At 42.4% G+C, this 254,754-nt stretch overlaps 1 protein-coding gene across 1 annotated transcript; it reads left to right on the top strand.

Annotated features, from left to right (window-relative positions):
* The first annotated feature begins 18,923 nt into the window (after nucleotides 1–18,923).
* On the top strand, nucleotides 18,924–217,210 carry DOCK8 (dedicator of cytokinesis 8). Its single transcript, XM_081102903.1, has 48 exons — nucleotides 18,924–19,186; nucleotides 62,808–62,913; nucleotides 76,832–77,007; nucleotides 79,792–79,863; nucleotides 93,817–93,940; nucleotides 98,017–98,229; nucleotides 103,367–103,452; nucleotides 105,312–105,378; nucleotides 107,386–107,535; nucleotides 110,989–111,069; nucleotides 112,316–112,475; nucleotides 114,589–114,725; nucleotides 116,250–116,343; nucleotides 117,430–117,592; nucleotides 136,942–137,059; nucleotides 138,457–138,527; nucleotides 139,775–139,913; nucleotides 143,591–143,692; nucleotides 148,064–148,159; nucleotides 148,839–149,073; nucleotides 151,419–151,583; nucleotides 152,999–153,168; nucleotides 156,429–156,524; nucleotides 159,936–160,031; nucleotides 164,697–164,846; nucleotides 168,002–168,115; nucleotides 169,432–169,587; nucleotides 171,892–172,031; nucleotides 172,962–173,131; nucleotides 176,886–177,031; nucleotides 178,858–179,040; nucleotides 179,416–179,545; nucleotides 180,528–180,615; nucleotides 184,819–184,915; nucleotides 186,176–186,310; nucleotides 187,259–187,411; nucleotides 188,458–188,616; nucleotides 190,454–190,554; nucleotides 191,869–192,061; nucleotides 196,420–196,563; nucleotides 198,573–198,704; nucleotides 199,165–199,299; nucleotides 200,715–200,804; nucleotides 204,205–204,441; nucleotides 206,799–206,942; nucleotides 208,422–208,528; nucleotides 214,665–214,835; nucleotides 215,259–217,210. Exons 1-48 carry the CDS (start codon nucleotides 19,134–19,136, stop codon nucleotides 215,317–215,319), a joined length of 6,306 nt encoding a protein of 2,101 aa, XP_080959029.1. The 5' UTR covers nucleotides 18,924–19,133; the 3' UTR covers nucleotides 215,320–217,210.
* Nucleotides 217,211–254,754: the final 37,544 nt, after the last annotated feature.

Genomic DNA, 254,754 nt, shown 5'->3' with positions numbered 1-254,754 from the left:
CTATGTATATATGTATATGTGTATAATGGTAGTATATGTATGTGGGAGCAATATGTTTGGAAGGACACACCTCATTGTAATAGCATGGGCTACAGCAGGGAGGTAGGATAGATGAGAAGGACAATGGGGGAAGAGGAGAAATAGTTGTCTTTTTTTTTTTTTTAAATCTTTGTATTGCCTGGCCAGTGTGGCTCAATGATTGAGCATCGACCCATGAACCAGGAGGCCACAGTTCCTAGTCAGAGCACAGACCTGGGTTTCAGTCTTGATCCCCAGTAGGAGGCGTGCAGGAGGCAGCCAATGAATGATTCTCTTTCAACAATGATATTTCTATTTCTCTCTCTCCCTCTCCTTTCCTCTCTGAAATCAATACATATTGATTTCAAAAATCTTCATATATTATTGGTTACAAAAGCATCAAAATTTTTTAAACATGAGAAATAAACACTTTTGAGTGAATAAGATTGATACATATCAGCAACCTTTTATGGGAGGCAAATTTTAAAATATCTATCAAAATAATAATTGCATATGTGTTTTAACCTAGAAATTCTACTGATAGAAATATATCCTATATACAGGGTGTCCCAAAAAATATATACACACTTCAACAGCTGATAGCTCAATTTTGAAAATGAGATGTATTTTAATAAACATTGCCTTTGTAATTATTCAAAGTGTGCATATACATTTAAGCTTATGTTTATAAGCTTTCTGATCATTGCTATAAGTTAAAGGTTACATTCCAGGAGATTGGGTAACTTCAAAGCTAACAATTGATCCCCCTCAATGGCTACTTGCTCTTTTCAGTAAACATTGAAGAGAAAATTTAATATATTATACAAAGACAGAGCATACATAGACTTTTGCCCTACCTGGATTGCCATCTGGGTTAATATTCTGTAGTACCAGAATATAAACATTCACTTTATTATCTTTACTGAGCAGAAAAATAACAAGAACAGTACTTTGAATTCTGAAAGCTCTTGGGTCAATGAGATTATCTTTATAAGGTTTGCATCAAATGTTGTGACCCATAAGTCTCTTTTAATATTAAGCAAAGCAGAATCAAACATTTTAGGTTTTATTTCACTAAAGCAAGAGTCACTAAAAAGACAATGTTAGACAGAAAAAGAAAAGTGCAGAATGGTATATGTAGTGTGATTCCATTTGGGAGGGGAAAAAAGGAAAAGAGAATGGTTAATATAATAATATTTATTGTTAGTTCTTCATTTAAAATGTTTATCAACTTTCTTACCTATTGCTTTCTGAACAATGGATAGAATTTTGGTCCTCACTTCACCATTAATTTCTTATCAATCCATTGCCATTTTCCCAGCTGAAAGATAAAACTTCCTTTTAGCTTTTCATTTTGAAACTATTTCAAAATAACTTACAAAAGTTACAAAAATAGTACAGAAATTCCCACATACCCTTCATCCTGTTTCCCCTAATTTTAATATCTCACACAATCACAGCACAATTATCAAAAGCAGGAAATTAACATGGATACAATACTATTAACTAATGTATAGTTAATAGACCTTATTCAAATTTTGCTACTTGCCCCATTAATGTCGTTTTCTGGACCAGGACCCAGTATAGGGCCTCTCACTGAACTTAGTTGTCACATCTCTTTAATCTACTTTAATCAGGGCCATTGCTCCATCTGTCCGTCATGGCTTGGACACTTTTGAAGGGTACTACTGGTCAATTACTTTGTAGAATGTCCCTCAACTTGGGTTTGTCTTATGCTTCCTCAGGATTATTTTCAGATTATACATTTTAGGCAGGAATACCACAAATTGATGTTATTACCCTTCTCTCTGCATCATTTCAGAGAGTACATGATATCCACAAGTCCCTTTACTGGTAATGTTAATTTTGATCCCTTGGTTAAAGTGGTGTCTGCCAGTTTTCTCCACCATAATGTTACTATTTTCCCATTGTAGTTAACAAGTAGCTAGAGGGGAGATACTTTGAGACTGCGTAAATATTTTGTTCCTCATCATACTTAGCCCACTAAAATGATCCTCTGTTATTCTTTTTAAAAATCTGGCTTTATTAAGGTATTATTTACCTAGCATAAAGTTCACCAATGCTAAGTGAACAATTCAAGAGTTGTAATATATTTGTACGGTCATGAAACAGTCACCACAATCTAGTTTTGGAGCACTGCCATCATCCCAAAAGGTCCTTTGTGTCTGTTTACAGTCAATTTCCTCTCTACCTCCAGCCCAGGCAATCACTGAACTAGTCTGTGTCTTTGTTTATACAATACACTGATTTTTTTTCTCTCATTACGTATTTGATTGACTTTTTACCCTTGCTCATCTGTACATGAGCAGACATAGATAGTTTAGTAATGAGAAGACTTAAATATAGAACATTGCTTGGTATTTGACACAGGACACTGACCATCCTGGAACTCAGCAGAAATGATAAGTAATTCATAGATATCAATTAAAAATAAACTTTCGATATTCTAAATATTAGCAGGGCCTGCACAATGCATGTGCTTTAGATCTTCAATCAATTTGTAACAGTCATCCCTATTAAATTCTCTCTCTGGATATGTAAAGTCAAAGGCATAATCTTTGATGTCTTTTATGCACCAAGTAATTCTGATTTGTCATGTCAACCTGCCTTGGAAAAGTGTTAAGGTCCAGAGGTTTTGTTTCTTTGTCTTGCATTGCTTTGGCATGTTAGTTTTATAGATCTGCACTCCTAGATTTGCTGTTTAAAGTTATTTTCATTCAGAGCCAATTTTACTCACCCAAGGCAATATAATTTTGAGTATATTATGTCTATCTTCTATCCTTCAAGTGAGCATGAAAAAGCGTCATCATTTTAGAGCTGCAACTGGCAGCATATAGGTCAAAGGCAGCCCACAGGTATAGTTTTGTCACTATCTTAAAAATCAAGACATTTTAATCTGTAAAAATGTATATATCTGGCTTTTCTTAAAAACCTTAAATCTAGTGATACAGGGCCCATGTTTCCATAGTTGGAGCTAAGTCGTGGCAGCCCACTTGAAGAACAGAGTATATGTTGTTCAGTTTGCCACTCACTCATTTAAGCTCCTTGCCTGGCTCCCTAGGCATTTGAGTTTGCTTATTTAAGTTGAAACTTGATCAACAACTGTTGGCTTGTGTGTTTTTTTAATTGAGCCATAGCAAACAGAAACAAGCTCACTAATCTTACGTGTACAGGTTGATTTTTTTTTTTTTTACATAACCATAGATTTGAACATAGGAAAACTTAACAGTTTGTCACCTCTCACCCAACACACACCACTATTTCTATCTCTGCACACTTCCGATGAGCTTCCTGTTGGTGGCATGCAGCTGGGGGGTCAGGTAGGCGATGGTGCCAGGGTGCTGCTCAAGCTCACTGGACAGAATGCTCAGCTCACTGCTCTTCACCTCCAGGTACTTCTCTCACTCTTGCTGGTGTTCTCCAGCACCACAACCAACGTGTTCTTCTGCTCCAGCTCTTTCAACAGATCATTGTTTTCCTTCTCCTGGACTTTCCATTGAGCTTCCAGTTCTTTACAACTTTTTAGTTTGCTGCTTCGGGAGAGGGGGGGTTGGCGGGGGGGGGGGGGGTGCGTATAAGTTGGTCTGGCTCATTTGTTTGACCAAATACAGCTTGCTAATTTTTAAGTTGATAATTTTGCATGGCCCGAGAATGATGTTATAAATACCCAAATGGCCCTTAGCAGTAAAAAGGTTCTCCTGCCTGTAGAAGATCCGTCTCCTGTCTGTTCCGAGCTGTTGAATGTCAGCTTATATCTGTCCAGTATTGCTGCAGTCACCTGAGCACAGGGGTAGGCCTTTGAGCGTGCTGGCGGCTCTTGCTGCAGGAACAACTGGTTCTTCGGTGCATTGTGCAACTGGCTCTCCAGGCCTGGGGCTGCCATGCTAACATTCAGATGACATCAGGGTTATCAGGACAGGAGACAATGCACCTTATCAGGGAAGATATCTAAAATCCACAGGGTGCATGGAGGGACCTGGAGAGCATTATGCTAAGTGGAATAAGCCATTTAGAGAAAGACAAGTATCATATGACCTCACTCATATGTGGAACCAAATTAACAAAATAAACTGATGAACAAAATAGATCCAGAGACATAGCAGCATGTAACAGATTGTCGAATCAGAGAGAAGGCAGGGGTGGGTGGGTGGGAAGAGATCAGCCAAAGAACTTGTATGCATATACGCATAACTCATGGACACAGACAATGGGGTGGTGAAGGCCTGGGACAGTGGACAGGGGGAGGCTGGAGGGAGTCAATGGGGGGGGAAAAGGGGACATATGTAATACTTTCAACAATAAAGATACAGTTTTTTTTTAAAAAAAATGAAGTCCATAGGGTGGTAAAACACATTTTAAAAGGCGATGTGGCTTCAGATGACCTACCGCAGCATTCCAGACAAAGCAGGGTCAGGCCCTCGGGCGCTCCTGGTGTGCCTGCAATGGAGATCTCTCACCCTACAATCCCACCACTGGCAGGAGCAGCCCCTGGACTGGCCTCTCCTGCCCCATCGGATTGGCCTGGGTGCGCAGCCTGGAACAGAGCCTGGCAAGGGCATTCTTCTCTGCATAACGTGACGGAAGACCCTGCAGGCAGCCAGCGCTAAGGTGGCTGTGTCTCACTTTTACCCTCCTGTCCAGCGCTTGGTTTCCCTCCCCCACTCTAGTTTCATGGGTGAAACATCATTTCTTATCCCTCTGTGGATATCAACCGTCTTCTGATTCTACCGTAGGCTTGGTTTCTTCCAAATTGCTTTGTTGGTTTGTTTTGGTCTCTTCCTTTCATATTGGTGGTTTTCCATGGACGTCTGTTCATCTTTGGTCATCTACTCACATTTAGGAGTGAGGTACAGAAAAAGCCTATTGGAAGCTCTGATCCCACGGTGAGCCTTGTTGACTGCTGGCTGTGGTCTTGGGTCAGTCACCTAGCTGGGTAATTTAGCTGGGACACTCTTGATGTCAGTATCTTTTATGTCTTTCCTCCCCAGGAGGTCAGAACATTCCAATCTCCAGTGCAATGGAATTATAATGGAGGTAAAAGACTTGGGATTTTATTGGGGTATAAATGGTTCCATAAATGTTTACTGAAACCACCCCTTTCTGTTACTGAATCCCATCCCCAAATGTGTCAATCCCATCCCCCAAAAGTGATTTCTCTATATTTTTCCTAATCCACCCTCTGCCAAGCTGGGAGAGGGACAGCTATCTGGCTCTACAGGGTTGGATAGGGAGCTAAGATCCTAACCACTCCTTAAACAGACTTACAAATCAGTCCTCCAGTTTTTAATCTAAGCTTTTTGGGAGGCCTGTGATCCAATCAGGGATCACCTTTCTCAGGTTTGCTAAGATACCTCTTGTCTATATGGCTTCTAAATACCAACATGTTCTTGCCTTTCCTCCTAATCTCATTTTTATTGTGTACTTCTACCTTAAAGAACAATTCATTTACTGTCATTTTATTAGGTTTCAGGAGAAAGCCAAAGTAAATGCATACAGAGTAGGGCAAAGGTATATTTACAGTTGTGTGTATGGAAAGTAATACAATGAGTAATAATTAATAATACAAGAATAAACTGTTTCGAGTACTCATGACTATAGATCTGCTTTTGCCCTACCCTGTATATTCAGTTGATTACCCCTCCTCAGAAGTCAATTTTGCATTTTTACAAGGGAAATAAAAGCTGGTTCAGGAGTGTTTGAAGACAAACAGGCCTGCTTTACAATTTTGCTACTGGCCATTCCCCCACTCAGTGTATCTGCTCAACAGTTGTATCCATGGAACAGAAATTACAACTCTGACTCTTCTTTTATCTGAACAACTACAAGTTCATTCACTTTTATGGTTCACTTGTCAATTGAAAAGGAAACTCTATTTATTGCTAATAGCTTTAACTACAGCCATAGGGATGTTGTAACTGGCTTTCGTCTTTGAACACTAATCCTCCCCCATCTTTTATTTCCTTCTGAAATAACAAAGTCCCTATTTTTGAGTGCTCAGTATGTGCTAGGCATTGGACTAGGCACCATTACATGCATTATCCCATTTAGCCCTCCTACACCCTATAATGTCCATGTTATTATCCTTATTTTGTAAAATGGGAAACTGAGGCTCTGAAAAGTTAAAGAATTTGTTCAACTTTGCATATCGATTAAATGGTGAAGCTAGGGTTTGCATTCAAGTAGACCTGACTCTCAAGCCCTTTCCACTCCACTATGCTGCCTTAATGACGATTTCTCTCTGGGCTTCTTGAGTGTTCATTTTCATGTGTCCAGCTCAGGTACTAGAACTAGTTCCCTTCCAATCCAATTCCAGTACTATATGCCCTATGTCAGTGTATGGCATCCAGTTGCTTCAGCCTTTGCAAATATCTAAACCACCCTCCCTTCTGCCCTCTACCTGGCTACCTTCTCATCCACCTTAGGCATAACTTCCTTGGGGAAAGGATTTCACAACCTTCCAAAAGTTGATTTGGTGCCTTTTATGTGCTCTTAGAGCACACAGAGAATTCTATAGCAGATACAGAATCCTATAGCACATGCAGAAGCAGGGATTAGCCTTCTAGAAATTATATTTTTATTCATCCATCTCTTAACTACAGTAAACTGTAAGCTCCTAAGGCAGCAGCAATGTTCACCTTATTCATGTGACATATCTATAGCCTGGTACATAGCAGGGGCTCAATAAATATTTTTTGAATGAATGAATAAATGAATAAAGTTATATATATATCTCTATCTGAATGAAAAGATTTTATCATTTAAAATAATGTTCTATTGATATTTTAATGTTTTTTCAAGCAGGATTTCATAAAAGACAAGACTTTGGTGCTTTTCATTTATTATTAGGAACATAGATAATATTTTAACTCCAACACTTTAAGCTGTAGTGTGGATTTCAATCTATGAAGTAAACTCTGACAAGTTTTCAAAATACTTATTAATTTCACTGTGGAATTTTAAAATGCGAATTTTTATGTAAATATAAGTTAAAAGGTCATCTAAAGCCTCAGATAAAAATCTTTCATGCTTAGAAGTCTTTCATTTTAATTATATAATTATAAACTACAATGCAAGATGTATTCTGAAAAGTATTTTTGATCTTCAGTTGTTACTGTAAATGGGTCTGTTGCAATTTTTCTTGCGGCTTATGTGATAAAACTTATTATAATTTCTGAGGAGATAGAAAATCGTACAACTGTTACCAGAATTTTTTACTTGTGGACATTTTAATAAACTTCCCTCCATGTAGATTCAAGCTACTAGGATACAGGTCCCTACAACACCCTTAATCTTCTCCTCAGCTCTTCTGCTGAAGAACTTGGCTTTCACAATGGCAGGCTGCTTTCCCTTCCCCAGAACTTTGTAGTAGTTCGATTACATCACATCAATGGAAGGAGCAGCTCCAGTCTTGTTTTTGGGAGCATTTACGTCTGCTCACTGACCAAGGTACATACACTGTTTATCAAGGTTGACAGTTGGGCAGAAGCTCTGGTTTCTCTTTAAGAGGTGATGCCTCACACCAACTTTCCCAAAATAACCTGGGTGATGTTTGTCAAAGTTGATCCTGTGATGATGCAGGCCGCCAGCATTACCTCAGCCCCAGGTGCTTCAGGTGCTTACTGACGCAGCCATGGCCATGGCTCACGTGGTTCCGAAGTTTTCAGATCTTTTTCAGTCTGGATGGCATGTTGATGGCCGAGATGCAATCTGTTGCCAGAATTTATGCAAAATGTTTCTCAGAAGATGCATGTGTGTGTGGTGTGTGTTTGCATTTTATGACTGTAAGTCAGCCAAATTAAAAGAGCAAATTGATGGGATAAAATGTAAAGAATGGGGAGGTATAACAAACTTTCCCTGAAAGAGCCTAACTTTCTACATAGGTGTGGGTTCTTTAATCACAAATAATTCAACTGCTTTGTCCTGATACCCAATGCAGGTCATCAGAGGGACTTAAGAGTCCTCCTCTTGGAATTCAAGTTGGAATCAAACAAGGTCTGGGGAAGCCACAGTCAAACTTTGAACTACCTTTGAGGAAAGAGATTCATTGGTCAAACATTAACTGTCCAGATATGTTGACACCATGGCCACACTGTAGTGAGAATGAATGGTCTCCAATTTAAGGCAACGATATAGATGAATTTCACAAACATCATGTTGGCCAGACAGAAATGATTCTACTTATATAGACTTTAAAAGCAGATAAAACTGACCTATGGTGTTAATAGTCAGGATATCAGTTGCCCTGGAAAGAACTCAACTGGGAAAGAATGTGATGGGGGCTTCTGGAAGCTGGTAATGTTCTCTTTCTTCATCTGGGCATTTGTATTTTAGTGTATTTACTTTGGTAAGTTCATCAAGCTACATATACCATTGTGTACTTATCTCTATGTATGTTATACATTGAAAAAATTACTAATAAAATAAGCATCCAGTAATTTACTCCTGTCTCCAGAGCTTCTAATCTAGGGAAACGAATGCCCTGAACTATGGCCTCCCAAAATGTGGCTAAAATAGCAGGTATGAAAACTAGGGAAACAGTATATTGAAATATAAGTTTCACTGGGATCACCAAATGCAACAAATATATTCTAAAACCAGATCACCATATGCAAAATTTACCAAGGAAACACGGAGAACCACTTCCATAATTCTTGGATCCCACAGAATTTTTTAAGAGATGTTGTTGGAAAGGATTTTGCCAAAGAGAGTTCCCATTTCTGCCTGTGGTTGTGGCGGCGGTGGGAGTAAATGAGGGAGGGCTGCCACTTCCTTCCAAGGCTCCTAAGACACCTTCACAGACAATTTTCCTGCAGCTGGAAAACACAAGGATGACTCTTGACCAAGGATGTTAAAGCAGCCTAGGGCACCAAGGTAGAGGTTGAGTTGGGATCAGCCAGGGTTGTCAGGCCACGGCATTTCTGGATATTTTTTAATGGATCATATGTGCACCACATGGGAGAAATCCTGTCCAGTAGGGTCCCTTAGAGGGCGGAGAACCCTCACAGCGGGACACTGGAGAGGGGCTGCAAACGAACACAAGTGAACAATCGGAATAGAGATGTATGAACCAGGTGAAATGACCGATAGGAAGTCTCCAGGAAACAACCTTCCAAAGGACCCAGAAAGTGCAAAGCCAGCTTACAGCAGTGCCAGTTCTGTGAGAGCTTCCTCATATCTTACCATTCCTCCAACCCAAGAGGCAGAAACTGGCTAACCAGCTGGGCGGGAAAAGAAAAGAGAAGTGGCACACAGTGGAGAGGGGAAAACAACCATGCCTCCTTTCCTTTCTTGGCCGTTGCAGGCTACCAGTCTGAAGCACACCCCAGCTAAGGGAAGATCTGCTATTCAAGATAAGGAAGGTGGTCAGAAAAAGCTAAGAACAAATGATTTCACTCATATGTGGGATATAAAACTGAAACTTGTGAACACAAGTAGCAATGTGGTGACTGCCAGACGGAAGGGGATAGGGGAGAAGGGGGTCCTAATATATGGTGACAGGAGAAGATTTGACTTTGGGTGGTGGGCACACGTTGCAATATGCAGATCTGGTGACATAGAAACCCACATCTGAAACCTATATGTTCAGGTTGACAAATGTCACCCCAATAAATTTAATAAATAAAACAATAAAGATAAGGTAATTAATATTTTTGGGTTAGACATTCTGGTCACAGACTTAAAACTATGTTTGCAACTAAGGGCTGTTATCGAAGACTAAGAGAAAAGCAGTGGCACCTGGGCATGGTTCCATACAGGACTGGCAAGAATTATCCCCATGAATTGTGCACAAAATTTCTAAAGACTCTACAAACCTGTCTAGCTTCTATCCTTCTCCAAGTGGCTCAAGGTATTTAGGTAGATTCCTTGTTTTAAGATACCCCACACTGGCAACAAATTACTTGAAGGGTGAATACAAATCAATAAGAAAAACTCCAAGACTTTAACAGACAGTAGCATGAGATATAAATAGACACAAAAGAAAAATGCAACTATATAGTGAGTTGTCATGGGAAAATATTCAACTCATCTAACGAATAAACTTAAAAATTTTAATTTTAGCCTAGTAAACTTGCAGAAATGAAAAAAAATGCTCATTTTTTTAAAATATATTTTATTGATTTTTTACAGAGAGGAAGGGAGAGAGATAGAGAGTCAGAAACATCGATGAGAGAGAAACATCGATCAGCTGCCTCCCGCACATCTCCCACTGGTGATGTGCCCACAACCCAGGTACATGCCCTTGACCGGAATCGAACCTGGGACCCTTCAGTCCGCAGGCCGACGCTCTATCCACTGAGCCAAACCGGTTTCAGCATAAAAATGCTCATTTTTAACAAGGGATGCAATAAAAAGTGTCTTCTACCTGGTTTATAAATTTGCATGAACTAACAAAAGCCACAGTTATGTGTGTAATTTTAATTTTTTATCTTTAACCTTTAAATTTTTTTAGTTAATGAGCAGGAATTTCTGCAACTGCTCATCTAGACTTACCAATTATTTTATTAATGTATTATTATTTACAATTTTATTTTGATGTTATTAATGTTATCATTATCAGCACCATTGATGATTCTCTGAGAGTAAGTTGCAGACATTATATCATTCTGTTCCTTTGCCTAAATACTTCAGTGTGTGTTTCCTAAGAATAAGGATATTCTCTTATGTAACCATGATGTAAATATTAAAATTGGGAAGTGTAACTTTGATGTAATACTGTTATTAAATACACAATCAAGATGCAGATTTTTGCCAGTTGTCTCCATAATATTCTTTGAAATATATTTTTTTTCCTGATCAAAATCCACTCCAGCATCCTTCATTGCTTTTACTTGCCCTGTATCTTTTACTCTCTTTTAATCTGTACCAGTTCTTCAGCCTTTTTTTTTTCTTTTTGGGTAATGACAGTTTTTAAAGATTAACAGTTGTTAAGTAGAATGTTCCTCAATTTAAATTAGTCTGCTATTTCCTCATGATTAGAATCAGGCTTATTTTTCTTGGCAGGAGTTTATAACTTTTGACCTAATAAATTCCACTTTGGGGAATCCATTATAAGGCAATAATAGTAAACATGTAAAAAAAACAACACACAGCAATTTATACGGCTTTAAAGCAACACAGTGTCGAGTAATAATATAATCGCAGCCTACATGTTCTAAGATCATACTTGATATCCAACAGTGTGCTCTGTCCTTTATGTGCACCATCTTACTGAATCTTCTCAATGAAAGTGGTATGGCAACCTCTGTTCACTGCTCACCCAACAGCTATTCTCCCCTTTCTCCCTCTTGTGTTTTGGCAGCTCCAGAGAATGAATCAGTAGTTCTAAGCCAAACATGATTACCCACTCCTGTCTCCAGATGCTCTTTCCCAGCCTCCCTTGCAGCTGAGGGGAGGTATGGCACTCTTTCTGGCCAGTGAGTTCTAAAGGCATGTTTTCCTGGAAGACTGCTGGGCAAGGCAGTCCTCACCTGGAGAGGACTTCTTTTTTCCTACTTGGGGTATTGGTGTGTGCCGTGCCTGCTTGGGATCATGGGGACCATCTTATAGCCATGAAGTTATAAGAGTGAAAACCAAAGGCCTACGTGCTAAGGAGGGCAGAGTGGAGAGATGGAAAGAACCGGGATGCTTGATAGCATTGCTGAGTTGCTGGCCTAGTCCTGGACTGCCTTCCTCTGGTTTTCTTGGCTAATAAACTAATAGATAAAGCCATTTTTATTTGGAGTTTTAGAAATGCGCTGCAATAGATATCGCAGATAATGATAACAACAGGAATAAATTACACGTCACTATAAGAGTGTTACATTACTTAATCTTTACAACAATCCTGGAAAGAGGTACCACTATTAACCACACTTTCTATATGATGAATGTCAACTGTAGCCCGGAATAGAAGCCCACCACCAAATCCCAGCAAGCATGGATCAGAGCCCAACTTTTCCCTCTGCAGGGACAGCAGAAGCTGGGGAGAGGAGAAAGTACAACATTTAGCAGATGCCTGGAAAATTGCCCAGACATAAGAACAAACCGAGGCATGGGGAACTGATTCTTTATGAAGAGGGAAGTAGACTGATGGGGAAGTGGGCAAATAGACAGGCCTGAGGTAAGTTAGGAAGGGAGTTGGGAGGCAGGAATGAGGCAATGACCATGTCCATGTGGGGCATCTCAGCCAGGGCAGAGGGAACCAGACTAGACGGCCAGCACCTGACTGTCTCCTTCATAAACCTCCCCTCTCTCCATGAGATATGACCTTGGGGAAATTGCCTAAATCCTCCTGTAAAGAACTTTTTATTTCTTCATTTGTATCCAGTGTGTTGGCTGAGGAAGAGAAGGATGGTAGTGCCAGATTTGGGAGGCATAACTCTTTCCACCCTGTGCCCGTACCCTACTGGAAAGTCCTTATTGTGGACTGCCCGGTGGCGAGAAGTAGATTTCAAGAGACAATGACCAAGATACAGAATCAGCTATCACTGTTCGGTCGTTTTCATAGCCTGTGGGATAAAGTCCAAATTCTTTGATAGGACCCTTACACTCAGGCCTGCCCACTTTCAAAGCTTCATTTCTTGCCACTTCACTCTGTGCCCCTGAGCTCCCATCTCCCTTTTAATTCCTGCGATAGGCAGTGGTGTCTCCAGGCTCTCTGCCTTTGCGTATAGTGTTCCTTCTGCCTGAAACATCTTGAACACACTCCAATGCCTACTTAAGGCCCAGTTCCCATGTCACTTCGTTGGCAAGCCATTCTTTCCTCAGCGTCAGTCTTTCTGCCAACACCCTCTCCACAAGAATAAATCATTTCCTCTCTGTGCTTCCTCACACTCACAGAATTTGTGTGGCAATGACCTCCTGCCTGGGCACACGGAACTCAAGCCTCTTTCATCCTTCATACTGTGTGGCTCATTCCTAAACCATGAGCTCTAGGAAGCCGGAGGAAATATTGTTAATTGTTTACCACTAGTGTCATTTAGTACAGAAGCTTGACATAAGGTAAACCCCTAGTAAATGTTTGGGGAATAAATAAAAGGCACAAACATGATGAGAGAATTAATTTATTTGTGACTTACTTTAAGGTCTTTCTAGTTATAAAATTCTATGGTATAAATATTCCTATTGAATATGAAATAATGTTGTACATTAGAATACAATCTAAATTCTAAATTTAAAATACTAATATATATAGTAAAGTGTACATATAAAACCATATAATATGTGCATGTATATGTATATATCACCGTGATAATTTTAAGGGAAAGTTTCTTTTTTTTTTTTCTTTCATAAAAATGTAGAAGTTTATTGGCAGCAGATACAAACTCCATCTGGGCAGAGGTGTCCCCAAAGGGGACCCCCTGGGGAGGGGCCCCCAAATGGGAAAAGTTTGCTCTCTCTCTCACTAATGGGAAAAATAAAACAAAAAAGTCCTGCCTGTGTCCCTTTGTCTCCGGTTTATATATGCTGCAGTTCCTTGTTTGAACCTGATAAGGGAAAGTTTCTTAATCTTTATTCTTTTCATATTTACAGACTTCTTCTGATAATACAAAAAAATGAAGTGGAGAAAATGAAGAACTCCAAATTCTAATGTCTGAGCTATGACTGGCTTTAAATACCAGCACACGGAACTTTCTGTATCTTTCCTCAGTTATAAGACAACAATAAAGATATCTGTTTGCTAGAGCTGGTTTCATTTCTCAATGCAAGAGATAAATACAAACAAAAAGCTGGAAGGCATTCATAGAAAAGCACAATTGAAATACTCGAGAAGATAAAACAGATTCTTACTTCCTCCTGAAAGACCCATGAAACTTGGCCACTCATTCAAGTTCACTTTAATAAGAATTTATTGAGTTTCTGTTGTGTCCAATACTGGGGCAGTTAGTTATTCATTTACTCAACCTACTATGGGATGGGTATTTTTTTGAGGCAACAGAGATAGAGCAATGAATAAGTAACACAAAATAAATCCCTGCACCCATGGAACTTTTATTCTAGAAACATGAAAGACACCAAACACACAAACAAATAAAACATACAGCCCTAACCGGTTGGCTCAGTGGATAGACCATAGGCCTGCGGACTGAAAGGTCCCAGGTTCGATACCGGTGAAGGCATGTACCTTGGTTGCGGGCACATTCCCAATAGGAGGTGTGCAGGACGCAGCTGATCGATGTTTCTCTCTCATCAATGTTTCTAACTCTCTATCCCTCTTCCTTCCTCTCTGTAAAAAATCAATAAAATATATTAAAAACAACAACAACATACAGTATGTCAGAGAGTGATATTTGCTTAAAAAAACAAAGTTGAAAAGGGAGTTGGGAAGTGTCTGGACTTGGGAAGGGGGCATTGCAATATTAATTGATGGTCACAGAAGGTGAAATTTAAATAAAATCTGATGGAGGTCTTGAATGGTTTGGGGAATAAACAAGATGTACACATGGACATAGTTTTCTCTATAGTCCCATAGACCTTGCATTCCATTAGGTTGTGTTTATTGGTGACCACCTACACTTTTTCATAATTAAAGAGTGCTGTCAGGCTGAAAGAGATACCCTTTTAGGTAGAGGTGGAATTTACCAACTTGAGTCAAACTCTGAAGGATGGGGACAGATATTCCTTGAAGGATGTCGGGTAAAGATGACAGAAAGAATGACATAAGCAGAGGAGGCCCCAAGTAAAGAAAAACACTCCTTCTCTAGGGACAAGTGGGAGATCTTCCCTCTGGGAGGTACAGGATAGAGCTAGTTCCGTGAAGTGGAGAAGCCGCTATAAGCCGGTGGGAGAAGGTCACACTTGGTCGTAGAGACTATGGAAAGCCACTAAAGTTAGCTGAGTAGAGAAGAAACATGATAAAACAAATATTTTAGTAAAATTAATACAGTGGTAGAGTCAGGTTCAATTGAAATAAGGAGAAAGTACAGGCGAGGAGGCCATTTTCAATCTTATTTCTGTTATTCAGATATTAATTTACAAGGGCCTGACTAGAATGGAAGGGGTAAGAACAGTGATATTTATAAAGGAGTGATGTTTGTAAAAATAAAGAATACATGACTGGCCTTGGTAGGTGATTAGATTTGAAGGGTAAAGAAGAGGAAGAAGCTAGAGCTGACACAATCATAAAGTTCAGAGAGGTGAACGGATGGTGTCATTTTAAGACCAAGCACTCTGTGATCCAAGCAGGGTGTGACTCGCTCAGGATCACCCAGTAGTGAAAAGCTGAAGCCAGAACCAGATTTCCTGCTTTCCCCCCACTAGATGACTCCAAAGTTTTAAACCTGGCAAACAGGGAAATAGTCCTGCCAACAGAAATGGGTGAGTATGAAGGGATAGCAAGCTTACAATTGGGTAGAGGAGGTGGAGAGTTTTAGTTTTGTATATGTGGAATTGAAATATATTCAAGTGGAAATACCTGGGAGACAGGCAAAACTTCAGGATTGGAAATGAATCTGTCTCTTACCAGGTTGTGACCTTGGGCAAGCCAACCTCTCTGAGCCGCAGTTTTCCCAGTTGCAAAGTAGGGATAATGTTCGTTACTTAATGGCTGTAATTAATTAATTAATTAATTAATGCTGGTAAAGAGCTTGGAACAGGCTCTGGTTCAAGGTGTTTGTATTTGTTTGTTTGTTTGTTTTTGCTAATCCTCACTCAAGGATATTCTTCTTTCCATTGATTTTTAGAGAGAGTGGAAGGGAGGGGGAAGAGGAGAGAGGGAGAGAGAGAGAAAGAAAGAGAGAGAGAGAGAGAGAGAGAGAGAGAGAGAGAGAGAGAAGAGAGAGAAACATCCATGGTGAGAGAGACACCAGGAATGGAACCTGCAACCCAGATACGTGCCCTTGACCAGAATCAAACCCTTGACCATTGGGCAATGCCATCCAGGGGAAGGTAAGTGCTATTTAATTAAACAAAATAGGTAAGATACACTGTAAAGAAGGTTGGCTTTCCAGAGAGGTAAGAAAAAGAAGATGCGGGGGAAACTAGAGGAAAATTTGAGATGATTGATAGAATGTCTGTCACAGACATCAAGGGAGGAATCTTGTGAAGGTGAAGACAAAATCAAATGACACAAAGATACACAGAAAGAGGAGGCCAAGAGAGGTCACAAGTGGAAAGAAGGAGGCCTTTGAAATATGCTTTGGACAGAGGGGCAATGAGGAGAGGGTGGAGTCATTTTTAACCACCAGAGAAATGATGGCATGGAGGATAGTAATCCTGGCCTAAACTTCATAGTTGAATACCAAATACTAAGTAGAATAAAGCATGAACTGATATAAAATGGGAGATTTTATGATTCCTCCCTTCTCTCCTCTCTCTCTCTCTTTCCCCCTCTCTCTCTCATTTTCTTGATTGAAAATTCTCAGAATTTGTGGTACTCTCATTATATTTTTGTGTGTTTGTATGGAAATCTGTATATTTTCACTGTGTATGGAAGTGTATATCGCAAACACTCAGAAACTCAGAGAAGCCCATCTAAACGGCTGACTTACTATACAGTGAACTAAAAACTCTGGTTTAAATTTTTTTCTCTGAATCATCTATTTGTTCCCAGTTTGAAGAAGTACTCATAGAATTGTTGTATTAGAGTTTTTCTACCTAAATGTTTGCTTATGGGGAAGGGGGCAGAATTTGCCACCCCAAAATATGCCTTTTGGGGATATTGATTATTTTAAGCTGGTTATTTTTTTTTTTGGAAAGAAAAGACTCAGGAAAAACCTTTGACCTTCCCCCAACTGCTTAAAAGAATTTAGATGGAGAACTGGCCCCCAAAGGGAGATATCATCATAGGTAACTACAGCTTGATATGAACTCATGTGACAGATAGGGAGGAACCTAGCAAGTCCTTGACCAAAGTCCTCTCTGGGTCCCATTGTTAAAGATGGCCCAGCAAACATTTATTTACCAAACATTTGCTTTTCCAGCTCCATATAAATTGCGTTTCTGACCTTTGAAATTCCAAACCACAACCCCCTTCTCCTTAGCTCAAGATGGAATATGTCATATGAGCCTCAACTGCCCCATCTCTCCTCCAGCCCCATATTCTTGTGGAAACCCCATATGTGCATATATAATGAATTTTTTTTCCTCCTATTAATCTGTCTCACATTGATTTGATTATTGGTCCAGCCAGAAGAACTTAAAAGGGGAGAAGGAAAATTATTTTTCCTCCCCTACACCTATAAATCTCAGTGCACTAAAAAATACTTAGGGGAATTTAGAAAGTTCTAAATCTCTGTGTGTTTGTATGGAAATCTGTATATTTTCACTGTGTATCGAAGCGCGTATCACAAACACTCAGAAATTCAAAGAAGCCCATCTGAAAGGCTGACTTACTGCACAGTGAACTGAAAGAAAAAAGGCTTTCTTTTCTTTGGACCTCTTTTCATGTCCATGTAATGTTAGACTAAACTTTGTCTTATATTCTTAAAGGCATTGATATTCGGGAGCAAAAGTTACCTAACCAGCTCTGTAGTGTGGCTAAACTACCTGAGGCAGCCAAAACTAGAGACAGGAATGGGGGGAGGAGGGGTGATGACAGAGGGAATTCAGTGCTCAGGCATTTTAGCATTAGGTTGTAAACTGCAAACCAGCACTGTCCAATAGGAATATAATGTGACCCCATATGTGAGCTACAGATGTAATTTTAAATTTTCTTTAATGCAAGCCACATTTTAAAGAGGGGAAAACAAACAGGTGAAATTAATTTTAGTAATATATTTTATTTACCTAACATATGAAAAGTGCCATTTTAACATGTGACCAACATGAAAATCATTAACAAGGATATTTTGCATTAATTTTTCAATACTGTCTTCAAAACTCGGTGTATATTTTCACATTCAACACATCTCAATTCAGACTAACCACCACTTCGGTCAATAACCACATGTGCCTAGTAGCTCCCACTGAACAGTAGTGCAGCTTCGAACTCAAAATATCTTGCTCTAGTGCAGCGGTTCTCAACCTGTGGGTCGCAACTCCTTTGGGGGTCGAACGACCCTTTCACAGGGGTCGCCTAAGACCATCGGAAAACACATATATAATTACATATTGTTTTTGTGATTAATCACTATGCTTTAATTATGTTCAATTTGTAACAATGAAATTGGGGGTCACCACAACATGAGGAACTGTATTAAAGGGTCGCGGCATTAGGAAGGTTGAGAACCACTGCCTGGAGTGTTTTATTTAAGGGCAAGTTGACAAGAGGCGTTACTTAGAGAGAGCTCTAGTCCAGCAAACCTTACACCAACCAGCAACTTGAAATAAACACGGACTTTCCTCTCCACTGAGCATTGGGACTTTCTGACTTTGCTTGAGTTTGGGGCTGGGCTTCCTCCTAGACTTCTCAGTCGGAAACTAAAATAAACTGGGCTGCAGCATCTTCTTGAATCACAGGAAAACTGCGTGCAGTGTTTCCCCGAGAAAAGCATGGAAACCCACTCACGGTGTGTGTAATCTATAATGTATATTCCTTGGATGGGTTATTCATATTTATTTAAGGAGCCCCAGGAAGCATGATGGGCATATCATTACAAAAGCTGTTTTGTGTTCGGAAGTGTCCACTGACTCATTGTGTTGTTGTTTTTTGTTTATTTATAATCTGCCTTCTCCCGGGCACAGGGTGCCCCTTAATAAAGCCTCGCTTACAGAATTCCCGAATTCGCCAACTCCGGGGGGCGGGCGGAAGGTGCGGGTTCCCGCTCTTGCCCACGCGCCCCGGCAGCTTCGCAGCTTCGGGCGCATGGAGTTTCCGGCCTCGCTCCGTGGTCGCCGGGTCATCCGCCCGCGCTCCCTCCGGCCTGAGGTCAGGGCTCGGGAAGAGCGCGCCGTCGGTCGCCGCATCCGGAGGGCCGTCCGCGGCGTGTCCACACCCTCCGCGCCCGCCGCCCGCCTGGCTGCGCACCGGTGGCTGGGCTCGCCGCCGCCGCCGCTCGGAGGTTGGGCCCTCCCCCGGGTTATTTCAGCGCCGAAGGTGGAAATGCGGAAGTTTCCAGCCTCCACTGACAGATGAGGCTGGCGACTCGCTCGGCATGCGCGGCGAGGGCTGTGCGGCGCCCCGCGTCCCCGCCGTCTGCACCCCTCGACTCTAGAGGCCGACCCGCGGGCGCGCCATGGCCACGCTGCCGAGCGCAGAGCGCCGCGCCTTCGTGCTCAAGATCAACAGGTAAGATGCGCCCTGTGACTCGCGGCCGCACCCGCCCCGCCGGCGGAGCGCGGTGACGCCGGGGCCGCAGCCCCTGAGTCCCTGGGCGTCCGCGGCGGGGCGCGCCGGAGACGGCGGAGTGCCGGTCCCCCTGGCCGCTGTGGTGGGCACCTGAGCGCGCACTGGCCCGCGCGGCGGGCTCAGCCAGCTCCTCTCCGAGAATCCCACCCCTCGCGCTGGTCCTCGGCCACCTGTGTCCCTGCTCAGAGCAGCCCAGGGCCACCTCCCACCCCGCCCGTCTGCGCCGCCCTCACAGGGTTCTGACAGGTGGCGGGCCTGGGAGTGTGAAGGGCGCAGGGGTAGCAGGTCCCGGCTTTTCTCACCAAATGCGCCTTACATAGGCGCTGCTCTGCGAAGGGGCGAGTGAAAAAGTAGCTGAAATGAGAGGTTTGCTCTGAGGCAGTGGTTTCAAGACTTCACTTGTCCTGAGTAGGACTCTTGCCCCTCTCGTTTTATATTTCCAGAAAAAGTTTGGCTCCTGCTGACATGGCTATTTTTATTCCCTGGCCCAAAGGAGCTATGAAGTGGAAAAAGTAATTTTTAAAATTCTCCATTTAAATAAACAAAAGGAATGGCCTGTGGTTGGCATTTTTACATTTATAGCGCTCCAGCAAAGCACATGGATCCAATATTCGCCATCCCATTCATAGTCACTGTTGTACCAACTAAATTCGAGCACATTTGCGGCTCCAAGTTCTCACCAGAGGTGCTTTAACTGCAGTTTTTCCACCACTGAAAACTGCTGACAAGTGTTTGGAGACATTTTTGTTTTGTCTTGAGAAATCTAGACTGTCTGGTTAAAAGATAATATGAAACTCGCCCTGAAGGATCAACTTATTCTACTGCCCTCACTGCGCTAGGATTTGTTAGTCTTTTAGCTGAGCCTTTGAAAGGCTGGTTTCATAGGAAATTTATGGGCTGCTAGTGTGTGAAGAGGTTTGAAAGAAGGAACTAGAAGTCCAGAATAAAAGAGGCAGTAAGGACTTCCAGAGGGCATATTGAGCTTTATAGGCAATTTTATTTCTACCTGCAGTGTAGCTGTGAGCAAACCATTTCTTTTACCTATTTCTTCATCTTTAAAATGATTTTAATTATTAATGCGTACTGTATATTGATGTTGGAGGTCAAAAGGTATAAGGTACATCAGCGATCTCCCTATGGGGATTTTTTTTCTGCATTATGTTTCACAGGAGGGGCGATTCATTTGGCGATTATGGGGGTCAAATGAAGTTACTGATGTATGTACCACTTGTCATAGCTGCTGTTCCTCCATCCTTGTGAATTTGAGGTCAGGAAGTGTGACTCAGGCAGAAAAAGACTGTGGGTTGGATGAAGTTAATCTAGAGAGAGCAGCAGGACCTGAACTAATCCTGTAGGCATTCTTGAAAATAGCAGTGAGATTGGTGTGGCCTGGCTGGAATCAAACCTGCTTGCAGATGAGCTCTCTCTTACAAGCTAACTATGTGACAATGGATATGTTATTTAACCTCTCTGAATTTGGGTTTCTTTATATTTCAAATGATCATAGTACCTATCTTTTATTACTGTCAGGAAGATTAAGTGAAATAGTATGTGCTTGTAGTACCTGGTTCAGAATAAATGTTAGCCTCATCAGCATTACATCAACTTCATCATTGTCACCATCATCTCTATTATCACTTCTTTGAGATCCTAAGAAAGAAAGAAAGGTAGGAAGAAAAGCTGACGTTGGAGAACTTTCCATACAGAGACCAGTTTGGGTTGGGTATGGTGATGCCACTGTCTGGTTGGATCTGCCGTGGGGTGGATGTTCTCCCTCATATACTGTCTATCTCTGTGCTGAGAATATCGAACACACCCAGTGGCACAGAATGAGTGATGCCATCTGACCAAGAAGAGCCCCGCTCAAGTTAAATAAAATATAAAACTTTCCCTAATTCTCAGGCAACAATAAAGACTGAGTGATCCTATTTTGGGGGTTCTTTTTCCCTTTTGAAACATTTTGTGTATGGGGTCGAAGAGCTGTGCTAAGGAGGTTGGCATAACTTATTGTTTAAAGGAGTGGATTAATAAGGATATACCTAGTATTTAAATAATATTAAAATTCACCATTTATTGATCACTTACCATGCCCCAGACACTGCATTACATTTTTAATGGGTTATATCACTAAATCCTTACAAAAATCTTATAAGATTCACATGAAGCCTCAGGTAGAATAGGAAAATGAACCTTGGAGATGTAGTTGCATAAGGCCTTGCAGTTTTTGCAAGGCCACACAAGCAGAAGTGGTAGAGCTAGGATTACAGACTGCCCCAAAACTGTGCTCTTAATTGGCCATTAGCTACTTTGATCCATGTATCTTAAGAATTTCCTTTAAAAGCAAGAGGGAGTTAATTTAAAAAAAAAATCATTTCAGTAGCAGCATTGGCAAATTGTTCTGTATTCTGGTCAGTGTTTAATTTCTAAACAAACTAACTGATATTTTGCAATTTTACAGCTGAAAAAGAAAATGTTTTCCTTTGCATGCCTACATATTATTTTTTAAACAGATCAACTTACAAAAGTACGACAGTGTTGAAATATGGCCATCAGTACACTCAACATGGGTTCATGTTTTCTCACCTTTCTACTCAGAATAATACAAACTATCCCCTAAAAATGTTTATGGAGTAAAACTAATATGCTTCCTATTGAGGAAATGTTGAAATCTCATGTATTAAAATTTTTATTTGTAAAGAACCTCAAGAAAGAGTGAGCAGACTTACCTCACAGTAGGAAAAGAATGTCCCCACAGTTCTCAAATTTTGTGGCTCCTTGCAAGCAGCATTGCCCAGTATAAGGGCAGGGCCAAAGTGAAGGAGGAACCTGGGAATGCCCATCAATGCCCATTCCCCCACGATTGCCCTGTCTCTCTCATGAAGCCTAAATTTTCATGTGTTGAAAATCATCATATAAGACTTTTGTTTTAAGCACGAAGTAATTGTATGACTTGTTACATTTAACCATTTCTCTAGAACCCACAGCTTAGGGAGATATAAGAGAAAAAAAAATCCACCATTGACTTTTTTCTGAGCTGGAAGAACAAGATTTAATTTCTTATAAATGGTATATACTTGTCCTTATTTCAGTTTAATTGTTACTGACTTCCTGTGCCCAAAGACTAGATCTGAATTAGGCCATTCATAATAATGTTTGCATTTGGGATTTCAGGCACTGCTGCATTAGATGTCATAATACAGTTTTTGTGTGAGCACCAAGACTTATCAATACCTTTATTTATTACTGGCATTTAGGACTTTCATAGATTATAAAAAATATTACTAATATTCTGAAAATTCATTAAACAAAGTCTTTTGTTTCTTTCAAGCACAGAATAGATGTACAACTTGATCAAATATTAAAAATAAAATAAGGAACTTGGATAAAGAGGACAAAAGTGCAAAATGCAGAAAAAACATTAATGACCCTTTGGACAGTCAGGATTGAAAGAATAAATGATAATGGCTTATGCTTATATAATGGTTACTTTATGGCAGGCACTGGTCTAAGTCGTAACATATTATAACTCATTTGCCCCTTATAAAGTAGGAACAGTACTATTTCCACCTTACAGGTGAAGAAACTGAGCACAGAGAAGTTAGGAAAGTTTTCCAAAAGTCACAAATAGCTAATTACAAGCAGAGCTGCGATTCAACTGCAGGCAGCCTTGCTCCAGAATCCTCCCCCTTAACCACTATACCATGCTGCCATCTCATTTCATCTAAAAAAATTAAAAAAATTGACACTTATTGAGTATTTACTGTGTGCCAAGAACTTTATATATCTTTATTTCATCAGTGTAAAAAAGGAACAACATATTAAGCATAATATTAGTGAGTGATTTATGGAAGATCAATACAAGGAGCTAAGAAGACAGATTGCATTAAAAAACAGCCTCAGTAATTTTGAACATAAGAACCAGAACAAGGTGAAGGTCTAGAGATCTTCCCGAGAAGTATTTGCTACTTTTGCCTGCAAAGATGATGCAAGCATAGCAATACATATGTACTTATATGTATAAATGTATGTCTGCAGTGTAACAGTGCTATTCTTTTTAAAAAAAAATATTTTATTGATTTCAGAGAGAAAAGAAAAGGGAGAGAGAGAGATAGAAGCATCAATGATGTGAGAGAATTATTGATTAGCTGCCTCCTGCATTCCCCACACTGGGGATCGAGCCCACAACTTGGGCATGTGCCCTGACTGACCAGGAATTGAACCGTGACCTCCTGGTTCATAGGCCGGTGCTCAACCACTGAGCCACGCTGGCTGGCACAGTGCTCTTCTTTAGTAGTGATGGCAGAGGAGGGTGTTGGTGCTTTCAGGAATTACCTCATTTGTCCGATCTATTCTAGACCAAAGACCAATAGTAGAGGCTTCAGGCAACTGAACTCAGAATTTGGCCTTACACATTCAGAATCATTTTCTCTCAGATTCTTGGGAAAGCCACTCGAACTCTAGGCATCTTGTGCAATTGAAAAAAGAAACAGAACTTCCCAGGGTGAAATTTTGAGCTCTGACAGTTCACATGTATGTGTGAAGCTAATGTTTACTTCTACATGGAAAAGAAGATAAAATTACATAATGTGATAGTGCTCAGGGGATAGGTCTCCTGTGTCAGTCCCCACACAGAGCTAGTGATGGAATGGGGTGATGTTTCCATCGTTTTTATTAGGGACCTTGAGAAGGCAGGCATGTGACAATACTCAGACTTCTTGCTGGAGAAGGCTAAGAAACAGGAGCTCTTAGTTCATTGTGGTGGCGAACAACTGGGGGCTTCTTCACATCTTGGTCAATAATAAAGGGCTAAAGCAAGAGGAATGTGCTATCTCGATCCCAAAAATGTTCCATCTAATTTATTACCAGTCAGCAGCCATTAAGGTTCTCTAGGCCCTAGGAAAACACAACAGAGTTTTTATAGTGTGGGTAAGTGTGGTCCCTGTGCTTCTGGAGTTTGCACAGTAGTGGTACAGTTTTGTGTATTGACAGTTTGGGGGCACACAGAATAAAAACAGGTTGAAATCTCTCTAAGTATATATGAAGGCATCTGTATGCAGGGGGTTGGTGAAATCAAACAAATGGTAAAGTTAGCATATGGTATAAGACCGTTACATTGTGTCCCATTGCGTTCAGCCCAAATGCAGGATCAGAAAAACAGAAATGGTTGTGGCAGAACCAGAGCTTCTCCTGTCCTTTATTCTTTTCATTCATGTTCATCATTAGAAATAGAAGAGTACAGTAAGCAAACATTTCCACCATAGCTGTTGACATTTGGATGTGTATCCTTCCATTTTTACAAGATTGTATTGTTTATGTTGCCCTAGGATTTGTTTTTTATTTTAAAATATGAATAACTCTCCATGCCAATCCATGTAGATCTACATTATAATTTACCGAGGTTGTATAAAATTGCCTTTATTGGATATGCAATGACTTATTGAATTAACTCTCTATTATTGGGCCTTAAGATAGTTTCCAATTTTTCATAATAATGTATGGCGCTTAATGGAACAGTCTTATGCATACATCTTTATGTGTTAGTGAAAATACTTCCTTAAAAAGTCTAGGAGTGGAATTGCTTGATCAAAAGAGAGAAACATTTTTTAAGCTTTTGCTACACATGGCCAAAGTGTCTCCCAGAAATTATCTCTATTTACATGCCCATCAGTAGCCTTCAGTGTGATAATTTCCTTACATTCACACCCTGCTGGGTTTTATCATTCTTTTAAATCTTTATTCTGATGTTTTGACCCCCTCTCTTAAATGTGTCTGACCTCTTCCTGTTGAACTTCTCTTCTAGGTCCCTGTATGACTTCTGAAGTCATTCTTTGGGGATTAAAATAGTCATGTATTTCTCCCTTTTCCTTTGCCTTATATACAGCTAAAGATGGTGGTAACCCCTGCCTCTCACTTTCTGTCTCTGTTCATTGAATAGGTGGGTTAATGATAATGGTAGATTGTTCTAGCAACTTAGTTCTTTTTAAATTCTGTCTTAGACTCTAGTTGTCACACTTTCTCTTGCTTTTTATTTTACAGTATAGTCCAGTCTACCCTTCTTTGCATAAACTTTAGCTCTTTTAAATGAAATGGCAAATAGAAAATCAGAATACCTATCTATTACAAAATAAGGTTCCAGATGGCATACTCACTGTTGTGTTTTCCCTTGAATCAGAGTATAGAGAGATGGACTTTTTTCACTTTTCTTTGGGTTCCTCTTCCTCTGGGATTGGCTTTGGGGTTAACACAACATATTAGTATCACTCTGCCCAGAAATCTCAAAGACTTCATGAAGTTTTCCTATCATTTCCATCATACAATGGATAAAATTCATTGTTCTTCCCTTTGAAAGTCCAACATGAAAATAGCAGACAGATTACCTAATGATATTCAGGCTAAACTGAAATAGATTAAGAAATGCAGAACTGTAAAATAACTGACCCTTCTACTTTCTCCCATCTCTTGACTTTCTGGCACATGGATGAGTTAGTAGGCTTGTAAATCCTAGGCTGGTTAGTTTGATAGTTCGTTCGTTCATTCATTAATTCATTCATTCACTCCAGCTAGTCAGGGTTACTATGTTCTAAGTACTGTGGTAGGCCCAGGAAATAAATTTTAAAAAGTCATAGCCCTGTCTGCAAACCCAACTGAATAAGGAGGGAGCCTTCTCTTGCCTCCTAGCCCTCCATACTGGATGTTGTACCTTCAAAATGCTCATCTTGAGGGGTCCTACCACTTATTCTAAGGCATTATCCAAAAAAAACTACATTTTTGGAAACCTATTTAGAATTGCTCTCAGAGACTGGAGTATAATTATTTTATGTTACTCCTTTTTACTGAGTTTATTCAGGTGACATTGGTTAATAAAATTATATAGGTTTCAGGTGTACAGTTCTATAATGCATCGTCTGTATATTGTATTGTGTATTCACCACCTCAGGTCAAGTCTCCTTCCACTAGAGTACAGTTACTTTAAAAATAAATTTTATGGTATAAAATTCCTTTGGGGGAGAATGTTTTTGTCTTGAAAAGTGTAAAAAATATAGAGAATGATGTGGCAAGTAGCTGATGGCCCAGTGACCAGAGTTAACAAATGTTAACATTTGGTCACTTTTGATTTAGATATTCTTATTTACAAAGAGAACACTACGGATGTTCAAAACCAAAATTCAAGCGAGTGAATTTGAAGACATAATTGGCTTTCTTATGCCCTTTATGAGTCAGGCAGCATTCCATCTAGCAACAGAAGGGCACTCTGAGGGGCTGTACAAAATGGAAGGTTTGTCCTGGCTGGTTTGGTTCAGTGGATAGAACGTCAGCCTGTGGACTGTAGGGTCCCAGTTCGATTCTGGTCAAGGGCACATGCCTGGGTTGCAGGCTGGGTCCCTAGGCGTGCAGGAGGCAGCTGATTGATGATTCTGTCTCATCATTGATGTTTCTATCTCTTTCTCCCTCTCCCTTCCTCTCTGAAATCAATAAATATATATTTTAAAAAATAAACAAAATGGAAGGTTTTTATAGGCAGAAAAAGGGTGGGACTAAGATGTTAAAAGAGTGTATTATTTCAGGCAAGGACATTTTTTCTTAGGGGAAGGCACAGAGTCTTATCAGCGAAATACCTCACTATTATTGCTCAGCAGATTTCAGGCTGATTGGTTTAAAATTCCAGTCCTGGAAGAGGCTAAAACTGCAGTTAGTTTAGTCATTAACTTTTGTTTTGGTGATGTGGCTTAGCAAAAGTGACTCCATTTTGGCTGTTTTTGTTTGTTTGTTTTTGTTTGTTTGTTTTAACACAGATAAATTTGAATTCACCCTTTGTTCTTCCCACTACTCCTATTCTCTCTTCTCATCTTCAGAGGCCAGCGCTATCTCCAAGTTGCACCTTTAGTGTGTGTGTGTGTACCTATCTATAAATGATATTGTATGATTTCTGGAATAAGCCATAGTGACTAGTATTCAAGCAAGCCAGTTAAATTAGGTAATATCAGTTTGAGTTAAAGATAAGATGGGATTATAAAATAATGAAGCTGTATTTTACATGTCTCTTTAAGTAGCTCTGAAATCAATTGGAAAGAAGAGTTCCAAAAGTGACTTCAGGAAGGCAGCTCTTTCAGAATAAACTGGCACTTCTTGTGTGGAATTCTAGAGAACAACAGTTATTTAGATGTGTACATTCTGGGAATGTTTTTCAATCACTCTTTGCATTATAGTCACATTACTCACTTCCTGGAATGGCCAGGAAATTCTTAAAAAACATTATTTTCTCCATCAGATAAATGTGTCCATGATTTTCACTTGGCCTGAGATAAGCTTTTGAGTTGATAACATGTTTATTTTTAGGTAATATGGTTTTAAGTTTATTTAAAATAAATAAAAGGATAAAGATTTTGTTGTATTGCCAGAACATTTGAGTGAGGAAAAATGTGATTAGCAAAAGGGAGTGTGGTATTTGCTCAAAAGTCTTTATGTTGTTATTTTGGCTTAGCATGACTGAATGGGCAGGCTTGATCTTCCTCTGTTCAGGGAGATATGGTGCCTCTGCTGCGCCATACCTCAAATTAGGCAAACTGGGGAGAATGCCCATAGGGAGAAATGCTTTCCCCCAGTGTCTGCTTCCCCTGGCTGCCACACAGGGCAGTGCCCAGCACACAGCCAACTTGTTCTCTGGTGGAACTACTAGGTTCTCTGTACTCAGCTTTCTGCTGTGGACTGAGAACACTCAGGAGAAATTGTGTTCTCATCAAAGTTACCTACCTGGGGCTCAGAGTTCGTTAGGGAGGCAAACTAGAGTTGCTTAAGGGGTGCTGGTCCTCATGCAGTAATTTACACTACAATGACAGTCCACTCTACTTTATGTTAGTAGAAAAAGTCAGGTTCAAAGTCCACTAAAATGCACTTTATTCTACTATTTAAACTAAATGTTGTTTCAAGGCAATAGTGAACACCTTTTCTCTATGGGAACAAGATTGTCACCTCCCATCCTGGACGGCATGTAGCGGGTTCCATTCCCGTAAAGGGCATATACCTGGGTTGCATGTTCCCCACGCCAGTTGGGGCACGTGGGGGAATCAACCAGTTGAGGTGGTTTTCTCACATTGATGCTTCTCTTCCTGTCTCCTCTCTCCTCTTCCCTCCTCCCCTCCACTAAAATCAGTGGAAAAAAATATCCTCTAGGGAGGATTAACTCCACCCGCCCCCCCCCCCCCAAAAAAAAAAAGATTGTCACCTCCCTGAGGACAGTCTGGCTGGTTTGCTTCACCTCCCTAGTATTTTACTCTTTCATTCCAACTCACCATCTATTTTGATGGTGTCCCTTTAGAAGGAGTAGCCAGTTTACCTATTGTATTTTGTTGCCTATCCAATAATTTCATTCAACTCAGCAGTAGCTTTTTTGATTGCCAATGGCTTCCTCTAGGCATTATGAGAGGCAAACAAAACCATAAACAAACCAGTATATGCCCTGGAGTAAGCAAGTTAACATAAATGCAAAAGATGTAGAACACAGGAGATGGTGTTTTCTGGCTGGGTAAGGGTTAATAACAGGAATGTTGACAGAACTCAGAGGGGAAGACATTGCAGCAGCCCTGGAGGGTGAGGAGGTGAGACTTCAACCAGGTCCCGAAGGGCAAGGAGGTGAGTGACAGAAACTGAACTAATGGGGAGAACAACTATTAGTATGCAGATGGATTGGAGGGGGTTGAATAAGAAGGATAAGGAGGGACCTTCAGCCATTCCACTATGAGATGATGAGGTCTGGGATTAGGCTGGGGTAAGGAGAATGGAAAGAAAGGAGACTGCGTATACAAGTGCTTCCAAGGGAATCTACTGGACCGGAAAAGCAACTAAATATTTATTCATGTGCTCATTTCGTGAATATTGAGGGCACTGTTCTAAGTGCAGAGGATAGAGCTGTAAGACAGACAAGGTTATTTTTCTAAAGGAAGTAATTTTCCAGTGGGAACACAATAAAGAAATAAACAAGGAAATATCAGATACAATAAGTGCTATGCAGAGAATGTAAAAGGGCCTCAAGGGGCTGTGTGGATACCTTAGAGAGAATGGTCAAGGAACGCATTCCTGAGGAGAGAACTCTGGCCAAGACAGGCAGGGGAATTAGTAAGTGCTGGGGCTGCTGGGAAAAGTCTGGTGTGTTGGGAGAAAAGAAAGAGCCAATGAGTATGTCTGAAGTAGAGTGAATGAGGGAGAGAGCGGTAGAGATGAAGAGAAAAATAGGCAGAAACCAAACCATGAAAAGGCTGTGTAAATCATGGGGAAAGTTGAAATGTTCATCTAAGTGCCCTGGGAAGGTTTTGGAGCAGAGGCATGGTGTAATTGACTTTTGTGCTTAAAAGATCTCTCTGGTTACTATGTAGAGAAATAAAGAGTAGAAGTAAAGAGAGCAGTTGGGAAGTGGTGCAGTGTCCTGGGGAAAGGTTATGGTGGCAGGACACCAGCTGAGAACAGAGAAGCAGTCAACTCTAAGTGTATTTTAGAGATTGGACTGATGGATTGGGTATGGGGTAAGGGACAGTGAGAGAAAAAGAGAAATCAAGATGTCTTCAATGATCGAGTGATGGGTGGATCTGATGCTTTTAACAGAGATGGAAAAGACTGGAGGATGAGCAGGCTTTTTGGGTGAACCAAGAATATAATTGGGGGCATATTAACCCTTTGAGTGCCAACCAATATTCTAGGAACTATGCTAAAATTGCCAAGGCATTTTTTGCTGATTTTACAGCAGTTTAGGAAAAAAATTATGAATCGCAAGTAAATGAAGTTACATATTCAAAAACTTAAGGAAACCTTTACTACATTGACATATTTAGCAATATCATCATCACTAATAAAAGCAGACTTAGAACTGGACGCCATTTCAAAGCGTTGATAGTGCTCCCGGCACTTTTGGCGAAAGACAGGAGGAGCGTGATCGCGCTCCCCAGCACTCTAGGGGTTAAGTCTAAGATGCATGTTAGGAATTCAAATGGGATTATCTACTATGTAGTTTTGTTTAGGAATTTGAGACTCAGGGGAGAGGTCATAGCTGACTGTTTAAATTTGCAAGTCATTATCATCTGATGCTTTTAAATAAGGAAGGTAAAGAAAATATTGAAAAACTTATCTTGATTTTTTTAAACAGCCACAGCTATATGTGTAGTATGATATTTTAATTAAAAAATGAATATGCGCACATCTCACTATCTATAGTATATATATAATACATATAATAGGGAGGGAACCATAAGAACATATGCCCACATGTTTATAAGCGTTATACCTGGATAATAGTATTGATTTAGATTTCTGTTTCTAAGTATATGTGAAGTATGTGTACTAGTATGTGTGTAGTCTTCCAAATTTTCTTCAAAGACTGTTTTTGTAACAAGCTAATATTTATAAAACAGGTAACACCAAAATTGCCATTGTGAGGAAATTGGATAAAGATGGTGCCAATGAGAAATTGTGAAAAATTAGGAATTAGAATTAGTTTTGGGAGGATAATTTTGTATTTCTCTTATAGAGTTTTTATTTTAAGAGAATATAGTAGACTGCACATTTACATATATTTGTCGTCCCTCTTTGAGAGTGGATATTTCTTTCACCTTGTTGAAAGTGATGTGGTCACTTCAAGGTGAAGATTTAAGACAGTGATGGCGAACCTTTTGAGCTCGGCGTGTCAGCATTTTGAAAAACCCTAACTTAACTCTGGTGCCGTGTCACATATAGAATTTTTTTGATATTTGCAACCATAGTAAAACAAAGACTTGATATTTATTTTATATATTTAAATGCCATTTAACAAAGAAAAATCAACCAAAAAAATGAGTTCGCGTGTCACCTCTGACACGCGTGTCATAGGTTCACCATCACTGTTTTAAGATCTAGCCTGACCTTTGTCATGTCACCTTTTCCCTATTCTACACAACCAGCAGTACTCCAGACAGAGGCTAATCTGTCAGCCTGCCTTCCGGAGCGGCTCTTTTTCACAAGCCACTAAGACTTTGGGACTATTTGTTAACACAGCGTCACTGAGTCTAGTCTACCCTAACTAATATAGATGAGCATAAAATATGCAACATTTTCATTGGGCAGCTTGAGCTATAGGCTTAGGGGTTGAATGATAAATCAAAATGGAAAAATATATATTAATTAGGGAGGCATCAGGGAGTTGGGAGTGGGAATGAAGAATGGACACATTTCCTAAGAGGGAAAGTATAGTGGAAGAAAAAAGGAATGGGCGTAGGTGAAGAGTCATCGCCAGTGGGTACAAGAAGAAAGAGCTACAAAAACAAGAATTTGGCCAAGAGATGGCTGACTGAGGTAGTATTAGAAAAGGAAGCTAACAAGGCAGTTAAAAAGGTCAGATGCCAGATTATGAGGACAAATAAAGAGCCATTGGATTTGCCTTGACGGTGGTCAGTGTGAACCTCTGAAACAGCAGTTTTGTGAAGTTGTGGGGAAGGAAGTCAGATTTCACAGGGTTACCGAGGGAGTCAATTTGGAGGAAATGGAGGAAGTTGGTAGAGGCCACTCCTTTGAAAAGTTTGGATGAGGCAGAAAAGAAGTGGGACAGCGGTAACCAGGAGGTTCTGCCAGACTTTGACTTTTTACACAGATAGAATATGTGATGCTGGACACAGTATGCTCTGATCTTAGAGAAAAAACTGTTTATTATTCTCATAAAATGTCTTACATGTGGATAAAGATCATCAGAATGACTGATACTGTTTAATGTATAACACCTTTTGCTTTGCATTAGCATTAAGACTCCTAACAATAAGTAAAATATCCTATTTAGATCTTTTCTTCCTAGGATATTTGGACTCTCTCTTGCATTATCTTTAAGAACATGATAACCCTTTCTATTTAAGTATCTGTACATCTATCGCCTTAAGTTTGAAGTACAAAAAATTATAGGAAAGAGTACCAACATTTTGCTCTTAAACTACCTATTGTGGGTTGATTTGTGTCCCTCCAAAAGGTTCCTAAGCCCTGGTACCTGTGAATGTCATCTTATCTTGGAGATAGGGCTTTGCTGATGTAATTACAGTAAAATGCGATCATACTGGATGAGGGTGGGCCCTTAAGGCAATCTCTGATATCCATATAAGAAGAGGCACAGGGACACTCAGAGAAGAGGCCAGTGAAGACGGAGACCATGGTTGATGTTGTACCACCACAAGCCAGGGAGTACCACAGCCTACCAAGAACCACCAGAAGGTGGAAGAGGCAAGGAAAGATTCTTTGATGGGGCCTTCAGAGGAAGCAAGGCCCTGCTGCCACAGTTTAGTGACTTAAAACAACAGTAACTTCTTATTCCTCCTGATTCTGTGGCAATTAGGGTTGGGCTCACTGAGGTAGGTCTGCTGGCCTTGCTGTGTGTGGTCATTCATGTAGCTGCAATTACCTGGTGGCTCGACTAAAGCTGGAGAGGCTCAGATGGCCTCACTCACGTGTCCCAGCCTTGGTGTTGGCTGTCCCTCTTCACGTGGTCTCTTGTCCCTCAGTAGTGTAGCTTGGTATTCCTTACATGGTGGAGGCAACATTCTAAGAGAATGAAGGTGGACGCTGCAAGGTTGCATGAGGCCTAGTCTAGAACTCATACAACATAACTGCTGCCACATTCATTAGTCAAAGCAAGTCACAAGGCAGCCTGTCTTCACAGGGTAGGGAGATAGTCTCAGATTGTTAATGGGAGGAGCTGCAAAATATTGGGCCATTTGAATCGGTTACAACACCCAACAGAGAAAGTAATCATATCCCATTTCAAACTTCACATATTTAAGCAAAAGGTCTTGTCATTCCTAGCTAAAGTCAAAATACCCATTTTACTGGCAGAGAAACTGAGAACAGATTCATTTGACATCTTCAAAGTTACCTGTGAGTCATACTCTGTGAGAGACTCTTTTTTTGGCCCATGGAAGACAGCTATCTGTCTGGAAGAGCTAAACACAGTCCTGCCTGGAGGCAGGAATGATCTTAATAACTCCTTGGGTTTCTCTTAAATCCCATAATTACATTGATGGAGCCCAGATTGCAGAGCCATCTAGTCCAGAGGCAAAGCAGCAGTTTGAGAAGATCAAGGAGAGAAAGTGCTTGAAAATTGCTGTGTCTGTCACTCACAGGAGCAGGATTTGAGGCTAAATTCAATTGACTAGGAAAAAAGCCAGTGAGCTTTTTATCCTCAAGAGTTACCAAACAGGCTTAGAAATTCAGTGACTGCTGTGGTCCAGTGTAAGTTTGGGCTGGGAAGAATTAGAGTGAGTAGAAGAGAGAGGAGGCGAGAGGCAGAAACACCAACCCATCAGGAAGATATGCACTCTGGGCTGTCTTAGAAGGACCACCTTTGGATCTGTCAGGATGGCTTTTAGCTGCTGCGAGGAACAGACCACTTTGTAAACAGTGGCATAAACAAAGTAGGGGCTTATTTATTTTCTTAGATAACAAGAATTCTAGTGGTTGGCCATCCAGGCTTGGTATGATAGCCCAAGATACCACTGGAGACCCAGATACCTTGTGTCTTTGTATTCTGCTATCCTTAGCATGTGGCTCTCATCCTCATGGTCACAAGAGGGCTACTGAAACTCTATACATTGCAAGAACATTGAAGACAGGAGGAAGAGGGAAGGCAAAAGAGGTATGGCAGCCAACTTGGCTCCCCTTTAGGAAATTTTCTAGAAACTCACACATGGCATTTGATGGAGAGATCTCATTGGTCATATCTGTGTTAATGCTACTTACAAGGGAGGTTGGCAAGTGCAGTTTTATTAGACCAGCACATTGCCATCCCCAACAAAACAAGGGTTAAGTTAGAAGGAAGGAGATAATGGTTATTGATAGGCAACTAATTATAACTGCTGTGATTCCAAATAATTACTGTGGATGTGAATTAGTGACAGAACTTCCATTGTGGCATCATGGTACCTCCACCCCATTAATAATTATAGCAGATTCAAGCTCATCTAATTCCAGGACCCTGGCCTAATGAGGATGGATATCTGGGCTTATAGGTCCAATATTCATCAAGTAAACTATCTACTGTAACAAGCAATACTCAAATCTCAGTGGATTAACAACCCCCCCACCCCCAATAAAACTTATTTCATAGTCATGTTACAGTCTGATGCATGTCAGGTAGCTCTCCCTCAAGCAGTGACTAAGAGACCCAGATTGCTTCCACCTTATGGCTGTGCCATCTTGTGGGTTTCAGGTTATTCTGGCATCATTTAGCTAGTGACCACGAAGAAAGGAGAGTTAAAGATTGTGCATCCAGTTTTTAAACACTTCAACTCAAAATTGGTACACATCACTTCCAGTCACATTCCATCGACGAGGATCACTTACAAGGTCTAACACACAAGGAGGGCTGGGGAATATAGTTCTAGTCTGGCAGTCACTTTACATTGACAACTCCTCACTGTGAAAGGGGAGCATGAACCTTTGGGAGTCAGCTAGCCATCAGTGCCACAGGATCCCAGTCCCAAAGGAAGAGCCAGTAAACATATGTGTCGGCCTGGTCTGCTGTGCTGTTGGCAGACAGATAACAACCATGTGGTCTCAGTCACAGGGAGATGGGTGTGGAGGCTACAAAGGAAGCAAAACCCAAATCATATGGCTGAAGCACCTGAGATTTGAGGAGACAGTGAGAATAATATAGTAGAAAAACAATTTAAAATCACAGTCAAGGACACCAGAAGTGTCGTGTGCAACTGAACACTTTCTAGAAATCCCACAGATGGATACGGAGCCAGAGTGCTCAGCTATTTATTTATTTATTTATTTTTTTAGATCAATCAGCTTTAAAATATTTCAGGAAAAGCCACAAGATTAAGATATTTTAAACTGAGTTTGAATGATTAACTTAGAATTAATATTTTATTTGGCAGGAAACAAGGTATTTCTGGTGTAAGAGAAAGAAGCGTTCTAAAACTCCCACTTGCGGAGTCATGGGGTACAGCCCTCCTCTCCATGACAGGACAGTTTTGATGAGCAGTTGAGTCACTTTCCTTTTGTGACTGCTTCACTTTGGGTCTGTTGAATCCTCCTGTTTAATTTCCTTTTAATCATTTTAATAATCTGTGAAATCAGTCAGCCTTATTCATGTTAACAGTTGTGATAATAACAACTCACAAAGCCCTCACTGCAGAGAGAAAACCGTGTAGACATTCAAATTGGAGTTTGAGGAGGCAAACAAGTCGGACTCCTGTCCCAACTCCGCTCACTGATTCTCAATGGGAACATCTTATGCAAATTATTTAATTTCCTTTCTCATCTGTAAACCAGAAATAATAACAATACCAACATCACAGGGTCAAATGAAATATTATCTCTGAAAATGCCACATAAACCAAAGAGCATCACACACATATTAAGGAAACGACTATAAAATGGAAATAAGTGCCATATTTAATGTGCGATTAGTCAATGAGGTGACATGTCATACACCTGGCACAGGGTCTCACTCGTGGTAGATGCTCAGAAAAGTCAAACTAAAAAAGGGCAAGATGAATCCACCTGAAATTAGAGATGAAGAAATGTTAAAACAATAACAACAAACAGCCCTAGCCGGTTTGGCTCAGTGGACAGAGCATCTGCCTACAGACTGAAGGGTCCTGGGTTTGGTTCTGGTCAAGGGCACATGAACAGGTTGCAGACTCGATCCAGTAAGGGTTGTGCAGGGGGCAGCCAATCAATAATATTCTCTCATCATTGACGTTTCAGTGTCTCTCTCTCCCTCTCCCTTCCTCTCTGAAATCAATAAAAGTATTTTAACAATTAAAAAAAGAACAGCCACCACAACAACATAAAATAAGGTTGTAACTCATTTGCAAAGCCAGTCTCCATACAGCACACACATACATGCACCCACACACACATGCACACTGCACACACTTAATGGTAAACTTGTAAGGAAGGAGATGTAAAGGCAAAAGGGATATTTGGACTTTAAATTTCCCCATGACCTCACATTTTCTGTTACTGAAAGAGATGACAGACACACCATTACCTTTTCCAAAAAATAACTTTTATGGAGACTTCTGGCAGTTCTGGAAGACTACAGAGGAAGTTTGGTAAAGCCACTTAGGTAATGCATGCCAGGTGATCTCAGGAATGTTTATATGAGAGATGGGAAAGAAATGAAATGTTGAAGAAGTGGAACCATTGAGGAAAATAAGTATTTCATCCTGAAGAACAGCAACTAGAGTTATAGATTGAAGACCTACAGGCGTGTTTCCTATCTTTTCCTAAAATGAAAAATGACTTCTTATTACAAAAGCTATATAGGTAATTACAGAAAGTCAGAAGTGCACATAGCAAAAAATTTTTAAATAAAAATTATTTTTGGTTCTTTGACCTAAAGTTAATCAGGATGTTCCCCCCAAAAGTACACACACTTTAACAGCTGGTAACTCACTTAATTTTCTTTTTCTTTTTTAAAAAAAATATATTTTATTGATTTTTTACAGAGAGGAAGGGAGAGAGATAGAGAGTTAGAAACATCGATGAGAGAGAAACATTCATCAGCTGCCTCCTGCACACTCCCTACTGGAGATGTGCCCGCAACCAAGGTACATGCCCTTGACCGGAATCAATCGAACCCGGGACCTTTCAGTCCTCAGGCCAACGCTCTATCCACTGAGCCAAACCAGTTATGGCAACTCACTTAATTTTCGTTTGAGATTAAGAAATTAGTAAGTTTTTATTCTGCAGTAAGGGAAGGTGTAGGTAAATTTTTTAAAAAAGTGTTTTATTTTGTTGAATAGCAGCTGCTGCTCTCAGAGAAGCACAGCTTGAGCCTTCCCATCAAGTAGTTGTGATGATTCAGGTTTTCCTTAACCTCTTCTCAAACACAGCTATCTTGGGTTGCCACATACAACCTGAAGAACCTTAGAAGAATCATACATTTCGTCTCTCTGGGTCTCAGTTTCTTTGAGACAGGCTTATTTGCTAACATCGCTTGGTCTGTCCTTTTCTAAACCCTTCGCCTACTAGAGCCACTCAAAGGGATGACTGCCAGGCGCCAGACTATCCTTGACAAGCAATTTGGGACCTCAGCCTATCAAAACGACAGCAAGTTGACTGTGACCTTTTTCAAAATTCTGTTTTATTGAGAAGAAGTGCAAAGATCAACTGTATAATTTGTCTTCATTGACAGGGGAAGACTAATACAAATAAGGAGAAACTGAAAAACCAGTGGTATATTTCTTGTCATGTCAGGAGAAAAGTGACCACAATGTGATCACTAATAATTATTTTTAAAAATTAATTCCTTTTATTGAGAGCAATAAACTTATTGCTCCCAATAAGCCTAGCACTTCTTTAAATCGATCTGATTAACCTTTGAATGAATGAAAGACCTTCTGATTCACATGATTTGTCGACCTCCTATTTGTGTGCTTGTTTTTAATCCATGTAGCTCAGTAAAACTTTTTAACATAAAAATGCTGGGTCAACAAAAAAAAAAAAATTAATTCTTGCATTTATTGAGCACTTACTATGCCCTTCAGATGCATTATTTTGTATAAGTCTCATAACAGCCTAAAAGATTGAGGGTGGTCTTATTATCCCAAGGGTGTGGATTTGGAAACCGACACTGACCAAGGCTTTGCAGTTTACCCAAAGATGTGTGAATGGCAGAGCTGTGGTGGAAACCAGGTCTAGCTGAGACCAACTCAAGCTCTTAACCACCTGTTATTGCCAACTATAGCTGCCTGTATGCCAACTCTCTTGCTGAAATAAGTTTTTATCATGGCCTTGCCATGGAATTTGTTGAGCTTGTTTTTTCCATGTGCCGTAATATGTTTAGTTTTGCCTCAGACAAGTCAGAGGATTCATTTTCAAGAGAGATGGCCCGTGTCCATTTTAAACACAACCAGAGGTAGCCTTACAGCATCTAAAAATCCTATGGTAGTATCTCTTCACAGCTCAAATATGATTTTATGGGTGTGTTTTTTTCTATCTTTTCATGGGAGTGGGCCAAAACGGACTTAATTTTTCTCTGAAATTAGCTAGGAACAAAGATGCATTTTCAAACTAACAATTGTAACTTTTATTCCCCCACCACACTGTCAAAACTAGAAACAATCCACTAAAAACACTGCCCAGCTTTCAGGGGCTTAAGTAACTCAATGGTATAATGCATGAAACTTGATTTTCCGATGGAGGAGAGAATGTTTGGGATGTTGAGAGGTGATCTCTCTATGCTTCAGTGTAACATACATTTCCATTCACATCTGGCCCCTTCAAACCACTGTACCTTTCCACCCCTAAGTGCTACTGATGTTATGAACCACACTGCAAACCCACGATGGAAAGTCACTGAGGGAAGACATCACAGTGTAAAGAAAGAGGCTCCTCCTGGTGATTAGACTTGGGTTCTAGTCTCTACTACCAATGAAATTAGAGTTTCAGAAACAAACAAGAAAGATCTGATTGGCCCTCTGACAGTTTAATATTTATTGGTTGGCACTTTTTTTAATATTAAGATTCCCAGGGTTCCCCAATTTGGACAAGCGCTGTGTCCTTCTTCCCTACACTTTCCCCTGAGGCCTCAGGTGGCTCCAGATGAATGGAGTGGGTGGGGGTGGGGTGGGGTTGGTCTGTATATCTCATTGCCCAAATCCTGATGACTCTGACATCAAATGTGTTTCCCACCCCACCCTCTAGAAGAATATGTCAATGAAAGGGACCCTTGGGCCCACAATCGCCCTTTCTCTCCGCAGCTCTGTCATCCATCCTTAAAGACAGTCTGTGGTACCTGCTACTCACAATCTTAACTGGGTCTTCAATATTAGCTTTCAGAGTTTCTTTGCCAGAATCTACGAAGGCAATACACTTTATGTTGTAATTTAGTTCTCCCTCTCTCTCCCTCTCTCTCTCTTTCTAGTGCATATGGGCGCGCACACACAGAAATGAAAATTTCAAGAAACGATATTCCACTTGTACTGTTTCCAATGCACATTGTATTTTTTTAAATGCTGGTCACAACCCACTAAATTGGTCTTAGATCAAACTTTAATGAGTTACGCTCCCCTTTTATACACACAGAGCACTCTCTATTCCTCCTTATTTGCACTTATCACATTTTGAAAAACTAAATTTATGTGATTGTTTATTTAATGTCTCCCCACCTACCCCTCGTAGACTGGAAGCGTCAAATCTTTAGAGCCTAGCATACACCTCGCATATAGTAGATGTTTAATAAATATTTATTAGATAATTTATTAATTAATTAATATGGACAGACTTCCCCAGGTCTGCATGGCCCTTCCCTGGAATTCCACCACACTTCTTAAGTCTAATGTGTGCTCCGCAGCTGTGGAGATTTGAAGCTCAAAATTACTGGAGGTGCTCCCCCATCATAGCCCCTGAAGTTTAGCCCCACTGATGTTTTCTTCCTCATCCACCTGTTGGTCGATCATGACAGGTGGGCCAGTGCATTTTGAAGAAGGCTGGTTGCTGTTGACCAAGTTCTTGGGGACAGGTGCCTCCCTCCAAGGGAGATGATGGAAGGGCTAGTTTTATGGCAAAGAAATCTTTGTTTCAAAAGCTTGACAGCCTCTGGAAAAATGAATATTTCCAGTTTAAGTTCTATTGATAATATTATCATTTATAAATAAGCTAAAATATTTCAAATTCCATTGTCTCCATGTAAGTTGTGTTTAAAAGTTCTTTTATGATCCTCTGGAAATTAAAGGAAAAGAAGAAGAAAAAGAAGACTAAACAAGCTATGCAAACTTTGTGAAAAGAAAAAGAATCTTGTATTTTGTACACTACAGATCCCAGTAAGCTGGTGGGGTGGAGGGCCTCATTTGAGGTGGCTTTTCTGTGGAGCAGCAACACGGAGGTATTACATACTGCCTCGCTCACTCTTCTCCCTGGGTGTGTCCCTCAAACCCCAGAAGGCCCCCTAAGTTCTCTTGCTTTGGCTATTTTCTACTATACTCTTCTTGGCCTGTGCCTTTTTGATAAAACAGATGAACACTGGCCTGTTCTTAGCCTCCAGCTCTGAATTATCTATCATCATATGGCCTGATTCATGACTAGATTTATTTGGTCAATTTTATGTTTATTTTTCTTTTCAAAGAAAACACCATTTATCTATGTCAAGTGCTCTTTTCTTCCCCCCTCCCCAATTCCACTATCAGAGCCTGATTAAAATGGGGACATAAGTGATGTTACCTGTAGACTCTCCACCTTCCTAGTCCCTTCCCTGCATAGCTCCACCCACTTCAGCATGTCCCAAGGTTCTCATCCACACATGGTCTCCAAGGGCTCTACCTGTACCTGTCTGTCTTCTTTTTCCCCAAGCCACCTTCAAACCCAGCCTTCAGCTGATCCACCTTTCGGCATGAATTGGTTTGTGGCTGTTAAGCATTTAGTGGATTATTGCTCACACAGTTACTTGCATTTGTACTGAGACAATGCTGTTACCAAATGTAGGATTGCTGCGTAAGGAAACAAACCTGACTCTGGAAAAGGGGGACTTCCCAGAACCATAATAATCTCATGGATGGCACTTGTGGCCTGCTATTGTTACTTCATTCTAGGAGACTGAGTGAGGTGAGTGCAAAATTGAATGGAAGGATTGTACTAGAGCAGGGAGAACACACTCTCCCAAGTTGAACCCAATGCACCTTCTCATTTCTCTCCTTGACCCCACTTGTCTTTGTAACCATCATCGTTGCTGTAAATCCTTCCCTTACTTGGCACTTCACAGGATGGGGTGAAGATGGAGGCAAAGGACTGATGGGAAGTTGTTCCGGATCTTGGGCCAATGGCAAGCTTTCAAGACCAGAGATGGTCCTATGGCATGACTTCTGGGGAGAGAACTGCCTTCACCCTAGTATTCGCATCGCCCCAGAGTCATCTCTGAGAGCAGACTCTGTAAACAGTGAAAGACAAGTCACCATCCAAGGCTCAGTCAGCTCAGACTGCAACCTGTTCCTCCACGAAGGTAAATGAAGAAGGGCAGTGACATTCCATTTACTCCCAGTACCAACCTGACAGCCTCAATAAATTTGCCTTTGAAATTGAATATATCAAACCTTTTTTTTCTATTCTTGGTTGGTTAGAGTGTATCTCATCTGCCATGCCACTTTTGGCCTTTCAAAGATTATCCTATTACTTTTAATAATAGCATCAAGAAAATTCATAACATCCAGAAAACTCTATAAAGTTGCTATTGGCCCAAAGGCCCTCTCTCTTATTTTAGAAGACAGACTTTGTAAGGAGGAGACATGTCTTGTGACCCTCTGAACTTGTTGACTGTATTCCCCCAACTAAGGATCCTTTAGGTTGTCATTAGGTCCTGGCACAAGCATTTACCAGACCTCTCAGAGCACGTAGGGTTCAAGATGTGAGGGCAAGAAGGGTTGGGTTGTTTGTTATTAAACTGACAGGAAACAGCCAAGGCTCAGGCACTACTGCTTTCAGTTGGGCAAAAGAGGATAAATTAATTGCTTTGTAGAAATTCCTTTCTGCATTCTTGAGGGAGAATTTTTCCATATGAGCTAAATGATCAAAATGGGCAGTTTGGGGCTCAATAGCTTTGACATTGTCCCCTGAAGGAAGGAAACCATTAAAGCAACTGATTTCCTGTGAGAAAAGGCTATTTATAATAACCTATCTACTCTACAGAAAATACTCACAGTAGACTCCTAAAAACACTGATGTGCTATACTGGGTTTTTCATTGCTGAGAGTCCCCCATTTTTTTCTTCAATGCTTCCCATGTTTTAGGAACAAGATTTACTTATCTGGTGCAGCTGCTGGTGCAATCCCAGATGCATCCAAGTGCTGTCATTTAGCAATGAACAACATCTAAGGGGCATAAAGGGGAGGCAGAACAATTCAAGAAACTGAGGACAGTTGACTAGTAGAGTTAATAGTATGTGTATAATCCCAGAGTGGGGTTGTATGAAGGATGGAGTTGTATCAGTGTCTGATGCAACAGAAAGGTCAATTTAAAACAGGACTGGGCAGAGGTCATCCTTGGCTGTGTCAAGGACAGTTTTTGTGGAGGATGGAAGCTGAAAACACTGGATTAGGGAGTGCGAAGGAGTGGAGGAAGTGGAGGCCGGCTGGCAGGGAAAGGGGAGAGATAGGAAGCTGGAGGATGAAGGTTTTCTTTGCTGATGAAACTGAGTTGACCCAGTTTCTAGGAAGAAGCGAGGAGACTGGGGATGGAGAGAGCTATTCAAGATAGTATATGATTTTACTGCTTATGTTTTATTTTAATGCTTCTGTTTTTAATATATTTTTATTATTGATAGTATTACAGATATTTCCTATTTTCCCTCCTTTTACCCCTTTTATTCTAGGATTTTTATGGAAAACATGGGCAGTAAAATCTCAGTCATCTCTCAAAGCAATATTCTTGTCCATATGTCTCGTAGGGTGAGGGAAGCAAATGATAAAAAAAACAAAAACAAATGGAACTACGTCACACTAAACAGCTTCTGCACAGCAGAGGAAACCATCAACAAAATGAAAAGGGAACTCACTGTATGGGAGAATATATTAGCCAATGATACATCTGCTAAGGGGTCAATTTTCAAAATGTATAAAGAACTTATACAATTCAACACCAGGAAGACAAACAATCTAATTTAAAAATGGGCAAAGGAATACACACTTCTCCAAAGAGGACATACAGATAGATGGCCAATAGCTACATGAAAATATGTTCAATGTCACTAATCATCAGAGAGAGGCAAATTAAAATGAGATATCACCTCACATCTGTCAGAAATGGCTATCATCAGTAAATCAAACAATAAGTGTTGGTGAGGATGTGGAGAAAAGGGAAACGTCATGCACTGTTCCAGGTATTTCCTCTGCCTTCTCCATCCCATATCCCGGAAAAATACTTGGGGCATTAACAGATTTGGGACTTCAAAGGACTTCGCTTTTATTGAGCTTGAGATTTGTTTTTTGGTGATACATACAAAGAGAGTTGTGGTTGATGAAAAAGCACCCTTCAATAATTGCTCTTAAATCTTTTTCCCACTGCTAATGTGGGTATTTGAATTTCACTTGGAACATATTCTAAGACTACTCACCCATGGAAGGATTAATGATATTGGAGCTGGGTTCAGAGTCTCAGCGACAAGCCAAAACCTGTTCTCAGTAGTCAGGGTAAAGTTTATAATGCCTTCTTGGGAAAGCTTTTACACAGTAAGCTTTCCGTTGCTAAGCTGCTGGAAAAGGAACATGTCAAAAGTTTAACTCCTACTGGAACATTTTTTTGCAAGTTACTTGGCCTTTCCTGGCCTACGTTTCCTAATTTGTAAAGTGGAGATAATAATGCCTACCTCAAAGGATTGTTGCGAGGATTAAATTGGATAATTAAGACAGTTCCTGTCAGAGAGGAAGCATTCATTGTGTGACCTAGCATTGTTAATTGTAGTAACAGTAGCTATACATGGTAGTAAGCTTTTCTAGGCTATAATGATTATAGATACTCTTAGGTTAACTCAATTAATGGTTAATTATTTTAAGGAGACACCACAAAGTAAGGAGAACAAGAAGCTACTTAGCCAGAATTGGGTCTGCAGATCCAAGAGTCATTCTTTCTTCCTTTTTTTCTTTCTCCCCTGCCAACATTTGCAAACTGCTGATTTCACATGCAAATCCAGATTTCCAGTAACATGAGGCGTGTGCTTCTACATGGCAGTGATGGTCTGGAGTTGAGTAGTCCCTTACATTGCCAAATGGGTCTGTGATCTTAGCTTTGCCTATGTTAGTGCCAATCTCTGCTGCTAGGCATGCGCCCAGGCCTTCCATGTAAGGCTGTGTAGGTTGCTCACTGCATAAGACACCTAGCTATGAGGTCAAATGGGGGCTGAATTCGTACAGTCTGGCAAAGGCAACTCTTACATAGCCTGACAGGCCTGAGACTCCAGGTCTCCCTTTTCCCCTCTTTTCTCTACCTGCTCCTCTGCCTCCTCTGCTAGTCCTGTTGACATCTTCCCCTTATGGCTCCTGCTCACTCATGACTTCTATTGCTTTACAACATCTGCTTATAGCCTCCTCTCTGTGTGTCTCAATGCTTGGGTCCACCCCATCATGTTTAACAGGGTCAACTAATTTGCCTAAGATCAGACAGTTAGTATGGGATGAAGCAGGATTTGAACTAAGGTTATCATTCTTGGAAAATGATTATATAAGTTAGCAGGAGGATATTAAAGATAATTTCTTGTTAGATTTGCTTATTTTAAAAAAATTTTACTTTTAATTACAGTTGATATACAATATTATATTAGCATAGTGGTTAGACATTTATATAACTTATAAAGTGATCACCCAGATAAATCTAGTACCCATTTGACATCATGCATAATTATTGCAATACTAGAGGCCTAGTGCATGAAATTTGTTCGGGGGGGGGGTCCCCTCAGCCCAGCCTGCACCCTCTCCAATCCGGGACCCTCGGGATCGGGCCTAAACCGGCAGTCAGACTTCCCTCTCACAATCCGGGACCACTGGCTCATAACTACTCACCTGCCTGCCTGCCTGATTGCCCCAAACTGCCCCCACCCTGCCAGCCTGATCACCCTTAACCACCTCTGCCTGCCATCCTGGTAGCCCCTAACTACCCCCCCCCCCTTGCTGGCCTGGTTGCCCCCAACTGCCCCCTCCCCGCTGGCCTGGTCACCCCTCACAAGCCCCCGCCGCCCCCCCCCCCCGCTGGCCTGGTCTCCCCCAACTGCCCCCCCTGCTGGTCTGGTCACCCCTCACTGCCCCCCTCTGTCAGCCTGATCACCCCTCACTAACCCCCTGCTGGCCTGGTTGCCCCACACAGCCTGCTGTTTAGTCATTTGGTCATCCCTCACTAACCCCCCTGCTGGCCTGGTCACCCCATGCAGCCTGCTGTTCAGTCGTTACTGTGAGGGTATCCTGACCAATTTGCATATTACCCTTTTATTAGTATAGATTACTGACTATATTCCTTATGCTGTACTTTATATCCCTATGACTGTTTTATAACTGGAATTTGTATATCTTAATAGATTTGCTTATTGTAAAAAATTTCCTGTGCAGACTTCGTTGCATCTGTTAGGGCAGGCTTTTATTGTTAACTTTTATTTATAGCCAACATGCATTTAAACTAATTTTCTAATCTAAGGAAAACTGGGAAATGAGCAAAGTTGGCCCTAGGATGTCCTAAGGCACAGAGTGCATTGTTCTTTCCTTGGAACAAGGGTTTGATTCAAAATGCATTTGTCAGAGATTAGCCTTGAAAGCCTGATTTTACCTTCTTTACTCTCCATTCCTCCTGAAAAAAGACTGGATCCCCATTCCCACAATTGCTTTGGGGACTCATTATCTTCTTCAGCCCCCTATACCACCATTTGATGGTCTGGACTTCATTTCCTTAATGTTCCTGCATAAGATTAGTGGAAATAATAGTAGATTAAGCTGATATAATGGTCTGACACCATAGTAGGTTTAGTTTATATATTATTAGAGGGCCGGTGCATGAATTTGTGCAGCAGTGGGGTCCCTTGGCCTGGCCTGTGGGATTGGGCCGAAACCACCTCTCTGACATCCCTCAAGGGGTCCTGGATTGTGAGAGGGTGCAAGCCAGGCCAAGAGACCCCACCGTTGCACAAGCGGGGCTGGGGAGGGACGCGAGAGGTTGGCCAGCCGGAGAGGAACCACAGGAGGGCTCCAGGGTGTGTCTGGCTTTTCTTGCTCAGTCCCGATCTTGGCTGGACCCCAGCAGCAAGCTAACCTACCAGTCAGAGCATCTGTCCCTTGTGGTCAGTGAATATCACAGTGATTGGTTGAGCAGCGTTAGCATATCAGTAGCATATTACGCTTTGGTTGGTTGAACTGATGAACAGACAACTGGACACTTAGCATATTAGGCTTTTATTACGTAGGATTCTCTAAAGTCACTAGACATTCAACCCAATGAAACACTTCCTATAAGCTTTAGAGTGGTGGGAATTACAAGCATGGCAAGTAATAGTTGACTTGCCTACTTCATAGCAGTGAGGCTCTGGGTGGGGGAGGGGAGCCTTTGTAAGGCTCTGGAAGTTATGCTAAAATAAGAGACTAGCAAAGCTGGAGTTATGTTCAGCTGCTTTCTTGTGGGGCACACCTTGTTCTTGACCAAAAGGGATGCCACAGGAAGAGCTGTGTGGATGTTGGCATTGTGCCCACCACATAACCTCTCCACCATTTTATTTCAGAAACCAGTTTTAGGCCTTTCATTTCTACAATCTCATTCATGTTGATTCTCATGTATTAACTTCACCTTAGAGCAGTGGTCCTCAACCTTCCTAATGCTGCGACCCTTTAATACAGTTCCTCATGTTGTGGTGACCCCCAATTTCATTGTTACAAATTGAACATAATTAAAGCATAGTGACTAATTACAAAAACAATATGTAATTATACATGTGTTTTCCGATGGTCTTAGTCGACCCCTGTGAAAGGGTTGTTCAAGGTCGCGTCCCACAGGTTGAGAACCGCTGCCTTAGAGTGTTTAGCGCAATCATTTGATGCATAGGCACTTGATCACCCTCAGGATTATAACTGTACATTCATGTATTGAGGGAAGAAGGTGAGGCCAAGATTTTGAATTGTGTTCAAATGCAAGAGGCTTTTAAAGCACAAAGTATTCTAGAACTATAGGAAGTTAAAGTTGTTATTCTCCTGTTGAAGGTCAAAGGAAAGCTATATTTTAGGAAAGTGTTTTTCCTTTTGAGTTTAATACTGGAAACTGCATAGGAGAGCATTTCAATAGGAACCATGATATCAACAGTCAGACACATTCTTAATGTAATAGCCAGACTTATGGCAGAATTTGCATATCCTCTGTGGTGTGTGGGTGGCTACTAAAGAAGAATTTGGTCGGCAAGATCTCACTGAGGGTTGCCATTCCATTCCACAGTTTGTTACAGATTAAGGTTTGTGAATGAGACCATCCTACTAAACCTTCATGGACTCTGCAGAAAATATGAGGCCAGAAAAGGAATAATTCCCAACTCTTACTGTTTGGTTACTGGCCAGTTTGCTGGCTTAGCTGAGGACATGGCTTCTGAAGCAGACTCGGTAGTTATTCCAAATTTACTGTGCAGTTTACCCTACTTACGTGAGCAAATACTACCTTTCTTTTATTTTTTCCCTGAAAAAATTCCTTCTCTTCCTTCTTTCCTACTTTCTCTTTCTTCTTTCTTAACTTTTGTAATCTAAAGTGCCTTTCTCTTGTTTACATAGTGGTGAGGAGGAAAATGTTCACTGAGGTTATCCTGGGAACCTTGACCATACTGCCTTATGAATAAGTCATCCCTCCGCTGAGGAAGGGGGAAATCACAGACAGAGCCACACAGACACAGTTTTTCCAGGTTCCACCTGAGTGAGCCCCAAGTATGTATTATTACCTGAGGTTTCCAGGTTGGTTTAGCAGTGACGTAGGTTTCTTAGTCAGATTTTTCAATGACTTTGAGTTCATGAGGCAGTTGTTGCCTATTCTCAAGATGTGCTTAGGTGGGCTACACCTGAACCCCCTGGGGTTGTTAAAAATACAGATGCTGACTGTGCTTTATGAATTTAAAGTCTCATGAATCAGAATTTCTGGAGATGGGGCCCAGAATCTGCATCACTGACCAGTTCCCTAGCTAATCATATGGATGCTAAAGTCTGAGGCTCACGGCCAGAAGGAAAAGGATTCCAGGACAAGGATGGCAAAGATGGTGTCAAAGTTTGGCTGAGTTAGCTAGCCTTGTTATTATGTATGTATTAACTTGAAAATCTAGACGTTTCATATTAAAGTTTTCTTTAAAAGAAAGATTTTTAAAAAGAAACAGCCTCAGTACATAAAAGGAAAGATTGTCATATATGTTCCCAATTACAAGTATTTTGCATGATTTTCTAGGAGGCTAAAGACAATGTCTTTAGGTCATCCTTATAATTATTTTGAGGCTCTTGACAGTTTTGATTTTAAGATGAATAATAAGGGAGAAATCATCAATTAATAGAGAAAAATTAATTTCTTTATATACAATCTTCACACTTGCCATATATCTTTCAAAAAGTTCCTATAACTTTACCATTCATGCCCTCTAGTCTCTTATAATTTCTCAGCATTAAGAATAATTTATACCACCCAGCCATCATGGCTCAGTGGTTGAGCATCGACCTATGAACAAGGAGGTCATGGTTTGATTCCTGGTCAGGGCACATGCCCAAGTTGTGGCCTGATCTCTAGTGGGGGGTGTGCAGGAGGCAGCTGCTCAATGATTCTCTTTCATCATTGATGTTTCTAGCTTTCTCTCCCTCCCTCTACCTTCCTCTCTGAAGTCAATAAAATTATTTTTTAAAAAAGAATAATTTATACCCACTAGTATATATTTTGCAATAAGTATAGTGTTATAATATTTTTATACAATAAATGTAGTGTTATCTAATACTCTGTCATTGTAATGTTATGAAAAAAGTACTGCATAAAAAAATCTCTTTCCCTCCAATTAGATGAGCTGATGTTTTTAGCCAGTATTCTTGACTTAAAATACCTCCTTGGTTCATAACTCAGGCCTCACAATTTCACCAAAGCAAATACTAAGCTAAAAACTGTCAACTTGAATAACTGTTTAGTAACTGGAGTGTACTCCCATTTATATTAGGAAGTGATTTAAGATTTTTTTTTTTTACTTCTGCGTATATCATACTAATATGACCAACAGTACATGATGAGTAAAGGATCTTATTATTGTAACTAGATAGAAATTTTATTAAGGACGCAGCATTAGAATTTTTATGGCAAGTGGTAGGTAGAACACAAAATAAGCCTCTTTCTATCTGATGTCAGCAGGAAAAGTTATTTGCAGAAATGATCAAAGATATGGTGGCTTCCCAGAAAATGTTGTCAGAAGGCTGGGCCTTACTTCCGGAAAAGGTTGAGTGTTAAAGTTAAATGAGTGTAAATATGCCTGTCCGGGCAAGGGGGGCAGGGGACAGGGACACTTCGGAGAGGAAGACTTGGCTCCTTAGGTCAGAACACACAGGCTCTGCCTCAGAGCCCGACTCGGTCACCCAGCTCTTCCCAGCTTCAGTTTCCTTTTCTGTAAAATGGAGATATGACATATCATGGAAGAGCTGTTATGAAAGTGTTTTGGCTCTATAGAATGTGCATAACACTTGGAACCTATAAAGATATAAACTTTAGAAGCTTCAGGGAGATTTCCTTTGCTCTGTGAGTGGCTAACTTTGGTTTGTTGACATAGGATCTGGTTACTTTTCCTTTTTGAATAATTTTCCCTCATTTCAATCATCTCCATCCCTCCCATAAATGCACCAAAAGATTCTCTTGCCTCAGCTAACCACTGTCATGAAACACAGAAGTGCCGTGAACTGGAAGATCAGTGGACAGGGCAATGCTTGATACAAAATAATGATGGCAGAAGCTCAGGCATCAAAGCATGCCCTATATAATAAAGAGCTAATATGCTGATTAGACTGAACAGCAGAACGACCATCTGGACGACTGTCTGGATGACCTTCTGGATGAAGCCAGGGCTGTGAAGGCCAAGCCCCTTGCATGAATTTTGTGCATCGGGCCTCTAGTTCAACTATAAGCTTCTTAAGGGCAGGACTTTGTTTGCTTTCCTCACTGTAAATCGAATGGGTGATGCTCAATACATATTTGTTGAAAGAATAAATCAATGTCAGACTTCTAGGTTTATGTCTCATCTTTCCTTCCTATTCTTCTTAACTAAGAGATTCTCTTCATTCTCCAGCATTCCTAACCTTGCTCTTTTTCCCAAAACATTCCCCCTTCTAGTCTCTACTCCCCCTCACTTTAGAGCTTTTTTAAAAGGAAATAATAGTTAACCATTTATCGCTTAATAATGTAGGAACAGTGCCGTTTCTTGCCGGGAGCCGGTCCATCCTTGCTGTTTCAAGGGACCTGGCATATATGGCATACTGTTCTTAATATGTTTGCTCACCTTCTTGGCACTATGTGTTTTAACCAAGGTCACCTCTCTGAGAAAGGTTGTTTCCCCAGGTAGGGATTTTCCCCTGAAGTTAGGGAGGGAATAAAACCTCTTAACTAAGTGCCAGGCGGGTAATTAATCACTTTAACTATGAACAATCATGCTTAAGCTACATAATCTTTACTCCCTGGAATGGAGATAAGAAACGCCCTAACCTTTGGAATAGAGATTGATAGGATTGGAATCAACTGGTATAAATACAGATGTAACAAGACAACAGGAGACAGAACTTAGAAGACAGAACCAAGAGAACAGAACCTAGACACAGAACCTACACAGAACCTAGAGACAGAAGAACTTCGCTGGAGAGAACATGGCAAAAGATCCTGGACAGAAACTGGCCACAGAACCTAGAGACAGAACCTAGTGAGAGAACCTGAAGAACCTGGACTGAACCAGACTACAGAAATTGGCAAGAGAACCTGACTAGAACCTGGCAACAGAACCTGGCTGAAGAACCTGGCTACAGAACCTGGTGACTGAACCTGGCTGGAGAACCTGGAGAACCTGGCTGGAGAACCTAGCAAGAGAACATGGACAAAGAACCTGGCTGGAGATCCTAACCAGAACTTCGCTGGAGATCCTGACCAGAACTTGGCTAGAGATCCTGGCTAGGCTGCTGATCAACTGAATGCTGTTTCCGTGTCATTCCTTCTTCGCCGACTCCGTCCACACCTTTGGGGACCCCTGGACCTGCTGGGGTTGGACCCCAGCAGTTTCTCTGGTTTAAGAAGCATTGTTTTCACTCTTCAATCTAAAATAAATGTTAAAAGATGGAAATGGTTTGGGACTGGGGAAGAAGGGAATGGGGGAAGTGGTTACTTCTAGGTGAAATAACTATTTGTATAAAGTGGCATACTAAGTAGTAAATGTAAGCGTCATTGAAAGAATGTCTGTTAGAATCTTAATTTTTCAAATTAACTAGCTGGGCAGTGTTAGCTAGGCTGAGGAAGGGTCCGAAGTCTCTGAGCAAGGATGAGAAAAAGGGAAGGCTGGCCAGTAGAGCTGGAATATGTTTGGTCAAAATAGAGCAGTAGCTCTCAGACGAGAATGTATCAGAATTCCCTGAAGGGCTTGTTAAAACACAAATTGCTGGGCCCCACCCCCAAAGTGTAAGATTCAATAGGTCTGGGGTGAGGCCCAAGAAATTGCATTACTAACAGGAACGTTGATGTTGGTCTGGGGACCACACTTTGAGGACTATGGCTGTAAAGGGCGCTCACAAAGATACAGCCAACCTTACAGTCCTCAACATAGTTTCAGTTGTCCGACACAGGTTGATGCTATGTTCAAGGGCAAAAAACCTTTCTCAGTCGCCTCAGTAAGTTCCACAATTTGACAGAGGACACTCACAAAAAGGGAGGGAGTTATATTCTCCCCATTTTACCTAAGAGTAAAAGGCATTTTTAATCCAGAGCTGTAGTCACCTTGGGTAGCAGAAGGCTGTCGGAGTCTTACTGAAGCCACCTCACCAAGACACGTAAATGCTGCTAACTCGCTGCTATGGTCAGCGCATCTGAAAACAAATAACCCCATTGTATGGCCCTCGATGAAAATACAGCTTGTGGCCTCTAAGTGGCCAAGGAGCTGGCCAGCCCAGGGCACATAACTTAGATAAATCACAAACCAGAGTAGAGAAACAAGGTGCTCTTCATCAGTAGCACCCAGCAAAGTTTGTTGAGTTTAATTGAGCCCAGGTAGATCAGGAAGTGGGTACAAGAGCTCAAAGTATGCTGAGAACACAGTTTTATTTAGAAATCCCAGGAAGAGACTTGGAAACAAAATAGTAGTGTTGAAAGGAGCCCTCAAGTGACTCTTAGGATGTTCAAGCTCATTCCTGTGTCTCAACAGAAGAATTTACGTTACTCAGAAAGCGGACAGCATTGTAGGTTAAAATATGTGTGTGTGTGTGTGTGTGTGTGTGCACATGATTTCTGTCATAAAATTATGGCAACCACAGCACCATTTGGAGAAAGAAAAGAGAATAGGAAACACACACACACACACACACACACACACACACACACACACACTTACCCTGCCTCTCTAACATAACTGTGAATAGTATTCTTCTAGTGCAGTGGTTCTCAACTTGGGGGTCGAACGACCCTTTCACAGGGGTCGCCTAAGACCATCCGAAGACACATATATAATTACATATTGTTTTTGTGATTAATCACTATGCTTTAATTACGTTCAATTTGTAACAATGAAATTGGGGGTCACCACAGCATGAGGAACTGTATTAAAGGGTCGCGGCATTAGGAAGGTTGAGAACCACTGTTCTAGTGGTTTCCCTTCTATAGATTTTTAATAGTGTGCTTAGATTTAAATACAATTTTTTAAGTTTATATAATCATAGTGACTAAGAACATGGTCTTTGAAGTCAGATAGCTTGGGTTCAAATCCTGGCTCCAGACACTTCCAGCCCTGAGTTTTGCCTTTGTCAAATGGGGAAGATAAACTTGGTCCATAGTGTTGCTGTGAGGATTCAGTGAAATGGTGCACATCAGATGCTCAGCACGGGCCGGAGCAGTGTAAGCACTCAGTGAATACTAGCATGGTTTCCTGTTCCCACTGAAACGCTATTCGAATCTTCCGCAATCCTAATCATTGGGAAGGTTTTCCTCGACATCCAGAGGCACACCTATTTTCATTTCATGAGATTGGTAAATTTCATTCCACAAATTCTTCTGTGGTTCAAGATGCTGCTTTCAAGATCTTGGTCAGCTTGTTGAGAGCTCTTATGACCTGCGTTTTCCTCAGAGATTGAACTCGTCAAAGAGGAGTCAAAGCCAAAACATGCGGATGATCGTTTGTTTTGAGAGGTTGGTTTATTTGCTCTTTAGCTAGGTTGTGTGGTTTTGCTCCAAGACCACAGGTTCTAACCACACCATTGTGCAGCCATCTACATGGTGGGTTGCTAGGGAGATGGGTGAGAAACCACAGCTGGAGAGCTAGAGATCTCTCACAAAGTCCTTTTTGCCTGGTGTTACTAGAGCTCACCATCTTTCTTTTGGTCGTTTTTGCATAACTTTTTTCACCACTTTGTAAACAGTTTATCTAGGCATTTACCCAAGAGAAATGAGAGAATATGTCCATATAAAGACTTGCACAGGACTGTTTTATAGCAGCTTTATTTGTAACTAGAGGCCCAATGCAGGAAGATTCCTGCAAGAATAGGCCTTCCTTCCCCTGGCTGCTGGCACCAGCTTCCCGGCTCTGGCCGCTGCCTCCCACCTCATCTTTGCCACATCAATTTGCATATTCCCTCCTTATTGGCTGTGGGTGCCTCCATTTTGTTGTGAGGTCACAGTCAATTTGCATATTCCATCTTTATTAGATAGGATAGCCAAAAACATGGGCAATCTGTTATTAAGTAAAGTATGTCTCCAGTAAATAGCAAAGTTTTTTAATGTAATTTGGTGATTTTTCCCTTATTGGAGAATTTATGTGTTTATATTTAATACTAGGGGCCTAGTGCACTTTAATATGATCACTGCTAAATTTCAATTTAAACATATAATCTTACCATGTTTTTTTTTCAATCTGTCTATTGTTTCTATAGAGATTACAACAATACATAATCAACTTACTAGAGTTGTAATATTAATTGGTACTTTTACCATTTCTGAAACAGTGTAAGAACTTTAGAACATCTGAACTCCGTTTACCCCTCTCAGCTTTTGTGTTGTTGATGTATATTTTAAACTCTGCATTATTATTATTACTTTGTATAGTCACTGTCACTGAGATTTACTTATGTACTTACCCTGTTGGCATATTTCATTGTTTTCAGCACTCTGTGCTTCCTTCTGGGATCATTGTCTTCTGCCTGAAAAAATCTCTTTACTATTCTTTTAGTATGGCTCTGCTTGTAATAAATTCTCTCCCCTTTGTTTATCTGATGAAGCGTTTATCCTTTACTAATGAAGGGTATTTGCACTGGGTGGAAAAGTCTAGATTGGTAGTTTTCTTTCAGCAGTTTAAAGATGTCATTGTATTGGTTTTTGGATTTCACCTTTTTAAATGTGAAATCACTTATTAGTCTTATTATTACACTTTGAAGTAATATGTCTCTAATGTGTCTTTGAAGGTAATGTGTCTTTCCCACAGATTTTTTAAAGAACATTTAAATTTTCTCTTTCTGTTTTACTGTGATGTGTCTAGGTTGATTTTCTATATAGATTCTGAAGGGCATTTGTAGAGCTTTATGAATCTGCATCTTTGGTATTTTTTTGTCAACAATATTTCTTTAAGTATTCCTTCTGTTCCTGTTTTGTCTCTCCTCATTTGGGACTTCAGTTTACATATGTTAGTGCCGTTTCTTTATTCTCAACACATTTTTCTGAAGAAACCCTTTTTTCTTTAAACAGTTAAAACAAAAAGCACTTGACATTTACAGGTGTTCTTTTAGGTCAGTGGTTCTCAACCTTGGCTGCACATTAGAATCACCTGGGAATCTTTTTTAAATCCTGATTTCTGGGCCTCATCCTCCGGAAATTCTGTTTCTTCGTTATGGGTTGGGGCCACAACATTAGTAACAAAGAAACAGAATTTCCAGAGGATGAGACCCAGAAATCAGGACTTTAAAAAGATTCCCAGGTGATTCTAATGTGCAGCCAAGGTTGAGAACCACTGTTTTAGGTGATTATGCTGCCACATCAGTGGATGGTGATGATGTCAGGAGAGAAACTAACTTACATCATGATAAGTAAGGACCGGGAAGAGTGGGTGCCTTACAGAGGCATGAAGACATTGAGTAATCCTCCTCTAGGCTTGCTGTGGGACCCTGCCAACACTTAAGTCATCTAATAAAAACGCTTCTGTGTTCAGAGGAATTTTCCAAGTGAAAGAGATTTGGGATTCCTCCCACGTGAGGAAGAAACGTAAATTCTCCAGCTTGTTTATCAGGAGCACATGTCTCTTTGTAATCATGTTTCCACCTGTCAAATCATCTTTATAGAAGTTGTACATGTATGGCGTGTCTCTTTACGAGAAGGGATGGAAAATATAAGACAATCTCAAGCTGAAATATCTATTACGAAGCCTCAGGCTGGCAAACTTCTGAGGAATTCATTCAAAACTTCTTTGCTCCCCTTGTTGGAGTGGCTCAGTTGGTTGGAGTGTCTTCCCGTGCACGGAAAGGCTGCAGGTTGGATTCCCGATCAGGGCATGTACCTGGATTTCAGGTTCAGTGCCTGGTTAGGGCATTGAAGGCAATTGATTGATGTTTCTCTCACATCAATGTTTCTCTCTCTCTCTCTCTCTCTCTCTCTCTCTCTCTCTCTCTCTCTCTCTGAGCATGTCTTCAGGTGAGGATTTAAAAGAGACTTCATTGCTCAAAACATGTATGCATGTATTTATATGCAAGGATAGAGATATATATATGTGAATAGATATAATATGCATCATATAATATTATATACTAGGGGCCCGGTGCACGAAATTCGTGCACAGATAGGGTCCCTAGGCCTGGCCGGCGATCAGGGCTGATCTGTAGGGCTACCAGCGGGGTGATCGGGGCCCCCACTCACACCTGCCTTGGCTGGCCTGGTGCCACCTGCTTGCCAGCCCCCCACCCCCACCACCGCTGGTCGGGGCCTGTGGGCTGGGGGCAGCTCCTGCGTTGAGCGTCTGCCCCCTGGTGGTCAGTGCGCATCATGGCGACCGGTCATTCCGCCGGTTGGTCCACTGTTCAGTCGATTTGCATATTAGAGTTTTATATAGATACATAATACATATTTAAAATTTGCTTTGGAAATTCATTTCATAGCCTTTTAAATGTACAGGTGTACTTTACTACAAGTATCTGAGGATACACCTCAAACAAAGCCTTAGATCATTTCTATGTGGTCAACTCCAGGAACTACTCGCCTGTGTTTCTGGACCTTATACATGACATACACTGTGACCCAACCCAGTGCTATTGACATCATTCAGAGCTACATACAACAAATTTTAAAATCATTATTATTTTTTTAAATACTACACTGCCCTAACTATAATTCAGGAAGTTTGGGGGTAATATTCTTTCACGGCTTACTTGATCTGAATCATTTCTAGTCTTGAACAATGGCTATTTTGAAGGTTCAATTATACCATGTGTTTGTGGCTACATATGCCACCCACAAATGTCCATAATTATTATTTATTACTAGCTATGTACTTTATACTTTGTATTTGTTGAGTGTTTTATAGTCAGGTATTAGTTACTAAGAGTAAATTATATGTTTGCTTTTCTTTATTCTACCCCTTTCACTGTTATTTAATACATGTCAGATTCAGGAAAACCCTAAACTTCTTTAAATACTTAAAGACAAAGGTTTTTCTCTTCAATCAGCTTTATAATCCTTCCAGCCACATTGGCTGCTGACCATACCAGCATAGCGAGAGAATTTTCTCTCAGAGATGAAAGCCAGAGCGAAGCCTTCCGGTGCTTGGTTTCCTAGCACAGCTGCTGGTGTAGATCATGCTGCTGATTGTTCCGCCTGGAGATTCTTGAGCATCTTTGCCAGTTAGAGCTGGAAGGCTGCCCATCCAGGAGGTCATGTAGCCCAGTTACATGTAATGAAACTAAGATGCAGCCTGGTTAACGAATGTACTGAATTCAAATAGCTGGCAACTGTCAGAGCTCAGGACTAATTCTCCTTCTTTTTCTTTGCTCTTTTCCCTATCTCTGTTGTAAAGACTTGGGGCAGCCAGGTGGTTAAAATACTTAAAGAAGGAGTATGGAAACCTAATGTCTAGATGTTAAGAAATGTTTTTTGTTTTTTTTTAATGCTTGAAATGCATTGTCTGCTTTTCCATCAGGTTGGCTCCTTCTCATTTTTTTTTCCTTCAAAATATGGTTCAAAAGTCTTCTTATCCCAGAAGCCTCCTAAGCATTCCTGGCCTGAATTAGTAACTTCCTCCTCATAACTTAAAAGGCACTGCACATTCCTACATTATAATACTTAGTATATTGTGTTATAACTGTGTTCAATTCACCATCTGTCTTCCTCCTTCCCACCCACTGGACTGAGCTTCCAGGAGCAGCAATAGTATCTTCTTGAACTTCAATCCTAGCACTTGGCAAAGAGCTGGGCGTTTTGTGTGCCCTCCATGTTTTACGAATGAATGAATGAACCAACTATACTCTCATAGTCTTGCACTATCAGTGAATGTTATACTTTATTGGACGTATAAGTCACCCGGAGTTTCCAGACCACACCACAGAGATGCTGGTTCAGGATTGGGGTAATGTTGAGGAATCTGCATTTTTATTAAGAAGCTGATGACTTTGATGCAAATGGTCCGTAGGCCACACTTGACAAGCTCTGCCCTCTCATTAGTTCCGCTGGTACTTATATATCCCGATTATCTGTCATCTAAATAAACCCATAGAGCTTCACTATCCACCCCCTTCCACCATTTTGACTACTGAATAGAGGTACAGTAAACCCTCAATTTTGCGGACGTCGACTGAACGAACTTCAGATTTAGCAGACAAAATTTCCAGTCCATGTTTCATATGTGAACAATAACACCCTGTTAATTTTAAAATGCTTTTAACCAAGATTTGCTTATAATTAAATTAACAGAGTTTTTTTGTTTTGCACTCACTGTTATTTTTAATAAATTTTAGCGAATGGGCCATATGTTGGGGGAAAAACACTGTAGTAATTTCACTGACATAAATAAATATCACATATCTACAAGTATAGTCTACACATTTAAATCCAAGAGTCACTGTTCATAAACAGTGTTCGGGGAATGCTGATCACACCGCATTGTGTGGTAATTGGTTTCTGCAGCCATTGTCATACCTGCCTGGGATGTTCCCAGGTGACCTAAGCCACGCCCAGCCATGTGTATTTGTTTACTCTAAGTGACTGGTGAATGCACGCATTTACCAGTCCTATTCAGTATAAATTTCAAGTCACAGTAATACATATAGAAGACTTTTCTGTGAAATTAAACTTTTCATACATACTCAATTTTAATCACACAAATGTGTCTACATAAGTAAAAACAGGTAAACTAATTTGTCAATTTTTTAACAAATGCATTTGGAAAACCTACTTTATTATATAATGGGTTTTCGGCTTTAACAGACACCCCCTCTCCTGACTTAGTCCATTATATCGAGGTTTTACTGTGTCAACATTTTAAACAAACTCCAAGGCATCTTCCCAATTAAATTAGTAAAAATAAAGATAATATGTGTACAGCATTCTGAGTAATTAGAAGAAGAGTATCTTAGTTCATCAGGGAAATATTATCATAATATAATCTAGCATCATGAAAATTACATTAGATATGTTGGATTTGGTTTGAGACTTAAATGCAAAGGAAATAAAACGCCCACGCAATGCCTGCGTGGACAGCCTGCATGAGCTCTTGCCCTGGCTGGGTTCTCTTGCTTGTGTAGGCAGGCTTTCCCTCTCACTGGGGCTGGCCTAGAGAAGAGAGTTGCTTTAGACACTGAGGTGCTAGGTGCTCTTTTGAGAATGAAGCTCCATATTAGTAAACCTAATGGCTGATGTTTACATGTTTTAAAAAGTCTCAACTGGTACATGTGTGCCTGCACCTAACTATATGTATGCATTTTTTAAAATTATGAACTTAAGCAACTTTGCAGGAAAAAGAACTGAATGGGTAGTTATTAAACTGCCTTTATATAACTATCCAAAAGCATTTCTCATCCTTGAAAAAAGTATATCTATTCAGTTCCACCTACTACTTTTTACTTGTAGTTTATTTTGTATGCACATGTCCACGGGTCCACCTAATTCGTATTTTTTGGTTATTTTAAAAGGTGAAATCCTATTTCATCTATTTTATTCTATTATTTACTTAGTGTTCTGCCAGCGTTGGCTGTTTTAGTCATTTTCAAAGATTTGCTACCATATGCAGAGTTCTTATGCTCATTTCTGCTCAAATTATGTTTTTGTTTGTATGAATTCCATTGTGCATATTCTCCAAAGTGAAAGACTTAGAAGGAAGAGTAATGACAGTTTTATAGCTCTTATTGCATATTATAGTATTGCTTTCTGGAGACACGGAACCCGTATACAACCCACAGGGTGTGGGCCATGCTGCTTTTCCCACAGCCTGACCAGTATGTAATTTCATCATTCCAGCCTATTTTTGCTCGTTTAATGTGAGCATAGGGCCTCTCCAGAAATATTTTATTTTGAAGTTCTTTAAGTGATGCGAGGCAATTCTTTTCCATGTGGGATAATTAACTGTTTTCATTTTAAGGACAAACAATTCACCTCCTATTGACAGTTTTGGAGGGACCGGCATAACAACCTTTTGTAGAATTGATTCTGTAGAAATAGGACCCTTAGGTACTGGCCAGGCTCCACCTGTTAGGGAGGAGCAGTTGTATAGATCTGAATTAGAAAACGCAGGTGAAGGGCTGCCGCAGAAGTGCCAGCTCACTCTGTTTCAGGAAGATTGGAGAGCAGGAACATTATAATTTCACGATGACAAAAAGCCCTGGGGCTTTGGCTTAGGATAACAGATTTCACCTCAAAATGAATGCAAAAACCTATCCCCCCTGCTGTTCCATGATATCCTCACACATTGCCACTTCCTTTCCTGAGCATTTCCAGATATCCCCATTTCAAGGAGACCCCCTGGTCTACGACAGGAAGGACTTTAGAATGGCCAGGACACTCACCTGGGCTATTTGAGAGGTCCTGCGGGGAGGACCTGGAGACAAGTCGCAGGAGCAGTCAGTCCCGTCTGTGGAAAGTCGACTCGGATATAAAATAGTGCCTTTGCTCGTTGTCTCAGCATTCTGTGACTGTGGTCATCTTCTGTGTAAGCAAATAAATGCTTGCCATGCTGGTGTGGGTTTCTGTGGTGCCAAACACAAGATAGAATGTTATTTATGTAAGACGGGCCTTTTGTTTTGGACAGTGGTCTAATCTGTTGATCTTTTTAGAAATTGGTGACTGTCCAACTTGTAATGAAAATCAACCTCTTGAGCACTTGGGACCAAAATCTGTACTTTTCCTTTATTCCCGGCTGTCATGCTAAATTGGACATTTCTTGCTTTCACTCTTGTTTCCATAGAATGCTTACACACACAGACACATTTATGTCTCTATCTTTATCAATCTGTGCCTACCTATCTATCTGCTTTATTTGGAAATAATTCACACACCACACAATTCACCCATTTAGCATGTATAATTCAGTGGATTTTATTATATTCACAGAGTTGGCATCCATAACCACAGTCAATTTTAGAACATTCTATATCCCCCCCCCCCCACAAAGAAACCTCAGTTCCATTAGAAGTCACTCTCTATTTGCCTCCAACCCTCCCAGCCCTAGGCAACTAGGGCTTATTCTGGACATTTCATATAAAGAATCATATAATATGTGATCTTTTGGTTTAGCTTCTTTCACTTTGCATAATTTTTTCAGGGTTCATCCGTGTTGTCGTATATATCAGGTTCTCCCCCTTTTTTATTGCTGAATAATACTTCATTGTCTGATAGACCACATTTTGTTTGTCCATTCATAAGATGATGGGTTGTTTCCACTTTGGGCTACTATGAATGACTAATAAAACATGTATATGTTTCCGTGTGGAAGAATGTTTTCAGGTTTCTTGGATATATGCCTAGGAGTGCTGAGATGTAGGAGAACTGTTTAACTTTTTGAGCAACTGCCCAACTGGTTTCCAAAGCAGCTTCCCCATTTTACATCCTCACCCACAATGTACGAGGGCGTCAGTTTCTCCATATCCTCACCAACATTTGTTCTTGCCCATCCCTTTTGTCATAGCCATCATAGTGGTTGTGAAGTGGCATCTCCTGTGGTTTTGACTTGCACGTCCCTGATAGCTAATAGAATACTTACTCCTTATCTTAGTATTCTTCTTATACTTTTATAAAAATAAATATGTTTCAAGAAATTAAAAAGGGCAAGGAATATGAGCGGCTGTAACTTCCTCTTGGGTTTCACACATCATCCCATCAGAATGGAAGGGACCTCCACTGCCATGAGTGTGCCCCAGCCATTTTCTTCCTTCTTGTATCCGTTCATCATTCAGAGCATGGGGAAGCAGAGACCATTGTCCTATGTTGGGTAATGTCCCGTGTTGGGTAATGTGCCCACCCCTTGGGTTTGTAGTTATGACTAGGACTAGACAATGTACACCAGGAGTGTGCAAATCCTGAAAGGAAATTGAAGTACTTTTGAGGTGGGAGACTGGGTGCCACGGGTGGGACCAGAACACGTTTCCTGCTTCTCTGGGTGAACTGCATTGCCAAGGTTGGGAGCCACAGAGACCTTGTCAGAAACCTCACTAATGATGTCAGAAACCTGTGCTATGCCCTACCACATATCATAGTGAAGAACACATATTAAGCTTTATTCATAATATTTCAAAATGATACAATTTTAAATGTACATATTCCTATTTGAAACACAGCATTTTCAAATACATGATCTCATCGATCCTCAATAGTCTGTTAGTTTCTAGTTATAGTCTGTGGTGGCCTCGTGGTTTAAGTACATGCCTGTGAGCGAGCCCCAGAATCCAACCACCACCAACTGATTTCCTGAGAACATGTGTTCTGAGCTCCAAACAAATGACGAACAAATGCCCAAATGTCAACCTGCCCCTAAGCCAGCATCTCACTGCTCGGCAGGCTCATGCCAGCAGGTTGTGTGGACAATAGAGAACAACTCTCATGTGCTCCATCCGGCCACCAGGGATGCTGACTGAGTGCTCGGCAATGTCAGGATGGGTGACTGGAAGGATCTTGCACTAGGAGCAGTGTGGAAAATAGGCAGTCCTCGGGATTTCAGACACCACCTCAGGTGCCTCGGGAGGTAGAAATGTTCATATCACAGTTCTCTAGCGTTTTCTGTTACAGCAGAAGGCGACCAGAAGGGTTTCACTGCTATAAAGGAGAATGACCGGATCAAAACAACAGCTGGGGGTTTAAAGGACTCTGGTCAGAGACAGATGTCCTCACAGGGAGCCGACGCCTCTGAATGGCCTGGGAAGGAGCCGCGTGCCCTGCACCCTTTCCTCGGGCTTCAAGCTCATCTTCCTCCTACTGCTGTCATCCTTCCAGTCCTGGGCAGAAGCCACGATGGTGGGCGTCCTGGCCTCTGTGAACTCAAGGGTATATATCAGTGATGGCGAACCTTTTGAGCTCGGCGTGTCAGCATTTTGAAAAACCCTAACTTAACTCTGGTGCCGTGTCACATATAGAATTTTTTTGATATTTGCAACCATAGTAAAACAAAGACTTATATTTTTGATGTTTATTTTATATATTTAAATGCCATTTAACAAAGAAAAATCAACCAAAAAAAATGAGTTCGCGTGCCACCTCTGACACGCGTGTCATAGGTTCGCCATCATTGGTATATATTGTCACACAGAAGTCCACCCACGGGCCGCTGTGGACATTGTAGTCAGTTCTGCCGGTTGCCCAGCCAACGCAGAAATTTTATAGCATGCCATCAAAGATTGTATCTATAACTGTGATGATTTAAAAAAATAATCACTTCATTTAGATTTTTCTATTTTAACCCAAGGTATTCTTCAGCGGAAATAAGGAAACAGTTTACTCTCCCACCAAACCTTGGCCAGTACCATCGACAAAGCATAAGCACCTCTGCTGGCTTCCCCTCTCTTCAACTAGTAAGTATGAGCTACAGCTTTGCTTAGAGGATGGTCACGCGCAGAAGCGCCCAGCGAAGGCTTTCTGCCTCGCCTCTCCTTAGGTCTCCCCACTGCTACCTTCTACTTCCAACCACCAGTGCCTAATTTTTAACATCTGACTATTTCCCTCTCTTCCTCCCTCAAGTAGGGCTTACGGTGCAAAATGGGTTGTGGTTCTGACGTCCCTGGACTTAGTGGACTTCCAGGCTATGTGATTTCACCCACATTATAATTCATATTGTAGGGAGGCAGAGGATTAGCCTTGGAAGCTTGCTACTGTTCATAACATGCTTTTATTGGGGGGAAATGTATTCCAAAACCTGAAAAGCCAAGTTACAAACCTTAGTTTTTTAAAATCGTTTTCTTGGAAGTGTAATTTACATACAATAGAATTCACTCATTTTTAATGTACAGTTTGATGAATTTGGCCAGTTTATTGTTATTTAACCTCTACTCAATCAAGAGTCCCCATCATGGCCCCTTTTCCGTCTGTCTCCTCTCCCAGACCTCAGTTCCAGCCCTAGGCCATCACTGATCCACTTCCGTCTTCATAATGTTGCCTTATCTGGAACTTCATATAATTGGAATCAATTCAAACCCCCATTTTAAACACACACACTCTCCCTACATATGGTGCCTGGTTGGTACTGGAAATCTCAGGGGTGGGGCACTTTGAAAAAGTATATGATTGTCTAACCACTCTGCTATACACCTGAAACCAATGCAACATCATATTGAAAGTTAACTGTAATTGGAAAACAAAACAAAAACACCTAAAAAATATATTTTTTAAAAAACCAAACACTCCCCCTTCTAAGTTGAAGGTTGCCTGCATGTTTCACACCAATGGTTGAGCGTGCCTAAGTGTGTTCTATTATTTGAGGACTAAATGCCAGACGTGTGCTAAGTCGGATGCATCTGACTTAAGTGAGATGGTTTGTCAAACCCGAAGGAGCCTCACTTCCTCTGTGAGAGCTGCAGCCTCCCCTGGCCTCACTTCCTCAGGCGCGGGCAGCGCAGTGCACTTTTTTGCTTGTTCTGGCGGTTAGCCTGCGGAGGTTAGGTTTATTTTTTGTTGCTCACTTATTACTTCAAAACCACTTCTGCTCTTAGAAATTTTGTAACCTTCCACTCAGTTTCCTGTGGCTGCCATCTTGTCTCCTGTAACAATTTACACGCGACTCACTGTGTGTCCTTAAAGGTATGTTTACTGGAGTGATTGGTGGTTATTTCAGAGGGGTAACTTGTGTGTTGTGTCACTGATGAAATAGTCCTACTGAAAAATAGACTGCAAAAGGTCATTTGTGAGGACATGTCTTCCAAAAAACTACTTAGGACTTGGGTGGCTTGCTAGACTGCTGTTTTTATTTGTACTTTTCCTATCTGTTTCAAAATCGCGGATTATAATAAAAGCACATCAGGTGCATAATGTTCATGCTTTCAGATATATCAGGTGAACTGTGAACCAAGACAAATTAATTTGGTGCTAATATATATTTTATTGAAAACCCCTGAAAATTATTATGCAATTTCTGATTAAAATCTTACTCCAAAGTATTAAACATTTGGTTAAAAAGTGACAGGATACACTTTTCTATCTTAAACTAGGTGGGGAGGTGGGGTTGGGTGCTTTGCTTCTTTGTAAATTAAGACCTCAGCGCTCTGCAGTGGCTGTCTTGAGAAAGCGTGGACATCACTGCGAAGAGGCTTTGAGGAAGTTCAGCCAGCAGGCTTTAACCCCTTCTCTGCAGGCCAGCTTTGACTCTAATGCTGCAGCCTCACATTTCTTCAGGAGAAGTCGTTTATAAATATAAAGTCTCAAAGGAAACAATTGCTTCATGACTGCAGGTGCTTTTTGGTTTTATGGAAGTAAATGTTGATGAATTAACTTCATTAGCTGGGCAGCCGAGTTAACACGTGGCTTAACGATCCGTTTTCTAAGAGAAGATACCGAAGAAGTAGCACACATCTTTAACTATACAAGAATCATGTGTGCCTCAATTTATTCCTTTTTCCGTTTGCAAATGAATAGCCTTTAAAATACACTACTCCGGGTAACTCCAGTTTAGTTTTCTGATGATCTTTTCCCAGATCTCTGCTTCTGCTTCTGCACAGTCTGTTACCCCTGTGCCTCCTATTAACTGACAGCAAAGCAGGAGGTATGAGGGAAGCACCAGCCCCAATTTGATATCCACTAAAAAAAAAAAAAAAAAAAAAAGCACGGCCTGCTTAGGAAATCACCCTGATGTTTACCTGCTTGTCCCGTTGTAATGTCAGAATGAGTGACCGTTCTTCCCCTTGAGTCATCTTCCCAAATGAAGGTTCCTCCAACAGAAGTCAGCATACATGGTGATTTCCCTTTCCCTTCAAGAATGATTTCATTTCATGGGAAGACACTGGGACATTTCAGCAAGATTCATTTCTGGGGAGGCAGAGAAGTAGTTCGTCATCTAAAGACTCTCAACCGGAAGTAGCTTTAAGAAGCTGCTCCTAAGCGAGAAGCCATAGACTGTCCATTGTATAATTTTAGACAATTGAAAAGTAAGAATGAGTGCATTTTGACCTTTGTTTCTCTTACATTTGTTTATATAAACCAACATTTCAACAACTCCACGTGCCAAAACAAATGGTTGTTTAATTTTTTAAAGTATTTTACTGGTCAAGGTTATTTAAAACTCAATCAATTATAAGTTTGTTGTTTTGCAAGAGGAAATAACTTGGAGTCGCATGGATCTGGGGTGACGTATAACTGTCATGTAATTGGTGTATAATTTGGGGTAAGTTAACCTCTGTGAAGGCTTCAGTTTCCTCATTTGCAATATTGGCATAATAATGCTGCCCATTAGGGTTAACATAAATGACATAATAGATGCTGTGTAAATAGTGACTATTACTGTCAATGTGTTTGGCACTGTGGAGACACTAGGAGATTAAAAGAAGAAGATCAATAGGAGATTGTTTTGCCTCTAAACTGGGCTTTATGATCTATTTGAGATAATATAGGAAATCCCTACTGGCTTTGAGTGTGGTAGGTGCTCAGAAGAGAGAAAAATCCATGACATAATAGGAGGTAAAGGCTTGATGGGAAGGTGAGGAGACTTAGAGGAAGGTTCTCAGCCCTGGCTGCCCATCAGAATCCCAGGGACCTTTAGAAACACCTGTGGCCAGGCCCACCATGGAATGAGTAAATAAAAATCCCAAGGGATGGTTCTAGGTCAGTGGTCAGCAAACTCATTAGTCAACAGACCCAAATATCAACAGTACAATGATTGAAATTTCTTTGGAGAGCCAAATTTTTTAAACTTAAACTATATAGGTAGGTACATTGTTATTAACTTAATTAGGGTACTCCTAAGGCTTAGGAAGAGCCACACTCAAGGGGCCAAAGAGCCGCATGTGGCTCGTGAGCCGCAGTTTGCCGACCACTGGCCTAGGTATTTTAAAGTTGCCTGGGACTTTAACATGTGGTCTCGTTTAAAAAATTACATAGTAGGAGTATTCCAAACAGGAGGAAGAACATAAAGTGAAGTTTCTTTTGTTGTCCTACTTGTTCTGAGTTTTAGAGAGTATGGTCAGCAAGAACCACATACTATCCGTATGGATATATCCTTATATAAAGATAGTCGGTTGAGTGTTGTCCCTTGCAACGAGGGTTGCTGTTCAATTCTCTGTCAGAGCACATGCCTGGCTTTATCCCAGGTGGGAGTTGGGAGGCAGGAGTCAGCTGATCGATGTTTTGCTCCAGCATCAAAGTTTCTCTCTCTCCCTCTCGCTTGCTCTCTCTCTCTGAGGATCAATGAAAAAAAAATCTAAAAAGAAAAAAAGGATAGTGGCTTCTGTCATAAATCTGATAAGTCAAGTGAGAGGAAGGGTGTGTTTGATTTCTTTTTTTGTTTAGTCAGGTTTGTGTTTTTAAACTCTAATTGTCGATGTTAGCTGTGATAATTTTGAATACAAGAATTTCAAAGTCAATAAAATATTTTTTAAAATTTTATATTTGAATATGAAGAGGAACCACCATTTGGAGTTGGTTGCTTAGACATGATGATAGAGTTGTTCTGGGCCTATCTGACACTCCTGTCAGAGTCCTTTGTGCCCAGGGCCAGAGGGAGTGGCCTTAGTGTAGCATCGCTCATTGGCCGTGGCATTCTGCATTGCCACAGCCATGTGAACAGGTTGGCCAGACACTCTCTGATGTCAACAACTCTATATTTGATGTATTTATTAAAATGAAACTGTAAAATACTAAAATTATTTTTTAGTTATTCAAAGTAGAAAGGGGAGTAAAATATGCAAGAGAGGAAAGGGTTGGATCTATGCCCTAAGGTATAAAGAAAGATCAGAGACACTATCATGGTGTTAATGATCTTCACCTACATTTTTATAGAGAGAAAATCCTATTTTTAAAAAATGAGAATAGAAAATTTTGAAGTGAAATGGAATGAACCAGCTGAACCATAATGTCCTTGGGTGAAGAAAAGTATGTAAAAAGCCACATCCTGGATATGTACCAAACACCATGGTTACATGACATGTTTGTACACAGGGGTGGGCAAAAGTTGGCTTAAAGTTGTTCGTATAAAAAAAGACATGCAGGTTATCATTGCAGTAGCTTTATTAACTCTGTTTCTAATACAACTATACATCTACTTTTGCCAACACCTGTATAACACTTATATAGGAAAAAAAAGTCTCATACCTGAAAAAGCATTCATTTTTATTATGTGTTTAAACTTCTGAACAATAAAGCAACCTTTTTCTTTTACTACTAAGGCTGAACGCTTGATAAATATGGCCTTTTATTATTTTTCTTGTGCCATTGCTCATGTGTGCTTCATTTTTCAAGCGGTTGGGCTGTTCTTAGGTTTCATTGATTTCATGGAGGGGACATGATAGAAAATGAAGATCTCAGTATGGTATATAGTGTTCATGCAAATTCACATGGAAGATAGAATGAAAGAGTGGGGCCCTGCATGCAGAGCAAGAGTTTCATTACTGTCACTGTTTAAAGCAGTGGAATCAAATCCGCCTTGGTAAAATAGATGGTTGCCTACGATGGCATGTCAGCATCTTCCACTTGGTGGCATCAGGGGAAGATTGTCATTGGTGGAAGCAGGGAAGTAGTTAGTCTAAGATGTTGTACTTTGAAATTACTGAAGCCAGAAGAACATGTCTTCAGATCTTTTTACTTAAATATGGTATAGAGTTGAAAGGATTGTCTTAAGCATTCACTCACTCATTCATTCATTCAGCTCATGGCAGGAGCTGGTCTAGGAGCTGGGGATACAGTGGTGAATATAGCAAAAGGTCTAGCCTCTTGGAACTTACATTCTAGAATGGGAGACATAGACAAAAAAAGTGAATGTAGACCAAATCAAGGGGGTTTTAATGATTTGAAGAATGAAACACGAAAAGGGAGAGAGAGTGACACAGAAGAGAGCCTATTTGGTGGTCTGTGAAGGCCTCTGTCTAGAAAGGAGACACTTGGGAAGGATTCTGAATGAACTTGACAGATATCTGAAGGAAAAGTCTTTTAGTCAGAAGGAGCAAAGTCCCCAAGGCAAGAGTATGTGGCCTACTCCAGAAACAGAAAGGAAGCAGAGAGCGAGATAAACAGAGTAGGCAGTAGGAGATGAGATCATAAAGAAAGCAGGGCTGGGTCATAGGCCTCAGAGACCATGGAAGAACTTGGGTTCTTCCCTTGGTTAAGATGAAGTCACTGTTTGAGACAGCGTGGAGGGACCTGGAGAGTATTAAGCTAAGCAAAATAAGACAATCAAAGAAAGACAAGTATCACATGATCTTACTTATATATGAAATCTAATGAACAAAGTAAACTGATGAACAAATTAGATCCAGAGACAATGAAGCATGCGACAGACTGATGTATTTCAGAGGGAAGGGGCAAGTGGGAAGAGATTAACCAATGAACTTATATGCATATATCATAGCCCATGGACAGATAACAGTGAAGGGAAAGCTTGGGGAGGGGGTGGAGGGAGTCAATGGGGGGGAAAAGAGGACATCTGTAATACTGTCAACAGTAAAGATAAATTTTTAAAAAATGAAGTCGCTGAAAGCATTGAGCATCAGCCAGGCACAATCATAATTTTTATAAAGATTGCTTATAGGGTTTTTTATATAAGGATTATTCTGGCTGTCACAGGGAGAATAGACTGGGCTGGGTGAAGTTGTTACAATAACTCAGGAAAGTAATGGTGGTGCTTTGGAATAGGGTGGTGGGAGTAGAGAAGGTGAGAAGTGGTTGGATCCTAGATATATATATATATATATCAGAAGTAAAGTGGACAGGATTTTCTGATGGATAATACATAAGGTGTAAGATAAAGAGAAAAATCAACATTGACTCCAAAGCTTTTGCCCTCAACAGCCTGTGGAATGGAATTGCCACTTGCTGAGATGAGAAGACTTGGAAGATATAGGAAAGCAGATTGGCAGGGAAATTAAAAGTTTGTTTTAAATTTGTTATGTTTGATAGGCCTATTAGATCACCAAGTGGTGATGTTGAGATATAATCAGAAAAGTTAACCTGGATTTCAAGCCAAAGGTTGAAGCTGCAGATATAAATTTGTAATATAAAAACCAAAAAAGGTATTTAGAGCCATGGGAGTAGATGAGATCATCTGGGCATGAATACAGATTGAGAAGAGAAGATGTTTTTAGAACTGAACCTTAAGGCACTGTGTATGGGGAGGAGAACCTAGAAAAAGTGTCTCAAAGGGAGAGTGACTAATCGTCTCAATTTGCTTGGGACTGAGTGGTTTCCTGGTACATGGACTTTTAGAAGCTGAGACACACTAGGACAAGTATTACAAGAAAGAGGGACTGATTAACTGTGTCCAGTAGTGTAGAGAAACCAGGACCTTTAAATTTGGCAATATCGAGGTCTCTGGTGACTTTTTGTTGTTGTTAATCCTCACCCGAAGATATTTTTCCATTGATTTTTTAGAGAGAGTGGAAGGGATGGGGAGAGACAGAAAGAGAGAAGGTTGGGGATCAAGCCTGCAACCAAGATACATGCCCTTGACCGGAATCAAACCTGTGACCCTTCAGCACATGAGCCAACACTTTATCCACTTAGTCAAACCGGCTAGGGCTCAGGTAACTGACACAACTTGCCTGATTTGAGAACACCCTCCATGAAGATAAACCTTCATGAGGGTATAAATAGCCAGTGTACCTGAAGACATCATTTCTCCTCCAGCCCACACAGAGCACCAGAGGCCTCCCCAGTGCTAAAGCAAGGGACCCGGGTCCTCTGTGATTACTCCTGTGATTTGAGTCAAGACATTTAGCCTCTGTTTTTCTTTTTTTTTTGTTTCTCTCTTTATTGATTAAGATATTACATATGTGTCTTTATCCCCCCAGTGCCCCCCACCCTCCAACTCATGCCCTCACCCCCCCCGCCCCGGTGTCTGTGTCCATTGGTTAGGTTTATATACATGCATGCAAATCCTTTGGTTCATCTCTCCCTCTAACCCCCACCCTCCCCTACCTTCCCTCTGAGGTTTGAGGGTCTGATTGATGCTTCTCTGTCTCTGGATTTGTTTTTGTTCATCAGTTTATGTTGTTCATTATATTCCACAAATGAGTGAGATCGTGTGATATTTATCTTTCTCTGCCTGGCTTATTTCGCTTAGCATGATGCTCTCCAGTTCCATCCATGCTGTTGCAAATGATAAGAATTCCATCTTGTTTACCGAAGTGTAGTATTCCATTGTGTAGATGTACCACTGTTTTTTAATCCACTCATCTGCTGATGGGCACTTAGGCTGTTTCCAGATCTTAGCTATGGTAAATTGTGCTGCTGTGAACACAGGGGTGCATATATCCTTTCTGATTGATGTTTCTGGTTTCTTGGGATATATTCCTAGAAGTGGGATCACTGGGTCAAGGGGGATTTCCGTTTTTAGTTTTTTGAGGAAACTCCATACTGTTCTCCATAGTGGCTGCACCAGTCTGCATTCCCACCAGCAGTGCACGACGAGGGTTCCTTTTTCTCCACATCCTCGCCAGCACTTGTCATTTGTTGATTTGTTGATGATAGCCATTCTGATAGGTGTGAGATGGTACCGTATTGTCGTTTTGATAAAATAAAAATAAAAAGACCCCGAATAGCTGCAGCAATCCTGAGAAAGAAGAACAAAGTAAGAGGGATCTCAATACCAGATATCAATCTGTATTACAAAGCCACTGTTCTCAAAACTGCCTGGTACTGGTACAAGAACAGACATATAGACCAATGGAATAAAATAGAGAACCCAGAAATCGACCCAAACCACTGTGCTCAAATAATATTTGACAAAGGAGGCAAGAACATACAATGGAGTCAAGACAGTCTCTTCAATAAATGGTGTTGGGAAAATTGGACAGATACATGCAAAACAATGAAACTAGACCACCAACTTACACCATACACAAAAATAAACTCAAAATGGATAAAGGACTTAAACATAAGATGGGAAACCATAAAAATATTAGAGGAATCCACAGGCAGCAAAATCTCAGACATATGCCAAAGCAATATCTTCACTGATATAGCTCCTAGGGCAGTGGTCGGCAAACTCATCAGTCAACAGAGCCAAATATCAACAGTACAACGATTGAAATTTCTTTCGAGAGCCAATTTTTTTAAACTTAAACTATATAGGTAGGTACATTGTTATTAACTTAATTAGGGTACTCCTAAGGCTTAGGAAGAGCCACACTCAAGGGGCCAAAAAGCTGCATGTGGCTTGCGAGCCGCAGTTTGCCAATGGAAATTAAAGAGAAAATAAATAAATGGGACTACAGCAAAATAAAAAGCTTCTGCACAGCAAAAGAAACCATCAACAAAACAACAAGAAAGCCCACTGCATGGGAGAACATATTTGCCAATGTTATCACCGATAAGGGTTTAATCTCCAACATTTACAGGGAACTCATACAACTTAACAAAAGGAAGGTAAACAACCCAATCAAAAAATGGGCAATGGATCTAAATAGATACTTTTCAAAAGAGGACATAAAGAAGGCCAGCTAGCCTTTGCTGTGCATTAGAGGGCAAGGAAAAGCTCAAACTTCCTTAAATAGCTGTGAATTTAAACTTGTAAGGTATTTAACATTTTTTGTGTGTATATCTTGTATTCTGATGACCAGGCCTCTGAAAAAAGTAGCTGGAAAGAAACTTGGCACAAGAGAAGTATTGAAAATTGCTTCAGGGCAGTGACTTTGTCCTCTCAGGCTAGTGTAGGACTGCTGTAGGATCCCAGTGAGTATTTGTTGAAGGAATGGAAGTAGGTGTATTAATCCAGGTTCGGCCAGAGCAGTGGACCCAGTAGGAGCTGCATATGTATGTATATTAAAGAATTGATTACGGGGAATTGGTTACACTGGTGGCTAATTTCCCAGGATTGTCAGGAAGGCAAGATCACCAGAAAGCTGAAGCTGCAGGGCGTGAGCTGAACTTTGAGAGGGCCACCACCCACTTTGAAAAAGTATCCAATGCATTTAGACCACCCAGGAAAATCTCCATTTTTATTAACTTAGGGTCAACTGATTAGGGACTGTAATTACTTTGGTAATATTCTTTCACGGCAGCACAGGTCGATTGTATCAGTAGAAGGTGTGTGTATGCTACAAATAGCTGCAGCCTCCCTTCCGTCCTCCATCCCTGGCAAGAGGAAACTCTTGTAGCTCACCCTGTCTGGCAGCATACTAGGAAGGGAATTCGGGGAATGTAATTCAGCCTAGCCAAGTTGACACAGCAGAAAGCCATTGCTATAGATAAAGCCTGATTTAGGATCATTTGTATTCTTAATTATTTTCATTTTTAGAGGGTGTTTTGTTTTTATTATGATTATTTGGGGTTTTTTCTTATATCATTTTAACAAATGATAGACACAATATGATCATGCATGGTATAAGATGACTTTGAAATTACTTTGGATTCTAACATTTAAACTAGTCTTGGGTGTCCACTGACTTAGGAGGCCATACATAGCTCAATAAGCAGAAGAAACAAAATACTTATCACATTTTTCCGTGTATAAGATGCTATTTTTTTCTAACATCATTAGACTGGAAATCGAGGGGCATCTTATACACAGAAATCAGCCAAGGAGGGAGCTGCATGGGTGCGTAGCTGCCCATACCTTGTCAATCAGGCTTCCTCTAATCATGAGCCTTGTTGTTACTGATGTCAGCTGAAGCCACAATTGGAGGTAGAAGTGGAGAGGGACCAGAGCATTTTGAGCCCATAAAGATGTCAAAAACTAAAAATGTAAATACTGGTAAGTGATTGTCTTACTCTGCAAAGTTCAAATTGAATGTAATCAGTTATGAAAAAAAGCATGGAAATAGAGCTGCAGAGAGACAGTTTGGACCTCCTCCCACTGAGTGTATGATCGGATGGTTGAGAAAACAGGAAGAACAACTCCTTAAGATGCCAAAAAAAGAAGAAGGCCTTAAGAGGGAAACCAGCAAAATGTTTAGAATATTGATTTCTTAATTTTGGGTTGGAAAAGTGAGGGGTGGGGGGAGTGCATCATGTACATTTAGAATGAACAGCTTCCTCCCTTGTTAGTTTCAGTATGGAAAGGGTAGAGGAGACTTAAATACCAGCTTGTGTGCAGTACTGGAACCATACTCAATAGTACTATCATTATGGTTTGTGTTTACAGTCTATTTAGTCGTGAAACCTATTCAGACCTCAGGAGGTTATGACTTTATGATCAGTTGTGCATATAGCACTGGGCATATTTCCACACAAGTAGTGCTCAATGGTGATACTTTTATTTTTTATATTAGCTTTTCCCTTCAAATATAGTGATTTATACGTGCAAATGTGACAAATGGTACCACCTTATGGTTGTTGACTAAAGAGCGACGGAAACATGCATGAGAGGATCTCCCTGTACTCTTCTTCTGTGTCCCTGATGCCTAACCCAGTGGCTTGTGTTCAGTAGATGCTCAGCAGATAATTCCAGAATAAGGGACTCAGCCACCCTTTCTCCTTGGTTCTTAGAGATAATAGGAGCTGCTCTCAGCCAGGTTTTCATCAGATGTGGCTTTGAATTTCAGGGATATGACACTGAATTTTTTTCTCTTTGATGATTGCACACAAATGCCATTCTCTATGGAAGCTTCTGCTTACTAGGTATTAGTGCTAGAATCACATGGCTTCAAATTGTGCTTCACTATAATTCTAAGTATATATTTACAGTGCCTCTGCTTGAGTAATTGATATTCTTTGTATTAAATTTACATTTATTACTTCTTTAATTAATTAACTTACTCTTGTTTATTTTAAGCAGCCATTCTCATGAGAAACTCCGAATGGGCTTGTGGGTAGTAGTAAATGTATATTTTTTACTCCCAAACACACTATTGCCTTGTGTTTTAATTATTTCTGGAAATACACATTTCCTGAGAAGCCCGCAAGAGAAAATAAAATTATAGTGGTTAAGAACATGAACCTGCCTAGGTTTGAATTGCAGATGGGCTACTTCCATGTGTAACCATGTGCAAATTATTACATCTCTAGCCTTTACTGTCCTCATCTGTAAAATGGGAATAATAAAAGTGTGTACCTTATAGAGTTCTAGTGAGAATTAAATGGGATAATGTAAATAATGACCTAGCCCTATTTTTTGACACATAGTTAGCGCTCAATAATTGTTAGTTGAATAGGTATAAACTTTACACTAATAAGGTTGGCTGTGCAATAAATGCAGTTTTCTTCACTTCAAATATAAGTCTAATTTCTTCACTTCAAATATAAGTCTGCTGGTTGTGGTGAGGAGTGGGAAAGTTCACTTTCCCTATTGAGGTTGGTCTTACGTAGGTTTGCAGTAGGCTTTTTTGTTGCGTGCATAGATGATGCCTGTGGTTCCCTCTGGCTGAGGTCAACAATGTTTTTCTGCAAACTCTGTCCCCACCTGGCTCCTGCATAGGCTGCTGATTGGCTCCCTGCGCCCTGCTGGTCCCTGTTGCTTCATTTTGAGAGGCAGCCTATAAGGACTATGGTTGTCTCCTTCGCTGACCTCCAAAGTCCCTTCCAGATAGAAGCAAGACAAACTTCCTTTATGCTAAGTGAAATAAGCCAGTCAATGATGGAAAAATACCACATGATATCACTCATTCATGGATAATAGAGACCATTATAAACTTTTGAACAAGAATAGATACAGAGGCAGAGCTGCCTCAAACAGATTGTCAAACTGCAGCGGGAAGGCCGGGGAGGGTTGGGGGGCAGGAGGTAGGGGGGTAAGAGATCAACCAAAGGACTTGTATGCATGCATATGAGCATAACCAATGGACATAAGACACTGGGAGATAGGGGAGGCTAGGGGACTGTCTAGGGCGGGGGGGGGGGGAAATGGACACATATGTAATACCCTTTGTAATACTTTAAGCAATAAAATAAAATAAAAAAATAAAAAAGAACCTAAAAAAAAAAAAAGAAACTTCCTTGTCCTCTCTCACACCACATGAGAGCCAGGGGGAGCTAGGGAGAGAGTCTTCGCTCTGTTGTCCTATTGAAGGATGTCTGTCGCCTTCTCTGCTGCCCCTTCTGCCCCTTCTGGCATTGTGAAGTCCTCCACCTTGAAGCATCTCAGACAAAAAGGAGGGCAAAAAGCTGCTCAATTCTCAGCTTTGTCCTCACTCCCCAACATGTTATTCATGTCTCCCCCACCAACAGGGACAACAGGGGTGGGGAGGGACAGGGCAAGACCCATTTACATTCTCTTACCTTGTTTCTTTTTGCCTCTTCAATAACACTCTGTTCCTCCTCTCCAGCTTGGAACCCATACATCTAGTCTGATGGACAGTTTCAGGGCGATGAAAAACCGGTTTTATTAGCACTTCCTTTGGATCTGTCCCTGTTTCATATCGAGGCAGTACAAGTCAAGAATCTGGGGTGTTTGTTTTGTTCGTCTACAGAGAGGGGGTCAGAGGTAGAGAACAGTACTTCCCTGGGCAGATGACTCCAAATAGTCTGCCATAAATGAACACCATAGAGCTGCTATTGTATTATTATTATTATTATTACACAAATCTACTGATCTAAGTGATTCTTTTACTCCCTTAAGGCAGTGGTTCCTAAGTCTTTGGACTTCACAGACAAGAATATATATTTGTTGAATTGCCAACTTTTTATTTTATCAACTAAAGAAAATTATTTTTTTATTACCACCACTTCTATCACTTCTTTTATCCTCTCCCCTGTGGAAAGACATGAGTGAAGAGCAAAAACGCCATCATTTTAAAGCAAGTACAGTAGATATATGAAACCTCAGCCCATTGCCCGTAGTTTTGCTCATTCAACAGCAGGCAAACCAGCACAGTCAGCCCAGCAGCGTCTGGAAGTCACTGCCTTGGGAATGTTTCAGCCTCCAGTCTGGTTCGCTGTGGGCCGTGATTGCGAGTGCAGGGTTTCAAGAACCCATGTCGTGGATAACCCAGGCCAAAGGAAAACACCATGCTGAAATAGTCAAAGGAATGTTGTTGAGTTTGCCTGCATTTCTGGAAAATTGCCTCTTTTCTACTTCACTGTATGGCCTCAGAGAGTGTTTGCAGGAGAAATTGTAAAAATGCAGCAAAGCCTTATGATCTCATTTTGGATCTCCTCAGGATTTCTCATCAAGGTGCAATTAAGCAGAGAAAAATTCTGCCTTGGGGTATGATTTTAATTACTCACCGTGTTCTGACTCGACTTTCCGAGCTGCGTTTCTTTTCCATATCGCTGCCTCTGTGTGTGACAGCTCCTCTGAGCTAAGAGTAGAGCACTTGTACTGAGTAGAAAGGGGTAGGGGGACCAACACCTACTGTCGCCTTAGTGCTTCTATCTGAAAACCGAGAGGGAACCACCTTTTCTTTTTCCCTGCCCCTGCAGCCTCAGTTTTATGACCCAGTGGAGCCGGTGGACTTCGAAGGACTTCTGATGACACACCTTAACAACCTGGATGTGGAGCTGGCCCAGGAGTTGGGAGACTTCACGGAAGACAACTTGGACGTGGTGTTCACGCCGAAGGAATGTCGGACTTTGCAGCCCTCTTTGCCGGAGGAAGGGTAAATCGTTTTCTTAAACTGTGCATGGGATTGTGACTGTCTGGCCTGTTCTTGGTAAGGGGAAAGGTGCTCTAATTTTGGACTTCTTTTAAAAATAAACTAAATTACTCAGCTCTGTTGAGATGTGCAGGATGACTACGATAACCCAAAGACCTGCATGTAGACAGGTTTTGAGTTGGTTTGACCAGAGGCTTTGAAAAGTCAGTGGGAGCTAAGCCAGTGGAAGGGGTGCAGTGGGACAAAACAGAATGCTCCATCAGAGGTGAGGAGTGCAGGATCTGGAGTCAGACTGCCTGGGTGTCAGCTCAGTGACCTTGGGCGGGTCATGTGACCTCAGGAAGCCTCAGTTTCTCCATTTGTAAATATGTCAAGATTTTTCATAAATTTTTTTAAACCTCCATTCAGAAGCATTTTAATTGGTTAATGACTGGATCAAGTTATAAACATAAGTTGGACCCACATTTGTTGAGCATCTATGTGTTGGGCAGTGGGATAAAAAGATGAATAAGGCAAATTTCCCTTCCCTTGAAGAAACTTTTGTCAAGTGGAAAAGCAATGGAGAAAGCTCTGTTGAGTGAATATGTGAATAGCTGTTTAGTGCTTGAGTTTCCACAGTGGGTTAGTCTATGTGTTTATAGGTATGGGCGTTAGATCTTGTTATCAAACAATGGAATTATATCTAAATGAAACTCGTTACTTCTGTAGTGTCAAAAGCAATGTCTCTTTGGAGATTTTGGATGAACTTTGATTTGCATTCATTTTCAAAACAAAGTTAACATTCATATCCTCCTGGACATTTTCAGCCTCCTCCTCTTCCCCAAAAAGTCCCAGAAAGAAGATCATGAAACATGGCCCCTGCCCTCATTACTCTGGGCTATTCTGATTCTAGTTTGGATTTCATTTTATTACAGTTTAAGGAAGTTGGATGACAGTGAACAGTGGCATGGTATTTTTTACCCTTTGCTCTGTTGTTTAGCTAGTTCTCATTCGCACAGAGCTGACCACATGCTCAGTTCTTAATGTTTTGAAAATACTCACTTCCCACAAAATAAAAACTCCGTGATCCTTTGGAAACATTTTCCCCTAAGGATCAGTCCATCTATTCAGGTTTGTCTTTAACGTAGGTAGTGTCTATTATTTTTACTCTTAGGAGAATCATTTAATTTGATTTCTTTGTGTAAAATTTATGGTTAATTATCTTCAAGTGAGTTAGGATCTTGGAAGAGCCTGTTTATAATACTTTAGAGGTAGGCGGATTTTTATTTCTTGAGATTTGATAGAGGAGGTAATATTTTTCTTAGCCTTATTTTTTAGTGTAATACTACCTTGTTACTGAAATTTATAGCTAACACTGTCTGATGACTTGAATACAACCGGTACCATTTAAATCCTTGCCCCGGAGTATTCTGTGTCATTAAAGCCCAACAAGGTACCATGGTCATCACCAGAGTCAACAGCGGATCCTGTTGAGCCCCCTGTGCCTAGCCCAGAAACTTTGTGTTGAACAGTGATCGGTGGTCATTATAAGCCTGCACTCCAAAGGTGAGCTGCCTGGGTTCTGGCCCCTGCTCTACCACCTCCTGGGCGACTTTAAGCCAGATCCTTCTCACCTCATTTTTCTGCAAAATGAGAATAATGATAGCACCTGTCCTGTGGGGGCTGATAGAAAATTAACTGAATTACTACCTTTAAGGTGATTACATCAGTGCCTAATGCATAGTAAATGGTACTTAAGTATGAACTATCATCTGTAGGTCTTATGTGCTAGACACTCTTCTAAGCACTTCACATGCTAACTTATTTAAACTTCATCACAGCTCTCTAAAGGACACGCTCCACTATTAATATCACCAATTTAAGGCGAAGAAACTGAGGCACAGAAGGGTTGAGTGACTGGCCCAAGGTCACATAGCTGATAAGGGGTAGGGCTTAGATATAGACACACAGAGCCCAGGGACCACGTGGCTAATGTTTAGAATACTTCATCTGATACTAACAGCAAGCCTACACAGTAAGTACTGTTCCTATCTCCTTTTTACAAACAAGAAAATTAAAACTTGCAGTACTTGGACTTACTTATCTCTAATACCAAAACATTGGGGGAAATAGCAAAACAACTTTGTTGCTGTGGGAAATTAATTATTTCTGATTTCAAGACTCTGGAGCATTTGAAGAGTGTCTCTCATGACGTGCAAGACCCACCCCAATCAATGATCACCAACCAAAGCCAGTGTCTGTCAACTTCTTTTTTTACTTTTTATTTTTTAAATTTTATTTTATTGTTTAAAGTATTACAGATAGTACGTAGTACATATGTCTCCTTTTTCCTGTCAGCTTCTCAAAGTATAAGAACGCTGTTCTCCATGGCTTTCAAAAAGAAAGACATGCATGTTCTAACAAGGTTACACGTGAACAAAAAACTATGGCCAAGTTACCCCTCTGAAAAAATGGTACTTATACTTATTTTTCCTTGTTTTGTATGTGATTACAGCTAGTTCTACCTGTCTTGTGTCAGAATGCCTTTAGGGATAAGTACGGTTGAACATACAATTCTCTGTAACAAAGAAAACCCACAAAGTATAAAATGCCAACATATCTTTCATCAAAGTAAAAATGTTATTGCTTGAGGAATTCACTTGGAATGACTGGGTAAGGACTGCCCCAAGCATTCTCATTTGACATGGATTTGAAACCGTGCTGCTCTCTCCTTAGTTATGATAAGGCCTTGCTTTGTTGTTTTTGCACAGTAACAACATGTTTTTATTTCATTACCCATCTCATTAGGGTTGAACTGGACCCTCATGTCAAGGACTGTGTTCAGACCTATATTCGGGAGTGGCTAATTTTAAACCAGAAGTAAGTTCTTTTTTTTCTCTCTCTCTTTACATATTTATTTGTTTTCTATTTTTAGCTTTTTAATTGTTTTTTTTTATTCAGATTTCTTTCAAGAGCACTTTTAGGTTTACAGAAAAATTGGGTAGAAAGTACTGACAGTTCTCATGTATCCCCTAGCTCCGATCTCCCAATAGTTTCTCCTATTATTAGCATCTTTGGTTTAAATTTTATTTTATTTTTTAAAATTTTTTGCACATGTCCCAAAATGATCATGAATATTGATTTGGGGGTTTCAATAAATTTTAATGACTATGCAGCTTTGCAAATACAAAATTCATGAGTAATGAGGATTGACTGTATCTTGTATTACTCCCCTGCTCAAACACCTGCTAAGGCTCCCTACTGCCTACTAAGTCAGATATAAACTTCATCTGCTTGCCTTTCAGGGGCTTTAATAACCTAGTCCTATTCTGTCCATTAAAACTCACTTTCCTTCAATCCTGGAGTCATTTCCTTTCTCTGGGCCTGCCTCTCTTCCCCACTAGTCCACCTCTACCCCCTGGCTCTTGTTTCCCCTCTGGGCATGCCCTCCCTTCCCTCACCTGCCTACTAGGTCCTCCCTAAGCATTACAGGTCAGATAAAATCTCTTTTACTTTTTGTAGCTATCTCTGACTGATTTATCCTTTCTTGGATGGATCTTAAGTGTGTACATTTCATGCAATTGATGAGCCAATATTGACACATGAATAATAACTAAAGTCCATAGTCTACATAAGGGCTCATTTTTGTGTGTGTGTTGTATATTCTATGGTGTTGACAAGTGAATAATGACATGTATCTGCCATTATAGAGTCATACAGAATAGTCTAAAAATCCCCTGTGCTCCACTTAGTCAGCTCTCCCTAGCAACTACTTATCTTTTTATTGTCTCCATAGTCTGGCCTTGTTTCTCTATCTTTTTTTGTGGCTTGATAGCCAGTTTCTTTTTTTGCTGACTAATATTGCACTACATGGATTTACAACAGCTTTTCTATTTACCTACTGAAGGAGAAAGCTACATTTCAAACACAAGGAATAGAGTCTCTCTGTTTTGTTTCCATTCTGATGAATTCCTGGGGCGGGGAGGGTGGTGAATAAATGAACTGAAACTTGGGCCTGAGATTCAAAGATAACATTTAAATTTGTGACCAAGAAATAAACTGTTGCTAGCCTTTTAGTCAAAAGCCGCTCTCTCCTGGGTTAAACAAGTATTTTGTGACATTGTCCTGAGCTTTATGTCTCCATGCCACCGACCTGGACAGCATTCTGCAGATTGGGCGGCATGCCCTACTCGAGAAATATCAGAGAACCTGTGGCAACAGTCCTTTTTCACCTGCAGTTTTGCCTTCTGCACTTGTGTTTTCTGCAGTTTCAGTCACCAGCAGTGAACCATTTGTCCACAAATATTAAGTGGCAAATTGCAGAAATAATTCATAAGTTTTAAATTGCTCACCACTTTGCACAGCATGATGAAATCTCGCAATGCCCTGCTCCAGGCCTGGATGTGAACCATCCTTTGTCCAGCGTCTCCACGCTGTATACGCTCCCCATACGTTAGTCAGTTAGTAGCCACCATCTTGGTTATCAGATCAGCTCATGGAAATGCTTGTGATACCCTCAGAGTAGCCTAATGCTCCGTCACAATGCCTACGTCATTCACCCCCTTTCATCTCATCACGCAGGCATTATGTCATCTCACATCATCACAAGAAGGGTGAGAATAGTACAATATTAGGAGAGAGAGGGAGCACATTCACAGAACTTTTACTGTAGTATATTGTTATAATTGTTCTATTTTATTATTCGTTATTGTTAATTTCTTAATTTATAAATTAAACTGTATCATAAGTATGTATATATAGGAAAGAACATACATAGTATATATAGGGTTTGGTACTATCTGTGGTTTCAGGCATCCACTGGGGTTCTTAGAAAGTATGCCCCTCGGATAAGGGGGGATGACTAACTTCAAGTTCTGATACCCTCCATTGCCTATACTTCAGTAAGAATTACTGCTCTATGGGATAAATGATGAAAGACTTTGGGGATTGGGTTTTATCTAGTTCCTGGAAGTGTGCCATTGAATTTGTGCTGGTGTTTTTTGAAGTCATGTCAGTATGGATAGTATTTTTAATAGCTTAAAAAGAGAAAGCTTCACTTCTATAAAGTAATTAAGAGAAAGTTAGATGTTAATCCATCATCTCTTCTAATGGGAATTGAAAACCAAGTTTGCCAGGCAATAAAATAAGATTATGCTTTGCTGGTAATAAATAAAAGATTTCAGGACAAGTTGTTCTCAAGTTTTTATCCTATCTAATAAAAGAGAAACTTGGTAATTAGCTGTACCTCCACTACCCTTCCCATTGGCTAATCAGGGCGATATGCAAATTAACTGCCAGCCAAGATGGCGGCCAGCAGCCAGGCAGCTTGAAGCGAACACGAGGCTTGCTTGCTTCAGTGACGGAGGACTCCAGTGTTCCCCACCTGCCGCTGCCGGCCTCTGAGTTTGCAGTTTGAAACGTTGTTACAAATATAGAAGCTAAACAAAACCCCCGAAACCTGCTTTCAGCCAGCCGGGATCTCAGAGCTGGAGTTGAAACAGTGTTTCGATTATAGAACCCAAAAAAACCAGATACCTGCTTTCAGCAGCGGAGGCCTAAGAGCTGGAGCCAAGCCTCAGAGCTAAACCTGGCCTAGAATAAAAAAAAGAAAAGAAAAAAAGGAGCAGTTGGGAGCTTCAGTCACCCGCCAGCCTGAAAACAGCCCTCAGCCCCTCACCCAGACTGGCCAGGCACCCCAGTGGGGACCCCCACCCTGATCCAGGACACCCTTCAGGGAAAACCAGCTGGTCCCCACCCCTGCACCAGGCCTCTATCCTATATAGTAAAAGGGTAATATGCCTCCCAGCACTGGGATCAGCAGAGCCGCGAGGCCTCCCGGCACCGGAATCAGCATGACAGGGGGCAGCGCCCAAACCCCCTGATTGCCCTGTGGCTCTGTGTGTGACGGGGGCGGGGCCACAACCTCCCTATCCACCCTGCTCTATTCGTGACAGGGGAAGGCACCCCAACCCCCTGATCAGTCCTGCTCTGTGCCTGATAGGGGGGAACTCCCCAACCCCCTGATTGCCCTGTGGCTCTGTGTGTGACAGGCTGTGGTGCCCCAACCCGATCGGCCCTGCTCTGTGTGTGACAGGGTGCGGTGCCCCAACACCCTGATCGGCCCTGCTCTGTGTGTGACAGGGTGCGGCGCCCCAAACCTTCCCCACCCGGGGTCCTGCTCTGTGTGTGACGGGGTAGAGCCATAACCTCCCCATTGGCCCTGCCCTGAGTGTGACAGTGGCGGCGCCCCAACCCCCTGATTGGCCCTGCTCTGTGGGTGATAGAGGGCGACGCCCCAACCGCCCCTCACAGGCCCTGCTCTGTGTGTGAAGGGGTAGAGCCATAACCTCCCCATCGGCCCTGCCCTGAGTGTGACAGGGTGTGGCGCCCCAACCCCCTGATCCGCCCTGCTCTGTGTGTGACAGGGGGCGGTGCCCCAACTCCCCTATCGGCCCTACTCTGTGAGTGACGGGGGGGGGGGGGAGCTCTTCAACCCCCTGATCGACCCTGCTCTGTGTGTGACAGGGGGGAGCTCCCCAACCCCCTGATTGACCCTGCTCTGTGCGTGACAGGGTACGGAGCCCCAACCCCCCTGATCGACTGCTCTGTGAGTGACAGGGGGCAGCGCCCCAACCCCCTGATTGGCCCTGCTCTGTGCGTGACAGGGGGCAGCGCCCCAACCCCCTGATCGACCCTGCTCTGTGCGTGACAGGGTACGGAGTCCCAACCGCCCTGATGGGCCCTGCTCTGTGAGTGACAGGGGGCAGGGCCCCAGCCCCCTGATTGGCCCTCCTCTGTGCATGACAGGGGGTGGCGCCACAACCTCCCCATTGACCCTGCCTTGAGTATGACAGGGGACGGTGCCCCAACCCCCCAATCGGCCCTACCCTGAGCGTGACTGAGGGTGGCATTGCAACCTCCCGATCCGCCCTGCTCTGTGCATGACAGTGGGCGGCGCCCCAACTCCCCAATCAGCCCTGCTCTGAGCCCGACCAGGGGCTGCACCTAGGGATTGGGCCTGCCCTCTGCCACCCGGGAGCAGGCCTAAGCCAGCAGGGCATTATCTCCCGAGGGGTCCCAAACTGCGAGAGGGCACAGGCCGGGCTGAGGGACCCCCCCTCCCTCCCGAGTGTACAAATTTTTGTGCACCGGGCCTCTAGTATGTTATGATTAGAGATACTTTCCAATATTAAGGTTCTGAAAAAAAATCTAAGAAATGATAAATGGAAAAGTCCATTTCACTTCATTTGGTTTTTATTTGCTGTTTAGGACATTGCACTTTTTCATTCCTGCTCATTTTATTCATGAAGTTGAATTTCATGGCAATTCCCATTGGAATATTTATTTTCTCTATCTTGTACAGACTTAAAAGAAAAAATGACTCTTTAGAGTGCTCATTGTAGAAATTTTAGAGATTACTGCACAGGGAAATAAAAGGAGAAAACAAATCACTCAATTTCACTATAGACAGATAATCTATAAAAATTAAATCAAATTATAATGCTATTAGAATGGTGACTTCTGTGGAGCAAGAGTAAATGAACTCAAGTCATGGCTCCACCTCTTGCTAGCTGAGTGGCTAAGACAAATTATTTCTTTGTACCTCAATCTTCTTGTTAGGAAATAGACATTAGAATAGTACCTGTCTCATAAACTTTTGTTGTATGCAAAAAATAAAATAACAGGTAAAGCACTTAGAAGATTTTTGACATATGGCAATTATTCCATAAATATTAGTTGCTATTTATGATACTTACTAAATAGCCTTACAGAATAAGATTCATTTGTTCTTGCCCAGCTGACAAATTATTTATATTAAACCAATTAGTAAGATGTTATATGCAAAGGAAAAAAAACAAGGGACAACTCTGTGTTGTTAAAGCTTAATTCAATGATCCAGGGTAGATGTCACATCATAGACACTATAGTTTAAATATTCACTAGAGGTCTGGTGCATGAATTCGTGCACAGGTGGGGTCTGGCCAGCCTGCCCTGATCAGGGCCGGCTGGGCTGGCCTCAGGGAGGGGATGCAGGAGGTTGGCCGGCCAACCTGCCCCTGATCGGGGTTTGGGGGAGGTTGATTGGGGGCAGAACCGGCTGGGGGGAGGAGCATCAGGTGGTTGGCCAGCCATGCCCCCTGATCAAAGTCCTGGACAAACTCTGGGTCGAAGGGACAATTTGCATATTAGCCTTTTATTATAGAGGATGTAATAAAGTGGAATAAAGATAAGATTTGGAATATCATAAGATTTATACTTTAGAGCTTATCTAGTTCCAATTCAACTCATCTAAAATGTTCCTCTCAAGTGAAATAAGATTTTCTGAAGACTTCAGAAAAAGCACTTATATTAGCATTTCAAAGGAATGAACCCAAAACTCTGTCCCATATATTTTAATGCACCACAGAGGGAGAAACTCCCTTCTTCTAGAGGGCCATGCTTAACGAAGCCTGTTTGCCTTCTATCGATATATCTTTGTCATCCATAACCATGCAGTCAAACACTGATTCAGTTAGCTCCTTTATTCCCCAATTATCTCCTTGCTGATATTACATTTCTCTGTGCTATCTGGGGTTAGTCTTTTATGTTCTTGCTGTCTGTGATAATGGCTTTGAATCCCACTTAGGGGGCAAAGGAGTGGAGTTATAGCCACTTCTGTTCCCTCCCACTCTCATAATTCTGTAGAGCGTTTGCCACTCAAGTTCTATAATTGAGACCCTTAAATCAGACAAATAGCACTGCCCATGAAGGGTAGAGGACATTTCAGATTTTCTTTTTTACTTAATAGAGAAAGATTAAACTATATGGAAACATCAAATACATAATCTCTTGGGGGGTGGGGTAAATATATTTTTCTACTTGAAATGTTTGTGTTTCTTACACTGGAAGATGCCTTGAATGAATTCCGCTCTATCTTTCATGGATAGAGCAAGTTTGGTGTCCTTGCTCAAAAAAAAGAAGTTTTTCTCTTTAGGATTTTTGAAAATGATCAGTGATCGAATGATTAGAACGGTGCCCTGGTTACTTGTTTATCCCATCTTACTTTCAGATATTTTGATAATTTTGTATGGATTAATGTTTGCTGGCATCCTTTGGGTGACATTAAACACTTTAAGCATTATATCCTCTGTCATTTTCTCTAAATGAGCTAAAGTGATTAACTGAAGAATGTGTTTGATGGAGGAGAGTCAAACTCTTAAGTAATTAAACTTATTTGCATGCTGTCTATTCTTGGTGTATTATCCATCGCGACAGTGAAACATTGCATGAGTGTTATGAGCAGCATCATAAAAGTCCTTATACTTTGCCTTTCATCTTAGGTGATTAAGGTTGTTTGGGAGGAAGGTCATACTCAAGGAGAGTTGGGATATCAAGGAATGGGGTATCATCTGTTTTATTATGCCATATTTTACTCCCAGTGAACTGGTAAACAATTAAAATTCAAACACATCAGTGCATGTAATTCAGTTACTCCCCAAACACCATCAGAATGTCTCCCCGATCAACAGTTGCTTATTATGACATGCATTTGTTGTGCTGGCTGTCAAGGTGTTTAGCTATTAGCTTTCTAAATGTGTGGAAAACAAGCCAGGCTTGTCAGCCCATGCAGTTACAAAGAGCAGTCCAGCTGCAGGTATCACTGAGCCACTCTCTTGACCTGTTACTAGTATGTGCAGACTCCTTGTCCCCTCAAAGCTATACCCGCTAAAGCCCACTTCAAAGGCCACGGCTTTCACAAAGCCTTCCCTTCTCTGCAATTTCAAAGCATGTTGTTTGTATTGCTCTTAGAACGTGGTTCTCAACCTTCCTAATGCCGCGACCCTTTAATACAGTTCCTCATATTGTGGTGACCCCCAACCATAAAATTATTTTCGTTGCTACTTCATAACTGTAATTTTGCTTCTGTTATGAATGGTAATGTAAATATCTGATATGCAGGATGCATTTTCATTGTTACAAATTGAGCATAATTAAAGCATAGTGATTAATCACAAAAACAATATGTAATTATATATGTGTTTTCAGATGGTCTTAGGCGACCCCTGTGAAAGGGTCATTCGACCCCCAAAGGGGTCGCGACCCACAGGTTGAGAACCGCTGTCTTAGAAGCTTTTGTCATACTCAGCATTACATTCTAGTTACTTGACTAAAATTTTTATCTCCCCTGCTAAATATGTGATCTTTCTCACTAAACTATCACTTCACTGAGCACAGGGACTCCTTTAGAGCAGGTCTTCTTGTGTCTTCCTCTCTGCATCCTCTTTGGTGCCTTATTCTCAGGAGATACTTGAATAAACATTTGTTGAATGGAAGAATGAATGAAACGTTAACAAGCAAGTATCCATATTGTGGTGCTCTAAGGCAAGTGTTCTCAGCTCTATCAGACCTAACACCATCTTTCTGTAACAAGTATTTTATAATACTACCTTTGTAACCCACAAGCTTTCTTGTTTTCAGAAGTCAATAAAATGTCCCAACTGTTATATAGAGGGCAGATAAAAGGAACATAATATCTAAAATAGCATGCATGCAAATACATAGATGCTTGGGCACAACTGCACCAGAGAACACAAATAACATAGCTGTTGGCACTTGCAGGAAGAATCATTGTGAAAATAACACCTACAAAAACAGACTGCAGCAAGTGTGTTGTATGGGTGATTCAACTACCACAAACAGCATTGCTGCTGTCAGAAATGTGATTTTCTAAAACGGGGGAAACCTCGTGGCAGAACTTGAATCAGCACAAAGTTTAATCTCCCCTTCATTTACATGGTAGTGGTTTTCCTGGAAAACAAAGTACAAAAATACTTTACATTTATTTGCAAGATGGTAGAGGGCCTTGGCTCAGATATTTACAGACTGGTCTTCCCACCTCCATAAATGTCCAACAGGACATTTGATAGATGTGTTGGATGCTGAATTTGGAGCGATCCTTCATTACGTATGATGCCCCATGTGTGCAGAATATGAAATATAGTAGCACAACCCAGTCATTGCGACAAACTAAAGGGGAAAGAAATACTATTTACCTTCATTGGGAACCATTGCTACTAAGACGTCAGATAATTGGAATCCCAGAATCTGTGGTTTTAGTAGCACATCTGGGAAAGGAAATCCACAAAGACTCCCTGGAAGGAGTGGAATGGAATAGGTTTAAGCAGGACAATAGTCTCATTCTGGTGGTGGTGGTGTTGTTGTTGTTTGGGGAGGGGGCGTGTGGAGAAGTCTACAAGTGGAATCTTAAAGTGAGCACTTTTCAGAGTTCTACTTTTGTTTTTTGATAAGAAATTAAATGTCCCATCCTATATAATAGAAGCATAGTATGCAAATTATCCCCTTGACCGGGAGTTCGACCAGGGGGTGGGGCCGGCCAACTGCCCACGGACCCTCCCCCTGGTGGCAGCGGCAGGGGCAGCACCCAGGGGAAGGCCGGCAGCCAGGACTCTACCAATACACGAATATCGTGTACTGGGCCTCTAGTATAAAAATAATACAGTCCAGCAGCAATAAGGTGTTAGAAGGCTTTAAATTCAGGATATCCATAAAATATGAGTCTTTAGACCTATAATACATGCATTGGTATTGCATGTGATTGTATAGTTTTTTATTTTAAAAAAAATCTCATTTATTGAGCTGGTGAGATTTCTGAGAAGCTAAGCCAGAGACAGGGTTTCGGGCGCGTGTGATTTTCAAGAGCATGCTCCTTAGAAGAAGCCTGTAAGGGAGTGGGGGAAGCAAGATAGAGAAGTACTAACTAAGATGATAGTACAATAAATTCTTGGCCTGATCCACAGGGTGCTCTGGAAGGATCACACACCAGAGTTGCCCAACTGTCCCACTCTGAGTCAAGGGGTGGGGCTATTGTACCCTAAACCAGTTGGGCATTGGTAGCCACCAACCAAGCCAAAGATGAGATTAGGGGACTGGGAGGTAGAGTGGATTGTTCAGAGGTCTCTCCTACACTCACAGGAGCTGCACAATCAACGCATGGTTGGTAAATAGGACTGCCTACCAGTTTTCATTTCAATGCCTGACACCTAACATATATTATTTTCCTTTTATTTTGAGATGATCTCAAATTTACAGAAAACTTGCAAATACAGTACAAAGACCTTCGCCTCTCTTCCCCCAAACCACTTGAGAGTAAATTGCTGACGTAATTCTCCATTCATTACCCCTGAATACTTCAGTGTGTAATTCTTACAAACAAGGACATTTTCCTTCATAATTACTATAAAACCATCGCATTCAAGAAATCAGTATTGATACGTTATTATAGTCGAAGGCCCATTAGAGCAAAAGGATCCAGTTTAAAGTCATGAATTGCATTAGGTTTTACACATCTTTAGTCCTGTTTACTCAGGGACAGATAGTTTCTCAGTAGTTCCTTGACTTTCCATGATCTTGACATGACATGCCAGTTACTTTTTAGAAAGTCCTTCCATTTTGGGGTTTATTATAAATGCCCCATTCCTCAACAAGCTTTCATTTTATTTGTATCAAAATGGAGTTATAGTTTCCTACGTTTTAATCAATTTCTATCATTTCCTTTCGTGCCCAAATTGTCCTCATAGTGACCCGTGTGAATCTCTTCAGCTGGTTCTTAGGTCCTTTTTCCATGTCCCCGCAGTCGCTGATCACATTCTTGCTTTCTGCCACAGGATATTCCAGGCTGATCTCACGCTTTCCTTTTCCTTACCCCTGACCATTTCTCCAAAAGCTCTTATTCCTTTTAGTGGGAAAGGGTACTTAGAAGCCAAGATGTAGATGTTGACTGTGCTCATTGCTATTAAGGCATTGCTCTTCCTATGTCTTCTTAGCGGATAGAGCTGTGTGAGCTGAAAGCTATGAGTTCATGTCAATATGTGCCACCCCAGTCCAACATCACAATATTCATGCTGGTTTTCTTTTTCTCTATAGTTTTAACTTGCTTCTCAGACAGTGAACAGTTTGACTCCTATTGTCCTTATATGTTTACTTACTTGATTAATTTCCCAATCTGTAACCATTGCCAACACCCCTCCATCCCCATACAGTTGCCCTCTTCCTCATAATCTGACACCCCTGCCCCAGGCTTGCCCTCTTCAGCCTTTCCTGACACTGAGTGCCAGGCCATTCCTCTACAGGGACACCCTTGGCACCTTGCCTTGGCCCTGACACCTGTGGCAGGCCTCTCCTCCAGGTACATGCCCTCCTCATTCCACTCAGGCTCTATTATCCTGTGCCAGGCTGCCCCAGGTTTGGATGCCCTCCCTACACCATATGGGTTCTGATTCTCCATGCCAGGCAGCCCTTTTAAATGTTTAGTCTTCAGCTTCCCACTCTGCGCTTCCTCAGCACCCCCAGCGTGGATGGCTACCTTGTTCTGATGGCTTTTAGTGCCACATTGTACAGGAGGGGAGGGAAGAGAAAGGGACAGGGAAGAGAGAAAGATGAAGAGGCACATAATTATTTTCCAGTCCTCACAGTAAGCCTTCCAAAAAGCAATGTTTCCCCCTAGTTTACACTTGAGGGGACTGTAGTTCTGATAGATGAAGCCACTTGCCCAAGGTCTCAGAGCCAGTAGTATGTAAGGAGCCAGCATCTGAACCAGGTCTTCAGGTTCTGTCTATCCCACCACACTGGCTCTAAAGAGAATGCTCTCAAAATGTGTTTGGTCTTTAGATGGTCCCCAAATGTGTAACATGGTGTTTGAAGAAAAGGGATGAAGTTCTCTTGAGAAGCAATAGGTTGTGTTCATTACATGCAGACAATCTTGCCACCACGTGGCCTACTTCCCTGTCTCATCTACAATTAGGCTCAACAGGAACATGGCTTTATTTGGCTTCGTTGTCTGGGTGGAGCCATGAGCCTGGGACTCTGGTCGCCAGTGGTGCTCGGCCAAAAGTCTCACTACCTACCCAGTGGTGGTGCCTGCCTTCTGTGGTGGCCACTTCTGAAATGAGTCATCTTTATATGCTTGCCAACCCTAATCCTCTCCTCCCCAGCTGGCCTCACCCTTACTGCCACAAGGGAGCTTCGCAACTTTCTGAAATTTTAAATGGGGAAATAAATGCTAAATCCAGAATGAGGAAGGGAAAAAGTTGCTCTGGTTCCGCACACACAGCTACAGAACACACTAGCCTTAATGCTCTCCATACCCAAATCCTGAGGGCTGGCATGTACATAGGATTAGAGTGTATATATTGTGAAATGAACATCTAGCACTATTCTGTAACTTGTCTTAAATGCTCGTTTGTCAGTGTCTTTGGGGTCCATGTAAAGAACTCCAGAAAACATTCCAACAAAACCAAGGACAAAAAGAAAGAAAGAAAGCCTCTATTTGCATAAAAGAGCAAAAGAACGATTGGGAAATCAATTTCATTTTCCCCAGACTTGAGCATATTTTGAGAAGAAAATTTAATTTGAATTTTTTTAGTGATAGTGTATGAAATATCACAAAATCTTCAAGCTGGGAGAAATATCCTAGAATTCATGTTATGCCCATGCCTCACCTTATGAAGCAACAGAGAGGCAACTTGAGGATGATGGCTGGAGGCACAGTCTGTAATTGTGTGAGTCTTTGTCTGAGTGTGTGTGTGTGTGTGTGTGTGTGTGTGTGTGTGTGTTGCACACATGTAAGTAAACACTCTTGGAGACAAGAGACAAAGCTAAAACAAATACTGTTCTGGTTACCAAGGCTTAACCTACGGTCTTAAACGAGGCTGCTTCCTGGCTTTCGTTTTGGTGGCCCACACAGGTTTCCCTGCGAAGAGGCATGTGACTGAGCTCTGACATCAGTTCCCTTTGCAGTGCACAAGTCCTGAGAAAGGCAAACGGCAGATACTAAAGTGAGAAATTTGAATTTAATTCAGTTTGCTTCCATCTTAGAATGAATTAATATTAGTTAATTCCTTGGGGAAGGTTTTCCCTTAAAATTGGCTTTTCCACTGATTCAGCATGTTGTCCCTTCGGGTAGTTAGTATAAGCAGGATACAACTTGAAACTTGCCTGTATTTGTCACTCTCTGAAATGGGTGGCTTTTGCCCCCAGGACGTTAGATCATATGACACTATTTCTTTTCACCCTTAGGGAAAGTCCCCAAAAATTCATTTTCTGTACTAGAAAAGCCCAACCATCCAGCACCCACGTACATATTGTTGCCGAAATTTATATTGGCGAGAATAACTTTTGAGAAGCTAGCATGTTTATGAAATCCCCTGGGAAACTCTCTCTTTTCAAAGGATCTGTGTTAGAAAATAGAAGATCAATATTATAGTATAAAATAGAGCTTGGTCCCAATTGTATCTACTCCTTTTTTACTACTACCTTCTACTACCTAGAGCAACTGGATCAAAATCATTTTCTTAAATATTACAATTAGTTACTACTTCTGAGGACTTGTTTGCACAGAATCTCCAAAAAGCTGTTTGTTAATTGATGATTATGAGCGATATGATTAACATTTTAAAGTTTCTGTGTTGTGTTGGTGTTTAGGGATCTCAAACCAGAAGTTATGCTGGCTATGTCTCTTAAAATCCTTTCTAAGTATTTAGCCTTATTTCCTTTTTCAGAGTACACCTTTTTCATTTCCTTGTTTGTTTGTCTTCGGTTCCCCATTTTGGCCTGTTGTTCTCCCAGCCCGGTCAGTGCAGGTTGGGCCAAGGCGATGTCAGTGGCCGGAGACACTGACAGTGGGCGGCCGTTACAGTAAACCGTGACCTGAACTAGTCACCAAGCTCATCATGGCTCTCTTTTAGCCTATTTCTTATCTCCTTTTACTCAAAACAAATAGCTCATCTTTAGAGCATAATACAATCCAATGAGAGTCATATTCTCCATTCTCCCTGCAGGTGACACCGGGACGTCTCATTTTTCTTTAATTAACTCAACTAGAATGCACGGAATACTTGTTCTGTGTATGCCACTGCGCATGACCCAACACTTCGCCCCTCCCAGAGAGTTATAAGCTCTGTATTTGGGTCATTGCTAGTAGCCCTCCAACACCCCCTGCTTTATCTGCCTGCCATTTGATCTGCCACTAACTCAGTTCGTGTTCCCCTGCCAACTTGCTCGGTGGTTTTTCTAATAGTGTGGGAAATCAAACAACATGGGTGCGTGCTCGCGCTGTTGACTTGGCAGCATGTTTTCCAGGAAGTCTTTGAGTCATAAAACTGGGGAATATACACATTGGTTTCTATGGTTATTATTTGACAATTTATACCTGTTGATTTTCTTGTTATGAAATTATGGTCTGATTTCTTTCCCCAGGGGTAGTCCTAGACATTATATTTGAAACCCTGCCCACAGATACACATTTTCAAAACACCATTTTAATGGAGATTGAGAATGCTAGCAAAGATTTTCAGTATATAAATAATTTATTTCTATTTTTTTTTCATAATCATGCCCTGCCTTTTTAATTCTTAAGAACATTGATATGGAGATTAAATGTTTTCCTCTATTTTTATCTTCAAATGACCTTTATTTGCTGCTTCTGCACTTTGCTAGATTTATTCCAGCTGCTTACACTAGAGTCATAGTTTAGCTTCAACTTGGAGCCAAATGCCCCACAGCTGAAATGACCGCACCTCCGAAGTGGCATTTTCCCAGGCCATCCCTGCCTTTAATAAGGAGCCAGCCAGGAGGCGAGTTTGTATCTCATTACAAGAGAGCCTTGTGTTAGGCCTGGTGCATAATTAGACTTGAGGAATTACAATTGGTCCTCTCTTTGCAAGACCTTTCAGCACCAAGCCTATGCTTAAGCCATTACTTTTATTTTTAATCTAATGATTTTGCCTCTCTCTCTCCCTCTATCTCCTCTCGCCCCCCATAATAACAACAATAAAGACACCAAGGAAATTCGGAGATTTGCCGTTTTAAAAAGACTGGATCCCGAAGAGATTTTCACAAGACGCTTCAGAAACAGACGTTCGAGTCAGAAATCTTGGAGTGCAGTGTACCCAGAGTTCAGGTATTTCCTATCAACAAACACGGTTACCAGGTTACTGGCTGCTCTGCCCACGGCAGGCTGTGGGGTTTTAGTAATTACTAAAAAGGCTAAATTCATAGAATGTTAGAATAGGAGGAACTCTACCATCTGAGTCAGTGACTTTTTTCCAGACTTGTTTGTAGCCACAGACATCAGTGTGCAAATGAAAAACCCAGACGCTCAGTAATTAAAATAGTTAAAAGTGGGGGGGCTCTACTTGCTGGGGGAGGCCACTGGGCCCCATCCCTATAACATTCCTGTGGAGACTAGAGGTGCCCCTAAGGCAGGCTGCAGACTGATTAAAACAGCGGTTCTCAACCTGTGGGTCGCGACCCCTTTGGCGGTCGAACGACCCTTTCACAGGGCTCGCCTAAGACCATCCTGCATATCAGATATTGACATGACGATTCATAACAGCAGCAACATGACAGTTATGAAGTAGCAACGAAAATAATTTTATGGTTGGGTCACAACATGAGGAACTGTATTTAAAAGGCCAGAAGGTGGAGAACCACTGGATTAAAAGCTCCACACTGAAGTGCACTGCCTGGGTCCTCTGTGATTCTACCACATCTAACTCTGCAACCTCGGATAGGATAACGAAACTCCCTGGGCTTCCGTTTCCTTCCCTGGAAAACAAGAGTGGTAGCAGTAACTAACTCATGAAGTTGTTTGAGTATTAAATGAGTTAACATGTGTAAAGCATTTAGAACCATGTCTCTTCTGACACTTAGTACCCAATAAATATTGGCTACTGTTATTATTGTTGTTACGATGATTATTATTACAGAGTAGTTACAGTTTAAAAGTCAGCTCTGTACATCTATGTTTATATAACTGCAGTATTCACACTAGCCCAGAGGTGGAAACAGCCATGTATCCATGGTCAGATAAATGGATGAGCAAATGTGGCATACACATACAGTGAATTATTCAATCTTAAAAAGGAGGGAAATTCTGACAAACACCACAACATGTATAAACCTTGAAGCCATCGTGCTAAGTGAAATAAGCCAGTCACAAAACTACCGACACTATACTTTCACTTATTCGAGGTACCTGGAGCAGTCAAATCCATAGAGACAAAAGTAGAATGGTGGGTGCCAGGGGCTGGGAGAGGGGGTAATGGGCAGTTACTGTTTCATGGGTAAAGCGCTTCAGTTTTGAAAGATGAAAGAGTTCTGGAGATTGGTTGCACAACAGTGTGACTGTACTTAGCACTACGGAGCTGAACACTAAATTTTGTCATGTATATTTTACCACAATTAAAAATAAATTTTGAACCAGTGCTCTAGTCCAACATGCTCATTTTATAATTAAGAAAAATAAAACATATAGGAAGGGATTTGTCCAAGTTTGCCTAGGACTTCTTCTGAAACCAGTATAATTTTTAGCTTTCAGGTGCTGTCCTAGCCCAAGCATCTCACCCTGCTGAATAGTCCTGGAGGGTTTTTAAATAGTGCCCATTTTTCTAACAACGCAGTCTCTCCAGGCCTGCCCGCTCCCTACTCTGAGCTCTACAGAGGAATCAGCCATCAATGCTAGTGCTGAATGCGGTGGGCTTCCTGAGGCCTAGAATAGCTGTGTGCTGTATTCTATGGGAGATTGAAGGGACTTTTTCATTGGTAATTTTGACTAAATTCAGTTTTTACCATACACGATGACAAAGTGAATTGTTCCTTGTATCAGTCAGACGGCAGCCACACCAGGTATGTCCACAGAAGAAATTTAACGTAGGGAATTGGTTAAACAGATTTTGGGTGACTGAGAGGACCAAAGGGAACATTGAAGCTACGTGGGAGTCATTACTGCGAACCACAGCACACCGCCCTGGGACTGGGGTCTAGGGCAGTGCCTCCCAAACTTCAGCTTCCTCAGAATGGCCTCAAGAGCCTGTTCAAAGACAGGTTGCTGGGCCCCATTCTAGAATGGAGTGGGGCTTGAGAATTTCCATTCCTAATTAGCATTTCCCAGGAGATGCTGATGCTGCTGGTCTCAGGAACCAAGGATCGAATGGGAAGAGCTTGGAGATCAGAACCTAGGAGCTCAGAAGAGGGGCCGCAGAGCTGCGACTCAACTCTCTGAGGAGGGGGTGTGGTCTAGCCAGTGCTGGTACCTCAGGATCTCAGAAGAAAGACCTTATAGAGGCCAGAATTGCTCAGATGGTTCTGGTACCTCCAAGGAGGTAAGATGAGGATGGTTCTGGAAGCGCCCAAAGAAGCCAAGGCTAGAATAATTGCCACTACCATGGCAAGAACTGTAAGCAAAGAGGAAGGGGCCAGTCTCTTCTCCCAGCCCCTTGTAGCGCCCCCTATTGGCATAACTTAAAAGGAGCAGCAGGTAAAGCAGAAATGTGATTTACTGAATGCAGACCTAGCATCACAGATTGTATAAAAGGGTGAATTTGGAGCTGAGAGATAATAGGTGAATGACCAGCACCCCATAAAGCACACTCATTCCTCCAGCAGGCTAACAGAACGTTCAATGAAGTCATTGGCTGGGTTTCAGAGGCAAGTTATTAACAAACTATGTTTTTAAGTATTAGACTAATACTCATTATGGAGTGATACTCACACCATGAAATGACCAGCAACATCTTCCCTTTCATTCTCATTCTTATTTACCTTATTAAGTAGAACGGTGAGGCCAGATGCCTGAATTTATGTAAGTTAAATACCTATATGATATGACTTCATGGTACTCAGATATTTCATAAAATTGGGTCATAGTATTCATAATATTATATAACTTTCTTTTTCATATTAACAATACAATATAGTGAATATATGTCCTTTCTTTTTTATTGGCTGCACAACATTTCATTATATAAAAGTTCTAAAATTTCTTAATGCTTCCTCTTTTAGGGGGCATTTAGATTATTTCTGTCATTTTGTTATTAAAAACAATGTTTAAGATATGCTCTTGTCTTTGTATCTTTGCTTACTTGTCCAGTGGTACTCTTAGGATAAATTCTGGAGATATATATGTATATCTCTTGATATCCTTTTGAAGAAATTGAAAATCCACTTCATTTTCCCAAGGCTTTTATAAATTCTAAAACAAACAAAAATATTAATAATTAAAGTGTTAATATTGATTATTGCTAGCACATTCATTTTAGGTAAAATTTATGGTCTGGCAAAGTAGCATTTTTTTATGAGGTAGATAGATGTCACAAAAAGTGTACCTTATAGAGAAATTGTAAAGGGTGTAATCCATTTAGTAGAACTTTAGGATAACATTTTACCATCAACTTTATAGATGTTTATAACAGATCTATCTATATTCTTACAACATATTATTGATTATGGTTATATAGTCCTTGACAAGTCTTTGGTTAGATATGCATTCCATATTTCCAAGACATTTCTAATGGAATAAAGCATTCACTTCATGATTGATTTAAGAGTTTTTTCAAATACACTGCAGCTAAACGTGGATACTACTTGAATAGCAAACACTTTTTCTTTTTTTCTGGTGCTTTTTCCTGTAACTGTTACTAAAATGTGTTCCCATGCCCACAGCTCTGTCTCCAGAAACATAGATTCAGCTTTGGAGTTTTGATAAGGTTTAATGTTGAAGGCTCCTCACAGGTCATCTTATTTTCCAGTTTCAAAAGCCAGGTTCTGGAGTTGAGATTAGGATGAGGTCTCTCTGTTCCCTAGGCCAGTCTCCTTTCTCTTACCCCTTGTTCCTGTCTGTTCTGCTTGAACATGAGACGTGAGCATGGCTCCTAAGAGGCGTGGGCTTCCAATCTCCAGAAAAGAACCCTCGAGAAACCGATAGGAACACCGTGCCGTTTTCAAACCTTTCTGCAAGTTAGGTTTACCAACCTAATGAGTAATTACCTGTTTCCAGGTGGGGAGGAGAGATTTCATTTTAGGATGCTCAGGGTAGGAAGCGAAGATGTGCTTCTTGTGAAACCCCCCGTTGGCTCAGAATCTCCTTGAGGCCTAATGCTATAATCGCACGTGGGAGCAGTGTTGAGACGTCCCAGATTGTTCAGTTCTCATTTGAGATCCACAGTCTCTCTCACAAGGATGTGTCTTTTCTCACAGGCAGGCCCCCGCCCCTTAAAGGTGCTGTGTGATGTGTCTGGGAAAGGCCCCCTCACTGCTTGTGACTTCAACCTGCGCAGCCTGCAGCCTGACCAGCGGCTGGAAAACCTCCTGCAGCACGTGAGTGCCGAGGACTTTGAGAAGCAGAACGAGGAGGCCCGGAGGACCAACCGGCAGGCCGAGCTCTTTGCCCTTTACCCATCGGTGGACGAGGTGGGTGAAAGCTCCCCATGCGGGAGAATTTCAGTGAAGACACAGAGAGGCTCCGGGACAATCTTATTGTTCATTCTTCCTGTGTAGCAGCGTCAGGATGTTTAATCATATGATTCCTAGGGCTTTTTACATAGATATAATCTTATTTTCCAGTTTAAAAATTATATATATATGTAATTGTTACATACAACAATTAATGTTTATATATATATACTGAGTGGCCAGATTATTATGACCACCCTATCAGCACTTTGTTGGGCCACCCTTTGCCTTCAATACTGCGGCGATTCTTCTTGGCATTGACTCTACGAGATGTTGAAAGGTGATGCGAGGAATCTGACACCATGCTTGATGAATAGCACTGTCCAGTTCTGTGAGATTTGATGGTTGTGGAACCAGCTGCCTGAATGGCTTTTAACTTCGTCCCACAAATGCTCCATTGGATAGAGATCTGGTGATTGTGGGGGCCACCTAAGCAAGGTAAAGTCCTCATGTTCTTGAAACCTGCACAATACGAGCACCGTGGCATGGCGCATTGTCTTGTTGGAAGAAGCCATTTCCTTTGGGATACGCCATCAACATGATAGAATGAACTTGATCAGCAACGATACTTAGGTATGTTGTGCTATTCAGACGTTTATAATGGTCTGGCCCTCTAGCAACTTCAGTGCAAAATTATAGCTAATTTGCCTACAAATGTCAGGTTGTTATAATAATCTGGCCACTCTGTATGTGTGTGTGTGTGTGTGTGTGTGTGTGTGTGTGTGTGTAATAATATATATACACACCAGCTTGGCTGGGGCTGTTAGTTTTACTAAGGCAAGCCTGTGTAATAGCAGAACCCATTATTGATCAATTACACAAATGAGATTCCAATAATAGCTAGGATTTTCATAAGCCCTCTACAGAATATTTTCACTGATATTATCTCATTTAATCTTTAAAACATTTCGAGCCTGATCAGCATGGCTCAGTGGTTGAGTGTCCACCTATGAACCAGGAGGTCATGGTTTGATTCCCAGTCAAAGCACATGCCCAGGTTGTGGGCATAATCCCCATTGGGGGGGTGTTCTCTCTCATCATTGATGTTTCTGTCTCTCTCCCTCTCTTTTACTCTCTGAAATGGATAAAAATATATTGATAAAAAAAACCCCACATTTCGAGGATCCACATGCAGTAATCCCACTCAGCCAGTCAAACCATTTAGTTACATGGGGGTATGTTTTGCAGTTAATCCATCAAGATGTATTACTTAAACCTCGATGTTCCTTAGTGCTTGGTTCAGATTTTTCTTTTTAAATCTCTGAAAGCATTCAAGCCCGAAATGTCACAGCCATGCTCCCAAGGCATAGAATGTTAGGATCTTGTTTGTTCACGTCTCTCTATATTGGACCAGGCCAAGAACAATTTGATAATTTAGGCTTTGGTCACTCCCCAGGGCACTTCAGATGGGATGAGGGGTGACCATTGTTCAAGACTGTTTCAGCTCCTTATTCTTCATATTAGGCTCCCAGTCTACCCTTCTGCATGTTAGAATACCTGCACTCTGGGTCTTATCAGGTCAGATTACCATAATATCTCTGCTGTCAATATTTTATTAAAAGTTCAGTTGCAAGGAATATGATTTGGGGCAATTTTGCATAAAAGATATGCCTTCCATCTACGTCTCTATCTGCAATTTCATTTTTGGATTAAGAAAGACCATGAAGGAGCCTGATTCTTGCACCTTGTGGCACCCCCATCGCTGAGAATTGTGTTAGCTGACTGGCCTTTCAATGAGTTCACCACTGGTCAGCAAAAAAAAGGACAATAAGGGAAACAGCAGTCATGGGATGTGATATTGTGTCTTCTATGCAAATATGATAGAGGACATTGACTTACATCTCACCCAGCACCCACCTCAATAGGGATCCAAAGGGAAATTGTCCCTCAAACCCTCAGACAAAGAAGAGTTGTGCTTCCACCGAGAAAACTTATATACTTAGAGATTGTGCATATCTTGTAATCTACTCTTCTACATTCTTTACTTAGTTCACCTCTACTAAGTCTAGAAGCTTATTTTTTGGTGGTCTGAATTTACTTCAACTTTCTTTTTTTTCTTATTCTTCAACTACCTTGGTTTTCTCATCTATTTGTAGACTTGTCAGTGGACTCAAATCCTTTTCTGAATGGGGCAGATTAAAAATAAATATGAATAATGTGGACAGTGTTATCTTCTCCATCTTTCACATTGCAAAGTAAGAGTCAGAGAGGTTAAATAACTTGTTCAAGGTTCTACAGGTAAATTAAATTATAGGATGGAGATCCTAAACCATTAATTCTAAATTTTATGTTTGCTTGTTTATTTATTTACATATGACTACCAGGTAAATTGGCACACATAATTGAAATTCAAAGATGATGCACTATATTTTATCTCATAACTTTTTAATTTCCATCTACAACTTTAAAATTTTGTACCAAATTTGTCCAAGAAACATTAAGTTTGGCTGACTTGACCTTCACTTGCATTCTTCTTCCTCCCAGTTACATGATGGAGGTGCCAGTATGTAATAAGGAGACCCAGAGTGGGCACCAGAAGAGAGAAAACAATTAAAGGATGAGGAGAATACTTCCAGTGAGACACCAACTCATTAAAGTTTCCCTCAATGGAGAATATCCCATCTGAACTGATTAAAAGAGTGAATCATAGACTATTTTAAAGGAACCTTGTTTTATGGTCTTTGAACAATGCTGAAACTCAGTTGAGATTGAAAGTTATAATCTAGCGGAGGTCCTAATGGGACCCACTTTATTGAGTGGGAAGGAATGCTTTGTAATTAGGGTACCAGTTATTTGTAAATTGGTATGTCTAAAATGCTTGAGTGCACCTACACCAGCCCTTTAATGTGTTCTAGGTGGACACATAGAAATTGCATTTATATTTGTAATTTGTAGTTGCTTTAAATAAAGCCCTGTGGAAGAAAGGTAAATTTTTGGCCTACCATGAAATGATTATAAATGCTGGTTTTTTGATAATACATTAATGAAATTATTTTATACTATCATTAATTTATTTCCTAGTGAGGAAAGTTAGAAGAGAGGTGAACCATTACATTCAAATTATGACTGAGTCCATAGGAGAGGTAAAAGTAGAATTCAACCACCAACATAGACAAAGATGAGTTCTTTCCCTGATTCACTGAGTCTATAAAAGGTGTCCTGTGTGTTGATCCATGAGAAAGTTGCCTCTGTACTCCAAATCTGTGAAGAATTTGCATTTTGGTTGCAAGTGACAGAACCCAACAAAAAATAATTAAGAAAAAAAATGGGATTTATTGGCTCACATAATGAAATTATAGGTAGGCAGCTGTAGAGTTGGCCTCAAGATCCATTGGGTCAACTGATGGAAGCATGCCATCTCTCTCATTCTCTATTCTCTCTTTTCTCTCTCTCTCTCTCTCTCTCTCTCTCTCTCTCATATCCACTAAAATTTCATATTTCCTCTTCTGCTTCTTTGGGAATTCATTCCTATTTCAGATAACTGTAAAGGCTTAAGAAACTCATACAGATTAGAAGGAACTTAGGAAATACATTAATATGTAGACCCTGTTTAGATTCTAATTTTTAAAGCTAACTATAAAAAAATTAAGACAGTTGGGGAAATTTGTAACTGATTACATATTTAGTGACAACAAGAGATTTTTGTTAAATTTTTAAGAGTCATAATGGTATTACAGTTATGTGCTTTTATAAGCCCTTATCTTTTAAGAGTTGTACTGAAATATTTATAAATGGGATGATATGATGTTTGGAGCTTTGCTTCTAAGTAATCCAGTATTGAGTAGGGGAAGGTAGTAAGTGGAATTATATAGATGAAACCAAGTTGACCACGAGTTGAAATTGTTGAAGCTAGATGATGGGTAAAAGTGGTTCATTATGTTATTCTCCATACTTGAATATGTTTATAATTTCCCAAATGAAAAGCTTTTTTAAAAAGAGTGAATCCAGGCCAAATATAGTCTTAGAAACCCACGAGTGTCTTTATGTTGAGGTTGTTTTCCAATAAGGAGACCATCCCTCTCAGATGTGTCTGTTCTGAGCACCCGAAAAGTTCCAGCTTGTTCTGAGGGAGTTCCGCTCAGGGTAGACATCAGAACAGTGCCTTCCCTGGAAGAAACTCAGAAGCTCCACTCGGCCCAGATTTGCCAAGAAGGTGACTTTCCTGCTATTTGTAAGAATGCTATGGTTGCTGTGGGGTATTTGGTGGGGAGCGCCAATCCTTTATAGCCCAGCAAAATACAATTAGCTATGACTCTATTCGTAGACCCGTGTGAGCTGCAGAGCACTGACCAGGGTTTGGATAGCCTAGTGCAAAAGCAGGAATTAAAGTTTTCAGGGATTTGCACTCTTTATGGTTGCCTACCTGAATATAATTAGGATACTATAATAGTTTAGATTTGAATGCTAAAAGTTGCAATAGGGATTTGATATTTCTCTTTAAGTCTTGAGTCCCAATGTGGTAAAATATAGGTATATATCTTAATTTGTCATCACTAAGCCTTTTTGTACATAGAACTTTAGCAACTTTTAACTGAACCTATTTTTATAGAACCTATAAATTCATCCCCAAATCTCTATCATCTGTTTATGAACTGAGAAAGATGCTGTATTATAGTATTGATGGTTTACAGCCTTCAGTGAACTATACTGACTCAGATCTCAAGTCTGAAACACACATATTTACCAGGAAAGTCCTTGGCAGGAGAAATATTCTGAATGTGTACTTAGAGCAGCCAAAAAACAAAACCCAACAAAACAAAACCAACAATAGGCATAAGATTTTTGCAATGCCATCTGGTGGATGTTACTAAGTCATATCCATGTTCACATTTCCTTCCTTCCTCCCTCAGTCTCTTTGTCTTCAATGCTTGGCTTTCTGCAAGGAGAAGATATTTGCTGTAAATGCTGACTCTGAAGCTTAGGGGTTGGATAACAAACTCTTGTAAATGTCAGTGTTATTCTGCTATTGGAAATAAAGCAAATGCAAGTTGAATTGAGCAGTGGATGGCAGCCTTCCCTTCCCTGGGTTAACTCCAGCTGGAACTCCTCTGGTGGAAATTTACTAATGATTTCTTTACCATGTGATTAATAACAGGAGGATGCTGTGGAAATACGTCCGGTGCCAGAATGTCCTAAGGAACATCTGGGCAACAGAATATGGGTCAAGTTGCTGACCCTAAAGTAAGTATGAGCAATGGGTAACTACACTGAGGTTTATATTGCCTCTTAGATGCAAACTGTGTCTTTAACATCAGAGCTTGAATTAGAGAGCATCTCCCAACATATCTAACATTGGGCAGTTCTGGAAAGAGCAGAGTCTGGAGTCAGCTGGATTTTAATTCTATTCCTACCAAGCCTTTGCCAGTCTTTCTTCTACAACGGGGAAGGCACACACAAGGGTTAGGCACGTAGGGAGATGGAGTGAGATGGCCTACGTTAAAAACAACAGTGAGAGCCACTGGTGTGCCGGACTCAGCTCTGACTCATGACAGTGGATCATGCTCTTCTCTTCCCAACTCTTTTCTCAGTGAAGTCACATTTGTGGCTTGATATTGGCCTTGGTGGAAATATTTACATCAAAACCAGAAATGCTACAAATTAAAACCTTTTTTTTTAGGACATTTTTTTAAACATTTGCCAGCATACCACTGTTGAAACACAATGATAAATGCAACTAAAACCCAGTTTCAGTGCACTGAACAAACAGCTCGATGCAACTTAATTTCTGTTTTGACAGTTGGGGGGAAAAGTCACTAGAAACTACACTTCACAGTTTTCATCAAGAGAAATACAAGTGACTCAATTTGGTTTTTTGTTTATTTGTTTAATAATGCACGTCTATCTTAGTGGCCATGTTTTCCCACCTGTGAGAACAGCTGTCGTTTATTGGAAAGCTCTAGCCGGCTTGGTGATAAGCATCATAGGAGAGAATTCCTTCCGTCCTAAACGGCATAGTCACTGCATCTAAAGTGCATCCTGGCGTCCTGTGGGGGTGGGCGAGAGCCTCAGACAATAGGGTGGACTTCCTGAACGATGCAGAGGGGAACGGAACAGCCACTTCCACTCGGTCCTCCCGCTGAAAGATAGGAGGCTCCCCACTCTGGTCCGCCTGCCAGGGCTAGAGTGTGCCTTTCTGGATCCCTTCCCTGGTGGAATTGGCTAGGGTGGGGAGAGGGCTACATGCCCAAGAGGGTGAGCAGTCATGCTGGACTGGGTTCAAGGAGGGGAACTGGGAGGCTATGCATTAGAGTTAGGAGTTTGTGACAGCTGGGAACTTTGAGACTATCTGGTCTAACAACTTCATTTTCAAGAAAAGACTCAAAGTCTCCGAGAAGTTCTCAAGGCTGAAACAAAGCTTTGCATCCAGTATCCAGATGCCCTAGTTGCAAACTTGGTGCTGCTTAAAGGATCCATGAACTGATTTTAAGAGATGGATGACCCTCCTAGTAGGATATAATAGAATATGCTTATGTACTTTTGCCTAGGTAGAGCATTTACAACTTAAAATTTTCAAAAGGGACTGTGATTTGAAGAAATTGATGAACTAATTCTCTAAAGTAGCAGCTTGCAAAGAGGAAAGAGAGGTGCACGAGCACCCCAGGGGGCTCCCAAGTCAATCCACGGGAGTGCGGAAAGCAAATGCTCCAATACCGTGATTTATTTTGAATTATTTAGTTCAGCCTTTAAAATGTCTTGATTATGTATGTTTTATAATGTATTTAATATTTTAATATGCAAGTACAAAATTAATACACATATATAGAGGATATGTGATTTATTTTTTTACTATAAAAGTAAACAATGAAGTAAGTTGGAGACAGTTGCTTTATAGTAGATGCAGCAAATAGATGCCCACATGATGAATCCAGACTGCAGACATGCTTTGTTTGAATTGTGTGGCATTTAAAAAGGAAATGAGAAAAATCTTAAGAAGTCAGAAAGTTATGCAGAAAAATCTGGATTTTCAGCTTCAGGCACTTTCAGAAAATTTGCAATTATCTAAGTTAAATCCATATAGATTTTCTCTCTTGCTCTCACAGGTTTGAGATAGAAATTGAGCCTCTGTTTGCCAGCATTGCTCTCTACGATGTTAAAGAAAGGAAAAAGGTAAGGAATTGAAAATAATTGCCCATCCCTGAGGGCACACATATTGTTGATGAGTCTTTGGGCTCACAGGTTTAAATCTCACTTCTATTCAGCAAATACACATCAGATTTGAAAGCAAACGACCTTTGATACACCCAGTTCTGTTGGCTTTGCAGTTTGTGAAGGGGTGATCAGGGAATGTTAGTCATTTATGTTCTTTGAAGAATTTTTAAGGGAAAGCCTGCTGGAGGTTGGCCAGAGGATGGCTGGAGACCTGGTTCGGTAGCGGGTGCTAGGTCAGCGGTGGTCTGAGCCCCTCAGCCATTCAGGACCCCAAGCTGTCCGTGGCTCCTCCATCTTCAATATGTGTTCTCCCAAAGTCATCTTTGTCACTGCCATTGCACCTCCCGAAAAAGGGGAAAGATGGGTGAAAGCGGCCTGGAGGTTTGACGCATCACTTGTGCACACAATTCACTACTGACTGCCATGGAAGAGGGTAAATGTAGTCTTTGCCTGGGCAGCCAGTTCTCAGCTATCACTCTATTAGTGCCGAAGGGGAGACCCAGCCACACAGTGGTTCTAATAACACTACACCGTGAGCCAAGGAGTCATGCTCTTGCTCAAAATCTTTAATGGATCCTCACTACCTGTAACTTTGAAAAACCAATTCTATAGGCTGGCCGGAGTGGCACAGTTGATAAAAAGTTGTCCTGTGAACAGAAAGTTTGTGGGTTTGATCCCTGATCAGGGAGCTTACGGAAGGCAGCCAATCAATGTTTCTTCTCTCTCTCTCTCTCTCTCTCTCTCTCTCTCTCTCTCTCACTCTCACTCTCACTCTCACTCTCACTCTCACTCTTTCCCTTTCTCTAAACATGTCTTCATGTGAGGATTAAAAAATAATAATAAATAAACAATTTTTTAAAAATTTATAAAAACTCTTTAGCTTCCATGCCTGGCTTTCTTCATATGGCTCTCATTTATTCTTTCCCTCTTAGCCTGCCTATGCAGTCAAGCTGGACTACTCTCTGTGAAGAGAATTCACTCCAGGTTTTCTGGCCTCTGAGCGATTCCTGTGCTGTACTCTCCCCCTGGCACTCGGTCACCCTCCAGCTCTGCTGGCAGGATCTTCTTCCAAGGCCCTTCTGTCTCATCTAATGGAAGCATCCTGCTCACCCCAGTGACTGGGATCCCTCACCCTTGTAACTCCAACAGTGCTCTTTGTATGAATGTGGGCACTTAATATTTTGCTCTTCCTATATTAGTTACATATTTAACTTATCCCTCATTTTTTAATTTAAGCTAATTGAGGGTAGAGGCAGTGTCCTGCTCTTATTCAGGGCAGTACAGAGCACATCACATCACTGCTATTCAGAAATTATTGGTGGTTTAAGAAAAATTTAAATGTCTCCTGGAACATCTCTCAAACGACTCCAAAATACCTAGAGATTGTGACAAAATATAGGGTGTTCCCCCCAAAATGTATACACACGCTTTGAGTAATATGAAGGCAGTGTTTATTAAAATATACTTCACTTTCGCCTTATCCGGTTTGGCTCAGTGGCTAGAGCATCGGCCTGCAGGGTCCCGGGTTTGATTCTAGTCAAGGGAACGTACCTCAGTTGCAGGCTCCTCCCCGACCTGGCCCCTGATCAGGGCTCGTGCAAGAGGCAACCAATCGATGTGTTTCTCTCACATGGATATTTCTCTCTGTCTTTCCCTCTCTTCCACTCTAAAAATGAATGGAAAAATATCCTTGGGTGAGGATTAAAAATAAATACATAAACAAACAAACAAATAAAATACATTTCATTTTAAAAATTGAGCTATCAGCTGTTAAAGTGTATATACATTTTTGGGGGACACCCTGTATGTAGCAGATTTCCCAACAGCCACTAGTTATGAACTATGTCTATAATTATATTTACTCCTCTGGAGAAATTTCTTTGTCGTTTTTCATTCCTTTTTAACATGCTTAGACCATGAGAGCAACAAGTCTAACTTATTTTCCATTTTTCTACTCATTTACAGATCTCAGAAAATTTTCACTGTGACCTGAACTCTGACCAGTTCAAAGGATTTCTCCGTGCCCACACGCCCTCTGTTGCCCCATCGAGTCAGGCAAGATCTGCGGTGTTCTCCGTCACCTATCCATCCTCAGACATCTACCTAGTAGTCAAGGTAGTTAAACACAATCTGATTTGCTCATTCTGATGTTCCCATTTTTGCATTAGACTCAGTCCATGTGTCAGGTAAGAGAGGTGTCAGAATGTATCTCTATGTCTTCTGTGAGATTCACTTTGTTTCCTTCTCAACTGATTCCTTTTCCTTGACAAGCAAATTCTGTGTTGAATACTAGAACAACTATGGGTTTGAGAGTCATACCGTCCTCGTTTTGAATCCTGGCTTTGCATCCTAGTTATTACATGACTTTTGGGGCAATTGCCTAACCTTTCTGAGACTTAATTTGCTCATCTGTAAAATGGGGCTAATAACACCACTTTCAATGGGTAGTTGTGATTACAAAATAAAGTCTGGCACATTAAAGACACCTTTCCTCCTAACCAAGGAAATCACCCTCAGCTATTCCGTCTGGGAGGCTGCTGCTATCTCAGACAGTTTCCTAATGATGTTCATGTTTTTCTAGAGGCCTATAGTTAAATGACCGCAAGTGCAGGCTCTGACAATTTGAGGTATGGGCTATATTTTGCAAGTTTAATTCTCTCTTTTTATCACCATCTCACAGCATAAGTACTATGTCTGGTGGGGCAATTATATGTAAAAGAACCTTTCATTCTAGGCTGTACTCTTTGCTGGTATAAGAAAACTAGAGACTTTCTCTACACACCTAAATGACTGGTTGGAAATTAGCAACAAACATTGAGTATTTTACCTACCTTAAGTAAAATAATTCGTTTAATTGATTCTTTACTGAAAAATTGTATTAAAAAATAAAAGAATTAGGTGATTTGGTTTCATGTACACCCAGATGTCCAAGTTTGATGTTTGTAATCTCATGAGTTCCCCATGATCCCATGGGAGTAGGATAAAGATTTCAAAGAATTTAGGTGTCTTGAAAGACACTTAACAAGTGCCATTTGTCTTTCCATTCTAGCTTCCTTTCCTCCATTTCATCAGACTCTGAAAGGCTTCTATAGCTTGAAGGGAACTTATTTAAGTTCATGGAAACTATAATTAAAATTCTGCCACTACAAAGACATATCTTTTGTTGTCAAACTTTAGTGTGTGTCCTTTATCTTGCAGTAATACTTAGACACATAGGAAAAATTAGCTTACAGCTCACTCTAGAAGCCCTGTGGTTAAATTCAGAATTCTCTCCCAGCCTGGGAAACCAACACTAGTTCTAAAAGCTAAATTTTACTTCAAACTTCACTTCTCAGAGGATGACTTTATTTTGGTTAATCCATAATCATGTGCTAAATATCAGCAGTTACCTATGGACTACTACTACTGAATATATCCAAAAGTCTTCAAATGTTTTAATGCATTCATTTGGCAATAACAAAGTTTCTCTTAAATGTCTGGATTTAGGTAAAGAATTTAAATCTATTCATGTAGTCCCTGGTTTGCTTCTGACCTGTTTTTCTTTTCTGAATGCCATCCTGTAGCTTCCTCCTCTCTACATATATAGTGAATGGTGTTGTAACATTGATCACATCTATCCACCCACTTGCCATTCAATAAAGAGAACCTTTTATTGTCAGGCTGAGCATCAGGATATTAACTGTATTTTGACAGGATATGAGCTGTATTTAGAGTTACCTAGTTTAGTATTGTATAGGATATTGTTGTAAGGGGTTATTTCAGGCTTAAAGGTTTTGTTTCTCAACTGGAGTTTGGAGAGTAAGGATGAGTGAATAAAAATTTAAAAATACACATGGAAGGCATTGCATCAGCCCCTCCTGAGTAGAGCAGAGGGTAGCCTTTTACCTTCAAAAATGTTCCAGGTGATGCTGGTATGTGCCATTCCCCTACCTACCATAGTTATGAGGACTCACTCATTTCTTTCACCCATAAATCACGAAGGACTATATAGTGGGCTCGCATAGCAGCCTGCAGCTCCTTCTCACCAAGTAGCTGGAGTTGCCCTTGTCCAGCTCGGTGAAGGGCATGGTATCTGCTGGTCTGGTTGAATCTGAATGTTCCCACGTCCAGATTCTGGAGCTCCCTCTCCCATAGGTTCCACGTGGTACTAATGCATGAACCCATGGATCCCATTCCTCACCTCAGAGTCCTCATGAAAGAGTTCTTTATTTCTGTTCAAAGTCTATTTTTATCCATTGACTTCATGGAAAAACTAGCTTCCTTCCAGTTTTCTCTACAAGCTCCCATGAGCTTCAGGAGCCTGGTGACCAGATGTATTGTATTCAACCCCTTACCTCCCCAGCAGCCACCACAGGGAAGGTACCCAACAAATGCTTTTAGAGTTAATGAATGAGCAAATGATGGCTGACTAACAAGAATGCCAGCCTCCAGTGTTCTCAACCTGGGGTATCGTGGGGATCAATCAGCCTGTCTTCATCCTCTGGCAATGGGGAGGGATTTGAGACTTCTTTTGTGAGAAGACAGGCTTCTTGCTTGCAGTGTCCCTGAGATGGATGTCCATTGAGCAGTCCCATGTCACTTCCCTTAAACTCCGTCAAACACCCTCCATCACTAGGGTATTTCTGGTTTAAACGAGGGTATTTCTGCACCTCACTGATAATACCTATTAAGAATGTGTGCCTATTGGAATATGTTAACCCGCAAATCTTCAAGAATCCTCTCGAGTAATGATACACACTAAATCACTTGCTTTTCTCCTCAACATCTTAGTTAAATTAAATTTTCTTTGAACAGAGGGTTAGGGACTTACAGTTTTCTCCTTTTCCATCTCCTTAAATATGCTGCTCAGATTTATGGTCAGCCAGATCCTTTACCTGAAGCAAAATCGAAGGAGATATTGGACAGTAGCGGCATTCCCACATTACCAGCAGCGGCATTCCCATATTACCAGCCAGTTAGCAACGTGGAAAGCTGCACTATCTCACTGCTTTTGGTTCCTGTCCAAGTCCGTTAAAGCCAGAGAAGCAGCCCTAATAGGAAATACAAGGGAGACAATTACAGATAATTTATTCTGTTCATTTATTCATTTTGTGGAAGGTTTGAGTCCCCAACCTGACTTTTACAGAGGTCATATCTCTTTTTTACATTGTAAGCAATAATAAAGAAAATGAGCTTTTCACTTCCTACATATGTCTCATGGGTTTTGTTTTATAAAATAACTTTTATTGCATTTTTTTTTATTGTAGGCATAATACATGTTTATTGTTTAAAAGTAGCAAATACACATAAACAATAGGAATAAAATCAACCCAGCACATAATCCCATCATACAGAGATAACTATTAACATTTGCTGTGTATCTGCTATCATTTTTTTAATATGCCTCTATGATGTTTTTACAAAAACTATACAGTACTTTTTACACTCATTTTTAAATCAAAAAACATAATCCTAGACATATTCCCACATCATTAAATATTGTCACAAAATCTAATTTTGATGGTTGCATAGATTCCGTTATGTGGATGTGATTTATGTGCATTGTTTTTCTGTTATTTTTGTTGGTAGATTGAAAAAGTCCTTCAGCAGGGAGAGATTGGAGACTGTGCCGAACCCTACATGGTTATCAAAGAAAGTGATGGTGGAAAGGTATGATATTTTGAATACTGCTAAATGGTAACATCTTAGAATAAGAAAATATTTCCACAGAGGTGTTCCACAATATAGTTAATAGGGTTTAGTCCTTCGTATGTTTTCATATGAGATCCTAATAAATTATATATAAACCAAAGAAGGAAGAGAAATTGGTCATTGATGATAACTTTTGAAAGAGATAAGCTAGTAAACTCAACAAATGATGATATGCACATGAATGTCTAATTCTAAAATGAAACTAGGGCAAAGCCGCGGCCTGTTGCCTTATTTCTGAGGCTCTGACCCAGCTGGAGGGGGAGGGCCACAGACCCCATGGAACCAAGCAGTGCCAGAGCGCCCAGGCTTATCTCCATAGCGTGGGCGCCAGCCTTTTCAGGCATGGATGTTTGGAAATTGACTGGGGTTGCTGCACATCATAAACTCACTAGCACAACCCCGGTACTGAGCCCATGGAGAGGACATCTTTCCTCAGCGCCCAGCAAGATTTTTAAAGCGTGGCCTTTCTGGACTAACACTTGCCTAATCAGCATCACTTAAAAATTTCAAATAAGATGTATTGAACTCAAGACATTTATTTTGCTTTATTTTTCCCATCGCCATTTACCCCTCTATGCCCTCTTCCACCTCCCCCTCCCCCTGCCCCGCAGTCATCACACTGTGTCCATGTCCACATCTCTCTCTCTTTTTTTCTCTTTTTTAAAAAATCTTTCCACTTCAAGACATTTTTTAAAAAAATCTACCTTTTATTCTGAATTTAGAAAGAACTCCTTGGAAGTATTGTCAACCTAATAAGGGAATTATTAAGAACCTTTATAGGTCTTCCTGGAGTTTTCTAAGGCAACTTTTGAAGAAACAGGCTCTCTTGAGAGCTTGGTAGATGATATATAAAACTTTTTATCCCAAGGTGCTCTCCTGCGAATTCAAGTCAAGTTACTAGCCCCTAAAACTGACACTTGTGGATTAGTTTGTATAGGAAGCCTTGGACCTTTTTTTTTTTTTTTTTTTATAAGCTGGTGTATTTAATAGTTGAATGTAGCCTTTTTGTAAACTTCTCCTTTTGTAATCTGTATTTCCCTAGACTTCTGGCCTTCGTTGAGTGTGTCCCTTTGCTGCCTCCTCACTCGTTCTAATCAGTAGGGTAGGGATTTTGGAGGTGCCTGTCCTCTCCATGGCAGGGCAGCTGACTGGGTGCTGGTGCCCTATTGTTTGTCCCTGCTTGCCTCTTTCCATTTTCCTCTAGAGTAAAGACAAGATTGAAAAACTGAAACTTCAAGCGGAATCTTTCTGCCAGCGTTTGGGGAAATACCGGATGCCCTTTGCCTGGGCTCCTATAAGCTTAGCAAGCTTCTTCAACGTCTCCACCCTGGAGAGGGAGGTAACCGATGCAGAGTCCGTGGTTGGTAAGATTTTCAGCTGCCGGGGGAAGAGGTGGGCTCCCCAGTCCACCAACTCTGCGGTCAACTGCTTATTCGTGGGGACTTGGGGTACAGTAAGGTGTGGGAAATGGGGAAGAAGAAGGAGATTAATAGGTTGAGACACTCTTATGGCTTGCTTACAAATGCATGATTGTGATAGAGAACGATTCCCCAAAATTATCATGAATGTTTGTGGAATTTAAATGTACTCTTATAGTAATATTTTTTGTTAGAATTTTCCGGACAGTTTGACACATTAAACACTTAATTTTAAGAAGCTACTTCCTCTTAAAATTATTGAAAATAACAAGAAAATATAATAACTATCTATAGCATGTTAAAATAAAGGCACCATGATTGGTTCCAAAACATAAGGGGTAAAGTCATGGAGGTTTTGAAAAGCCAAACTCAGGTTTCTCAGCAAAATTTCCAGCCCCTGAAAGTTTCTTTTGCCAACAGCAATGAAAAAGTGGATGCCAATAGAATATCTAGTTACTGTTCAATTTATTTAGCATGTTTCTTTTTCATCGCCTCACCCTTGGTCTGAATCATTAATTTTTAAAACAGGTTGGATATGAAACTGTTCAAGAGGCTATAGAATTTTCAAGTAGACCCACCCCTACTTGTGGCAGAGTTTCTGTTTTCCTAAATGTCTTTGGATCCAGCAAATATTTAAGTCTGGAGTCACATTTCTCGTGACTTTTCTCTTGCATTCCTTAGCTCTGCCACTTCTGAAATGTTGCCTTTAGCAGAGGAGTGGAGGAAAGGGTACTTTGTCATTACTGCTGCTATTCTGGAGTTATGGTTGCATAATTTCTGGTCAGAATTCCTGGATTATTTCTGATTTATCAATAACAAACCTCACTTTAGTGCATCTTGACCTTCACACCACAATGTTTTTGTTTTTGTTTTTTTTAATCCTCACCTGAGGATATTTTTTTCATTGATTATTAGAGAGAGTGGGAGGGAGGGAGGGAGGGAGGGAGGGAGGAACATAGATGTGACAGAGACACATTCATTGGTTGCCTCCCACATGCTAAGCCAGGGATCAAACCTGCAACTCAGGTACATGCCTTTGACTGGGAATCGAATCCGAGACCCTTTGGTATTCAGGCTGACCCCCTAACCACTTAGCAACACTGGGGAGGCCACAATGCTTTTTTTTAATGCCAACCTCTATGTAGACCTAGGCAGCCTTATTTGAAAGAGTTATGCATAGAACCTAGAGGACACCCTAAATGAGGTGAACCCATAAATTCGGGCATAGGGCTTGCCAAGGCTTTCATAGTCTCTAGGTCAAGGATAAATTAACCTGACCACAGAGGCTGATTCTTGAGAAGCAACCAGAAGAGGCAATGTGGCAAGTGTAGATGGGCAGTGGTAGCAGAAAGTTCCAATTCCGCATCACGGCAAGAGTTAAGGATAAGGGAATGTTCAAAGACAGGGTTGGCCCTTTTAGAGTTCTAAGCAATTTGACTATTCACGACAGAACCTATGAGTTTTGCAGCAGAAAAGCAATAAAATTCTCACCTAAATGTCAAACGGGGATAAGAAACAACAAAGCAGAGTATCAGGGTCCCAGCCCAGGGTAGGGTGTGGCTGGGTCCTAATCCCCGTTAGGCAGGTCAGCAGAGAGCAGAAGAAAACTGGGATTGAGAATATACTCAGGGTGACCCCTAGCACATTTGGGTCACATTCCCAAATGCCTTCAAGGGCATTTGAGTGCATGCCTCTCCCAATGGAATGAAAATGTAAAAATAAGACAAAAACAAACACTGTTGACTAAATAAAGCTTATCTGCAGACCCCGTTCTGGCTGCAGTTCTGGACTCTGCAGGGTGGCATCTGGCCTACCCTCCACGTGGGAGGGCAGCTGCTCACGGCCTCTCAGCTCTGGTCAGAGGAGGATTAGGGGCTCCAAGAGGGGGGTTAGGAAAGGGAGGGGTCAGTGGAGGGACATTTTTATTCAAGACTAGAATGGCCACATTCAGTGCTCCTGTTCAGTGACTTTCCACATAGCTTACGTATGGTAAAGTTAATAACTGCGGTGTCTTCAAATAGAAATTCAAGCTTTAGAATGACTGTTGTTTTCCATAAAGGAAGAAGCTCTGTGGGTGAGCGGAGAACCTTATCCCAAACTAGAAGGCTTTCGGAAAGAGCTCTCTCCTTGGAGGAAAATGGGGTCGGATCCAACTTCAAGACCACCAGCATGACCATTAACAGCTTCTTCAAGCAGGTATCTCTCCATGTTAGTGTGTTGGGGTTTGTCTCCTAACGTTATGGGTTTTGGAGTCCAAAGTGGTAGTCTATGTAATGAATAAGAGAACAAGTTAGTTAACCTCACCGAGCCTAAATCTCATTGTCCACAGAACAAGGATGATGGTGCTTGCTTCATGTGGCTTTTGGGGAGATTAGATGACATGAGGCAGGTAAAACTCTTCTCAGAGTGCCTGGGATAGAGCAGGTGCTCATTGAGTGTTAGCTCTTTCCGCTGAGGGCTAACTGTCCTAATACAAACTGTCCTGCTGGAACACTCATGGTCAGTTCGTTTGTAGGCTATGAGAGCTGTCTGGCTGAAGCATTGTTCCCCCTTGGTCTCGGGGTTTCCTGACCGGGCTGTTGTCCTTCTCACCACTGTTCCATGTGCACACTGCAGGGCTGCCCTACTTGCTCAGAGAAGGTGACCATTGCACATGACGCTCTGCGTTGGCTCAGTAAACATTTCTTTAAAAACCAAAGAACTTCCTAGAGTAGAATGATGGTTGCCAGGGGCTGGAGGGAGGGGTGAAGAGAGTTGTTGTTTAAAGGGCACCGGGTTTCAGTTTTGCAGTATGAAAGAGCCCTGGAGATCAGTTGCACAACAATGTAAATGTACTTAACACTAGGGAACTGAACACTCAGAATGGCTAAGATGGCAAATGTTATATTATGTGTATTTTTACCACACAAAGAAAACCTTAGGCTTGGTTTGACTTGGTTTTAGAAAATTTCCATAGCTTAATCTTCATGGGGCATTTCTAGGTGTTATGTTAATAATCTGAAATGCAGAAAGGGTATTGAAGGGTCTTTGCACTGTACCCATAATAGCATGGGGCTGAAAGGGTTTCTATTCCAGATATACTTCCAATTGTATTAACTTGGGGGGCAAAGTACTTAATTAAGTCTGAGTTTTCTCATCTGTACTTGGGAATAAGTTACACCTACCTACCTACCTTACCAGGCTACCTTACCTTACAAGGATTAGAGCACTTGCCTGTGACTCCCTTGGTAAAGTACGTGTCCCATGTAGGCACATAGAGAATCGTATTTATGCTTAGCCTGCTTAGTCAAGACAAATATGAAAAAAGTGAGGACAGGGAAAAAATGGAACGACACTGTCACCATCTTCAAATCTTTGAAGAAGGAAGTACACTTATTCTGTATTATTCCAGGAGTAAAACAAGCATCAGTGGCCTTAAGTTATAGGGTGAAGATGCTGTTGGCCTAGATTTCTAATGGTCAAATAGACTTCCTTAGAATGCATAGAAGCCCCATCCCCAGAAGGGTTAATGAGAGGCTGAGTGACAATAAGTCCAAGAATAGTAGAGAAGAAATACTAGTATTTGATAAGGGGCTGAACTAAATGACTTCACCATTGCCTATAATCTTAATTTCTAAGAATTAAATAAAATTTAAAGATAAAAATCTTCCCATAAATCATCGGTCCCTACCCCAGGAGTCAGTGGTGCATCTGTACTAACCCTCACTTCTCTCTTGGCAGGAGGGAGATCGACTCAGTGATGAAGACTTATTCAAGTTTTTAGCGGACTACAAAAGGTCTTCTTCCTTACAGAGAAGAGTCAAGTCCATTCCAGGTGTGGATGGCTTATCTTTATCCTCTTACGCTGTGCCAAAGCCATTTGTGATTAGACACATCATTTGTCTACTGCTGCAATTTATAAAATTATGTGTACCAAATGAGACGTGGGATTTTACACCAGGAGTTGAGTCTGAATTGGTCTACTTTTTTTTGAAACTCTATTAGTATTTTCTATTCTATTAAATAATTGATTCTTTAAATAAACATGCTTTTAGATCTGGTTTCTTAGACAATCAGGTCATTGTTGGAATAGAAGAGTCTTTTTCATCATATATAATAGTATATGGAACTTCTAGTATACAAAGAAAAATGAAAGTAAGATGCTTTGATAGAAGGTGAGAACATCTTCCTTATCCTCAGCTTAATCGCTTCTGAGGCACTTCTGCAGCACCCTAAAGTACCAGAGAACCCAGTTCAAGAACCACCAGTGTTTACTTAAATATATACTACTAGAGGCCCGGTGCACAAAATTTGTGCACGGGAGGTAGGGGTCCCTCTGCCTAGCCTGCACCCTCTCCAATCCAGGATCCCTCTCGCAATCCAGAACCACTGGCTCCTAACCGCTCACCTGCCTGCCTGCCTGATGCCCCTAACTGCTTCCCTGCCGGCTTGATGGCCCTAACTGCTCTCCCCTCCTGGCCTGATCCTAACTGCTCTCCCCTCCTGGCCTGATCCCCCTAGCTGCCTAACTGCTCTGCCCTGCCGGCCTGCTGAGAGCTCTCTGCCACAGCTCTGCCCCCATCCTGATTGGTTGTTATATGATAGCATCCAGGACAATTTGCATATTTCTCTATTATTAGTATAGATTATAGAGTGGTAGTTCTGGAAGGGACTTTAAAAATCCTCCGATCTATTTCTACTCATTCTACAATTTCTTGCTTTTTAATTTCTAGAAATAGAATCTCAAGAGTTGTCATGACATGCTTTTTCTCCAGCTACAGGAAATTAGCTGGGAATTTCAGAACTCTCACACTCCCACAACTTCTCCTTATTTTCATAAAAGAAATATGCTACAACAATTTTTCTCGATTCCTCTTAGTATGACAGTATCTTTCTTAAAACACTCGTTTTCTTTCTTTAGGCTTGCTCAGACTGGAGATTTCTCTGGCTCCAGAGATAATCAATTGTTGTCTGACTCCTGAACTACTGCCAGTGAAACCCTTTTCTGAAAACCGGACACGTCCACACAAAGAGATTTTGGAATTTCCAATCCGGGAAGTGTATGTCCCTCATACTGTATACAGGTGAGAAACAAAGGCTCTTGGTAAACCATTGAGCCCGCATTTACAGTTTTGTTTGAACAATGCCTTCATCGTCCTTTGATCTACCTTCCTAGTTACTAAGTTTTGGAAAAAATGAAATATGTTTACAAAACTATAGATAATTGCTAGATCATGTTCTAAAAATTATTATTTAATTTTTTCAGTCATAATTGTAGTGGGCATATTCTTTCCAGAAATGAAAAATTCCTCACCATCATTACCTTGGTTTTCCTATGTGCAGAAGGATGTAGTAGGGATAGAGCAATGTGACCAAAAAATGTTCTCAGTGTCTACTAGACAGGTTTTACCTTAAAACCAGCTCTGGCCCATGGAATTTACAGCAATGACAGAAATGTTCTACATGTGTGCTGCCCAATACAATCGCTACTAACCACATGTGGCTATTCCGCATTTGAAATGTGGCTAGGGCAATGGACGAACTGAAATTTTCATTTTATTTAACTTTAATTAATTTGAATTTAAAGTTGTAGCTGTAAGTGGTTGGTGGGCACCATATTGAACAGCATGGAGCTAGACAGTAAGGGCCTAAAGGTTAGGCTGCCTCGGTTTCTTGGAGGCTTGACTTGGGACTGGGAGGGAACTTGTCAACACACATCTGCCAAAGCCATTGCTGCTCACATTTTTAGTTTTTATTTTGAGAAGATGTTTTTAATGTGTAGAAGAATGCTGTAACAAGCACCTTTTCTCCACCATCTGAAATTGACATTGTGAGTGTGTGTGTGTATGTGTGTGTGTGTGAAATCATACTGATTAAGTTGAAGTCTCCTCTAGTCACAGACTTCTACCTTGCTGCCCAAGCATCAGTGATGAACTTATGTGTGTCTATTCTTCCATTCTCTCCTGTTTCACACGCATGTGTATGTTTGTGCGTGTGTACATACATATATATGTATGTATATGTGAACAACAAGTAGTATTATTTTTACATTCATTTTATTTTATTTATTTATTTTTTTAAAATATATTTTATTGATTTTTTTACAGAGAGGAAGGGAGAGGAGTAGAGAGTTAGAAACATCGGTGAGAGAGCAACACCAATCGGCTGCCTCCTGTACACCCCCTACTGGGGATGTGCCCGCAACCAAGGTACATGCCCCTGACTGGAATGGAACCTGGGACCCTTCAGTCCGCAGGCCGATGCTCTATCCACTGAGCCAAACCAGTTAGGGCTTTACATTCATTTTAAATGTCCATAAGTGGCTGCACACTCTATGTATTATACTGTACTTTTCTTCCAACAGTATGATTTTTTTCTTTTTTGTTTAACTATTACTGTGAACTCGTGAATTTTATTGATTCCGTGTGTTACACTCAAAGGATATTTTAATTAATTAGATTTTCACAAATTTAATGAATGAGAATTACTTGACAGCTTGTATTTTAGAAATATTAATATTGATTTACATAGCACTTTGTCATCATTTTAACTGCTGTATAGTATTCCTTTGTATAAAGAGGGATTATTTTTCCATTTCTTTTTTTTTTTAATTAATAGACATTTATGTGTTTTTTTTCAATTTGGGGTGCTTATACTGTGCAATGAGAAGTTTGTCTTGGTCTCTCTGTGCACATGTGAATGTTTTCCTAAGGAATATGCCTAAAAGTGAAGTCACTGGGTCACAAGTGATATACATTTTAAGTTTTATCTATACTGTCACTTTTTCCCCCAAAATTGTACCAGTTTGCAATCCTTTCCATAGAGTAAGAGAATTTTGATTCCCCCAGACCCTCACCTATACTGTCCAATATGACATGTGTATGTGGGACTGAATGCCAAGAACTTCAGAACTCACCTAACCCAAACACACCCAGCCCACATTTCCAGATGTACAAAAGTGAGACCCAGACAGGATAAATAAGCTGATCACCGAGGTCAAAAACCACAGTGAAAAAAATCAAGCAACCATCCACACAATTAGAAATGGACCTCTTCCTTTTAATGTTGGTGTGGTACACACGTCTTTCCCCATTTAACCCTTTCTGAAGCAGCTCTTCGTTTTCTAACTTCATTCCTTCCATATAAACTCAACCCCAGTCCCCCTCCTAGATAAATAAGCATTCCTAAGATGTAGTTTCAGTTCTCCATTCTGTTTAGGGAAATGAAGGCATGAAAATGTTTGCTTAGGGATGCCGTGTTTGTATCTTTAGAAACCCTATCCTATAATTGGAAAAAAATGATTGTGGAATTGAAATAAACTTGCACCAAATGAATTCTATAGTTATTCAGCTTCCCCTCAGCATTTAATTACCCATGGGAAGCACTTACAATTCTCTGTACTCCTTGCTGCAAACATTACCCTTAATTACATCACAGCGGGACTCAGAATGCATTAGTGTGCTGATGACTCAGAAATGTAGGCGTGCGAAGGAGAACAGGTCTGGAGGACTACTATGGACCCAACTTGGCTTCATGAGAAAAGGACCCTGAGTGCAAAGTGAATATTCTTTAAGCTGTTCTATACACTGTGGAAAGGCAAGGCCACACCATTAAAACCAGGTCGCTACCCTTGGGAACGATAGAAGAAAACACTTCCCTCCATTTTGCTCATAGTGCCTTTTCTTGGCTCCCAGCCCACCTTTATACCTTGTTTAAGAAACAAGAGATGTAATAAACTTGTTTAAGAATTTTACTACGTGAAAACATCAAGGAATTTAGAGACCATCTTGTCTGATCTCCCGAGCTGCTGTTAAATTGTTAATAGTTCTTCTCCAGTCCTCACATGCTTTATAGTGGTTTTGTTTAGTTTGGTCTTGACAGTAACCAGTCCTGGACTAATTCTCCCCTTTCCTTCACTTCCACTGCCATTTCACAAAATGGAATGGAAGACTCAAGTCAGGACTGAACGCCAGGTCAAATTGGTGGGGTGACTAATTTTGCCGTTGGTGACCTAATTTTCTCATTTCTGTCTTTTATCCCTTCTTTTTGTTTCTTGTCATCTTCCTGTATCTCAAAAAACGTAGAACCTCATATCTTTTCTACCCCCTCCTGCCTGAAAATCAAAGTCTCTATTCAAGCAAAGGTCTCCTAATTTATGTACATTATGGTATCAGCAAGAAGTATGGTCTAAATGCAGGCGTGGGCAAACTACGGCCCGCGGGCCGGATCCAGCCCGTTTGAAATGAATAAAACTAAAAAAAAAAAAAAAGACCATACCCTTTTATGTAATGATGTTTACTTTGAATTTATATTAGTTCACACAAACACTCCATCCATGCTTTTGTTCCGGCCCTCCGGTCCAGTTTAAGAACCCATTGTGGCCCTCGAGTCAAAAAGTTTGCCCACCCCGGTCTAATGTCTTCTCTCCCAAGAGTATTATTTCAGTAGAGACAACAGTTCCTGTTTCAGTTAGAAAAGTTTTCCCTCAACTTAGTTGAATCCTGGATATCTTTCTAAGAATTTTCTAAGTAGGGTAACTTTCCACATTGACATTGCTATTTCCATGACTAATCCTGGTTACAGCTATGTCCCTTTAAGAAAATGAAACAAATAGAAATTAAGATTTACAGAGCAGATAAATTCAGGGATAATTCTTTATAGAGGATTCTCCTAATGAATATAAAATATGATTTGACTTATAAAAATTTTGATCTATCCAGAACTTATGAAGAATATGTCTGTTAGTGCCCTAGCCAGATTTTGGCTCAGTGGATAGAGCGTTGGCCTACGGGCTGAAGGGTCTCACATTCAATTCCTCTCAGGGCACGTGCCCAGGTTGCAGGCTTGATCCCCAGTAGGGGGCGTGCAGTAGGCAGCCAATCACTGATTCTTTCTCATCATTATGTTTCTATCTCTCTCTCCCTCTCCCTTCCTCTCTGAAATCAGTAGCAATATTTTTATATATTTTTTTAAAAAGAAAAAGAATATATCTGTTGGGCAAAGGATTCAAATTGCAAATTTGTGTCCTTTTAACATAAATGGCAGAGCTCCCTTGGGTGGAGGGAACTATTACATGGCTCTAATGGCGGATGTTGTCCAGCCTTGAGTGTGAGTGGTGGCCAGAGTCACACATTACAGGATTCTAATATGGGTGAAGTTTCCATTGAACACCGATAGAGTAGAACCCAGGTTACTCATATCTCTCTTAAAGGAGCAGCTGCCATGGAACTTCACATAAAACTGGCTTAGTATAGCCTGAAGTTGCCTTCCGGCCCTCAGTCTCCTCATTCTCCTATCTCTTCAGGTGCCTCCTCTGATTGCCCTACCCCTTCTGATGCACTCAGTCAGGGTCACTGTGTTGTACCGCAAGGGGCACCATTCACATCGTATTCTCTGTGGATGCTGACCCTGGTGCCTCCACCTTATTCTTCTTGCTTAAAGGAGCAGTCACAGGAGAACTATGCTGGACTCAGAAACATCCCATGAGCCCGCCAGGGTTGGTCACTGATAAAATGAACACCTTCTCTAAGGAAAGAGGTGAACTTCTAGAGCCAGAGTGCTGATCCCAGGAATAGCCAGCGTCTCCTAGACCAGTGCCGTGTGCCATCTCTATGGGTTAGCGGCATGGAGCCCAACAGGTGTTCCCTGAAACAGACCCAGGCAAGATCTTTTGCAAAATCACAGAGGACAGCCATTCTGAAAGTGGAGAACAGCTGGAAAAATTAGGTTGATAAATAGGATTACCCAAATCTGAATTTAGCATTCCTTTCTTCACGCCCAGATTAAGAAAGCAATACTTCTTAGCCCAGAAACACGTTTGGACCAACTCCTGGCTTATTTTCCATGTGGCCCAGCAGCTGGTAATAGAGACGCCAGCTGCCTTCTGGTGGGAGCGGAATGAAAACAGCACGGGCTGGGGCCAAGGCCTGGTGCGACCTTGAAGGGTATTTTATCCTGTGGCCACGGGGGCATGTACAGAGATCACAGGCGCTGAAGTTGTAATGAGCTTGTTAAGCTCCTTGCCATCCCTTTAACTGGTGATTACATTAGGGAAGTCACATAAAGTGTGTTTTCATTTCTCATCCCGGCCCCCTAGAGCCTCTGAGGTCATTTTATCCAATTATCAGACTGCTGTGGAGGACTGTGCTGGCCGAGAACAAGCCTATCAGTTAGAACACGATTTCTTTGATGGGTTATTAGCTGTTTCCAGGCCTCCTCCTATTCAGCTGAATGTTCTGCGACCAGAAGCCTGCATTCCCAAAGCTTGCCTGATAACTGGTCTGAACGGGAGGTGTCTCCATGTCACAGTGGAGTTTTGAGGAATACTACCAGCCTTGCACCCCACAGGGCCAGAAGGAATGGCGTGGGGTAATTGTGCCAGCCCATTTGCATGAATGCCTGGAGGTTGTAATTGAGAGAATAGGACTTGTAAGGAAAGGAATGAACCAGAAATAATTCTGGATGAGATGGCTAGGAAGGACTTGGGGCATAGAGAATGGAAGCTGTCCTTGAGAGGGATTTTATTTTGTCCAAGGAAATGGATTCCCAATCTGAGCCCAGTGGAGCTTCTCCCTGCTGTGGGTGACGGGGTGGGGAGAAGGTGGTTGTGCCTCAGTCTATTCTGGAGCTTTATAATAACACAAGTGTCCATCTTGGACACTTACCTGCCTGCAGACTCCCATTCAGGAGGTCTGGGGCGGGGCCTTGGGCCTCCTTTAAGAATCAAAGTTCCCCCTCCCTTTTATGGAGTTCCTCTCAATGAGTTCTTCAATTTGTGGAGTCACACAAAGGTCCACAGTGACATCAGCTGCTGGAAACACTGCTCTGAAGCCCACTCGTTGGTTTTACTAAACTTAGCAAGCAAATGCTTGTGGAACACAAAGCTTATTGTGAACAAACACTTAATTTAAGAACAGCAGTGCAGCCCAGGCAAAATACAATCATTTGAATTAGCCAAGTAATGGAGACAAAGGCAAAGTGATTCCTGTTGCCTGAATTATCCAGATAATTAAGTCCCTGTACTTAACTTTGCTGTGGCAAGTTTGTCTCAATAAATCAGGAGCGCAATCCCCATGTACCTAATGTCCTGCTCCAAAACTTGGCCAACCTCCTTTGTTCCCTGAAAAAATGAAAAAATTCGGGAGAAGCCAGTTACCTAAAATTACTTAGCAACAATTGCAGGTTTTGCAAAGCTATCTTTTCAGCCACTTGAGGGCACAATTCGCTCACTTTCTAGATTCAGCTGTAATTTGCTATCTTTCCTATTACAAAGGGAATTATTATGATTTTATTAAAGGAAAACACACATTTTACTTTTTGCCTTTGAAGTGTAGGAGCAAAAACAAAACAAAACAATCAAACAAACGAAATCACAGGAGAGTGTTCCAGTGTTCCAAGAGATTGCTGTTGTCATTTTTTGCAAAGCATTTTATTTTGACCTGTCAGCTTCTGCCTTCATTCATTAGTAAGTCATGACTTTAGAAATCTGGAACTTTTTGGAAGATATAGTAGGGAGACACATTGAGATCTGTATCCTGTGGTTAGAGAGAAAGTGAAATCTCATCTGTGAAAGGTGGTGTTCACTATACACATTTACACATTGACCGATCCTGACTCACATACAGAACTAAGAGAATGTGGGTGAGGCAGTAATGAAATCATGTTAAGGAGGTTCCATGTACATTAATGTCACTGACTCCACAAGTCACAGCTCCACATTATACTCATTCATTTTGAGTCGACCATGCTTTTGTGTTACTGCCTATTAACAACTGTCCTAACAAAAAATCCTGCTCTGTCTATTTAATGATGGCAGATACGTTCTTCACAGAGCCTTTACAGAGAATTCAGCACGAAGGTTCACGAAACATCTTATTTTTTTTCATGTGTTTGGAGTATGAGGTTGGGGGCAGAAGCAATAGAAATGGTGATGAACATAAGGCAAATCTGGGCTTGCATTTGATTGCGATGAGGCATAGTTTGCCTAGATTAGAAGGAGCCTCCTAAAGTCCAAAAAAAGCCTTCTTTCTTTGATTTCTATGGTTTTGTTAGTTTTTTTAATTATTATTTTAAAATTAGTTCTTTGAAGTGGCTTGTCTTCTGGCGAGATAGCCTTCGGGGAATTGTTCTCTCTTATTTCTTTTGTTATTGGGGGTGGGGAGGGTAAAAATCTTTTCTACTTTTTAGCTTTTTCATCCTTAGTTTTGTCTTCCCTGTGTACTCTATTGGTGGCCCAAAGATCAGCATCCACCCACTCCTCCCAAGAAGTGTTTGGCCATCTCTAAAGCAGAGGTATTTTAATAGCTCTCTGTTAATGGATGTCCTGTGGTTTCAAGGCCTCAGACAAGCTGCCCTTGACCCCTTTCAGCAGAAGTCAGAATGCTCTGGGTGAAATATTACATGCTGTGTCACCACCACCAGCTTCCCAGGGAAAGAGTGGGTTTGGGTGGAGGCAATGCTGGCTAGCCCCGCAGCACAAAGCAAAGTAGAATTATGAGTAGGGAAGTGTGAGTTTTGACAGTGTAACAAGATCATCTTTTAGAAACCATGGCTAACCAGTTGTATGTCATGAATTTTTTGTCATTAAAAATGAATTTCATTTATCCACTGGCCTAAACCCCAGAAAGGTAATAAAACTTCCAAAACTGTGCAGTTCCAACTCATTTATTTTATCTTCTTTGTTTGACAACCTTCAAAATGTAAGCTGAGATCCATGCAACAGGGTGGGAATATAAATATTATGGTTTAATAAAGATAAAAGTAGAGAAACTCAGTGGCTAATTTTAATGATTTTTTTTTACCCAATCTCCATGCCTAAGCTAAAAATTATGCATTTAGCAACAAGAATATCATTTCTCAGCATTTCCTAGACTTATAGTTTTTACGAGTAAAACCAAGCCTGTGGTTGCTTTTGTATTGATCCACTTGCTTGATGGGGGTGCGTGACTTGGGCGGTGTTTTCTCTCCTGTCAGAATTTCCTCCTTGGGTTCACAGAGAGGAAGCAGACCAGTTTCTTTATCTTATTAACTAGGGGCCCGGTGCACGAAATTCGTGCACTGGGTGTTGGGGGGGGCGGGGGGAGTGTCCCTCAGCCCAGCCTGCCCCCTCTCACATACTGGGAGCCCTCAGGCGTTGACCCCCATCACCCTCCGATCGCCTGATCGGCCCCTTGCCCAGGCCTGACGCCTCCGCCAGAGGTGTCAGGCTTGGACAGGGGACCCCCATCTCCCCCCGATCACTGGCTCTGGCCCCCGCCCAGGCCTGAGGCCTCTGGCCCAGGAATCATGCCTGGGCAGGGGACCCCCATCTCCCTCTGATTGCTTGCTCCACCCCCCGCCCAAGCCTGACGCCTCTGACCCAGGCTTCAGGCCTGGGCAAGGGGACCATCATATCCCCCCAATCCCCGGCTCCGCCCCCCACCCAGGCCTGATGCCTCGGCCAGAGGAGTTGACCCTCATCACCCTCCGATCACCAATCACCGGATCGGCCCCTTGCCTAGGCCTGAGGCCTCCGGCAGAGGTGTCAGGCCTGGGCAGGGGACCCCCAGCTCCCCGCGGTTGCAGGCTCCGCCCCTGCCCAGGCCTAATGCCTCTGGCCTAGGCGTCCGGCCCGGGCAGCGGGGACCTGCAGTGGCAGCGGGGGGCGCCGCGATTGTGGGCTTCGCTTTGGGCCCAGGCCAGGGACCCCTAGCTCCTGGGACTGCCAACTTCGACTGTGCCCAGCTCCCATCGCTGGCTCCACCCCTACTTCCTGCTATCACTGGCCAGGGCGGCAAAGGCGCCTGATTCTCAGATCATGGCTGGGGGGCAGGGCAAAGGCGGCCCCAGGGCCGCCTTTGCCCTGCCCCCCAGCTCTTAGTTCCCCCCTGGGTTTCAGATCACTGTCAGTGGCAGGGGGCTTCTTCCTGCTTTCCCTTTCGCCTCCCTGCATTGTGCCTACATATGCAAATTAGCCGCCATCTTGATGGCAGTTAACTGCCAATCTTAGTTGGCAGTTAACTGCCAATCTTAGTTGGCAGTTAACTGCCAATCTTAGTTGGCAGTTAATTTGCATATAGCCCTGATTAGCCAATGAAAAAGGTATCGCCGTACGCCAATTACCATTTTTCTCTTTTATTAGTGTAGATAGATTTCCATTTCTGCTATGCCAAGGCACCAGCTGATGTCCTCAAAGATGACATACACAAATACACCATAGACTATGTCTCACTTTTGAGAAAATAAGAAAGGAGTCACACTTAGACACCTTAGAATTCTGACTCATTTTCCAGCTGAGGATTGGGTGAATTTGCCGCCCAGAGCAGGAACAGGGGAATTCTTCTCCAGTTAATTGTATTCTATCCCTTTCCCCCCTGATACAGATCTTCTGAGCTTGCTTGTCCTTCCCTTCGCTCCCATGATTGTCAAGGTGAGAACTTGGCATCCCTCAGTGCATCTTTGCAGAAAGCTCCCTGTGCTCCTCAGGCTAGACTCATCTCAAGCTCAGGGTTCTGTCCAGTTCTTGCATCATTGGCCTTTATGTTTCCTGGTTGAAGAGCTTTTTATGTCACAGATGTCGAGCCAAATGCTACCAATGAACACACCATCCAGGACATTTAGAGGTTACTGTAATTCTTTCATACCATGAATGAGATATTCTTACTGGGGAGAGGAGAAAAGAGGGGGGATGATTCATTTTCCTTGGGCAGGTTTTCTTTCACTCTAATGGTCACCCAACCTGAATGAAGAGATTGATCAATGGCTGCTTCCTCTTTTGGACAGAACAAACATCAAGTTAGTGGTCTGTCCTTACTTTGTAAAAAAGCAAAATGATAACAATTATCCCCAAACCCCCTCCCTACAATAGTTTGAAACCACCTCCAAAACCCAAACAAGCCTTCTCTCCCACCAAGTATCCAAAGCAAGTATATGTTTCTAGATGGAGGTAGTGGGGGCATCTGGAGAATTTATTCTTATTTATTCAAATAATGCAGCTGTTTCCTCCAATTCCAATACTTTCTCCTCCAACCCAAACTGAGGCAACTAACAATATTAAAAACATCAGGAATGATCAGGCAAGCATTTTAATGAATAATATTGATTTATTCGTTGTTTGTTTGTTTTTAATGGATAGAGGACCAATAAAGGCTCTGCCCCAAACCAAAAGAAAAACAAAGGTCAGCTTCAGCAACAGCAGAAATGGGCATTTTCTGGTATGTGTATGTGCTTTCACTAGCTGGCAGATTTGTTTTAGGAAACTATTTGCAAAGCCTGGAAAAAATGTGCTCCCTCCGTCCCTTAAAAGAACATGCAGGTTGGTTCATGTTAGTCATTCACGTGACAATTCTGACTGGTGGTCTTTTAAAATATGCAACCCCATCTAGATTTGGCATTGAAACGATATCTTCAAACTTGAATTTTTGCTTTTTTATAAAACCAAATATTGAAACGTATGTGTTGTTTTTACTTGGAGTAGGTTTTCATTAAAAATTTGTTGTTTTAGCCCAGCTAGCTTGGTTCAGTGGTTGAACTTCAGCCCAGGAACCAGGAGATCACTGGTTCGACTCCCAGTCAGGGCACATGCCTTGGTTGCAGGCTCGATCCCGATAAGAGGGCCTGTAGGAGCAGCCAGTTGATGATGTTTTTCTATCATCAATGTTTCTATCTCTCTATCTCTCTCCTTTCCTCTTTCTCTAAAAATCAAGAAAAACATATTTTTAAAAAATAAAATAATTTTTTATTTAAAAAAAAGGACACTGAAAATAGGGTTCTAATAAACCAAGCTCGACGTGTTTAACGAATTCTGAGCCTTCCCCATGTGGGAATCACAAGGAATATCCAGATAACCCATACCATGGGTTCCATGGGGATAGCTGAGAGTTGGAAGAAAGGCAATTATCCAGTGAGCGTTTTGACTATTTTGTCAATGTCAAGTTTTTAAAAGCTTTAGAAAAAAAATTGTGGAATAAAAACTTTGGATTTGGGTACCTTCCCATCTGCCCTTGCTTTGTCACTCTCCTTGTCACCTTAAGCATCCAGATCTTCCCCGAATCAGTGCCTCGTGATTAATAATCACCCTTTCTTCACTCATACCTGCAGTCAGTCCATAATCCATCCTCTTTGTAAAAAGAACAGGAACTGAGTAAACTAATTCATACAAAGATGGGAGTGAATGATATGTAAACCACTTAATACATTAAATCTGGTAAGCAGTGTTTCAAAAGAATATTTAGTAATATGGATATCTTAATTCATAAAATGTCAGTTCCACAAAGTATGGTTTAATTTCTTTTTTTAATTACAGTTTACATTCAATATTATTTTGTATTAGTTTCAGGTGTACAGCATAGTGGTCAACAAAGTATTGTTTTTAAAAAATTTCAAGCAAAGTTAGATTTTCAAAGAATGTCATTTCATTGATTTTAGAGAGAGAGGCAGACAGATCGACATCAACTTGTTGCTCTCCTTTTTTATACATTTACTGGTTTCTTGCATGTGCCCTGACTGGGGGTTGAACCTGCAACCTTGGTGTATCTGGACGATGCACTAACCAAATGAGCTACCCCGTCAGGGCCTAGAGATTTACTTTTTCTTAAAGTAGTCAGTGTTCCACAGCAGGTTTCAAATGTTTATGTATTTGTGATTCTTTTCACTGTGAATCTGATCCAGATAAGACCTAAAAACATCCCAACTTTCCTACTGGGTCTTTTGCTATTGAAAAGTAGTTGGACTTTTCTTAAGCAAGTGAGTGGATTTTAAGGAGAGTTCAGGTACTTTTACCTGTTTCTAAAAGGGAACATTCTCTTTGCCCCAGCTTGAGGTCCTGCTTTATTTAACAGGAGGAATGCTGATTTTCCAAGCCCTTTCTTAAGAGGAATTGTTACCTTTCTCATAAGAAGAAGGGGTGGGAATTGAGGTAATAGAAGAGGTACTCTGAAAATATAGGATATGTGAGCATGTAGTCCATGTTCAAAGACAAATTATTATTAGTAATAATAGTTGTTCAGTATCCATAGTTGTTCAAGACACCATATCGGATGTTCAAATTGTAGTTCATCAGTTGGGAAAGAATGGATTATTTTTCCCTTCAAAATCTTTAAAAAGTGGTGTAATAACAAGTATAAGAGTTTGCTGGCTTTCTATTTGTTTCTCTTGCTCTCATTTGATTTCTGTTTTAGAGTGCATTTTTAAAAACATAACATGACTAGAGAGAGAGAATATGGGGTCATTTATTATAGTGTTTCTAAACAATTTGGGTAAAATTTTGTCTCTAGCTACTTAACTGCATTTGCTTGTTGCGGGGGCGGGGTTAGAGGTCCCAGATGTTCAGAATACAGCGCCAGCATTTACACAAAACATTGCAGCCTGGCCCACAGAGCAGAGGTTACGAAGGGGCAAGCTGCTGCTCGGGACAACACCCCAGCGCCTCCTTCTAATCTTGTGCCATTTCCCAGGGCAGGCAGCCTTGTGTGGACTCTGACTTGTGCCCTAGAACAGGATTCATGCTCCATTTTCCTTGCTGATTCCTGAAGATGGAACATTCTCTTCACCCTACACATCAGGGGTTTTCTTTCCATTTTTCACTGTTTCCTTTGTGAGTTTGTGCTTTGATTTAACCTAAAGTATTAGAAATAGGAATAAACACAAGACATGGCATTAGACCATGGAATAACAAGACAGGATATGGCAAATGTTTTATGCTTGTGCATTTATTTATAAACTTTCCCATTCTAAAAAGTATCTGAGGCAGCTTATGGAGATTGTAAAACAAGGCATAAGATTTCTGGGTGAAAAGAAAGTAAGGAGAGGGAAATCAGTCTAAACCTGGATAAGGTTAATACGCAGAATATATCCTAAGGTTCTTGACAGTTCCTTAAAAAGTGGTTGTGCCCTAGCTGGTTTGGCTCAGTGGATACACATCAGCCTGCAGACTGAAGGGTCCTAGGTTCAATTCCGGTCAAGGGCACATGTCCAGGTTGCAGGCTCGATCACCAGTAGGGAGCATGCAAGAGGCAGCCAATCAATGATTCTCTCTCATCATTGATGTTTCTCTCTCTCTCTCCCTTTCCCTTCCTCTCTGAAATCAATAAAAAATATATATTTTTTAAGAAGTCGGTTGCAAATTTGCCTTTGAGCTTCCTAGCAGCCAAGCAAACAAAAGGAAACACAATAAATGACAAGATTCATGTGTCCATCGAAGAGACCAGGTCTCAAACTTGACTGTGCATTTGAAATCACCTGGGGTGTTGTTAAAATGCAGGTTCTGATTCAGCAAGTCACTGGTGAGTCTTAACTGGCCCAGGTGGTTCTGATGCTGCCGCTGCCCCTCCCTGGGCCGTTCTTAGAGTACCAAAGTCTTAGCTCTGCGTAAGTGTGCGTTTACAACGCCTGCTCCCACCTAATACATATAGCCATGTTTGGCTTGCAGGTTTCCCAGGTAATTCCAGAATATACCAAATATTGAGCTCTAATATTTCTAACTTCACTTGCTCTTGATGTATTGAAAATATCAAAACCTCTACCACCGAGGGACAGTAGTTATTCTCATCTTCTAAGTTAACTATGTTATTTAAACCTTTTTTTTTTAAAAAAAAATGTTTGTTTGAGGAAACATTCTTTAGCCCTTGTAAATAATACAATAGAAGACCACATTATAATGTTCTGGTGAGTCTGATTGTTGACCAAAGATACTGTTTATGGTTCTTAGAAATAGCCATGATTATGGGCAACAGATCTAGTATTAGCTTCAGAGCACCCAGATCTGAATTGCACCGTGCTAGCTGTGTTACCTCCTGCAAGTTATGCATCCTCTCTGTGCTTCAGTTTTATCATCTACCTAATGAGGCTCATTGTAGTACCTGTCAAAGGTACTATTAGCTACTATTAGAATAGTGTCTTCACATAGTAAAAATTAAAAAAACCTTAGCCATTTTTATTACATTTAAAATAAATTTTCCTTAAGAAATAAAATAAATTTTCCTGGCAGTGAGTGTGAATGATAAGTAAAAAACACCTCCTCAGTTGCTCACCTTGCATAAGTACCATAAAATAATATATCGAGATCTGCAATTTTCTTTGGAATGCTTGAATAAGACACCAGATAACTGTAAGATATTGTTGATATTAATAGGTATTTGAATTTTGTCTTGTTGGACTCAAAGCCTGCTGTTAACAAATTACTAAAGGGAGTAAGAGGCATCAACCTGCCCTAACCGGTTTTGCTCGGTGGATAGAGCATCGGCCTGCAGACTGAAGGTTCGATTCCAGTCAAGGGCATGTACCTTGGTTGCGGGCACATACCCAGTAGGGAGTGTACATGAGGCAGCTGTTCGATGTTTCTCGCTCATCGATGTTTCTAACTCTCTATCCCTCTCCCTTTCTCTCTGTAAAAAATAAATAAAATATATTTTAAAAGAAAAAAGAGGTACCAACCTTTTCCCGTAGCCTTTTAATGAGGTTATCTCGTTTGTGCAGTTGGTTTTGCTGCATTTCCACTTCCGCAAATAGCTCATCAATTCGTTGGCTCTGTCTTTGCAAAAAGGGCTAGAGAGGGAGAGTTTTAAAGCACAAGGAAAGGAAAAGAAATTACAGTGGGGCCTTGACTTACGAGTGTCCCGACTAACGAGTTTTTTGAGATACCAGCTGTCTCTCCACCGATTTTTTGCATAGAGTTGATAGAGTAATTTGAGTTAATGAGCTCCTTAAGGAGCTTGGTCTCGGAACGAATTAAACTCGTAAGTCAAGGCCCCACTGTACTTTGAAATTGCCAGAAGAGGTTGGCGAGCTTTTTCTCTATAAAGCTGTTTCAGCAGCTCCAGCAGAGAGCCAGGTGCTAATTACCTAGCTAGTCTGCTTCACCCCAGTGCATATTGCTAGTGGTCGCTATAAAACCATCAAGCTAGAAGAAAACTAATAAAATAGAAAAACCGATTTCTTGGTATTTTATCCTTTTCCTTCCTGATATCTATATCCAAGAACCTTTTTAAGACACCCCCCCCAAAGCACCTGACCACATCATTTAAAACATTAGAATGCACCCACCTTCTCATTTGTTATATACAGTATACTTTAATATAACAAAGTCTGCAAAGTAGGAGGCAGTAATTTTCACCTGTAGGTTAAATTCAGTAGAGTTGCTGTTGACTAATTGAGAAAATGTTGCGTTGGTAAGCATTTCGTGTAAAATGCATTCGTTTTGGTTTTGAGCTTTTGCTTTTTGTATTTTGGAGCTGATTGCTTTTCAGTGCACAGACATTTTTGTGGAACCCTAAAATGGTCATAGTTATTAGGCTCTGTATTTATCATCCTGAGGGAACTAAGGCCCTGCTCACAACCCAGCCCCAGATCGCGGCAGGAAATCATCGAACACTCACACGCTTGTAAGGAAACGGATTTTAGTGATTAGATGGAACGAGTCAAAAAAGACTGGCGAAAAAGAGCATTTTGTCATTTTCCTGAGGGGCTGTGAGGAGCGGGAGAGGGTGTATCAGAGAAAAAGAGAGACTGGAGGGAGACAGAAAGAGAGAGAGACACACACGCACAGATTAAAGGCAGGCAGACATAGAGAGACAGAGGCAGAAAGAGCCTGAAAGATGGAGAGAGAAACCCAGAGAGACTGATGGGTTCCCTAAGTGATATATATTAAGAGCTCATAGTCCTGTGGACTGTTTAGAGTTGTATTTTGAAGTTCACTCAGCTGTTTTGCACAATCCTGATAAGTAGATAATCTTCATGGGTGTCATATTTTTGCAGTTTACAGCAAAGCACTTATCAGGTATCATTGAATTGAAACTTAACTCCAATCTTTTTATTACAGGTGAGGAAATTGATTTGTCCACCACATTTGTAGAGAATTTTGTGATTTTTTTAAAGGACTGTTCCACTTATTAACATATTTGGTAAGGGCCACTAATCACAGATCTCCATATACGCCCATCTTCCCTGGGATAACAGTAGCTTAAATTACGGGCATTACTGTCATTCAAAAGACTGTAGAGATACCCTAAGCTGCAGAATCAGCAATTTTTTGTTTCGTCTTTTAAAAAGTACATATTTGGTATTAGTACCCTATTACAGCTTTTGTATTGAAATAAAAGAAAGAAAGCCAAAATTGACACCAAGTTCATTCAAAAATCATATTTACTTTTTTCATTTCTCCATATCATCTTCTAGATGTAACCCTTTCATGCATATTTAATTTTCAAATATTTGCAGCCCTGTCATAGATAACATTTTATATCCTGAAATTTCACTCAACATTCTGAGTACAAGCCATTTGATTCACTTCAGTCTCACTTTCAAAAAGATATATAAGAAGCACCAAGGATTGTGTGACTTTGAACAACTACTGTTACTCCTTTGGCTCTCTGGGAATCCCAAGGCCGTGTACATAAAATGTTCTCAGAGGATAGGAAGCTAGCTTTTTGCTTTATTACATGACTGAGTTTTCCTCCACCCACTCCTTGGGAGCAAATGACACAAATATTTTTTTTTAAATTCTAAACGTGGTTTAGGCTGCCATTACCAGCAATGGCAGATATATTAGCATTTGCATCAATAGGGTTAATCTGCACCATCACTCTTCTTACCCAGGGTTTCTCACGGAAAAATTATTCCAACTTTATGAGTCTTACTTTGGGGTCTGTTTTCCAATAGAATAGTATTTCTACTTAAAATAATAATAATAATAGTGTTAAAATCATATTTTATTTCCAATAAAATAATGGTCAACTAAAATGACCAACAGTGATCTACTCACCATAATGTCGTCCATCACTTCTGTCAGAGAAAGCCCACCTGCCTTGAAGAACACAGCATCCTCCATCTTCTGCTCCAGCAAGTTTAGCCTCTCATTAAATTTCTCTCTGTCCTTTATCCCGGCAATCATCTGATGCTGGAGCTCAGCAACCAGCTGATGGAGGTTGTCATTCCTCTTGTCGAGCTGCTCAGCTCTCCTCTCCAGGTCCTCTTTCTTTCTCTCCTGCTGGCTGACTTGAGTTAGAAGCTCAACTAAAGAGGTATTCAGAGAGTCCAGTTGTTTAAACAGGTGGCCAATGTGATTTTTGCTGTAGCTCACTTGCATCTTGAGCTCCACTCCAAGCTGTAGAAGCCCCTGAGAGAGGACATTGATGTCATCATGGAAATAGGGGACAGGGGTGTGTCTTTCTCCTTGTCTCCTTGCACTGGATAAAGAATAGGCTAAACTGAGGAGAAGCCACACTGATGTTTTTTGCATTGTGGCTTTGAAAGATTTCAAGGTCCCTTGGGGGAACCTGTTTTCAGCAAAGAAAGTAGAAGACAGTCCCAAGACAGTAAAGAGCAGAAAGAGTTTGCTCTAAGAATGAGCAAATTCCACAACATTATCCTCTAACTTCCTGGAGCTGCTAAATCACAGCGGTTTATAAATTAGTTAAGAGGCTATGGCTGAATCAGTGGAAAGAATTTGGAGTTTCCAAAACAGTTTGTAATCGAGAGAAGCCATCTGAAGGAGCTCTGGAAGAACGTTGTTGATGAATACCAAATGTCCTGTTCTTTGTTGTGATGCATATGACTGAAGAAAACCATTTTTCTTGGGGAACGATGAGATTAAACTAAATGCCTTGCACATACACTGGGCCTCTAGGTACTAAAGGAGTTTTCAAGATAATTTTGCTATACGAAGTGATTCCTATTTTGGTTATGGGCTATAGCCTCTCAAAAATCATTATATAATTCTCAGGATTTTCTCTAGGTAATATGAGACAATTTACCACATATATATTATATGCACCTGTTTATCAGTTTGTTAATAATTACTCTTATCTGGTTTAAGCTCTGTGGGTTATTGACCATGCAGGCAGATCTTCCTTCCCAATAGAAAACATTATTTTTAAATATTCATTTCTTTAAAAGCATGCGGATTTAGCAGAACATGTCACTTGGTAATTTGCCATTAAGAAATAGGACGAATGTTGGAAAATGCATCTTCTTAAGAAAATGTTTAGGCCAAGTTATTTAACCTCCCTGAGAGTCTAGCCTTGCAGAAAGGAATGTTGGACTAAATTCTCTCAGTTTCCCTTAGCTCTGTATTCTGTGGAAAGTGTATTCAGTACCAGGCAGGACACTGAATGCCCATGGTGATGTTGTTTACGCATAGGGGTCAGCAACCCCTTTGAAAGCAACGTGCAAAATTGTTGACCAGTGTTGGGGGATGTGTGAGACAGGTGGGTGGTGGCCCTATATTGGAATGTAGGAGAGGAGTGTAGTGGAAGCTAACTGGCTTAACCAGTCTGGCAGGGCTATTACTGTTGTGATTTACACAGACCCTTTCATCTCGCTACTTCAAAGCATTTTACAAACTCGGGCTCATTATTTCTTCAAGCACAGCATAAAGAAAGGTTGATCAGTGTCTCTCTAATTAATTCAAAGATGAAGAACTATATAGAACTAAAAGGGATCCTTCCCAAGGTACACTGCATTGCAGAAGGGCAATACATATATGTGTACATACGTACATACATACATACATACATATATAAAGGGTTTAGCATCGCTTTATAATATTAAAAAAAGGAAATCATCTAAATGATTATTCTTGGAGATTAATATAAGTTATGGCACATTCATAATATGGTATATCATGTATCCATTAAAATCACGTTTATTAAGAATATTTGCTCTTCCCATAAGCGGCCTGAGGTGATCTCTGAAAATGGTTCCCTATTCACTTGACCTGGAAAACCCCACAAAATCATGCAAATCAGAAGATTCAGATCTTCGTGTTCACTTTAAGAACACATGAAACTTCCCAGGCCATCAAGGGTACGCATCTCTGAAAAGCCACCAAGTATGTGAAGGCTGTCACTTTACAGAAGCAATGTGTACCATTCCATTGTTACAATGGTGGAGCTGGGGTTGGGGTGGGGGGTGCCCAGGTGAAACTGTGGGGCTGGATACAGGGTCAGTGACCCAGAAAGAGTGCTGAATTTTTGCCTCGCGCGCTTAAAAATGCAGAAAGTAGTGCTAAACTTCAGGGTTTAGATGTCAATTCTTTGGTCATTGAGCACATCCAGGTGAACAGAGCTCCCAGAATGTGGCACAGAACTCAGAGCTCAAGGGCGGATTAACCCACACACCAGCTCTCCCTGCCACATGGAGATGGTCTTTCCCAAAAAAGAGCTGATTGATGACCCAGAGTTTCCACTTCTGGGAATATATCCGAAGAAACCTGAAACACGCCCAGGACCTTAAGACTCTCTCAGCTGCAGCAGACACATCTTTATAGGGGACAGAAGAAGAACACTGTTGGTTATTATCAGATGACTGTAGCTGAGGAGGAAGAGGCAGCAGTATCTCACTCAATCCTCCAAAAAGAATTCACTTCAGAAAGGAAAACCTCCTTCAGAAACGTCTCCTCTTGATTGGTTAAAACAAGCTCTAGATCTTATTCACTGGTTCTCGGTCTTCTCTTTTCCAGAAACCTTCTCTATGTCTACCCACAGAGGCTGAACTTCACTAACAAGCTAACATCTGCCCGGAACATTACAATCAAGATCCAGTTCATGTGTGGAGAGGATCCAAGCAATGCTATGCCGGTAAAGACAGAAGTAAACATTTGCCTCAAACCAGGGTGTGCTGAACTTCCCTTGTCCATTCACGCGGACAGAACCCAGGGCTCATGAACATGCCGAGTATCTCTGTCTGTTCAGGACAGCGCTACTCAGCATGTGCAGAGGCCTTAGTGGCTAGTCCGTTATTGGTCCCAGCACGCTGATGGGGAAACAAGGTCAGTCTACATTGCAAGTCTCTTTCCTAACTTATTCCATAAGGAGCTATGAACATTGGACATGCAGATTACATTAGAAGACTGAAAAATATCATAAAGTCCATGCTACCCTCACAGCATGAGAAGTAGACAGACGGGCCCAGTGTGTCTGCCGTGTTTGCTGCACTTCCAGATGTGCACGGCAGCATGCAGCTGCGCACATCCAGTCCACCTCGAGAGAGATGTGAAGCATGCCTACGAATAATAAACACGTGCCACCTCAGCACCTTCTGGGTCTGGATCTTCATCCTGAGGCAAAACATAAATCCAGTAATAAATATATAATGCAGTGTTCTCTAAGAAAACTAAAATGCCAGAATTTGTATTTTTTTTTAAATCATCTGCTGTGAATGCTGTTAGCTGTTTCTATTTTCTACAAGTCATAGAATTCAATTACTAAACCTTTCTACTGAAATAATTTTTTTCAGGGATTCCATTCTCCAAATATTTTCTTCTTTATTTTTTAACCACCCTCCAAATGCCTCACCTACCTTCCCAATGCAAGGCCTTCTCTTGCAATGGTGGTAGGAAAGAAATCCTAGAGGAGAACTCCCCTGATTCTCTTTGCTCTGGCTCATGGCAAGTCCACCAGAGCTGCCGGGTATGGCTATGCAAATCCTGAATGGAACCAAGTGCCCAGCCAGGGATGAATGGGGGCCAAACTCCAGCCTGTTCTCTAATCACCAAGGGATTATTGCATCTAATAAAAAGGGCCCTTTTTTCTTTGTCCAGAAGTGAATCCACTTGACAAATCATGTACCGTTAAGGCTGAATGAAGCCCAAAAGATGTCTCTTTCTAAATAGCCCAAACATGTGGACAGGGGAGGTCCTGATCACCCCAGTGACCAGGCCCATGTCTTTGGAGGGAAAAGGGCAGGGATCTTTAACTGATGTGACTTTGCCCAAAAATGTAGACCTCTAGGAAGTGAGGCTGAGTGGACAGGGCACCGGTTTCCCAGTCTCACAAACCTGTGGCCTTGGGGCCTCACTTTACCCTTCATAGCCAGTTATTTTGCATCCGTGTGGTTGGGCTGGTCATAGAACTCAGCACTCTTAACTTACACAGTATAGCTATATGAGAAAAGAATGTCCTATTGGGCTGATGATGGTTGGTTTCATATACTCAAATATCACGGTTAATTTGGTCCTTTTTATATTGGTCAATAGGTTATCTTTGGAAAATCCAATGGGCCTGAATTTCTGCAGGAAGTATACACAGCTGTCACATATCACAATAAGTAAGTGTATTGCAGAGTTCTAAACATACGTCAAGATTGTTTCATTATTTGGTGGCTTTTCTGAATCCCCGAGGTGATTCCTTCCAATGGTTCTTATAGTTCAGGGACAGAGGAAATTCATGCTAGTTACATGATTCTGTGTTGCAGATACACAATTTTTGCCATTAACTAAGATTGAGAGAAGAACATACGCTCAAGAACTTTATAGCGTTTTGATTTTCTGGAGCCTTCTTTCTAGTATGATACAGAGAAGTTTCATGGTGTTAAATAAATACATTTCTTAACTTGCTTTGAAATACTGGAGGGGGCCAGAAACAAAATCGAGCTCTTGTCCCCTTGTCTACACCACTCCACACCTATACCACTACCTAGTTTAAGAAAAATTAAGTTGACGAAAGGGGAAATGGAGCACTCATTATTATCTGGGTAAACTGAGTTCCAAAATAGTGTGTAAATTATTCCATTTTACAGGTGGGAGAGGGAAATCTGTACAGGGTCAAATGGACTTGGCCCATTTAAGTCTTCCTCTAAACCAGGGGTGGGCAAACTTTTTGACTCGAGGGCCACAATGGGTTCTTAAACTGGACTGGAGGGCCGGAACAAAAGCATGGATGGAGTATTTGTGTGAACTAATATAAATTCAAAGTAAACATCATTACATAAAAGGGTACGGTCTTTTTTTTTTTTAGTTTTATTCATTTCACACGGGCCGGATCTGGCCCACGGGCCGTAGTTTGCCCACAGCTGCTCTAAACCCTCATTGCTGGGTTGGGATGAGGAGTAAGTGAGTAAGGTACATGAAGCTCTTGGTAAAGTATCTGGGACATTGTAATTCATCAAAATCAAGTTCCTTTTCCTCCTGCTTCATTCATTTGTTTCTCCAAAATCCTTTGATGTGCCTGTCTCTGTTCTTAGGGTAGAGACAGAAAATGAGGTCACAACAGGGCATTGAACCTCATCCCCTTTTCAAAATAAGTTGTTGGATTTTTCCATTGTGTGTGGAAATCCTCCACCCCCACCCCCAAAGTCTTCAGTTTCTAAGTGCCCTTATGTAAGTGAAGTGTACCTAGTGACATAAGCTTGGTCTCAAGGGCTTCCAGCCAAGGAGCAGAATGCTATAAAATGAAAAGCAAAACACCAAGCAGACAAATTCTGAGAAGTAAAGGGTCTGTTGCATTGTAATTTATAGTCAGAGAAGTCGTCATTCTTGCTAAAAGTTATGTGTGTATAATGTGCTTTTGAAACAGGTCTCCAGACTTCTATGAAGAAGTGAAAATTAAGCTCCCTGCTAAGCTCACAGTAAATCACCACCTCCTGTTCACCTTCTATCATATCAGCTGTCAGCAGAAGCAAGGAGCCTCCATAGAAAGTCTCCTGGGATATTCAGTGAGTCGTTTTCAACTTGCCAATTCACACTGCAGTCCTTGGTGCATCCAAGGTCCCTGCAGAGATAAACAACTAAATTCTATTCAATTGCTTTTTTCCTGTCACAAGTAACAGAATGTACCAAAACAGATTATAGTAAAGAGCAGAGATGACTCGACTTAGCAAATGACAAATTTCAGGAACGGAAAGCTAGTGGGAGATAGATATTGAAAGAACACACATTTATCTAAAAAATAAAATAAAAAGCATTGTGACATCAAAATTACAACTAAACTACAGAACACTCATCATTCAGAATTGCCTAAAGTCTAGCTAAATGAATACAACTAGGGATTTAAAGAAGAAGCCACATTGAGATTAAAAGGGGAGGTGGAGATGCAAAATGGGCTGTTCCCACACCCTCATGTGGCAGGTAAAAATCAGGAGGAATATCTTGGCTGGGAAAGTTCCCTCCTGAGGAGTGAGGAGTCCCAGCCCCAAAGTAGGCCCCTCCAAGCCCAGGGTTCCAGTGCCAGCAAGAGAAGTTCCCATGACTTCTGGTTGTAAAAGCCAACAGGATTGTGGCTGAGTAAGACCAGGGCTCATAGAGTCCTAGGCATTCCTCTTAAACGGCCCATGCATGTCTTACTTGGACTTAGTCCCTCTGAGTTCCAGCAATTGGGAAGCAGCTCAAAAGGCACCAGGAACACCAGGGAGGAACTGAATTGTCTGGCATCAGAGTGAGAGCTGGAAGGGCAGCTCTCTCCAAGACAGAAGTGCTGGAAGAAGCCATTGTTCCTTTTCTGAGCCCTCCCCACACAGAGCCGGCAGGCCGGTTCCATATCAACCTGGCTATCACTGTTCACTGCACCCTAGTGGTTCCCCTGGAGACCCCAACCCATCCAACTTGTGGATTCATCCAAGCTGTTTCCAATTGCTTTTCCATACAAATGGCCTGTCTTGGCTCATGCTTTATATTTTCCCAAAATCTCTCAAACAAGCAACATCTGGCCAAAGTGTGTCTTGTATCTCTAGCGAATTGGCCCCAGGCCCAGCATTAGCAGCAGTTGGCCTTGGTTCACAGCTTGGCCTTACTGGGGCACCTCCAAACCTAGTCCAAGTAGCAGCCATCTGAAGATCACTTTGTGACTCATGTCAGATGGTCCTGGGCAGAACACAGGTGGTAGTTGACCTTGGTCTGCAACTCCCAGGAGGCCCCAGAACCAGCAAACTCAGTAGACAGCTTCAGGCCACATCGAAGTACCTCCTAACCACTTCCTCAAGCTACACACTAAAGAAGTCAGCAGGCACCAGAGACCTGCTGAAGTAAGTCCTCCTCTGTAGGGTGGGCCCTTACACGGCTGATCCTCCATGGTGGCTGATCCTCCTGGCTGCCCTAGACATAAATCCCTCTCAATGACATGCCAATAGCAATCAAGGTTCAAATACAACAGAAGGGTGTACACAGCCCATACATTGGGGGTGTACCGCAAATGCCCAGCTTGGGTGATCGAGGAGGCTGTGCCACTGGATCCAACAGACATCTAATACATAAGGCCACTCTATCAAGCCTGGGAGCCATAGCAGCTCTACCTAATACATCGAAACAAAAACAGGGAGATTGCCAAAATGAAAAGACAAACATGTCCCAAATGAAAGAACAGAATAAAACTCCAAAAAAAGAACTAAACAAAATGGAAATAAGTAATCTACTAGATGCAGAGTTCAAAACACTGGTTATAAGGATGCATAATGAACTTAGTGAGAACCTCAACTGCATAAAAAAGGACCAGTCAGAAATGAAAGATACACTAACTGATATGAAGAATAATTTATAGAGAATCAACAGTAGAGTATATGAAGCTGAGAATCAAACAGAAATTTGAAATATAAGGAAGCAAAATAACACCTAATCAGAACAGCAAAAAGAAAAAAGGATTTTAAAAATTGAGGATAGTGTAACGAGCCTCTGGGACAACTTCAATTGTACTGACATTCACATCATGGAGGTGCTAGAAGGAGAAGAGAGAGTAAGAAATTGAAAACCTATTTGAAAAAAATGACAGAAAACTTCCCTAACGTGGTGAAATAAATGGACATATAAGCCCAGGAAGCACAGAGAGTTCCAAACAAGATGACAAAGAGGCCCACACCAAGACACAGCATAATTAAAATGCAAAAGTTTAAAGACAAAGAAAGAATCTTAAAAGCAGCAAGAGAAAAGCAGTTAGTTACCTACAAGGGAGCTCCCATAAAACTGTCTGCTGATTTCTCAATAGAAACTTTGCAGGCCAGAAATAGTCAAAGTGATGAAAAGCAAGGACCTACAGCCAAGATTACTCTACCCAGCAAAGCTATCATTTAGAATCAAAGGACAGATAAAGCGTCTCAGACAAGAAAAAGCTAAAGGAGTTCATCATCACCAAACCAGTATAACATGAAATGTGAAAGGGTATTTTTTAAGAAGAAGAAAAAGATAAAAATATGAATATTAAAATGGCAATAAATACATAGCTATCAACAATTGAATCTAAAAACACAATAAAAGAAGAAGTAGAACAGAAACAGGCTCATAGATACAGAGAGCATTTTGATAGTTGACAGATGGGAGGTAGGTAGGGAAATGGTTGAAAAAAATGAAGGGATTAAGAAGTACAAATTGGTTGTTACAAAGTAGTCATGAGATGTAAAGGAAAGCATATGGAATATAATCAATAATATTCTAATAACTATGCATGTCAGATGGGTATGAGATTTATCAGGATGATCATTTAGTAAGTTATATAATATCTAATCACTGGGGTATACACTAAATCTAAGATAATATATGCAAACTGTAATTGAAAAATAAAAAATGATTTATATTAAAAAATTTTTAAGTTAAAGAAATAAAGCCTATTAATTCAGTGATATTTCAAAATCTGTTAAAATTGGCCATTGAAGTACTGGGTATGTTGTATTGTTGTATATATAGTTTTAGTATCCATTTGCAAGTTTTGTATGTCTCTAAATATATTATTTGAAGATATTATTTTTTAAATTACAGAGGGTATTTTAATACAAAAATGTATCATTGGGAAATATACATATGTGTATATATATATATAACATATATATATTATGAATGTATACTTGTTTACCATGCGTTTAGAATAAACAATAGTAAGTAAAAACATTTTAAAGCATTGCAATATCTATTATTTCTAAATTTTATACATATGCTTTACATGGAGGGTGGGCAAAAATAGGTTTACAGTTGTTCATATGGAAAATTATACAATAATTAATAAGTAATAATACAAAAATAAACTCTGGTTCGCCCACTCACGACTATAAACCTACTTTTGCTCCACCTGGTATAAAACTAGCTCTTTTTTTCTCCAAGGAGAAAAAAGTTGTTTCTTTAAAAAATATAAAAGTTAACATAAGCATTGATGTTGTTCAGAGACACACAAACATTAGCTTTAAAGAAAAATGCTACTACTTTGGCTCTGAAAGCAGTAAATCATTGATATTACCACCTCAGGAGCTCTCACAGAATTTAAATTGCAAAGAACTTGACAGAAATTACTGCCAAAAAGAGTCCTGGTCAATATCTAATCATCGTTTAGTTGCATTTGATTATTGTGAGCTAGATAAATTGCCAGAGTTATATGTAGTAATAAATTCCACTTTATTCTCTACATCATCTATTTCAGTGGCTGCCAATTCTCTTAAATGAACGTCTTCAAACTGGATCCTACTGTCTCCCAGTTGCCTTGGAAAAGCTGCCACCCAACTACTCCATGCATTCTGCAGAGGTAACCAGCAAGCTGGCCGTCAGCTGTTTCTTGTCCAGCCGTGATCTTAGACCACCTTCCCAGATCCACTTCCCAGTGCCTTCAATAGGACTGAGGATGCTCAACATGTGTTGGGGAACAGTCATCTGTCAGCATACAGTGTTTTCTGGGAACACATGGGTCTGATAGGATGGGGAAAACAAGTAGCCATGAAAAAACATTCATTTAGACATCACCAATTCAGAACGTTTAGTAAATGCAGCCTGCGCCAGAGGCAGTATTGCTTTGCAAAAAGGGATTCACAAATAATGTAATGTGAAAGGGGGGGCAAATGGAGCCCACTTCAGATAACAGCTGCTCTCAGCACGGATCCTTATAAAAGGTTCCTGGGCGAGATTCCATCAGTTTCTCCTATGGGTCAGTTGTCACTGTCCCCAGATGGATAGTGGGGTTTTTATTCCTTTGCCAATGCCAGTAGCCTTCCCCTCCTCCTGTTTCCTGCACTGCCTCTTGCCCCATTAGAAGGGAGCCCAGTGGACTCGCCATTCTGACCACACCAGCACTGCTCTCATATTCTCAGTCTGGTTGGTGGAGGTTTATTTCAATAGTAGTATTTTAAAGACAATCCCTGACATCATAGCATTTCATCCTATATAATAAAACCCTAATATGTAAATCGACCAAACAGCCGAATGACTGGTCGCTATGACATGCACTGACCCCCAGGGGGCAGACACTCAATGCAGGAGCTGCCCCCTGGTGGTCAGTGCGCTCCCACAGGAGGAGTACTGCTCATCCAGAAGCTGGGATCATGACTGGTGAGTGCAGCGGCAGCAGTTCTAAGGACCCCTCGGGGGATGTCCACAGGAGCAGGCCTAAGCCGGCAGTTGGACATCCCTCAAGGGGTCCCAGACTGCAAGAAGGTGCAGGCTGGGCTGAGGGACACCCCTCCCCACCCCCACAGTGCACGAATGTTGTGCACCAGGCCTCTAGTTTATACATATTCTAGTATGTATCTTCAAAGATAAGGGCTCTTTTTTTAACCATTGTTGTATCTTAAAATTAAAAATGCCTTAATATCTTCAAATATCCAGTTAGTAATCAAATTTTCAATGATCTCATTAATGCCATATTTTTATTTACAGTTGTTTGTTTGAATCAGGATCCAAATAAGGTCCATACATTGCTATTGGTTGACTTGTCTTTAAGACTCTTTTAATCTATGGATCCCCCTTCATCTCTTTTGGGTTATTTATTATAGTAATTTTCAGGTTGAAGAATTTCCCAGGAATTTTAATTTAGTTCCAACCTTAATAGTCAACTTTCTTTCCTACTCTGACTACCCATCTATCATTCTCAGGCTATTCCATTTTTCTCTTATTTCTCTTTTTCTCTGGAGAGAGAATTTTTCTTTGCCCTGGGCCACAGTCTTGTGTCTGGCTTTAGACCAAAACTGCTCTCCTTAGAACCACCTGAGATCACCCTGAGTGTGTTCACAGACATGCCCTGATTACTCTTATGATTTGGATACACAGGCCCTTCTGATGCCCTCACCGCCGCCTTTTCATCATGCACATTCTAATTTCTTGGAACCCTTAATTATCTTCTTAATGCTGCAGAGCAAACCTGGGTTTTAGGAACAAATTTGGATCCAAAATCCAGACTCTGCCACTCCCTAGCCGTGTGAACATACATGGGTGAATTGCTTACCCTCTCTGTGTCTTAGCGATGAAACCTCACCCATACCTGTCCATAAGGTTGCTGTGAACATTAAATGAAATAATGCATATCAAGAAACAAACTCTATGCTGAAGTAAATATTATTTTTTTTCTTCTTGCCCCAAACTATCTTTATAGATATACCCTCAGCCTGAAGACTTAATATTATCCAATACACACATATGTAATACCCTTTGTAATACTTTAAGCAATAAAAAAAATAAAAAATAAAAAAAAGACATAAAAAAAATAAAAAAAATAAAAAATATTGTCCAATACAGTTGCCACTAGTCATGTGTGGCTATTAAAATGTGTCTTGTCCAGCTCAGCTGGTGTGGCTCAGTGGTTCAGAATCAACCTGTGAATCAGGAGGTGACAGTTCTATTTCTAGTCAGGCCACAGGCCCAGGTCGCGGGCTTGATCCCCAGTCGGGGGGCATGTAGGAGGCAGCCGATCAATAATTCTCTCTCATCATAGATGTTTTTACCTCTCTCTCCCTCTCCCTTCCTCTTTGAAATCAATAAATATGTATACATTTTTAAAAATAGGGCTTGTCTAAACTGGAATGTAATGTAAGTATAAAATACAAACCCAGTTTCAAAGGCTTAGTAGAAAAAAAAGTATGTAAAATATATCATTCATAATTTTTATAGTGATTACATATTGAAACAATATTTAGGCTATATATTTAATAATACATGATTAGATATAATAATCAATACTCTTTAGGCTATATTTAGGCTACATATTTAAGCTATCTATATTAAAATTACTATCATATGTTCCTTTAAATTTTTTAAATATGGCTACTAGAATATTTTAAGTGACATGTGGCTCACAATATATTTTTTAGTGGACAGTGCTGCTTAAGGTCGTAGGAGGCAGACTTCAGTGTCCCCAGGAGTTGGACTCTCTGACAGTGAGTGCCGGGTCCTGGTGGACTTTGTTCCCGCTGGAGATTGCCCACTGAAGGTCACAGCTGCTCCTCTGCCCCACAGATCGGTGGCATTCTGGGACGCACGCCCAATGTCTTCATATCTTCTGGTTCTCAAAAGAAGTTAGAAAAATAGGCTTTCATGTGAAATTTTCTGACTTTTAAATGTTGGCAACAAATTCGAAAAAGTTTACAACACTGAGCCAACCGGAATTTGTCCGTGGGCTGGGTTCAGCTTTGACCTGTTTGTGACTCTATCTTAGATATTTCCAAAAGTACTCACCCCGTCCACACATTCTACCCTTGTAAATACAGCATTCCTGCCATTAAAATGCAAGAGATGCCCTGGCCACACTGCTCAGTGGTTAGAGTGTCAGCCTGCTCACCTAAGGGTCAAAGGTTTGATTCCTGGTCAAGGGAACATACCTGGGTTGCAGGAGGCAACCAATCTATGTATGTCTCTTTCTCTCTTTCTCTGTGTGTCTCTCTCTTTCTCTGTGTCTGTCTGTCTGTCTCTCTACCTCCCTCCCTCCCTTCCATTCTCTCTAAAAATCAATGGAAAAAAATATCCTCAGGTGAGAATTAACACACACACAAAAAATGCAAGAGTGCAAAATCCACACTCATGTGGCTGTGTCAGACTAGGCCCTCCCCACCCAATGCTGTATGATGTCTCCTGAGGAAGATAATTCCATGGGAATTTAAGGCAAAAAATTGCCTCTTAGGGTTACAGAGCTATTAATACATAAATGACATAAGAGAGTCACTTAAAGTAATTAAAGCAGGAGCCTAGCAGGACTACTACTGGGAAATGTTTTGTTAAAAGGGAAAGTAATTGTAGGTGCTCAAAAGCATTACAATTTTATGTCGTGTAAAGATACTCTAGGCTTTGTCTTGATATTCCTGATTAATGGGGAAATCACCAACATATTACTCTATTTCAATTCCTAGAATCAAGGATTTATCAATGCTAGGTGGGAGCTTAAAGACAGATCACTCAGTTCAAACCCATCATTTCAGCAAAGAAAACAAAAGCCCAAAGAGTTTAATTGAGTTGGCAAAGTAAAAGTAACTAGTTCAGGACAGAACAGACCTTGAACCCAGAGCTTCTAACTCCAAGGCCAATTCTATTTGTTTTCTGGGGAATTTTATATTTGAACTAGAGACCCGGTGCACAAAAATTTGTGCACTCGGGGGGGAGGGGGGTTCCTCAGCCCGGCCTGTGCCCTCTCGCAGTCTGGGACCCCTTGGGAGATAACGACCTGCTGGCTTAGGCCTGCTCCCGGGTGGCAGAGGGCAGGCCCAATCCCTAGGTGCAGCCCCTGGTCGGGCTCAGAGCAGGGCCAATTGGGGAGTTGGGGCACCGCCCCCTGTCATGCACAGAGCAGGGCCAATCAGGGGGTTGGGGCACTGCCCCCTGTCATGCACACAGCAGGGCCCATCAGGGGGGTTGGGGCGCTGCCCCCTGTCACGCACAGAGCAGGGCCAATTAGGGGGTTGGAGTGCTGCCCCTTGTCACGCACACAGCAGGGCCCATCAGGGGGGTTAGGGTTCCGTACCCTGTCAGAAGGATGTCCAGAATGACATCTGGAAGGTCGTTCAGCTGTCTGGTCTAATTAGCAATTACGCTTTTATTATTATAGATAACCTGACATTTACAGTCAAGTTGCTTCGTACTGCTTGCTAGTATTCAGAAAAAGGGATTGAATTGCTAATCTTTTTTTTTCTCTTTAACACAGAAAGTCCCTTTACAGAATCCTCCTATTAAGTGGGCTGAAGGACATAAGGGAGTATTTAATATTGAAGTGCAAGCTGTTTCTTCCGTTCACACCCAGGTATGGAACACTTCACCAGGTGAGGTCCACTTCACCTCAGAGCCAGGAGGCCAATAGTGACGATGGGGGCGCAGCAGAGAACCTTCTAAGGACAGCCCAGTAACCGACCAATGAAAATCACTGTGCACAAATAAAACAAAAATAATCTTTAGTTCTTTATGGGGGCTTTCCGAGCCTGTTCAGGTTTAATTTTCATTTGAATGGAAAGACCTTATCAAAAGGTTGAGCACCTAAATGAAGGAACCCAGTTGCTGCACAGTTGGCTGAGAAATTATGTGGAGAGACTTCATTTGAAGACTCTATCTCATTCCCCTCTGTGATTCTGCCACTATACCAGCCTTTCTCCCACTTCTACATTCCCTCCTTTTCGTGCCACTGTTAGAGTTTTGCACCCGTGTAGACCCATTTTGACCTGGTGTGTTTGCTTCTGCTTATAGACTATGTCAGAGTCCAAATTATTTTCTTCTTCAGTTAATAGTTAATGGAGAGGGTCTATTTAGTGCACACCACTCTACAAAGCGGTTCATAACCTTGGTCTGAAACATCCATGTCTTAGAACTTGTGGTCTAAGACCTGGGATAAAGGGCTCTGCCTAGGAGGAGCCATTTGATTGTGTTTATGAATTCACTGGTGAGCCTGGATGGGATAAGACCCTGAGGCCTGCTGTCTGCCTTCCCAGGACAACCACCTGGAGAAGTTCTTCACTCTCTGCCACTCCTTGGAGAGCCAGGTGACCTTCCCCATCCGCGTGCTGGACCAGAAGATCAGTGAGACGACGCTGGAGCATGAGCTGAAGCTCAGCATCATCTGGCTCAACTCCTCCCGCCTGGAGCCCCTCGTGCTCTTCCTGCACCTGGTGCTGGACAAGCTCTTCCAGCTGTCCGTGCAGCCCATGGTCATCGCCGGCCAGACAGGTAGGAGGCTGGAAGGAGGCGGGAAGAGGCAGGCAGTGCCTTGTGTTAGGAGACATGATTTTCCAGAGATCCTGGGAGCAGAGAAAGTGTGATCTTCTTTTCTGTTGATGATCTGAGTCCAAGGCAGGCCAGGTCCAGTGCTATTTCTTACTCTCCCTGGATGTTAAAAAAGAAATGAAGATTGGATGCTTAAAATCATAGTTTTTAAAATAAATTTTTAAAACTATTAGAAGCAGTCTTTCAAATTCCATTCCTTATAGTGGATAGAATTCTTGTACTTCTAAGATATTTTTGTTTTCTTGACCAACAGGGAAATAAAATATCTCAAAAGAATAAGACAATTCATATTAAGTAGAAGGAAAGGAATTCTAAATTGAAATGCTATGTGATCATGTTTTATATTGATCCCCTTAGCCCCTGGCAACCACTCAGCTATTGGCTGACTGATAGTGTATTTTAAATGCTTGCTTTTAACAAGTGAACATTAAATACAATGTGTAAAACTTCCGTTGGAAATAATGTCATGTAAGACGTGGGTCCCATGGTTCTCCTGACTCCTGCTGGGGCAGATTGGCTGGTGTAGGGCATTTTTGTCTGACACTGTTTTTGGCTGGGCTTATGTTATCCCATGCTAGCGAGTCCAGGGGATGTCTTTTAGGCATCATCAGTGTTCCCAGTACTGTGCTAGCAGTTGGAGGCTTCGCAGTAATCGAGAGCATAGCTGACCTGAGAGGACTTACAATAAATACAGTGAAGAGCAGCAACATAGGACAAGAATCCTCGAAAGGACACGGCTAAAAATACTGGGGGGAGAGGAGGCGCTAGAACATCCATCTGGGAGGATGTTGGAGGCTCTAGGAAGAAGGTGTTTGCGATGACCTTGAAGGAGATGTAGGGAGAAAGCAGCCCAAATGGAGACAGTGAAAGAGAGTGCAAAAGCAGAGACTCAGAAAAGCACGGGAGTGCGAGGAAAGAAGGAAATAGCCCAATTGGGCTATGGAATCTGAGTAAATTGATTGGGGGGAGTGGGGGTACTTGCTGAACTCATAGACCAGGGAAGAGCATGTCTTCTTAACCCCTTGTTTGCACTGTATCCTGGGGTGTGTCTTTTGTGGTTCCACAGATAAGACATCCTATGTTGTAGGCTACATTTCAGACGTGACACCTCTCCAGCAAGATTCCTGCAGAGCAGTGACCTCTCCCCTCCCTGGATTTCTTTCTATGCCCCCACCTATGTGGCACACTGCTTTGCATGTTTCAGCTATTTAATATAGACTTGTGTGTTAGACAAAAATATTCATTCACACATCTTCTCCTTAGCAAGTTGCTGCCTTGTCTTGGGGACAGCAGGGTGTTGGGACAGGCAGAATAAGTAGAGGTGTTTAGACAACAAGCCTTTATTCAGACCTGTCATTGTCAGACACAATGAAAGGCACTTGAGAGACAAGAAAGTATGAGAAATGCACTTTGCCCTGGAAGGGCTTCCAGCCTGCTCAGAAAGACAGGACTTACCACCAGAAATAGCCAACGCATGTTGGGACTTGGTGTCACTTAAGCCCTGTACTGAGTAGTACCAAAGGCTTTGTGGGGGCGATAGGATTGTGTTGAGCATTGAAAGGTTGGTGTGATTTTGTGAGTGGGAGGAGGGCTTTCTAGGTGAGGATGATGGTATCAGCAAAGTCACAGAGATGAGAAAGAGCAGACATGTGATGGGGATAATACAACCAGTGCCTCATTTTAAGGGACGTGGAGGTTGAGCAGAAAAGGGTCCAAAGTTGGGTAAGTAAGGTGGAGCCGAACTGTGGAGGCTGGAGCTCCAGAACAAGACAGTGGATGTGCTAAATCAATCCTTTGTAAAGGTCCATTGTAGGGACTCACCTCAATACACACATTTTTAGAGCAATCTGTACACCAAGATGCAACAGTGCATCTCAGACCACAGGGTGCGTGAGAATCCCGGGGCATCCTTTGAAAATGCAGATTCTGACTTAGCGAGTCTGTGGCGGGGCCTGAGATTCTGCATTTCTAGCAGGCTCCTGGGTGACGCTGACCATGTCAGTGCAGACCCTGCTGAGTAGCCCCAGTTCACCTCATGGTTTAGAAAGGGAGGTTGTCTGGATAGTCTCATGGCTTTGTCATGAAAAAGCGCAGTGCTGGTGGGAGGGCGAGAATGGGGGAGGAAGCCTGATGCCGTTGGCAGCATGCGGAGCCAGCAGGCCATCATCCTGACCGCCTAGCTCTCTAGGCTGGTGGTCATGCTTCCTGTCACTGCCCTGGAGAACACTTTACTTTGGGTTCATTAAGGACCAACTGTGAGGCTGCCCATTTTTATCTTGGTTCCTCAGCCAACTTCTCCCAGTTTGCCTTTGAGTCCGTGGTGGCCATCGCCAACAGTCTGCACAACAGCAAGGACCTGAGCAAAGACCAGCACGGGAGGAACTGCCTGCTGGCCTCCTACGTGCACTACGTCTTCCGCCTGCCCGAGCTGCAGAAGGACCTGCCCAAGTCAGGTAGCGTGGCCTCGAGGGTGGAGTCTGGTGGCCGGGGACCCTCACCCCCACCCCACTGCCACGTCATTCAAATAAAATAAAAAGCGTGAATGTTACCTTTTATTTTTCAGAATGACACAAATATGACATGAATACTAAAATTAAGAGTTTATTTCTAGATTTTCCTATTGCTTTCTTCCTGCCTCCATCCTTCTTTATATACTCTAAGCACTTATTTTCTCTGCCTGTTTGATAATCCCTCACTGGTCTTTACCTAGTAGGTAACTTTGGATTCAGTTAGGATCTCTTTTGTAAAATATGGAGAAATGACAACAGATGCCTAGGAGTCTAGGAAATTAATGGTAAGGAGAATAATATATATTTGAGAGTGATGATAAGCAGTGTTTCCTAGATTTATCATTATGAAAAATTAAATCCCGTTTCTCATGTCTCTCTAACTAGCCTTTTAAAATAATAATATTTCATTTCTCCATTCTTTGTTATTTACATAGGTAATACTCAAACAGACCTACTGGTCAGCTTGATAACCAACAAGTTCACAAAGTCCTTGGCCCCAGCAAAGAAACTGGGCCTTATCATTAGTCCACCCAGCCTTATTTCAAGTAAACCTGCCATTTCAATTGAGTTTTTTTAAATACTGGTCTGTGTCATAGACCAGTGATGGCGAACCTTTTGAGCTTGGTGTGTCAGCATTTTGAAAAACCCTAACTTAACTCTGGTGCCGTGTCACATATAGAAATTTTTTGATATTTGCAACCATAGTAAAACAAATACTTACATTTTTGATATTTATTTTATATATTTAAATGCCATTTAACAAAGAAAAATCAACCAAAAAAAAAATGAGTTCGCGGATCACCTCTGACACGCGTGTCATAGGTTCGCCATCACTGTCATAGACTCACATAATCACTTTTGAAGACAAGTAAATACTGACAGGTGAAAAACATTGAAATATAGTATACACTTATCCTCCTGAGGTTCAGATGATTCCTGGGATCCTGAAATCTCAGAAAACTTTACTTACAAAGTTGTCATCGTTTAAATATTAATAAACAAATACATACATCCATGTTTCCAGCTTATTTTGAGAAATCAGAAGCTCCATCAACCCAGAGGGCAGGCTCTCCGTGGCCATAACAGGCAGGAACTGAGTAGCAGCCCCTGCCTTGGGATGAGGCCCGTGTTTCCAGTCTACCACAGTTCTCACCACTCCCTACTGCCTTACATCCTATCTACTTACCCCCAAATCATTGTCTTCCCAAAGGCATTTGATAATAAGACCCTAATTCTAAGGCCCAATCTAGAAGGCTTTCATTCCACTATCTACCCCATCCCTCTTCAGTTCCTTCTCAAGTCCAGGAAGTGACTCTGACCCACTTTCTATTGACATGTCTGTACCTGATGGGATGCAGGCGGCCCCACCGCTCTCCCGGACCCTCGCTACCACACGTATGGACGCACTTCTGCGGCTGCCGTGAGCTCGAAGCTGCTGCAGGCCCGGGTGATGAGCAGCAGTAACCCGGACCTCACCGGGACACACTCTGCCGCTGACGAGGAAGTGAAGAACATCATGTCCTCAAAGGTAGGGGAGAGGCCAAACCCTGGAGAGGGATGCGGGCTTTCTGTTTTTAACTAACACTTGGAGAAACAACACATCAGCCACGACGGCTGCCCACGGTGTTGGTCAAATGCTTTCCTGCTCAGAGTAGTAATTGTCTTTTCTTTTGAAGCGATTGCGGCCATTCAGAAAGGTGCAGGGGCATTTGAGGATCTGCTCAGTTCACTCTGGCGGGACGTTTTTAGGGCATTGCTGGTTTAGCCACGAGGAGTCAAGAATATCATGAATCTTATTTTCAAGGGAAAAAAAATTAGCTCTAACTATTTTTGATACCTAGAAAGGTTGTTTTTTATTTTGTTTTGTTCTTTTATATTTACCTTTTGCATTCATTAACATCTATAGCTTCATTATCCCATATACTAACCCCAAAGAGCAAAGCCACATTTTATAGAGAAATAAAAACTGAGAGGTTTGGTGACTTGCCCTGTTGCCTTTTCTTGATAACGTTTTTTATTATTTTGGAACAGTTTTAGATTTATAGAATTATTGTGAGTACAGTACAGAAAGTTTTTGTATACCACATACCCAGTTTCCCTGCACATTATAATGGTACATTTGTCACACTTACTGAACCAACATTGATATGTTATTATTAGTAACTAAAGTTCATATTTTCTCAGATTTTCCCTAATGTCCTTTCTCTGTTCAGGGCCCCGTCCAGGGCACCACATTCATTATATTTTGTACTCATGTCTCTTTAGGCTCCCGCCAGCTGTGACAGTTTCTTAGGCTTTCCTTGAGGTATTTTGTAGAATGTCACTCATTTGAAACTTTTAAAAGTTGTGATATAATTTACATACCATAAAATTCACCCTTTTAAAGTATATAATTCAGTGGGTGTTTTTTAAATTTGTTTGTTTGTTTTCACAAAGCAACCATGAATTCTTAGTCTGAATTTTATTTCCAGTTATCTGTGGCCTCAAAGTGGCTAAGCTTTTAGAGTAGGATCATTTCCCCTAAGGACGATAAATCAAACTCTCTAGGTTTCGGCCAATTTTCCTTACAAAATCCACCCATTTGAGACAGTATGTTTTGATAAAGGGAATCTGGACGCCAGGGTTGGGTCGACTCTGACACCAGCTAGCCTTGTGGTGAGAGGCAAGTCAGTTCCTGCCCTGGGCCTTATTGTCCTCATCTCTGTGGAGGTTTTGAACCCTGGCTGAACTTAAGAATCCTCTATGCATCTTTTAAAAACACTGGATCCACCCTGGTTGGTGTGGCTCAGTTGGTTGGGCGTCGTCCATGCACCAAAAGTTTGCTGGTACGATTACTGGTCAGGGCACATGCCCAGGTTTCGGGCTTGATCCTTGGTAGAGGCGTGCTGGCGGGAACCAAGCCAATTGATGTTCAGCTCTCTCATAGATGTTCATCTCTGTCCCTCTTCCTTCCTCTCTCTCAAAAAAATCTTAAAATAAAATAAAAAACACTGGATCCACCCCCAGAGATTCTGGTAGGATGTAAGTGTATCATAGGTGATATTCTACCCATTTTTACTTACCAAAAAAACCCAGGGAGGTGTTAAAGCTGGCTCATACCAGTTTTTAAGAGCTGATTGTTAAATTTTTAGGATTTTATTGATTTTTTTACAGAGAGGAAAGGAGAGGGATGGAGAGTTAGAAACATCGATGAGAGAGAAACATCGATCAGCTGCCTCCTGCATACCCTCCACTGAAGATGTGCCTGCAACCAAGGTACATGCCCTTGACTGGAATTGAACCAGGGACCCTTGAGTCCGCAGGCCGATGCTCTGTCCACTGAGCCAAACCGGTCAGGGCTATAATTTAATTTTTAATAATGTCTGTGTTTAATAACACGTTTAAAAAAATCTTAAAAATTTGCCCTGACCGGTTTGGCTCAGTGGATAGAGCGTGGGCCTAGGGACTAAAGGGTCCCAGGTTCGATTCCAGTCGAGGGCATGTACCTTAGTTGCGGGCACATCCCCAGTGGGGGGTATGCAGGAGGCAGCTGATCGATGTTTCTCTCTCATCGATGTTTCTAACTCTCTATCCCTCTCCCTTTCTCTCTGTAAAAAATCAATAAAATATATTTTTTAAAAAATTAAATTATATAAAATAACAAATAAGTTATAGTAAAAACAGAGGTAATCTAAATGCAGGGTGGTATCCTGGGTTGTATCTTGGAACAGAAACAGGACATTAGTGGAAAAGCTGAAGAAATCCAAATAAAATCTGTGGGCTAGTTAATAGTAATGTGCCAGGGTTAATTTCTTAGTTTTGACAAATGTACCATAGTTATGTAAGATATAACATTAATGGAACCTGGCGAAGGGTGTACTAGAACTCTGTACCACCCTTGCAACTTGTCCATAAATCTAAAATTATTCCACTTCACAAATGCAGTACTCAAACCTTATCCCTTCCTAATTATTCTACTGCATTTTACTATTTTCTGTGTTCTTGAGGTTATGTCTATTGTATCTGTTTGGTGGAAATACTATATAATGGTTTGCTACTGCACATCTCTTCTCAATGTTATGCTCAAAGCCATTGTGTTAACTTGAAATCAGCCACAATGGAAGAAGTACAGCACAGAAATTGGCAAATGCTACAATTCAGGCCCCACTTCTCCACCCCTGAGAGCTGGTGCCTAAACATTTGCCAGCACACCATGGTTCAACCTTCTATTTAAGGTCCCTCTGATTGCCCACTGGAGATGTGGTCTATAGTTATCACTGACAGCCTTACTCATAACGGTTTTCTGTAATAAAAGTGAAAATATTAAATTCTATGTAGGGTAGGTTAAGACTTTTCTAATTTTTTGTAGTAAGGGGAGAAAAGTTTGTCCGAAGTGGTTTTTGACAATTTCTTACAGTGCTGAGGAGGCTAGTTACAGTACCATCCTAACCCACAGAGAGGCACTGTTCCCATACATTTTTTTCCTGCTCTCCCAATAAAGTCACAGACTGGGACTGTTGAAGGGACTATTACTAGTAAGCACCCCTGGTACTTAACTAGGTTTCACTGTAAGTAACTACACACCAAACTGTGGTCAGTGGTTGTCTCAGGCGCAAGTAGAACTAGGTGTAACTTTGCCTTCTTTTGCTTTGTTTTCTATTTATGTAAACAATCGTTTTACCTTTGTAACCCGGGTAAAAGTAGAAAATACGTTAAAAAGGAATTTGGAGATGGTGACTTCCCGGTCCCTGGCTCATCTTGCCAGTGAACCTGTTGGTTGCCTGTTGAGTGGTGGTTTGTGTATTTCAGATTGCCGATCGCAACTGCAACCGGATGTCTTACTATAGCTCTGGCAATAATGATGTTCCGAGTGCAACCGGAGCCCCAAGGCCAACCAGCAAAAAGGTACTGAGCAGGGCAGTGTGAGGACAATATTTCCCACCCTACACACACACACACACACACACACACACACACACACTGATGTTTGGGGCCCTGTCCCTATCCCCCATTTTTTGACCAGGTAATTACCTACTAACTCAATGGTTTTCCAACTTACCATGCATCAGATATGCCTGGGAGGCCTGTTAAAACTGATTGGTGGGCCCTCTCCCCAGAGCTTCTGATTCGGTAGATCTGAAGTGAGGCCCAAGAATTTGCATTTCTAATAAGCCCCTTGCTGATGCTGGTCCAGGGACCACACTTTGAGAACCACTGCATTAGGTTTTGTTTTTTTTTTTAAGAGAAGGAGAGATGGGGACAGTTCATCCTTCACCAAAGTGCATGGCAATAATGTGGCATCAATTATTTTAACAGTACATATATTAAGGAACTATGAAATGCTTTCTCATAATTCTTTCTAATCACCCTTTCCTGTGAGTTCAGAGACTTTACAAGCGGTTAAACTGCTCACCAGAACTCCTTATATTAACCAACTTCTCTGATCGTAGTCCCTGACTGTGGCCCAGAGGTGGAGGGGGAAAGCTGTCTGTCCCAGGTTTCCTCCTCTGCCATGCACCCAAGATTCTCATGTTTATAGTAGCTACTTACGTTAAGGCGGCGGTTCTCCACCTTCCTAATGCCGCAGCCCTTTAATACAGTTCCTCATGTTGTGGTGACCCCCAACCATAAAATTATTTTCGTTGCTACTTCATAACTGTAATGTTGCTACTGTTATGAATCGTAATGTAAATATCTGATAGGCAGGATGTATTTAGGCGACCCCTGTGAAAGGGTCGTTCGACCCCCAAAGGGGTCGCGACCCACAGGTTGAGAACCGCTGCGTTAAGGTCTTGCGTGTTGTTGGTTAAGACCTCTAGTAGAAGGGAAGCCATTCGCAACAGCTGACAACTCAGGAAAATGTGTATTAAACAGGCGAGGAGGAAATGAACTCAGCGTAACTCACTTGGGACTAGGTGAGGGAAATATCAAGGGAGCGGGAGCCCTGCAGGGCTCATGCGACACTAACCCAGGCCCCATAAATCTGGGGAGAGTTGCCAGGAGTTCATGGTAAAAGAAGTGAAAGGAGTTATGCGTAGGTGCTGAAAATAAACTTTTCACTTACTCTAAAGCTTAGCTTTGAGCTTTGCAGTGACTGGTGACAGGGACCATTTTCCTACTAGAAACCATGATTTTCCTACAGCCTGACAACCTCAAGGCAGGGCTGATTTCTCCGAGGCGCAGTCATTATCTGGTTTTGTACTTGCTTCATTTTAACTTGGCTTCTGGTCAATGAGATAATTTCATTTCCGAGGGAAGTTTAGCCGGTGTGTTTCCTTAGGAGCTGAGCAAACAGGGTCCAGCTGCTTGGCTACTTCCTGTAACCTCGGGAGCAAGGTGTTCCTGTAATACTGTTGCCCGGTGAGCAGCATCAATTCTTTAAGAAGCAGTAATCCCTCTCTAATCTGTTCTTGCCGTAAGACTCAGCCAGTCAAGCTGACCTACTTTCTGGAGGTTCCCTTTAAAGCCGGAAGAGTGTTCTCTCTCCTGCAGTGGGAAGATCGTGTGTAACCACATTACATCATGTGTGCACTTAGGCCACCTGCCAGACTAACACTCACCTCAGGCCCCTCCAGGTGGGAAAGCTTCCCTTAAGACTCCCAACAGCAAACAAATGTATTAACATGTATTAAAATTATAAAGGTTTGACTCGCCTGGCAGAATGAGTGGAACCCACTGACTAGCTTCATTCAGCATTCTCCATTCATCACCAGAACCGGCCAGGGATGTAAATAGTTAGAATCCCCAGACATCTGCACGTGGATTTTCCATTTGCCTCCTTTTAGTATAGCTGAGTAACTCTCAGATTTTAATGTCCGTGAAAATTAATAAATTGGGTTACATGCATTCTGTACATTGTGGGTAATTTAAGGCTTAGTCAAGGGCAATCTTTGGTATAATCAGCTTTTTGCTTTAGGTGTTGGACTTAAAACTTACCTTCGACATAAGCCAGTGCTCTAGGGTGTGATATTAGGGTCTTCAAATTTTATCTTTCTTACCCACAAAATGATAAATAGTAACTTCATCTGCCTTTCTTCTAGGTTTTGTGGTCATTAGATAAATGAAATCCATAAAAAATGACTATTTTTGTCATTAGTTAGGTTGACCAACCATCCCAGTTTGCCCAGGACTGAGGGGGTCCCTGGGATACAGGAATTTCATTTTAAGACCATGACAGGCTCAGGCAAACTGAGGTGAATTGGTCACCTACCTTTAGTCTTGAACTTCATTCCATCAAAACTTGTCAAAAGCATTAACAAGTAGCCAGATAAATGAGGGAATGGGAAAGGCACAAAAGGTATAAAAATTACCATTTGCTCTTGAGCAGTCAGGTGACTTGAAGGGAAGTGTGGACATAAAATGGAGCTGAGGACTTTTCAAGCATCTGACCCTGGAACGTCAGAATTTAGAAGTTGTGAGTTCAGGCTGATGCCAGTATGCCTTTTACTGCAGAGGATCTGCTCATAAACCCAGCCCATCATGTTTCCCATAAAGCCATAGTGGGAGTATTAAAAAACAACAACAACTGTCCAATCTGGAAGGGAGTTTAAATACCATCTAGGCATTGGTTCTCTAACAGAGGTCCCCAGGCCAGCAGTGCCAGCAGTGCCAGCAGGAACTTGTTAGAAATGCAAATTCCCAGGTCCTGCCCCAGACTCACTGAGTCTGAATCCAAAACTCTGAGGGTGGACCCAGCAGTCCGGGTCCTCACAAGCCCTCCAGGGGATCCTGCTGCACAGTCATGTTTGAGAACCCAACGACGGATTCCATGGGTGAGAAAACTGGGGGTAGAGGAATGGCTTGCACACAGAGGGTTTACTGCAGGATCTGAAAGGAAAACCACAGGCACCCCCAGTTCTGACGGCTACCCCAGGAAACAGACCCCCTCCCAAGCTGAGGCCATTCCTTCAAACCCAGCTCTCCTGTGTGATACCACCACCAACCTTCTCCTACCGACCTAAATGTTCACCAGGCTCAGGTTATTGCAGCATTGGCTTTGCCATCCACCTGTGGTCCAGGACAGCCGTCGCCAGCCGGTGGTCCGTGGTGGTCCGTGAGGTCCGAAAGGTTGGCGACCACTGGTTTAAGGAAACCTTTGGAGCAGCGGTTGTCAACCGGTGGTCCGCGGAACACGGTTAGTCCGTGAGGTCTGAAAGGTTGGCGACCGCTGGTCTGGGACATGTAGGACACATGTGTCAGTAACTAACAAGCTATTACAATTGGTAAGAAAGAAAAGAGGTGTTGGAATACGAAGCATTTGTCCTCACAGACGGTCATTGCATGAATGTAATGTTTCTTTGGGTGTTCATCGTCTAGCATTTCCATGAGGAGCTTGCCCTGCAGATGGTGGTCAGCACTGGAATGGTGAGAGAAACAGTCTTCAAGTACGCCTGGTTCTTCTTCGAGCTCCTGGTGAGATTCTTGCATGTTTCTGTCTGTGCTCAGTAGGGCGTAAAAAGCACATGGCAGAAAGGCAGTGATGTGTCCCATAACAGGAACTGACATTTTACGCACCAAGTTGCTCCCGCTGAAAACCTGAGATCATTCCTTAAAATCCTACTCTCCTTCACCCCGCCCCCCCCCCCCAACCTCCACCAAATCTTGTTTTTTTTCTGTTTTGAAAATCTACCTCCAACACCTTGGTTCTCACCATCTTCACCACCCACATCTCTCTGGTGCCTCTTGCAATAACTTCCTCTTTGGCTGCCTGCATTCATTTTTGCCTGAGCCCATCCATTCTGCACAGGGCCCCCAATATTAGACAGATAACATCATTCTCCTCTTTAAAAACCTTCAATGATTTTCGGAGTATCAGAAATAAAGCACACATCTTTGTCATGGCCCCCAAAGCCCTCGTAATTCTATTTGCCTCCATCTCTAACGGACTCATCTCCTGAGTGGCTCCACATGGCATCCTGGAGCTCTCTTTGCAGGCGTGTTGGCTTCTCTGCATATAACAGTGGCTCTGTCCTTCATGTAATTCTACTAATGGCTGGTATCCCTGAGAAAGGAAAAATAATAGCATTGAAAATGGGTTGTACATCTTACTATGTTTGTGCCGGGCACAGTTTCAAGCACTATCTCATTTAATCCTCAAACAGCCTTGAGACGGGAGTTCTCTATGGGGTCCGGGGAAGGGTGGCGGTCACAAGGAGGAGTCTCCAGTCCTCAGTCCCGCTTTGCTGTCCCTCACTGCAGGGAGCTAAGAACCATGGAAAAGGTACAAGTTGCTTTTGATCTTGCACATTTATTTACTGGGACTTGGTGGGCCCAGGAGAGAAAGCAAAAGCTAAAGCACTGGGAGGGAGGGAAGGAGGACTATCCCTTATGCTAAACAGATGCTGGAAAGAAAGCTCTTGGTGATCCCAGCACATGGAGGAGGTTGGTCGACATGCAGGTCACCCAAGACACGGTTACCTGGGGCTCTACATGTTCTAACCTAAGTCTGTCAAGGTCCTAGCCGGACAGCGTTGGCATTACTCAAAGGGGTCAACTGAAAAGCATTTATCGGAGGGACTCTGCCCAGGGTGCACGCAAGTTACAGAGGCAGATAACGGTTGGTGAGGCACCCAGGGAGCTGCCAGTGCTGGAGGTTGTTATTCTAGCTCTAAAGAAGCCAGGGTGGGGAGCACTATAATGGCCTAGAGAACGCTAAGGCAGAGGACAAGGTCCCCAGACAGCCGCTGGAGTCTTAGGGAAATGTTGCCACTGCCAGAACCATGCTGCGGCAGGAATGAGGGCATGGAGAGGATAAATACCAGGACCTCTCCATTCTCCCGCCCACTAATCCCTTGCTGGTGCCTCCCTTGGCCACTTCCAACCAGAAGCCTAGGAGAGGTGTAGTCCACGGAGATCAGCTTCCCAAGGTTCGGAGACAGAAAGGGGGAAGGGATGGATCTAAGGAAGGGCTGGGTGGAAGCAAATGGAAACTATCAGCCCCAGCCAGAACTTGGCAAGGAAACTGGCCTCAGACTCAGACAGGGTGCCCAGTACTCCGTGCATTGTTTGTGCATTTGCTTTTCAGATGCCCAGGAAGTTATTTAAAAGCCAAGACGGTTTTTTGCCTAAGAAGCTTGATGAGAAAGAAAGCGCAGCCTCCTTGAACTTAGCCAACAACCTGGGAGATTTAACACCTTTCAGTTGTGTTAATGCCCAAGCAGTAATGAACAACCACTTTGGCATGAGAGCTGCCGAACACCCTCCTTTTGTGAATTGCACACTTGCTAATGAATAAATCCCTGTGCTCCTATAAGCCGCTGAGCCAGACTTTGGGGACCCAGAGGTAAATAGGTGACCTAGTTTGCTCAGGACAGGAACATCTGCACCAAGGTGTTCTTTAGAGGTACACTTGTTCTGAATGGGTCACAAAGGCCAATATGAGGAAAAATATTTTCCTGCCTTACCCCACCCACAAATAATGGGCCAAGCACCCACTAACATTTCTACGGGGTGCTCCTCTCTAGCCGTACAGAGGACACAGTAGCTGGCAAGTTGCTGACCGCCTGGAAAGAGGCCATCAGCTGGAAGTGTGGTATTGTGAGAATTATTTATTTGGTTGTAGGATGGCCAGACGCAGCAGGCAGGAGCCGAACACCGCAGTGAGCTCCAAAAGCCGGGTGCAGGGTAGGGAGCCAGCAGAGAATCAGGACTAGGGTAGCCCAGAACAAAGAGGCCTTCTGTTCCCAGGTCCTTGGTTAGCACAGCGAGAGACACTCTGCCAGACAAAAATGGGGTCCAGTTCCCACCCCTCCTCCAGGTCCTCTCACCAAGAGTGTGAGGCTCTGTGGGGTGCAGATATGTTCGTGGGTCCTGAACCACAAAGGACTTGACAGTGAAGAGAAACTATGGTTCTTACACTGGGCTTTCAGATTCTGTGTTCTTAAGTCTTCCCCAAGCTGGCCATGGCATTATTATTTTTTTATTTTTGTAAATCCTCAATTGAGGATATTTTTCCATTGATTTTTTAAAAATATATTTTATTGATTTTTTACAGAGAGGAAGGGAGATGGATAGAGTGTTAGAAACATCAATGAGAGAGAAACATTGATCAGTTGCCTCCTGCACACCTCCTACTGGGTATGTGTCCACAACCAAGGTACATGTCCTTGACTGGAATTGAACCTGGGACCCTTCAGTCCGCAGGTTGACGCTCTATCCATTGAGCCAAACTGGTTAGGGTGATTTTTTTTTATTATTATTATTATTTTTTTTAAAGAGTGGAAGGGAGCAGGAGAGACAGAAAGAGAGAAACATTGATATGAGAGAGACACATTGATTGGTTGCCTTCTGCACAAGCCCCAACTGGGGCCGGGGATCGAGCCTGTAACCGAGGTACATGCCCTTGACTGGAATCAAACCCAGGGCCCTTCAGTCTGCAGGCCAATGCTCTACCCACTGAGCAAAACAGGCTAGGGCCATTGCATTATCGTAAAACATGAAACATAGAAAGCCCGTCTGCAGTTTTTCTCTTCTTAATTCACCTTCTCCTTATTGTTTTATCTGTTTGTCTCAGTGCTGATGAAAATTGCCAATCCTGCATTCTTAGATACTGAAAATTACCCTTAGTGCAAAGCAGTTCTCCCATATAGCTCTTGGGGGGAGGGGTCATTTTTCCCATACAACTGTCTTTCCTCTTCTTCCAGCCCTGACCTATGCAGTCATCTTCAGGCAAATGTGGGCAATCTAACTTCCAGGGCCATTTATTTTTGCCACAATTCTCTGACTAGCCTGGACACATTCATGAAAATGTCCTCAGAGGATAAACACCCAACCACCAGAACTCCCAGTCTTTCCCATCAGACTGTTCCTAATTGCTCCGAGCAACTTCCAACAAGGACAAAGTGCAACCTCAGACTGTATCAAAGGGAGGGGTATGGACCCACAAATCTCCTGGTCCCAAGAAAAAGTCCCTCAGATAAGGATGATCTAGATTTAAAATTGTGGTAGGCATTGAGCTGGTGGTGGATAGTTACAATACAATCACCAATTGACACAAAGGTTTTTATTTTTATACTAGAGGCCTGGTGCATGACATTGGTACACTGCGGGTGGGAGGGTCCCTCAGCCTAGCCTGCACCCTCTTGCAGTCCAGGACCCCTTGGGGGATGTCCAACTGCCAGCTTCGGCCTGCTCCCCTGGGCCTAAGCCAGCAGTCAGACATCCCCAAGGGGTCCTTGGTGCTGCCGCAGAGGTGAGATAGGCTCCTGCTACCGCCACTGTGCTCACCAGCTGTGAGCCCAGCTTCTGGCTGAGTGGTGCTCCTCCTGTGGGAGAGCATCTGCCCCCCTGGTGTTCAGTGTGCGACTGGTCATTCCACCATTCAGTCGATTTGCATATTAGCCTTTTAGTATACAGAATATATATGTATATGTGTGTGTATATATATATATATATATATATATATATATATATATATATTTAATTTAAGTATATATTTAAATATTTAAAATATAGATAAAAACAGATCAGTCTTATAGAACTCAAAACATAATTTCTCTTAGAAGCAATGTTTAAAGTAGTCAAGATTCCAGCTAGCATACTATAGAACTGCTTCTGGGGAAAACTGTGCTCTTCATTTCAACTTGAGATCCAATAGGAGGAACGTTTCTTTCGATTTCTTCTTACTGTAATTTGAGGTATAGCAGGGACTTCAGTTCACATCACAAGCAGTTTCATAAACAGCCCCCCTTCTGGTGGTGTGCTGTGTGCTATGGCAGATTGGTGGCTAAGTGGCTCTGGGAGCCTCACAGGTCTGCCTTCCCGGACATAGGCAGTTGAGTGAAGGGGAGTCTCATGACACGGTGGCTAAAAATTAAGCTCCCTGGCTTTGTCAGCAGCAAGGAGGAAGCCCCCTGACTTGGGGTCAAAAAGAGGACACCCTCCCACCTCCTGCCACCATGGTAACCATCTGTGTATCAGGAGCATTTTTAGTCCCCAGCCTGCTTGGGCAACTACCAGCACAGATAAAGTGTTAGAAAGTCTATTGTTAATGAGCTTTTCTTCCAGCCTTTTCCCCTTTCCACAGTGTACAAGCCGGTCACCAATTTCCATGTTGACATTTCCCCCATCCCTCTATAGGTGAAAAGCATGGCCCAGTATGTACACAACATGGACAAACAGGACAATTTTCGGAGGACTCGTTTTTCCGACCGTTTCAAAGATGACATAACTACCATTGTTAACGTGGTCACCTCGGAGATTGCAGCCCTTTTAGTAAAGCCTCAGAAGGTAACTGTGTCGTGTGACTCTATGTTCTAAATTTTTTTAACTTGAACATGTTATTTTCATAATCAGAGAAAAACAAGCATCATCTTAAAGCAATAATTTGAATGTAACTAACTATACCTGACACGCAAATGCTGTTTTTTTAAACTGAATGGGACCTTAGAGTGGGACAGGAGGTTTGCTCTAAAGAAATTGCAACATCTAATTACAATAGTTTGAATTATTATATCAATGTAGAAATGAGAGAGAATATTCTTGTCCTTAGGAAATATACCATGAAGTATTATGGGGTAAATGGGCATGATATTTGTGACCTCCTTTTTTAATGGTTCAGAAAAAGAATTGTATAAAAGGAATGATTAATGTAGCAAAATGTCAAATATGTATGAACCTAGTTGAAGGGTATACAGGAGATTTTGTACTATTCTTGCACCTTTTTGGTAAGCTTAAAATTACTTTAAAATAGAAAGTTAAACATATAAAATGCAATAAAACAAAAATTTTAAAGGCAGCTATAAAATTTGAAGCAGCAGTGATCATTATTAATACCTTTATCATTATAAAGAACGTGTATAGCACCAAGTGCTCAGGAGAAATAACCACTTTTTCTCATGGCAAACTTTCTGAGAATGGCAATGATATCTCCATTTTGGCAGGCATGAAAAATGAGGCACCGTGAGGTTGAGATTTTTAAAAGTCACACAACTAGCAGCAAAACCAGGACTGACAATTCCATGCCAGAATATTCAGGCAATTATGTATACTACCCAGGGGTGGCCCGTGAGGATGCTGAGAGTGTGAGGACTTGGTGCTCCATGAGATTGTGGAAACTTCTTTATCAGGTCTACTTCCATGCCAGTGGCTGGTCAGCTTAGCCTGAATAACAAGAGGAACATAACATAACAAGGAAAATATTTTCAAGATATATTTTCAATAGTGTCAGAGAAAACTGATTCATCATTCTGGGACTAGAAGGCATGACCATGCACAAGTGCATCTCGATTGCTCTGAAGTCCTGTAAAACCCCTCATGCACATGAGCCCTGTGAAGTAATAAAAAACCCTGGTCTCACTTTATGCAATAATTCACCCTACCATGGGTGACTATGAATTCTTTTAGGCTGGGCCTGATGCCTAATTGGAGAGAAAAAAATCCTTAGGTAAAAATGGATTTTTTTATCCTGATTTGATTTTCTGCAACAGTACTTATAAGAATCTGTCTCATTGAAGATAGTGAATACATTTCAAGTTACTTTTGCCAAAACAGTACTTACCAGAATCAAATAAATTATGATAAAACCATCTGAAGAAATATGAGAGACTAGGATGTAGGAAAATGTTTATTATGTAACTAGGGGCCCGGTGTACAAGATTTGTGCACTGGAGGGGGGAGGGAAGGGGGCAAGGTGGATCCCTCAGCCCGGCCTGTGTCTTCTCATAGTCCAGGACCTCTTGGGGGATGTCTGCCTGCCGGCTTAGGCCCAATCCCCAGGCCCTCTCGCAGTCTGGGACCCCTTGCTCCTTACTGCCCGCCTGCAGTGGAGGCAGGAGAGGCTCCCACCACTGCTACTGCGCTCGCCAGCCTTGAGCCCAGCTTCTGGCTGAGCAGCGCTCCCCCTGTGGGAGCGCACTGATCACCAGGGGGCAGCTCCTGCATTGAGCATCTGTCCCCTGGTGGTCAGTGTGCATCACAGCAACTGGTTGTTCCTCTGTTTGGTCAATTTGCATATTATGCTTTTATTATAAAGGACTAGGGGCCCGGTGCACGAAATTCGTGCACTGGGTGGGGGTGGGGGGAGTGTCCCACAGCCCAGCCTGCCCCCTCTCACATACTGGGAGCCCTCAGGCGTTGACCCCCATCACCCTCTGATCGCCTGATCAGCCCCTTGCCCAGGCCTGACGCCTCCACCAGAGGTGTCAGTCTTGGACAGGGGACCCCCATCTCCCCCCGATCACTGGCTCTGGCCCCCGCCCAGGCCTGAGGCCTCTGGCCCAGGAATCATGCCTGGGCAGGGGACCCCCATCTCCCTCTGATCGCTTGCTCCACCCCCCGCCCAAGCCTGACGCCTCTGACCCAGGCTTCAGGCCTGGGCAAGGGGACCATCATATCCCCCCAATCCCCGGCTCTGCCCCCCACCCAGGCCTGATGCCTCGGCCAGAGGAGTTGACCCTCATCACCCTCTGATCACCAATCACCGGATCGGCCCCTTGACCAGGCCTGAGGCCTCCGGCAGAGGTGTCAGGCCTGGGCAGGGGACCCCCAGCTCCCCGCGGTTGCAGGCTCCGCCCCTGCCCAGGCCTAACGCCTCTGGTCTAGGCATCCGGCCCGGGCAGCGGGGACCTGCAGTGGCAGCGGGGGGCGCCGCGATTGTGGGCTTTGCTTTGGGCCCAGGCAAGGGACCCCTAGCTCCTGGGACTGCCAGCTTCGACCGTGCCCAGCTCCCATCGCTGGCTCCACCCCTACTTCCTGCTATCACTGGCCAGGGCGGCAAAGGCGCCTGATTCTCAGATCATGGCTGGGGGGCAGGGCAAAGGCGGCCCCAGGGCCGCCTTTGCCCTGCCCCCCAGCTCTTAGCTCCCCCCTGGGTTTCCGATCACTGTCAGTGGCAGGGGGCTTCTTCCTGCTTTCCCTTTCGCCTCCCTGCATTGTGCCTACATATGCAAATTAGCCGCCATCTTGTTGGCAGTTAACTGCCAATCTTAGTTGGCAGTGAACTGCCAATCTTAGTTGGCAGTTAATTTGCATATAGCCCTGATTAGCCAATGAAAAAGGTATCGCCGTACGCCAATTACCATTTTTCTCTTTTATTAGTGTAGATGTTGAATGAAAAAATTCAGGACCCAGCATTGTATATAGAGAATGAGCTCACTTATATACATATAAATATACATGTAGGGGGAAAGATTAGAAGGAAATGTACCTTAATATTAGCAGTAGATAAAGAATTACTTGATTCAACCTCATGGCATCAGTTAAGTTTTAAACTATATTTGCTTTAATTGTGCAGGGTTACCTGCTTAGCCCAGTGTCTCCTAGAGGAAGGAACACTGATTATAAAAATAGGACCTGCCTCTCCCAGCTTTCCCACTCGGGACCAGGGGGTTCATGACCAGGGTTTACCACAAAGTGACTTGAGTGTTTATATATTTGTTTTTAAGGAAACCGAACAGGCAGAGAAGATCAACATTAGCCTGGCTTTCTTCCTGTATGACCTTCTCTCACTTATGGATCGTAGCTTTGTGTTTAACCTCATCAAACACTATTGCAACCAGGTGAGTGTTCCCTCGGACACAGTCGTGTTGCCCCTGGTTCCTTCTGGTCTATGTGATGCTCGTTGTCATGGTGAGCTATCTTATCCAGTGCCAAGTTAGACAGCTTGGCTCTTGTACATTCTGAGTCTTATGCCATAGACATCCCTAGACACAATGGTTTGCATGGATTCCTAAAGCAATTATCAACCCAATACAGAAGGGTTAATCTAAGGAAACTGAAATTTGTTACTGATATGGTCAGCTTTCTTCAATTTACATTTAACAGAAATTGCATGACCATAGCATTCGATCTTTGACCAGGCGTAGAATTCAAAATATGAGGTCTCTTTTCACATATTAGGATAATTAATTAAAGTGCATGAGGAGGAGGCATGTCCATTGGCAAGGATGAGACACTGGTTTCCTGTGCCAAGGCGAGAGGTGTTTATGATGATCTATTGAGAGGTTCAAGGTCCATCAAAACCCTTCTTTCTGTGCTTTGCCTTAAGAGAAGCTGCCTCTCATTGGCAGCCTATTGAGTCTGGATCCTTCAGTTGTCACTTTCCCCAAGAGAAGCACGAGATCTCTTCCAGACTGTCACCTGTGTCAGCTTTTCGTTGCTAATTTCATGGTTGGTTTGTTCAAGGGAAGATTTTTTTTTCTGAAAACTCTTCCAGTTTTCTGTTTCTTTCTCTTCTCCCTCTTTGAAGCAAACTCTTGGCTTTTTTTTTTTTTTTCAAAGTAATTTGATGATCTCATCCAGGGAACTGGCTTGAGAACTTCCTGTTGGGGTCTTTAATTAGAAACTACAAAAGAACCCTTGTGGCATCAAGGCCACCCAGTCATATTCCATTAGTTTTGTGTGGCCCCATGTGGGGGCAACGCCTTTCATTTAGTTTCTTGGACACAGTAGGGTTTTTGTAGAATTAATTATATTCTGTTACACTGAAGACATACTTCCAGGTTATGAACAGAGGCTTGCCTTGGTATTACAGATTTGACAAGACTGGGGTTTGGGGCAAGAGTCCTCATTTTGGGCAGTTTTTAGGCTAGGAATCATGAGAGGACACAGGTAGTGGATGAAAACCTTTTGGGCCTCCCTGTAATACAGAGTTTGCCCTTGGAATCTTGTATTTGCATAATACCTCTCAACATCCTATAGAATCCGGGGCCCACTGAGCCATAGGATGTTGAGAGGTTTCTTTGCAGAGTTTTCTGTGGTACTGCCCCATTCATTTTTATTAATCTGGGGTGAAAGGATATTTTTGTGTCTGTCAACCTCAACTCCATTCACCTTATAATAAATGCTTCTTTCCTTTCTTTATTGTTCTCCCCAGCTGTCAGCCAAGCTGAACAACCTCGCGACGCTCATCTCCATGAGGCTAGAGTTCCTGAGAATCCTCTGCAGCCATGAACATTACCTCAACCTGAACCTCTTCTTTATGAGCGCGGACACTGCTCCAGCATCTCCCTGCCCCTCCATATCTTCCCAGGTAACCCGTTACCTGAAAGAGTTATACACATGATTTCACTTAATTAGCTTAATTTAGTAATTTGTTCTCTAAAGGTTGGCGTTATTAATTTTTAAAGAACCAAGCCAGGTCGGTGTGGCTCAGTAGTTGAACCAGGAGGTCACAGTTCAATTCCTGGTCAGGGCATATACCTGGGTTTTGAGCTGGATCCCCAGTAGGGGGTATGTGGGAGGCAGCTGATCAATGATTCTCTCTCATTATTGATGTTTCTATCTCTCTCTTCTCCCTTCCTCTCTGAAATCAACAAAAATATATTTTAAAAAAGAAAAATCAAGCTATGGAAACAGATAAGTTGATTCAGATACATATAAATATACTTCCCAAAGTTGTACCATCTAATCATTTACATACTAAGTGGTTGATTTCTCTCTAGGCTCTAGAGTCTAGAACAAGAAATCCATATATACTATGAAAAATCAGAAATTTATAGAAAAGTCACATGTCTTCTTTTGTCTCACATTAATCATCTTTCTACTTCAGCTTGACAGTCTCCTCTAGTCACTTCACTTTTCTGAAATCCCAGCACCATAAAATGTATGAAGTTTCAGGTTCCTTTTTATTGATTCCAAAATGACCTAATAGTGTTTTTTAAAATATATTTTTATTTTTTTATTGATTTCAGAGAGGAAGGGAGAGGGAGAGAGGGAGAGAGGGAGAGGGAGAGAGGGAAAGAGGGAGAGAGGGAGAGAGAGAGAGAGCGAGACAAACATCAATGATGAGAGAGAATCATTAATCAGCTGCCTATGATAGTGGTTTTTAATGTGGATATTATATCCTTGATCTCTCTCAGAACTTTTTGCTGGTACTATTATAAAATGGAATTCAGCACAAGATGAGTCCACCTTGAATCACATTCCAGATCATTTGGCTCATGAAACACTGAAAAGATTGCACCATAAACTAAGCAAATGGCCTGTTGTATAGGGAATATATTTCTAACAAGTTTTGTTCATGATCAGTCAGAAAGAGGAACACTTGTATTAATATTTATACACAGGAGTTCCAGCAATCATTTTTTGTAGAACAGTATTTTTCAAGTTAGGCTCAGTGGGCCCTGGATTCTATAGGATGTTGAAAGGTATTATGCAAATACAAGATTCCAAAGTCTAATCAGTTTGGAACCCCTGTGTTAGCAGGTTTCTTTGCAGAAGGCCAACTAAGAGTCTCTGACTTGGTGTAAATTGTAAATGCCCCAGGGGCGGAGGAGGCAATCGGAAGGAGGTGTATAATGAGCAGCAATTCACAAAATGATCTGACTCCAGAAACTTTTTGTTTTTCCTCCATAGATTTCTCAAGGGGCTAGTGTCCTCTAGAAAAACTTTAAGGAAATGCTATTTTTATAGTCACAGTTCATTTATAGGGAAAAAATCAGTAGCTCAGAGAAGCAGGTAAGATTTCTCAATATTAGGTTCTATTTTTGTTGCATATTTCTGGATACTAGCACAAAGGTGAAGGTCTGTCTTATTAGTTAAAAAATAATAATCTTGGCCATTCATGCCCAAAGACATGATCTAGATATTGGCTATGCGATCATCTGAGTGAGAACTGGGAACGGTGTCTTACAAGCTGCAATTCCATTTGTGTTCACTTTGCCCCAGGTCCTTGCCCACATTCCCTCTGACTACCCCAGGGAGTGAGCCAACCCAGGGGCCAAGCCCAGCCCCACCGAACATCAAGGATTCCAGAGACATTTTAGATTCTCTTAGTGAAATATAAAGTGTGCCGCAGGATAAGAGCACAGGAATTACCTGGGACTGGTCCATCTGACACTTCCCTGCCTTGACACCGCTTTTAGTTTCCAGGCCAGCAACATTCAGACACTGTGTGTAAACCATGTTTAGAAGTGCAGCTCAGTGTACGAGTCCTGTTCACTATAAAGGGGGCAGTTTGTTAGAGAGGAATTGCCTGCTCACAGCTGCAGTGTTGGATCCTGTTCCCATTTCCCTGTCCAAGTGTTGTCCTGGGATTTTCATCTTCAACCTTTGATTGCTTGTGAGGAAGGGAGTGTTCCGCGTCGTGTGACAGAACCCGAGTGCTTTATTTTCATCTTTCCCAATGGGCAGTTTTCCACCTGTGGGGATGGGAAAGCTATGTGACCACTCTAGTCTCGGTTTCCTCATCTGTCTCATAGGGAGAGTAGTGATGATCTGCCTCACTGGGTCGTGCTTACCAAGCTTGGCTGTACTCATGTTCAATAAATACTAGCTCTTGTGGTCTTAGTCCCAGTTCTTGTTACTCATACAGCTGCTCCTTGCATTTCTGTAGAACTCGAGCTCCTGCTCCAGTTTCCAGGACCAGAAGATCGCCAACATGTTCGACCTGACTCCTGAGTTCCGCCAGCAGCACTTCCTCACTGGCCTTCTCTTCACAGAACTGGCTGCTGCGCTGGATGCCGAAGGGGAAGGGTATGTTTCTGACATTAATAACGGGATACGAAGCACACACAAAAATGCTACCTGCTACTGTTTGCAGTTCCACATTCAGTCCATAGCACCTTTATACCCACTAGGATGGCTATAATAAAAAAGACTGATAATAGCAAGTGTTGGCAAATGGAATATGGAAACTTCATGCTCTCCTGCTAGGAATGTAAAGTGGTGTAGCCACTGTTGAAAACAGTTTGGCAGTTCCCCTAAACGTTAAACATAGAGTTACCATATGACCCAGTAATTCTACTCTGTGGTATGTACTCAAGAGAAGTAAAACTTATACCACACAAAAACATAACCAGAAATATTCATAGCAGCATTCACAATTCATAATAGTCAAAAAGTGGAAAGAGTCCAAATGTCCACCAGTTGATGAGTGGATGAATAAAATGTAATATATTCATCCTGGCCATCGTGGCTCAGTAGGTAAGCATCGATCTATGAACCAGTAGGTCATAGTTCAATTCTTGGTCAGGGCACATGCCCAAGTTGTGGGCTCGATCCCCAGTGTGGGCCATGCAAGAGGCAGCCAATCAATAATTCTCTCTCATCATTGGTGTTTTTATCTCTCTCTCCTTCTCCCTTCCTCTCTGAAATCAATAAAAATATATTTTAAAATAAATAAAATAAAGTGTTATATATTCATACAATATTATCCAACAATAAAAAGGAATGAAAGACTTGATGCTACACCATGATGAATTTTAAAATATCATGCTAACAGTGACCCAGGACTAGGACACAGGTAGTCTTTGTCTGAGCCGTAAATACTTCTACCCAATTTTTCTTGATTTCCACATTGTCACCCCATTGTTTAGGAACATGCTGGTCACTCCTTATTGTTTAAGAGCATTTCGGTCCATCTCCCTTCATCATAACCTCTAGCCTTCTGTGTTGTGCCAACAGGATCAGCAAAGTGCAAAGGAAAGCTGTCAGCGCCATTCACAGCCTGTTAAGTTCTCATGATCTTGACCCACGCTGTGTCAAACCGGAAGTGAAGGTCAAAGTCGCTGCCCTTTACTTGCCTTTGGTTGGCATCATCTTGGATGCTTTGCCACAGCTCTATGACTTTACAGGTAATAATTCCTTCTGTTTCCTCCTCTGGATTGATGGGGACCCTGCCCAGTGCTCCACTAGAATGAGGTTTCTGTCATTGGCTCCAGGGCGGATATGCTTAAGGGAACAGGTCTCCACACCGTGCTCTCCAGACCTTTTTAAGGCCCCAGTAAGTTTTATTTTCTTAAGGTACATAACCCTGTCTATGTTTTTATTTAAAGATTATTTATTTGTTCATTCATTCATTTGTTCATTGGTCTGATGGTGTATAATAACATTTATAGACCATACACCACAAAGGACGAGATTATAACAAGATCACCCAACTTTGGAGATTCCTGCTTTAATGCCTTGAAATAAAGGTGTTCCTTACCTTCTGAGCAAAGAAGCAGCCTCAAATGAACCTAAACAATTGTTACATGCAAAAAAAAATATCCTGGTGTCTTTCAGGATTAGGAAAGTCTGCCATGGGGGAGGAATTTTGCCTTTGGCACTAAGAAGTTGATTCTGAGGTCAGAAGTCAGTATCTCTCATATAGGAAGGGGGGAAAGGATAAATTATCTCAAAGGGGTTGGAGCATATTACAGTGTGGATTCAGAATGTAGGTGAACAAAACTACCCTGTACCTGAGAAAAGCAATCCCATTGCCTACCCTCCCCACAACACACACACACACACACACACACACACACACACACACACACACACACATTTCTGATCACTTCAGAGTGATGCTTGCTTTTCCCCCAACTCAAGGGAAGTTCTTAGAAATGACCATGCTGCTCTCTTGACTGATGAAGGATCCTGGGGTCTGAGGAATGCTTACATCAGCCCAGCATTCTTGTGGTCAATCATCCTTGGAATCTTAGAACCACCAAAGTTCTTGCTTCCTCTAAATGCAAAGTGTCGTGTGTGATTTAATTATTTCTAAGATCATTATGGTGATAATTATTTAGCTCAGAAAATGAGCAAAAAAATAACGGGCAAGGAAATTACAGAAGCAAGCTTGGCACACAGGGTGAGTGGGCGGCAGGAGGATGTAGAGCTTCCTCTGGGTGTGCCTGACTGGAAGGCAAATAGAGAACAGAGTCATCTTCAAAATTTGAAGATGTGGCTCAGAGCAGGGCAGGTGTCTTGCAGACCATTTCTAGAATTTTGTGTGAAAGTTTCTAGAAAGTTTCATTTGAAGACCCATGATTGGTTTGTTTCCAGAGCAGGGAACCACTTTATCACACATTCTCCAGAGATTCCTTGTTGATTAGAATTTTCCAAATTAGTTATTTGGGATCAAAACTTTTTAGCAATTCGCTTTTGAACCTTTTAAGTCTTGACTATTTCTTTACATATGCATTGAACTTTATGGTCATAATGAGCTGACAAGTGGGAAAACAATAAAAAGTATTCTATTATTAATATGGTATAATATCTATTGTATATGTAATCTTTAAATTGATAAACTAATAAGAATATAGTCTTTAGAAAGAGATACAAATGAATTCAAACTGCAGCCCACTTATTACTATATGTGATCTTTGATGAGATCCTCAGCCTTTTCTCAGATGTAAAAACTGTAATGGTGCCCACATCATAGATGAAGTGAGAGAACATTTTGTATAGCAAATATTTAGATCCTTCCTTCCTTGTCTTATAACTATGACCCTGTGCATATTTAGAGGGAGAAAGAATGTATCCTCAAATATCCCTATATTACCAGATCTTGTATCATTTCCATGTGCTATTCATTTTACCATTTGTTTAAAGACCCAATTGCCTTAAAATACAATAGTGAATTATTATTTTTAAAAATTGAGTTCTTAAACTGCATCCTTTTTTCAAAATGTTAGCAGATGAAAATACTGTTCTCACTGTACTTTAAAAAAAATTGAAGTTACAATACTGGTAATATTGACTGGTCTAATAAAATGAATTTGTAATGGATCAATCAGGTGCAAGTGTTTTAATACACTTTTCTAAGAATTTTCTAAATACTTTATATGTGTGTGATTGGTAGTGTTTTTAAAAACCAACCTTTTTTTACTTGCCTATATCTAGACCTATGTATAAATATAGATATGTCTATATTACATAGATACAATAAATTAACATTCATTTCAAAACATTTAAAAATAAAGTATTACTGAATTTGTGATAATAGCTTGTTATTCTATAAAGTATTAATTAATTCTGTAATTATAGGCTCCTTTCTATTTAGTTATTATTTAAAATATATGAATACATTTTTAAATGTTATAGAAAAGTGTTATGAAAGTTCTGAAAATTTTTATTTTAACAACTAGAAAAATTAATTTCTAGCATAATCTTGAGCTGGACGTTCTGTCTTTTTTATTATAAGCCTCCCCCCCCCCTTTCCCCTATAGACAGTAGCAGATAAATAATGTAAACATCAGGTTTAAAATTACTGTGATGACTTTAGTGACTGATAAGGATCAGGTACGCATTGGATATTGGGTTTAGGACATAAGAAATCACCATCTTTGACTTGACATTAACAAAGATACTTTCTTAATTAGTGTTTTTGGTTTCTTTTTTTAAATTTAAATTCTTTATTGTTTAAAATATTACATACGCCTCCTTTTTCCCCCCTTGAACTCTCCCCGGCCACTCCCTCCCCCCAGCACATGCCCTCACCCCCCCCCCCCACTATCTGTGTCCATTGGTTATGCTTATATGGATGCATACAAGTCCTTTGGTTGATCTCTTAATACCCCTTCCATCCTCCCCTGCCTTCCCTCTGAGATTTGACAGTCTGTTCATGCTTCTGTGTCGCTGCATCTATTTTTGTTCATCAGTTTCTGTTGTTCATTGTATTCTACAAATGAGTGAGATCATGTGATATTTATCTTTCTCCAACTGGCTTATTTCGCTTAGTATAATGCTCTCCAGTTCCATCTATGCTGTTGCGAATGGTAAAAGTTCTTTCTTTTTTATAGCAGCGTAGTATTCCATTGTGTAGATGTACCATAGTTTTTAATCCACTTATCTGCTGATGGGCACTTACGCTGTTTCCAAATCTTAGCTATTGTACCAAAGATTTTTTTAAGATGAATTATTAGAGCATTTTTCAGTTTACAGCACAATTGAGAGGTGGGTATAGAGATTTCCCATATACCTTCTGCCCCAACACATACATAGCCTCCCCATTAGCAGCATCCCCCACTAGAATGGTATACATCTTACAATTGGTGAACTACATCAACACATCATTATCACCTAAAGTTCATAGTTCACATTGGGGTTCCCTCTTGGTGTTGCACATTCTAAGGGTTTGGATAAATGTGTAATATGTATTCATCACTGTAGTATTATAAGTAGTTTCTCTGCCCTAAAACTCCTCTGTACTCTGCCTATTCATCCCTCCCTTCCCCCAATCCCTGACCACCATTGAACTTTTTACTGTCTCTATAATTTTGCCTTTTTCACAATGTCATATAGTTAGAATCATATAGTATGTAGCCTTTATAAATCAGCTTCATTCCCTTAACAATATGCATTTAAGGTTCCTTCATATATTGTCATGGCTTGCTAGCTCATTTCTTTTTAGCACTGAATAATTTTCCATTGTATGGATGTACCAGTTTTTTCATCCATTCACCTACTGAAGGACATCTTGGCTGCTTTCAGGTTTGGGTAATTATTAATGAAGCTTCTAAAACACCTACATGCAGGTTTTGATGTGGACATGTTTTCAACTCCTTTGGGTAAATACCCAGGAGCACAATTGCATTGATAAGACCAATAATGTTTGACTTGCAGCTGCAGATGCCCGTAGTGGAAAAAACCGCGCCAGTGGTTCGGATGAAGAACAAGATGGGACCAGTGGAATTAACCAGAATGTGGCACTGGCCATAGCTGGGAATCACTTTAATTTGAAGACAAATGGACCTATGCTGTCTTCCTTGGTATGTTGCACATTTCTCTAGTTTGTTTTTCGTTTTGAGTCTTTTTCCATCTTCTGATAGGTTCATTCTTATATTCACCTACCAGAACCCTCCCTAGAGTAGGCAGTGAGATTTCTGCCTCTTTGCTCAATGCTGGAACAAGTCACTGTGAGGCTGGCAGCTCTGGAGGGAAATGGTGCAGATGAGGCTACACACACAGTCAGATGGGGTGCTGGCAACAGCAAGAGAATCACAAGTCCAGTTCAGACCATCTCAGTGGTGCCAAGTTCAAGGCTCAGAAAACCAGGAAAGAGGTGAAACGGGAAACCTGAGATTATTGCAGAGGATCAAACCAAGGCTCTCTCAGTGGGAGGCTTGAGCTATGTTTATTCTGTATATTTATTATTCATACTGTGTCTGCCTCCGAAAAAAGATTGAAGGTCGCTTGATAGATTGCTTATTAAGCAAAAGACTTCAGCTTTTCTAGGTCCCCGGAGAGCCTCAGCAGAGTTATCTGGCTCAGTCCCTATGCACAAACTTGGGTTTAAAGAGTGGCTCTCCCTGGAATAAAACCTCTGACTCATGGAGGTGTGATCTCTCTCTGTTTCTTGATGAGCTCTGAATGCCCCTATGTCAAGTCGACTCTCTATCATCCTGCTAATGGAACTGAGCATTTCAGAGTAGAGTGTATCTGTAAAGGACTCAACTAGGTTCTCTCCTGGAAAGGCAGTATTGAGACCTAACTCATCCATGCTAGATGACTTTCTTCTCGTCCCTCCAGCATTTTTAATCTCACATTTCCCCTCCCCACCCCTCACCCCCATCTCTAGTAAACCTCCATGAGGTTTGGAGGACAGGGAGATAAGAAAGAGAATAGACATTTGAGAGTTGACATTACTCATCCTACAGTTTGATAAATATTGTGTTTTATGACCTCCTCCACCTTTCTAATAGCCATCTTAGCAAAGTGAGGTGCTTGAGGTGGTGTATGCCTTTTACATTGTTATTTGATCTAAGGGCAAAAGTTCAAATGCCCAAAGCTCATCTATTAGAAGATATTCCCTGTGAGGTTATATCTAAAGACTTCATGTCTTCTTTTCACTGTACTCAGAAAAACTAAAGTTAAAGTAACTTCATAAGCCCTATCATTCCCATCCAAAACCAACATTTCCCTCCCATACTTACAAATAGCTCATTGCAAATTCACCACTACAGTCCATTGGATATTAGCTACATCACATGAACCAAGGGTGCAGCCACATATTGTTCTCTCTGTTGATCTGATGAGTGACAGAAAGTATGCTCAGCACTCTAAAATGAACTCTAATGGCCCGTATACTCAAGCAAGTAGCCTGAGTTCCCACACCCATACACCCAGAAAAACATAAATTGTGGTTAAAGTCACATTGCAGAGGACTCCACTAACTTATGGATTTGATTAATTGGTTGAGCATATTATGCTTTAGTTCTCTGCTATAAGATTGCTTTAAGTTGCCTAGTGTCCAGATTGAAGGAGAAATACTTGGATATCTTAGCATGGGAGTCCCTTGTTATCACTGAGATTGGGGGAGAGTGGTCAAGGTCCAGGGCAGACCACCAGACGACAATGCTCCTGAGACAGAGAGTGCCCAAAGTTATGTGGCTAAAAGCCTGGCTCAGATACAGCCCCAGGTGAGCCTGTTGGCCGATGAACCTGGCTGTGAAAGGCCGAGTTCCTGGAGACAGACCCCAGCCAAGGTAGAAGTACAGTTACTGTGTTCTAAGAGATTAATGTCCCTTAAGACTTTCAGTGTTTCTACTGCTTAACTTCTTCCTCTGCATTTGTCTCCCCATCTGCCTGCTTCCAGCCTTACAAGCAGTACAATGTGCTGAATGCCGATACAACCCGAAACCTCATGATCTGCTTTCTCTGGATCATGAAAAATGCAGACCAGAGCCTCATTAGGAAGTGGATTGCTGACCTGCCCTCCATGCAGCTCAACAGGATTTTAGATCTCCTTTTCATCTGTGTCTCGTGTTTTGAGTACAAGGTAGGTGTGGGGTGGCTCCATTTTAAACTAGTTCTCATCTCTTAAGGTCCATCCTGTCTTGTCACTGTTCCCCTTTGTTTGGGCAATGGAAGCATCAGTACTTTTTCTTATTTCTGTATTAAAATCCATAACCGATTTGCATATGCAACACCTATCTGGATATGATAATTCCTCAGGGAAAGGGTCCTTGCCTTCTGCAGAGAGAACTCCATTCCTGTTAACAGGCTTTCAGCCATGGGATCCCCCAGAACAGTGTCTCTGTAGAGCACATGTCTGTACTGGCCGATCTCACCTTGAAGTGTTCTGTTGTGAAGAGTGTCCCTGTAGACAGAGATCTCACCAAACAAAACATCCTTCTTCCTCTGTCCTGTCCAGGGAAAGCCGAGTTCTGACAAAGTCAGTACCCAAGTCCTGCAGAAGTCGAGGGATGTCAAGGCCAGGCTGGAAGAGGCTTTGCTCCGCGGAGAAGGGGCCAGAGGGGAGATGATGCGGCGCCGGGTCCCAGGTGTGTTGGATCCGCTCTTCCCTGTTTTCTGTCAGAGACTTCTGCACCCTTTATGGGAGGAATGCCCTCCCAACATGAGTAGACACCATCACTTTAGTAAGACACTATGATAGTAAAGACAAGCAGGTTCTGGGATTCTGTGCCTGATGTGTGTCATGTCAACCCTGTGTCTCTCGAGGGAACGTTGCTTTCCTGCGATCACAGGAACCCCAGAAATGTCCCCAAATGGCATCTTCAGCCTAAAACTTGTCTGTGGTAAAAGATCACCTTCAAGAATGTGAGTCATCGTACGAGACAAATGGTGTCTCTCAAGGCTGAAGCCTCTCCACGGGATGTTTGACTTGTCTCCTCGGAGCGTGGTCAATACACAGGGTAGTTCTGGTTTCAAGATCATCTCCCCAAGTCACTCAGGCCACTGTTAGAATGGAACAAATCCTCTCAGGGGCCTCCGAGTGTCCTAGTCCTCCAGAGACCCCACCATACCAGGAATGGTCTCAAAGAGGCTGAGCTCATCGCTGTAGAATAGAGTGAAGTGCTCCAGTAGCCTCCGTCTGCTCTGCTGAGCTCAAAGTAAAACAGAGCAACAGCTCATCCGATGCAACGATGCAACGGGACACAGTGGTCAGGAACTTGAAGGGAGCTCAGCGTTTACATGTGTGGTTGGTTACCTTCATTTGACACCCATCCTGTCCTTTCAATAACTTAGCGAGAACCCCTGGAGTTTCACTGGACACCTGTGTTCCTGGAAACATGCTCACCGACACTCCAGAAAGGCAGGGGTTCTACTATAGCTCTAGCTTGTCAATCAAAGAGCAAGCCAGCCCAGACATGAACATGGCCTTTGTCTCCTACCAGCATTCAGCATGGACTCTAACCGAGAAGCAGCTCTGAGTCCTCTTAGTTGACCTTGTTACAGAACTTCTGGTTATCTTGGAGGGTTTCGTGCTAATCACATTCCTATCATGCATTTCTTAACTCCTAGGGAATGACCGATTTTCATGCCTAAATGAAAATTTGAGATGGAAGAAGGAGCAGACACATTGGCGGCAAGCTAATGAGAAGCTAGATAAGTGAGTCACTCAGCAAGTTTGTGCTACTTTTACCTAAAGTTCCAAACTATTTTTCCCAGGCTACTTGTATTACTACATCCTTCCAAGGGTAAGAAAATAAATCATTATGATTGGTGTAAATTCATTTCATCCAGGGACTCAGTATAATCAAAGGTATAAGGAGTTATGATTTCCAGCTCTTAAACATTTATCACATTGATAAGCATTTAAAGAAAACAACTATTTAGCAATCTCAGATAGCTTAACAAAAGCTGCTGATGGGGATAGCACAGGGTACCCAAGACCACATAATTTCAATTTATATTTCCTCTCCAGAAATGTGCACAGAAATGTCTATTCAGGGATATTTATATAAGCATTACATAAATTTATTTTTTAATGAGAAACGCTCTAAATGCTCAAGAATAGGGAGATATTAGGTTGGCATTAAAATATTTTGAACTCATTTTAATGACACAGGAAATGCTTATGATATAGTTCAGTAAACAGAAGAAGGATAGACACTTGATATTAGAGTAGAATCTTAAATCTCTAATTACATGTAGTAAATAAATTTTTGAAATATTGAAAAGAAATTTATCAAAATATTTTTAAATATGTTTTTATTGATTTTTAGAGAGAGAGGAAGAGATAAGGATAGAGAGATAGAAACATTGATGAGAGAGAAACATCATCAGTTGGCTGCCTCCTGCATGCCCCCTTCTGGGGATCGAGCCCGCAACCTGGGCAAGTGCTCTGACCCGGAATCAAACCAGTGACCTCTTGGTTCATGAGTCAATATTCAATCACATGAGACACATCTGAGGGGGGGAAATTTATCAAAATATTAACAGTGGTTTTCTTTGGGTGATTTTCTTTTAGAAATAATTGATGTTTTCTTCTTTATGCTTTGCTGTATTTCCTACAATGGATGTATTATGGTATATATTATTGAAAAAAAAATACAAAGCAATGAAAGAAGAAAAATCCTGCTTGGATTGCAATATATATATTTACATATATATATATATATATATATTATATATTTATATATTTATATATATATATTTATATATATCTATATATCTATATATACACACACACACACAATAATCTGGATATATGAGGACATTAAACTAAATATGTTGAATATATAGCACATGTCTGCTATTCCTTTTAGCAGCAGGTAGCCCAATGAATCCCAAGGTTCACTCAGTAAAACATTGCACAGCTAAAGACACCCCTCACTTGACAAGGCCTAGGAGGGGTAACCCCATGATGTGTGAAGCCCCCAACATAAGGGAGTGGAGGGTGGGGTAGACTTGAGTAGCAAGATTATTTTGTAAGCAAATATAAGTTACTAGCTTTATTGTTCCACAAGAATGCATCATTCTGGCCCACTTATAGGACTTTTGGGGACCTAATTTATTTTAAAACATTGAACACATTTTTATTATAGATGTTACTTGGAAAGCCCAGTTATTTGGTCTTATTAATAACATCTATTTGTTCTAGGATTTTTATTCTTGCTCTGTGTCCCCTGAACTGGTTTATAAGATATTTGGTTCTGAGAGTCCCTAAGTTCTAGCTCAGGCAATGAACAAACCAAAAAATAGTTTTTTTGAACATGCATGCAATACAGACTGCACAGGTGGTTAAGACATCTACTGTATGCAATTAAAAGAAGAGCTTAATGAGGCATGTTTTGCTTGGGCTGTGTAAATCGATGTTTTGGGAAACTTTCCCTTTTGCTTTCAGAAACAACACCATATGGAGCCTTCCCATTCAGGGCCCTCCAATTTTCTCTAGGTCAGTTCTCAGCCCTGAGCTACCTGGTGGGCTGCTTACTCACTGTCAGAGCTAATGATTCACCTCTGCAGATTGGGGTGGTATCTTTTTTTCTTTTCTTTTAAGAAACCATAGTAAAATTGAGCAGCTCGATTTAGAAAACTTTTTTAGAAAACTTTTTATAGTTATGAATAGTGGTGTCTTGCACCATTTTCTTTCAGATCACTTTTCAGTTATTTGGCTCTGTTCCTTTTAGAGCAGTAATTTTCAGCCAGGACTGTATGCTGGAACCACCAGGGAGCTTTTAAAGCTTCCAGTGCCCAGATGTACCCACGGCCAATTAATTCGGAATCTACAGTGGTGGGGTCCAGAAATAAGTATTTGGTAAAACTCCCACGTGATTCTATTGTGCAGTCAAATTTGAGAAACACCATTTTAAAGGAATAGTTAATAGGCTTTAAAAAAAAAACCCAGATTTGTGGTGTTGATGGTTGCATAGCAATATGAATGTATTTAATTCCACCAAACAGTACACTTAAAAATGGTTAAGATGATAAATTTTATGTTATGTGTATTTTACCACAATAAAAAATTGGGGAAGAGGGACTAGGATACTCTAGACCTGCAGGTCCAATATAGTAGCCACAGTAGTAGTGTAATGGAAAAGTACCAGATTTTGAAGATTTGGTACAAGTAAAATAATGTAAAATATCTCATTAGTAAACTTGATATTAGATTTTGAAGACAGTACAAAAAGATGTAAACTATCTCATCAGTAATACTTCTAGTGATTATACATTGACAGTATTATGTGATATATTGAGTTAAACAAAATATATTATAATTAATTTCACCTTTCTTTTTTTTTAAATATATTTTATTGATTTTTTACAGAGAGGAAGGGAGAGGGATAGAGAGTTAGAAACATCAATGAGAGAGAAACATCGATCAGCTGCCTCCTGCACACCCCCCACCGGGGATGTGCCCGCAACCAAGGTACATACCCTTGACTGGAATCGAACCTGGGACCCTTGAGCCCGCAGGCCGATGCTCTATCCACTGAGCCAAACCAGTCAGGGCAACCTTGCTTTTTTGTGTGTGTGGCTACTGCAAAGTAGAAAATGACATATGTGGTCCCTGTTATGTTTCTGTTGGATAGCGTTGCTCTAAATCTAAACCTATGAGTAAATTTGTAAAAAGTGGTGTTTCTATTTCACTTATTTTACACAAATATTATCACTCAGAGAATGAGAAAAACAAAACAACATAGGGCAGCTTGGGACCAAAGAGCCTCTCCTAAATGTGAAAAACAAGGAAAATATTTATTTTGAGGCCTGATGGCATGTGAACAACGGCACTGCCCCTATTGAGTGATGGGGACTCATGAGCAGCTGGGGATCCAGGGCAAGACTTTTGGGCTCACATCATGATCCACCTCCCATCTGCCCCCCACCCCCACCCCTGTGCTAACATTTTGGCCCCCTGGGACACCTTGGGAAAATCCATTCTTTACACTTCCCTTTCCCAGCAACTAAATTTAGATGAGGCACAATCTCCTTTCCCAACTTCACTTGGATTTTATGAAAATGGATGAACTAATGTGTACAATGCTCAGAGTCCTTGAAATGAAACCTAGTAGAGAAGGAGCACCAGGCAATTTCCCATTCCCTAGGGCAGTGGTTCTCAACCTTGGCTGCACATTAGAATCACCTGGGAATCTTTTTAAAATCCTCCGAGATGAGGCCCAGAAATCAGGATTTTAAAAAGATTCCCAGGTGAGCCAAGGTTGAGAACCACTGCCCTCATGGATAATAACCAAAAAACGAACATCTGGGAGGATGTTAGATGGCCCGCCCCGCAGGAATCCAATCCTGCTTCCCATTGGAAAAGGACAAAAGGCCCGCACTTGACTATGCAACCCCAGTGCAGTCTCAGGGAGGTCAAGAGACAGCCTCTTCCCTGAACCCCTTTCCTAATCCAGCAGCATCATTGCCAAATTCACATCACACCCAGTCTCCTCACTCCCTCCAGTTCCTTGCAGAGGCTGTCCTTGGCTCAGATCTGGAGATGGTTATTCTGCATGAAATGTAGGAATGGCCCCCAAGGCTTTATGCAGCAGTCTGATTGGCTAGCCTCATTGCTAGTAGCAACCAATAATTGCCTTTCTACCCATCTTGTTATTTCTGTAATTGCCATCATTACTTAAAATAATGGGGATGAGGATGGCCTGGAGACGCCACCTAGAACACCTTTTTAACCAGACACCAACCGCAAAAGGCACCCTGCACTCCTTCGTTACCCGTGTTGCCCTTGCTCTGTATTCACTCCAATCCGACTCTTCAGAAGATGTCTTTATGCCTGTTGCATAGATTGCTATCGCTGCGATGCAGCCAGGTTTGACATGTGCTCGAATTTGACCTCTTTTTTATTTCTTAGAACAAAGGCAGAGTTAGATCAAGAAGCCTTGATCAGTGGCAATCTAGCGACAGAAGCAAATTTAATCATCCTGGACATGCAGGAAAACATTATCCAGGTGAGGACAACAAACACCTGCTCTATTCAGCGTGAACATACTGAAATTTAATAAAGAATTCTTTATAGAAACTTGTAAGAGGAATAAACATGATCCCTAAATGCCTTTTTTGAAAAAATGAAGTTAGGCAGTTTACAATAGTGTCCGACTTACAAATTCCAGAGATAATGAAAATTCTTCAGGCTTCTTTGAACTTGTTGTTCACCTGGAGGAGTTAGATGCTTTATAAGCTGACCCTTGTAGTTAAATCTGCCAGAATGTATCAAATGTATAATGTGAATGCTGGGTTTATCATCCAGTATCCAGAATAAGGATGGTAGCTAGGGGTGTTTTTTGGTGGTTCCACTTGAGTTATTGATATCTGGTAGAGGAGCTAAGATTATGACTGGGTTAGGTGTAAAAAAGAGTGTGTCTGTTTTGCATACAAATTGGAAAGTAATTTATTTGTGCCATAAACTCGCCGTTTCTGCTGTAGAAAAGTGTGAACAGTAATACAATTCATCACACTCACTTCATCTTCTAAGTGAATGTTTCCCCAAATTACCAAGACATCTAGGTGACAGTGGGTTTTTAGTTAACCTGAAAAATGAGTCCTGACATGTTTCCATTGAGAAGTCATTAGAGTAGAACTAGTATTGCCTTTTGGAGGCCAGAAGAAGAAAACTTGTTGAAATACAGTGGCACTTTAAATATCCAACTCTTAAGTTGTCTAAAATCAAGGCAATCATTGTACAAAAATAAAAACAAAAAGTATATGGCATCTTTGATAACTTAAATGCTTGGGATCACATTGATTGTATCCTTACATAACACAACTTTGAGTGCTATATACTTAACGCCCGTCCTCACAATGTATTTGCAGTTTTCAGAGAAAGCTGAAACTTGTCATTATCTTTGGTGGTTTTGATCTTACTGTAGCTGATAAACAAGCTCCTTCAGCCCCTATTGTACTAGGAAGCCCACAACTGTGTTTTGAAGCTCAAAGGAAGGCTGTACCTTGTATACAAAGAAAGAACATTACAAAAGCTATTGCCCGAGATTGTAACTTAGTTTAACAACCCAGATATAAACCCCAAATCAACTGGGAGTTTGGGAATAGTTACTTAGATGATATGTGTGGTCCTTTACCAAACCCATAAGCTCTTAGATCAAGAGGAATGGAACTGCAGGTCCCCGTGCTGATTGTCAGAAGCATCTACTTGTGTCTTCACCCCTCAGTTCACAACTCAGGGATTCAGTGATGCTGTTCTGTTCCCCCAGGCAAGCTCGGCTCTGGACTGCAAAGACAGCCTGCTGGGAGGTGTTCTAAGGGTTCTGGTGAATTCTCTGAGCTGTGATCAGAGCACCACCTACCTGACTCACTGCTTTGCAACACTCCGTGCTCTCATTGCCAAGGTAAACACAGAATGCTTGTTTTCTTACTCTTCATTAAGAGTTAAGATTCTCGTCTAGCGTCAGACTGCTCCCTTCAGGTGCACAAACCCCACAGCGTCCTGTCTTAAGTGACGCGGTCAAGGCCTTAAGTCTCCCCAGGAAGGAAGCAGATGCACTATGGCGAGGAAAAAAACGGGCTCTCAAACTTGAAACGTGGGCCGAACTGTAGAAATATGGAATGGCCACTCACTGGAGACATCAGAGGAAAAGTCCATTAAGCAACGTTGCCTTCCACCCCTTTTCTTTAATAGTGCCTCTGACTGAGATTAAAGTCCTGTGTGTGACACCCAGCAGTAAGCCTTTCAAAATGTCATGTCATGAAACAACAGAAAGTTTCAGCCAGGGAGAGGTCAATGGGGGGGAAAAAAAGATACATGTAATTCTTTAAACAATAAAGAATTTTAAAAAATAACGGAAAGTTTAGAAATAAATTTCTCTTTCTCGCAGCCTGAAGACTATAGATGTTCCTTAAGATGGTCTAAGGCAGTTGGCATTCTCCCGCTTTACTGCGAATCTCAGTTGGTGCCTTCCACATGGGATCTTTTCCATTTAGAAAGTGGAACTCTGCTCTCCCCAGCAGGGTCATTTTTCTTTCTTAGTCACCAGTAATTTTTAGGGAACCCAGTAAGTCAGGATCATCCCTTCAGAGTTGTGACTTTGCCAGTGAACGCAACCTGGCTAACAATGCAATTAATTACGCAGCCCTATTCCTTGTGGTACGGTTCATAATTAAATCTCAACTCCATCATTTCATTTAATCTTCTGATTCAAGTAGCTCATTATCTTTATGGAGCAATGCATGAACTCTTCCGGGCTTTTGCTTGCCCAAGCAGATATTTGCATATTCCCAACAAGCATCCAGTCCAGAAAGCATATGAAAGTGCCTAATAGCCCCTGTGTCTCTCCTAGTTCGGCGACTTGCTGTTTGAGGAGGAGGTGGAGCAGTGTGCGGACCTGTGTCAGCGAGTGCTGCATCACTGCAGCAGCAGCATGGACGTCACCCGGAGCCAAGCCTGTGCCACCCTCTACCTCCTCATGAGATTCAGTTTTGGAGCCATCAGTGTAAGAGCTCAGACCAGCTGGGTGACCCAGAATCAATAGAGAAAGTCAGTGCAAAATATTGGTTGAGGAAATGTTTGCAGGATTGCAATTTACTTCTTCCTATGCAAAGAAAACAATTGACTATGCAGAGGAAGAGCAGCCTTTGTTTAAATTTGCATCCAAAAATGAACATCAAGACTAATGAATGCAGTGTTTTCCACGTGGGTGTTTCAATAAAAAATGAATGAATAGATGTAGATTCAAAGCTGTCATCTGCGGGGGGGGGGGGGGGGGGGGGCGCAATACAACAGGCAGAATAGAGATTCTGAAGAGTTTGTTTTATTTATAAATTCTGGTTGACTGGTTCCATAATGACCTGTGGAAGAGAATTTGAAACTACACCTGAGTTTTCATTGAAGCTTAGCAGCCTTTGGTGCTATTTTATTGCAAAAGAGTCAACTTTTGCTTTAGCTGGTCTAGATATTGATAGGTTCTTTTGGAATTTACATTTGTGGTCATGTTCATGAGCATGCTCAAGTGATATTGAAAGATAAATTGGCCCCTGGAAGAAAGGCAGGGTCCTCAGACTACATTAGTCATAACTATTTAAAAGCCATTACAACGTTCCTCAGGGGCCCTTAGAATAGTCGTATTTTCCCATGGGCCTGGAAGGGAAGGAGAAACAGAAAGTGGCGGCCTACCCAGGGTCCAGAATCTCAGAAATCCTGGCCCTGGAGATCATGTTCTTCTGTGCAGTGTAAATAAAGTTCCAGAAGAAGAATCTTGGCACGAAAGGAGATGTCCTGTGACCCACTTTACAGGAACCTGCCAGCCTGGCAGCAGGGAGGCTGCTCAGGCCTCCATGAAAATTTAATATCAGAGCAACATCCTTTTAAGCCATTTAAACAATAATATGAATCTTGTGCAGAGGACACCTCACATTTTATTGAGAGAAAAGGAGATGATAGTTTCAATGATGAGAGTTATTGGTATCTGGCTCTACTGCCTTCAATGATCTACTAGCTGAGTGCCTCTTACTGTCCCATCTTTTCTTTTAACTGATGCAGAACTTTGCAAGAGTGAAGATGCAGGTAACCATGTCTCTGGCATCTTTGGTGGGCAAAGCACAAGACTTTAACGAGGAGCACCTGAGAAAATCCTTGAGGACAATTTTGGCCTATGCAGAAGAGGACAAAGCCATGCAGACCACCCTTTTCCCCACCCAGGTAGGCTGAAGAGCATGCCTTGTCTCATGCATGAATTGGGGATCAGCCAATAATAATAAATTCATATATATGTGTATGTCTGTGTGTATATGCATATATACGTACACTGCAATATATTATATATAAAGTATATAGTTATACATTATATACTTATATATGTAATATAAATGTTCTATAATGTAATTTTACATATTATATATATACTAGAGGCCCGGTGCACAAAAATTTGTGCACTCGGGGGGGCGGGGGGGTGTCCCTCAGCCTGGCCTGTGCCCTCTCACAGTCTGGGACCCCTCGGGAGATAACGACCTGCTGGCTTAGGCCTGCTCCCGGGTGGCAGAGGGCAGGCCCAATCCCTAGGTGCAGCCCCTGGTCGGGCTCAGAGCAGGGCCGATTGGGGAGTTGGGGCACCGCCCCCTGTCATGCACAGAGCAGGGCGGATTGGGAGGTTGCAATGCCACCCTCAGTCACGCTCAGGGTAGGGCCTATTGGGGGGTTGGGGCACCGCCCCCTGTCACACTCAAGGCAGGGTTGATGGGGAGGTTGCAGCACCACTCTCTGTCAAGCACAGAGCAGGGCCAATCAGGGGGCTGGGGCGCTCCCCCTGTCACGCACAGAGCAGGGCCGATCAGGGGTTTGAGGAGCTACCCCCTGTCACTCACAGAGTAGGGCCGATAGGGGAGTTGGGGCACCGCCACCTGTCACACACTGAGCAGGGCGGATCAGGGGGTTGGGGCGCCACCCTCTATCACCCACAGAGCAGGTTTCTGGCCTTTGTTTACCTTCTGTATTTGATAAGAACAGATACTACACTTGATCTTAGCCAAAAGGCCGAGAAGCGATACCTTCTGTATTTGAAACAATGTTGCAATCCTGCTGGCTGAAGCCCGACAGACTGAAGCAGGTTTCTGGGGCTTTGTTTAGCTTCTATATTTGTAACATAGTTGCTTAGAGTTGCAGCTCAGAGGCCTGCAGCGGCAGGCAGGGAACGTTAGAGTCCTCCGTCACTGAAGCAAGCAAGCCTCATGTTCACTTTAAGCTGCCTGGCTGCCGGCCGCCATCTTGGCTGGCAGTTAATTTGCATATTGCCCTGATTAGCCAATGGGAAGGGTAGCGGTCGTACGCTAATTACCATGTTTCTCTTTTATTAGATAGGATTAGAGGCCCAGTGCACAAATTCGTGCAAGGTGGGGTTCGGCCAGCTGGCCCCATCGGGGTTGAGGGGGGCCGATCAGGGGGCGGGGGCTAGCCCAACACCCTGGTCGAACTCCAGGTTGAACTCCTGGTCAAACTTCCAGTTGAGGGGACAATTTACCTTTTATTATATAGGATATGTATGTGTATATATATATATGAAGTGCTCAGGTAGCCTCGGTCTCATTTACTGTGGGTAATGAACATTAAGGATCACAGTTGCCAGTCTGTCTTCCTCTGCTAAGGAAGTTTCTGGAATAAAGCATGCTGATTAATGGCAGTGTTTCTGTATGTTATAGATAGATAGATAGATGATAGATGATATAGATATAGCTATATAGATATATAATGTAGAACCTAAGCTGATGTGCTAAGTTGTCTCCTACTTGGTATAAACAGCCCTGATGTTCTGGATTATACTTTAGGACTCTTCAGGTTGCAAATAACTGGAACTAGTTCACACTAAATTCTTTTTCACCTGCAAAGGTGAAGGCCACAGAGGATCCAGTCTAGACTCCCCTCCACTCACAATCTCTCCTCTCCTAGAGAAGCCTGCTCCTGCTGCCCTTGCACTTTCAGTGCAATTCTAACTCATTACCCTGGGCTACAAAGCGAAGATTACTTTTTCTACACTTTTTTGCAGGTCGAGGAACTTCTCTGCAATCTGAATAGCATCCTGTATGACACAGTGAAAATGAGGGAATTTCAGGAAGATCCTGAGATGCTTATGGATCTCATGTACAGGTAACCTTCTCTGATGAAATCAAAAGGGTGTCACTTGAGGGTCTAAGGCAGTGGTTCTCAACCCTTTGGAGCCGAACATCTCTTTCACAGGGTCGCCTAAGACCATCGGAAAACACATATTGAATATATAATTACATATTGTTTTTGTGATTAATCACTATACTTTAATTATGTTCAATTTGTAACAATGAAAATACATCTGCATATCAGATATTTACATTAAGATTCATAACAGTAACAAAATTACAGTTATGAAGTAGCAATGAAAATAACTTTATGGTTGGGGGTCACCACCACATGAGGAACTGTATTAAAGGATCACAGCATAAGGAAAGTTGAGAACCACTGCTCTAAGGTTTGTCACGGTGGAGTTCTTATTAATGTTATTATCACAGGCCATGTGGGCATACTCTTTTGGATGATACATCCAAAACTGTTTATAGAAACTGGTAGAAATTAATTATTCAGAGAGAGTTGATTCATGTACAAGTTATCAGGAAGATCTCCCTAATTTAAAGTAAGATGCCCATTTTATAACACTACCTTCCACTTAGTATAGAGTGAGAGAAAAGAACTATCAACTGTTATATGAGTTATTTCTTATGTGTTTTTACTATTATATTCAGACATACAGGTACAGTTTCATTTTAAAAAATCATACTTTACTCTGTAGCTTAAAATTTTGCCTCGCAGCACTGCCTCGGGAGAAACTACTTACAAAGACAAAATCATTCTGCTATGATGAAATAAGAATGGTAGTACTGCCCTGACCGGTTTGGTTCAGTGGATAGAGCATCGGCCTGGGGACTGAAGGGTCCTGGGTTCGATTTCGGTCAAGGGCATGTACCTTGGTTACGCGCATATCCCCAGTGGGGGGTGTGCAGGAGACAGCTGATCAATGTTTCTCTCTCATCGATGTTTCTGGCTCTCTATCCCTCTCCCTTCCTCTCTGTAGAAAATCAATAAAATATATATTTTTTTTAAAAAAGACAGTACTTTCGTCTTCTGTTTTTTGAGAGAAAGGAAAGAAAAGGAAGAAAACTGCTAGAGATCCATTACATAAATATCATTTTATCAGGTCTCTTTTTTCCCATAAAGCTTTAATTAAATGCTGTTCCTTGGGGTCTAAAACACCTTAGACATGGAGTGAAAACAGCTGGACTGATAAATGTTGGCCTTTTCTCTCATATTCTGAATGTGTAGGTAAAGTCTGGAAGGGGAATTTCTTGGGGGGGGGGGGGAAAGTGGCCACACACAGTAGAAAAACAGTGTCATTAACCAGTTGTCCTTGAAACTTTCTCACTCTGTCCTCAGAATTGCCAAGAGTTACCAGACATCTCCCGACCTGCGGCTGACCTGGCTCCAGAACATGGCAGAGAAACACTCCAAGAAGAAGTGCTACACGGAGGCCGCCATGTGCCTGGTGCACGCGGCTGCCTTGGTGGCGGAATATCTGAGCATGCTAGAGGACCACAGCTACCTGCCCGTGGGCAGCGTCAGCTTTCAGGTGTGGGGCACGTTCAGCTTTTCCTGCAGGGTAGTGCTTCTCAACTGGGGGCAATCCCCCGCCCTCCCCAGTTCAGAGGGCATTTGACAATGTCTGGAGACATTTTTGATATTACCTTTGGGGAGAGGAGGGAAGGTGCTACTAGCATCTAATAGGTATAAGGCAGGGATGCTGCTAAACACTCTACAATGCTTAGGATAGCTCCCCCCACAAAGAAGTATCTTGCTCCAAATATCAATAGTGCCAAAGCTGAAAAACCTGCTTTAGTGTATTCTATTTGCCTCTTCTCATTGCTGTACCATCTTGGTTTGTTTGGTTTATTAAATTATTGATTGCAATAAGTGCAGAGGCACTTTAGACATTACCAAACACTTTCACATCCGTGACTTCATTTGACCTCCCCACCAACCAGTGAAGCAGGCAGACAGATAAAGAAACTGAGAGAGCATTTTTTCTAAGGTTATTTAAACGCTTTCTCAAAGACTCATAGTTGGCACAGTATACTGACAACCATGAGAGAATTTTCCAAACATTGTAGAAATGATTTCCCTCATGGCCCAAAAATCAAGGAAGAACCAAATCGACATGCTAAGGGAAAAGGGGGGGCTGAATTAATATTTTCTCATGATAGGCTGAATATTGCCCATAGTCAGAAAAGGGAACTTGTCTGCCAGGCTGAAAATTGGTTCAGGCTAGGATGCTAAGCGGCCACTGGGACTGCTTTTGCTAAATGGTTTAACACAGTAGTTAGAGGAAACAAAAGTGTTATGAGTACTTTTCTTTTAAGAAACATAATCTGTGGGAATGACCAACCCTAAAACCATGAACAATATAACAAGTACAGTAATTGAGCCCTTTGCAAGCCAGACTCACAAAGTCATTTACAAGTGTTTGCATTATTCTTGTTTGAACTTACATGATTGGTTTTATAAAAGGCTTTGTTCTCATTATTGTTTTTCAACGTAATTTTGTGATGCCATGTGAACCAGAAAGAGGGGGCAATTGAGAGTAGCTTACACAGGCAGAGAAAATAAGTCACTGGGTCTGTTGCTGGTAGAGCCAGGAGTTTCTGTTTCCTAGAATACTGTCCACCTGCTAAGCTGGGTATTGCCTCATATTAGTAACTCCTCTTTTCTTATGGTCTTCAATAACAGAAATATTCTCTTTTTTCATTCTCTGCAAATAAATTATATTCTCAATTCAGAAATACTTGTTGTAAAAGCCAAACATTTAATTCTCATCCCATAAAAAATCACATTAGGTTTTTGAATCACAGGAAAGTAAAGAAAGTTATAAAAATCATTTTAGATGTATCTACTTCTTTCATCCAATTAATTTTGGCCACTTGTTTTTATCAAGGGTAAATATTACAAGTGATAGACTTTCAGTGCCCCGAAATCTTTAGGTCTATCACTTAGTTTTGAATTGTATTGTCCTCTTTTCTTGTTTCATTAGCTGAACTATTATTCTTTTATACTTTTTCTCAGTTATTCTATTTTATATTTATCACTTTAATAATTGGTAATCCTTACCATTTTAATTTCACCAAGAATTTGGTTGATTTGCTTATAATAAGTCAGGCCAAGGTGAGATAGAATAGTTATTCTAGAACCTGCATTGAGGGGTGCATATAGCTGTATTTTTTAATATTCTTTATCCATTCATTCATTCATTTAGATGATATTTATTAAGCAACTGTTTTGTCCCCATGAACTTTACATTCTCAACAGGGAACGTGACATCATATGACTATTTCATTCCTTACTTACTTATAATTATAGTTAATGCAATAATAAAGTTGCTATGAATGTTTATAATGTGACCCAGCCTGGAGGTAAAGGAAAAACTCAGAAGAACAAGGAAGGCAAAGGGGAGGGCAGAAGGAACTGAAAAGTGAGAAGTCTTCATGATACACGGAACATGGTGAATTAGGTGTTCTCAGCTACAGAAGAAAAGCCAAATTATGTTGATGCTTTTGAGCCAATTTTCTCTCAAAGGAGATATACCACATCCATTTGGAAATATATGCTTGCAGGGGGTGGAACACCTAACCCACAGTGACAGAAGGAAAAAAATGGAATTTATCAGCTAGCATGAGGAAGGTGAACCTGCCAAACTGAACCTAAGGACCCAAACAATGTCATCAGAACTCAGTGTCAAAACCATTTCCTGCCTCTGCTTTCTGTTATGTCACCTTCATTCTTCACAGGCTTCCCACACTCACTGAGAAACACTTAGGCTTACATCTTCCCAGGTTCAAGTCCAGGAGAATAGACAGATGCCTCATTCCTAGCAGTTGCTGAGAAAGCCTCAGTGCATCTTATTGGTTCTGATGGGGTCGTGTTCTCCTGCCTGAACCAATCAGAACGGCCAGAGGAATGGAATGAGAAGTGGAATTGGCTGGGCCAGAGTGGAGGTCCACACCTGAAGTTATGGATGGTTCTCCAGGAGGCTTTACTGTGTAGAAGGATGAGGGAATTCTGGCAGCATTAACAACAGATGTTCAGTGTGGAGTTCTTAGATGCTTTGTGCTTTAGTTTTCAACCTTGTTCTGCTCCAATAAAATTGAATTTGGGGGGAGGTGGGAGCAGTTAGAGATCAACCAAAGGACTTGTATGCATGCATATTAGCATAACCAATGGACACAGACACTGGCCCCTGGGGGCTTGCCCTCGGGGGTGGGAATGGCTGAGGGGGGGAGGGGTCGATGGGGAAAAAGGACACATGTAAAACTTTAGACAATAAAAAAAAGATTAAAAAATCGAATTTTTGGAAAAGAATTGTAAACTAGAGATAAGTAAATCTGTGAAAGAGAAATAACTTTGAGACCACTGAATTTTACGGAACTGAGATCATTGAAATGCTATGCCCCAGAGTACAATATTTACTCCACAAGTGTGGATATGGATGCAGCAGTCTCAGATACTGCTGTTACTCTTACCTCCTAATTCTGAAGCCAGGAAAGTCTGCCCAGAATCTTTTTCCTATGACTACAGCTAATAAAGCTATATAACTTCAAATCTGTTCCTCTGCATGTAGGAAATTGCATACAGTTCTAATAGTATTTGCTTTGGGGGTTATTAGATTCTTTCAAATGAATCTTTTGGACCTTCTGTTATCTCCAATCCAGAAACATCATAATAGAAAGACCAGGTTTGGAAGAAAGATTGGTTACAAAAGATTCTGAAAGCCTCCTATATTCCTAAAACCGCATTACAATATTGGAGGTGAAGACATAGGACCATAACAACTCTCTTTTCCTAGATTGCTAAGGTAGATGCACTTGATCCTACTAGCCAAGCCAGGAGGCAGACATATATTACTCCAAAAGCCAACTCTGATCCATTGGTAGTGGCTGACTAGAGTACTATGCGGAGAAGACTTTTGAGACTATATCTAAGCTTCAGGGGAAAGAGTGCTATGATTGATTAGTTATGCCTGCCATGAGTGCAGGAATAGGAAGGGACATGTATGCTGTTTGCAATGCCTTAAGCTAGAAAGGTTTCCCATTTCTTCCATGCTCCATATGCATTTCTTCCACAGCTGGGAGACAGGTTGAAGAAAATGACCCTTGACCTCTCAGGTCCAGAGCTGGGAAGAGGCATTTGAGGCAGTAAGGCAGAGATCAAGGTAATACTCTCAGGGTCAGGCAATTTCAGGGTTAGCACTTCCACAGCCCCAAGAGTAAGTGCCGCCCTGTGTTTCTCGGGGGTTCACCCTAGACCTGGCTTCAGCCACTGCATTCTTTGCCAGAGACTTCAAACTCTACAGCTTAAGTAAAGAAAGGGAAGGCATGTAGAAAGTAACAAAATGTTTGGGGTAAAAAGGATAACTGCTACATTACCATAAAATTCTCCATGGAGAAGACATTCTAATTTGCTACTGTCGTATAATATTGTGGTTCTTCATCTGAAAGTCAAGTCAGGAGGAGCAATGTTCAGAAAAACACCCCAAAAAAGTAAGAGGTTCACTCAGCTGGTGAAACGAGGAGTCTGGTCACCTGTTATTTGGCCTTTGCCTTTTAAAAACCATGACCCCAGCTGGATGTCCCTTATGGTCATTTCCTTAAATGTTGTTCAACTGTTGTTATATTGAGGTAGGTATCCTTTCTATAGCTCCTAATGGTTATTAAAAAAAAAAGAAAATTGTGAGTTTTGAAGGCCTGTTGCTCATATGTTCTCTCCGAATGATGAATCGCCAGGGCCTCTCCCCGGGGGAATCACAGGCCTGGACCTGACAATCACAGGCTTGCTGCAGATCTTTGAGTGTGGCTCTCATCCCGACATTTTGGGTCCCCGTAGTGCCTTTTGTTAGCAGGGTTTCCCTGTTCTCCAAGCTTATACTTTCATTTCTTTCAGAATATTTCTTCCAATGTGCTGGAGGAATCTGCAGTCTCTGAAGATACCCTGTCGCCTGATGAGGATGGCGTGTGCTCAGGCCGCTACTTCACCGAGAGCGGCCTGGTGGGCCTCCTGGAGCAGGCGGCCGAGCTGTTCAGCACGGTGAGTGCACTCAGTGGTCCCGGAGCCTGGCCTCACACTGGGCTGAATTCCTAGTGCTGTGAATGTGGCCTTAATGGCCAAGCCAGTGCCACTTCGTGAGGACATATGCAGGGGTGTGCAGGACAAGGGATGGCCAGGACGACTTTGATGGCTGCAAATTGCACCAGCTCTCCAGGGAGGTGAGAAAGCCTTTCACCACCGCAACAGTCTGCTTTCACCGCGTGCTCATTGGCTGGGCAGCAGTTTCACAGCATTATTTCCATTTAATAGGGGTGGAAGCGAAGCCACGGAGAGGTGAAATGGCTTGCCCAGGGCTACACAATAAATGATGAGGCATGTTCTCCCTGCCTCATCTTCCCTCTCAGAGAGGAGAATATTGGGGGAGAGGGAAAGAATAAATCGGCAGCATCTTCCTTCCTAACAACTGAGTTGCCCTCAGGATCTTCACGGCCACGTCCAGCTCACAGAATGTGGGAGCGGAAACCACCGCGGCTCCCCTCATTGACCTAATCTGGGTCTAAACACTCCTAACAAAGAAAATATATGTAGATTAAGTCAGCGATTTTCAATTTTTTTCATCTCATGACACATCAACTAATTACTAAAATTCTGCAGCACACCAAAAAGTATACTTTTTGCTGATCTGACAAAAAATATAATTCTGATTCATTTACACCAGACAGCTATTGTTGTGTTGACTGTTTTTGTGTGTTGTTTTGTTTTTGTTTTTTGACAGTCTAAGGAAAAAGAGGTCAGTGCCCCTGACCAGATAGTCATGTACTGCATGTTTTAAAAATTCTTGTGTCATACCAGTTGAAAGTCTCTGGGGATTAAGTCACTGAGATTCAGGGCAGGGGAGAAAGTGTCTTATCCATTTTCATTGTAATAATCTCCCTCTTCCTTAAATATTTAATACTCCACTATATCTAGATGATTAATTTTTATTTCATACTTACATTTTTTTCTTTTCTACTTTTCAATTCCCAAGTTTCCAACAAACAACTTCTGTGTGTTTTAATTATTGTTTTAACTATGTTCTTGTATCTTTTTTCCTGACTTCTTTTTCAGGATTCAGAAAAGAAGTCCAATGTACTCCTATTTTTTCTGAAATTTAAGAAAATAAACTATTAGAATCCTACTAACTCCTTTCAGGCATACATTGAACATCTGGTCATGAGGGGGCCCCTGAGGACATTTAAGTATGCTAAATCTGCCTTCCTAAATTGCTCTTATTTTCTGCTCCAAATCTCCTGTTCTTTTTTCTTTTTTTCAGTGAAAACCCCTTTCCTTGCTTAACATCAGCATAAAGAACTATTTAGCATGTGTCTAGTTCAGTTTGAGTGCTATATAGCCATCCCAAAGATACTCAGACATCACTTCTGCTCTGTAAAATATCCTGGTGCCCATAATAAACCCATTCTCCAGCACTGGAAGGTGTCACTCAGTGGTTAGAGCATTGGCCCACGCACCAAAGGGTCATGGGTTCAATTCTGGGTCAAGGGCACGTACCTGAGTTGCAGGCTCCAACCCTGTCCCAGTAGGGACACATGCAGGAGGCAACCAATCAATGTGTCTCTCTCACATCAATGTTTCTCTCTCTCCTCCCCCTCCCCTCCCTTCTACTTTCTCTAAAAATCAATGGAAAAAATATCCTCAGATGAGGATTAAGAAAAACAAAGAAAAAAAATTCTCCAGTACATAATGAACTCTGGTTTCTCTTTTTTTTTTTTTTTTTTTTTAAATTTTATTGATTTTTTACAGAGAGGAAGGGAGAGAGATAGGGAGTCAGAAACATTGATGAAAGAGAAACATCGATCAGCTGCCTCCTGCACATCTCCTACTGGAGATGTGCCCGCAACCCAGGCACATGCCCGTGACCGGAATCGAACCTGGGACCTTTCAGTCTGCAGGTCGACGCTCTATCCACTGAGCCAAACCGGTCTCGGCAATTCTGGTTTCTCTTACGTTTCCAAAGATTAAACTCTCTCTGATTTTCTCCTCTTCCCAAGGGAGGGTTGTATGAGACGGTGAATGAGGTCTACAAACTGGTCGTGCCCATCCTGGAGGCGCATCGAGACTTCCGGAAGCTGGCCTGCACGCATGACAAGCTGCAGAAGGCCTTTGACAGCGTCATCAGCAAGGTAGCCGGGGATCCTGGCCAGCACAGTTACCTGGCAGCAGGGGACCCTGACCTAGAGATTGCTTAGCCCTCCTTCCTCTCTAGGGAGTGATCTACCTTGAGCACATCATGACTCTAGTTCTCACCTTCCAAACAGAAAAGGGCTGGGAACAAACAAGAGCACTGACCCCAATTCAGAGTATGAGAGAAGGCTGCTCGAATTACTTCACAAGCCGGCAATGTGAGAATCTTTTAGATTCACTTAAAAGAAGTCCTAGAAATTTTTCATGGGATTTCTTTTGTTATTATTTCCAAAATTCATTTCATAAACATTAAAAGTTTTAAGGCATGGTTTCTGTTTATACTTTCCATAGGAACAAACTGCTTTATAACACAACAGTGAAAGGCTCCCATCCTTTGCAATGCAATGAATCCTCTTGAAGTACATAACTTAGGAGAGGTTTTCTTATTTTGCTCATCAGGGTCATAAGAGAATGTTTGGAACCTACTTCCGAGTTGGTTTCTATGGATCCAAATTTGGGGATTTGGATGAGCAAGAATTTGTTTACAAAGAGCCTGCGATTACCAAGCTTCCTGAGATCTCTCATAGACTAGAGGTAAGAAAAGTGACTCTGTGTGCATGGCCTTATATACTTTACCAAAAAAGTTAGAGTTGGTCATTATGAAAAAAGACAGTCATGGGTTTATCTTTGATCTCTATATACATTTTTCCACATTGCATGTATAATATGAAGGTATTAGGTGAGTTCATGGGGTAAAGCAAGATTTGGATAGTTTTCTCCTAAGGTTCTATGTGTGCTTGTCAATGTTTGTATATTTATAGGGTGAATATTTATTTTCCAGACTATCCAAAACTCAAAGTCATCTACTCTCTTGTAACCCTTGCCAAATTTCAGTATGAGATTTTCAGATTGAAGGTTATTACCTTGACTTTAAAGTAATCTGGCCAAATGACTGAATTGCCCTTTGAAAATGCTGTGGCCATCCTTTTGGTGTCACTGGACAACACATCCCACTTCTGACACAGAGATGCTCACAGTAGCCACACCATGGACTGTGGCATAATAAAGTCTTCCTGCTGATCCAAGGAAAATAAGAGTCAGTATCACAACCCATGGGCTGGCAGCCCCAGTTTCAACCTGCTGGTACTACATATGGTCCAGCATGTAGCAGAAGGGAGCAGCATGTTCCTGGAGGAAAGGCTGAAGAAAAAGGGAAACAGCATAAAGAACAGTGAGAAAAAAGGAAGCAGACATTGAAAGAGCCAAGCACCAAGAACTTAGGAGGAAAGTCAAGGAGTGCCCCCAAAACAAAACCCTCTCAGGGTGAATAACTGGGGTCCCCTGAAATGCTGACAGCCATTAACCAGAGATTCACTCCTCGCTATTGCTTTGCATTTAGGTTCCACTATGACTATAAAACTTAAAACACCTTAGTTGCCAAGTTTCTTCTCATACTATCTATTCATGCCAACTAAGACAAGGGGCTTTAATCCTTACGTGGCTCAAAGAAGCAATGGCCCAGAGTAGTTAGGTGACTTACCCAAAGTCATTGAGCTCACGAGGAGAACTAGCAATTGACCCCAGGATACTGGCCTTCTTAATGTTCCCCCAACTTAGGGCTAGAGGCATATATTTGGTCGTCTTGTGCGCTGTGGTTTGTCACATTATGGAAAGGCTAGTGACCTCCAAGTTCCTAGGGTACCACAGGCAAGAAGTGAACAGTGCCATACCCCTGGAGCCGCTTCAGGAAATGTGATGGCGCTGGTTGCACTTGAGGTGAAGCATGCATACTGTACGGGGGCATGTATCGGTTTGCAATGCTGCACTTCCTTATGTTTTTGCTTTTGTCTCAGGAAAGGCTGAACTTGCCTCACTAGATCAGAGGGACTTTCAGTGATCAGTAAGCAAGTTGTCCCTTACACTTGTTCCAACCTTATTCTACTTCTGAGAGATGAAGACTTGCATTACATTAAAATAACCTTTCTAATCTGTCGGTTTCTCTTACCTAGGGATTTTATAGTCAGTGCTTTGGTGCAGAATCTGTGGAAGTGATAAAAGACTCTGCTCCTGTAGACAAAACCAAGCTGGATCCTAACAAGGTATGGGGATATTTGCAAAAAATAGCCACCAGGCTCTGATTCCCTTTGCTCTACCCCAAGAACATAAAATGACCCCCTCTGGTGGGCTCTCCAAGTCATTTCAGTGCAGCCAAGTCTTTCTGTCTAGGGTGCGACTGCTATTTGTTTAGATCTTAAAGAAACCACACTGAAAAGTAGGAATCACAATAAAAGCTACTGCTCATTAAACACCAGCTCTGTACCTGGGACTGCATTAGGCCCTTTACATGCATCATTGCGTTCTCCGATGATAGCCCTTTGAAGTAGGTGTAGTTATTCCTATTGTACACGTGAGAGAACTAAGGTGTGAAGTGGTTAAGCAACTCTCCGTGGTCACTCAGGTGCCGAAGCCAGTACTCACACTCAGAGCCCTTCATCCTCAAAACCATACTCTTAATAAAACCCTCAACTTAAAACATGTTAAAAAGGTGCACCCGTTCTGGCTGGGTGGCTCAGTTGGTTGGAGCATCATCCTGGATACCAAAAGGTTGCAGGTTGGATTCCTGGTCAGGTCACATACATGGGTTGCAGGTTCGATTCCTGGTCTGGGCATGTACGGAAGTCAACCAATCAATATTTCTCTCTCACATTGATGTTTCTCTGTCTCTGTCCCTCCCTCCCTCCCTCTCCCCCTCTCTATATTCCCTCCTTCCTTCTCTCCCTTCTTCCCTTCTTTCTCCTCCCCCTCACCCCCTCCTCCCTTCTCTCTCCCTTCTTGTCTTTAAAATCAATAAACATGTCCTCAGGTAAGGATTTAAAAAAATGATGCAGCCTTCCCACTGACAACTTTTCCAGGCTGCAGGTAGTCCTTCCAGGCAAGTGCAGGCGAATGTGCTATTGGGGAATGATGCAAAGGGCTTGGAGTTCAGTGTCCTCACTTCTCATGTGAGGGTGTGTCCTGTCTCACCCCTAACTAGGTGGACTGCAGTACACTCTGACACTCACCACGGGAGTTCACATCACACACCACCAGTGACAGGCTCAGTCCTCCATAGGACTGCTCTCACTTGAGATACCAGCCTCAAGTAGGGCCCCTGAGCTACCCACACTTCTATCCAGATGGCTACAAACCTGGACATTCCTGTTCACCCCTCGGATTAGATAATTCATTAGAATGGCACAAAACTCTGAAAAGTACTATACTGACACTGTGCCTAGAAATGCAAAGATCAGATATATTCTTTCCTAGAGGCCCAGTGCACAAAATTCATGCACAGGTAGGGTCCCTAGGCCAGGCCGGCAATCAGAGCCGATCTGTGGGGTGACCGGTGGGACAATTGGTGGGGGGCCCCCGCTGGCACCCACCTTGGCTGGCCTGTGGGCTGGGGGCAGTTCTTGGATTAAGCATCTTCCCCCTGGTGGTCAGTCACCATCACAGCGACCGGTCGATCCACTGGTCGTTCTGCCATTTGGTCAATTTGCATATTGGGCTTTTATTATATAAGATTACACCACCGAAGGATGCCTCCTTCCTAGCCCATAGACATATGTTCATGAGAGAGCATTCTAAACCAGGGGTGGGCAAACTTTTTGACTCGAGGGCCACAATGGGTTCTTAAACTGGACCGGAGGGCCGGAACAAAAGCATGGATGGAGTGTTTGTGTGAACTCATATAAATTCAAAGTAAACATCATTACATAAAAGGGTACGGTCTTTTTTTTCAATAGTTTTATTCATTTCAAACGGGCAGGATCCGGCCCGCGGGCCGTAGTTTGCCCACGGCTGTTCTAAACTGTTGGAAATAATGCAAGGTCAAGGAATTATTAAGGGTTGGGGACAGAGGAGCAGTTGCAGTCTGGCAGGGCTACACGATGAAGAGTCCACACTCTTTTCCCAGTACTGCCCTCCAGGATATTAAGAAGATGACGCAAGTAGGGAGGAATGGGCCAAATGTAATAGTTTGTTTTTCTGCATATTTCAGAAGACTTGCTCATTTTAGACACATCCCCTAGTCTAGGTTTGAAGATTAACTGGTCAGACCTGAGCTAAGCTTCAGACAGAAATGCTTGAGGTCTTTGAAAGTGGGAATTGGCCGTGTGCCCACAATGATCTGTGCACAGCACATGCTCTGGAGAGTCACTGGTGACATCCCTGCCACAAGGTGCTCTTCTTCCCTTTTTTAAAATACCCCGAGTAGGTTGTGAGAGTTTAAATAAGAAACTGAACCCAGAATTATGACCAGATTTCATCACACTAAATAGTGATTTATGCTCTGAGATCAGTGACCTCACCCATCCATTTCAGTGGGCGGGTGTTGTAAACGCTATGGTCATTGTCATTGTTTTAGTTTTTTAAAGAGACCTTCTTTCTTAGTTAAGTGCCCTTATTCACTCTGCGTGTGTGTGTGTGTGTGTGTGTGTGTGTTTTAATGGGGTACATGCAATAAAAATTGGCTCTTTTGGTGTTCTGTGAGTTTTGACAAACACATGTAACCACCACCATGATCAAGATACGTAAGAATTGCATCACCCCAAAGTATTTCCCTGTGCACCTCTGTGGCCATTTCCTCCCTTTGCTTTAAGCCCCTGCCACTCACTGATCTGTATTCTGTCTCTGCAATTGTTCCTTTTCCAGAACGTCATGTCAATGGAATTCTACAGGAAATCCATGGAATCCCATGATAGCCTTTTGAGTCTGGTTTCTTTCACTTAGCACAGCGCACTTGAGACTCATCCATGATGTGGTAGTTTGACTCTTGGTATTGCCGAGTAGTATCCCATTGCCTGGATGTACCACCATTTGTTTATCCATTCCCCACTTGAGAAACATTTGGGTTGTTTTTGGTTTTGTCTATTCTGAATAATGCTGCTACAGACATTTGTGTACAGGTTTTTATTTGAACATACGTTTCCATTTCTCTTGGGAATGCTCGTGGAGTGGGATTGCTGGGTCGTGTGGTCAGTGTAATCTAACTGTTTGGTAAAGTGACTGTACCATTCTGCAGTCCCACCATCAGTGTATGAAAGTTTCAGCTGCTCCCCATCTTTGTCAGCACTTGGTGTTGTCCGTTTCATTTCGTTTGGCCATGCTACCAAATGTGCAGCAGTCATGGTTGTTCTGGGAAGGAAAGTTTGTCCCTTTGGACTAGCGGTTTGCAAACTCTCATACCAAGTTCCAGTTGGATCAGTCACGAGGGGTGGCCTGTGGATGTGACTCTACAGAGACACACTGCCCTCTCCTCCTCGCTGTGCTCTCTCTCCCTGGGGTGGAGAGGAGGCCTGGCTGACTGCTGAAGTCTCCCCGATGCACTCAGCTTCTGTGGCCGCAGGGAACGCAGAGGGCGGTGCCTCGGCGCTGGTTCCAGCATGCCTCCCCAGTGCGTCCTGGCTGGCTGTTTGCAGAATCGCTCATCTCCTCCTTCCCCTGCCTTTTCTCCCTCAGGCCTACATACAAATCACTTTTGTGGAGCCTTACTTTGATGAGTATGAGATGAAAGACAGGGTAACCTACTTTGAGAAGAATTTCAACCTGCGGAGGTTCATGTACACCACCCCCTTCACCCTGGAGGGGCGGCCGCGGGGAGAGCTGCACGAGCAGTACCGGCGGAATACCGTGTTGACCACCATGCACGCCTTCCCCTACATCAAGACCCGCATCAGCGTCATCCAGAAGGAGGAGGTATTGGGCCCCGCTGGGGACGGGCTCTGGACTGAGGCTGCCACCGAATGAGTGGACAACGCAACCCTCCCTCATGGCAGACTGGAGTGAAATCTAAAAAGGGACACACTGGAAATACCATTTCAGAGAGAGGCTGTTCTCTCATTCTTGTGGTGCCAGGGAATTCCATTGAGGCAGCTACGTATTTCATAGCACAACTTTATATTTAAGTAGTTTCTATTTTAAAGTTCTATCTTTAATATAAATGTTTACAGAAGTATAATTTAAATGTGTATTTTAGTGATACATTTGTATGAACTGTATATATTTACATTTTAAACACTTTGTATTAAGTCTTTATATCTGTAAAGGCTTACAGGTGAATTAGGTGCAGTCGGGTGGTTAGTTATTAGAGACAGGAATGGCAGGCAATCAGCCCCAGGGACAAGGGGTGAAGCTGGAGGAAGGGCTCCCTGCAAAGTGGATAAGGAGGCCCACTGCCTCCCAGGCCCAGCTTCCTCCTGCGACATTGCTCAGCCCCCTGTCTTCATTCAGTTTCCTCATCTGTACTGACAGAAAGGACCCGTCTCTCTTCTGGGGTTCTGTATATGGGAGACGGCTCATCCATGGGACTGATCAAGAAAGTATCTCAGGCCACAGATCGTTCAAAATTAACCGTACTTTAAACATTTTAGTTTTACTTTAAAACACACCCATGTACACTTATTTGTCATTTATTTCATACAAGGCCAAACCTTCTCTGTGATTTTGGGTTGGGCTATCACAGTTCAGCATTGTCTTATGTAAACCCCAACCATAATGCACTGTCTATAACTTTCAGTTTTTATTTATATAAAGCAGAGTGAGAGTTTAAAGATCCTTGCCGGCAGAATCCTCCTGGATTTTTATGATTTTTTTTAACCCTAGCCTTTTATAGTTGTCTTGTGCACACCTAATATGGCAGGAATCTTTATAGCAACTACTTTTCATAGCGCTTTGCCCAAGCAATCAGCTTGGTTTTCATAGAAACAACTCTTTCCCTTTCCACACCCATAGTTTGAGCATTATTAGATTAGGTCATTCAAATAACAAGTATAACAGGCATAATCAAGTTGGTTAATAAACACAGGTGAATTGTGATGACTACACACCTCACCAGGCAGAAGCAGAAGTGACTGAGCTCATTGGAGAGTGGCCCACATGCTCAGGTGTTCAGCAAGCGCGTCAGATAGTGGGTTTCACAAGGGCAAGGAAAGCCTGAACTAGTGACTCCGTTAAGAGGAGGATGGTTTCAAAGGTATCTGCGGTATTTCTTATTGTTTTGGACTTTGGAACACTAGGACATAAAGGCATAGCCCAAAAATAAACCCATGGTCCCAAGAGGAGCCTTTATAATTTTTCTTGGCCATCTGTTGTTCTCTGAGAACTTCAATATATTCATTTGTTAGGGCTCTTTTAACAAAGTCCCACATTGCGTGGCTCAAATAACAGAAGGCATCTGCTATATTTATTGCCTCCTAGTTCTGAAGGCCAGAAGTCAAAATTCAAAGTATTGGCAGGGCTGGTTCCTTGTGAGGGCTGTGAGGGAAGGATCTGTTTGAGGCCTCTCTCCTTGACTTGCCACCTTCTCCCTGTGTCTTCATATTATCTTTCCTCTATGCATGTCTCTGGGTCCAGATGTCCTCTTCTTATAGGGACCTAGGTCATACTGGATTAGGGCCCTTCTTAATGACCACCTTTAACTTGGTTACCTCTGTAAAGACCTTATCTCAAATAAGGCCACATTCTGAAGTACTAGGGCTTAAGACTTTGACTTACAAACTTAGGGGGACATGAATTCACTCATAACATTCAGGAAGGATCATATCTTAAACCAGCAGAACTTAGCAGCCAGCAGATTGACCCTTGAGAGAATTCTGTTTACTAGGAATGCACCTTCAGGGTAGTTGGAGAAGGCACAACTGATGCCAAAATCTTGCGTTATAGTGGGAAAGAAAATCTTGAGTGCTCTATTTTTAATAGCATGGATTTTAAATGTAGACATTATTACAATCAGATTCTGGCCTTCTCGCTTACTACCTGTGTCATTTTTATGGCACTGTCTTCACCTTACAACTCCCTCTTGGACTATAAAATAGAGAAAAGAAGGAGGTTGTTTAAAGGAGTAAATAATAAGCGTATGCAAAGTTCTTGGAACATAATAAGCACTCAAAAAATGTTAGGCCCTTCCTTCCTCTTAACCTTTCCAGATTATTTTAAATTACTCTGAAAGTCTCCTAGTTTCTCTTCAAATCCAGGTGCCCTCAGTCATAGCTCCAGGTTTTCCATGGCTTATAAGATCTGAAAGTGACTTTCCTACATTTCTGTCTTACGTTCAGTTTGTTTTGACACCAATCGAAGTTGCCATTGAAGATATGAAGAAGAAGACCCTGCAGCTGGCCGTTGCCATTCACCAAGAGCCCCCTGACGCCAAGATGCTTCAGATGGTGCTGCAGGGCTCCGTCGGAGCTACCGTGAATCAGGTCAGCAAAACGAGCTAGTGGCAGCTCCTCTGGTTCTTATTATTTTGATTTTCCTATGTTTGCACCTTCCTTCCTTGAGGTTCATGGGGAGTCTGACCAGCACACAAATAATGTTCCTCAATTTGGGCTGAAGACTTGTGAGGTTCAGAACACTTTGAGTGACCTCTTCTGCTTATGCAACAACCCAAGGTAGAAAAGAAACCCTGGAGATTGAGTGGACCATCTAAGGCAGTGGTTCTCAACCTTCCTAATGCCGCGACCCTTTAATACAGTTCCTCATGTTGTGGTGACCCCCAATTTCATTGTTACAAATTGAACATAATTTAAGCATAGTGATTAATCACAAGAACAATATGTAATTATAGATGTGTTTTCCGATGGTCTTAGGTGACCCCTGTGAAAGGGTCGTTGGACCCCCAAAGGGGTCGCGACCCACAGGTTGAGAACCACTTATCCAAGGAGTAGCATTTTCTGACTTGGGACCAGACTCAGCAATATGATTGAGACCTGGGGTCCTACTGAAGAATGCTTAGTCATGACCAACTTAGCCAGAGTTGTTGCAGGGCTTGAGGCTAATCTAAGAAACCTGTAGGAGAATGAGGAAAGGGTCTGGAACATGCAACTTCTGGGTCAGTCATCAGATGAAGCCAGCATGCCAGGAGCCTTGCTAACCAGGAGTGACCTGGGACCAGGTTTCTTGGGCCACTTTAGGTCAGACTGGATCTTCTCAGACCGGTTAGAATCCTGACTCCCAAATTCAGCATGGATTAATTAACCCAGTCTCAGATGGAGGAAGACGCCAGCTTAGTACTCTGTCCAATGGACCACTTTAATTTCGGATCTAAATCCGCTCTTGTCCACACCTCCACACTCAGAAACTCTTGAGCACCGTGACTCTTTCCTCACTCAGCACAATTGGACTCCCCTACAAAATTCTGTGTCCACATAACGTCAAGGGAACAAAAATAGCAGAGAGGAGAAATGACTATTATATTTCCAAGATCAGAAAATATTAGGAAGCTTTTGCTTTTGTAAGTCCCAATCCTTTGATGAAAATAGAAGACTGTATCAGCCCACAACCATGGACTACATATGTGCTCTACATTCCCCTCTAGGGCAACTGAGCAAATGAATCTGAATGGAAGGAGCAAGACAATCCCCATTTTTATAAAAGCAACTCAAAGCACATACCCTTCGATGAAGCATCGTTATCTTTATATATTCAAGGAAACCTATTATTAGTAGCATTTGATTAAGAAAATATGTTTATGCTTCTGAGAATTCTCTGAAAACTCCAGACTCCTCCTTGAGAATCAAAGATCCCTGAAGAGTTTAAGACCTCCCTTTATATTTTTATTTGTTTTGATCAAACCAACTACAAAATTAAATGTTCAAATTAAGAAATCGTGCCAATATTTTCTTCCAAGTAATGTCGTTTTATTTCCAATGTGAGTATTATTTTCCTGCTTTCTCCTTCAGGGACCACTGGAAGTAGCCCAAGTGTTTTTGGCCGAAATTCCAGCTGACCCAAAACTCTATCGACATCACAACAAGTTGAGATTATGCTTTAAGGAATTCATCATGCGGTAAGAAGGGAAATGACTAGGGGTTCAGTAGAGCAGAGGTTCCCAAAGTGTAGTCCCCAGGCCAGCAGTGTCAGCAGCACCTGAGAACTTGCTGCAAAGGCAAATTCTCAGGCACCAGCCAGACCTACTGAATCAGAATCTCTAGTAAAACTCACCCAATTCAGTAAAACTCATCAACAGTGCATTTACAATTGGTAAATGTTATGATCTGTCAGTTGCAACCTCAATACTAGTGGTAGGTGTGGAGCCTTCCTTTCCCCTCTTCGCTTTATTGCTTCTCAGGTCCAATCTGCGCGTGACAGCTTTTTAATGAATAGAGTAACGATTTTGTCCAGTGGTTTGGATCTTGTTATTTCTCCCCCACTCTGCTTTCAGGCAGCAGAGGTGAGCAGGAGTAGAAAATGTCTGGGGGCGTGAACAGCACTCAGGTTTTCCCTCGAGTGAGCCCCAGCTTCTCCGCAGACTTGGGCTGCAGGTCGATAAGCCCAGATATGCAGAGTGAACATAAGTGCACCTTCCGACACTGACTGCTAATAGCGGAAATGTACGCGGGCCAGGCGCACCGCAGCGGGTCCTGGCCTTTCTGACTCAGCCATAAAGAAGCTGGCAGGCCCACTGCTGCAGCCCGTTGTGCAGCTCTTCAGATGGCTGCCAAGTTGGGACTTCAATCCCCTCCTACCTTTTCCTACGATAAGAAAAAAACATCTCAGGGTTTCAGGACCCAAGATGGAGAGATACAACATTCTGTTTCCACCCCTTCTGCTCCCCAAAGCACCAAAACCCTTTTAGACACTGCCAATCTGTGTTTAAATTTTCTTCTTATATTTCTGTCTTGGTCAGCTCCGGCTGGTCTAACAAAATGCCGTAGATCAAGTGACTTGAACAATAGCCATTGATTTCTCACAGTGCTGGAGGCTGGGAGGCCAAGATGAAGGTGTTGGCAGATTCAGTACCTGGTGGGGACCCTCTTGCCGTCTTATAAATGGCCACCTTCTCCCTGCATCCTCACATGGTGGAGACAGGAAGAGGGAGAAAGCTCTCTGGCATTTCTCCTCCTAAGGCCATTCATCCATCATGTGGATCTCGCCCTCATGGCTTATTCTTCTTTCATCTATAATAATAAAAGCATAATATGCTAATTAGACCAGACAGCCGAACAACTTTCCGGATGCCCTTCCGGATGAAGCCGTGGCGGCAGGGCCAAGGCAGACGCAGTTAGGGGCGATCAGGCAGGCAGGTGAGCAGTTAGGGGTGATCAGGCAGGCAGGCAGAGTGGTTAGGGGTGATCAGGCAGGCAAGCAAGTGGTTAGGGGCAATCAGGCAGGCAGGCAGGCAAGCAGTTAGGAGCCAGCGGTCCCGGATTGCGAGAGGGTGCAGGTGGGCTAAGGGACTCCCCCCACCCCATGTACAAATTTTGTGCACCCGGCCTCTAGTATATACATAAACTTACACTATTTTAGAAACCAGCAAAATCATTAAAGATTTTCAGTAGTAGAATAATGTGTTGTATTACATCATTTCCTTTTCCAGTTAGAAAAAAGAACATCCCATCCCTAAGGCTTGTAATTTACAGCATACAATTGGCTGGCAATGTTCCTTAACCATCCTGACTAGATTTTAGCAGTTTTCAAACCCAAAAGAAAAATTCTGAAAATGTGAGGGTGTGAAGAAAAAGGATCCCTCTTGCACTGCTGGTGGGAATGCAGACTGGTGCAGCCACTGTGGAGAACAGTATGGAGTTTCCTCAAAAAATTAAAATGGAACTCCCATTTGACCCAGTAATCCCACTTCTAGGAATATATCCCAAGAAATCAGAAACACCAATCAGAAAGGATATATGCACCCCTATGTTCATAGCAGCACAATTTACAATAGCTAAGATTTGGAAACAGTTTAACTGCCCATCAACAGATGAGTGCATTAGAAAACTGTGGTATATCTACACAATGGAATACTATGCTGCTGCAAAAAGGAAGGAACTCTTACCATTTGTAACAGTATGGATGGACCTGGAGAGCATTATGCTAAGCGAAATAAGCCAGTTGCAGAAAGACAAATATCACATGATCTCAGTCATTTGTGGAATATAATGAACAACATAAACTGATGAACAAAAATAGAGCCAGAGTCATAGAAGCATCAGACTGTCCAATCTAAGAGGGAAGCGGGGGGGGAGGGGGAAGGGAGGGAGGTAAGAGATCAACCAAAGAACTTGTATGCATGCATATGAGCATAATCAATGGGCACAGACAGTAGGGGGCTGAGGGCATGTGCTGGAGGGTGGGAGTGGCTGGGTAGAGGTCAATGGGGGGAAAGGAGATTTATGTAATACTTTAAACAATGAAGAATTTTTTATAAAGTCTGTCACTTGCCCTAACCGGTTTGGCTCAGTGGATAGAGCATCAGCTTGCGGACTCAAGGGTCCCAGGTTCAATTCCGGTCAAGGGCATGTACCTTGGTTGCGGGCACATCCCCAGTAGGGAGTGTGCAGGAGGCAGCTGATTGATGTTTCTCTCTCATTGGTGTTTCTAACTCTGTATCCCTCTCCCTTTCTCTCTGTAAAAAATCAATAAAATACATTTAAAAATAAAAATAAAAAAATAAAAAGTCTGTCCCTCAATACCTACAGGAAAAAGAGGATATGGTAAATAAACTTCCATAATTACTAAGAGCTAAATTTTAAGTTTCAAAATGTACCCTTTCTGATGCATTTAATGTATTTCGCCTTTAGCCTAAAGTGAATGCTAATTTTTCCACACATTAAATCCTCCCTTGATTTGCTCTTCCATAGCAAATTAATTTTTTTGATCTGTGAACAGCCTGAGAGAAGTTTTGTCCATGTATTTATAGAAAGTTCATCAAACAGGAGATTTTGGCACTTTGGGAAATACAATATCTTAGTTTAAGGATTCAAACTAATCATTTAAAGATGAGAAAACAGGATTCCAATGGCTGTCATTGCGCTGAGGAGTAGCAACTGGGTTTCAACCCCATCTCTGACTGCATGTAAAGCATTTAGCCCAGTCTAGGGCAGATAGTACATAGTATATGTTAGCTAGCTATTGTTCCTTTTGATAACACAGACTACCGAGGATTTAGTTAATTCTCCCGTTTTGTTAGAGTAGACATCCCCAAGTTAGCAGTCAGCTCCCGCCGGCCTCTTGTAATCCTCCTGTGCTACAAACCTGGGCCTCAGAGTCACCCTGAAACTGACTGTATTTTACATATGTAGTAGTTCATAACTGTCTGTTAAGAAGCCATAAAAAATAACAAGGGCAATGTTGATTTCTCGGGATTCTAAGGCTACATGCCCTTCCTTCCCCTTCCTTGAAATCTTTGATCTATAACCTTAGATATCCTACAATTTGCTTCAATTAATGTCAAACTTAAAAGATGAATTAAAAAAAATCCAGTTAAGGGAGTTCTTTTGGCTTCTGGCTGAGTTAAATCAACTCTGTGTTCCACAGCAGGCTAATTCTGTGATGAAGCTATGGCCATAGACTTATTTTTGCCTAAGCCAGATAACTTTCCCCTGCCCCACTGTTATCCTGAAAATGTGTGCAGTGGTAACAGGAAGAATTTGATAATCAGGTCTGAGTATCCCCATAACTTAAGTGAAATTTAGCACCACTGTTAGGAAAACAGTTTAAACCACGTTGATCACTGGAATCCTAGTCATCTGAAGGATGACTAAATTTCACCCATTATGTTGTCCCTTCAAGGTTTGTTGATTCGTAAGTTCCCTTGAGTAGAACAGTATAAAGGGCAAGATTTATTATGTTTAAATAATATGAGTTTCTTCCTTGGTATATACCATACTGTGGGAAACCATGAAAAAACTAGGCTTGATTGTCCACAAGTTTGATAAACACAAGTTTGGGTTTTTTGTGTTTTATTGATTTTTTTAGATAGAGAAGAAGAAGGAGAGAGAGCTAGAAACATCAATGAGACAGAAAAATTGATCAGCTGCCTCCTGCACACCCCCTCCTGCACATACCTCCTGCAACTTGGGCATGTGCCCTCAGTGGGAATCAAACTGGTGACTTCTTGATGCATGGGATTGATGCTCAATCCACTGAGCCATACTGGCTAGGCAATAAACACAAGTTTTTAATATTTTTTCTTTAATGCTCTGCAGGTTCACCATGGTGGGGCTAGGTATCAGTCTGTTTTTGTTGATTAGAGAATTTCTGTCTCTTTTCAATTCTGGGAAATTATCAGCTGTTATCTCGGAATATTGCCTCTTATTTTGCATTCTTTTAAACATTCTTTTAGATGTAGGTCGGGCATCTCCATGGTATCTCCAGATTTTTCAACCATTTTTTTCATATTTAAAATTTTTTAAAATCTCTTTGATGATTTCCTTAGATCTGTCACATAGTTCACGAGTTCTCCAGTTGTGTCTAGTTTATTGTTTAACCTGTCCATTGAGATTTTTCTCTTTATTTTAGTGACTACATTTTTATTTCTAGAAGTTCTATTTGGTCTTTTCTGAAATTTTCCTGGTCTCTTTTTTCATACTCTTCCACTTTTTAAATCATGGATTTTATACCTCTTCTTAGACATCTATATTAACTTTGGTTTTTCTACATTATTCTGTTGTCCCTGATTCTTATTGGGGTAATTCTCCTCCTTGTTGCATCTGTTGGTTCTCCCTCATGGTAGTTGGTTTCCTTGGGTGGTTTGTAATTTTTTATTATGAGTTCATCTTTGGTAAGGGTTGTTCTATCGAGGGTAGCCCATGGGCCCTGATTAAGAAACTGTTCCTCCAAAGCAACCTTACATCTATTCCCATCTGAGCCTTAGGGATTTTAATAATCTTGGTCTGGTTTTATAGTTAATGGGAGCACCCACAAGAGAGGAATGTAAATTAGTAACTCATACCCACATGTGGTGTAAGCCTAGAATTTCAGTTTCTTTAGGTGACTTTCTTTCCTATTAATGGCCCCAAGCTGATAATAAACTTCCATTCCACCTCTCTGGACAGTTTGCAGCCTTTTTCTAGACCCTTTCTCACAGATGGGGTAGCTTTTCAGGGCTCTGAACTATAAGCAGGTGGCATATGCGGAATCCCACTTGCCCTGGCCAAGGCTTCCTCACTTACCTTGTGTGGCCGTTGAAACCCACCTCCTGCTCCAGCCTCCAGGGCCTGTAGGCAATCTTAGCATCCTAACAGGCGGTCCTCCTTGCGTCTGCCAGGGCACCAGCTTCTGCTGTCACTTTGATTTTGCTTTTTCTCTTCCTTTCTGGCACCTGGGGTTTCCCTTTCTCTTTCAACAGATTTTTGCTTTGCTTTCTCAGCATTTCCATGTGTAGGTAGCAGGGGGGGGGGGGGGGGCCTGAATGGCACCTGCTGTGTCTGCCCTGTCACCATAAATCACAGGGACGTTTTTGTGAGCATAAGAGGTTCCGCTCTTCAGTGACCTGAGTTTGAATCTTGGATCCACCGCTTCCTTGCAGTGTTATCTTCGGCAAGCAACCTAACATTTTTGAGCTTCAGGGACAACATAGAGATAAACATAGACTTCCCAGGTTTGCGGAAAAAAATTAACCAGATAATGGATGTGAAGTTCCTTGAATAGCGCCTAGCACATAGTGAATCTGAGCATCAGGATCGCCTGGGCAACTTTTCAAAAATACAGATTCCTGGGTGCTGCCCCTGAGAGATTCTGATTCATCAAGTCTGAGGTGGGGCCAGATATCTGCATTTTTAAAAGCCACCCAGATGATCCTGATGGGCTGTCAAGTTTGCAAACACTCTGAAGGTTACTCAAGAAATGTTAATTGAGCCCTAGCAGGTTTGGCTCAGTGGATAGAGCATCGGCCTGCGGACTGAAGAGTCCTGGGTTTGATTCCAGTCGAGGGCACATACCTTGGTTGCAGGCTGGATCCCTGGCCCTGGTCAGGACATGTATGGGAGGCAACCAATCGATGTGTCTCTCTCACATCGATGTTTCTCTCTCTGTCTCTCTCCCTTCCACTCTCTCTAAAGATCAGTGGAAAAATATCCTCAGGTGAGAATTAACAGCGACAACAACAAAAAAGTTAATCATATCGTCATCCCTTATTTCTAAATGCTTCACACACCTATGAAATGAAACCTCATTTTCTCCCCACCCTGATATGTGTATCTCAGATGTGGTGAGGCCGTGGAGAAAAACAAGCGTCTCATCACAGCTGACCAGAGGGAATATCAGCAGGAACTCAAAAAGAACTACAATAAGCTGAAAGAAAACCTCAGGCCCATGATTGAGCGGAAAATTCCAGATCTCTACAAGCCGATATTCCGAGTTGAAAGTCAAAAGAGGTAAGAGCTGGCGGAGAAGGCCTCTTCCTGGGGTAAAGGATAAGGGCTTGGGGCCCAGCAACAGGGCACGCTCCACTGCACACAACAGGACTCAGAGGGAGGGCTGCGAGTGGGCTAGCGTCAGGGGAGCTGCCTGAGCTCAGTCTGTTCTGCTTCCATCCTGATCCTCCCTGTCCCTTCTCCTAAGCTCTCCGGGACCCCTCCTGCTGGCTGTTGGCCGGCCGTCTTCCCAGGCTGACTTACCGCCCGCCCGGGTATTTTCTGGCACAGCGAGAAGGGATCTCACACCTTCTCTTACCTGTTACTGAGTACCCCGTGATTGATGTCCTTTTCGAGTGGGTGATTTCCCCTTCCCTCTCTTTCAAAAGCAAATTGATCTTTCTTACTTCTGTTTTCTTTTTCTGTCTCTCTCCTTAATTTCAGAGACTCCTTCCACAGATCTAGTTTCAGGAAATGTGAAACCCAGTTGTCACAAGGCAGCTAAGAAAAGCGGTCTACACCCACGGAGACAGGCTCTGCGACCCCAGAGAAGGACGCACCGGTACTGAAACCACTGGACGCTGGCCACGCAGGACAGACTCATGCTCCCTGGCCAGACAGCACTCTAGAAGATTTGGGGTCCAAGTGACCCCATGGGGTATTTTGTCCATTTAGGAGGGGGGGTGAGGGTAGCCGAGGGTGGTTAATCAGAATGCTTGTGTATTTATTAAAGAATCGTTTTCCACAGTGTTGAACAAAACAAGACATAAACACGTCTCCTGCCGAGTGGTCAGTTACTGTCTACCTGGAAGGTGACTTCCTCTGGCCGGTATTAGGATTTACAGGATCAAATTTCCCAAGGGAAAATGGGAAAGTTGCCCACCAGCCTATTCAGAGTGATACTCATTCATCGCCACTTTATGGGAAAGGAGGGTGAGCGTTCGGGGGTGCAAACCATGTTCAACAAATCTGTGAGGGCCTTAAGGATCTAAGAACCATGATGGTTGGAAACTTGGGGACAGATTAATTATTTGTGACCTCATTACCCTTTTGGTAGCGGTGAACTATTGTTATACAGTTGTTTTTGCTTTATTGTTACTGGTAAGTTAATTTAACCTGTGTTTCTAGAGGAACACACTCGCACTGATTTAGGAGATACATGGTACTCTGAGCGGCATTCCCTTAAATTGAAACCATTTTCCTGGTGCTTTGCATTTTTTCTTATGCTACAGCTTGTTCATTCTTTCTCTCCTCCTCAGTGGGACCAAGTTTATCTTTATAAAAGGGTAATATCTCTGCTTTCATATCAGCACACTGTGCTGTACGCTAGCATATGCATATCACATACAGTCTTCTTTGACTTCTTGTGACAATGTACTTTAGGAGAAAGATGAACAAAATTATTATTTGAGAATTAAGTTATATATTTTTAATATGACTGATTACCTTGACTGGTACTAAAAATGTACTAAGAGTTGTAAACAAAAAGTTTCCCATTGCAACGTGTGCTTTTTGTACTGACAACTCGGAATGCCTTGTGCAGCACTTCAGAGGAGAGGAAACATGGGTGACTGTGGCCGCGGCCGGTCAGTGCTGTCCAGGGTCGGACCGCTTCTGCAATATTCACTCTTGGTGCTCCTGAGACAGAATTTAATTTGGATATGCCAGAACTTCTTGTTTATATCATCATGAATTTATATCCGGAGAGGGACTATTTTTTGTTTTTAATTACTAAAGCTTAAGCTTAAGTGACAAACTTTGTTTTTTAAGCACTCAGGGCAGAACTCTTTTTAAACTATATTATATACTTAATTGCTTTCTTAAATGAGTATACATTGATGTATATTTCATATCATTCCATATGTTGTTTAGTATCTTCTGTGTGGGAGCTCCTGAGTGAGACGAAGGTTAAATACCATGGTCACTACCCTCCAAAGTGTCTCCGTTCAGTGAGGAAGAGGCTCTGTATGCGCACAGCCGTAACACACAGCAGCCTACACAGGCCTATGGAATATAACGTTTCCTGGGGGACTCGGGATGGCCATCATTATCAGCACCTATTCTATTCTGCTCTCAAACAACAGGGTTAGGTGCTAAGTTATAGGGGGCTGGCTTTTAATGCTGCAGGCCCTAATCATCCTAATAACCTAGGATATTCCTGACTAAATGTCCCTGCTTTTAGATACCTGTTGGATCTTTTTTTACACAGTTGGTGCCACTTGCTGCCCAAGTGCAGGAACTGTGTTCGCTGCTGCATTGCTGTTCCCTGGCCCAGTGCTCATCACACAGAAGATCCTCAATAAATATTGGTTGAGTGACTAAGTGAATAAGTGAGTGTAAGGAGGCCTGCTTCTAGAACAGCACTGTCCAATGAAACATAGTGCAAGCCACAGTACAAATAATCATAAAAAGAAATAAGTGAAATGTTTTAATACTATGTTCTATTTAACCTCATATATGCAAAATATTGTCATTTCCAAATGCAATCAATATAAAAATTATTGATGAAGTATTTTACATTCTTTCATACCAAGTCTTTGCAATATGTATATATATTTTACACTTACAGATTTTACATTTAACACTTAATATCAATTAAGGCTAGCCACATTTCAAGTGCTTAAGATCCACATGTGGCAGGTGGCTACTATGCTGGACAGTCCAATTTTCAAAGCTTTAATTTCATGTCTCCTGTCCTTCAGCAAGGTAAAGGGTGCAATTGTCACTATCTCTTAAGAATCTCAGAAAAATGAAACGAATAGACTGCCTAGACCTGATTGGACTTTCCTGACATACATTGTCTTAAAGTCTATAATTCTATTCAGTCCTATCTATGACAACAGATTTATTTTAACAGAAACCTTTTAGGGCTGGCATTGGTCCTTATGATTGCAAGTCAGTAGTCAGACAGGGAGCCTTCATGACATGACCACTTACTTCCCTCAGGGTGAGTTGTTCAAGAGAAGCAAAACAAAAGTGGCAATATCGTTTAGGGCCTAGCCTCAGAAATCACAGTCCCTCATATCTGCCAGAAGCAAACCACCAAGATCAGTCCACATCCCAGAGGAGGAGAATTAGGCTCTAAATTTTGAACAGAAGACTGTTAAAGAACTTTAACATATTTTAAAATCACCATAATAGTGTACATTAAAATTCTGCATTTGTTGTCTCACTGGGATAAATAGACAAAACGACTTGCCGCTAGAGATGACCAGCCCAGTTTGATTCGGGACCCACGCATCATCTCCTGATCCATTTCATCTCTGCTTCCTCTTGGTTGGCTCCATCCCCAGGCTCTCAGGAGTGGTCCCTGGAAATTCCAGGCTCATTAATCATAACAAATGCAGTGCTGAGTCTCACAACCTCATACCACCAACTTCCACAAAGAGGAAAAGTTCTGTATTCCAGAATTCCCAGTAAAATTCCTTGGGTTCACTCTAATTGGAGTGGTTCATGATAAGCAAGCTTCTCTCCTTGCACTAGAAGTGGGATCAATAACAACTCAATCCACATGGCTAAGGAACTGGCAGTTCCCCAGGGAATGAGGAAGAGTGGCTAAAGCAGTGGTTCTCAACCTGTGGGTCGCGACCCCTTTTGGGGTCGAACCACCCTTTCACAGGGGCCGCCTAAGACCATCGGAAAACATATATAATTACATATTGTTTTTGTGATTAATCACTATGCTTTAATTATGTTCAATTTGTAACAATGAAAATACATCCTGCGTATCAGATATTTACATTACGATTCATAACAGTAGCAAAATTACAGTTATGAAGTAGCAACGAAAATAACTTTATGGTTGGGGGTCACCACAACATGAGGAACTGTATTAAAGGGTCGCGGCATTTGGAAGGTTGAGAACCACTGGGCTAAAGGATGGAAAACAAACCACGAGAGCTCTCTGAAGGACATTTTGCTTTAAAGGAAACGCATCCAGAAGAAGGAGCTTGTGTGGACATAAGGATTACAGGTCATTTCATATCATGTTCACAAACTCTGGCCTGGTAGGGCCATCCCCTGGAAGGGGAGTAAAGGGGATTTGAAGTATATGAAGGAGAACCCTAGGGCTCATCATATCCTGAAGAAGAGTGTGGACTGGGAGAGATGGAGCAGGGTGTTTTCCCAAACCAGTAATTCATACTCTGGAATGTTTTGCCAAAACAGTGCAAATGGTTCAGGAATCAGAACTATAGAGGTGAAGGGGGAAAAGGGGGGGACTGGGAGTCCAATGAGGGGACTAGGGGAATGGAATAAGATTAGATTTGAGTGGGAAGAGTCAAATATCAAAATTGTCTTTTGCTCTTCATTGTATCCCCAGTCCCTGGCCCATAGTGGACACGCAATGGATGCGTGCAAAAGATCAAGGTATTGAATGGAGGTGGCCCTCAGGGATGATTTCAGCAAGGCTGTTGCTTTTCTGTAGTTCTGGGTTAAAAGCTGCTCTTTAAAGAAGAGGAGGATGGTCAACTGGCCACAGAGGAATAGCCGTCCAGTTCCTGTTGACTTTACCTATTATCAATGCGTGAACAAGAATTAAGAGGATTCCCCCCCCCCCCTCTTTTCTGGTGCTTTCCCTTGAATCATCCTAGACCTTATCCTTAATAACCTTAAACCCAGCCGCACAGAGCCTGATTCAAAAGCCAAATCTCTGCCGGTCACTAAGGTCTTCAGCCTTGGAATTACTGGAGGAAATGCAGCACAGCCTCGGGTGGGACCACATTCCTGAGCCCTAAGGCCTCGATGCTGGAACACATCCTGGGGAGCAGGGCTGTCCCTGGAATGATGCTACTGAATCCAACCCAGTTCCTGTTTGATGACGATCTTTGTGACATTAGCTTGACAGCAGAATGGCTTCCACCTTCACTATTCTCCCCACACATTGGAAGACAGCAAATCACCGGTAGCAAGGATAAGGGCGTGATTTTCAAAGTAGTATAGCCCTAAAGGATACAGGTGAGAAATCAGCTCCCCTGCCTCTTATCGGTTCCTTTATGCAACGAGAGAACAAGGCATGGGTGAACAAATTTTTCTGTCATCCAACAGGTTATTAGTGAGATTTAAAAAAGAAAAAAGAAAAAAACATGGTGACTTCCAAAAGCCCCTGGACCACAGACTCTGGCCAATCCCCTATACCTGTCTAAGCTTCAGGATTTTTCCCTATGAATAGGGATAAGAGTGCCTCCATCTTCTTCCAACCTGCTGTGGAAATCCCGTGAGCTGATAAATTCCTGGGAATGTGTTTTGTAAATCAAAAGTGCTGTCCCAAATGTCAGGCAGCACTGTGTACAACAGACACCTCCAGAAAGTTTCGCCAGGCAGCGGGCAATGTTTAAGTAAAAGCAGGCCAAAGGTGCAGGCAGGACAGAGGCCCGAGGCGCCAGAAAACAAGAGCCTGTTCTATTCACCTTGCAGCGGCAGTGTATACACTGTGTGCCTGGCAAGGGCCAGCAGCAAGGCCTTCAGGAAGGAAGAAAGGCTACCAGTGGAACTGACTGGGTACGCAAGGCGCCTGGAAACCCAATCCCACCCGGCTTTCCTTCTCACCGGCCCACGTTCCCAGTGCATTCCTCTGGGAAGTAAATACACTGGTTCCACCAGCCCAGCTGCGTCCCAGGCTGTTGGTGCTGGTGGTGCTCTCTGAGGAGATCAGGGCCGACGGACTTCCTTCCACCTGAAACAAAGCACTGAGCGGCAAGTTTCCTGCAGCACTAAGGAAGCAAGGACTTAGCAGCCATGGCGGATTTGCAGCAATAAGCTGACATTGCTCCTTTGGAAGCCCAGAGTTTGGGCCTCCCAGGCCCCACTCCACTGGCTCCAACTTTGCAGCCAGGACGAGAATGTCTCTAGGTGCCTATTAAGCAAAAAGTTTCAAAAAAAAGGATTGTGCAGAGCCCAACCATTAAGAGATTCATTGGCCCTAATCCACCGATGATTGAGCAAAGGGTGCTCCAGGAAATGCAGCGGTTTAGATCAGTGGTTCTCACCCTTGGCTGCACATTAGAATCACCTGGGAATCTTGTTAAAATCCTGATTTCTGGGCCTCAAGATTAGTAACAAAGAAACAGAATTTCCGGAGGATGAGGCCCAGAAATCAGGATTTTAACAAGATTCCCAGGTGATTCTAATGTGCAGCCAAGGGTGAGAACCACTGGTTTAGATGGAGTTTAGGAAACCAAGCCTCACACCCCCTCTAACCCGCCTCTCCACTCCCCACCCCACCCCCACCCCCACCCCGACCCGGGCCGTGGGGCTTAATGTGCATGCGCACGTGGTGTTTTCAGCTTGGGCGCAGACGTCCACCTATGGGACACCCGAGTGGCTGGAAATTGGGAAAGGGAGATGCTATGAGGCATCAGCTGAGGGTTTCACGGAGCCTCGGAGCCTTTTTCCTCAGGAGTTGCAAAGCTGCAGAAAAAGGAATTGAAGTGAGAATCAAGTAGAGTAAAGTCATGGCAAATGGGCGTAGTCCTAATATCTCCTTCCTGGGCCCCTCCGACTGGATGAACCTGGAGGTCGCAGCTAAATGTGCACTTGGAATGAAAAGGTGAGAAGCAGCAGCGGGGAGAGGGGTGTGGTGAAGTCCCCTGAGAGGAACCTCCATCTGCGCCCAGGCTTGGTTTCCGCCCGCCTGAAGGCTCATTCTCCCGGCAAGCCAGCACGGTGAGTGGGCAGCGGGATGCCCTTCCTGCAGAGATGAGGAAGTAAGCGCCAGTCTGTGCCCCGAGAGAGCACCCCACAGCAGCAGCGGGCCGCGTATGTGCACAGGGCTGTGAGGTGTGAAAGGCTCCTCTCCTCCCGGAGCTCCAACTTGGAACCCAGGCCCAGGCTGATCCCTCACTCCACGCTTAGTTGAAAATTTCTTCTCTTTTCCACCCACCCCTCAGTGGCCTGTTATTCCTCAGTTCTATCTGTGTATAGGACTGTCCTCTTCACTTGATTAGAAGTTCCTTGAGGCCAGGAACGGTCCCTGTTTTTATCGAAGAGATTTATCTCAGTAGACACCAGCATCCGGGGTAGGTAAGACAGAACCTTTAGTAGTTCATGTGGCGATTCTTTTTTTCTTTATTTATTTTGTTGAATGTACTGGGGTGACACTCGTTGACAAAACTCATGTGGTGATTCTTGTCGCGTAAACTAGACAATGGAAAATTTAAAATTCTCCTTCAACTACACAATGCCAAGATTGTTGTTTTATGATAATGAAAGTGAGAGGGATGGCCACACAGACTTTCCACCAACGTGTTCTTCGCCTACTACACTGAACTTCATCTTTCAGAGCTGACAGAGTTGGGCACGGGGAAAACCCAGCACCAATGGAGGCTGTAAACGTTGGAGTTTGCAAGAAGGCACCAAGAAGGAATCAAGGAGGGATGCTATGTACTGGGGCAAAGAGATGAGGTTTCCCAAGAGAGAGGTAAGGGCACTGGATTGAGGGTGTGAAGGAAGGAACTGTAAGGGGCAGGACAGGAGAGGCTGTGGAGAGAGGGCCAGAGATGGGGCTATTCGTGTAAGAATCCCTCCTTCTTAGAGCCCAGCTCTGCCACCTTCCCCGGAGTGGGACAGAATCAAGTGAGATGAAATCACAATTTCTGGTCCTTTTTCACTCCACTGTTCTGTGAGGTTAATTGATATTCCCATTCATTCTCCTAAGCCTCCATGGTAGGTGGGTGTTGCCACATGAGGACTTGTGAGCCAGCCATCAGGGTCCAGGACTAACTCACTGGGCATAAGGAACAATAAAAAGAAATCTGATGCCCATATCCTCCGCCTGTGCTTCAATCAGAGCAGCAAGAAATGCCCTGAGGTGACTGAAAAGAAGGGGCCCTTCTCCGCTAGGGCCAGGTTATATCCCTGTAGGTCCAGACCTGGTCTTGAACGTAATTATTGGCACTTCTTAAATAAAGACAGGCCTTTCTGTCAGATGATGTAGTCATCTTTATCCACAGCCCCTTGTTGAGGGCCTGTCCTGGCCACAGTTTCTGGAAGGTACAATTGTCTGTTCTGAGTGACTGAGTTCCTGCTGCTCCCCCTCCACCATGGCTGACTGACCAAGGAAACCAGTGTGACCTGTGAGAGGCACAGCCTCAGGCCCTGTGTTTCTCATTCTTATTTCCACTTTCCTGAGGTGTGGTTACCTTCCTTTCTGTGAGGATCTACCATAGACCCCTCTTTTTGTGAGGTAGCTTGGGTGGGTTTCTGCTTCTCAGTACCTCATGAGGACCTGATTGCTCGTGGGAATGCAGAAAACAGGAAACGGACGCGAGGTAGATCTCCACACAGACTCTTCTTGGATCCGAATGGCCCTGTGAGTCGCTTTGGCCCACAGAGTGCAGTGAAGTGATACTGTGAGAGTTCTTGTCTAGGTCTGAAGAAGCTTGCCAACTTCTTTTTTCACCTTCTTGGAGCTCTGGGCCTTTATGGAAAGAGATCTGACTATAAGGACTGGCTCTATAATTTGCAGGACCCAGTGTTAAATGAAAATGCAGGATGCCTTGTTTCAAACGTATTAAGGATTTCAAGGCAGTGGCCACAGAATATTAAACCGAGCAGGGCTGTTCTGGGTGCAGGGCCCTGTGTGATTGCACGTGTTGCACAGCTGTGAGGCTGGCCCTGCTGGCCACCCCGATGAGTGCCTGGTGGAAAGAGAGGGATCCAGGCCAGGTTCTGCTTTCCAGCCATCCCGGTCTAGGTGCTTGGCATGGGAGTAAAGGCATCCTGGATTTCTTACCCCAACTAAGCCCCCTCGTGAGAGGCATGAGTGCAGGAATGGGTCCAGTGAGGCCAGCAGAAACACCACTCAGCTGAGCCCTACCCAGGTGCAGAACTGTGAGCAAATACCTGGTTGTTACTCAGGTAAAGCTCACTAAGGCCCTCATGGCCAATGGAATAGTCCTTAGGGCTACTTACTCAGAATAGGTTGTATCCAGCCACAGCTGACTGGAGCAGGAGGACAGAATTCAGTGGCTGAACACCCGCTGTGCTCCAGACCCGTGCTGGTGCTCTGCCTGTGCCAGCTCACCTGATCCTCACCACAACGTGGCTGTGGTTTCCCCTTACGGGAGAGGCCACTGCAGTTCTGTGGGCGAGAGACTGGCCCCACTGCTCCATGGATAGATAGTAAGAGGCAGAGGCAGAATTTACACTTGAGTCTGACTGATTCCAAGACCCGTATAATATCCCTACAATGAGACAGAGAAAGATCCAGGGAAGGGGCATGGACCCCACACTCAATGGGTGGAGATCTGATGCAATCTTTTCTCTAGTTTCCTCACAAATTCCACAGCTGAAATGTCAGACAGTGCAGTGATCACCACAGGAAAGACCCCTGATGGGGGACCATCTCAGCACAGTTCCGTCATTCTCTCCCATCATTCCTGTGATCCTGGGTGACCTAGGAGTGCCCTACAATGAGGCATTCTCTGGTTTTCTGGTAGGGATAATATTAAGAAAATGTGACATGGTTAGCGAGGGGTAGTCACCATTTATTTATATGTGTATAATCCTCCAACCAACCTCCGGTCACCTGGGAATGTATCCAGGCAATGATCTTGCCCCCAGAAGGAACAAGAGTTGATTTCAACATCAGAGTAAGCCAGAGTTAATTAAGAAGCTGAAACAGCTGTCCCTATGTGAGGGCATCTAACAGAAAAAGACTTTCTATTTATATTAGAATTTTTTTTTTTAACTGAGCCTTCTTGAGTGTCATCAACGGGTGAGTGAGTGTGTAGGAAGGTGCCTGTCTGTCTGCCTGTGGGTCATGAACTCATCACACCAGGTCAGCCATGAGATCAAGGTTAAATGCTAAGTCAGCCTTAAGCAAAATAGTGGCATTCCACAGCACAGAGGAGATGGACAAAATACCATAGACTGGGTGGCTTACACAGCAGACATGACTTTCTCCCAGTTCTGGAGGCTGGGAAGTCTATCAAGGTACCAGATGATGCAGTTCCTGGTGAGAGCTCTGTTTCTGGCTTGTAGATGGCCAACTTCTTGTGTGCTCCCATGGCCTTTCCTGGGTGTGTGCGTGCAGAGAAAGAGTAGCACCTTTCTTCTCCTTTTTTCTTTTAATCCTCACCTGAGGATATTTTTCCATTGATTTTTAGAGAAAATGGAAGGGAAAAGGAAAGGCACACAGAGAGAAACATCAATATGAGCGAGACACATCTCTTGGTTGCTTCCCGCACTGCACCCTGACCAGGGCCAGGTATCGAGCCTGCAGCTGAGGGACGTGTCCTCGACCAGATGAAACCCGTGGACCCTTCAGTCTGTGGGCCAATGCTCTATCCACTGAACCAAACCGGCTATGGCACACCTTCTTATAAGGCCACTAATCCCATTATTAGTGGGATTAGTCCACCCTCATGACCTCGTCTACCCTAATTACCTCCCAAAGACCCCATCTCAAAACACCATCACATTGGGGGTTCAGGCTTCAACATGTGAGTCGTGGGGACACAGACATTCAGTCTATGACACCAACCCTGATCATATCTGCAAATCTAAAACTCAGCCTCTCCTATTACCACAAGGTCACACACCTATCACCACAATACACCAAGGCATCGTCTTGGAAAAAGGGCAGGAAGCAATGCAAAACTAGCCAGTTGCCTTAAAACAAAAACCAAAACAACTCTTTAAACCAAAACTCTTTTCTAACAAAAGAGAGTAAGATACAGTTAATAATGGTCAATGCGGTAGAAGCCAATGAGGATTGTGTCATTTGCAGGAAACAAATAAACCATATTTACCTTGCACAGTGAATGTACTTTGATATGTTTTTGACCCCATTATATGAAGGTGGGGGGATCACCTGTAACTCTATGATGCTAAATATCCTTTACACCTTTAAGGTATGTCTTGTCCACTTGTTTTGCATATGCATAGCTGCATAATTTTATACGGTGCTATTTGTAAAATTCATCAAAATCCCTTTTTCTTGCTGCATGTAATCTTCCTAAGTATCAATGTTAATGGCTACATAAGTTGTCAGTCTAAACTCTTGCAGCTGCAACTAACATAAAGCCAACTCCAACTACCTTAGGGAAAGAGGAATTTAATGGGAAAATGCTGGGATTGCTCACTGAACTATCAGAACCAGGCTTCCCTGGGGTCCTAAGTATTGGGAGCCAGGGGCTTGATGTCGCCAGAGTTCTTCATTCCTCATTCTCCTAGACTTCTCCACACGGCGGGGGCTGTGCCACCTGCAAATGTGGGGTCAATTATGCAACTCTCCACCAAAAAGGGAAGACAATGTATTTTCAAACAGAAAATCTAGGGAAAGGCCTTGGACCTGGATTGGATCATGTGTCCATCCTGGACCAATCACTGTGATGACAAAGAAGAGATACAGTGGCTCTTTCTGAGTTGATTTTCCGCTCATTTAGTGGGGAGAAGGGGGAAGCAGGGATGTGTTAGTAGAAGAAGGGTAATACCTACAACACATATCTGATTTAAACAGCTCATTGTTTACCATTTAGATTGTATCTGGTTATTTTGCTAGTTGAAATTATGCTATTTAAAATTACTTGCACGTCGACTTACTCCTCTTTGGGATTTCTTGCTTACAAGAGGAGGGAATTTATGTGTATTGATTACGTCTGTGTCAGGTTAGCCACATTAGGTACATTTCCATTAGCCATATTGCCAAGATGGGATGGGAGAGGCTCAGGAAGTTAGATGGCCCACTTAAGCTGATTCAGTGACATTGACTTGAAAATGTGCATCTTCATTAAGATCAGTAGATTACTACACATAGTTCTAAAAGTATATAAGAAAAGCCGCATAGGATAAAAACATTAGGTTTTTGTGGGGGCTTCAGATGAAGGAGGAGAGAAAAACCAATGGTTTTTCATTTCCCCCGCAATAGCAGCTCCTTTCTTCTCAGAAGGAACTGCCTGGGGTCTTTCTGACCTTTGGCTCTCCCACAAGGAAGTTCACAACAACGTTGTTTTCAGAAGCCAATACTGTATCCTCCTGTCTCCACTTGCAAGAAAATAACTGGGCTCCCAGTGAGTATAGTTGGTGTTAACGATGATTTATAATACACCCAGTTCTCCAGATGGCTCTTCACATAGAGATTATTTTTCCTGAAAACAGAAAAATATGGAGTCTCCCCACCCCCCCACACTCATCAGGTTATAACAGGTCTACAATCCACTCTGTCAAAACTAGGACCAAAAGCTTTGAAAGAGTTCCCTTAAGACAGAGAGGAACACAAAAAACACATTCCAGCCGGTAAATAATTGCTGGGCTTGCATTCCTGTGCATTCAGGCACAAGCTAACTTCTGTACAGCATAAACCTGTGAAAATGTCTGGGCTTAATGGGGCGATATGAGATAACATCTACTTAGATCTATCATAGCCTCAAATTGCAGCCTTCTGGGGTCCCGGCAGCCTAGCACTCTCAGCTCACCCAGAATCCGATGAGCTAGACAGACATAAGATTATTCCAAGATGACTGAGAAAGTTCACTGTTAAGTACAAAAGATCGGGTAGATACAGGCAGGCAGTATGCTACAGGAGTGAAGAATCTTTGCCAAGGTCATTTTCAGATGACCGCAGCTGCAGGACAAAGTCCAATGTGGTTCTAAGTTTCCTGTCTTCTTCCTAAAGAACAGGTTGGGAAATGTCCACCATAGGCTGAATCCATCTCGTGTTGGAATGCTTGGGAATAGGAAAAGTACTCAGCAGGAAATAGTGAGCTACCGAAGAGATTTAAAGCAGTTAATTTGTAATAGGTTAATTTCAGCTGCTGGCTCTCAGTTACGATTTTCATTCAGGAAGAACTCTTTTTAGTCCAACCAATGGAACAAACTTCCTACCAACTGACGCAGAGTCAGGAGGCTCTGGCTAGGAATAAATAGCACAGATTTATTAAGGGGCGCTGGGGATTGCAAATCATAAGCACAGCTAAGCAATACCCAGAGTGTTCCAAACCAGAGAGAAAAGCGAAGAGTTCTCAGAGTAAAAAGTACATTCTTGAGACGGATCATGCGTAGCCTCTGGATTGGTCTCAGATGATAGTCTTCCAGATGTGCAGGGGCTTGGCTAATGGATGTCAGGCGGTCTGGACACATGAACATTCTTTCCTAAGTCTCCTTCAGGGAGTAATCAGAGGGTTATCTATAGAATGTGTGTATACATATATTCCCAAGCTACTTAAGAAAGAATAGGATCATTTCCTCATGCCTCAGCCAACTAAGTTTAGTAATTTAGCAGCTTAACTATAGTGACTCTGTTTTATTTCTTCATTCATTCTTTATTCCTGCCTCTAGAAGCATAGGCAAGAGAGCCATGTATTAGAGATGTTGTGGGGAAGATCCAAGAACTTGGGGAGCTGGACTCAAATTAGGGCTCACTGCCCTAGCTGGTTTAGCTCAGTGGATTGAGCTTTGGCCCTCAGACTAAAGGGTCCCGAGTTCTATTCTAGTCCAGGGCACAGTATCTTGGTTGCAGGCTCAATCCCTGGCCCTGGTTGGGGCTTGAGCAGGAGGCAACCAATCGAGGTATCTCTCTCACATTGATGTTTCTCTCTCTGTGTCTATCCCCCTCCCTTCCATTCTCTCTAGAAACCAATGGAAAGATATCCTTGGGTGAGGATTAACTAACAAATAAACAAAAAACAAACAAGCAAAAAAGAATCAAATTAGGATTTACAGCCCTAGCTGGTTTGGCTCAGTGGATAGAGCTTCGGCCTGCTGACTGAAGGGTCTCAGGTTCGATTCCAGTAAAGGGCACATGCCCAGGGTTGTGGGCTCGACCCCCAGTAGGGGGCAAGCAAGAGGCAGCTTATCAATGATTCACTCTCATCATTGATATTCCTATCTCCCTCTCCCTTCCTATCTGAAATCAATAAAAATACATATTTAAAAAAAAGTAGGATTTACAGACTCAAATGCCTTTAAGGGTCAGGCAGATAAATTGTGTGAAATGTTAAGGCGTTATGAAATGGATTAAATGGCGGAGGACTGCACAGGCACACCCCACCTGTGTGCAGGCATGCAAACTTAATATTAAAAAGAAAAAGAAAAGGACTGGCCTGGACAAATAAAACATCTCTGCAGGATGTGGCCTGTGGATCAGGAAGACAGTTTACCATTTCTTTGACTTGCATGTGCATCATTTCCATTTGCGTGGAAATAGATAAAACTATGAAGAGCCAAACACTTGTGTTAACCTTTGTGGTAGGAGAGGCGGGCTGGCCCAGAAGTATAAAATGTGATTTCTATCCTCCAGGTAGATCCTAGAGTCTAGGAACTCAAAAATATTTTTAAACAAGCTATGCTCTTACAACTAACAATTCTAGGCAAAATCCCATCAAGGCCTGAGGAAACACTTGGAACTTACATTTCGATTGGTCCACAAAGAGCCACAGAAAAGCTAACATTGATTTAGGCTTAAAAGGATTAACAACATTAAAATAAATGGAGAATAGAGTTATGAGGTGGTGAGAACAGTTTAAAAGGAAAAAAAAGGCCAAAAGGTAGGTGGGAAGAGGGGAGCTCCTTGGATCCTTGTGAAAGATCTCCCAACTTTCCCCCAGACCCTAATGCTGGCTTCCCATCCCCCGTTCTGTTCTGAACCTGGGTCCTGCTCCTCCTCAGCTTCCAGCCTTCCCCTTACCTTTCCCCAGAGCCCCAGGTCCCTGAGCTGGGCCCCACCCCTGCAGTCAGAGCCATCGAGCTCCCCTTATATTGCCTGCTCCACACCCAAAACTACTACCTGCTTGCAGGCTCATCAACAGGTTGCACCTCGGCCGCCTCCAGGACATTTATCCTGATGCTAAACCACCACGCAAATGGATTCCATTTTCAAGGGAAGAGAATCATTCTAAAATTTTGATGAGCAGAAGTGAGGAGGCAGAAACCATTTTCAGAATTTGAACTTGTCTTTGAAACTACCTGGTGTCTGTAACATGCACTTAGTGGTGTGGTAATTGCCATCAGCAGCTAACAGTGACTCACGGCTCACGAGGTGCCGGACTCTGTACTGAGCTCAGCACTTGCATGCCCTCGCTTGCCTCCTCACAACAGCCTCTAAGGTGGGGCCCATTATTATTCCCTCTTTAGTGATGAATAAACAGAGGCTCAGAGGTGCCCAAAGTCATACATCACTGAGAGGTACGGATTCAAACCCAAGACTTCGTCAACCATTAACCATGACACGATACTACCTCCTGTTACTGCACCATTCCTGTGAGTGTGTAAACACACCCTCCAGGGCTCAGGGTGTCTGCTGGCCTATCACTGGATGTAAGCATCCTCTACCTCCTTCCCCCAAAATACCCATATATATGCCTGTAAATTTGTAACACCTGCTCTTCAAAGAGTGCCATATTCTGAGGACACTAGAGTCACCTGGGCACTTGAAAAATATTCAGCCACCATGGATGCCTCACCTCCAGCCACTAGAGCCTCAGATGGACTCGGTTTGGATTTGAATCGGACCCTGTACCCTGTAACATCTCCCCAGGCGATCCTGTTGGGCAGGGCAGGGTGGAGAGCCAGGGCTTGGGCCCTGATTTCGGTCGAGGCCAGTTACAGCACCTGGGCGAGCCTCCGCTTTCTCACCTGTCAAATAGGAATCGCAGACGTGAGCGCTTTATAGGGCTGATATGAGGATTAGGGTAGAGGGAGGGGGAATGGCCCTGCCCCTAACAGCCTCACTGGTCCATAATGAGACTGAAGCTTATAGTTTCTCCTGCAGATACACCATTGGTTACAGGAGAACATGCATTCTTCCTACTTTCCACTCAGGCCTTATGACACCATGAGGCAGGAAAGGGGGCTGGGCAGGCCCTCCTGGGATCTTGCTAGCTCTGTGAGAGATGTAAAGGCAAATGCTTTTGATTGTCCGACAGCTAACAGACAGGTGTGAAATAACTGGGCGAATGCTCTAAGGGGTGTGGAAATCAGGAGTAAAGTGGAGAGGAGATGCCCCATGAAGGGCTCTCAAATTTATTACAAATGAGAGCAGCTTCCCCTAACAATATGGTGCTGGCCAAGCAGACCCATCTGTGCCCATCTGCTGCAGGCCAGGGTCTGTCTGTGGTCCCAGGAGCCGCAGCATCAGCCGCGCAGAACCAGGTCGGTGGCTCCTCATTGCTTCTGCCCCAGGTGAGCTCTGAGAGGAGCCAAGGGTTCCCAGGACCCGAGCCTTGACAGGGAAGGGGCCTGCAGACCACACCAGACTTGTTAGAAGCAGAAGGGCAGCTAGCGGGGAAGAGGTCCGCCTCACGGACAGACAGCCCCCACTCCAAGCCCAGCTGCACCCCAGACGAGCTGTGCTGCCTTCATTTACACCCTGAGCCAGTTTGCTCACATAGGAAATGTGGGCGAGAGGCTCCCCCTCTGGAGGCTGCTGTAAGGACTGAAAGAGCAGCGGGTATAGAGCGCTCAGCACAGTGCCTCTGCTCTCACTCCGGATGCGTCCGCTTTTGTTTGATTTTGCCATTCTTCAGTCAAGTAAGAGGAGCCTCCGGCACTGTCTCTCCCTGTGCCCTGGAAAACCAGTTAAAATGCGAGCTATACAGCTCATGCTAATCCATTACCTCATCCCTCCTTTGGCCCCACAGTCACAAGCATTGAGAATCAAGTTTGCAAGAGATAGTGAGAGGTGAGATAAAGGGTGTAAAATGACAAAAAATAAAGGCGGAGGATTTGTTTCTGGCTCGTTCTCAGGGACCACGGGGCTGCTGGCTAGCCGAGCGGGGCACAGAGAGGTGACACAGGACTCCTCCCCTCGCTCCATCCCGCAGCAGCCCCCGTGAGCCCTGGGCAGCGCCCAAGCCCAGTCAACACCACAGAAAATAATGAGTGTTGAGCCAGGAGAGGACTCTCTGATTTATCTGTAGACGGCTACTGGCAATGTTTCCGAGAATCAGAATCCTGCACGTGATTCATTCTACTTGGCATTTGCCATGGAGAAGTCAAGAAAAACAAAAGGTAGGCCTCACGAGGCAGGTATGTGAGTGTTTAGGCCCTGGCAGGTCCAAGTTTTAGCTCAGAGAGGCCCTGGAAGCCTGGACTAGTTCTGGATCAACTTTGGTCTTTGGGTATTTAGGAAGCAAAATCCATTAACCCAATTTTCAACCAGCAAACCACCCTCTCCCGCTCTCAGTTCCAGTGCTTTGGCTGAAACTGACTTTGCCCACATCTCCAGGGTGTGCACGTGGCCTGGCCAATCTGAGCAGCACATTTCTCTGACCCAGTGAGGGGTTCAAAAATGGGCATGTGACCCGATCAGCCAAAGAGATACAAGGAAATCTGTTTTTAATGGCTTTATTGGGGTATAACTTATATATCATAAAAGCACCCTTTTGAAGTATACAATTCAGTGATTTTTTTTTTAGTATATTTACAGAGTAATCATCCCAAAAATCTGGTTTTAGAACATTTCCACAAGCCCTAAAAGATCTCTCATGCCCATTTGTGGAGACTAGGAGACTTGAGCTGAGAAGCTGGGAGGGATTCCCACATGCCTTCTGACCGGGTCTGTTTTCAGTAAAGATGACAAGCATCTGGGGCTCCTAGGGATCTTCATGTAGAACCTGAGAATGAAGCAGTAACCTCAGAAGGAAGATCTGCCGAAGCCGGTTTGGCTCAGTGAATAGAGCGTCGGCCTGTGGACTGAAGGGTCCCAGGTTCAATTCCGGTCGGGGGCATGTACCTGGGTTGCGGGCATATCCCCAGTAGGAGGTGTGCAGGGGGCGGCTGATCGGTGTTTCTCTCTCATCGATGTTTCTGACTCTCTATCTCTCTCCCTTCCTCTCTGTAAAAAATCAATAAAATATATTTTTTAAAAAAAAAGAAGGAAGATCTAAGAGGTGGAGAAACATGCGTCCTGACGTCACTGGTTGAGACTCTGATCGAGCCCAACCAAAGCCAGTGCGTCTCCCAGACTTTTCAGTCACAGGAGCCACGAAGTTCCCTTTTACCTTAAGCCAGTTTGACTTGGGGTTTTCCATCTCTTGCAACAGGAATCAATTCAAACTCTAGTGACTCTGATGACTAGCTGAAGCCTTTATCAATTGGATATTCAGATAGGAGGGCCCATCTCCAGGTTTGTAGTAATTATAGAATTGTTTTACACATGACCATAGAGCCATTTCACAGATGAGGGTTCAATCCTGCTAGGTAAACTGCTTTCCCAGGATACACAGCAGACTCTGAAGAAGTCCTCTGCTCCGTGTAACCCAGAATTTGATACTGTTTTTCTCCCTCAAATCATCATCATCATCATCATCATAATTCAGACAGGCCAGTAAGCTAGGACAAGCAGAATAGGGAAACTGAGATGGATAGTTAAATAGCAATTTGTAGGCACTTAGTAAATATCATCCTCTCTAAATCAGGAACATTTAAGAGTAAATGGTTTGCACTTCTTCCCCAAACAGAGGGTAAATAGCTGAAATCACCCTACTCAGGGTGACAGATAACAGAAATCCAATTAGTGCCGTTTGCCAACCACACCCAAGGCCAGATGAAGTTAAGAGAATAAACCTCATTTTGGCACATCAACATAAAGTTGATGAATATTCTACTGAGACACTCCCCTGAGACCTTCCCTAAATGCCCAGCCTTTAAAACCCCTCAAAACAAATCTTCCTGGCAGGACCGCTCCCTCCCAGGAGCATACCCTGGCCTCCCAGACCACCTTTCCCCACAGGCATGCATCTCCTAAACCAGTGGTTCTCAACCTTGGCTGCACATTAGAATCACCTGGGAATCTTGTTAAAATCCTGATTTCTGGGCCTTATCCTCCGGAAATTCTGTTTCTTTGTTATGGGGTGGGGCCACAACATTAGTAACAAAGAAACAGGTGAGTGCTCTGCCTTGTCCATTTTAATTGATATATAATGAAATAGTATGTGATACTTAATATTATAATTTTATATGAAAGTTTACATTTCATATCAATCAACTGACAAAAAAGTGAAAGGCCTGGAATTTAACAACTCACTTATAGAAACAAAATACACACATACTGAAAGTAACTCAAATCTGGCTTCTCTGATATCTTGAAATGCGATGTAAATGCTTCAGAAGCTCTGAAATGCCATGTGAACGTCACTCACTATAGTCTTCAGCGTTTTCACATACATTGTCTCCGTCGATCCTTACCTAAACTATGTGGTTGGGCAGGGATTAGCAGGTGAATAAACGCGGGTGTTTTTCAACGGCAGGACTGTGGAAGGCTTTCATTTTTATAGAAGGGGAGTGAAATTATTTTTACGTAGAAGAGTGAGTTGGTCTTTTAGAAAATTCAGGGGATAGATGTCTATAGGATGGTTGGGGGAGGGGGTTGTGGGAAATAAGAGCCATTTAGAAGGCTGCTCTTGCAAATACCTCAGGTATGTGTGGTTTATAAATATGTTGAGCCCTGGCTGGTGTGGCCCAGTGAGTTGGGCATCACCCCATGCACTGAAAAGTTGCTGGTTTGATTCCAGGTCAAGGCTCATGCCTGGGTTGCAGCTGATCCATGTTTCACTCACATTGATGCTTCTCTTTCTCTCCCCCTTCCTCTCTAAAAATCAATTTAAAAATATTTTTTAAGATATGTTTTTATTGATTTCTAGAGAGGAAGGGAGAGGGAGAGAGAGATAGAAACATCAGTGATGAGAATCATTGATCTGCTGCCTCCTGTATGCCCTGAGGGCCTGTGCCCTGATTGGGAATAGAACTGTGTCCTGGTTCATAGGTCAAAGCTCAACCATTGAGCCACGCCCAGTGGGGCTAGAAGTCTTTGAAAAACAAATACATAACTATACTGAGTTCTGCACTAGTACTTGAGACTGACTTGCATCCTGAGGGCAAGAACTGTGTTCCAAGTTCTAACGCCATCACCATCTTTAAAATGAATGGGTCTTCAACAGGGCACTGAAAGCCTGAAGCAGAAGGGAGTGAACTGGAAATCAATGGGATGAGTGTGCTAGAGTGTGGATTGGAGGAACGGATGGTGGAACTGATGGGCAAATTATTCTGGGCAGGTCTGTTCAGTCTTCAAATGATGGGGGTGGGCTGGAGTCTGGTTTCCAAACTCTCCCCAGCAACCCCTCACTGCTGAAGGCAGCCTGAACCCAAAAGAGGTAGCGGCACAGACCTGGGCAGTTTTATTCTTCTTTTTGTTTGTTTTGCTTTTTGTTTTGTGGCAGTTTTATTTTTCAAATTTGTGTGGAAAGGGTGTGCCTGCGCTGGGAATTCAGGAAAATGGACAAGAAGTCAGCTTCTTCCCCAGCAAACCTAGGCCCCATTTTCCCCAGCTCTCGTTTCCCGTTTCCTTCTTACGTGGCCCTGCATGGTTTCATATCCATCTTGTAAAAAAACAAAAACACAGTCCAGTGTGCCCGCTAACTTCCTACAAATGAAGTACTAACTAGTTAATATGCTCCATCAATCCCTACAAATATGGGGGCAGAGGGGGCACAGTTCCTGGGTGCCTTGTGTGCATTTGGATGGAGGTTTTCCTGCCATCAGTAGTATGCCCTCACACCGTCGCCATGGGCTGGAATGGGAAGTGAAGAGGAGAGGACAGAACTGCAGGGGAGGGACAGGCTTTGCAGCAGGCGGGCAGGTTAGAGCTGCACTGGCAACAGGTTTCTCCCACCTTTGCTGCCCTTTCCCGATGAAGGAGGAAGAAAAGAAAGAAGCTAAAACTGGTATTCACCCCTAGATTATTTTATTCCAAGTTGGAGAGAGAAATTCTGGACTTGAGCCCTGTTTCTGCCATTTATGAGTTGATTGAACTTGATGTGTGAGCTCATCTCAGTTACCGCAGTTGTAGAGGGCAGTTATAATACCATCTTTTCTGTCTCCTTTATAGGAGACAGGGCTGTAGGGAGAATGCATGAGTTGATGCATGTGAAAGATGCTGCTCACTTGCTGGGTAAAGAATGGAGCACCAATAATGACTGCCACTGTCCTTTGGGGTCAGGATTCTGTTACGGTTTTCTATTGACAACTATAATCTTGGTGCTATGGTTACAAATGAGAGCCTCAAGCAATATTAAGTGTATTATTTTAAGAATGACCTAGCGTCTGACACCATATTTTGCAAACCAAAGGTGGTAATTTTAAAGAAAATCAAATACTAAAAGGGATGTATTCTGGAAAATTGAAGGCCTGGAGAGGTTTTGTTGTTGTTTTAAAATATATATTTTTATTGATTTCAGAGAGGAAAGGAGATGGAGAGGTAGAAACATCAATGATGAGAGAGAATCATTGATTGGCTGCCTCCTGCATGCCCCACACTGGGGATTGAGCTCACAATCCGGGCATGTGCCCTAACAGGGAATTGAACCGTGATCTCCTGATTCATAGGTCGACGCTCAACCACTGAGCCACACTGGTTGGGCATGTTCTTGTTTTTTAAATACTGGTCTAGGAGTTAGGAGACTTGATCTCCAGTCCCTCCTCTATCAGTGATCTTGAGCCATCATGACACCATTCTGGGCCTCTGTTCCCCCAATCTGTAAAATGAGGGTGCTGGACCCATTGTTTCTAAACAGGGTTGACGTTGTGGAGTCACTTGGGAAGATCCCCACAAGTAGAATTTTATTTTGTTTCTTGCTCTGTTTCCAAAGCATAGAAAAACACTTGATACAGGGCAGGTACTCATTACATATATATTTTTGAAAATTCACAGGCCTGGATCCATTTCAGAAGCTTCATGCATATGGGGTAGAACCTGTGTACGTTTTGCCAAGCACCCCTGGCTGAGAGCCACTATACTCAAGAAGCCCCAAGTTTCCTTCCACATGGAGAGGCCAGATTAGCAAATAGAAACACAAGACTTTGAATTTCAGATAAACAATGTACATTTTATTGTAAATATGGACCACGTGATATTTGGTTGTTGCACCTTATATGGAGCCATTAGGTAAAGCTACTGCTTAGGCTGATGGCACCTTGAAACTGGCCCAGATTTGGGAATCAGACAGATAATCTTGTTTTGAGTCTCTGCCCTGCTTGTGTGTGCTTAACAAATTGCTTACCTTCATTGGGCTTTGTAACTGCAGTATCTATCATCCTGCACAATTGCTGAAAGTATTAGAGATAATATAGTCATGGTGGCTAGCACTTAACCTAATAAAGTTTAGTGGTTATAACTATAGTTGGTATATTTAGTTGGTTTAAGGAAAAAACTTAATATCAATGAGACCTTTATTGAATGCACTTGCCAACTAGTAAACTGGCCTTCTGAAATGACCAAGTGTACAGTTAACAGTTCTAGGTAGACCTGGGCAAGTTAGATTGAATGCTGACCTTTGATCAAACAATACCTCTGTGTCTGGGGGAAAAACATACTAACTAAAGGAATAAAGGAAGGAAGTTCTTTCATTTCATGCCTTATGAAATGTCACCTGCTGCCCTGTCCTTTTCTAATGTTAAAGGTAAATATTTGTTCAAGTTTTATAGGGTCACTTTACAGAGCGACAGGCTATTACTTGGGCAATGGAAATACTTCCGTCCTGACCTAGCTTATTTCTCTTCTAGGATAAAAGCATCTTTTGTTTTTAGAATTTTTGTGGTTTCTAGAAATTTCTAATACATCTTCTAAGGTTAAAAAATAAACATACATGGCAACAAATGTAGACTGTTCATTAAAAAAAAAAAAATTGTCCGACTGGTGTAGCTCAGTGGTTGAGCATTGACCTAAGAACCAGGGGTTCGATTCCCAGTCAGGGCACATGCCCAGGATCCCCGATGGGGCGCATGCAGGAGGCAGCCAATCAATGATTCTCATCATTGATGTTTCTATCTCTCCCTATTCCTTCCTCTCTCTGAGATCAAGAAAATGATATTAAAAACTATATGTTGCATTTTACCAGAGTATTTCCTACAAGATTAAAAAAAAAAAGACAGGTAACTCATATTGTCTTACTCATGACAAAGGACCTCATGAACCTAACCTCCAATTTTTAGTCTTTATTTATTAACTCTGTAGCTGCAAGGAAATCCTAAACCACTTACCTAGAATGATGGTTGTGTACCTGTAAAGCATGGATAGGTTAGGGATTTCTTTCACAAAACTATGACTAGAGGGAATCCATGTAGCTTAGTGATGCTGTATGTGTTTTCATTGATCAGAGTTCATATTCTGATTTCCTTACTGTGCCCTTGAGCCAGTTACTTAACCCCTCTGTGCTTCAAGTCCCATCTCTGTGAAATGGGCAACTAACAGTGCCTCCTTTGGAGTTGTGAGAGTTGGAGGAGAGGGTCTGTGGAAAATGCTTAGCATAGTGCTTGGCACATAGAAAGTACTAAGTAACTATCATGATTATTTTTTGAAAAATATAATTAGGTATTTTTGAAAAAACATTTCAGTGTATACCTGAAATGTATATTTAATAACCGAAACATGCTTTTGAGCAAAAATGTCAGATTATCTGTAATAATAAAAGGCCAGACGTCAAGACCAGAACAACCAATCAACCAGTCACTATGAGGTGCATTGACCACTTCTCGGTCCCTCCCCCCAGCCCGCAGGCTCCCATGACTGGATGGCCAATGAGGAACCACGGAACCGGCTGGGTGGCAGCGGAGCGGGACTGGGGACTGGACTTGCGGGGCAGCAGCAGCATCGCGGAGGGCCGAGGGTGGCAGCAGTGTGCAGAGGGTTCCGGGGCAGCAGCAGCATCGTGGAGGGCCGAGGGTGGCTGCAGTGTGCAGAGGGTCCTGGGGCAGCAGCATCGCGGAGGGCCGAGGGTGGCAGCAGTGTGCAGAGGGTCCTGGGGCAGCAGCATCGCGGAGGGTCCAGGGTGGCAGCAGTGCCAGTGTCCTGGGGTAGCAGCAGCATCGCGGAGGAGGGTCCCAGGGCGGTGGCGAGCAGCGTCACGGAGGGTCGCAGGGTGGTGGTAGCGTCGTGGAGCATCCCGGGGCAGCGGTGAGCAGCTTTGCAGAGCAGCAGACATGGCTCTGATTGCAGGCTAGGCCTAGGGATTCTACACGCACATGATTTCGTGTGCTGGGCCTCTAGTTGTTATTAGTAATTGTGGTAGCCAGCCTCCAAGATGATCCCCAGTGATCCCTGTCTCTGAGTATCCACCCCTGACTTTGTTTAGTCTCCTGCCACATCATCCCAGGGTGGGTCTATGTGACCATACAATATGGCAGAAGTGATGGTAGGCCACTTTTGAGATTAGGTTACAAAAGATATTGCAGCTACCATGGCTATTCTCTCTCTCTCTCTCTCTCTCTCTCTCTCTCTCTCTCTCTCTCTCTCTCTCTCTCTCAACACCTGCATTGGGGGAAGCAGCTGCCTGTCATGAGCAGCCCTATGGAGAGGCCCTCTGCAGAGAGGAGAGGTTCCCATGATAAGGAACAGTCAGCGCCTTATTGGAAGTGGACCCACAGCCGTGGACAAGCCTTCAGGTGACAGCAGCCCGCACTGACATTTTGACTGTAGCTTCATGGGGGACCCTGAGCTAGAGCCGTTCAGCTAAGCAGCTCCCAGAATCGGACCCTTAGCAACTGTGTAAGATGATAACTGTTTATGGTCTCAAGCTTCTAAGTATTGGGGTTATTGGTTTATACAGCAAATAACTAATACAATGATATATATGTTTTAATAAGCTTTTGAAGATAAAGAATTTATTAGACCTTAACCTATTTCAATCACTTTTGATCTTTGAAGATCATTGCTGATCCTTGGTAGTTCACAAGCATTTATTTTTTGACATAGTTGGTATCAGTGTTTACACTCTACATGGTATTTGATTTTCCCCCTTAGAATTACTTCATAAGTACCAACAGATTCAACGTTCTTAGCATTTTTACTGGCTATCTAGCATTCTTCCCTATGTCAGATGATCTCAAACATTCCCTATTGTACAACATTTGTGTTATTTTCAGTTTGCAAAATGTAACAAAATAATAACCGGCACAATAAAAAATAGCTCCAATTAGCCAGGCAATGTACTGTGAGTTCTTAGATACATAAAAGTTGGAAAACACAGAGAGGACCGTGCTCCTAAGGTACACAGACTAGTACAGGTAGCGGATACGTACAATATGCGCATTGGTTAGATAAGTGAACTGCCCATTAGGCCAACCTAAGGTGCCTGCAAAGGAGCTGGGTGAACTTATTTGTTAAAATAATAGTAAAATAATAAAATAATAATGATAACAGTTTTCTAGAACTCTGTGTATTTCCTGTCTTACCTAGGAATGACAGTAGGCAATAAAACCTTAGAAAAATCCTATAAGTAACTGTCTTGGCTCCAAGTCTCAAAGCTGAATTTCAAAGAGGGTTCTACCCCTGAACCAAAGCCATTGTCCCCAGACCCTGTGTCTGCCTCCTCCCCTTCCAGCATTCTCCTCCCCTCCTTCGGCTGTGCTTTGTCAGGTTGTACAATTGTGCCCGGAAGAGAAAAGTTGACTAAGCCCTTCTTTGTTGAAATTCAACACTAGCTTCTATGCTCCAGGTCTCCTTTGAATACAGTGTTCAGTGAACGGCTCTGTCTGTAACCGGAGCCTCCAAGTAGGGAGCCATCATTTCTCCACCTTGGTCAGTCCTGGTGCTCAATCTTTGACTTTACCCACCTTCCTGACAAGGTTTTGAGGATCGCCAGGTAAGCAAGCCATCTATAACATTCAAAAATAATTCATGGTTAAAGGGAGCTACACTTATCAAGGGACATTAGACAGGTAGTTTCTTGGGGTTGTTTGTGTCCTTTATCAAGCTGAATCCAGTGCTTTGGGCACAGTAGGCCCTCAATAAATGCTTGTTAAATAAATAAATGTTCTAAATACAGTGGTTCTGCAGGGACAGGCTAATACACATAATCCCTCCACTCAGCATCTTAGGAGAATGTCATATACCTTTTGAATCCTCTATAAATATTTTATAATAGTAACAATGAAATAATGAAGATTATAATTATGAATAAAGACTATTCTTAGCTCAAATTTCCTGAACTAGGGTTCTGTCCTTCAGCAGCATATAAAATGTGCTCAAACAGGGCTTTAGCTTAATGCACACTGAACAGCAACTTACTTGCAAAATACCGAAAGCAAATGAATCAACCAGTCCTTTCCCTTTCCAATGGTTATTTCCAGGAACCACAAGGGTGAGGCTGTCATGTTATAGATGAAAATAAATTAGGTCCTCTTTTCTTTCTAGATTTAGATGAATTACCTTATGTGTTTTCTGATACAGGCAGCAACTGGCTTCGACATTCCCTAAGCTTCATAATGCTTATAACTAAGTGGAAAACCGACTAGTGAAATCTGAGGTCTGAGCTCTGGGACATAGAAAGGAGCAGAGCCCGCCACAGGGGCCCTTCCCTTCTGCTTCCCATTCTAGCTTTCTCCAACCAGGCAGGTGACAGCACCGTTTTGGAAGAGGAAACCAAGAGCCACTGGCAGGAGGCACGTCTTCCAGGTTGTAAGTCACCGACTAGCATTTTGTAATATTAACATGTGTTCCTTAAAAAGAAGACTCCTTAGTGGCAGTAAGACTATGGCAAGAGTGAGGGAACACACAGCTTTCGGTAGTAAAATCTAGAACCCCTGCTCCCCAGTTTACTTTTTCTTTGAGACTCACTTGTGACCCAGGTTTGCTCGGGTAGGAGCGCACGTGCACACACACACACACACACACACATATTCTTGCTATCACAGTTTCTCTTTCATGAAGCCAGATAAAACCCCTACCCTTACATCTCTAACATATTTGAGGATGACAAAAACTTTTTAAAAATGTCAATGATAACTGTGGAATCCACTATTAAAAAAAAAAAAAAAAAGGAGAAATGAGGAGTATGAGGAAAGAAGTTACTTCCAGGGCCTGCCCCGAAGGCCTGGTAGGACTTTGGTGGCTTCTTGCCTGGGCGTCTTCCTCACTCTCTCCTGATTGATCTCCTGGCTGCCATGGACCTTAGGGGCCTGGTGTACAGGACACTGGGGGTCTAGATTCCTATCTGCAACATACCCAAGGCCCATGCCGGGCCCACTCTCTCTGCAAGGCTTGATCCTCACTGCAATCTGGCTAAGCAGGCACGGTGGTATTATTCCCACTTGGTAGACAAGGAGCTGGCTGCTGCTATTTGCACACAATTCCTAGTGTACAGCAGATACCTAATTGTGTTACATGAAGGTCCAGCATGCAAGTAGTCTGACAGTGTACATCAAAGAACCGGGGCAGATGCTCTTTAACTGCAAATCTTGTTTAATTGTGGTTACATGTATTCTTAATGTACCAGATTAGCTTAACTCAATCCAGAGGGAATGAACACTGGCCAAATTAGGTTTGATGGGAAAAGAGGGAGAGGAGAAGGTTCTGAACATGGGGGATGCTGCCAGTAAGAGTCCTCATTATGACCCCATGCGTAGAGAGATAGCAAATAAATAAATAATGTGTGTGAAAAAGGGCCTGTGGCTAGAGGGAAGGGGGGTGGGGGGCGAGGGCTGGGTGTAGGTGGGCAAAGGTGGAGAGGAATGGGGACATCCGTAATAGTGTCAACAATAAAAGTTTTAAAAAGGGAAGGGGCTGAAGGAAATCTTCTATAATCTTAACAGTGGCTATACCTAGGTGATAGAGCCATCAGTGATTGTTATTTCTTCTTTATCCTGTTTTATCTTTTTCCAAAGTTTTTTTTTTTCTTATAATGGGTATGTATTACTATTATAGTCTGAAAAACTATTGTGTTAACTTATAACATAAGTGTTAGTGACTATCAAAAAATATGTGTTTCAAAGGACACTATAAAGAAATTGAAAAGACAATCCACAGAATGGGAGAAAAATTTACAAATCATATATCAGATAAAGGACTAGTATCACTTTCCAGATATAAGTAAAGACCTCTCATAACTCAACAATAAACATTTAAAAATGGGTAAAGGATTGAATAGACATTTCTCCAAAGATATACAAATGGCCAGTAAGATTATGAAAAGATGCTCAACATCATTAATCATTAGGGTAACGCAAATCAAAACCAGAAGATACCACTTCATACCTATTAGGATATAAATAATCAAAATGATGACTGTAACAACTGCTGTCAAGAATTTGGAGAAATTAAAACCCTCATTATGAGAATGTAAAATAGTATAGCCACTTTTAAAAAACTTTACTTCCTCAAAAAGTTAATCATAGAGTTACCATTTAGCCAAGACATTCTACTCCTAGATATACACTCAAGAGAAATGAAAACAAACGTTTACACAAAACTTGTACATGAAATTTCATAGCAGCATTATTCCTAAGAGCCAAAAAGTAGGAACAATCTAAAATGTCCATCAATGCATGCATGGGTAAATAATGGTATTGTCCATACAAGGGAACATTATTCAGTTATAAAAAGGAATGAAGTACCAATGCTACAGCATGAGCAAACCTGGCAAATATTGTGTTAAATTTAAGAAGCCAGACCCAAAGGATGTCTAGTGTATGAAATGTGAGAACAGGCAAATCGATAGAGAGAGAAAGTAGATTACTGGTTATCTGGGACTAAAGGTGAGGGTGGAGGGACTGGGGAATGACTGTAATGGATTTCTTTATATTGGAGTGCTGACAGTGTTCTGGAATTATCCAGTTGCAAGAGATCCTTCTATCTGATAAGTGGTGATGGTTGCATAACTTTGTGAATAATTGAAAATCATGGAGTTATACCTTTTAAGAGTAAATTTATGTGAATTGTATCTCAATAGAAAAATGACTGAAAAATGAGGATTTTTCAAATATAAATCCACTAAAAACTCTGGATCTGCCCTACTTTTGATGGATTAGAGTTGCCAACATTTGAAGGCCTATGAAATAAATGCTTACTGACTGTAAGGAAGAAGAAATACAGGGTGCAGGCACTTTATATATGCAGAAGTCCCCCCCTCCCCCCCGCCCCCGCCAGATTTTCCCCTCCCCACTCCTCACCTTGTAAAGAAGTTTCTCTGTGTGTTTTTCATAGACGTCTGGGGGGGGGGGGGTGGGTGGGGGGGGGATTTTAGAAAGGACCTACTGAATCCATACATCCTGGTCTACAGATGAAGAAACAGAGGCCAGAAGTTTATTTACTGTTACCTGTGAGCCGGCAGCTGGGCTAAGGCTAAAATAAGATTTCCTGTCCCCAGTATCTCTAAGCTGCCCTTTGCCTGTCCTCTTAACAGGCAGGGGCCATCAATTTCAGGAATTTGCAGGTGTGCTTTGCCACGAACAAGTAGAGAAGCACTGATTTTGCCAGCCTCTTCCCCCCAGAGGCCAGCATTTCAACCTGTGGAGTTTGATGACTCTTCATTTTAACCTACTAGCAAAAAGTTGTGACGTGTGTAAGGCCCAGCTGGGCGTGCGCTCCGCAGGAGAGCTTGGGAGAGCCCCCCTCTGTCCCCCTTAAGAAAGTCAGTGATTAGAGAGCTGGCATTAATGGTTTTTGTCTTGGTTGGTTTTTATCAACATCCTCCCGTCCTGTTTATTCAAACCATCTTCAATTTGAAAGACTCAAATCACGGCCACTTAACCCCTACTCATCTCTCCGGCACCCACTGCGATTGCTCTGAATCCAGTGTCAGACGTCCTGGTTCGGTAATGGGTTCCCAAGGCAGGTACTGCGTTTTCTCGGGAGCCCCCAACACCTGCGCCCTCTGGACAGGCATCCTCCGCTTTCCACGGAGGATTCCGTGCCGGGGCGGGGCAGGAGCGAACGCACGGGAGACACGAGGCCGGCTCGGGGAACGGCGGGAGGCTGCTGCGGCCCCAGAGACTGTCCCGCTCAGGCACCTGCAGGAGACCAGACCCCTGCACGCTCCACAGTCCCTTTCTCACCCCGGGCCAGAAAACCACCCCGCCGCTGCAGAGCACATTCTCAGCGAGTGAAAGGCTGCAGTAAAAAGGCCCAGGACGGGAGAGTTAACCTGCCACCCCTGCGGCGTCCGGGGACGCCTCCCGCTCGGAGATAATAGATCTGAACTGAAGCAAGTTTCAAGGGGGCGGGGGATGGGCTCTTTCCCTTCCTGGGGGTAAATGCAAACACACGTGGGCAGAGGAAAGTGCGGAGGGAATTCCTGGGCCTGGCTCTTGCGGTGCAGAGGCCGGCGGACCGGGTCGGGGACCTCCGAGGAGGTGAGCAGAGGTGCCTCGTGGGTTCGGTGAGCTTGGGGCCGCGCGCAGGCGCACTGAGGCCGCCCGCCGGCCGTCCCGGGGTACAAAGCGCTCGGAGAGCCGGGGCTCCCGGAGGTTTCAGGGGCCGCCTGGGGCTCCCTCCCGCCGCGCTCCGGGAGCAGCCTCAGGCATTCCTCCCCCGGCGTCTGAGGTTGACCAGCCTCCCCCGACTTCTGCACCTTAAGCCGCGTTTGCAGGGCCGGGTGGCTACCGAGCGTTTCGGTGTTTAATTCTGGCGCTGGGCAGCGGGCCGGCTCCGCCCCCTGCGCCCCGCCCTCCTCCGAGGTCCCGGAGCCGGCGGAGCCCGCGAGCGGCGCGCCCGGCTCGGCAGGACGGGAGGAGCGCGCGGAGGTGAGTGCAGCCGGGGACTCGCTGCGCCCTTTTCCCCGCGGGGTGGGCGCGGGCCACCCGGGCTCCGGCTCCTGCGCCGGCCCGGCCTCCGCCCAGCCGGGCCAAGTTGGCGCGCGCCGGGGGCGCACGGCGGCCGTGGCGGGGGCGGAGGGCAGCCCCGCGGATCCCTCTCGCCGGTTCCCTGGGCGGCCCCAGAGCGGGCCTAGGACGGGGTCGCCGGGGTTTGGCGCTCGCTGCGCGCGGGGCTGGGTCCGTGTGGAAGGGGAGCGCGGCGCGCCTGGCTCCGGGCAGCGGGAAAGTCCGGCCGGAGCGCACGGCCTTTTGATGCCCCCGGGCCCTTTGATCCGCTCGGGATGGGGTGGGAGATCCCCTCCGAGACGTGTCCCCGAGAAGTTCTCCGCTCCACGGGAGGGCAGGCGTTCACCCTGTTAATCTCTATTCCGGAGCGGCAGGTGGCCTCGAGTCGCCCTCAGCCGACTCGGAGAGGACTCGGGCCGCGGTCGGAGGGCCGGCAGGTGGGGGAGGGGTGTGGGAACTCGGCCTCGGGCCCTCGGGACTCGGTCGGGACGGCGTGGGCTTCTGGTGGGTCCGTGACGTCGGGTCGAGGGAGGGTGCGCGTGCCCTGAAGCGGACCTGGCCCCTGAGCGCCCCCTCCAACACGCCGCGTCGGCAGACACGCCTGGAGTGCTGCGCTCAGGCAGCCACCCCCCTCCTCCCCGCTCATCCTCTCCGCCGGGTCCGCGTGGAACCCCGGCCACTCTCCGCGGGGAGTCCGGCAGGTCAGCCAGAGCTCTGCTGCGCCGGGGTGACTGGATGAGGGCTTTGGCCGAGTTATCATGGAAAACAACCTATGGCGTCCCCCAGGGCTCGCTCTCTGCACATCGTCTCCGAGGTTCATCTTGGATTAATGAAACGCTGTATTAGGACAAGAGCGCTAGACTAACAAGGGAGGTTCGTCGTGCAGGCCTGTCATTGTGCAGTTTCTTGCCTCACTTTCACCCACTCCCGTCCCGGACCTCTGAGCTGGATTGAAATCAGAGCCTGTTTTCTCATTTTTAATTAGGAGTTTATTCAACTTGATTTTTAGGTGGTACTTAGCACTTTACCTGTTAGTTCCTTTTTTTCTAAAAATGTTGGACACTCTTTCACCTTTATTTTAAAAAATGAGATATAATAAACATGCCATAAACTTATCTTTTTAAAGTGTACAATATAGGGGTTTTTAGTATATTCACAAAGTTATGCAGTCATCATTACTACCTAATTCCAGACATTTTCCAAAAAGAAGCCCTATACCCATTAGCAGTTACCCATTAGCAGTCACTCGCCATTTCTCCTCCCCAGCCTAGTACTCCCTCATTTTAAGGTGAAGTTTTCCCAAGATAGAGACTGAGCAAACAGAAGTTACCTTCTGTCCTTTTACACTTAATAGGTTTGGGGAAAGGTGCTGCTGCTGAGGCAGTGCCAGAAAAATTAGATATGGGCTGTCCTGTGTCAAGATTAAAATGTCGAAGGAGCCTGGCAGGCGAGGCTCGGAGGTTGAGTGAGGACCTATGAACCAGGAGGTCATGGTTCCATTCCCTCTCAGGCCACATGCCCAGGTTGCTCACGTGCTCTGTCTCCAGTGTGGGGCGCGTGCAGGCGGCAGCGGATCGGTGATTCTCATCATTGATGTTTCTATCTCTCCCTTCCTCTCTCTGAAATCAATAAAAATATATTTTAAAAAATGTGTAAGGATGGAGGAGAGTCCCCTAGGGGAGGAGTGAATGCCTTCTTAAGGACACACAGATTAGCCCTGGACAGTGTGGCTTAGTTGTCCCATTAATTGGTCCAGTTCCAGGTCCGGGCACATACCCAGGTTGCTGGTTCCTTCCCCAGTCTAGGTGGGTATTAGAGGCACCAATGATATTTTTCACATTGATGTTTCTTTCTCTTCTCACCCCTCCCCTCTCTAAAATCAATTAAAAGAAGATATATATGTAAAAATACACAGATTAGGAATGTGATTTATCCTCATAGGCCACAGGGTTGCTTTGGGACACTTTCTGCATTCTAGATTTGCCAAGTCCACAGATCACTCTAGTTGAGGTTCTGCCTCAGCCAAAGTGAGCTGGGGGTGGGGGTGGGGAGGGGAGATGATAGAGGGGAAAAAGGGACTGCAAATTTAAAAATAGTTTTGTTTTAAATCATCCAAAATGGCCCCAAAGAAAGAAATCACAGACAAAAGGCCAGTAGAAGAGGCTCATTTCAACATCTACTCACAGGTAGTCACATGAACTAAACTGCTCATGCATTAATCCCCTAGTCCAGGGAGGAGGAGAATGGGAAAGGGTCTAGTTCAGTTGTTCTCAACCTTTTGGCCCTTTAAATACAGTTCCTCATGTTGTGACCCAATCATAAAATTATTTTCGTTGCTACTTCATAACTGTAATGTTGCTACTGTTATGAATCGTCATGTAAATATCTTGATATGCAAGATGGTCTTAGGCGACCCCTGTGAAAGAAAGGGTCCTTCAACCTGCCAAAGGGGTTGCGACCCACAGGCTGAGAACCGCTGGTAGTTGAAGGAAATTCAAGGAATCGGGGAGGGGGCAGGAGTCTGGCTAACAGAAGGGTGTTGTGGGAGCCCAGGCCTGTTAAAGTGGAATAGCTGTGGGATGAGCAGATTCAGAGGCAGCCAAAGGGATCTCAGTAAAAAGTAACATATGTTTTACTCAGGCATTTGTTGGATTATTTGTGCATGCAGCAGGGGGATGAGAGTATGAGTTGGGGGGGGGGGTGGTTGATGGGGGAATGAGGACACATTTGTAATCCCTTAACTAATAAAGAATGTAAAGATAAAAAAAATAAAAAAATAAAAAATCACATTTTAGTGAGCAGAGTTGAAGCTAGGTAAATTACACAACAGCCACCACACTTCCCTTCTGCTCTACAGTCAAATAAAGAAGCCAACTGGTTTCAAATGTTATAGGAAATTTTATGCCTCATGTGTGGGTAGCTTGACTTATGCCATCCCTTTTTTTAAAAATGTAATTTAAAAAATTGAACTATAACATACAATATGACAAATATTTACAAAATGAACATAAACTTATAACTAGCACCAGGATCCAGGAACAGAGCACTGTGTTCTGCCTATTGCAGAAGAACCCTCATGCTCCTTTCCAGTCACTATCCCCAAGGGATAGTCTAACCATAGATTAGTTTTGCCTAATAATCCAAAAGTAGTGGATATATATCGTTTCTTTTTCTCAACATTGCATATGGCTATAGTTCAATAATTATCATTGCTGGCCAATACTCCATTGTGTAATCCTACCCCGATTTATTTATCCATTCTAGGGTTGATGGGCATTGAGTCATTTCCAGATTTTGTCGGTGGTGAATTGTGTGACTGAACATTCTAGTACATGTCTTGATATACCTGTACACATTTGTATTTGTATTGGGAATGTCCTCAGGGGTAGAATTGCTGAGTTCTAGTGTTCAGTTTAGCATATACAGCTAAACAGATTGCAATGTAGTTTATACTTCAACCAGCAGTATATGAGAGTTTTGTCCTATTCTCTTTTTTTTGGAGATTTTTAAATTGATTTTTAGAGAAAGAGGAAGGGAGGGGGGAGAGAGAGAGAGAGAGAGAGAGAGAGAGAGAGAGAGAGAGAGAGAGAGAGAGAGAGAGGAGAGAGAGAGAGAGAGAGAGGAGAGAGAGAGAGGAGAAACATCACTAGATCAGCTGCCTCCTCCATGAACCCTCCAAGGGATTGAACCTGCAACCCAGGCATGTACCCTGATTGGGAATCTAACCAGCAATCTTTCAGTGCGTGGGAGACGCCCAACGAACTGAGCCACACAGGCCAGGACTGTCGTATCCTTTTTTAAATTGCAAAAGCAGTAGACTTACTGGTAAGGAGATTTTGGTGACCCATATTAATAGATCTCAGCAGACTGATTATTTCTGTTGTGTTCGATTCCAGTGCTTTTCCATGTCTGTTCATATTTTTATGGAGTCATAATCCTAATATTCAATTTTGTTTGTATATTAACACTATATCTTAATGTTGCTCCAGACTTTATGACTTTTACTTCCTATACAGGTCCACAATGTCATGGTTATGTTTTCATTTAATAATTTACCCAACATTGGAAATGTGTGTTAAATTTTGTAGTATTACTGGTATACAGGGTGGGGCAAAAGTAGTTTTATAGTTGTATGTGAAACAGCTTATTCATGTATTATTATTTATTAATTACTGTATTTTCTTTTTTAAAAATCCTCATCTGAGGATATGTTGTATTGATTTGACAAAGAGAGAGAAGAGAGAGAGAGAGAGAGAGAAAAGAGAGAGAGGGGAAGGGAGAGAAATAGAGAGATAGAAACATTGGTAAGAGATAAATATCATGGATCAGCTGCCTCCTGCATGCCCTAAACTGGTAATTGAGCCAGCAACCCAGGGATGTGCACAACCCGGGCTTGTCACTGCTGAACGAGCCTGGTGATCTTTGTGGAAATGTAGCTCTGGACCCAGACTCTTGATTCCTAGGTCACTGCTCAACCACTGAGCCACACCAGCCGGGTGACCCTGATATCTTCTTGGTAAATAAGGTAAAAGTGACTTTGTTGTGATCTCATTTACTACTCACGTAGTATTTTTCTTTATAGGATACTTTTTGCAAAGGTACCGAGCTAGGAGCTTTAGGTGATATAAGAAGGATCGTACCATTAAGCGTGATCAGAAATTCTGTATAAAAATGAACAATACCACTTAGGCAGAATTCTTATATGTGACATAGGAGTGTCTAGTTTACTTAACAGATACGGAATGCTTATATGAGTTCTGAGTCAAAAGAGGCCTTTCTTGCCTGGTCGGTTAAGATTGGCTTCCATAAACAGTAAGACTTGAGCTGAGCTTTAAAGCTGTCTTTAGAAAGTGGGGTGGGAGCGGTCAGGGAGAGGTCAAGGGGGAAAAGGAGACATATGTAATACTTTAAACAATAAGAATTTAAATTTAAAAGAAAAAGAAAGTGGCTACAGAGCAGGTATTTCTGAAGAGAAGAGACTGCTGAGCCATTCTCAAGGGGAGAGATTACCGCGTTAGTTCACAGACCACTCTGGACCATGGGGTTACTGCTGTTTCCTTACCATTCTTTGTCTGGAAGATATTGAAGATAAACTAATATAAAGGTAGAAGAAATGTTGAGAGCAAAGAATCTCACAGAGTTCATAGCAAGCGGGGAGATAGATACAGAATTGTAGTAGGAGTCAGAAGGAGGGAAATACCTGCTGTTAATGGTTCATTCTGGAAATGTAGGGGGTGGAGAAATGAATGCCGAGTGGAGGGATTCGGGTGATATTTAGGGACCTTGGGCCTTGAAAACTGTACAGGTGGAGAGTAAAGAGCACTGCAGGTTAGGTAGGCTTTGAGAAACAAGGCAGCCCAGCAGTGCTTGATGCATAGTAAGTGTGGTCAGTCACATGCTTGGAGACCCAGGTAAGTGCACTTTGAGACTGTACCTTTATCCAGTGGTTTGTGACTGCTGAACGAGCCTGGTGGGTGATCTTTGTGGAAATGCAGCTCTGGGCCCAGACTGACTGGTTTGAATCTAGGTTCTGCCATTTGATGTGTGATGTTGGTGCAGTTACTGAACCTGTCTGTGCCTTAATTTCCCATGTCTAAAATGGGCAAAATAAAGTCACCCCCCTCTCATGGGGTTATTGTGAGGGTTAAATGAGTTAAAACACATAGAGTATTTAGAAGACTGCCTGATACACAGTATGTGCTAAGCATGTTTTCTGTTGTCCCTTTAATTTTTAAAAATTTCCCCCCAGCTTTATTGAGGCATAATTGACAAATAAAATTGTAAGCTATTTAAAGTGTACATCATGATGATTTGATATATGTATACAGTTAACACATCATCACTATATATTTTGTGTGTGTTAGAAGCATTTTTAAGTTCTACTGTCTTAGCAAATTTTAGTTATATAATACCTTATTAGGTTTCCGAAGTCATGTTTGCACATTGTAAGAATGCAAAAAAACAAAGAATGGTTTAAAATAAAAATGAAATCCCATCACTCCTCTGATCCTAGTGCAGAATATAGTCTCTTTTCAGGTGTTGTACTGTTGACTATGTTTTTAGGTCTTCTGGTGGTTAGCGTTGAACAAATTACCTTGACATTTAGTGGCTTAAACAATTGTTTCATGGTAGCATGGATTCAGGCAGGGCTTGCTGGGTGCTTTTGCTCTGCATGATGTCTGAGGTCCCTGTGGCACTTAGCTGGTGAATGGGCCGGTCTGGGTCTAAGAAGGCTTTGTATGCCTTGGCAGGGGATGGCTAAAAGGCTGGGCTCAGTGTTGACTATTGACATACGTATGATAACTTAAGCGTGGTGGCCATCCAGATTCCTCCATGTATAGTCATGCCCCACATAATGCAGAGGTGGGAGCGCCTGGCCTGTGGGCTATATAAGGCCCGCAAAATCATTTGGTCTGGCCCTGCCAAGGCATTAGAGGTGAGTAAATTAAATGTTTGACCAAATACAGCAGGCTAATTTTTAAGTTGATAATTTTGTATGGCCCAGGAATCCTATCTAATAAAGAGGGAATACACTAATTGACCCTCATGCCATCGCAAAGATGGCAGTGCCCACAGCTAATAAGGAGGGAATATGTTAATTGACTCCCCATCCTAAAAGATAGTGGCACCCACAGCCAATAAGAAGGGAATATGCTAATTGACTACCACACCCTCAAAGATGGCGGTGCCCACAGCCACAAGATGGCGGCACCCAGTCCCCTCAGCTCCACTGGGGCAGCAGGTGCCCCGGCCCATCTGCCTCCAGAGACCCCCCAGGCCCCTCAGCCCCCCACCCGCCAGGGCCGGCCCGAGGCTTGTGCTGTCCTCAGTGGCAGCAGCAGAGGTGTGATGGGGCATCGCCTTCCCCTGATCACTGGGTCGCCTCCATCCCCTGAGGGCTCCCATACTGTGACAGGGGGCAGGCCGGGCTAAGGGGCCCCCCTCCAGTGCATGAATTTTCATGCTCTGGGCCTCTGGTGAAGTTATAAATATCCAAATGGCCCTTGGCAGAGAAACGGTTCCCTACCCCTGACATAATGTAACGATGGGGGTACAGTCTGCTGGGTGATTTTGTTGTGCGAACATCAAAGAGTGTACGTCACAAACCTAGATGGTATAGCCTACTATGCACCTAGACTGTTGTTCCTGGGCTACAAACACTTGAACAGCATGTTACTGTACAAAACACAAGATTAAATCAAGCACACGAGAAAGTGATGCGATCAAGAGACAAAGTATGAGGCTGCTGGCTGCATAACATGGCATAGTTTTACAGCAAACTTTCTTTTAAAAATCCCCACCCGAGGACATGTTTTTATCAATGTTAGAGAGAGAGAGGAAGGGAAAGAAAGAGAGAAACAGTGATTGGCTGTCTCCTGTATGTGCCCCATCCAGGGATTGAACCTGCAACCTGGGTATGTGCCCTGACCGGGAATGGAATCTGAAACCATTTCTGTTCATGGGATGATACCCAACCAACTGAGCTACCTGGCTGGGGCACAGCAAACTTATTTTAATAAGTAGGAAAAGTATTCTCTAAAGTAATAATGAAAAATATAGTATATTAACATATAAACCAGAAACATAGCCATTATCATTATCAGTGTTATGTACTATACAGAATTATATGTGCTATTTTTTCATATGATTGGCAGCATGATAGGTTTGTTTACACCAGCTTCACCACAAACACATGAATAATGCATCGCGCTATAACTTTATGACTTTATCACTAGGTGATAAGAAACTTTCAGCTCCATTATCATCTTAGGGGACCACCATCGTATGTGTGATCTGGTGCTGACCGAACGACGTTATGCAGTGAATGACTATTTATCAGGGTTCTGTAGAGAAACAGAACCATAGGATGTGTACATGTTTATTATAGAAACAGACTTATTATAAAAAATTGGCTCACGTGATTATAGAGGCTGACAAGTCCAACATCTGCCATGTGGGCTCACATATTGGAGGCTTAGGAGGCCAGTGGCGCAGATGAAGACCAAAGGCCGTCCGCTGGAGAATTCCTCTTGCTTGGGGCGGCCAGTTTTTATGTCCTCACCAGGCTTCATCTGAGCAGATGAGGCCCACCCAGATTATGGAGGGCAGTCTGCTTTACCCAAAGTTCGTCGATTAAAATGTTGATCTCCTTCCAAAACACCCTTCATGTTGACACATACAGTGAACTCAAGCTGTGGGCACCTCCCCTGAACCAGTTGGAAGCTTCATGGCCTTTTATGACCTGGCCTCAGAAGTTACCTAACTTCCCTTTCACCAAGCTCTGTTGGTTGGAGCAGTCACAAAGCCTGCTCAGGCTCAAGGGGAGGGAACAGACACCCTCTCCACTTGATGAGAAGAATGTCAAAGAATTTGCAGCCTTCATTTTAAACTGCCACAGTCTATACTACTGGATTTTGCAGATTTGACAGTAGCTATCAATTTTCTGTTAAGGGGGTTATATTTTCTGGCCCCTCTCTTCCTCTCCCCTGTGCCTTCCAGTACAGTATTAGATACCTTCTTACTTTTATCTTATTATAGGTTTTCCTCTCTTTTTAGTTACGTTTATAATTTTCAGGAAAGCATTGTATACTTGACAAGGCCCTGGAGAGGTGGAAAACTCAGGTTTGTTGGCGTGTTCACGTGTGTATGCGTGTGTGTGTTTTCTTGTGTTTGGGAGGGGCACTGAAGAAGAAAACAGAACTGTCCTGAGTAGGGGAAGCCTGACAATGAGGCTCTCATTAAAACGCTCCAGCCGCTAGACATGTGAGCTGCCTGTGAGTATGTACTCTGCGTGAGCATAGCAGGTGACGTAATCCATGCTTTTTTCATTACAGAAGCAATCAGTTAATTGGAAACTGTTATATATTTCAAAGTGTCAGGAAGCCTGTAGCTCTGTTGGGTTTTTTGTTTTGTTTTAAATCCATTTAGTTAATGGAATTGAGCAATGGGGCTTAGTTTAACTCTCAGAAGACATACTAATCCCCCTTTTTACAATTATCTGGTCACCTGAGAAGCACACAAGAACCTCTGTTCTTGTTGGTTTACCTTCTTTTTTTTAGAGACAGATGGTTTATTTGGTAACAAGGGGTGAAAAAGGAATTCTTCATTCTTTTCCCTTTTTCTCTGCCTGGTGGCTGCAAGAGCCAAATGACTAGCAGCATGTAAGAATTCCCTTGCAGTCCTTGATCTTTTGCAGAAATGCAAAGCTGATGTGCGTTCCAGTATATCAGCAGTGCCTACATTTTCTCCCTGTCTTCCGGTTTCATGGCAGGAAACAGCACTTGCTTGATTTTACTGGTATTGGAGTCTGTGAGAAACATGGTGACTCTGGATGCCCGCGCCCAGCCAGCTGTGGGGGGCAGCCCTTGGCATCTGTGAACATGGCCTCATCATCGCCAGCGGCCTTGCCGTG

Source organism: Myotis nattereri, assembly GCF_964212035.1.
Source record: "Myotis nattereri genome assembly, chromosome: 12".
NCBI lineage: Eukaryota > Metazoa > Chordata > Mammalia > Chiroptera > Vespertilionidae > Myotis > Myotis nattereri.
This window is presented reverse-complemented; position numbering and strand designations above follow the sequence as displayed.

What these genes read in the sequence shown, in the direction of transcription:
- DOCK8 (XM_081102903.1), top strand. Translation starts at nt 19,134, where the DNA reads ATGGCCACGCTGCCGAGCGCAGAGCGCCGCGCCTTCGTGCTCAAGATC. An exon ending in GCAGTGTACCCAGAGTTCAG is followed by an intron (nt 93,941 to 98,016) that starts GTATTTCCTATC and finishes CTTTTCTCACAG; the next exon opens with GCAGGCCCCCGCCCCTTAAA. An exon ending in AAGAAAGTGATGGTGGAAAG is followed by an intron (nt 111,070 to 112,315) that starts GTATGATATTTT and finishes ATTTTCCTCTAG; the next exon opens with AGTAAAGACAAGATTGAAAA.